The sequence below is a fragment of the Thermobia domestica genome, chromosome 17, assembly GCF_964235325.1.
Source record: "Thermobia domestica chromosome 17, izTheDome1.hap1.1, whole genome shotgun sequence".
Classification (NCBI taxonomy): domain Eukaryota; kingdom Metazoa; phylum Arthropoda; class Insecta; order Zygentoma; family Lepismatidae; genus Thermobia; species Thermobia domestica.
In genome coordinates this window covers 186,131,527-186,419,884 of record NC_137470.1, presented here as the reverse complement: position 1 = coordinate 186,419,884, position 288,358 = coordinate 186,131,527, and the positions used below count along the sequence as shown (strand labels likewise).

The window sequence follows — 288,358 nt, the reverse complement described above, 5'->3', positions numbered from 1 at the left end:
GAATACTAACTCGAACGATGATGCAAAACTGATGACGTTGCGTTATCATGTTCTGACGTGTACTATTGCACCATGTTCTGACGTGTACTATTGCACCACAATGTTGCCAGAGGTTTTTGTTCTAAACAGTTCCGGTTCTTTACTAATGAGTGCACAAACTTTTAAAAATGTCAGAACCAAACTTTGAAACAAAAATTTAGAACAAAAAATCTTTGAAACAAAATTTTGAAACGAAAAAACATTCAAACAAAAAAATTTCAAACGAAAGAAATTCAAACAAAATTTTGAAACAAAAAAAAATTTCAAACAAAATTTTGAAACAAAAAATTTCAAACAAAAATTTTTTCAAACAAAAATTTCAAACGAAAAGTTTCAAACAAAATTATGAAACGAAAAAAATTTCAAACAAAAAAATTTTAAACAAAAAAATTTGAAACAAAAGTTGTCAAAAAAATTTCAAACAAAATTCTGAAACAAAAAATTCAAACAAAAAATTTGAAAGCAAGAATTTTCAAACAAAATGTTTCAAGCAAAAAAAAATTCAAACTAAAAAATTTTTACGTTTCACGGTTAACCGTCAAACTTTATCCGGTTTTTAACTATTCGATTAACAAATAAACGGTTCTGATCATATTTATCATTGAGTGTAAAATGTTGAACGAAAACAAGATTTTTAAATGTAAAACAAAACTGAATACAGTAAAGATTTAAAACTCATCAACCAATCAGATTGCACGAAAGATAGTGATCAGCCAATCAGATTGCAGGAAAGATAGTGATCAGCCAATCAAATTGCATCAACAATAACTTTGCCAGTGTTGTAGCATGTATTCCCTTAAGACTATGAGTCATAAGTTTCAATAAGGTTAGCTATCAGATTTCTAAAACTCAAGGTCAATCACGTGGTACAACGTCTTGCTTACGTTTATATTTGGCTGTAATAATCAATACCAATGACGCATTCTCAAATTATCCTACAAAGTTTCAATGTACCAATGTCCTGGACTCCTAATCCCATCATAGGTCAATAACTGATCACGTGATCACAATGATTTACCCAAAGAACAATTACCAATTATTGATATGACAATAAGAAATGTACCCCCTCCCAAAATTTAAGATTGGTACACAAATACACCTGTGTCTTATGAAAAAAGTAATAAATCCTGTACTTATTCAATAATAAAGCCGGTCAATAACATTTAAATTTTGAATATTTGGCCATAAGAGGAATACCAACGTGTCCTAGAAAACGTTTACCGAATTTTGTTATTTGATAATTCCCAAATTTAAAAGGGAACATAAACATATAAAGGTAATAAACCATATAACGTGCTAAATAGGTGTCAATAACCTCCGAAATTCGATTTTTGGTAGTTCTTTACCCATGAAAGGGAACGATGTGGACCATCCAAATTTATAGTGGTACATATTGAAGTCCTGTACTATGATACCAAATGCTTATATTAAAACAATTTCTAAAACCGAGTGGATGAGCCAAGATACCCCTCCCAAATTTTTCAAGGGGTGCGTCAATGTACCCATGTCTTATGATAGGAAATGAACCCATATACATGACCATATAACAATATAAGGTAATAGAACCCCATCAAAGGGAAGAAATTGGGCCAAAAACCAAACGCATGGTACAACATATTGCTTATGTTTATATTTTAATAATTTTTACCCATGAAAGGGAACAAGATGGACCACCCAAATTTATCATGATACATGTTGAGGTCATGTACTATGATACCGAATGCTTAAATTGGAAAATTTCCAAAATTTAAGGGGATATGGAATGGACCCCTATACATGATCATATAACCATATAAGGTAATAGGACCTCATCCAAGGGGATAAATTGAGCCGAAACCAAACACGTGGTTGTACTAAAATTTGGCAATTTTGTACCCATCAAAGGAAACGTGGTGAACCACCCAAATTTATAGTAATATATATATATTAGGGTTCTATACTATAATACCAAACATGTAAAAGGGGCAATTTCCAAAATTAAAGGGGTGGGCCAAAGTACCCCTCCCAAATTTTTAAAGGAGTGCACAAATGTACCTATGTCTTATGATAGGGAATAGACCCCTATACATAACCATATAACCATATAAGGTAATAGAACCTCATCCAAGAGGATAAATTGGGCCAAAAGACCAAACACGTGGTACAACGTATTGCTTACGTTTATATTTTGGCAATTTTGTACCCCTAAAAGGGAACGAGGTGGACCACCCAAATTTTATCATAATACATGTTAGGGTCCAGTACTATAATACCAAATATATAAAATGAGCAATTTCTAAAATTTAAGGGGTGGGCCAAAGTACCCCTCCCAAATTTTTAAAGGAGTGCACAAATGTACCTATGTCTTATGATAGGGAATAGACCCCTATACATAACCATATAACCATATAAGGTAATAGAACCTCATCCAAGAGGATAAATTGGGCCAAAAGACCAAACACGTGGTACAACGTATTGCTTACGTTTATATTTTGACAATTTTGTACCCCTAGAAGGAAACGAGGTGGACCATCCAAATTTATCATAATACATGTTAGGATCCGGTACTATAATACCCAATGTTTAAATTGGTCAATTTCCAAAATTTAAGGGGTGGGCCAAAGTACCCCTCCCAAATTTTTCAAGGGGTGCACCAATGTACCCATATCTTATGAAAGATAATAGACTCCTGTATACGCTCATATAACTATATAGGGTAATAACACCTCATCAAAGGTGATAAATTACGTCAAAAACCCCCGAAATTTGAATTTTTGGCAATTTTTTACCCATGAAAGGGAACGACATAGACACCCAATACTGATAGAGGTACATACTATGGTCCTAGGCTACCACACCAAATTTTTAGATTTGGCAATTTCCAAAATTTAAGGGGTGGGCCAAGGTACTCTTCCCAAATTTTTCAAGGGGTGCACCAATGTACCCATGTCTTATGATAGATAATGGACCACTATACATGACCATATAACTATATAAGGTAATAGGACCTCATCCAAGGAGATAAATTAGGTCGAAAACCAAACACGTGGTATAACGTATTGCTTACGTTTATATTTTTGGCAATTTTGTACCCCTAGAAGGAAACAAGGTGGACCGTCCAAATTTATCATAATAGATATTAGGGTCCTGTACTATAATACCCAATGTTTAAATTGGGCAATTTCCAAAATTTAAGGGGTGGGCCAAGGTACCCCTCCCAAATTTTTCAAGGGGTGCATTAATATACCCATGTCTTATGAAAGGGAATGGACCCCTGTATACGTCCATATAACTATATAGGGTAATAATACCTCATCAAAGGGGATAAATTAGGTCAAAAACCCCCGAAATTTGAATTTTTGGCAATTTTTTACCCATGAAAGGGAACCACATAGACACCCAATACTAATAGGAGTACATACTATGGTCCTAGGCTACCATACCAAATTTTTATATTTGGCAATTTCCAAAATTTAAGGGGGGTGGTCCTATGTACCCCTGCCAAAATTTAGGGGATGGGCCAAGGTACCCCTGCCAAAATTTAGAGGGGGTGGTCCTAGGTACCCCTAGGTCATTGACCGTGGGCCAGGTCATTGACCTTTCACCCTGGTCATAAAAGAGAGTGAGGATGAGTCATTCGCGCAAACGGGGGGGCCTACTACTCATATGCAACAGACTTTCTTCCCTTGGATGTTACATCATTCCGTTGCAGGATGTATGACATCTAACAGTCTTCCATATATCGCATACGTATACGTATGTTACATAAGCCAGCTGTATGTTACATGCGTATATCTGTATATGAGATCCTGACCACCTATATACAGTTCTTTCGTTCGTACAGAAAGTACGTTTATTCGAAACATTTATACGGAAAATATGTATAAAATATACTTTTTTCAGTTATACGTTTGCTGTATGTTAAGTGCAAAATCTACAGAATTTACACATGTAACCTACGTTTTTACTAGTGTTGCCACGAGACGAGACATTTCTCGTGTCTCGTCTCGTCTCGTCTCGTAAACGAGACGAGACACGAGACGGGACAGAACCCTCTTAGACGAGACACGAGACGAGACAGACTACTTGTCCCGTCTCGAAACCGAGACGAGACACGAGACGAGACGGGACGTCTCGTGAAATGTCTCGTCTCGTCTCGTGTCTCGAAAATGAAAACGCTGGCGGGAATGGCCAAGATTGAAATTGCCAGTGGTCATATAGATTGCAAAAGGAAAATCCCCTTTGTGAGAAAACATGTTGAAAAGCCTTCATAGAAAAGTGTCCTCTGTCTATTGAATGAAACAATCGTGATACATGAGCTTCCAGGAATATCATCCTTAATGTCTTGTCCCCAATTCCCCTTGCTGTAAACTGAGGAATTCTCATTTTTTTTATTTCTGGCTGGAATGATGACAAACAAAATCAAAGACAGGGAAGATTTTTACAAGGTCAAGAAACCGAACTACCACCACCATCTATTCAATTTGAAAACTGGGTAAGGTCTACACTTGTCTTTATTCTCTGGTGGCGGTATTCTTTTTGCTATATGAACCGAAAACGGCAATTGAAGTATGTCATCTTGCAACTAAAATTTTGTCTTCTCTCTCTCTCTCTCTCTCTCTCTCTCTCTCTCTCATACACACACACACATAAAAACACACTTTTACCATTTTACCAATCGCTTGCTTATTATACAGCAGTCATGTTGTAAAATTCACCTCTTCGTTTGGAAGGCGGCGGATGACAAAAGAAGCAAAGATATTATCGACGAACCCTTCAAATTGTTTGCTTTCAGCAAATTTATGATACTAACAATAATACTTTAGGTGAAGAGGTTTTACAGGGGACCTTCGTTTTGTTACGCGGAAATGTTTGATCTGACCAGAGTGCGAAATTGCCCTCTGCTTCGAGAGGAGGGGAATACTTCCCTTTCCTAGTGAATAATATTCATTAGGACCTGAATTATCTTCAGAAATTGTTTCTTGCAGGCGCACTAAACCTCTCGAACTTGATAAGTGTAAAGAACATTTGGTATAATATTCATGGAACTCCGTTGAAAGCAGAAAATATCATGAGAATGATCAAAATTCGAACATTGAAGAATATAATTAACAGAAAAGAAATAGGATACCCAAACCATGTTTTTAAACTTGCTATAAAATGTATATCCTATATTTTTACTAATTCCTTACTCCCATGAAAGTATCCTGGGGAGGATATTCTCTCCATTTTTTTTCAGACTGAAATCCTTTTATCCCGTACGATTTTCCCCCCTGACAATACGAAAAAACAAATGTTGTTAAAATCCATACACATGACCTTTCCGGGACTCAACCCGGGACCTTCAAGCCGATGGTCTATCGCCGCAGACCGCTCGGCTTGGTATGAAGATGTACGTTGTATGATTGCGAATAGATCCCGACAATATAAGGAACTTTAATCCAAAATGGCCACCCAAAAATCAACTTTTTTTTTTAGCCATTAGCTAATCTGGGTGTACTGTCATGAGTTTGTTACACAAACGGGGCAAGCACCACATAGTAGCACACACCCCGCGGTTATGGGAACAGATTTGAACCATGGAGATGAAGACTGGCCCCAAGCATGTGTCGTTCAGCTCCCATTACTATAGCACTTTAAGTAGAGCTCAGTGTGCAGTAACATATAAAATTTGAATCAAATACTTTCCATTACTCAATAAAATTATTTGGTTCCGAGCTTTTTTAAAAAAATAATAATAATTGCAACAAATCTATATATGCTAAAATGGAAAGTAATTTTTGTATTGTTATGGGTTAACACTGTGAAACCTAAAGGCTGGAATATATGAAATCAAAGTGTACATACATACACTATAAAGCAAGTGGGCTGATAGTATACGATAGTGTCGGGGATGATGACACCTTTACATCGAACTTTGCTTGTCGTGTAAACATTATTTAACATTAGTGTCTTCATCTTCGACGTACCTATGAGCAATTTACTGTATTCGTGTATTGAAACTGGTGAAACAAATTTCAATGTTTTAGAATGAAAAAAGAAGCCAGGGTCGAGAAGCCTCAGACAATTAACAGCAGAGATATATTATCTTGTAAACTATTTGTCCTTACCTTGTGGGCTTATTTGAATTTATTTTTAAGACCTTTAGGCAACTTTGGCCGAATGGATGATGATGGGAAAATTAGTGGAATGAAGAAAGTGGTAGGATACTAGACAACTTCGAGAAAACACACACATTCGAAAAATGAAATGAAATGAAATGAAATCTTTGAGTTTTACGTCCCACAGTTATGCCGGTTAGGCTAAAGGAGACAGTGATGATGAGTAATGAATGAAATGGTAGAATGAAGAAAGTGGGAGGAAACGGGAGAACCCCGAGAAAACCCACACACACGGTGTTTGTCCACCACAAAGTTCACTTGGCGGGGCTGGGATCGAACCCGAGACCCCAAGCACCAGAGGTGAACGCTCTACCACTGAGCCACCGCGGTCCCCACACACATTCAATGTTTGTCCACCACAAAGCTCACATGGCACTAACCGAGATCGAACCGACTACCACATACACCAGAGGTGAAGGCTTCACGGTGTAGCTACCGTGACATTTCTTGTCTTGTGTGTTCTGGGTAATACTTGTAACTTACAAGGGAAGATGGTTTATATACCAATCGAAAGCACTAATGAAGCCTATTACAAAACTGTAATAAAAATTTTCCGAATGCATATACTATGCGAGTTATATGGATATATAGAGTGTCCAGATAATCCGTTACCACCCCTTGAAATCGCAAACGATAAGACAGATGCCAAAACTCGAAAACATGTGTTTGATCATTTTAAAAGTACAACGTATCAAAGCAAAAATTCTTGTCACAAGGCCACCCGCAGTGCACTGGGCGGGGTCCAACTCAAAAATTACAAAAGGTAAGGGTGTCAAGTAGCATATCGTTCGAAACTTCTTGGGAAATGAAAGAAGACGGAACAAGTCTCAATACTCTAAAATTACCTTGTGCAAAATGGCGGCCGGTCAAAGTGTCAGCAAAAACGTCATTGTAAAGTCGATGGCCACCCCCAAAAAGATCCTGAAACGGTGAGGCAGATGTCAAAACAGGAAAACATGTGTGTCATCATTTCAAAAGTACAATGATTGGAAGTAAAAATATTTGTCTCAGGGTCCTCCACAACGTTGCAGGCGGGGTCATGTTCAAATTGTTCAAATGGCAAGGGAGGTCAAGTAGCACATCGTTTAAAGCTGTTATTAAATGAAAGCAGAAAGAACAAGTATGGACGCTATACGATAATATTGTGCAAACATCTTGCATTTTAGATGTTCTTTCTCTAACCGGGTTTTTAGTTTATTTTCACTTTAATTCTTGTACTCAACGGAAAGAAAGTAAATGCCCCTACTGTGAGATTCTGCTCTTTGAGCCTAATAATATCTAAATAAAGAAAAAAAATAATAAAATAAAAGCAAATTAAGACATAAACAAAGAAACAACAACATTTGACATCTTTGAGTATAGAACTGACTAGTTAACATATAATGTACTTCCACGAACATAAATAAGTAGAGGTTGGAGCCATCAGAAGTAAAGACTCTTACCTCTACTTATTTATGTTTATGACTGCACAACAGTGGTACTTATGCTCGTTATCTGGTTTATCAATTATAAAATGATTCAAACGAAAGAATTCCTTGCACCAGGAAGAGTAAATACGTACAAATGTCTCAGAATGAAAACAAGTGCCGATTGCAAAATGGAAAGTGAACGTGCTCAGAAAATCGAAATGAAGATGTACATTTTGACCGGCCGCCATTTTACACAGGGTAATTTTAGAGGATCGAGACTTGTTCCGTGTTCTTTTATTTCTCAACAGCTTTATTTGACCATATTTGCCATTTGAAAATTTTGAGTAGGACCCCGTCTGGAACCTTGTGGAGGACCCTGGGACAAACATTTTTACTTTCAATCATTGTACTTTTGAAAAGATGACACACATTTTTTTTCTTTTTTGACATCTGTCTTACCGTTTCAATTTTTTTTCTTTCTTTGGAGGGTGGCCATAGACTCTACAATGACGTTTTTGCTGACAGTTTAACCGGCCGCCATTTTGCACAGGGTAATTTTAGAGAGTTGGGACTTGTTCGTCTTCTTTCATTTCCCAAGAAGTTTCGAACGATGTACTACTTGACCCCCTTACCTTTTGTAATTTTTGAGTTGGATCCCGCCTGGGACTCTGCGGGTGGCCCTGGGACAACAATGTTTGCTTTGATACATTGTACTTTTATAATGATCAAAAACGTGTTTTCCAGTTTTGGCATCTGTCTCATCGTTTGCGATTTCAAGGGGTGGAAACGGATTTTCTGGACACCCTGTATATTCATATAACTCGCATAGTATATGCATTCGGAAAATTTTTATTACAGTTTTGTAATAGGCGTCATTAGTGCTTTCGATTGGTATATAAACCATCTTCCACTTCGATATATAATCTCCCTCTCTTCCCTTGTTAGTTGTATCTTGATTAGCATGGTGCAGCCATGGCATGCTGCTATATTTTTACGAGACAAGACGAGACAAAACGAGACAAACGAGACGAGACGAGACGAGACGGGACAGAACCTCTCGAGACGAGACACGAGACGGGACGAGCACATTTTTTCGAGACGAGACACGAGACGAGACATGCTTTGCACGAGACGAGACGAGACAGCCTGAAGTCTCGTCTCGTCTCGTCTCGTGGCAACACTAGTTTTTACGTACGCCACATACATTTTTCCTCTGTGTATAATTTCAGAATATGCTCTCTGTCCGCCTCTCATGTTAGTGTATAACAAAATTTACAGCATTCAATGTAGGGTCTACTGAAAACCTTTTGACACAGTGAACAGACAATTTTGATCGATGTAAACCAACTTTTAAATTAAAAAAATGATTGATTCAAATGATCGGATCAAACCACATGTTCAAATTAAATATAACATTTTTTTAAATACATTTAGTTTTTATTGTAAGCAAGTTAATTTAAGTTGTTGGCCAATGTAATGACTAGGGCCCGGATAATTATTTAATTACATATTTTTCTAGGGGTTATATTTTTATACCAAATCAGGGTAATAATGTCATTTGTGACCCATAGTGCCTAAAAACACCCATTTGAAAGTGCATATATTTACATATTTTACATTTATGTACATATAATTACATATTTTACTCATGAGCACATAATTTTACATATTTCTTGGTATTTTCATGTTTTATAGGGATTTTTCATACAAAAGCTGTTCAACAATAGACTTTGAAAAGAAGAAAACACTCACCTCTCTTTGAATTTAAAGTGCTTGCTTTATTTTTAATTTTTAATTTTTATTTGTTTATTTATTTATTTATTTATTTATTGTTTTACTGCGTTTCATCCCTTTAAAATAGTATTGAAGCGTAGTTTGGTGGATTGGTAGAGAGAGTTGGACACAACCTGATTTGATTAGCAATCGTACACTCTCGGTCGCGGTAGTAGCGCTCACATCCTTACGTGAGATTAATAATTCAATCGAATTTCTATCGCGACGCGGCTTTACGATTGCCTATCGTGTTTTTGTCGCAAACTCGCCCCACTAATATTTTCCTTCAGCGAAAAATATTAAGTCAGATGGGGAAGTTTGCATTCAAGCAATTGATAACACTCAACTCTAGATTTACAAAAGTGAAGCACCTGCCGCCACAACGCATGCCGTAGGGAAAGTGTGAGCTATTTTATTGAATATTTAATCTCCTGTGCTGTCAGCAAATCCTGTTTCCAAGATGCCAAAAGACAAAACCCCGTTGTCAATAAGACTTAAGCATTTCACAGAAGAGTTTGAGCATTTTTCCACAGATGGAAAAGTGCTTTATTGCCAGGTTTGTGAGAAGGGTGTCTCATGCGCTCAACATTCCCATGTTGTGTAACACATATCCACATCACGTCATCAGACCCGACCTTCACAACCTAAACCACAAAAGCAGTTACTAGTAACTTAATCTCAAGCTCAAAGTAGTCCAGGGCCACGGAAGTCTCAGTTTTCAAGTGATCTGTGCCGTGCTAAGGTATGTGCTGATACCCCTATTTGGAAACTAAACAATACAATACTTCGTGAATTTCTGCAACAATACACACACAAAACAGTTCCAGATGAATCTAAAATCAGAAAGCATTACGTACCTGATTTATATGTGGAAACCATGAACTCGATTCGTGGAGAAAGCGATGATGGTCCTATTTGGGTGTCAATTGACGAAACAACTTATGTAGAGGGGCGACATGTTGGTAATGTTGTAATAGGTTGGTTGAAAGATAATGAAGTCAGCTAGCCTATCCTGTTAGGTAGTGATTTGTTACCGCGATGCAACCATCAAGCCATTGCAAAACTCTTTAATGATGCTATGGGACTTTTGTGGCCTGATGGTATCAAGCATAACAATGTCTTCCTTCTAGTGACTGATGCAGCACCGTACATGTGCAAAGCTGCAGAAGCTTTGCAAGTATTGTATCCGAAGCTGTTACATCTAACTTGTCTTGCCCACGCATCTCATCGTGTTGCAAAATTTGTTCGTTCTAGATTTTCAAAAGTGGATGCATTAATTTCAAATACAAAGAAGATATTTTTGAAGGCTCCCAGTAGAGTTGAGAAATTTAAAGATCTGTTCCCTGAACTACCTCTTCCTCCTCAGTCGGTACTAACGAGGTGGGGAAGCTAGATTGATGCTGTGTGTTACTATGTTACGAAATTTGGTGCAGTGAAACAAGTGTTACATTTTGATTCTGAAGATGCATCTTCCATAGAAATAGCGAAACAAATGTTTGATGACGGGAAGTTGAAGCATGATATTTCCTACATTCAGAGCAATTTTTCATGTCTCAGTAATACTATTTAATCCTTGGAGAAATCATCATCTACCCTTTCAGACAATCTTGAAATTGTTCGCTCAACAGTTGCTTCTCTGGTAGGTGTGAAAGGACTGGTTGGGAATGCATTGAATAAGAAGATAGCTTTCGTTTTGGAGAAACATTCAGGCTATAAGACAATCTATGCTATCAGTGGAGTGTTAAGTGAAGCTAAATCCATGTCGTGGCTATTGAACACGCACCTTCTGATTTGTGCAAATTTAAGTATGCACCAATTAATTCGTGTAATGTTGAACGATCGTTCAGTCAATAAAAAGCTCTCCGAGGTTTTGCTTTGGGAAATGAAGTGTATACGACATTCAATAGTAAAAATATTACAATAAAAATATATTATTAAAAATATTGATGAAGTAATTGGAGTTAAACATGCTTTTCAGTAAGAATTATATATAGAGGGGATTTACTTTAAAGTGCATGCAAACGAATATTCTAGTTTTAATCCGATTAGAAATCGATAACTTACACAATACTATTTACTTCATTAGTTCTATAAATATTTATGCTTATCGTATTATAATTCTCTTTAAAATTATGATTTTGTCATTACAAAACGGAGAACGAGAAATAAATGTAATATTCTACCCAGGGGCAGATCCAGGACCGACTTCTGGGGGGGCGGTGGGTTGTCATAATGCAACTCTTAAGGGCTCCAAACTCTGGGATAGATTTTATTTATATATATAAAGTAAGAAAATTTCCTCTTATGGGGGGGGGCAATCGCCCCGATCGCCCCCCCTGGATAAGCCCCTGATTCCACCTAGGTATTTGTTAAGGAAACCTTTCAAACAGTGATGATTTCAGGGCATGACCTGTGGGAGAATTTGAGACCTTGTCGACATAAATTTCCTCCTTCGTGGACATATTTTCGATCATGCTCAAAGTGGACTAATAATGTTTTATCAGTTTTCTCTCATTCATATATTGGCCATTACCCGGGGAAAATCTGAAATTATCAATGCTTAAAATTAGTGTTTCCTTACAAATAAAAGGATAATAATGAAATATTGAACATACTTAATATTTTGTTTTCAGCTTTGGATTTTAGATTTGCAATTCATATAATGTTCCTTTCTAATCGGATTTGAGGGAAAAGTAGTTGTCAAAGATTTATTCAAAGAAATGTTCTCAGTCCTCTGACGAAGATAGAAACATAATTTTAAGAAAGAAAAAAATGAATAATACCTAGAGGGTTTGAACACATACACTTATGATTGATAGACTATTCACCCAAACCGCTCGAACAGTTCGTACGTCTTCACTGAGCTTCTTTAGACTTTTGTGTAAAGTAGTTTCTTGCTCCACTTTTTTTTTTTTTTTATTTCGATACGACTATAAGTTTGTGGTGAATATCTGGGCGTTACTAGTCTTGCAGTGCATAAAAGTCTTTTTCGTATAAACTACATTCAATTTTACGTCCTAATAACTTATATACAACAGATTGAATCTGTGAAATGATTGGGGTTGGAGTGATCGTAAATGTTTTCATAGTTAGGAGCCTGGATATGCAAACCCGCTTAACGTGGGGATTTACTTTTGTGAATTTTGGTACGTGATACTAAACATTGCAAACATATCATTTACAAACTTATGTGTATATCATTATTACGTATCATACACAGGGTGCTCTGAGAAAAGCCGAAAAACTTCGCATATGGGTTCAGCACCTCAATACAAAAAAAAAAAAAAAAAAAAAAAAAATTGCAACTTTGATCAAAAACTCTTAATTACGGACTTTCTCACCATGGAAGGGTCCCAATTAACTTTATAACGTTTTTCCATCTGCAAAATGTTCTGGTGAAAACGCTCACCCAGTTCATTGCTTACAGCAACTAATTTTTCAGAGAAATAACTCAAATGAAATGGATACAGTGAATTAATTTTAAAATACATATTTCACCCTTGTGCCTCGTAATTTTTCAAGAAGGTTCTGTACCAGTATTTCATATTTTTCTTCGCTTACAAGTACACCTATTGATATCGAAATCTAGTTTCTTGATCAAACTTGGTAGAGAAGTATGGAATATCAAGAAACGAGCGTAAGCAAAATTTAAAGTGCTTCAGTCCTTAAACACGATGGCCGCTGTGGTTAAAAACTTGATTGATCAGAATCAGCCATAATAATGTGTTTGAAGTTTAAAATTTTCATTACACCGTGTGCGTGGATTTTCTCGGGGTTCTCCCGTTTCCTCCCACTTTCTTCATTCCACCATTACATTCATTTCTCATCATCACCGTCTCCTTTAGCCTAACCGGCATAACCGTGGGACGTAAAACTTAAAGATTTCATTTGGAAGATTTAAAATTTTCATTTTATTTGTAAAACGGGTAAAGGGATGAAAACGAAAACACATTAACCGACATCGGCAGGAAGTAGACATCTATTTGAGGGTACGCTTATCATGGCCCCCATCTTGAAGTAGGCCTCATGTATCTCGCTCGACTTTTTTTTAAATAGGAAGGAGGTCATGTAATATATTAGAATGGGCTAGAATTGTACGAGAAATACAATGATAAAGTGTATGTTTTCATATGCACATTGGTACTAATTCATTGGTTCAAAGATTTTTTTTTTAAATAATTCAAGTCAGAAAAAAACTAATGTACGCTAGTAAGACCATCGTAGATAGCTACTTATGAAAGATATAATAAGCTTGAAATCGTTATCAATTGCAGACAAAATGAAATGATGATAGTACGATCACAAACCTTAGGAAATTGATGAAGATGGATGACATATTTCCCATTGGGTTATTCGGGTTAAAAGACAAACCTTAATAAGCAGGCACCTATTCAGTACGCACTAGTATCCATTCGGTTTTCCCGACATCATTTAAAAAATACATTCACAGGATTTTTCGCAGGAGAGGACAAAGTTTCTTCTCTGGTTTTGTATTCCAAATATACCTATAATAAGAGAAAGGATACGCAAAGAAGTCTCACTGAGGCTGATTTATTTGAAACCATCTAGGTGTTCACGATAGTATCACATGGCATAATCAGTAAGAATGCTAGGAACTTTTACTTAGTGGGGTGTTCAAAATAAAAGAGGGCGTGTGTAATGATATATATTTTTACACAAGCTCAATAAAAACAATATTTTTTACACTCAGGGATATGTGTAATATAATTTGGGGGAGTGTTAGGGATGCAGGGGTGTGCAGCAGAATACTGGACATAATATATATTATTACAACAGAAGTTGTAAACATATGAAAATAAACTACTGCAGCATTAAATTCAGAAAATATTTGCTTATTTCAAGAAACTTAACACAAACTATTCATTTGCTTGTTAGGGAGAGGCCATACCCTCCCTTGTGGAGTCCATGGATGTACCTGTATTGCAATATGATCTTGTGTGTACTTGACAACCGAGAGTAGCAGAGCCATATTAACGGTAGCATAGGCACTTAGCTGGGGACCCCGCGAGCAGAATGACAGGTGCTAAGCAAAATTTAATCCTAGGGACCACAACACGTTTGTTTGCTCAGGGGTCTAATATGCTGTTAAAACGGCACTGGAGAGCAGATTAGACTGGAGAGTAGAATAGACAGCACTAGCAATCGGTCCAATCGGCTTAAGGCCGGCTTCGGTCCTATCACAAACCTCCCTACAGAGGTGAGATAATGAATAAACCGAGACGGCAGAAAAAATGGGAGATAAGAAAAGAAATATATTTGAACGTTAGGTGAATCACTGGTGTACGCAATGGAGGTCTCTAACTTCCTTGACCAAGATGATATGCAAAACTAGGTTTATCGTACTGGGATATACCTATTATACAAAAGTCTAAAATTATACGAGCTCGGGAGCTCTAAACATCCTCGACGAACTTCTGCGTACGCCTCTGGATGAACTAATATACTATGCAAAATTCTATTTCTTCTACTGTACGAGTAGGTTTCTAAACCAAGGCTGCCAAATTTAAAAAAGAAAACAAATATTCAGTTTAACGGCACAATCTTAATGAAAGAAATGACAGATTGACCAATGCTTAAATTTTTCTTTGTTCTTCAGAAATAAAACAAAATAATAGCAATGATTATATATATATATATATATATATATATATATGTGTGTGTGTGTGTGTGTGTGTGTGTGTGTGTATGTATGTATGTATGTATGTATGTATGTATGTATGTATGTGTATGTCTGTTCAAAGTATCATAATTTGGATAATTTGCATAAGTTGGCTGGTGTTTTTACGTGTATCTTTTGTTGAAAAAAGTGAAGAAAAAGTAAAAAAAAAAAAAATACAAGCGAAAATCATATGAATAAAACAAATGTAGTTGGCACTTCCTTGAATATACAGTACTTAAATTAATCTTATCACATAACTTCTGGTATACGAATTGGACACTCAATAAACTAGGGAAAATTTGATAAGGGAAAAATTTGTGTCACTCGAGGGAAATTTTCTTTAAAAAACCTACGAGAATGGGCAACCTACGAGAATGCTCCATCGGGCAACTGAAGCGACAGGCCGCAGAAAAAAAATACAGTCATTTTGTTTCGAGTTCCTGCGAACATGGAGCACCTGTTATTTCATTGTATGTCGGTCTCAGTTGCATGGCACAGTTAGTCCTTGAAGGGTGCTAATCAGTCCCTTTATTATTATTATTATTATTGGTTAATGTCCCACGATTTTGCACCGTGGTTTACGGAGACGATGCTGAGATATATAATAGTAGTAAAATGACGAAAGTGGGAGGAAATAGGGGAAACCCTCAAAAAAACATGTATAGTTACCAGCATGTAGCAAGACTGGCATGTAGCATGGCAGCTGAAGGACACTGCAAAAGCAGACGAATTCGGAACAGCGATCCTACGGTCAATCAGCTTTCCAAGGGTCTGACTTCATCGAGAAACCCGAGTGAGTAAAAACATTCACTAAAGGGAGTCGAGGAAGTAAAAATATTCACTTGGGGGAGTAAAAGTAATCCCTCGAGTGAATATTTTTACTCCCTGGACTCCTTCGAGTGAATATTTGTTCTTCAACGACTCTCTCGAGTAAATATTTTTACTCCCTCGACTCCCTCGAGTGATTACTATTACTCCCTCGACTCCCTAGAGAGATTATTTTTAATCCCTCGAAACCCTTGAGTGATTATTTTTAATCCCTGGAGTCCCTCGAGTGAATATTCTACTTTGTGACTCCCTCGAGAAAACATTTTTCCTCCCTTTACTCCCTTGAGTAAATATTTTTACTACCTTCACTCCCTCGAGTAAATATTTTTACTACCTCGATTCTCTATAGTGAATATAATTACTACCTTGACTCCCTCGAGTGATTATTTTTATCCCTCGAATGAATATTTTTACTCTCTCGACACCTTGAGCGATTATTTTAATCCCTGGGATCCCTCGAGTGAATATTTTTACTTCCTCGATTCCCTTGAGTGATGATTGTTGCTCCCTGGAGTCGTTATTTTAACTCCCTCGATGAAATCAGACCCGCTTTCCAATCACCGGCAGTGCTGCCAGCTTTACACAATTATTTCAGCATCCAATAACAACAAATACAGTCTGTCACAGAGGGTTTGATAACAGATAAAAAAAAAAGAATCCTTATAGTACAGAAATAATAAAAATAAATTAATAAAGACATATTTGCGTGTATTTCTGTCTTTTAAAATTTATTCTGAGATCGAAGTACATAATTTCATTCAAAATGATGACATTTATATTGTATAACCCTTTTTTATTTTAATCCGAGAAAATGTGTATAATATTTAAATTTAGGGAATCGAGGAAGTGAATATATTCACTCGATGGAATCGAGGATGTAAAAATATTCACTCGAGGGAGTCGAGGAAGTAAAAATATTCACTCGAGGGAGTCGAGGAAGTAAAAATATTCACTCGAGGGAGTCGAGGAAGTAAAAATATTCACTCGAGGGAGTCGAGGAAGTAAAAATATTCACTCGAGGGAGTCGAGGAAATAAGTGTACATCAATTGTTGCTTTCTAGTTTAAAAATATATCCATGAACAAGGCTTCATTTTGGTATAACCATTATTCGTGTATCACTTCAGGTTCAAAAGTTCTAGTATTCCAAATTCCGGGTTGCATTGTATATTGGACACCCTGTACAATAGGTAGTCTGCATATAACAAACCAGAGCAAACTCGGAAACAAAGAATTCTATCCCGGTGAACAAATCATTCTTTGGTAGTGATGAGCGCAGGAGTCTTGGTCTTGCAGTTATTGCAAGAGTCTTGCATGCAAGACCAAGACCAGGAATCTCGATGCAAGACCAAGACCATGCCTGCAAGACCAAGACCAAGACCAAGACTCTTGCGCGAGAGTCTTGCACAAGTACCGGCACTACTTGATTTTTTTTTATATAATATAAACAAGAAGGAGAAGGATTTCTTGACTTCATTAAAAATGCTGCTGGAGTGAATGTGTTCTCAGTAGTTTATGCAATCCGTGTGAGTCGATCTGCCCCTGTAGCATATAGCTACAGTATGTCGTTTTCTGAATTGGTTGTTCGGGTTTTCTGTAAATATTGCTCGTTTTCAAACTACACAGGTGTCATGTGTAGTTTGTTTGCGCCATGTGAGCTTTGTTGGTGGACAAACACTGTGTGCGTGGATTTCCTCGGGGATCTCCCGTTTCCTACCACTTTCTTCATTCCACCATTTCATTCATTTCTAATAATTACCGTCTCCTTTAGCCTAACTGGCATAACCGTGGTACGTGAAACTAGATACTTCATTTCATTTCAAAGCATATTAGTGATGGTCTTCTTCCAAAACTAAAGAGAAATGTAGTATTGAACATCGGTAATAACGCACACCATAGATGTCGACTACATGGGTGTGGCCTTGGCTCCGCGACTCAAGCATCCGTTGGAAATTTTTAATGTGTGCTCATAAAATTAGTATCGAAATAACATTTTCATGACATTGACAAGACCACAAGTTTGATTTCATGCTTGTACGTTGAATAACTGTTTATTAATATAACGTTTAGCCTCCTTAGGTATACAGCACATCGAGGATTGAGCGATGTAAGATTATACTACAACAATAAATCTATATTATAAAATTGAAAGTGACTATTTTTGTAAATACTAATCTCTTGAACCACCTTACGGATCTTAATCAAATTTTCAACATAGATGAGGTTTGAGCCTGGGAGGTTTTCATCATTTAACTTTGACGGCAAAACTTACGGGATAGGAGAAGAGGGAGTTAAAAAATAATAAATAAAACTTAATAACTCTTGAACCAAACGACCAATCTCGATTTTTTTTTTTTACATAGAGGAGGTTCAAGCATGGAATGTTATCTGTCAGTTCACTTTGACGGAGAAACGTAGGGGAGGAGGACGGGGGGAGTTGTACAAAATCAATATAAATAAAAATATAAGTGACTAAGTTTGTAACTTAATAATTCTTAATCAAATTTTTAACATGTATGAGGTTTGGTTCTGGAAAGTTTTTTTTTTAGAGTTTGTTTCATTTTGATGGTAGAACGTAGGGGAGGAGGAGGTGAGGGGGATGTGTATATATAAAAAAATTCATAACTTTTGAAACACCCGACCGATCTTGATTAAATGTTCAACATAGATGAATTTCAAGCCTGAAAGCGATTTTTATAATTTTACTTTGATGGTGCAAAGTAGGGGAGAGGGAGGCGGGAGGTAGATGTAAAAAACTAAAAATATAAGCGACTGTCATTTTGACTTCATCACTCTTGATCCAACCGATCGATCTCAATCAAATTGATGAGGTTAGGACTTGTGGTGTTTTTTTTATCAAATCACTTTGACGATAGAACGTAGGGGAGGGGAGGGGTATGCAAAGTATATAAAAATAAATAAAATTTAATAACTCTTGAACCACCCGACCGAACTTGATCTTATTTTTAACATAGATGAGGATCAAACCTGAGATGGTTTCTGTCATATTTTGACGGTGCAGTTTAGGGGAGGGGGAAAGATATTTAAACATAATCGAAAATGATCGAAAATGACCGATAATAAAATTGAATCTATAGTTTTGGTGGTCGCTGAGCTAAACAGTGACACTTCCGAAGCTGTTTAAATTCAAATTCATCCCCGTAGCTTAGCGGAGGGAAGGAAAGAGATAAAAAATAATCGTAAATAACGAATATTAGTGTCGAATCCATAGTTTTTGGGGGGTCTGCCACTTCTGATGCCGTTTAAATCTAAATTGCGCCCCGCAACTTGGGGAGAGGGAGGGGATAGAAATATGACAATAATCGAAAATGATCGATTCAGAGAGCGCTTTACTAATAGTAAAATGTGACTGAATAATGAAATATATTATTTTTTTCTCGTAATTTAACAAAACGAAGTGGGTAATTGATGCTAGTAATCCTTATTCACAAGTGAAACTTCAAATAACTTGGAGTTTGATGCCGTTATTTTGTATTTCTAATACAGGTCGAAAGTATTCATATAAATTGAGTTTATACAAGACAGACAGTTGAGTCATTTTCAGTTTTCACTCAAATTATTCTAAAATATTAAGAGGATTGATTATAATAATTATTATTTTAATATTATCTCTTTTTTATGGGTCAATATTGCTAAATATATAATCATCTTCATCACAGCTATTCTACCATTATTGAGAGGTTACTTGCTGCAACTGAGAAGGTTCGACGTTCAGTGGTCCTCAGGTAGTCTCTTCGTCTTGACGTAGCAATTTTCTGTTTTAATACCTTCCTTCAACTACAATCTCCTTCGTTTCCTCCCTTTCTTTCCTTCCAAAATGCCTTCTAGCACGTCCCTCATAATACAGTTTCTCCTTAGCCATATCCTAAGCAGTTCCTCTTTCTCCTCTTAACAATATCTAAAATTATTCTTTTTCCCCCTACTGCTAATATTTCTAACACCTTCTCATTCGTTTTACATTCAACAGAGCTAATTATCTCCTTTTTTCTCCATGCCCACATTTCAAGAGCCTGCAATTTTAACCGCTTTTGCGTTATGTCCATGTTTATGCCCCATAGAGTACATATTGGAATCAGTAAAACAAAATTTCAATATTTAATTGGAAGTTTAATACAAGGATTAGCTAATCGTGGTTGAAAAAAAAATCTGACGCCTTTAGAGTGTAAAAATAATTTTTCAACTCATGGTATTTCAATAATCTGTGCCGTCTTGATTTTCTTTCATGCGTCTCAGGGGTAGCCTCCCCATTTTGGGAACCAGTGGAGTGTTGGATCTGTTAAAAAAATATAAACAGATTACGAAACTTTGTGATTTAGGCATATCTTATAAGTATCGAAGCGTGGGCACCCATTAAAAAAATAAAGGTCATCACCTATGTTGTACACTATCATCATACTTACAAGAAGTTAAATTATATTACATTTAGAAACATATATTTCCGTTACTATTGGCGCATTGTAGAGTTTATCATCACTTATATCCATAGTAAAATTTACCTATGGAAAGCTTGAGATTTCTTAAATGCAAGACTTGCAAGACTCTTGCATGCAAGACCAAGACCAAGACTGGATGTGCAAGACCAAGACCACCCCGGTCTTGGTCTTGCATTTGCTCATCACTATTCTTTGGAATGGATTGAAGTGAACCTATTTCAGAAAAAGAATAGAACTGCCCATCACTGGTGGAAACACACTTAGCGTCTCTTAATTTTTCAGTATAACATTATCCATATTTTATAACATCTTTGTTCCTTGTTTATTTAGCCTCTTGCATTCATGATAGGCGCAACATCGTCTGGACGACAGCAAGGCGAGTTTTCAGTGTGATAAGAGTCGTTATCTTCGCAGCTGGGCAGCTGTAGACAAGTGTATTAAATTTACAAGTTAGGAAAAGTTCCACCATTGGAATATGAATACTAGCGAAATCAACCGTATCATAACTAGAGCTCGGATTATATGTAATTACGTATATTTTACAATTGCATGTTGTTCCGAAAAAGTTCAAATCTTCACGAATCACGTGAACAAGATTATTACACCTAGGTTTTATTTTAAATATTTTTACATATTTTACTCAATATTACATATTTTGAGGTAGTTTTCATAAAATCAAAAGTTTTAGCAGTTTCTTGTAATTCCTGACCATTCTCTACTTGTGGATGTTATAAAGAATACAAAACAACTTGCAGAAATATAACTGGAATTTACGAGAAATATGCCCTGTCCTACACTGCATTCCTAGCTTTAGGAGGGGGGCTGGTGAAGAAGGTCAAACCTAAATTTCAAGTCTTCTGCTGATAGCGACATTCTTCACCAGTGCTGCTGTGGGTGTGGTGATAAGACAGTGTTATAATTAGAGAAAAGAAACGAGTGTTAGAGCCTTGAATGGACTAACCATTCATAATACTTTATATTACTTCACAACATGAATTTCAGCATTTAGGACAGAATGGCAGGAGGACAAAATGGCAAGAAGTTAATTTGGCAAAAATTATAACTCCTAGGGGTCGTATTTTTAGGTTTTACCTATTGTGTTTGTTAGTAGGTAACGGTTCTCGATTTATTCATTTCTACCTCAAATGTCCAAAGCATATAAATACAGCTAAATTGAACCAAGAGCGTAAAAGAGGGTAAATATCAGTTATCCATGTCTTAACTTTTTTCTTAAACTTATTTCTTTTTAACCATTTTCCAATTGATATCTTGGTTTTATAATAATTCTAAGTAGTACAACTTTTATTTATGACGAAAGAATTTTCCCCTGGACTCACTCTGAATTTCTCTCAGGGTCTAGCTATCATGTGACAAAGAATTAAATCTACTAACTGCTTTCACACACAATATAATTTTGAAACTTGGGAGCCTAGTGATAACTTTGTGTCTGTAGTATGTAATAATGCTGATACGTTATTCTCTTGAACATCTTAATGGTATTTGTCGTTTGAAAATCACAGACTTGCTCACACTTCTTTATCAGCAAATACCAGATGTAGCTAAGCGGTAGTCTGTGGTGTGGAGCAGCAGTGTATGTAATCAAATTTATTGTGAACGAGAACGTTAAACCAGCTGAGATTTTCAGAAGGGTGCAAGCACAGTATGGTGAACAAGTCACGGACAAGAGTGTGTGAATGGTGTGAACAGTTTGCGAAGAACGGGAGCTGGTGACAATGAAGCGCATGGACACATTTGCACAATTGGTATCACACCAGTGAATATCGCACATGTTGAGCAAAAAGTGCGGGATATTGCTGTCGAGGTGAATATCAGTATCGGGGAGTGTGTTGAGACAATCATTCACGATCACTTTCGCTTCCGCAAAATCTGTGCAAAGGGGGTTACCCGGCAGCTGACATTTGATCAGAAGTGGACATGCATGACGGTCTGAGAACAGATTCTGAATTGGTTTCGAGCCGAAGGCGATGAATTGTTGCAATCCATCATCACGTGTGATGAAACATGGTTGTACAATTCAACCACAGAGATCAAAGGAAGCAGCATGGCATAGAGGTTCCCCGCCGCCTAAGAAAAGCAAAACGCAGACGTCCGCTGGAAAGATCATGACAAGTGTCTTCTGGGACATGAAGGGTGTTATACATGTGGATTTTCTGGACAAAGGGAGCACAATTAATGCCCAGTATTACTGCACATTGTTGAGTGGTGTTGTACGAAAGTCCATTAGCAAGAAAAGACCTGGGATGTTGTCAGGAAATGTCATTCTTCTCCATGATAATACCCGTCCTCACATGGGCAATGTGAGAAGAACTGTGCCCGAAATGCGCTGAGAAGTTGTGCCCCATCCCCCCTACAGTCTAGATATAGCTCCCAGTGATTATTATTTGTTTGCACCCCTTAAAGACTATCTGGGAGGGAAGAAATTCACAACAGATGAAGCACTACGGAACGATGTCCTGGAGTGACTACAACAACCAAGTTCTTTTACGCCAAAGGAATCAGGGAGCTGCCACAACGATGGCAACAGAGCCTCGACGCGCACGGAGAATACTTTGAAAAGCTGACATAGCTTGGTGCTTCTTGTGCTATCTGTTTCCTCTGAAGAAATAAAAGTCCCGGTCAACCGTGAACGACCCTTGTATGTTAAAAGCTTGAATTATCCGAAGACACAGGTAAGTTAAACATACCCACAAGCAAAGAAAACTAACAGTGAAATTTGATATCCAAGTTGTATATTATTACATTACTATCAGATTTCACTGTTAGTTTTCTTGGCTCATAGATGTCTTTAACTTACATGTGTCTTCGTGATAATCCAAACTTTTAACATAACGAGTATCAGTCTCCTAGATTTTCGTAAAATAACTATAAAGATGATCTCAAATCTTCAAAATAAGTACAGATAACAATCATTTATGTTCATAATTGATTTTTTGAGAACATGCTGACCCTAATTGATATATCACATTACTATCTTTTCATATAAAAAATATCACAGATTTGAAAATGGCGGATTTCAAGATGGCGGCAGAGGTTCGCGATCAACTATGTCCATTCTTCTTTTGCCAATATGTGAAACTAGCATCGTTTTTATTGTCTATTAGTGATGAGCGCAATAGTCTTGGTCTTGCAGTTTTTGCAAGAGTTTTGCATGCAAGACCAAGATCAGGAATCCTAATGCAAGACCAAGATCAAGACCAAGGGGTGCAAGATCAAGACTCTTGCACAAGTACCGGTACTACTTAATTTTTTTATATAGAATATAAAAAGGAAAGGGAAAAATGAAATTTTTTACTTAAATTTCTTGGCTTCAGTAAAAATGCCGCTGGAGTGAATGTGTTCCTAGTAGTTTATGCAATCCGTGTGAATCGGTCTGCCCATGTAGCATATAGACGTAGGTACACTATCTCTTTTTGTAAATTTGTTGTTCGCGTTTCTGTACTTGCTAATTATCAAGGCACACAGGTGTCATTCCAATCAAAGCTTAATTACAAAACCCTACTGAGGGGAAGCAAACTGGACCCCACTTGATTTTTATACAGTTTGTAAAGTAGACCACGAGGAAGAATCTGAAGGAATTATGATATTCGAATTTCGGAACTAGAGATATTTGAACATAAAGTAACTAAGGAAGAAAACAGGAGATCACCTGATTTTTCTACTTTTTTATAAACTACTTGGAACACGAATCTGAAGGAATTTTGATATTCTAAATTTCGGAACTCGAGATATTCAAACATAAAATAAGCAACGAACCAAACTGGACCCCACCTGATTTTTATATAGTTTGTAAACTAGATCACAAGGAACACTAATCTGAAGGAATTTTTGACATTCTGACTTCCCAAACTCGAGATATTAGCAATTATAGTTTCATATATGTAGTCTCGCCGTAATTCCTTGTTGACTAACCGGGACACTAAATGGGGATGATTAAAATACACCACAATATTTATTACATTGCTACTATTTTCTATTACAGTATTGGATACGTCTATACAATATCTCGAATTAAAGCTAATCCCAAAAAGATTGCCAGCCATTTGGGCAAATTCAAGCAAGCTTGAGGTGAGGCCGCGGTAGCTCAGTAGTAGAGCGTTCATCTCTGGTGCATGATGTCCTGGGTACAAACCCTGCTCCCGCTAAACAATGTGTGCGTGGGTTTTCTCGGGGTTCTCCCGTTTCTTTTCACTTTCTTCATTCACCATTTCATTTATTTCTCATAATCACCGTCTCCTTTAGCCTATCCGGCTTATACGTGGGACGTAAAACTCAAAATTTTTTGGGGGGCGCGGTGGCTCAGTGGTAGAGCGTTCACCTCTGGTGCTTGGGGTCCCGGGTTCGATCCCAGCCCCCGCCAAGTGAACTTTGTGGTGGACAAACACCGTGCTCGTGGGTTTTCTCGGGGTTCTCCCGTTTCCTCCCACTTTCTTCATTCCACCATTTCACTCATCTCTCATTATCACCGTCTCCTTTAGCCTAACAGGCATAACCGTGGGACGTAAAACTTAAAGATTTCATTTCATTTTCATTTTTCAAAATTTTCATTTCATTTTCAAGCAAGCTTGCAGTTAGTGCTCTCAAACGGGTCGGGTTGTCGGGTCAGTTCACTTTGGTCAACTGAGTTTAGGTTGAGCTTAAACTCGGCTGGAGTCGAAAGCTGCTGTTTTTCACTAGCTGACTAATTAAGAATAGCAATTTTCAATTGATTTTATAGAAACCATAAATCTATTTTGAACACTTGCAGCTAGTGTTTTATGTTAAATGCTTATTTTTGTACTTGTGTGTACTTTCATTTTTAAATGTGGAAGATTCATTTTACCAATCGATTGTATGGCGGACTTTACGATCTTAAAGTATTTTTCCTGTGTTTTAGCTGTTGTAAGAGATTTAGTTATATTTCATTGAAACAAAATCGTTTCTTTTCCTCGCCGTTTGTATGATAATTCGTGTCTTTATAAATAATACGAACAAATTAATATGAACCTAAGTACATGATTTCAAAAGTCACATTTTGGGGGCCAAACAATACGTCTGCTGGGTAAAAGCATAGAACGGTGTATGTTCCACTTCATTTTCATACAAATGAGTTGTCTTTCGTACTTTATTTTTAATCACGTAGTTGCTTCTTTTGGAAAGTAAAACAAAAATTGCAATTCTCCCTTTCTTTATATAATTATAAGTCAAAGCATTATGTAACCATTGTTATGTTACTTATGTAGCTCACGGGAGAGCAAGCGAGGCATGTGCCCCGGGCTTGTGGTTGGAGGGGCGCCTAAAAGAGGTTTTTCTTGCCGGTATTTAATACTTTTCATCAGAGTGCGAAATTGTGAAATCGAAGTGGGAGGAGACTGGAGGATAGAAGAGAAAAAGAACTGCGCATTTTTGGTGATGATTGACTGGCGCAGATTACTTAAACTAGACATAAGTTGTCAAATTAACATTTGTGCATCGTGGGAGATAATAATGATTCTGAGTTGGTGTGTGAAATTTTACTCGAAACCGGGGGCTGTTCGTATTCGTATCGTATTCGTATCTCAGATGAGGCACGAATGGGACGAATATGAAAATAAGGTTGCTGTAAAGTTTTCCGCAGGGTTGGTAAAAGTGAGACTAAGATTTTCGAAACATTTTTTTAAACTAAGACTTGGCAATTTCAAGTTTCATCCCCCGCCCCAATTTTGTAATGCTCGCTACGCTGCTGCAGGCTTATGAAAATGCAAAGAAAGGTGTAAATTGAACGATAAAATTTGGAATACAGTAACACTGATTGTACAAAACAAGGTTGATAAGAAAGCGAGAATGGCGCCGTTGTTGTCTGGCTCCTAGGCAGGTGTTCTCTTAATCAAAAGACGAAGTAGGCACATGAGGATTCTAAATATACGTATATAGTTCTTGAAAGCACAGAATAAAATATAACGCAAAATTGTATGTTAGTTAAATAAAAAAGAAAACAAAACGAAGGGAATGAAGTGGAAGTTTTAATTTCTGTCCTCCAATATTCGTGACTTATTGTCATAAAATTTGTTATTTGAAAGCTCAATTTCGGTTGGTTATTTTTGCTAATATTGTTGTTTAACCTTATGTCAGAGTGAATACTGGATAATCACAGTCTAGCCACAGGTTAGAGATAAGCTTAAACAACAATAATAGCAAAAATAACCAACCCAAATTCAACTTTCAAATAACAAATTTTATTACAATAAGTCACGAATATCTGAACATATGAATATGGACAGATATTCCAAGGGAGGTGAATATTTGCTCAAGCGCTTGAAGAACAGATATTCACTAACACGATTAAAATATCCAGAAAAAAATTCAAACAATGAAATTAAATTCCAGAGCAATTACGCAAATTTTATTTATATATAAAAAAAATACCTAGTACTTTCAGATTGAACTTTGAATTTATAGATTTCTCACAATATATTTAAGCTAAGAGCAATTCGTAATACTAGCAAAGACTCTAGGAAAAAAGAATGTTGAATATTACACACCTAATCAGAGAAAATATTTTCTTGAGCAAAAATATCTTAATTGATCAATATTACTAATTAAAAAAATTCAAACCATCTAAGTGTTTTCAAATGCATGAAAGTGCAAGAAAATACATACAAAATATATTTGTTCTTTTCTGAGTATTTCACAATGGCTCCGCAGTTTTCGGTACTATACCTCTTAATGTTGTCCGCGAGACATTTTTTTTTAAAATACAATTTCTTATTGTGCAAAAAGAGGTCCTTACCACAGATTATACTAATATAACCACAAATTAAAGAAATCAATTCCAGCTCAGTACAATTTAGGACCCAAAATTTCAAATCCAGTTCAATCAATTTGACCCATTCAATTTCTTAAATTCAAATATATGCATATATAATTTCAACCCTCCTAATTGCCTCATCAATTCTGTTTATTCAAAACATTGCAAATAGCATTTTTGGAGACCCGTTTCATTATACCCAAAACAACTTTGATTCCGAGTCTAATAATGACGTGAGAGAGTTTGCATTAAACGCTATGCTCTGATCAAAGAAACTCACTTCAGAAAAGGTAATTTAATGAATACTGGACAATCACACCAAGAATTTCCATTCAAAACACCATTAAGCATTACTAGTGAGATGAATCAAAAAATCTGGGGGGGGGGGCAATTTTTCGCCAAAAATCTAAAAATATCATGCTTATACTCTGGAAAGTACCCGAATACATTTCAGCGATTGAATGCAAGTTATATTAACCAATTTCCAGCTAATTAATGACACTACGTAACCAACTAAACCCATATGTACAAACTACTAATTAACTGCGAACTTACCAGGATTAAGCGAAACGCAATTTAGCTCCAGTAATATTTTACCTTTGCAGATAATATTACTTCCCTCTGTTTGGAACAGCTTATGTCCTATGATCTAGTACTGACTTTCTGACAAACTGGCCCGAGACGAAGTGAGTATAATTGAATATTTTCTTAGGAAAACGCGGAAAAGATAGCTTTAAAAATTACAAAACTTTGAATTCCAAACAATATAATCACAAAATGGAGCAGATTGGAGTCAATTCAATGGGCACTTTTGTCTGACCACCAAGGCTCACTCAAGCACCGTCTCCTAGATGCCGGTTTAACTCCATTAAATTTCAAGAAAAATACTTTCCACAAGGGAGCAAAATTCTCTGAGATCACAATTACTAACAAAACACTCAATTATGTTCACTGATAGAATTTTCAGCACACTCACTTCACCTTTGGCCACTTTTTTCCACTTTAAACTCTGCATTCAACTACAACACGCGCCATGCAAGCTATGAGACAACACACGGTGAACAAGCACACGCGAGCCCAACTCCACCAGCTGAGGCCAAACAGCAAATTCGCCTCAGGAAGCAGCTGCTTTGAAAGCAAGACTTGCCATACAGGATTGGAAAATCTCTCTCACGTTATTATCGCTCGTTACATCTTTTTTTTCTCTCTCTCTCTCTCATTTTTTCTTTAAAAAAAGAAACATTTTCTTTCAAAACGTCTGATACCACATAAACGTTACTGTAGGTCCATATATAATGCAGATACTTCATAATTGAATATAATTACCCTAAATATCAATAATATTTGACTAGATATTATTAATACAAAATTTTCATTCAATCAAGGTTTACATTTTTTAAAAAATCCAGTCAATGCAAATCTCTATTTCCATGCAGCTGGAATGCTACATCCTCCACCGTCCAACAAAAAAATCCAGCCCAAGGATTTTTTATTTTCCTAAAAAAATACAAAGAATCACAATTAATTAAACAATACAAATTTAGAACAATAATATAGATAAACCTAAATACAGTAAATAAGATCTGGAATCTAAAGTATTCAGTTTTAACTTTATAAATATTTTCACAATAATATTTGCATTTAATTACCTAAGTTTAACAAATAAAAGAGAATTTTGATTGCCATGGCCATAGCAATCGTTAAAATCAACGGATATTAATAAATATAGAATTTCCAATAATTTAGTTCAATTTTTGGAACTAGCACAAATTTAACTAGAAATATTAATTTATAAATTCTCTGATATAGTACTTATTTTTAATTTTGTTGTTTCGATTGGATTATTGAATATTACAGAGAGAAACTTTAATTTCTACGCTCCCGGAACAACTTAACCTCAGAAACGTGAGTCCCACGATATGAATCTGGAGTATCCTCTTCGTTAGAAACCAGCAACGTATTTGGGGTTAAAAATCTTCTAATTACGGAAGGACCATTCCACTTTAGACCCAGGGATTTGGTGATTTTATCTGTCAGAGATGACTTAATATGTGTCTTTATCAATACCTTATACCCATCACTCAAAGTAACTTCTCGTCTTCGTTGCATCATTAGCTTCCGTCTTCTCTCCCAGCTTTTCTCCATGTTACTTATGGCTGCAGTTCACAAGTGAACTGAAGATTTACCACCATAATCTGATTTTGCGATGTTCCATCGTATCTCAAGAGGTGTATAATTAGGACGTCCAAAAAAATCTCGATGGGACACATCTTCAAACCAGCATGTTCACTGACGTTGAGAGTATATTGCAGATCCGGGACCAAGGATGACGAAAGATGATGTTTACTCGAAAAATAATAACGAAGCGACGATTTTAGGGTTTTTATGAATCTCTCAGCCGGATTCCCTTCTGGGTGATACGGACTTAATCGGATGTGCTTAATCCCGAGTCCAAACAAAAACTTACTAAAGTATTCCGATACGAATACTGATCCGTTATCGGTAGAAATTGCCTCTGGGAAACAAAATCTGGTGAAAACGTCTTGTAACTTATTGGCTATGATCCTGGAACTAATTGTCCTCAATTTCTCAAGAATGACGAAACGACTAGCGTCATAGACTCCAATTAATATAAATTTATATCCTTTTGAAGTTGGCAAGGCCCCAATGATATCGAACATCCAGTGTTAATTTACACGTTTGGTGAATTCCGATATCATATGACCCATTTTCTTCCTGTTATCCTCCTTCGATAATTGACAATTCTGACACGATCTCACGTATTCATTCACATCTCGCACCATATTATTCCAAGTATATCTTTTCATCAGCTTCTTCAATGTTGTGTAAGATCCCGAATGTCCACCAACCAACTGATCAGCATGATGATATTCAGTCAGGAGTCTTCTCAAATCTCTAGGAATAACAATCTTAAAAGGATTTATGGCTGAATTTGTCCGCTTTATTAGGATCTTCTTATTCAAAACATATCATGGACAAGCTTCACCTTTCTCCAACTTGTCAATTATTTCATTTAACTTTGGATTTTCTTCTGAAGAACTTCTATAGGCTCCTTCACCAAAGGTAACCGCCATAGGTTGGTAAGCTTCATATTTTTGGAAAATGTAGGCAAACCAACTGGACTATCCATGATGTTAAATTCGTAAGGATCATAGACCCGTGTAAGTATGTCTGCAACCATATTTTCCCCTGATCTTATGTGCTTGATCTTAAAATCAAATTGACAATGTTTCAACAAACGGTCCATATTTCATGAGACGCTTTGAATTATTTAAGATCCATGTCAAGGCTTTATTGTCAGTAAGAATATATAATTCCTTGACTAAATAATGCCTAAACCTGGATATGGTTTTTACCAAGCTTATAAACTCGATCTCGTAAATAGATCTGTGTTTATTGGTTTCTGAGAGTTTCTTACTGTAAAACGCGATTGGTTGGATTTCCCCATTGCTGTTTTCTTGGGAAATGCATCCCGCGATGCTCTTCCCAGACCCATTGATATTAACAACAAAACGCTTATTAAAGTCTGGTATCTTTAAAACTACGTTTTCAATAAGTGTATTTTTCAATTTCTCCAAAACACACTAATGTTCGGTTGTCCAAACAAATTTGTTATTAACAGATTTATGAGAACTCAAGGGTCCCATAATCTTTTGCATCTCAGAAGCGAATTTCGAATAATAATTAAAAAGTCCTAGGATTTTCATCAGCCCTCTTCTATTTCTCGGAGGTGGAATATTACGAATAGCAGAAACCCTTGCAGGATCTATCTCCATTTGATCACCACTTATATCCAAGGTAATTAATTTTCTTATAAAACAACAAGCATTTATCTGGAGATATCGTTATATTTTCTAAATCTCTCAAAAACCTTTTCCAAGACACTTCTATGTTCTTCAAGTGACCTTGAAGAAATTAGGACGTCATCAAAAAAACTTACTTCTTCTGACTAGATCTCCCAATACTTTATTCATTGCCCTAGCCAGAATGTTACTACCAGTCTTTATTCCGACCGGAACTCGAGTATACTGGTAACACCCTTTGGGTTAACGATGGTTGTTATTTCACGTGACTTTTCTATTACTAATTACTACAATAATATTACTACAAACACAACCATCAATTATCTAACCGGAGATGGAGATTACAAATATTTATGAAACCACAGTATATAATTAACAAGTTAAAATTTTCTAAATTTAACATAACCAGAAAAATAACAAAATAAAAATTAAATTGGATTTGCTGTTTTGTCATTGTAAGCCCCATTCCCCACGAGTCAGAGGTTGATTCAACCAAAAAAAGAAGAAAATTCTAAACCAACCCCGAACTCCACCGAAGAAGGGACTACGGTAGGTGGATCCGCGCGGCTCAAGATCACCTGATTAACCTGTGGCTAGACTGTGATTATTCAGTATTCACTCTGAGATAAGGTTAAACAACAATAATAGCAAAAATAACCAACCCAAATTCAGCTTTCAAATAAATTTTATTACAATAAGTCACGAATATCTGAACATATGAATATGGACAGATATTCCAAGGGAGGTGAATATTTGCTCAAGCGTTTGAAGAACAGATATTCACTAACACGATTAAAATATCCAGAAAAAAATTCAAACAATGAAATTAAATTCCAGAGCAATTACGCAAATTTTCTTTATATTAAAAAAAATATCTAGTACTTTCAGATTGAACTTTGAATTTATAGATTTCTCACAATATATTTAAGCTAAGAGCAATTTATAATACTAGCAAAGACTCTAGGAAAAAAGAATGTTGAATATTACGCACCTAATCAGAGAAAATATTTTCTTGAGCAAAAATATCTTAATTGATCAATATTACTAATTAAAGAAATTCAAACCATCTAAGTGTTTTCAAATGCATGAAAATGCAACAAAATACATACTAAAATGTATTTGTTCTTTTCTGAGTATTTCTCAATGGCTCTGCAGTTTTCGGTACTATACCTCTTAATGTTGTCCGCGAGACATTTTTTTAAAATACAATTTCTTATTGTGCAAAAAGAGGTCCTTACCACAGATTATACTAATATAACCACAAGTTAAAGAAATCAATTCCAGCTCAGTACAATTTAGGACCCAAAATTTCAAATCCAGTTCAATCAATTTGACCCATTCAATTTCTTACATTCAAATATATGTATATATAATTTCAACCATCCTAACTGCCTCATCAATTCTGTCTATTCAAAACATTGCAAATAGCATTTCTGGAGACCCGTTTCATTATACCCAAAACAACTTTGATTCCTAGTCTAATAATGACGTGAGAGAGTTTGCATTAAACGCTATGCTCTGATCAAAGAAACTCACTTCAGAAAAGGTAATTTAATGAATACTGGACAATCATACCAAGAATTTCCATTCAAAACACCATTAAGCATTACTAGTGAGATGAATCGAAAAATCTGGGGGGCGCAATTTTTCGCCAAAAATCTAAATATCACGCTTATACTCTGGAAAATACCCGAATACATGTCAGCGATTGAATGCAAGTTATATTAACCAATTTCCAGCTAATTAACGACACTACGTAACCAACTAAACCCATATGTACAAACTACTAATTAACTGCGAACTTACCAGGATTAAGCGAAACGCAATTTAGCTCCAGTAATATTTTACCTTTGTAGATAATATTACTTCCCTCTGTTTGGAACAGCCTATGTCCTATGATCTAGTACTGATTTTGACAAACTGGCCCGAGACGAAGTGAGTATAATTGAATCTTTTTTAGGAAAAGGCGGAAAAGATAGCTTTAAAAATTACAAAACATTGAATTCCAAACAATATAATCACAAAATGGAGCAGATTGGAGTCAATTTAATGGGCACTTTTGTCTGACCACCAAGGCTCACTCAAGCACCGTCTCTTAGATGCCGGTTTAACTCCATTAAATTTCAAGAAAAATACTTTCCACAAGGGAGCAAAATTCTCTGAGATCACAATTATTAACAAAACACTCAATTATGTTCAGTGAAAGCATTTTCAATACACTCACTTCACCTTTGGCCACTTTTTTTCACTTTTAACTCTGCATTTAACTACAACACGCGCCATGCAAGCTATGAGACAACACACGGTGAACAAGCACACGCGAGCCCAACTCCACCTGCGGAAGCAAAACAGCAAATCATCCTCAGGAGGCAGCTGCTTCGAAAGGAAGACTTGCCATACAGGATTGGAAATTCTCTCACGTTATTTTCGCTCGTTACATCTTTTTTCTCACTCTCTCTCATTTTTTCTTTAAAAAAGAAACATTTTCTTTCAAAACGTCTGATACCACATAAATGCTAAATAAACGTTACTGTAGGCCCATATATAACGCAGAAACTTCATAATTGAATATAATTACCCTAAATATCAATAATATTTGACTAGATATTATTAATACAAATTTTTCATTCAATCAAAGTTTTAATTTTTTTTAAAAAATCCAGTCAATGCAAATCTCTATTTCCATGTAGCTGAAATGCTATAATGTCTAATTAGAATAAAATAAGAAACAAGCGTTATTGCATTCATACTATTTCAAACATTCATTTAATCGAATATCATTAATTATTTTTACCAAGAGTACACTCCCAATTGAAAAGCACTTGATGGGATTTTTTCGGGCGATCAGTGATTTTGTATTATCTTACTTTTCACAACGCCCTCACCGCCCTCGGTCTACATTACAGCTGGGGAAGAAATTACACTACTGTTGGTAATTTTTTTGCAACGGGTTTTGTTCCAAGGCAAGGCGATGATCCCCTTCCCGTTGTTACCCCTGCTGGAATATTTTCAACCGAGTTACTACTACAATTACATTTACAAAATATTAAAATTACATATAACCTGGTTCGGTAAAATTTATAATGAATTCTTTATTCTAGTAGGCAATATTCTTTTCTATGGTAGAACAACGTTCAGTAGTACTCGTATTCCATTTTTGTTGAGATGTATATCATCTATTCGGCCATCAGCATAAAATCTGTAAGAGAGAATTATACATAATAATTTACGTAATTACCATTACCGCTTTTATTGTTTTTTATTAGTCTGGTGATAGGTGATAATTAAACAATAGGTTTTTGCGAGTACCCTTTGTTCTTTACTTATGAAAGATAACACGATATTTAACTACTAAGTACAAAGTTATCGTATACTTTTAGTAACAAAGTTTGATGTTTATAACCATTATGTTTATATTATGTAATTCTAGTACATACATTTGATTGTTTTATATTAGAAACTACATAGGTTCGTGAAAGTAATATTACTAATCTGATATATATGCATCATGTAATTACACAGCCCAAATCGAAAATAAATAACCATCATTTAAATGAAATGAAATGTGAGTTTTACGTCCCACGGTTATGCCGGTTAGGCTAAAGGAGACGGTGATGAGTAATGAATGAAATGGTGGAGAAAGTAGGAGGAAACGGGAGAACCCCGAGAAAAACCACGCACACGGTGATTGTCCACCACAAAGCTCACTTGGCGGGGGCAGGGATCGAACCCGGGACCCCATGCACCAGATGTGAACGCTCTACAACTGAGCCACCACGGTCCCACCATCATTTAAGTATTGCTTACAACACATATAGATTATGTAAAACTACCGAAGAAGATAGAAAGTGCTTGTTAAATGGAAACAAACAGAATACAATTTAAACAAAAATGATTCATCAAAATTACGGCACCTTTCTGTAATTTATGCGCAATGATAGAAACAATCATGCAATGAAAACTCTCAGCCATTTAAGATTTTTCTGTTTTAGCTTCGAAGATTCTTGTTAGACCTTCATAAAAAGTACGTGGGACCACAAGAAAGGATATTAATTTTACATAAAAAATTACTGGGAAAATGGTTGCAGTTATCTCTAAGTTATGCAACAAGTCAAATTGATAACCTCCTACTTTTTGCAAGTCTGTTAAAAAATAGTGGATATCGTCAACCTAAACCCTATATGGATTTAAAAATGGCAACACGAAATGGACAATTGTATAATAGCAATGAAGATAGTGCTTACCAAAGTGACACTTTCTGAACACCATAAGGTAGTGTGGTTTTTGTAAAACTTTAAGAGAGTATTTAAATTTATTTCTTGTATGGTAGGCAACAGTAGTAACCAATATAAAGAAAAATTAATTTATTTTTTCTTTTGCAAAAATACTCCGCCAGGAGACAATGTATATGTAACACAAATAATAAATAGTACCAAATACAAGCAGCAAAGTTTTTATGATTCTATTGTTCTTTCTGTACATATTGGTTAGACACAGTGATGATATATAATTACCGTACCAGAGCAATTTATATATTTTTGATGTAACTACCTCTCAAAAAATGTTTCCCAGGAACACCGTGAAGTAAGTGACCTTCCCATGTGAATAAGACATCACACACATTATCTGAAAGGTAATTAATGACGTAAGTTAGAAAGTACAGTATATTAATGAGAAACTACTATGATAACTCATAACATTAAACTATTTTTTTTATTTTTCTCTTATAGTAGCATATTTGTTAAATCTTAAAATAGACAGAGAGGCATCTATCTCGGACAAAAAGCTGGAGACACTTCTTCGATTCTCATATTTCAATTATCCATTGCCTTTTCAAAATATAATAGGCAATGGCGTATTCAAAATGAATAAATGAAATAGAAGCAAATTCATAATAACTCTTTTGTTAAATTTTATTTAGATATATCTTCCTTAAGAACAGTAACTGATTATGCATTACGAGTTTTCATTTTAAAATATGTTTCTCTATAATTTATGCTAATAATTGTAGTACATTATGTTTGCAAAGTTTAGACGATACGAAAAACGGAGACAAAGTATTTCAAAACAAAATCCTGAAAAGAAACATTACCCAACAGGAATGGGAATGGCGGAAACTTCATAACGAGGAAGTACATAATTTACATTGTTTACCAAACGTTGTTAGGGTTATCAAGTATAGGAGGCTCAGGTGGTCAGATCACATTGCCAGGATGAAAGAAAGTAGGAGCGCTTTCAAAGTATTAACTGGAAGACCAATTGGAAAACTACCATTAGGAAGACCTAGGAGTAGATAGGAGGACATCTGAAGATGGCTATCGCAAAAATAAGCAGGATCCATTTGGCTAAGGACAAGTCAATGGAGAGCTTTTGTGAATGCGGCATTGAAACACTGGGTTCCATAGGACATAGAGCTATTTAGTTAGACGAATTGTTTTTTAGTCTACTGTAATGCGGATAAAACCTCCTAGTTGGAAGTTCGTTACTTCTGATTTGGAGGTTATTTCCTTTTGGTAAAAAACAATTGTAGTTACAAATTGTGTGTTCATATTTGTATTTGTATTTCATTTTTATAGAAATTGAGAAGACATTGGATGACACTTTTATTTTTAACTACTATAATGCACAATGTTATTTTTTGGAAATGACACATACTTATATCCATTTCATGGCATATCACCTATTTTACCTGCCCGTCTTCCAAATAGATTTTAAGGAAATCCATAGAGAAAAAAGCTGTGGAAGGGACAACGTGACTGCATCGTCTTCGTCTTCGCGAGAACGAGGCTCAAATCCAGTGACTGGCATTTCGGAGTGCCCAGTGTTGACATGTAGCTCAACGGTAGGTGTGGCATTTCATGAAAATTGTTCTCTTAATAATCAAATAGGTTGGAAAACTTAAGTTAATTTCTTGTTGCACATTACATATTGCACATTGTTAGTTGTTTGAAACATTTTCGAACATAGGGGTCTACTTCTTCTAGTCTGAGCAGGTTAGAGAATCTTGCGCCATTACAAATTGTAGTGAAGTATTCATCGGAATTGTAACAAGTTCTTAACGTTCTTCAGGGTGTTCAAATGACAATATATATTTTATGTAAAAGTTCACAACATGCTGTTGTTAATTATGTTCCAAGACAACAGAAAGCGCTCGTTTGAGGTCTTCAACAATTTAATGAAAGTAACCTAAAGTATTTAGAGTGAGCTAACCATTATATAGAGTGTTCAGTAGGAATTGCCCAGCCAAATACATCACTGTAAATATTCAGGATATTTAGAAGAAAATGTAAGATGTTCACAACTCATTCCATATTTTCATTCTCTAATGATCATTTCCACTTGTTATTTTAGTTAATTTTTCGTTAGAAAATACTTAAGTGTTAGCTGATTACGGAAAACACTTTTTTTCACTCATAGCTTGATTCTAACTAGTCCAAATTTGCGAATGAATTTCCATATGTTACTGTGCGTCGAAAAGAATGACATCATATGTATGACAAGGTAGGGTACCGCGGTGTAACATACCTATTGTGATACGATTGCACAAACGTACAGAACATCGAAAAAGAAGCGACCCTTATTTTTTTGTCGGCCAACATGCGCATAGAAAGGGTCAAATAGGAACATTAAAATGGGGTAAAAATGAGATTATGTGGAATATACGGAGAACGAGAAGAGACATGGGAAAAGATTAAATGAACGACATAGTCGACACAAGGCAATGAGGTAGAACACACCCATGCGAATCAAGCATTACATTCGGAAATGGACCAATCACGTGTACAACATTGTCGTAATGTGTTACGGAAAAGGGTGGCAAGGTGCAGGAAGAAAGAAGAAACGAAAACATGAAATATGTGTTTTGCTTTGGGTGCATACGTCGCCCGTATGCGAAAGGGACGAAGATTCATATCAACGCACGAAGATGGGAGAACAAGCAGAAAGGATGCAAAAGTCCTTCGTATAGGCAGCCCGCGAGGCAGTGCTGTACATTGGGTTGCGTATATCTCGTAATGGAAAAAAATGAGTACCACAATTGAATGTAATAACAGTGGTCCAGGTATGTAAGATAAACAGGAACAATAATATCAGTACCACGCATAATTACCAACGTGAATATTAATATTGATTTTTAATTCGTCACTTGAGTCTAATAGATTAGGATTGAGTTGAGATTCATAACGTAAGTTGTCACAAGCGTCTGATGCGTTTGATATTAATTCACGCAGAAATATATCTTTATTAGTATAAAGTGAATGAATTACTATATTCAGTACTTTCCCTACCTCAGCATCAAATTTCAAATTTTCAGTTTCTTGTATGTTGTGCATCTTAAGCTCCATTATTTGCCTACTATTTTAGTAATTTAAGTATTGCATCATAATCTTTTAAGACTATGTACACTGAAATTGTTAGTTATACACTCACGTTTGCAACACTTGTATATGATATTATAAAGATCCGACTTGATATTATTTGTGATTTGTCTTTTCTTCCTCATTTACTATACTTACTCAGTAGATCGAGCTTGATTAAATGCATAAAATATTAGTAAGGAGTAACCATAAACCTTTGATTGGAAAAAATCAGAGTTAACGGTTCAAAAAATGCTACCTTGCCGATAATGGCAGCAAGCTTGCTTAGTAACTCTTCGATTATTTTACATAATGTACCTGATTTAATTGATGTACATTTAATGTCTGAACTACTTACAAAGCTTGGAGCGAAGGTAGATTTTAAATGTAATAAAGATTACAAAGCAAATCATATTTTAGAAATTGACTGTGGTAATATAAATAATCATTCAATACCACATGAAACTGCCAGCAGACTGCGAGCATCTTTTTTAATGCTGGGTCCGATGCTCAGCAGATTTGGCAAAATTGCAACAGTCTTTCCTGGTGGGTGTAACATTGGAAAGCGCCCTGTTGACATGCATATCAAGGCACTTGAAGCAATGGGAGCTCAAATTGAGCTTGAGGGTAATAATATAATTGCAACAACAAAAGGAAAGCTAAAAGGAAAAGAAATAACACTTGAAAAAATAAGCGTTGGCACAACAGAAAACGTAATAACGGCAGCAACACTTGCAGAAGGAGTAACAACAATAAATAATGCTGCAACAGAGCCAGAGGTGCTTGATTTAATAGAGTTTCTTTAAAAAATGGGTGCTGATATCGAGGTTAGTATTAGTAATAAAAAGATCAAGATAATAGGAGTTGAAGAATTAAATGGGTGTAAGCACAAAATAATACCAGACCGCATAGAAGCGGGCACCTATGCGCTGGCTGCTGTCATTACTGGTGGGGAGCTGAAGTTAGAAGAGATAAATCTATCTGATATAAAATGTATTGCAAATGGGTTGAAGGCTATAGGAGCCAGAGTTGAGTTCTATGATAATGGTATTATTATTTCCAGAACAAAATGGCTTTATTAAATCCGCTCATATTGCAACAGATCCATATCCTAACTTTCCCACTGATATGCAACCACAACTAATGTCTGCAATGCGCATTGCAGATGGAATATCAGTAATTGAAGAAAATGTTTTTGAAAATAGATTTGCACATGCAATTGAGTTAAGAAAATTAGGGGCTAATATCAGCATCGAAAAAATAAAGCTACTATAAGTGGAATAAAGAGCTTATTCGGAGCTAATTTATATGCTAATGACTTAAGATCAACGGCAGCTTTAATTCTTGCTTCTTTGGTAGCAAATGGAGAAACTACAATAAATAATTCGCATCATTTATGGAGAGGCTATGAAGCAATGGATGAAAAACTTAATTCATGTTGAGCTGATATCTCCTTGAGGATATATTATGAATGAAACCACTAAACGAGTTACGATAAAAGAAAGAGATGAAATTCTATACGAAGAACATAAAGTATTAGATCACGGATTTGTTCGAGTAATAGATTACATGGGCTCTGATAGCATCATAGTTCAAGCCGCTCGTGTTTCTTATGGAAAGGGAACAAAACAGATAAACCAAGATGAAGTGCTTATAAAGTACTTGATGAGGCATCATCATACAACTCCATTTGAAATGTGTGAAATTAAGTTTCACATGAAACTTTCAATTTTTATTGCAAGACAGTGGATAAGACACAGAACTGCAAATTTGAATGAATATTCTGGAAGGTATTCGATACTTTACAATGAATTTTATATACCAAAGCCAGAACAGGTTGCAAAACAATCTGATAATAATAAACAAGGCAGCGGTGAAGCTTTTGATTCAAATACTTCAAAAAAAAATAATAGAATCTCTGGTAAAGGATTCTAATTTAGTATATTCTCATTATGAGAAATTTATTGAGCAGGGTCTTGCAAGAGAAATTGCACAAGCTAATCTAACACTTAATTACTACACACACAATTTTATTGGAAGATAGAAAGTGGAGAAGGTTATGTAAATCTAAGACTTAGAGCTGATAAGCATGCCTAATACGAAATTAGAGTCTATGCAGAAGTTATATTGGAGATAGTGAAAAAATGGGTTCCGCTGGCCTATAATGCTTTTATTGAATACTCTTTAGAGTCAGCCTGCATTTAAAAAACTGGTCTTGAAATAATTCGCAAGCTAATTAAAGAAGAAAATATTACTAGAGAAAAAAAGTGGCATTGGTAAGAGAGAATGGGATGAGGTGATGTCTATACTAACTAACTAACTCTATGGCCTATGGAACCCGGAGGTTCAGTACCGCGTTCACAAAAGCTCTCCACTGACTTCTATCCTTAGCTAATTGGATCCAGTTTCTACTTTGTATTCCTATCTCTGCGAGATCCATCTTAATATTATCCTCCCATCTGCGCCTAGGTCTTCCTAATGGTCGTTTTCCTATGGGTCTACCAGTCAAGACTTTGAAAGCGTTTCTACTTTCTTCCATTCTAGCTACATGACCTGCCCACCTAAGCCTCCTAGACTTGACGACCCTAACAATGTTGGGTAAACCGTATAAACTATGTAGTTCCTCGTTATGAAGCTTCCGCCATTCCCCATTCTCGTTCCTCTTGGGTCCGAATATTCTTCTCAGGATCCTGTTCTCAAATACTTTCAGTCTATGTTCTTCCCTCAGAGTAAGCGACCATGTTTCGCAACCATACAGAACAACAGGCATGATTATCGTTTTATATATTTTAAGCTTCAAATTCCTCGACAGAATTCGCGACGACAAGAGATTTTGAACCGAATAGTAACACGAATTCCCTGCTTTTAGTCGACATTTAATTTCTTCGTGAATATGATTTTCGTCTGTTAATATTGATCCTAAATATTTGAAAGTATCTACTTTATCAAAAGTATTATTTAATATTTTAACGCCTCTACAATTTGCCGTATTACGGTCCCGACGCACTTCCATGTATTTAGTTTTCTCTGCATTTACTTCTAAACCCATGTCCCTGCAAGCGTTTAATAAGATCTCTGCATTTATTTCTACTGTTCTCCTATCATCCCCTATTAAATTTACATCATCAGCATATGCCATAACCTGGTGAATGCCGTTCAACTCTAGGCCCTGGTTGCTATCTTTGATTTTCCTTATGGCGTATTCCAGCACAAAGTTAAGTAATAATGGCGACAACGCATCTCCTTGTTTCAGGCCATTTTCGACGTGGAAGCTCGTGGACAAAAATTTTCCTACCCGGACTTTACATTGGGATTCATTTAAACATATCTTGATTAATCTAATTAGCTTTCTCGGTATTCCAAGCTCTGTAAGAACGTTGTATAATGTTTCTCTCCTAACCGAGTCGTAAGCCTTTCCAAAATCAATAAATAGTTGATGTACCGGGGTATTGTATTCCCACTTCTTTTCGAGTATTTGGCGAATGGTAAATATTTGGTCGATAGTTGATCAATTTCGTCTAAATCCGCACTGATAATCTCCAATAATTTCATCTGCGTATGGGGTCAATCTTGCTAACAGAATATTTGAAAGGATTTTATAGGATGTTGACAGAAGAGAAATGCCTCGATAATTATTACAGTCAGTTTTGTCGCCTTTCTTGTGAATTGGAACAATGATTGACTCTTTCCACTCTTGTGGCAATTCTTCCTTGTTCCAGATAAGGAGAATAAGTTTGTGTATCTTGTTCCACAATTTTTCGCCTCCAGCTAAAATTAACTCAGCCGGAATTTCATCTACACCCGGAGATTTGTGTTTCTTTAATTTCTTTATAGCGGCTTCCACTTCTATTCGATTGGGTTCTGGAATATACGGTTCTGCGGTGTGTATCTCCTTTTCTCCACGCACATTAGTTTTTGGCTGCGTGTTCAGCAAATCGTCAAAGAAATCTTTCCATCTATTTAAGAGGCTATCCATATCAGTGAGAACTGTTCCGTCAGATTTCTTTAATATATAAGCACGAGGTTGATAGCCTTTCTTAAATTCGCTGATCCCCTTATACATGTCCCGAATATTTTTATTTTTACTATTATCTTCAAGTTCCTTAATTTTAGCTTTCAAAAAATCCCGTTTCTTTGTTCTAAAAGTTTTGGATGTTTCCCGCCTGATATCTGCGAAATTTTGTGTAGTTATTTCATTCGGATTTTGTAGCCACCGTAATATTGCCTGTTTTCTCTTCTCTGCTAGTTTAATGCATTCTTGGTCGAACCATGGTTTGTTCCTACGTATTTCCGCGTGTCCCAATTTTTCTATTGCTGAACTTTTAATGCTATCTCTAATTTCAATCCAAGTATCCTCAACACTAGTGCACTCCGAGTCTTCTAAAACCGAGAATCTATTCGAAACTTCAATCTGGTATTCCTCTCTTACCTGGCTCTCTTCTAATTTCTTTAAATTAAATCTCTCCGTTTTCGGACATTGAGTATTACCATTATTCAACGATAATCTCTCCCGTATTATCGCTGCTACCAGGTAGTGATCAGTGTGACAATCAGCCCCTCTAAACGACCGGACGTCAATTATGCTAGATTGTCTTCTTCTATCTACTAAAACGTGATCAATTTGATTATGTGTTTTTCCGTCTGGTGATGTCCAAGTGTATTTATGAACGTCGCGATGTGGGAATTTTGTACTCTTCACGATTAGGTTTTTGGATGTTGCAAAGTTCACGAGTCTAACACCGTTGTCATTACTTTCTTTATGCAAACTTTCGTTCCCTATAATCGGTTTGAAAATATCCTCTCGTCCTACCTTCGCATTGAAATCCCCTAATAGAATCTTCATATGGTATCGCGGGAGTTGGTCAAATATCCGTTCCACTTCTTCGTAAAAACTATCTTTTATATCGTCACCCTTATCTTCAGTTGGAGCATGTATATTTAAAACAATAATATCACACCACCGTCCCTTAAGAGTAATAAAAGAAAGTCTGTCAGTAACAAATTCAACCCGTTTAATTGCTGGTAATATTCGTTTGTGAACGAAAAACCCTGTTCCTAACTGGTGATTTTTTATTTCCTTCCCCGTAAAAGAACGTAAAATTTCCGGAATTCTCAGATCCATTTCCTTCCCACCTAACTTCCTGAACTCCTACTAGGTCCATCCTGTATTTCTCTAACTCACTCGTTACAGATTTTAACGCGCCTGCCCTATAAAGACTTCTAATATTCCATGTTCCAAATCTCATGTCCATTTTCTTTTGCTGATGTCGTGCCAAGTTATCAGTCCTTGTCCGAGGCTTTTGTGAATGTTTCTGAACAAGTACCTTTTTTTACAGGATGAGGGTGTTAGCCTTACCCAAACCCCCAAGCTGGAGGACCACTCCTAGTCGTCTGTCCGCGACTGCTTATTCAGTATATTCGCAGCTAACCTCTATATCTAGAGGCCTTTTCCTCGATCCGCAACCTGAGGACGCGCCATGCCGTGGTGACAGGAACCCACGTTACACGGGATGTCTATACTTGGTAAATAATTTTGAACCTTTGCATATTTACATAGCATGTTAGGATAGCTGTGCAAAACTTAAAGGGTATCATCTCAGTCACAGCTGTACGAACATTATGATTTGCAGGTAATTTTAGTAGTAGATGATGTGATTCCAGCACTTGATGCTCGAATCTAGTAAAAGAAAGAATGGATGCCAGTGTCTGGGCACTGGCATGACAGCAGATGAAAACACTTGAATGGCAGGAGAAAGAAACACTGGGATGAAAGTAGAAGATCCAATTCCTTATATCGATTGATTCTCATCTACCTCTCACATCACATAAACTCATCACTTTTATAGAACATCTCATTAAAATCAGTCAAAGTTCCAAAATCTTGATTTTTAATGAATACATGACCATTTGCAATGTGTGCTTCAGGCAGAGTGAATGATTCATTATAATGACCATGAATTGGCATAACAATGCTATTATATAGCACTGATGCCTGTTCGTGATTATATTCTTTAGTGGTTTGATACTTACCAAGAAGTTCTGTATGTCATCATATGTGACTTTTAACTCTACTTTGTACTTTTCTCTTTCAATAGGCTCACCTATTTTTTATTTTTAAGGGATGATCTTCTTTTATATTGTCCATAACACTTGTGATAACAGCCTCTTGTTCTTCAGCCTTATTGTTTTGATTTTCGGCTTTCATTATTAATTTTTTGTCTCCGCACCTTGTTTATCACCGTGTTTATAAATTTTGCTTTTGTGTAATTCTTCCTGAATGACCTTTTCCATGTCAGCATAGCCATAACGGTTATTTTACGAAGTTTCAATATAACTACTACTATCATCTGCTTGCATTTGATCTATATTGTTGGATTCTTCCTCTTGCAGAGTAATTTTTTTAAGATGCTTAAGCATATCCTCTCCAGTCTCTTTCCAAGTTGCAACTTTCTTTCCAAGTTGCAGCTCTCGGTAATAAGAACCATTATCGCCTTTGCTATCTATTACATCTTTGAGCATTTTTTTATCTTCTATATAAAATTCAGCATGCTCAATTAACGTTCTACCGTCTTTACCCACAACATCAATATTAGCTTTGTTTTTTATTAGATGTTCTATTGTATCTAGCTGTCCAGTTCTCACTGCATGAATTAAAGGTGTCCAACTATCATTATCTTGCGCATTAATATTCGCGCCTTTTTCAACAAAAGACCTTATCACCTCTTTATCTCTAAAATCAACAGCAAGATGTAAAGGTGTTATGCCGTAGCCATCTTGAGCGTCAATATTTGCACCGCGCTCTATAAGGTATTTAGCTACTTCCCTATTTTTCATGTATATAGCAAAATGCAGTGGAGATTTACCAGAGCTAATATCACGAGTATTAACATCTGCATTATGGTCTATTAAGTACGTAGCAATTTCTGTATGTTTTAACTCAATTGCAGAGTGAAATAGTGTTTGAGCAGAAGTATTTTTTGACACCAAGGTCTGCACCATGCTCAACTAAACATTTTATCATATCTAAATCACCTGCCTTGACAAAGTGAAACATTAGGCTACGTGCATTAATATCTGCACCGTTTTCTACAAGATACTTTACTAAAGGTGTATTATTTATAGCATAGTTAAGTGAGCCAAAACCGTGAGCATCACGAATATTAGGATTTGCACCATGCTCTACTAGATGCTTAACTATTTCCACATCTCCCGATTTTATTGCATAGTGCAGTGGTGTCTTGAAGGAAGAATAGTTAGTTCCTTCGTAATAAGTATCTCGAGAGTTAGGGTTTGCTCCTTGGTCAATTAGGTATTTTACTACTTCCGTATCTCCCGATTTAACAGCATAATGCAGCGGTGTTTGACCATCTTTATCTCTTGCATCAATATATGCATTATGTTCTACAAGTTTTATGACTTCACTTAAATCTCCTGATCGGGAAACAGAGTGCAAACGCGTCGCCCCTGTCACCTCATTTATTTCATTTACGTTTATTATAGCATCATCTTCATCAATTGATCTTTTATTCCTAGGCTTGATTTTACTTTCCACTATAGTTTTTTTCGCTTATAGGCTTATTTAATTCAACAATTGGTTGATTAACATGTTGTAAATATTCTTCACCGCTTAGCTCAGCCTTAACCCAATTTTTAAACTCCTGAGTACAACCTTTCAGTTCAGTTAAAAATCCTCAAATAATTTATTACCTTGAGACCTATTCGTACCAGATTTAGAAAGGCTTTTGAGTAAATTATCAATCATACCTGGATGCTTATTCTCAAGAAATTTTATCACCTGTTCAGCGTCTGAATGATAATGTTCACCTCTGTCATTCCAAATATTATTGCGCAATATTTCATCTGGTTTTAGATCTTTATCCCTTATTGCAATTAAAGCTTCTTTATCTTCGTGATCATTTACATGCTGACCATCTTCTAAGCTTGCCATATAGTTAGCTACTCCTTCATGCATAGCCTTAGATAAGACATCACCTGTACCATAATAGGAATTAATGATAGTTAAGGCGTGTCCCAATTCGTGTTTTAAAGTTTTACACGAGTCATTGAATTGGTCTTGTAGATAAAAATAAACATGAATTTCTGAACCACGACATTGGAGCGTCAAACCGGAATTGCCTTTATAGTTAACGTTCAATTCCTTTAGATAATTTTCGTAGTCACTTTTTGTATTAAACACGAAAACATTGACTGTTTGGTATATTGTGCCAAGGCTGAGAATTATTAATACCAAACGCTGAGTCAAAATCTTTTATAGTGTCTTCCATAGCGTCTTTTATAGTTCTTTATTATCGTATTTGACATTTATTTGAAGCTTATGTTCGCTGTAAGTAAGAACCTCATTATCTGGTACAAGATCCTCAGCAACTTTATTGCCACTTTTACATCCATCCACTGCTTAAACTCTCCCTCAATTTTTGGATTGTTTACAAGCTTTTCGAACTTTGATATTGCTTGCTCTCTACCAAAAGATATCTCAGTAAGCAGTTACTTTATGAATTGAGGATGTTTTTCTTGCAGAAATGTTACCAGGCAATCTGACATTCTAAAGTCATTGTCCATACTTGCTATTTTATATGGTGTATCACATCCAGATTTCTGCATTTTATTGTACGCTTCTCTTGTGTAGTGCATATCGCGAGTGCTTTCTCTCTTAGCTGCATCATAGCTCCACATGAAAAGCTTTATACCACTACGTAAAACTTCAGGTGCTGCACTTAGGTCACTAGTTGTATACTCAAGAAATGCATCGCTCATCTTTTCCATTAATATTTTAGATTTTGCACAAAGCAAACCATTTACATCTCCAATAATAAACGTTTTTGCTATTGTACCGTCAGCTTCGTGTGCTCTTACTGTTCCACCACCACATAACTCTCTATTGTCTTTACCACCTGAAAGTTCCTTTATATGAGCTTTATAATCGTCATAATTTTTTAGCACATAAAGCTGCAATTTTACCAGGCCAGCATGATTGCTTTTCTGTGAGGAACAATTTTCAGACCAAGCTCCGTAAGCATCTTTAACAGTTTGTTTTATGTAATCAGGTGTATAACTAGTTAATCCACCGTAATTTACTTCTATCGTTAGCTCATCATTTATTACTATTTCTTCTTTATTTGGAAATAGCTTTTGTATTAGCTCTTGCGATATAGAGTTTTTTGCAGTTCCATAGTTTTAACCTCATTTTTTGTTTGATTATCTACTAAATTACTAACCTTTTCTTGATCATCATCTTCAACTGCTCTTTTCTTTCTAGATTTAACTTTGCTTTCTACCTTAATTTCTTGATTTATAGGCTCATCACCAAGCATAATTTCTGTATCTATCAAGTTGTTATTTTTTTTCGCTGGATAATCTTGCAGATAGTTGATTATCACTAAAAGATGGTTCCCCTTTTAAGTATTTGGCATAGTTATCAGCAGGTATTGAGTAGAAGCCAATTTTAAGTTCAGCGTAGGAATTCTTATTGAGAACAAAAGACAAGTCTCTATGATCAAGCAGCATGTCATAGTCTGAGCTGACACAATTTAAGTATTCGTTGCCCTCCAATTCTGCATAGTGTTTGCATTTATTTGAATCAAGAACTATTCCGTCACTTTTCCCATCAAGCTGTAAAATTACTGCTGAGCGCCCATTTCCTATATCATGACCTTTTATTACCTTAAATATTTTAATATCACCATTTTCTATAAGTTCTTTTAACTCTTCATTCTTTTGATGCAAATCTTCTTCTGCTTGTCTTTTCTCTCTTACCAACTTTGCTTCTTTTTCAGTGATTTCATTTTCTGCCTTTAAAATATATCTGTTGTGCGTTTAAGCTATCTTTGTTGCTTAGAAAGTTATTCAATAAAGTTGATGCAACCGGTAGCAATTCACCTTGATCATCAAACGCTTTCTCCTTTGCCTTATCATAGTAACTTGGGTTATAGATAACACGGAGAGGATAAAAGCCATAATTCTCAATTGAGGATCCATCTGGTGATAGCTCAATCGAAAATCCATTGTGATCAAGAGGAAGATTAGTAGCTAAATATTTACTATTGTTATCCTTAACATATAACTCACTTCTACCATTACATTCACTAAATTTGTTATATATATAGAAGTTCTCGGGGTTAAGATTGAAGTAATCATCTAGGTTATTAAACTGGATTGTACTTCCAAATTTTTCCCGCAAAAGATTTCTACTTTCATCTGTAAGTTTTATACGTACAGAAAAATAGTATCGATCTATTGGTTCACCTTTTTCTAGTGTAAAATTCAGAGTAATCTTATCCTCAACCATTAATAGCCTCCAAAAATTATGTAAACTTATTAATTACCTTATTTATGAATTATACGGTGGCTACTATGAAAAATATGTTAAAATTTCTTGTGCGTAGGAAATTGCTTCTTCTGAATTCAATGTAAAATCCAGAAGAAGCATTTATACTTATACAGCTCGCTCAGGAGTTTCACTACAAAGTTGATCTATTTTTAAGTTTGTCAGATATCCCACTGCACCACCCAGTGCTGCACCCGCAGCCCCTGCCAATACAGCAGTTGCAATTACTCCAATAACAGTGATTTCAGGTATACTCCCCATTGAAACTAGCGTAATACCTACTGCACCAAACAATAATGCTAAGCCTACTTTCCATTTTCTTGAAGAAATGTCTGAAGGTTATTTTTGTAAGCAATCATGTATTTTATTGCCTACTACAAGTAGTGGCTGAGTATTTTGTTTTGTGTACGGATTATTGTTATTTCCATTACTGAAAGGTGTTTGTTGCAATGGATCTGAATTACTTATAATCGTTTGTGGACCACTTTCTACTGGTTGTTCTTGTTGTATAGTGGTGTCACTTACAGCAGATTGTCCTGAAACTTGCCAATCATCACAGTTGATCTCCATACCACTACCTACTTTTGATTGAAATGATTCGGTAAACACTACACTGTAATCTACATCATCAATTATTGTTTCTGAAGTTGGATCTGGATTTTGATAGTAAGTTATAGTGGCAGTAAATACTTGTGATTTACCTTTGATTGTTTCTTTCATTAATTGTTTTTTTTTTCTATTTTACATACAGCAAATTGATTAGAGAAGCTGAATGATAACTGATCTTTAAATTCCTCTTCAAAATCATTTACAAAGCTATCTTTAAAATTAATTGGAAAAAAGATACGCTTTCCTCCAAGCAAGATCTCTCGAAAGCAAAAGTTGTTAGGGGCTATTTTAATACGCTCAATCTCAAGATTCATAACCTCTTCTGTATTTAAGTACACTATATCTTCAGCTATTTTTGGATTAACTTCATTAACTAGGTAGGTAAGGAAATAGCATTACTACCACTCCCTCCCTTAGAAACGCAGCATGCGGGTTTCCCCACACTGCGCTTGAGCCCCTTATCTAAGTTCTTCTTTTCTTGAACCGGCTTGTCCTTCATGATTCCTCGGAAAACAACATTCTTAATGGTGACACCAACAGTAGAGAACCTTCTCTTGAGAAAGAGCTTACTAACATTTTTGTTTGATTTACTCTCTCATCAAAGTATTTTCCATTTAAAGTCAAGAGGATTTGCATCCGCTCTGATTTTAACATGTCGTCTGATAGGGGTATCGCTTACTCTGAGTAAGCTCATAAACCTTGTTTCCTTTGATTTGTTTTTGCATACAGAAGTAGCAAAAACCCATTGGCGTTGGCTCATTACCTTGAAGTAACGATTCTTTATCCAACGTAATCCTTTACGGGGATGTCTTTTCTTTGCCCACTTCCATAAACTATGCCAAATTTCATTGTAGATCTTTCTAAACGCTTTTTTAGCACACACATGACGATAATAGTTTCCCCATCCTCTTAATAAAGGATTGAGTGACTTAACTACTACAGCTTGTGAACTGCCTATATTTGCTTTTATTAATGCACGCGCTTTTTTAAGAAACCTTTTAATACTTTCCTTCGAAGGCGTAATAATTTATTGCTATATGTACGTATATTACAACCAAGAAAGTCGAACACTTTTGTAATAAATGTAATCTTTGTCTTTTCTTCTGACAGAGCTAGACCTCTTTCACGAAGGAAGGATGATACTATGGGTTTAACCTCATTTTCCAGTACTTCACGCGTGTTTCCTGAGATAAGTCATCCGCATATCTGATTAAATTTACTCCACTTCTGATTTTTCCTCTTCTTTTGCTACCTAGTTTATCAAAGCGATTTTTTAATAACTTTTCAAGACCGTCTAAAGTAAAATTAGCTAGTACTGGAGAGATTATACTCCCTTGCGGGGTACCAGCAGTTGTGGGATATAAGGTTTTTGATTCTAGGAAACCAGCCTTTAACCATCTATGGAGAATTTTCTTATCCACAGGAATGTGCTTCATGAGCCATTCATGGTTAATATGGTCAAAGCACCCTTTAATAGCACCTTCTAGTATCCATTGTGGTCGATTGCGCCTTGCTAGTAATAAGTGACAAGCAACAATAGCATCCGCACAGGATCTTTTAAGTCTAAAGCCATAGGAGTGATGATCACTGATTGTTTCAGATACTGGCTCCACTGCAAACAGATATAATGCTTGCATGGCTCTATCTTTTATCGTGGATATTCCAAGAGGTCTTCTTTTGCCATTAGATTTACTGATGTAAATTCGCTTTAGCGGAGAAGGTTTATATCCTCTTTGTTTTAACAGCTTTATTCCTTGAAATTTGGCACTGCAAGTTGATCATATTTGACGATCTACACCTGCTGTGTTTTTTCCTTGGTTTTCAGTTACTCTTAACAGCTAAAGCTTTGCCGCTAAAGGAGCGTGTGAGAAGATGCTGTAAAACCTTTACCTTACCCCCCATCTTCCTTGTTGAACAGCCTTAACAATACGTCTTTGTAGCCTCATAACTTTTTGGCATTTCTTCCATGGTAACTGGTTCCATGCTTCGGAATTGTTGGTAGGCACACTTACAGTTTTATTTGTAATCATCTGCTTTCCTATCTTAAGTGGTTCAAGTTTTTTGTCACGAGGGACCAAATGGAAGTCTGCTCGTTTTCAAGCGAATTAATGTTACAAATTCTATCCATTTCGTTACAAAATGGCATTCGCTTTCTCCATTTTCCTTTACCTGCACCTCCATCAGCGTTCCTTGCGGTTTGCTTGCCATGTAGGCAGAAATACAGGCTTACCCTGTTCCTCCAGTCATACAATAGTGGGTTAGGTGGCTTCTCTATACCGGTGGAATTATTATTTGCGTACATCCAGAAATGAAAAATGTAACTTATCCACATTACCTTTTGGTCAGAGCTTATCAGCATCTTTAGCTCTTTCATATTGACGATACTTATGAAGTTTCACTTACGTTCACCATACCACTTAGCCTAGCCCTCCAACCACATAATGCTTGCAGTTTATGCCCCTCTTATGATTGAGCATCTTCTTTATCAAGAGGAGGTTCATTGTCCGCATCGCTGGACACCAACAGGTTGCCCGATTCGCACTGATGCGTAGACTCAAATGGCAAAACATCTGGTTTAATAAGTTTTAGAATCCTTTCAGTTTCTTTCTAAATGAATTCCTCTCCTTTTAAACAATATGACCAAAGACTTTCAGGTCGCACCATTTCAATAATCCACTGCACCCCCGTGGAATCCCTACAAAGAACATCAACAATACTTTGCTTTTAGATGCAATATCAGGGTCCAAAATAGTGCTTAAAAATTCTATATCCTGTATTGCATTTTTGCCAGTAAAACCCAGAATATCATTGAGGAAGTGAATTAGGATGTCTTTATTATTTTCAGTACCAAAGATACGGCGAAACGCGACATCATTTTTGGGGTCAAGGAACTTCGAAAGAGAAATGAGAAAGTAAGTTAAAAAGCGTTAATGATTATACACAATTCTGAAGAAATATTCAACTAAAATGCAAACATTTTGTATATCTTTATTTGGTAGTATTAACCTGTATAATATTTATGACAAATACCTCGATAGGGTATAAAATAGCACAAAATGTAAAAAACCGGAGGTTAAAGCGAGGATATACTCAAAAAGATTTAGCGGAGAAAATCGGTGTAACGTATCAAGTAGTACTACAATATGAAAAAGGAACACGTAAAATTTCGATTGAGAAGTTATACGCTATAGCAGAAGCATTGTCAGTAAGTATTACCGATCTCATTCCTGCATCAAAGGAGAAAATCCGCTTTAAAAATGAAAAACTAAATTTAATAAGAGAATATAAAAAGATTAACGATCATGAGTTACGTAGAATGTTTTGTTTACTAACCAAATTTGTCCAAGTTAGTGAGAAAAGTAGTAGAAAATCGGAAAAAAAAAATAAAAATTGCAAAGAAAGCAGGAGTTTCTGTTGATATTGTTGCAAAAACAATTGGTCTCTTTGCTGATGAATGTGTTGAAGAAAAATTTGGTTCTATCTACTGCCAAATAGGAAAAAAGATAAAAGAATGGAGACTAGTGCGGGAATATACTCAGAAGGATTTAGCAGAGAAAATAGACAACACGTGACGAACTATGAACAAGGAAGGACTGCTGTTCCACTGGAAAGATTAAATGAGATAGCAAAGGCGTTATCGATTAATATCATGGACCTACTTGAATTAACAGAGGATACAGATGATAAAGTGGTACCTAATTTAATAAAAAATACAAAAAGATTGAAAGCCAAGTAATGCACTAATAAAATCTGTTTGAAAGCATACAAATTTGCGAAGAGAAAGTGAAAAGAGCAGAAAAGATGAAAATTGCAAAGGATTTAGTGAAAGGAGGAATTTCTCTTGATATTATTTTAAAAACAGTAGGCATCTCTTTCGACGAAATTCAACAAGTCTAAAATAAAAAAAAATATATATATATTAATATCTTTACTTCTTGTTGAAAAAATAAGTAAAAAAGATTTGACTTCACTCGGAAGCTATGGCTTTATGCCAATCCTGATAAACAGCAGTAAATATTTTAAAAAAAGTTTGTTGCTAGTGAAGGGCAAATTATATGAATAAAAATAAAGAAGAAATCGAATTCAGAATACTAGAAAGCAAAGGCAAAACACTACTTGATCGTGAAATAATGGAGACGTTTCTAAGTGCAGTACATGAAAGGCCGCAAGCACAAGAAATTGCTAAAAATCTTGTGAATAGCTATACGGGAGTAGGAAGGATTTTAGGCCGAGAAATGGATGACTTGAAAGTTATAGAAGGAGTAATTGATTCTGCAATAGCAATGATTATGTGCGTTAAGGAAATACTAGAAAGGGTACTGAAAGAAAAGCTCAAGGGAGAACCAATAATGGACTTACAAGGGCTAGTAGAGTACTTGAACGTAAATATAGGACACTCAGAAAGGGAATGTGTAAAAATACTGTACTTGAATAAAAGGCGACAACTAATCGGAGAAGAATCCTATATTGGTGAAATGGAAAATGCACCAGTATACATAAAGGAAATTACAAGAAAAGCATTAATAAAAAATGCAACATCAATAATAATGTCACATAACCATCCTGGAGGGTGTTTAGAACCATCAGAAGAAGATCAAGAAGTAACGAAGAGTTTAGCAGCAGCATGTAGTACTGTAAGTGTTAGATTGTTTGATCACATTATCATCACAAGTGGTGGCCATTTTAGCTTTAGAGAAAGTGGATTGTTATAGCAGAAAGTATTTGCAAATATACTCACAGTAATTTATACTGACTGAGTAGTATAGTGTATAACAATTATACACTTAGAAAGTTGTATTTAATAGCGGAGGCTAATATGGGTAATAAAATAATTATACATTTTGATGATAAAAAAAGGAGGTGTTTACGAGTTAAACGTCGATCTTGATAGATTATCGAAGGGTGAAATATCAAATGCTATTATAGGAATTGGTCGTGTTAACCAGCAGTCCACTTTTGTAAGCAAAATTAACAAGGATAAAAAGGTTGGAGAAGTGCCCTCCCCTAATAGAGACATTCATATCAACTACGGAAAGGGACTTGATTACATATATGGAACAAAACCTATAAGTGATCAAGAAGATAAAAATCCATTTACTTCTGCCTTGCAAAAAATAAAGCCAAGTAGAGGTGAAAGTGAAAAGTTGAGCTGGTTTAAAAGTGCTGTGGTAAGAGCAAAAAGTCCAAATGAACTGCATAAGGCTGTAAACGAAGCACTAGCTGCTGGAGCAAAAATAAATGCATGTAATGATGGGGAATGGAGCTTTGCAGAATATGTAGTATTAGGTACACATTTTCACAGATTAGAAAAAAGATGATCGGAAAAAGATAATGCGCAAATTGATGCTAAGCGGTGCAGTTTCATGATACTTTATGGCAGAATAAACTGATAGATGAAATCTACAAGGAATTGCAATCAGAGGTACAATCACAAATAGACAAGAAACTTGGAGAACTGAGGGAAGCTGGCGAAAGCGCTGTTCAGAAAGGAACTTTAGTAGATGTGGAAATAGATAATACAACATCGTATATGGAATTTTCTAAGGATAGCAAGGTAGAAGTTTCCAAAGTACTAGAAGGTACAGGTCTAAACAGAGGTTCAATTTTAAGAATGGGTAATAATGCAGTTGAGGTTAAAAGCGAGAAAGGAGATGTAAGAAACTATACCGATATGTCAGATGGCAGCTCTGTCATGTTAGAATTTTCCACAAGCATTGGTAAGCTAAATATTATATTGTACCAGGACGTAAAAAACTACAATCAGGTACAAGTAAAAGTAGCGGATAAGAAAATGTTGGCTGAATTACAAAAAAGAGGGGAAGAAATTGGGAAAAAATGCCTCTTTGGGGGAGTGAAGCTTAAGGAAGTGGTAGAAAGAGGTAATTTCACTAGGTGCGGCATATGGAGTGAAAAGCAGAAGGAAGTAAGTGAAAAATTGTTTTCATGGGCAGACAAAATACGCGAAGGCAGTAACGAGACTTTTAGGGGGCTTTAACCAACCTTCTTTTTTCATTTATGGTTAATTTTAAGGTTCTAGATTCTGGCTATTATATCTGGAATCTTTGAGCTATAATAGAAAATATTATATGCAAGGTTCTTTTTGTGAAAGGAAGTTTAGACTATGAAGTAGGGGAAAAAGTAAAAAATTGGAGGTTAGAGCGAGGTTATGCTCAGAAAGATTTAGCAGAGAAAATTGGTGTAAAGTATTGGGTAATACTGTAATATGAGAAAGGGAAACGTAGAATTTCAATTGAAAGATTATACGCTATAGCAGAAGCATTGTCAGTAAGTATTACCGATCTCATTCCTGCATCAAAGGAGAAAATCTGCCTTAAAAATGAGGAAGAAGAAATATTAACTCTAATAAGAAAATATAAAAAGATTAACGACCAAGAGTTACGTAGGATGTTTTGTTTACTAACCAAATTTGTTCAAGTTAGTGAGAAAAATAGTAAAAAAACGGAGAGAATAAAAATTGCAAAGGGTCTGGTTAAAGCAGGAGTTTCTGTTGATATTGTTGCAAAAACAATTGGTCTATCTGCTGATGAATGTGTTGAAGAAAAAGTTGGTTCTATCTACCGTCAAATAGGAAAAAAGATAGAAAATGGAGATTAGTGCGGAAATATACTCAGAAGGATTTAGCAGAGAAAATGGTTACAACACGTGACGAAATAAGCAACTATGAACAAGGACGTGTAGCTACTCCACTGGGAAAATTATATGAGATAGCAGAAACATTATCGATTAATGTTACAGATCTACTAATAGAGGAAGATGAAGGTAGTAAAGTAGAAAATGAGCTACCTGATTTGATTAAAGAATACAAAGAAATTGAGAGCCAAGAACTACGTAATGCATTAATAAAATCTGTTTGAGGGGATACGGATTTGTGAAGAAAAAGTGAGGAAAGCGGAAAGGATCAAAGTTGCAAAGGATTTAGTAAAAGAGGGAATTTCTATTGATATTATTTTGCAAATAGTTGGTTTATCTGCTGATCAAATTGCATGAAAATTTATGTCTAAATAAGGTATATATGTTTGTTTCTGTAAGAGATATTAGTTCTATAAGCTACGAAATAGGACAAAAAAATAGAAAATTGTAGATTAATGCAAAGGTGTACTCAAGCAGAGTTGGCAAGTAAAATTGAATTGAATTGAATTGAATTGAATTTCTCTTTATTTCAGCGGGCGAGGTTCAGCCGGAGGCTGCTCTGCCACCTAACCCTTGTCATCATTACAAAGAAAAGAAAGAAAAAAATAAAGACACAAATAAGATACAAGATTCAAAAACAACATAACATGATACATTCAATAATACTAATGATAAATAAAACACTCAGTAAATGAAAAAAAAACTATACTCATACTGCTAGTCCAATTTCAAACTGTAGTAAACCTGTCATGTGTGCCAATGCTTTGTTTCTGATCTCTAAATAATAATGTTTGGAGTGATGATTTAAATAAATTATACGGTTTGTCAGTGATTGACTTTGGTAGGGAGTTCCAGATTCTTACTGCCGAGATTGAAAATGCCTTCTCTGTTATTTTTAAAGAATGCCGGGGCATATTCAGCTTATTACTTCCTCGGGTATTGTAACGGTGAATTTCTGATCTACATGTTAATTTATGATGCAAGTAAGATGGTGCTTTATGTGAATTTATTTTGTATAGTAAACAACAGTATCGGAGATATCGTCTTCGGGACATGGTTAGGATATTGTTTTCATTAAGTACCGGCAGAATATGCTGAGACTTCCTGTAATTGAGAGAGAAGCGTATAGAGTAATTCTGTATTTTCTGAATTGCTCTAGTATTTTGAGTGGTGAGAGAGAGCTACCATATATTGAATCGCAGTAATCGAACAGAGGCAAAATCAGAGTGTTAACAAGATATAGTCTTGTTTCTTGCGATAAATAGCTTTTCAATTTATAAAACTGTCGTAAGATGCGCTTAGCTTTAATACACTGTTCAGAAATGTGTTTATTCCAGCTAAGCCCTTGGTCTATTATTAAGCCTAGATCTTTTACAAAGGGAGAAAGTGGAATACTGGAATTCACTACAGTTACTTTTAGGTCATCAGGGTTGATTTTGCTCAACTAATGTGATGTTCCCAATACAGTGAAAACACATTTTAATGGATTAAGTAAAAGACCATTCTTAAGGCACCAGTTGCTAACAGCTGAAAGATCCGTATTAAGTAACTCTATTGTGTCCATAATATTTTCAGGCGTACTACTGATGAAGATCTGGGTATCATCCGCATAGAAGTGAACTGATGAATGTTTTATGACTGCAGAAAGATCTGCTGAAAAGAGTGAAAATAATAGGGGACCTAATATTGAACCTTGCGGAACTCCTGCCTTTATCAGGGATCGGGTAGATACTTGAGTCTTTTCTCCTCTTAATATTACTTGTTGCTGTCTACAAGAGAGATAGCTGTGGAACCATTTAACTGATTCCGAGAAGTTGTAATATTTCATTTTGGCCAGTAGGAGTTCATGATTTACTAGATCAAAAGCCTTCGAAAGATCCAACAAGACCAAAACTGTTACCATTGAATTTTCTATTGAATTCAAAATTGAATCTGTAATTTCTAAAAGGGCTGTGGTTGTGCTATGTTCTTTACGGAAGCCGGATTGAGTAACAGGCAATATTTCATTTTTATTGATAAAAGTTAATTGCTGAAATGCTACCTTTTCTAGTACTTTGGAGATAATTGGAAGTATACTGATGGGACGAAGTTTATCAAGCGACTGTACAACTGTCTTCTTGGGCAGTGGAACCACCTTCGCTCGCTTCCACAGTTCTGGAAAACAACCTTGAGTTAATGAGTAATTTACTATGTGAGTAAGTGGAGTTAAAATAAACGGAACAGACAGTCGGAGCATTTTTCCTGTTATTCCATCAAATGCACATGTGTTGGATTTAATACTGTGTATTGCAGTTTTAACTTCTGTTTCGTTTACAGTGTGAAACTTAAAGGTTTCAATATTGCTATTTAGTTTACGCGATGAAAGCCAATGCGTTTGTTGATCAAGTACTTGAGTGCTTGTCTCAGACATTTTATAGACACTTGTGAAATGTGAATTTATAGCTTCAATGTCATTTACATCATCTGGAAGAATCAAGCATGAATCGCTTTTACCTACACCAAGATCACGCAGAGTTTTCCAAATGTTACGTACATCATTAGTAGATCTCATACGATCAGAAAAATACGCAGTCTTTTCTTGTCGCACAACAGTAGTTGTGAAGTTACGCAAACGTCTGTAATCCTCCCAATGCAACTGATTCTTCGTTCTTTTATATTTTCTGTAAGCACGGTCACGCAACTTCATTAAAAGTTTTGTGTTACTTGAAATAAAGGGAAGAGTGTTCTTAGATAGCCTTTTCGTTTTGAGCGGTGCATGGTTATCAAAAATGTCAAGTATAGAGTTTTGTAAAAATTCAACTTTATTATCTATTGTTTCCATTTGAATAATATCATCCCAGTTGTAATTTGTGCATCATGATAAAACGATTCGGTATTAAATTAAGCGTAAGTACGACACTGAATTACTCTACTGGGAGTTTTTGATATTGTATGAAGCTTGAGAGTGACGTGAATTACGCTGTGGTCTGATGTTCCAATGGGTGGACTAACTCCAAACGAGTGTACCTCCAAAATCGGATTAGCATACCAAGAAGTAAACAATTATGAAAATGGGTATATTCCTATTCCAATTGAAGTACTATATGTAATAGCAAGAGTATTGTCAGTTAATGCTGTAGATCTATTACCTAAACCAATAACAGTAAGAGAGTATGAAGATGAAGACGAAGAAATACTCTATCTAACGAAAATGTACGAGAATAAAAAGTTAGGCAAAATAGTACCTTCATTAGTTAGGTTTGTTCATATTAGCGAAAAAATTAATTAAGAAGAGGCGAGGTTGGAAATAGCAAAAAATCTAGTAAAAGAAGGAGTTTCAGTTGACATAATTTCCCAAGTAACGGGCTTATCTATTTACGAATATAATGATACAAGAAAATAAGTCTGCACTGATTCTATATATTACAGAATAGGGCAAAGAATAAGAGAATGGAGATTGATGAAAAGGTATACTCAGGAGCAAGTTGGTTTAACACTCAAGGAAATACATGAATATAAAAAAGGATATACTGCCATATCATTTGATAAATTATATGAAATAGCAAGAGCATTATCAGTGAACATTAAAGTTCTACTACCTAAAACAAGAGAAAGCAAAGAGGAAAATAAGCTATTGAGTTTAATGGATGAGTAGAGAGAAGATGAGACTCAAGAATCACTAGTAAAATCTCTATCTGAAAGTATGAAAAGTGGCAAGAAAAAGGTTTAAAAAAAACGAAAACAAAGGATCACGGTTGCGAAAAATCTAGCAGAGGTAGGTGCTGCAATTTATATTATTGTGCGAGCAACTGGCCTAACTGTTGATGAGTTGGGTGAGTGTGAAAATTGAATTGAATTCTGGATTGAAAACAGGGGTACTAAGAAATATTATGTTAAGATATAAGTGAAAATAGTTACATATTTAATATATCTATTCTAAACCCTTGTTTAGCTCTGCAGAATTTTTTGGCATTTCTAGTATCAAGATAAAATATCACAGAATTTATCGATTACTTTTTCATTATCTTCTATCATTGCATTTGCCTTGTATCTTGAGGAAAGCATCTAATGTTTTAAGCTTAAGCATTAGATGGAGAAGGGAAAAACTTTGGCATTTGCCTTAGATACAAAATCTGTGCAAAAGATAGATTGATTGATTAATTGATTGAGTTTAACGTCCCGTTCAGCAGCGAGGCTATATGAGACGAGGACTTACTGATTAACGTGGAATCCGAACCACATGAGCTCCCGCCGGGAATCGAACCAGGGACTCCCACGCCAAAGGCGCGTACACTAACCGCTTAGCCACGAAGGAGCTCACAAGAGATAAGAGATCCCTTCTCAAAAGTATAGGCTGGACGGTATCGTAGAAAAACCTAAATGGTTCTAATTCTGTATTCACAAGGTTAGCCTTACTTTTCATTTCAAATGATAATGCATGGAGCTATATATGACTAACAACTTTTTAGGTATAGGGTCATTCCACGTGAGTTCATCCAGGCCATGTCACCCACCGACTCGGAATTTGATGATATTTGGTACACCTGGTCTACAACCACCAAAACTAACTTGTGCAAAATTTCAAAGTTCTCTCTCAACCCGTTCCTATGTTATGGTCCATCAAAATTTGGACATGGTAGGCAAAAAATTCTCCTCACGACAGCCGGAAATGGTGCATCGAGGTTTAAAATTTCCCTAGTAACATGCTGATATGAATCCTTTGAGACAACAGACCTGCCCATTCTGATGCAGGATTGTCTGTAGATTTCAAATCTGTGGTCAGATTTGCCATATCATCAACCCAAAGTGCACTTCTGTACAAAAAAACTAGTAGAAAGTATGCTTGAAAAATGAGTCAACTAGAAGTACAAAAATGGCTCTATTTCAAAAAGTACCAAATTCACAAAATTAATTCCTAGATATTCTGAAAGAGGATGAAATTTTCTATAAAACGAAGTGAAAATCGTTTTGGGTATTTGACTTACTGCTAAAGAAGAAATAAAAATGCAGTTTTATACAATGTGCAGGTAATTGTAATATTTTCTAGCACTCAAACGCACTTACCTAGGCCTATACATTTCATTTTTGGCAACAGTTTTCCATTTCTGTTCAATTAATAATTTACATTTATCACTCAGTTGGTATTGCCTACCAGTACGAGTAAATGGAGTCTTAATAACAGATACAATGTGCTGTACTGGGACCCAACATGTGTCAGCTATTCTAGGCCAATAAAAGGATGCTGCAGGCTCAGTTGGGTGCATGAATTTTATATTTATATCCGCATTGTCAGCATCTACTTCTACTACTAATCCGATATACCACTTATTATCATAGATGCATGCTACAAAGCAATTAACTTTGATGTCCTGGCAAGCCAACTTTTCCAACTGATCATATCCTAGTGCAACGTTAAACTCTAAATCTGGTGTTTCATCTGTACTCAATCGTTTTTCTGTTAAAACTGTATTTGACAGTGGTACAAACTTCGAAAACCTCTTGTGCCTGCTACAGTCTGAGCAATCTGGAAATGATTTTCTAACACACTTCTTACATTGTTAATCTCAGCTTCAGGTAGATAAAAATGTAATTTTCGACAACTGACGCTTGCAAAAGTCATACATTTGTTTATGGATTTGTTATCTGGTTTTGAAATGGAATCTACAAATTTGCCTTTGTAACACATCGTTTCACACTGTCACCAGTCCCATCGCAAGGTGACTTGCCATGGCTGGTGGTAAAGAAAGACTAACAAGCAGATATGTCAAAGTCGGAGATGATGGCACAGATTTAAAAAGCTCTTACAGTTTTTATATTGTGCAGTACACCCATCTGTTACATATTAGACCCTTTTAATATGTGGATATTTACTCTATAAGAACGACGTGGTTTCAGATTGGACTTTATACACAAAAGACACGTCATGATGTAAGACATCAGATAAAAAATATAGAGATTTCTTAGTTAAACGATTAGTTTCAATAAAATAAAGTACAACAGGGTGTAAGGAACTCGACGCATGACTCCAATGGTAAGTCTGTATCTCATTTTGCAATACAAAATCATAATTCTCTGCAAAGTCCATCAATATAATGACTTCATCATGAGAGAGATTTTGTTTACGTTCCTTTAGGTAAGTTGCCTGCCTCTTAGCAATGAAAGAATGACTTATTAATCCTTGGAACTTCTGAACAAAATGATCAATGAATTCTGCAATTGGTAGTGTTCTTTCTACTAACTGACTACGATCGACATTGACCCACTCTGCAAAGCTCACCTGCTCGTCATCCCAGTACTCCTTGATTTTGTTTTGGAGTAATTCTGTTATTTTACTACTATCCTGGGGACATTTTACACACACTCCTAACATACAATTTCTGTTACTTTTATCACACCATCATTGAAATTGCATGATCAAGATGTTCCTTTTTTAAACTAATGGCATGCAATAATAAATCTACATTTTGATGAGTAGTACACACACAGACACTGTGTGTACCTGTTGAACCTGCAACAACACACCATTTAGGATTTAATAAACAGAATTTGAAAAACCCAATTTTAATATCAGGATGTTTTTCTTTAAAAGCAACGTAAAGCTCAATTAGATTGCACAATATTAGTCGTTTTTGCATGTGGAGATTTCTTTTAACACTCACAAAATCTTTTCTTTCAGGAAGTATCCGACTAAATTCGTCATCTTGATAGAAATTTTGAACTAAAGTTACAGTTTCTTCAGGTAGTCTTTTCCCTAATCTGTGTTCTGGTAAAAAGCATATACCCTTGCTTTTACTTAATGCCCTAGCCTGCCTAACCATGTATACACTAACATTAAAAACATCAGACACTTCTTTGCGGGACCATGACTCTGGAGCAATAGTGAGAATTTGAAGTTTTTCACGTCTATTTGCTATTGCTACTTTCTGCTTCATTAACAGAACTAAGCGATCCAGGTCTGCTGCTTTTTCTTTTACTTCATTTGCGCTGGTTCTTAAGTCCGAATCACTGGTGTCAGATAACAAGTGTTCTGTGTCATCAAGGTGTATACTCCGTTTCATTGTTAACTTCGTTGCTTCGTGCATCACTGATTTTTTACGCCCAATTACTACACGCTGATGTGCAGGAACAGCTTGCAGTTTTAAAGGTGAAAAACCTAAATGTGTTAAACTTGCATCAAGCTTTTTTTTTTCTTCCACTGCAGCTTCTCTTGTATCCGGATCAAATTTGAATTCGCTGTCTGAACTTTTGTGTGGAGATGCTGACTTCAGCGTGTCTAAAGACGATTTCCCTTGTTTGACAGAAGCGATTTCCTTCTCCACTCTTTTGCGGCAGTTGGAGCACATTTTCTGGCCTGGAATAACGATAATGTCCAGATGTTTCCTGACGGTTTTAGCAAGTTCCAGCGTCACTGTTCGCAAATCACATTCCACTATTTTCTTGTGGCTTGTAAAAGGATCACAACATTTCTTGTGAGCTAGTCCATAGTGATGCAAATACCACTGTGTATGATTAAAACAAATAGTCAGGTTCTCATTGGTACCTTGTAACTTAGATCTCCACAAGATAAGTTCAATTTCACTCTCTGCGAAAGTTTCATTATTAACTGGCAGAATTTCCTTCGTAGAACCATATGTAATCTGGTGGCATTTTGAGTCTGGATGTGCACAACCTATGCTGCAAGGAGGTAGATCAGTCTCAGTAACTTCAGATGAATCTTCACCTTCCATTTCAATCCTAAAATTGAAATCAGAAAATAAATAAATAATTAATTACTTTATACATTAGTTAATTTATAAACCTTAGTAATTACAAATCGCAATATTGCAGAGTATGCAGCCAATAATGCTATTCTGTAATTCAAAATGTGTCACAAACTATGAAACTTTAGCTTTTCAAATTCTCTCCTTTGTTGTTCCGCACTCTTTGTTCACCCAGGTTACTTCTAATTGCTGCCATATAGTAAGAGCCATGTCAACTAAAAGAGGCAGGAGGGAAATTTCAACAATTCTTTTCATTCATTTTGACATTTTTGAATGTAATACATCACATGCCCAAATACCCAACACGATTTTCACATCGTTGTATAGGAAATTTCATCCACTTTCAGAATATCTAGGAATTATTTCTGTGAATTTGCTACTTTTGAAATAGAGCCATTTTTGTACTTCTAGTTGAGGTTCATTTTTCAAGTATACATTTTACTAGTTTTTTTGTACAAAAGTGCACTTTAGGTTGATCTTATGTCAAATCTGACCACAGATTTGAAATCTACAGACAATTCTGCATAGGAATGGATAGGTGTGTTGCCTCAAAGGATTCATATCAGCATGTTATGAGGGATATTTTAAACCTCGATGCACCATTTCCGGCTGTCGTGAATAGAATTTTGTGCCTACCATGTCCAAATTTTGATGGGCCATAACATAGGAACGGGTTGAGCGTTAACCCTGAAATTTTGCACAAGTTAGTTTTGGTGGTTGTAGACGAAGGCTGGATGAACTGACGTGGAATGACCCTATAGATATTTCAAAAGAACGCTTTGATGTTTTTCTTTCATTTATAAGCACAAAAGGGAAACGTGAAACTAGGAAAAGGAGTTTTAAAAATGATGATCATGGGTTTCAAGGTTTGTTGAATTTTCTACAAAAACCTAATGTAGGACAAGTAAAAGCTTGCATGGAGTCCACTGGCTGTTATAGTGAAGCTTTGGCTGAGTTTCTACACAATACTGGACATTTTGTAAGTGTTGTAAATCCTTATTGTATTAAATCTTATGCAAGGAGTAAGCTCGTACGACAAAAGAATGATCAGACCGATGCAGAAATTATTGCTGATTATTGCCAAAGACAAGAACCTACTCATTGGACGCAACCTTCTCCTGAGTTAAAAAAGTTAAAACATCTTTATCGTTGCTCGGCTGCATTAAAAGATGAATTGACATTAGTAAACAACCACTTAGAAAAAAAGAGAGACTGCCTAAAGAAGTTGCAAATGCTTGGGAAGATCTTGCAATGAACATAGAGCAAAAAACAGAAACAATAAAAAACTCCATACGTAAATTATTAAAGCAACACAAAGAGTTGTTGGAAAATTTTCAACTTCTACTGACTATTCCAGGAATAGGAGAGGAATCAGCAATAGCTATTTTAGCTGAAGTTCCTGACAGAAATGCCAGGCAAATGGCAGCATATACAGGAACTACACCACAAAATACAACGTCAGGTTCATCTGTACGTGCCAAACCCAGATTAAGTAAATCCGGTTCACAAACATTACGTAACGCACTTTTCTTTCCTGCCATAGTAGCCAAGAATCACAATCCTATCATTATGAGTTTTTGCCAAAGATTAAAGGAAAAGGGTAAGCATAATATGGCCATCGTTGGTGCTGCAATGCGTAAGCTACTACATATCATTTTTGGTATTCTAAAATCCAAAAGTGCTTTCGATCCAAATCATATCAAGAACTACAGAGCTAGGAAATTGACTGAAGGCTTAGTGCTTTAGAATCAAACACGCTTGGAGTCCTAGATTAAAATTAAGAGGTTAAAGTTTGATACTATTGTGCAAAATTTATCTATTGCTTTTTGATTACATTCAATTATCATTTGTACTTCTTTCTTTAAATACTCGATATTTTCAGGTGTTATATTGCCTATCTCTGTTGATGCTACTTTTAGCTGTGATTGAATTCTGATGTATCTATCGTTAATAATTCGGTCTGAAACACCCCATTCCCCAGGAGGCAGAGGTTGATTCAACCAAAAAAAAAGAAAGAAGAAAATTCTAAACCAACCCCGAACTCCACCGAAGAACGGACTACGGTAGGTGGATCCGCGCGGCTCAAGATCACCTGATTAACCTGTGACTAGACTGTGATTATCCAGTATTCACTCTGGGATAAGGTTAAACAATAACAAAAATAACCAACCAAAATTCAGTTTTCAAATAACAAATTTTATTACAATAAGTAAAGGTGAATATTTGCTCAAGCGTTTGAAGAACAGATATTCACCAACACGATTAAAATATCCAGAAAAAAATTCAAACAATGAAATTAAATTCCAGAGCAATTACGCAAATTTTCTTTATATTAAAAAAAATATCTAGTACTTTCAGATTGAACTTTGAATTTATAGATTTCTCTCAGTATTTTTAAGCTAAGAGCAATTCGTACTACTAGCAAAGACTCTAGGAAAAAAGAATGTTTAATATTTCGCACCTATTCAGAGAAAATATTTTTCTTGAGGAAAAAATATCTTAATTGATCAATATTACTAATTAAAGAAATTCAAACCATTTAAGTGATTTCAAATGCATGAAAATGCAAGAAAATACATATTAAAATATATTTGTTCTTTTCTGAGTATTTCTCAATAGCTCTGCAGTTTTCGGTTCCCTACCTCTTAAAGTTGTCCGCGAGACTTTTTTTAAATACAATTTCTTATTGTGCAAAACGAGGTTCTTACCACAGATTATACTAATATAACCACAAATTAAAGAAATCAATTCCAGCTTAGTACGATTTAGGACCAAAATTTCGAATCCAGTTCAATCAATCTGACCCATTCAATTTCTTAAATTCATATATATGTATTTATAATTTCAACCCTCTTAATTGCCTCTTCAATTCTGTCTATTCAAAACATTGCAAATAGCATTTCTAGAGACCCGTTTCATTATACCCAAAACAACTTTGGTTCCGAGTCTAATAATGACGTGAGAGAGAGTTTGCATTAAACGCTAAGCTCTGATCAAACAAATTAACATCAGAAAAGGTAATTCATTGTATACTGGACAATCATACCAAGAATTTCCATTCAAAACACCATTTAAGCATTACTAGTGTGGTGAGTCGAAATTTTTTTTTTGGGGGGGGGATTTTTCAATTTTTCGCAAAAACTCTAAAAATATCACGCTTATACTCTGGAAAATACCCGAATACATGTCAGCGATTGAATGCAAGTTATATTAACCCATTTCCAGCTCATTAATGTCACTATGTAACTAACTAAACCCATATGTACAAACTACTAATTAACTGCGAACTTACCAGGATTAAGCGAAACGCAATTTAGCTCCAGTAATATTTTACCTTTGTAGATAATATTACTTCCGTCTGATTGGAACAGCTTATGTCCTATGGTCTAGTACTGACTTTCTGCCGAATTGGGCCCGAGACGAAGTGAGTATAATTTATTTTTTTATTTTGAGGAAAAGGCAGAAAAGGTAGCTTTAAAAAAACTGCAAAACTTTGAAATCCAAACAATATAATCACAAATAGAAGCAGATTTGAGTTACTTTAATGGGCACTTTTGTCTGACCACCAAGGCTCACTCAAGCACCGTCTCCTTGATGCCGGTTTAACTCCATTAAATTTCAAGTAAAATACTTTCCACAAAGGAATAAAATTCTCTGAGATCACAATTACTAACAAAACACTCAATTATGTTCACTGAAAGCATTTCAATACACTCACTTCACCTTTGCCACTTTTTTTCCACTTTTAACTCTGCATTCAACTACAACACGCGCCATGCAAGCTATGAGACAACACACGGTGAACAAGCACACGCGAGCCCAACTCCACCAGCGGAGGCCAAACAGCAAATTCGCCTCAGGAGGCAGCTGCTTTGAAAGCAAGACTTGCCATACAGGATTGGAAATTCTCTCTCACGTTATTTTCGCTCGTTACATCTTTTTCTCTCTCTCTCATTTCCTTTTTTTTTAAAAAAAAAACATTTTCTTTCAAAACGTCTGATACCACATAAACGTTAAATAAGCGTTATTGTAGGCCCATATATAACGCAGATACTTCATAATTGAATATAATTACCCTAAATATCAATAATATTTGATTAGATATTAATACAAATTTTGCATTCAATCAAGGTTTACATTTTTTTAAAAATTCCAGTCAATACAAATCTCTATTTCCATGTAGCTGGAATGTTACAGGTCCAACTGATAATTTACAAAATCTAGTCCCGAGGCAAAAATTACGTTTATCAGTGGCTTAATCCAGGATATTCTGCCTAACCTTTTTGACCTAAAATATTTAATGGAATGAGATGATCTACCAGTACCAATGGATAGAAGCACTATATCATCGTTAGGAAACAGCTTTCTACTGCTGGCATAGCTACATGCTGCCGGATTATTAGCAAATACCTCTCCATCTATTAATACCATTTCCTTTTGGTTGACTTTTAGATGTTTAGGTGCAAAATAAGTAGGTGCTGCTGTTGTGGCTCTCAATACATTCCTTAATTTAGTAAGATTCCTATCATCTTTCCAACTTTTGAAGAAAAATGGACAGTTGTAAATATCATAACTTGTGATCAACACATTACTTAAAGTGTTTTTAAGGATATCATCGCATAAATATTTATGAAGGACATACTCAATATTTTTACTAGGATACTGTGCACCATTAATCCAAGAAAATATTGATCTTCTTAGAAATGAAGACTTAAAAATATGCGGTCCATACTCCTGATAAAGATCAACTAAATCTTCAGCTGAATATTGTGGTTTTCCTTGACAACTTCTTTAACATAGCCCTGCTACAATAATGCCACCAGTTGAAGTACCAGCCATCAGATCAAAGATTTGAGAAATAGGTTTATTTGTTTTTTGCTCTATTTCTGCTAATATCACTGCTGGAATAATCCCTCTTATTCCACCCCCATCAATTGAAAGGATATATTTTGTCATTTATGCTAAAGTCTAGATGTTCTTGCGTATTTTTTATTACTGGTTACTCAAAATTGCTGTTTGTTTTATAGATTCGCTGAATGCATAACCGATGTACTAACTTTCACATTGACTTTAATACGAGTTGCTTAGTAACTTTGTAAAACAACTCTCATGAAATAAGAAATTACAGTAAGTAGTTGGTGTAACTCTGCGCCCACACAAACTGAAAGTACTTATCCAGAGTTACTAATTTAAAGAAGATATCGGTCTAAATTAAAACTTTTTGTTATTCTTTATAGCTAAATAATTTGTTGACAATAAAGACGGTATCTCTTGCTGAAGAGATTTGATATTCTTTGATGTAATATTATCCATGTCAGGTGATTGTGTTTTTAATTGCGATTGTATGCGTATATATTTATCAGCTCTAACTTGATTAAGTTGATAGTTTACTGCATCCAAACTTGAAGCAAACATCACATTCAGTAGTGGCTTGATCCACCCTATTTTTCCAAATCTCCTTGAATTAGCTATGCTTCTATCTGTTCTACCAGTACCTATTGATTACAGTATAATCTCGTCATTTGGAAACAATTTCTTACCACTTGCATATGCACAAGCGGCTGGATTATTAGCAAATACCCCGCCATCCACTAATACTCTGTCTATTTGGTTGATTTTTAGATGTTTTGGTATAAAATAGATAGGTGCAGCTGTTGTAGCTCTGAGTGCATCTTTTAATTTGACAAAATCCCTATCTTCTTTCCAGCTCTTGAAAAAGAAAGGACGGTTGTTATGAATATCATAACTGGTAAGCAGTACATTACTTAAGGTGCTTCGTAAAGTATCATCACCAAAATATTTATCCAATACAGATTCAATATCTTTATGTGGGTATTGTGCGCAATTAAGCCAAGAAAATATTGATCTTCTCAAAAATGAAGATTTAAAAATATATGACCCGTATTTTTGGTAAAGCTCGACTAAATCATTGGCTGAATATTGAGGGGTTTCCTTGTTTATCTTTTTTACATAATCCTGCTATAACAATTCCACCAGTTGATGTTCCTGCCATAAGATCAAAGATTTCAGCTATCGGTTTCCTTGCCCCCCTTTTCTATTTCTGCTAGAATTACTGCTGGTATGATACCTCTTATGTCCCCTCCGTCAACGGATAAAATGTATTTTTATCACTGTGAAGTTTAGTTGTTATTTGTGTTTTTGCTCAAGCTCATTAACTTCTTCAATGAGGTTTTTACCCGCTCCTCAAGACGATAAACTGTTTCCATTAGTCCGTGATTTCGTTCTACAAATTGATCATGAATTTGTACTCTTAAATCAAGCTTAGCGAGCCACCAAATTGTTGCTATGGTTTGTATTACCATCGTTATTATTACTGTGATTGGGATTTTTTGTTTTTGCATGCTTTTTCTGATTTTATAATAAGACTTTCAATTATTTCTTGTTTGGTAGTGCTCATAAGCGTCAAGTTAAGTGCAAGCGGCATAAGAAAGAGAATGGAAAAAAACTATTTTAGACATTAAGTGATAAGGTTGGTAACTTATGGATTAATCTAAAAAAAAATATCTTATTTTAGTGAGAATTTCCTCAAAAAATAAATGTAACAAACAAAATACCCATTTTAAATGTTGCTATATTAGACAATTTTTCCTTAACTTGACATGTATAAACATTTCCTATTGTTTCCCAGTTATGAAATATTACTGCTCAGATTCGTGTTTTTCAGCATTATAGAGCAAGTGTATAATTTCATCGTATGGTTTATTGTGCCGTGATCTTAGTAGAGCTACATCTCTTGGGGTTTTTCCATCTTTATTTCTAATTGTAGGATTTACACCTTTCTCCAATAAAAACCTTATGATTTCTAAATCTCCTCGATATGCAGCATTGTGAAGTGCTGTACTTCCATACCCGTTGATAATATTTACATTAATTCCTTCGTCTATCAAAAACTTGACAACTTCTAAGCATCCTTCTCCTGTAGCATAATGCAGTGTAGTAAGCTTAGAAATTTGCTTATTTACATCTAATAAATTTTTCACTGAAAACTTTACAATTTCTAAGTTACAATTTTCAGATGCAATCCGCAGTATTGTTTTATAATTGTCTGTAGCTTTTGCTTTCATATAGCAATAGGTAATAATAACACATACTACTATTATTATAAACCACCAAAAGTGTGGCTTATTCTTTGAATCTCTGCTCATGTTTAACACTTTTCTTAATATTAAATAGTTGTTTTGCTTATTTTCTCTCAACGTTTACTGATATATGCTGATAACCCAGTGCGATAACCTGAACTATCTAATACGTGTTCTGCTCTGTCAATTACCCATTCACCATCTATATCTTGACGAAAACCTAACGAGCTAAGTTTCGCCTCTGCAAATAGTTCTGGATTACCAGGCATAGTGATGTCTAACACTGCATTATTTCGTTCTAGTAGTTTTAATTTAGCATTCGCTGCACTTAGTGCTGATTCTACATTAGAGTAAAGCGTCTGTATGGTATAACTTGGACTACCAGAGCCAACTGTTTCTGATATAGTTTCACCTCTTTCATAACTACGCCATTTTGCAATCACTGAGTTGTACCTACTTACGGAAAAATGCACTTTTCAATTTATCGTGTCTGGAGGTCTAATAGCTGTTGTTCCTAAAGCTTTTCCAGTTGCCGACTTTGCTTTGCCTTTTGGAATAAAGAGTATGTATCCGCCAGCTAACTTTGCCATTGCCTCGCGTTCTATTGCTATTTTTGTTAGTAAACTTATATCAGTTTCTTCTATTATTTGGTTAATATATGTAATCAACACATTTTCAAACTCTTCTGCAACTCTGCACCCATATCCGGGTTTTTCTGCTATTTCCTTAACCAAGTTACCTAAAGTAATTTGATGCCATTCTTTAGATACTTTCTCTTTTAATGAGAGTCTTAAATTTGTTGCATGAGCCTTTATTAGTAAGGTTTTATGTGGACTCTGTACCGTAATTTCATTAATTGTATATACACCCATGGGCGTCACTCCGATTTCCCTATACCCTAAAGAAATATTCAATTCATCTGGGATATTTAAGTTTTCATCTCTGTAATCAACATACACTTCAACTACATCGTCTATTGTCCCAGATTAATCGGTAAGGCGCAATGATATAACTATCTATAATTGATTCACATTTATCTATTATAAAATCTAGCTGTATTTATTCCCAGACCTTTAATTTTGATTTTTTACTGGTTTCTGAATAGTAGGAAGCATTATCTTGAATCTTGCAGGCAAAAAGCTTCCGTATTCTGCCAAACCCAAGTTCTCTGCTAGTACTAATTCTACTACTCCATCGGTAAATCCGTAATATTTCCAGCAAATCAGATCTAGCATTTCACTTTCTTTGCTCACATAATATGTAGTCATCTGTAGCTCTTCAAACTAAATTCAACTTTTCTCGGTAGTCCATTAGGTAAAAAACACATCTACTTTTCTTCCAACCTAGTAATTACGAATTGTCCTCAAATATTACCTAAACTATCTACTAATAGCCCTTCCCATAATAGTCCAAAAAATCATAAGAAAGAAGAATCGACAGCATGACGAAAAGATTTGAATAGAGGAATGTTTTACCTAATTCTGTTTTTTATAGCAACCAATTATGCTCAATTTTGTTAAAATCGGGAGAATAAGGCGGTAGATATAAAATTTCTGCACCAACTCCTTTAGCAAGTTCAGTAATCTTATTAGACTTATGAAAAGTAGCATTATCAAGAATAACAGTTTGTCCAGGTTCCAAAATCGGTCTCAGAAACTGCTCAAACCATTTATTAAAGATATCCATATTGCAGTGGCCTTCAAAGGTTAACGGATCAATTATTTTTCTTCCACTTAAAGCTGCAACTATGCTGATTCGTTGAGTTTTCTTGCCAGATTTTAGAGCATAAAACCGCTGTCCTTTCTGGCAATATGCATAGGGATAGTCTTCAGTGCTATCAATGCCAGACTCATCTATATACACTAATTCTTTAAGTTCTTTTGTCGGTATAACCTTTGCAAATTGAGCTCGCTTTTCCTCATTTCTTTCTTTATATCGGTAGGTCTTTTTTTCTTGTGAATCCTATATTTTTAAGTGCTCGATGAATTGTTTGTCTACTAATATTGCCCCAAAGCTTAGCCATCTCTGAGTTTTGCTACCTTGTTCATTTGCAAATTCGGCAAATGCATTCCAGTTGGTAATTTTATGGTTATAGCCCACGCTCCCAGGCTTTTTTGACTGAAAATCTCCCGTTTTCTCACGTCTTTTCTTCCACTCATATAAAGTTGTTTTTCCGATCTTAAATCTCTTGGCAACAATTTCTCCACTCTCTCCTTCATCCAACACTTCCATTACCTTTTTTCCTTAAGTCATAACTATATGCTACTGGCATCTTTACCTTCACTACTATAAATCCATATCTTACTCTTTTCGGACTATTATGGGAAGGGCTATAATTTTTTACTACAGTTTTTGTGTTTGATTAACGATCTTTCATACTAAATTTATCAATATAAAGATGATAGTAGGGTTTATTTTTCCTCAACTTGAATTAATTCTTGAACTTCATCGACAGAAAGACCTGTACACTTAACAATAGTGCTAATATCAACATTATTAGTCAACATCGCTTTTGCAACTTCAATCTTTCCTTTCTCTTCACCAATTTTGATTCCTTCCTCTTTAGCATCATCAAGTTTTTGAGCAAGAACAGCCTGTTCATCACGAATACGCTTTATCTCTCCTTCATAGGCTAGAAACTCCTTCTCTGACCAATTAAATCTGTTTATCTCTTCATACGCTTTTTTGATTATTGCATCACTTCCTATTATCCCTTCTAATTCCTGCTCACTTGTTTCATCAGCGTACTTAAAAAAATAGACCCATTTTTCAACTACATTTTCTAATTGATCTTCCTTAGTTTTTGGAAACTTTGGCAACTCAATAAATGTAAAATAAAAATATTTCAAGTCATGTTCATTAGTCTCTTCATCTCGAATGGTATGCTTTGACTTATACTCAGCCTTATCCGGAAATAAGATACAATCTGCTATAGCAATAAAAATAATTTCTTTAAGATTCTCATATTGATCACCTTTGTTAGCCTGCCTTGAATATGCTTTAGCTGCATAGTACTGGGCACGTTTTTCAAATCCTTTTGTCTTAGCAACCTGCATTTCAACAATCACTTGTACTCCATTTTCATCCCTGCAGAGAACGTCAACTATACTTTGCTTTTTAGATGCAATTTCAGCATCCATTATAGTGCTGAGGAACTATTTCTTTTATTTAATCTTTACCAGTAAAGCTCAGAATATCATTAAGAAAATGAATGAGGATATCTTTATTCTTTTCAGTACCAAAGATACGCCGAAATGCTATATCATTTTTGGGGTCGAGAAATTTAGATAAAGCCATAGTAAAAATACTTAAAAAACATTAATAGTTATACAGCATTATTAGCAATTTTTCAATAAGAAAGTGGCTACATGAAAATATATTCATCTATTCTATTAAATACCTAACGTTGCTTGTAACAAAGCCATCTGCTCAACACCATTTATCTTTCTGATCATATTTTCAGCATCGATCTCTATCAGTTCATTACCACCGATAGTAAGTTTATAGTAATGAGCAGCTACAATACACTTCAGCGTTGCTTTTTCAGCTGGTTCCCAACTACCAAAATCAAATTCTCTGAATATTCCCCTGAGGTTTATGATTACAGCTTCAATATCATTGCTACCACTACCTTGTAATCCTCCCCTTAGCGTCAATGATACCGAATTTCCATTTATCAACCCAAATAGCCGAAAGAGTTCTGTATCGTATTCAGAAAAAGTAAAGTCTGCTTCAAGTTTCTCCATGCCCATGTCAATATTTACTGGAATATCCATACCACCAGCTTTATATTCCTCTGTTTTAATGGTGAGTTTTGGTAGGGTAATTTCATCAATTTTCCCTGCATAACCACGACCATCAACAAATACGTTAAAATTTCTCAGTATTTTTGGTAACACTTTGCTTTCTCCTAACTTATTACACTATTATTTACGAGATGAGATTTGAATGTTATTTGCTCAGCCGGATATGATGGTGTAAACTCAAAGTCAAAGTATACTTTTCCACTTGCAATGTTTGTTGGTGTATTGAGTTCTGGTGTTGCATAACATTTTCCGCTAATAATCGCCCCTTGTGCTTATAACTTGCCAGATAGGAATTCACCCCCTCAATTACATCATCTATGTAAGTTGCGATCAACTGCCCATAGATGAGCTCGAAGTAACCTATCGTTAATTAAATCTGCAGTACGCCTCACTGATAGAAAAGCCCATTTTGAGTCATCTGAACATGTTCTATTTCCCCAAAGTCTGTAGCCATTTTGATGAATTATCGTTGTTACTTCATTTAAGTGGTTTGCTCTACAATTTGTATTACCGAGCGTAAAATCAATAGGCCTGCTCGTGCCAACAATACCGTTTATTTCTTTATTTGAAGGTGAGTGCCAAAATCCTTGTTCGCTGTCTATTTTAGCTATTAAACCGGCTACAAAAGAACTTGCTGGCAAGATTTCTTCCTTTCCTTCAATAAGTACCTTCACCCATGGATCAACTACGTAAACTCTTGAGCTGCCTACAATTTTTCTCCATTTTATTGCTTCTTCATCATTGGTATTTGATCCATCTGGTACTATTATGCTTCTCAGCTTTTCTGCTATAGGAATTAATGCTGCAACCACTGGATTTTTGCCATCTTCTGGTAGTTGGTGAGTAAACTGAGGAGCAATTAATATTCTTGGGGCAACATGAACTATACTTTCACTGCTGAGGAATGCTTGAATTCCTTGATACTCTCCAGTCTCTTTATCAACACCGCCAATTATATTTTTCAGCGTCTCTTCTTCTTCTTTTAATTTTGAATCGCTGTTTTCACTTTCCTAAACCCTAATTACTGTAACTGTTGCACCAACTTGGGAAAATATTTCATTTACTGCAGAAGGTAAACTGCCACTCTTTCCAAGCCTTGCTGCTTCCTTTAAGCTTCCTGCTATCAGTATTGGTCTATTCAGCGGAAATCTTTCCACTTCTACTTCAGGTGCAGTACCAATTACTCCTATTACTGATGATTTAGCTGTACGTACTGATCTTGCTCCTGAGGTTACCTCAATAACATTTACACCATGTAAAAATTCTTCAGCCATTTCTTTTAACTTTCTTGTATTTTTTTCCTGAAATCATCGAGCAAAGTCTGTAGCTCATTTTCACTCTTGGCTTCTTCAATCTTTCTCTTGGCTAAATCTTCAAGCTCTTCACATTTCATTATTTCTTTTACTGGTTTTCTCACTTTTTCCTCAATTATTCCTGTCATTTCAATAACCATAATACCACGGACTTTTGCTAAAGGTTCTATAATTTCTTTATCCTTTCCATTCATAGATTCTGGTGCTGCTAGAATGCTTTTTGCGGCTTCCGCTTGAATTTCGTAAGATTTAGCTTTTTGGTGAGAATGACCTGCATATTGGTGAGTATGATTATCATAATAGAAACGCATACTATCAAATGCACAAAGCTTCGTATTATCCAGCAACTCCTTTTGTATATCTTCTTTAGTACGCTGAGCAATTTCTCCTCCTTTTGTTAGACAATAACTTTTTTGCCAATCAAAATTCTTTGGCGCTTCATACCAATCATTTCCAGTTGGCTTACTTTCAAGCGTTGTTGTCTCTACTTGTTTGTTATTTTCAAATCTAATATAAATTGGCATTGGTTTTCTCCGTTTTCTAGTATCTAATTCCAAATTTTGTGGGTGGCATCTAATCCTGGGCATTGCCAAGCCCTGAGAGTCCTTTCCACATCTACCTCAAGTCCTGTGGTGAGAAAATTACTGCGAAAATTGTATAATCCCCATTGCAAAAATTGAGTGTAATAATTATTGCTACTTGTATAATAGTACGGTGATGTGTAAAATAAGATTGCTACTGTCTTATTAGCAGGAATTATGACGATACCAGAACTAGAAAATCCACTACTTGAGTTTCCTAAATTATAAATATTCTGCCAGCTAATTGACGATATTTGCCCTTTATTAGTATTGGTGTTATTGGGGTTTCCTACAAATGCTCCTGCTCCTTCATATTGCGAACTCCAAGACGCTGAAACAACAAAATTTAATGATTAAGTTGTTAGCAGCTACATCCAGAAGTTCGTTATCAAGTTGAAGTTGTTGCAAACGTTCTTTCATATATTCATATTCAATTTCAGATTGCATGTAGAAAATTTTCAAAGGTCTATTTGGTGTCATACCAAGAAATGATCTACCAGCAGCCATGTGGACAAGCCAAAAGATCAAAAAGTCACTTTTGCCGATTTTAGGTAGGCCACCCAGCACCAACAGACCTCTTTTTGTTAAAATCCTTGGTGAAATTATATCTTCTGGTATAGGAGATTGATCATTCAAGTATTCTTTCATACTGAAAAAGGGAATTTTTTACCGATATTGAAAAAGCTTTGTTCAATAATAATTTCTCCAATTTTTAATTAAATGATAGGAGCCAAGGTTTTGGCTTTAATTTTCGCAAGTAATTTACCCAAATGCGGTTCTTCAACCATATTCAGGCAGCCACTGCGATTTTAGCTGGAAATCCCCAAGTATTAATCGTCTGACAGACAAATGAACGAACCTCTGTACCATCATCTTTCTTGATTCCAACCATGCTGATCACCTCATCAACAATACCTGGAATTTCACTAGCAGTTTTAGCCCCTTCACATTGAGGCAGCCAAGTTGAGCGATTGAAATCAAGGTATTGCCCAAGAGTTCCAACTGTAATGATGTCTTTGTCTCTGATATGTTGAAATTGATTAAGCCAGGCCATCATCTCTTGAGCAAGTAATCCGTAAACAGCTCTCATATCTTGTTTTCCTGATCTTTCAGAAAAAGCTTCAGGTTCCATTTTTGCCCATAATAAACAAAGGCGTGATGCTACGGTAATACTGTCAATAAAAATGCATTGATATTTGGAAAACTCCGAAAAGAGCTCTCTGTATTTACTTGATACATGCTCATGATGTCTGACTATATGCTTGATCAGATTTCAGCGCAGGGTTTGGTCCACCAATAAGACAAGCAACATCTCTAGCTTCATTCCAAGTGCGAACACTTATCGAATCCCCTTGCCAATCTTGAACAGCAAGTAAACCTGCCTCAAAATCAAGACAAAGTGTTGTTAACTCATCGAGGGTTTTAAGTAGGCTAGTCTTGCCGATTCCATAAGGTCCAAAGATTACTACTTTCACACCTGTGACCATTTTTGCTCTTTCTTTGCAGTTTATTGTTTTCATATTTTCCCCCCTTATAGTTGGAAATCTCGTTTTAGGTATGATTTAAGGTGGGAAAACTCTGCGTAGTTTGTTGATTGTGTCGCAGAGAGTTGATTTTGGTATACCAGATCTTCTGGAAATTTCACAAATGCTGTGATCTTCTGCCAATAGTTTACATATTTTTCTTAACTCTCTAGGTAACTTTGCAATTGCTTCATTTACGTCATTGCGTACTGCAGAGCTATATTCAAGGCTTTTATCGCTCACTTCGTATAAAGCTTCATCAACAAAATTAATGGTACGTTTTTTACATAGTTTTTTTCTCTTTCAAATTAAGAGCACGGCATTTAACGTACTGTTTTATAAAATGTCCTTCAAGTTCATTAAGGCCAGGCAAGCAGTCAAGTAAAAGATCTTGTTCAACATCTTCAATGTCTTTATAAGCAAAAGCTTTTCCTCTCTTCAGAAGTTTAGCATAGTGTCGTGTGTGTTTAACAACTTTTGGGTTAATACCAGTATAGGAATTTTTAGAATGCATATTTTGCCCCTCTATTAAGAAATGGTTGAAGTGTTAATGATCTAATTGTGATAAACCCAAGTATTTGGATTTTCTACAGGAATTACGCTGCCATAATGCGGTGATTTGTAGTGTGTGGGTAGTAACCTGTGATAGACTGTAACCTTTTTGTTCTTCTCTGGATCAAGTATTTTTTGCCCAAATTCCATACCTTCAACGCAAAGTACTCAGTATTTGTTTCTTGCAGCGCTTTTGCCTTCTTTGTTGAATTTAACGTAGCCTTTGGTAGCAAGAACATCGAGACGATCACGAATAGAATGTGTACTGCCAAGACCTTCTTTATTTTCAAATGCCTGACAAAACTGATTAATTGTATAAACATGGCCCTTACGTCCTTCTGCAAATATTAAGTCCAAGATAATGTCATATCTACGAGAACGTTCGGCATCTAGTTTCCCACCATAATCTTTATTTACCAGCCTATGACTCTGGATCAATCTCATACCAATGGTCATTAACTTTATCAACGCATTTTGGTGAAATAGAATGACCGTTACGTAACTCAAATATCAATTGACGATTGCTGTTTTTCTCATCCGGCCTAAACATGACCATTCCAGTAGTATAAAATCCCCTCATACTACTTGCGTCACTAAAGCTTTGAAATGGATCTTCTTCCAATAACTTCTTTGGCATTTTTTTTTGTATGATGCACTAAAATTACTCCAGCATCTGGATTGATTAGAGAACGCAGTTTTTCAACTCTCTCCTAGAGAAAGAAAATCATGGCATTATTATCATTCTCACTACCATGTTCATCAGCATCAAATATATTACGCAATGGATCAATGGCAATGACATCAACTGTACTTGGATCAAAGATCTTTTCTGCTTCAGTGACAATGTCTTTAATGCAGTCTTCATTTAAAAGCAGCCTTGTTTGTGGTGTAATAGCTAAATTACAGGAAACTAATTTACGAACCTCTGGATCAAGCTTAAGTTGTTTCATGCGCTCACACATGTAGAAATAACCAACCTCTGTTTGATGATAAAGATTTCGTAAAGGTTTAGTAGGTGACATGCTAAGGAATGATTTTCCTGCAGCCATATATAAGCCATGAGATGAGAAAATCGCTTTTACCAACCTTCGGAGCTCCACCAAATACTAAAAGACCACCTGCAGTTAAAACTCTTGGCTCAATAATATCACCTGGTCCAGAAGATTTTTCGTTTAAGTATTGATCTGCAAGAAAGAAGGTAACGTTTTTTCTACATGGTATGCGAACAGTTGTAGCTAAAAACTTTTCAACATCTATCCCTTCTTGAATACAATCAGCAGCATCCCAAGTTTTTGGTTTATCTTCAGGAATCTTAAGCGTAACAAGTGATGCAACACCAAGTTCTAAAAGTTTCTTTTCAGCGTTTTTGGCATATTTATTGCCTGCTTCATCATTGTCTGGCCAAATGATAATATGTTTACCTTTTAGCAAAGTCCAATCTGTTTTCTCAATAGGTGCATTCGCCCCAAACATCGTTGTTGTTGCCGTTATGCCTTTATTTATTAAACTTTCAGCACATTTTTCACCTTCAACGAAAACAATTTTGTCAGATTTAATTATACCTGGAATATTATATAAAGGTCTTGGGTTTGGTGCAGTACTACTTGAGTTTTTTTTTACATCAAAACAGCTATATCGTTTTTCTCCTGTAGCATCATAATAACGATAAAATTTAGCTATTACTTGGTTGTTTTCATCGTGGTAATCCCAATGTATTTCTGATTTATTTAAGTATTCCAACTGATTTGGTTGAAATGTTGAACGGCCAAGCCATTTTTCTATATCTTCTATGGTATCAAGAAACTTCGTCTTGCCAGTAACATCCCGCCAGAGGTCAAATATATCACCACCGTCGCTCGTGGCAACATCAACCCATAATTCAGCTTTTTCTCCTCTTATTTCTACTACTAAGCTTTTTCCCCTATCTACCCTAATATTACCAACATAGAACTTACCGCCGTGGAAAGTACCATTTGTTAACAAGTAGGATAAAGATGATTCTATTCTTGAGAGTAGTTCTGCTTTTACTTCTGCTGCTCTTTCAAATAAGGCTTGCTTGTCATGCATATTGTTTTCTCCTGTTAAAATAAGCTATGTTTGTTGACAAAATCTTTTTTTTTCTGTTACATAGCTCATGATGATGTTTGTAAAAGCTGGTAATTTAAAATACAGTCATAAATGGGTAGAGAGATGTCTCTGTACCTTTTACTATAGTAATACCGGATTTCTCATAGGTTTTTCCGGAAGGGTAGACAATTTTTTTTTCAAGCATAAGTTGATACTGTCCATATTTACTCCAAATATCTGCAATTCAGAAGACCAGGTTTGCTAGGTCTTACTATAGTAAGTTCGACAAAATTACAAAAACTGTTCACTTTTTTAAAAAAATTTGCACAACTCCGCTTTCATACTCCACTAAATGACCTCTTTTCTAAAGACTAGAAATGCAGTCGGAAATATGAATTGCTCTAAAAAGTTTTCATTGAAATTACAAAAATGCACAGGTAACGCAAATTCTGTAAAGGACAATGGTGGTATTGAAAATTTAACTCTGCTCTCAACTTACACTCCTCAAAAAAATTACAAAATTTAATTTCATTTTAACTTTAAACAAAAAGGCTGCCTATAAGTTGCATCTGCATTATGTTGCAAAATATACTATACTTTGCTTATGAGACACTTACATAACCAAATAGGCTATCTACCACTTTTCTTCTTCTCTCCTCCATAACAGATATATACTGTAAATGTGGTTTGAAATATGAATTGCTCTAAAAAAATTTTCGTTACGATTTTTCTATTAAACTTTAATAGGGCTTAACACATTTACAATATACTCAGGGGAGAGATTTTCCGTCTATAAGAAGTAGCCATAAAAATGCTATATTAGTAAAACTATTCATAATAGTTATTTGTGAATTAAGTACTTTAGATTCGAGATTATATAGACTTTTGGCAGTTTAAGCCATTTTAGATTGGAAAATGAAATCTCATTAAGCTGAGAAGTGGGCTACTGTAGAGGAGTTTAACATAATTTAAGGTCACAAGTTAAGCAAACTACTATAATGCCATAAAAAGCTGTTCCTTGGCTGATTTTGAGTGTTTCTTAGTTTAGAGAAAAACCCTATTATTATAAATAATAAAAATAAGGTATATAATAATACCCTATTTATATTTTTCATTCTTATTTATTCTTCACTTTTTTAACCTTTGTAGATAGCTCTCTAAAAAAAAGTATTTGAGATAGGAAACGTTAAATTCTTTTAAAAAAAAAATTCTATACAAGGCATGAAAATAGTGTTAAACTTACATGTAAGTTTCTTTCGTGATAGTAAGACTACTGAAACTACCTTTTAGTTGAGTTTAGAGTTCTTTTATAAGCGATCTTTAATCAGTGGCTACTGCTTTACTTAAAAATTGTAGCTACCTGTACAACGTAGGTTTTCTCCTTTAGTTTTTAAATTTCTGTTTTGCTTATAATATAAATGACCTAACAATTAAATTACAATATGTATTCCATTCAAGATTTCAGCCAATATGGGAGTATTCCGGAAAAAGAGGATACGACTTGTTTGTTCTTTAGGCGTGGATGTCTAAAATTACAGAAATGGACCATTTTTTCTATTGAGCTTTTTCTGCACCTAAAAATTTATGTACCGCTTAAAATGGAGACAAAGATTTAAATTTATTTATTTACGTCTCCAATTTTATCGCGTACAATGGAGACAAAGATTTATATTTCATGTTTTATGTCTCCATCATTTATTGGTAGGCAAACTGAGTTAAAACAACTACTGGAGCTTACAGAAAAAAATACTGCATCTTTTGTAGTAGTCAAAGGAAGGCGCCGTATAGGAAAATCTCGTTTAATTCAAGAGTTTAATAAGCATTTCGAGCAATATTACTCATTTATAGGCTTGCTACCAGAAAAACACACTACAATATCCCATCAACTTAATGAATTTTCTAGACAAGTTGCTAGACAATTTAATACATCTTTTGCTAGGTATGATGACTGGAGTGACTTACTATGGGCAGTTGGTGAACGTTTACTATCTGGCAAAATATTCTTGCTCTTCGATGAAATTTCTTGGATGGGCTCTAAAGATCCAACTTTTTTAGGCAAAATAAAGAATTTTTGGGATATACAGCTGAAAAATAATAAGCTAATTTTTGTTGTTTGTGGATCAGCTTCATCCTGGATCGAGAAAAATATACTTAGTAGTACTGGTTTCGTAGGGAGAATATCGTTAACTTTAGCACTCGGAGAATTATCACTTTCTGATTGCAACGAATTTTGGCCAAAAAATATTTCAGCATATGAAAAGTTTAAGGTGCTTGCAGTAACTGGCGGAATTCCAAAGTATTTAGAGGAGGTAAATTTTAAACATAGCGCTGAAGAAAATATTAAAAGGCTTTGTTTTACAAAAGGTGGGTTTTTAGTTGAAGAATTTAATCAAATATTCTCAGATTTATTCATGCAAAAAACTGCTTTTTATAAGCAAATAGTCAGAGCTCTTTCTACTGGAGCTAAAGAACAAAAAGAAATTTGTGCTACTTTAAATATCGTGAGACATGGACGCATTTCTGAGTATCTATATGAACTTGAGCTTGCTGGTTTTATTGCGAAGGATCATACTTGGAGTATAAAAACGGGTACTGATTCACGACTCAGGAGATACAGATTTCAAAATAATTATTTAAGGTTTTATCTAAAATATATCGAAAAAGATCTAGGAAAAATTAGTCGTGACACCTACTCTATAGGGTTCTTACCAAAGTGGTATTCAATTATTGGGCTTCAATTTGAAAATTTGGTGCTGAATAATAGAAAGAGTATACATAATATCTTAGGAATTGATGTAATAATAATCGAGAATTCATTTTTTCAGAAGAGAACTCGTAATAGTGCAGGTTGTCAAATTGATTATATGATTCAAACGAAGTTTAACACACTCTACATTTGCAAAATCAAATTTTCAAAAGATAAAATTGGTCATTCAATAATACAAGAGGTACAAAAGAAAATAGATGAACTAAATCATCCAAAAGGCTTTTCATGTCGTCCAGTTCTTATCCACGTTAATGATATAAGTGATGATGTTATGGATAGTGGTTACTTTTCACACATAATTGATTTTGGAAAGTTATTGAATTGTAAGTAATATTTTTTCTGACTTAAAAATAGTGCCTTTTTTAGTTTTTATGTTTATTCTTAACTTATAGAGGTTGCTTATGACTGATACTTTAACTTTAAAAGAAGGAGATATTGAAACTACTGCTTTTGATAATAGCAATTTTACTAGAGTATTACACGATGGAGAATGGTGGTACGTAATAACAGAAGGAATAGCTTTTCTGACAGGCAGTAAGAACCCATCTGACTATCTAAAAAAAGATAAAAAGCAGAGATATAGGGTTTTCTGAAGGATGGGGACAATTTGTCACCCCCCTTGAAATTAAAACAAAAGGTGGTAAACAGAATGTTAATTGTACAAATGTCGAGGGGTTGTTTCGTATTTTGCTGTCTATTCCTTCCAAAAGAGTTGAGCAATTTAAATGTTGGCTTGCAAAAGTTGGGTATGAAAGACTACAAGAATATGAAAACCCTGAACTTGAACTCAAACGAATCTATGCCGATTATGCTGCAGAAGGGTACCCTCAAGAATGGATACAAAAGAGAATAGAATCAATAGCAGTCAGAAATCAACTAACAAAGGAATGAGGTAATAGAAATATATCTGACCACAATAACAAGTATATTGAAGGTAGCGAATACGCAATATTGACAGACGTAATTTCTGAAGGAACATTTGGAGTAAAAACAAAGCATCATAAAGAAATAAAAGACTTGAAGAAACAGCCTTTAAGAGATCATAAGACGCCGATTGAGCTAATTTTCAATATGCTATGAGAACAGGCTACAATTGATGAGATAAAGGATAAAGATTCGCAGGGTTATAATAAAAATTTAGAGGCGGCAAAGGAAGGAGGTAAGAACGCAGGCACAGCAAGAGATACCGTCTTTATTGTCAACAAATTATTTAGCTATAAAGAATAACAAAAAGTTTTAATTTAGACCGATATCTTCTTTAAATTAGTAACTCTGGATAAGTACTTTCAGTTTGTGTGGGCGCAGAGTTACACCAACTACTTACTGTAATTTCTTATTTCATGAGAGTTGTTTTACAAAGTTACTAAGCAACTCGTATTAAAGTCAATGTGAAAGTTAGTACATCGGTTATGCATTCAGCGAATCTATAAAACAAACAGCAATTTTGAGTAACCAGTAATAAAAAATACGCAAGAACATCTAGACTTTAGCATAAATGACAAAATATATCCTTTCAATTGATGGGGGTGGAATAAGAGGGATTATTCCAGCAGTGATATTAGCAGAAATAGAGCAAAAAACAAATAAACCTATTTCTCAAATCTTTGATCTGATGGCTGGTACTTCAACTGGTGGCATTATTGTAGCAGGGCTATGTAAAAAAAAAAGTTGTCAAGGAAAACCACAATATTCAGCTGAAGATTTAGTTGATCTTTATCAGGAGTATGGACCGCATATTTTTAAGTCTTCATTTCTAAGAAAATCAATATTTTCTTGGATTAATGGTGCACAGTATCCTAGTAAAAATATTGAAATGAAATCTTTGAGTTTTACGTCCCACGGTTATGCCGGTTAGGCTAAAGGAGACGGTGATAATGAGAGATGAGTGAAAATGGTGGAATGAAGAAAGTGGGAGGAAACGGGAGAACCCTGAGAAAACCCACGAGCACGGTGTTTGTCCACCACAAAGTTCACTTGGCGGGGGCTGGGATCGAACCCGGGACCCCAAGCACCAGAGGTGAACGCTCTACCACTGAGCCACCGCGCCCCCCCCCTAGTAAAAATATTGAGTATGTGCTTCATAAATATTTTGGCGATGATATCCTTAAAAACACTAAGTAATGTGTTTATCACAAGTTATGATATTTACAACAACTGTCCATTTTTCTTCAAAAGTTGGAAAGATGATAGGAATCTTACTAAATTAAGGAATGTATTGAGAGCCACAACAGCAGCACCTACTTATTTTGCACCTAAACATCTAAAAGTCAACCAAAAGGAAATGGTATTAATAGATGGAAAGATATTTGCTAATAATCCGGCAGTATGTAGCTATGCAAGCAGTAGAAAGCTGTTTCCTAACGATGATATAGTGCTTCTATCCATTGGTACTGGTAGATCATCTCATTCCATTAAATATTTTAGGTCAAGAAGGTTAGGCAGAATATCCTGGATTAAGCCACTGATAAACGTAATGTTTGCCTCGGGACTAGATTGTGTAAATTATCAGTTGGACCGAATTATTAACGATAGATACATAAGAATTCAATCACAGCTAAAAGTAGCATCAACAGAGATAGACAATATAACACCTGAAAATATCGAGTATTTAAAGAAAGAAGTACAAATGATAATTGAATGTAATCAAAAAGCAATAGATAAATTCTGCACAACAGTATCAAACTTTAACCTCTTAGTTTTAATCTAGGACTCCAAGCATGTTTGATTCTAAAGCACTAAGCCTTCAGTCAATTTCCTAGCTCTGTAGTTCTTGATATGATTTGGATCGAAAGCACTTTTGGATTTTAGAATACCAAAAAATGATATGGAGTAGCTTACGCATTGCAGCACCAACGATGGCCATGTTATGCTTACAATTTTCCTTTAATCTTTGGCAAAAACTCATAATGATAGGATTGTGATTCTTGGCTACTATGACAGGAAAGAAAAGTGCCTTACGTAATGTTTGTGAACCGGATTTACTTAATCTGGGTTTGGCATGTACAGATGAACCTGACGTTGTATTTTGTGGTATAGTTCCTGTATATGCTGCCATTTGCCTGGCATCTCTATGTCAGGAACTTCAGCTAAAATAGCTATTGCTGATTCCTCTCCTATTCCTGGAATAGTCAGTAGAGGTTGAAAATTTTCCAACAACTCTTTGTGTTGCTTTAATAATTTACGTATGGAGTTTTTTATTGTTTCTGTTTTTTGCTCTATGTTCATTGCAAGATCTTCCCAAGCATTTGCAACTTCTTTAGGCAGTCTCTCTTATTTTCTAAGTAGTTGTTTACAAATGCCAATTCATCTTTTAATGCAGCCGAGCAACGATAAAGATGTTTTAACTTTTTTAACTCAGGAGAAGGTGGCGTCCAATGAGTAGGTTCTTGTCTTTGGCAATAATCAGCAATAATTTCTGCATCGGTCTGATCATTCTTTTGTCGTACAAGCTTACTCCTCGCATAAGATTTAATACAATAAGGAGTTACAGCACTTACAAAATGTCCAGTATTGTGTAGAAACTCAGCCAAAGCTTCACTATAACAGCCAGTGGACTCCATGCAAGCTTTTACTTGTCCTACATTAGGTTTTTGTAGAAAATTCAACAAACCTTGAAACCCATGATGATAATTTTTAAAACTCCTTTTCCTAGTTTCACGTTTTCCTTTTGTGCTTATAAATGTAAGAAAAACATCAAAGCATTCTTTTGAAATATCTATACCTAAAAAGTTGTTGGTCATATATAGCTCCATGCATTATCATTTGAAATGAAAAGTAAGGCTGACCTTGTGAATACAGAATTAGAACCATTTAGGTTTTTCTACGATACCGTCCAGCCTATACTTTTGAGAAGGGATCTCTTATCTCTTGCACAGATTTTGTATCTAAGGCAAATGCCAGAGTTTTTCCCTTCTCCATCTAGTGCTTAAGCTTAAAACATTAGATGCTTTCCTCAAGATACAAGGAAAATTCTCAAGCTTTAGAGTAGCGATGCAAATCACTGGGGCGGATCAACTCGTAGTAGTGAAGAAGTCGTTGTAATGACCATGGAGCAAAGGGGTTGAACTAATCAACTTTAGTAAATCATTCAACTTGAAGGAGGATGAAAATGATTGAACGAACAAAGCCTTTTGATATACCAAAATCTCTAGTGTTTTTGGCTTATAAAAGAGTTAAAGAGAACAAAGGAGACGCAGGTATTGATAATCTAACAATTAAAAGTTTGATCAGGATTTAAGCAAGAACCTTTATAAGCTGTGGAATAGGCTGTCATCTGGTAGTACCTGCAGTAAAGGCTTGCGATATAACTAAGACAGATGGAGGAACAAGGACACTTGGAATACCAACTGTCTCCGATCGTATAGCACAAGAAGTTGTAAGAAGTGTTTTAGAACCAAAGCTTGAGAATGTGTTTGATGAAGATTCGTATGGTTATAGACCAAATAAATCGGCATTAGATGCCATAGGACAAACCAGGAAGCGATGCTTCGACCAAAACTGGTTAATAGAGTTTGATATCAAGGAAATGTTTGACAACATAGATCACAACCTATTAATGAAAGCAGTCAGAAAACACTACAAACAAGTGGGTTCTCTTATACATACAAAGATGGCTATGTGCTGAAATACAACTTGAAGATGGAACTAAGATGAAGCGCCTCAGCGGAGTTCCGCAAGGTGGAGTAGTTAGTCCTATCCTAAGTAACCTATTTATGCACTATAGTTTTGATGTGTGGATGAGGAGAAAATATCCAAGTATAAAGTGGGCAAGATATGCTGATGATGGTGTTATACATTGTGTAAGCAAGAATCAAGCACAACTAATTTTAAGTCAACTTGAACAGAGACTGAGGACTTGCAAATCAGATATAAAGCATGCAAAGACTAAAATTATCTATTGTCAAGACGGAAAACATAAGATAGATCATGAGAATATATCACTTATTTCTAGTATATGAATTTCGTAAAAGACTTGTAAGAAATAGGAAAGATGGTAGTCTGTTTGTAAGCTTTACTTCAACTGTTAGTAAAGAGAATTTGAAAAAGATAAAACAAGAAATTAGGGGGTGGAAGTTTGCTCGCCGAACAGACTTGGAAATAGAAGATATATCACAAATATACAATCCAGCCTTAAGGGGTTATTTAATTATGTCGCATAATTGCACGGAAAATGTCACATAATTGCACTGAAAGACATAGTAAGAATGTTTAACAGGAAACTCAGAAAGTTGTTCCAGACGAAGTATAAAACGCTGAGTAGGGGCAAGACCAAAGTAGCGAAATTGCTAGAAGAATCGCTAGGAGTAGACCAAGTCTCTTTGTACACTGGAGATTAAGTATAGGGTTAGGGCAATGATTGGTGGGAGTCTTATGAAGCGCAAGTGTGCGCCGTGGTACGCATTAAGAAATACTTAGCAGAGCTAAGCGTGGTTCAGAACCTCGAGGTGAACAACTAACTTTAACCCGAAAGGGAAGGAGGACAAGAGCATGTATGTAAAGCGAGAGTTATCTGAAGATGTGTAAGATAACGGCTTGCAACACCTGATCAATATGGTTAAAGCTAAACTGCTTGAATTCCAATCTTCAGGGGTGGGACTTCACATCCATGGGTATCACATTTAAAACCCCATGTCTACAGTAAGCACAGATTAAACTTTCGTCTGTGTGACATTCTGGCTGTAGAACGATAAGTAGTGAACTTATTTAAGAGGATGAATAGAAAACCTAAGTTGATCTAGAACAGTTCTTAGTGACGGAACATGGGATGACCTAAGAAACGCGAGTTCTATGGTTACGGAGTAATCGTAGTAGTCGTGAAAGTAACGAATCACCGGGGAGTGTGGGAAAGCCACATACAGGGCAAAGGGTGACAGATAATCGAATGTTGAAATTGGGAGGTACGCAGGATGCAGAAAGCTGAAACAATACTTAACATTATACGTGAACGTGGACAAAAATTTGCCGGTTAAAGACGTGTATCGCCTACTTTATCAGCGTGATCTTTACATTCGAGCGTATGGCAAACTTTGTCGTAATAAAGGTGCTATGACAGAAGGTGTGACAACTGAAACAGTTGATGGTATGTCTTTAGAGAAAATCGATAAAATCATAGAGGATTCACGCTATGAGCGATATCGGTGGACACCAGTAAAACGTATCTATATTTTAAAGAAGAGTGGTAAACGCAGGCCGTTAGGATTGCCAACATGGTCAAATAAATTACTTCAAGAAGTAGTCCGATTAATATTGGAAGCCTACTATGAGCCTAAATGTAGTTAATGTTCACATGGATTTCGACCAAAGCGTGGATGCCACACTGCATTAAGAGCAGTAATGCAAAAAGGCAGAGGTACAAAATGGTTTATAGAGGGAGATCTCAGTGCATGTTATGACTCAATTGATCATACTATGTTGTTGAAAATAATGAGTGAAAGCTTCCAAGATAACCGTTTTACTCAGCTAATCAATCGACTGTTAAAAGCAGGATATATGGAAAATTGGAAGTACAATAAGAGTCGTAGTGGGGTACCACAAGGTTCTATTATTGGTCCAATTCTGAGTAACATGTTACTCGATCGGTTAGATAAACATGTGGAGCATATACTAATACCAGCAAATAACCGAGGTAAGCGAAGAAGGACAAATACAAAATACTTAAGGTTAACCATGCAAGCATCGATGATGAGAAAACAAGGGAATTGGGATCAAGCAAAACAACTGCGTCAATTAGTGCAGAGTATGCCATCTAAGGATTCTTGCGATCCAAATTCTCGACGTTTTTGGTATGTCAGTTATGCTGATGATATTCTGGTAGGGTTTGCAGGACCAAAAAATGAAGCTGAACAATTTAAAAATGAGATTGCTAAATTCCTCAATGAGGAGCTCAAACTTATGCTTAATGAAGATAAAACGCTTATTACACATGCGTGTGATTGCAAAGCCAATTTTTTAGGTTATAAAATACACGTCTTGCATGCAGATGATAAACATGATCATCGGACACAACGATGTATTAACGGTAGTATTGGGTTACGTGTACCACATTATATAAAGCAGAAAAAGTGTTCTGAATATATGTGTTGTGGAAAGCTTATACATTTACCTCAACGTACACTTGATACAGCTTACAGTATTGTTGCTCAGTATCAAACTGAATATCGAGGAATTGCACAATATTACAAAATGGCCTACAACCTTCACACACTAAGTTATTTGAAGTATGTGATGGAAGTATCATTAGTAAAGACTTTAGCATCTAAATACAAAACAACTTGCAGAAAAATTTATAGAAAATTTGGTGCATTGATTGAAAACTACGAAGGTGAAAAACGAAAAGTCATCCAAGTCAGAGTAGATCGTTTACCATCAAAGATACCATTAATTACACACTTTGGTGCTGTGTCACTAAAATGGAATAAATGGGTAAGTATAAGTGATAACCTTATACCAATATGGAATAAGCGTAGTGAAATAGAGCAAAGACTATTGGCACAAACTTGTGAATTATGTAAATCACAAAAGCAGATTGAAGTACATCACGTACGTAAACTTGCTGATTTGCTAGGTAAACGTAATACTGAGCTACCGAAATGGAAAAAGAGAATGATTGAACGACAGAGGAAGACTCTTGTTGTTTGTCATGAATGCCATAAGAGAATCCAATATGGAAAATATGATGGTGACTCCTTAAAACGTTAGATTATTGGAGAGCCACGTGATACGGAAACGATCGTGCGTGGTTCGGAGAGGGGTTGTTGGAAAAGTACTTAACAAGTAACTCACTGGCTACCCACTCTACTTCATATACAAGGGACTGGTGGGGAAGGTCCGCCGGTCTACTCTCCCACCTGATGAAAGGTTTTCAGAAGTACAACATGTCGTACCTATGCTCTCATTGGCTAACGCTTATGACAAAAAAGAAGTTGAAGAATTCCTTGCTAGGGTTAGAAAACTTCTAAATGTACATGAACTGGAAATAGTTTGTGAGCCGAAAATAGACGGTTTCACGGTTTATGAAGATGGTGTGCTCATTAAAGCTGCAACGCGCGGTAATGGTTTTGTGGGAGAAGACATCACTCACAATATCTCAACCATAAAGGATTTTCCCCAAGTTTTACCTGACATCAAGGATAGATTGGAAATCAGAGGGGAAGTCTATATCAGAAATGATGACTTTCTGAAGTTAAATAAGGATAATCAATTTTCAAATCCGCGCAACACAGCATCCGGTTCATCAAGACAATTGGATCCAGAAGTTACTGCTAGTAGACCATTGAAGTACTTTGCATATTCTGTGATCGGCGGAACAGAAAATATTCAATCTGAAGTATTAAATAAACTGAAAAAGGTTGGATTCTGCGTAAACGAGCATCAATGTTTAGCAAAAAACGTGGACGCAATCCTGGAGTTTTATAATAGAATATATGATAATCGCCATGAATTGGGTTATGATGTTGATGGAATAGTATGTAAAATCAATAACTTACAGTTGCAAGAACGTCTAGGTAATACAAATAAAGCTCCTAGATGGGCAATAGCGCACAAATTTCCTGCAGCTCATGGAAAAACTAAAATAGAGAAGATGTCGGTACAGGTAGGCAGAACTGGTGCAATTACTCCGATCGCTGAATTAGTGCCAATAAACATAGGCGGGGTTATCATCACAAGAGCAACTCTATATAATAAAGATGAAATTGAGCGCAAGGATATAAGAGAAGGCGACGTAGTGGTAGTAGCTCGAGCTGGTGATTTAATTCCTAAAGTTATAGATGTCGATAAAAGTGCCCGCTCTCGAAACGCACCAAAGTTTGTTTTTCCTGACACTTGCCCAGAATGTGGGAGCGATATTGATGATTGGGAAGCTACGATTAGATGTACCGGAGAAAACGTTTGCCCAGCACAGCAAATAGGAAAGTTAAAATATTTTGTCTCCGAGAAAGGTCTTGATATTACTGGTTTTGGTGATAAGCAAATTGAGTTCCTTCATGACCTTGGTTTGGTCAGGAAAATATCTGACATTTTTGTTTTGGAAGAAAAACTTAAAAACTTCAACTTATGCGATCTAGAGGGGTGGGGTGAAAAATCGAGAGCCAACTTGTTGGACTATCACTAGTAGAAGAACTGTAACGCTTGAAAAGTTTATATCCTCCCTAGCAATAAGATATGTCGGACCTGGTGTAGCAAAAGTCCTAGCCAACCATTATAAATCCTACGAAAATTGGTATGAAGTAATGACTCAATTATATGACAAAGCTCTCTACCAACTAATGAGAATAATTGGGGTAGGAGAAAAAATAGCGGATTCCTTGGAAGAGTTTTTTTTTCTGATGAGGATAATGCTGAGATGGTAAGTGAGCTTGCTTCTCAGCTAAAGATTGAACCTGTTAATGCGAACGCTAATAATTCTCCCTTTAGCGGTAAAACAGTAGTTTTCACTGGAACGCTTTCAACAATGGAAAGAAAGTAGGCGCAAGCAAAGGTAGAATCTTTAGGAGCAAAATTCAGTTCAAGTGTATCACCTAAAACGGATTATTTGGTGGTCGGTGAAAAACCTGGGTCAAATTATCAAAAAGCTTTGGAGCTAGGTGTTAAAATTTTAACTGAAGAAGAATGGGTCGCTGCTTGCCTTTGGTAATCATAGCCCACTTGGGAAAATCCTATAAAGCTACAGTGTTTTACATCAAAAACAGATGTTTTAAGGACATAAATACACGGAAATTTTACTATATCCATTTAACAGCCTTTAGAGGTGCATTATAGAGGCATCTGCAAACAGATGACAAAAGGACGTCCAACACCTCAAATGCCTCTGTAAGCTCTTCTGTGGAGGTCATTTTTTGTTCAACATATTCAAAATTTTAAAAAAATATAGATAAAAAATGTTGAATGTTTCTTCAGAATTGTGTATAATTATTAATGTTTTTCTCGTTAATTTCTTATGGCTTTATCTAAATTTCTAGATCCAAAATACGACTTAACATTTAAAAAAAATATTTGGCACTGAGAAAAATAAGAATATCCTTATCCACTTTTTAAATGACATCTAATGGGACGTTTACACTTAGTCGATTTGCGTTCGATTCAGTTGAATTGACGTCACTTTCAACTTAATCGACCGTGTAAACGGGACTTCAACTTAATCGCTTGTTGATCGAAGGCGACTAATCGACTGGCAACTGAATTGAAAGACGTTCTATTTTCTGTGGTTGAAATAATTGAACACATCCATCGATCTGATTCGGCCTAGTTGCTTCGATTTAGTGGCAAATGCAGCGAGTCGATTTAGTCGCACGACTAAATCGACGAAGTGTAAACGCCCCATTAGGCTTTACTGGTGTTAACACTATACAAGATGTTGAGTTCCTTAGCACCATTATGGATCCTGAGATTACTTCTGATAAACAAAGCATTCTTGACGTTCTTTGCAAGGATTCATGCGGAAATAGGTATATTGCGGAGATGCAACTTGCTCGTGATAAAGGCTTTGAAAAACGTGCCCAACTTTATGCCGATAAAGCCTACTCAAGACAATCTGGCAATTATATTGATTTCAAAAAAGTATTCTTTATTGCTATTTCCAATAGTACGCTATTTCCTCCAGAGGTTGAATATCTTTTCACTCATAATATACGAGAGATAAAAACTAATGGACATTATCTAAAGGATTTTCGTCTTTATTGAGTTGCCGAAATTTACAAAAAAACAAAGTAGAGCAACTAGAGAGTACAGTAGAAAGGTGTTTTTCTCTGGTATGCAGAAAATACTACAGATAAAGACCTGAAAGATATAGCAGAGAAAGCCCCAATAATAAAGCTAGCATATGATGAATTAGACAAATTTAGTTGGAGTGAAGAGGATCTAGCAGCATACGAAGAAAGAGTTTTGAATGTACAGAAAGAAGAGGCTATTTGGGCTCAACGGCTTGATGATGCTTCTGCTAAAGACAGGGAAGAAGGCATCCAAATTGGTGAAGAAAAGGGCAGAGCGGAAGGCGTTCAAATCGGTGAGGAAAAGGTGAAATGAAAGCTAAAATAGCTGTAGCCAAAAACTCACTTATGACTGGTGTCTCTATAGATGTTATCGCTCAAATTACACGCCTTTCGCTAGATGAAATAGAACAACTTCAAGAAGAGATTGTCTGATATGATCCTTGTAGTTGCTCATCTACTGTTGGATTACTTAAATAGGCTCTGGGTTTGTTGTCTGCTTTTCCTGGCAGCTGACTCTCTAACCGACTAGCACTAGTAAGAGAAACATAAGCAAATATGCAATTAATTGTTCCTTTAGCCAACTCTAATAAAGATCGTTTTGGCTCGTGTATCTGCTCTATTTCTTCAATTTCATGTTTTGAACCTATGAAAGGAATTACTTTAGTTGTTTGTACCACTTCTTCTATATTTTTGCTATTTTTCAAGTTAGCAAGATATTCCCTAGCTGTCATAATCACTTCTTTCTTATCTAGATGGTCTTGAAGTTTTTTTGCTACTTAAATTCATATCAGCATTGATGAGTAACGATACACTACCTTCCACATTAATTTTAGTTCCAAAGTCATATAATTGTACTCTGGATTAATCCTTGACCATTAATCTTAATAAGACCAAATTTCTTATCTTGCTCTGCTAGAAGTTGCGTTTTGTTTTAATTTCTTTTGCTAAAACTTGTTTATCTTCATTGGATAATTGACTGTTAGCTTTAGCAACGTTAAAGTGTTCGACAAGAAAGCCTTTTTTCTCTATTTGATAGCCAGCAAATTCTACTGTTTTTTTTTACAACTTCTGTAAGCTGATCAACACTTTTTAACCCAGAAACAAATGCTATATTACAATCAAAATAAGTATAATTATCACCTGTTCTATAAATTGCACAACATGATTACTTGTTACTAGATGAATAGCAAAATCATCTTTAATTCCAAGTATATAGTTTGATAAATCGTTGAGTACTCTGTAGCATCTAGTATGAGTTAGGTTTAAATGCAAACTACTCGTAGACGAGTCTAGCTGTTGTTCAAGACCATCAAGTAATTTACTAAAAGTGAAAACTTCTCTTTCCTCCCTTTTAGATACTTGTTTACCCTGCGCTATACGCTCATAAATTTTAGCTGAAGTCTCTAAATTGTTTAAAAAAGATTTGTCACTTTGCAGTAATAAAGCTTGAGATAAGCCACGTGTAATTTCCACACATTTACCATCAATCTTAACTCCACGTTCTTCAAACGAAGGTAAATAAAGCCCATGTTTTACTGGCTTAACAGACGATACAAATTCTGATAAGCGAAATTGTTGCTTCTTGTTATGGTGTACTGATTGTATTTGTTTTGGAGATAAGTCTCGAACTACAAGAGCTTCCTGCTACTGTATTGAAAATTTTATTATCTTGCCTGTTCTTACTTCGACTAGTGGTACCCTTGTTTTTTTTTTCAAATTACCTTGTCGTACACTACCCAAGTTTTGCTCTTGCTTTGTCCTGGCAGATATGTTATTTAACTTAAGACCCACATTGGTTGTTTTGTCTTCTTTTACTTCACTAATATTCTGTTCATTTAAGAAAACAAGAAGATTTTTTAACTTCTTCACGTAATACATCAGATACGTTACTCTGATTATTTTTGATAAGATTGTTTAAATAACTTGTTTTCTTTCCTACTTTATCAAAACAAAGATCATGTAATTTCTCAAAAACAAGACAAATGTTAATTCCTGCCCTATGTAATATTCTAGATAAATTTTTCGGTGTAAAAAGTTCTTTCTCGGCTAAGAAGTGATTTAAATAATCCTCTTTATTAAAACACAATTTATGAAAATTTTTAAAAATAGAAGCAGCATTATTTCCTGCCATAGATAGTATATTGGATAAATCACTTGCCCTAAAGCCTATCTTATAGAGATCATTCAAAAGCTGTGTTTTGTTTCCTGCTTCATCAAAACAAACATCATGAAAACCTTTTAAAACAGAGCAAACATTAGCTCTTGCTCCATGTAATATCTCAGATAAATCACTTGGCGTAAAACCTCCTTTTTCGTTTAAGAAATGATTTAAATACTTCTTTGTTTCTCCTATAAAGCAAAAATCATGAAACTTCTTTAAACTATCTGCTGCTGCACTCAATGTATTGCATAAATCACTCGGTCTAAAACCTGCATCATAGAAATTATCTAAAAGTTCTGTTCTTTTTCCTTCGTCATTAAAACAAACACTGTGCAATTTTTTTAAAGTAGAATAGGCACGAACTCCTGCTCCACTTAACACACAGGATAAATGACGTGGCCTGAAACCTGCATCATAGAAATCATCTAAAAGTTTTGTTCTTTTTCCTTCGTCATTAAAACAAACACTATGCAATTTTTTAAAAGCATCTCTAGCATTAGCTCCTGCCCCATTGAATATACTGGATAAATTACGCAGCGTAAAACTTTGCTTCCTATCTTTTTTATTAATAAAGTGCTTTAAGTGCTGTGTTTTATTTCCTTGCTCATCAAACCAAATGTCGTATAAGTCTTTAAAAGCTTTTGTAGCGTTAGCTGCTGCTCCATGCAAAATACTGGATATATTGGTTAGATTCATTCCTTCATCTTCTAGAGTTTTTAAATATTGTGTCTTTTTTCCTTCTGTATCAAACCAAATGTCGTACAAGTCTTTAAAAGCTTTTGCAGCATTAACCCCTGCTCTACTCAAAATACTGGACATATTGGGTAGATTTACTCCTTCATCTTCTAGAGTTTTTAAATATTGTGTTTTATTTCCTTTTGCATCAAACCACAGATCATATAAGTCTTTAAAAGCTTTTGTAGCGTTAGCTCCTGCTCCACTCAAAATACTGGACATATTAGGTAGATTTACTCCTTCATCTTCTAGAGTTTTTAAATATTGTGTTTTATCTCCTTTTGCATCAAACCATAGATCGTATAAGTCTTTAAAGGCTTTCGCAGCATTATTTCCTGCTCCATTCAAAATGCTGGACATATTGGGTAGATTTACTCCTTCATCTTCTAGAGTTTTTAAATATTGTGTTTTATTTCCTTTTCCATCAAACCATAGATCGTATAAGTCTTTAAAGGCTTTCGCAGCGTTATTTCCTGCTCCATTCAAAACACTGGACATATTAGGTAGATTTACTCCTTCATCTTCTAGAGTTTTTAAATATTGTGTTTTATTTCCTTTCGCATCGAACCACAGATCATATAAATCTTTAAAAGCTTTTGCAGCATTCTTCCCTGCTCTATTCAAAATGCTGGACATATTAGGTAGATTTATCCCTTTTCCTTTCAGAACTTCTAGATATTTTATTCCTTCTCCTTTGATTAAAAAATCTAAGAACTGATTGAATATAGGTGTTCCTTCTCTACCAACCACACTTTTAGCAAATTTTATTTCTTCATCAATGTTTTTATTTTGAATTTCCTGATAACTAGATCTATTATTTTTTATATCTCCCAAAAGCTTTTCCATTATTCCTTTTGTAATAGGGCCAAATTCATGAGATTCTGACCAACGCAACGTTATTTCATGTAATTCTTCGTAATTATACGGAATTCTTTTAGACTTTTTCTCTATTTCATTTTTTATAATGCTATTCAGTTCTTCTCTATTAGGCTGATTAACTGCAAATATTAGTTTATCTAAAAATTTCTCTTTTATTTCTTTTTCCTTTTCATTAGAAAATTTTCCTTTTTCTTTTTGTAAAGAAGGCGGAAGCTTTAATAGCTTTAACAGATCTTTTCTTGTTGTTTCTTCTTGTGAAAATTGATAAAGACCATCCTTATTTATACATGAACAAACTCTTAAAATTTTATACTTTTCCTCTTGAACATCTACACTATCAAATTTTAAAGGATAAAAACCTTTAGACTGTCCTTTTTTTAATCTCTTTTCTTCTGTAAGATCTAGACTTGTATTAGTATAGATAATAAAATATTCTATATTCTTATCCTTTTCTAGTTCCTCAATGAAAAGAGTAAAATGCCTATTAATAGAAAACTTATTCTTTCTTTTCTGTGCTCTGGAAGGAAATAACTGACTGTAACCAATATTACTATCTGCGTTATGGGCCTTTACGTAAGTAGTTCTACCTTTATAATTGATAGTAATGTCATTAGATATACCACAGCTTTTTCCTTCAAGGTTTATGAAAAACATATTTTTATGCAAGAACATGTTATGCAAGAAAAGTATTAATAAATTAAATTCATATATAATTCCAGGTATATAATTCTTAAGTTTTTCTGGAGCTACTAAATCAATTAATACTTTTTTTTGTAATTCTATATAATCGTATTGAACTTTAATACTTATTTCATCTTTAATGATGCTGTTCAGTTTTTCTCTATTGGGCTGATTAACTGCAAATATTAATTTGTCTAAAAATGCTTCTTTTATTTCTTTCTGAGAAAGTTTTCTTTCTTTTATTACTTTCTGCATAGCAGACGAAAATTCTAATCGCTTTAAAAGTTCTCCTCTTGTTGTTTTATTTTGCGAAAACTGATAAAAGCCACACCCTTGTGTATTATCGATTGTAAACAAAAAGTCTTTTAAAATGCCACATTCATCTATATTCATGTTATCAAATTTAAAAGGATAAAAACTCCGGGATCGCCCTTGTCTCAAATTCTTTTCTTCTGTAAGATCCAAGCATGAATTAGTATAGATAATAATATATTCTATATTATTTGATAAACTGTTTGATTTAGAGATTAGGTGTTTAACAAAACTATCAAAGTAATTATTAATAAAAGAACTCGATTTTTCTTTCTCTTTAGTAAATAATCTAGCATAACTAATATCATTATCTGTATAATATTTATCTACACTTTCAATTTGTACATGAATAGACTTCTCTTTATAGCGGAGAGTAATATTATTAAATTTATCAATTTCAGAACCTCCAAACGCTAATGATAATGAAGGATATTTATGTTTATATATAGACTTTCTAAGTAAGCAAAGCACTGACAAGTCTAATTGATACATAAGTTCAATCAATCGATAAGGGATGTATCGATTGGCTTGGCTATACAATTCATCCTGTCTGGATTCATTTTGTAAATCGCTAGGAAATACTGAATCTTCATTACTAGTAACATTTACATCTATGCACGGCCTCTTCGATATTCTACCATCTTTATCTGTAACAGAACGCCCACGTTTCCTAGAGCTTACACCAGTTCCATGATTCTCCTTACCTGAACTTCTTGAATGACCACTTTGTTTGTGTGAGAAATTTTCAATATCTTGTAATGGTGTAGAAATGTAAGATTGAGAAATATTGTTTGAATTTGAACCTACCACATTACCGTAAGCTTCTTCTCTAGAAACTTTTATACTTCTATTTATATCTTTTTCAATATTACTAAGAAGTGGTACAAAATGGTTCCTGTAATTCACTATATGAACAACATTATTACCTTTGCCTACCTCACTTGTAGTAACATGTAATCCACCTACTTCTTCATCTCTCAATTCTATAGTCTTAACTCTTACGCCGTACTTTTCGCATATCATTTTTCCTTCAATATCATCTCTTCCCCATATAGCATTACCTTCTTTAGCTGTCTTTTTGATACTTCTTAAATACTTATCAAAAGTCTTTTTCCTGTCTAGAACTTTGTTCCCTTTTTCATCCTCAATATGACCAAGACTAGGAAAACAAACATTCTCCTGTGAAACAAAGTAGTCTCCTACATCCTTCATAATTTCATCTTCGTATTTGTTAGCATAATTTGCACAATCTTCTCTCAACAACTTTACATTAAAATCTTCATCATTTTGAATCAGCCCTCTTCTTTTTAGTTCATTTAATCCTTGAGCCACGGAATCAAAAAAGCAATCTCCTTCACCTACAGCAACTCCTATTTTAAAGCCCTCAGGCAAATTCTTTTTTAGTGTCTCTAAAAGTTGATTAAGCTTCTTTTTTTTCTCCTCATCCTTTGCATTTTCTATCTGACTAAAAATGAAAATAGGTTCTCTAGTAACAGACCTTTTTAGAGCTGCACCATTAGATGATTTATCAGGTATTTCATTTGCTTTAAACATATCTGCACCTGCAAGGCAAAAGGGAATAAGTCAAAAATCTCATTTTTTTTTATTTGACAATTTGAAATATATGGTTTGGCTCTAAGTACTGTAAAAAAATGGCACTCGTAGGATAATAAATAAGGGAGATATAAGCATGCTCTCGTTTTGAGTAAGTCACTATCACTGAAAGATCTACATAGTGAAAGGGAATAAGTCGACTTATTCCCTTTTTCCAAATGCATATCTATCTGAAACGATACCAAAGTATGTTATTCTTAAAGTAATAAGTCATTAGAGCTTTCAGTTCTAATGGTTACTTTTGTTGGTAAAATAAACAATGTAGCATAATACTATTGACAAGGTGGAAAAAGGGTAGCGGCCAATTGGTGGCAACTTTCGTCTAGCGTATTTTTTATACAATCAAAGAGCGCGGTAAAATTGTTGTGCGTTAAATATTTTCAGAGCAGTTGGTGCTACTTTTATTTAATCATTATCGTGAAAAGATTTGTTTTCAAGAGTTGCTACTTGTTGTTGCTCATACTTAGATGTTTTATTTTTCCAGTTAAAGGCTTATATGCTTAGTTAAATAGGAAAAATTGATGTTAAATACGGGGAGAAAATCAAGAAAGCATCTCAGATTCTTTTCTTGATTATCAGTTTCCATTGTTTTTACACACACACAGACACACATTTTTATCGTATTTATTTCTTGAATATGTTATTCCTTTGTGACCTCTTTATAGTTATTATCACAGTCACATCCATACTAATATTAAATTTATTTATTTATTTTTACACTTTATTGGCATTTCCAGCATCTACTTCCTTAAACCCGTCACGCTGAAGAAACGATGTCCCTCGGAGAGCACACTATCCGCGGGAGGGGGAGAGAAGAAATCGGGGTGAAGGAAGCGGCCTGGGACCTGTACGTTGGGTACCATCCCGACATTTCTCTGGGAATGAAGAAAACCCAGGCTATTACACTTTTTCGACCGAGTGACCACCGGGAATCGAACGTGGGACCGTTTGCACCAAAGGCGGGAACTCTAGCGACTACTGCACGGGAGGCTACATGAAAAATTGAAACTGACCATTACACTGAAATATAAACTAGACATCTGACATAATACTTTTTCTAATGCAGTATTTCATGCTGATTACATAAGAAAGCTGTTTGTATCGCCGTTCTTGAGATATACATGGTATTCAATTTACAATGCAACCCGGAATTGAACTTTTGAACTGGAAATAGTACACCCATAACGTTATAACAATATAAATTCTTATTAAGCAGGTATTTTCAAGCCTGCAAACAATGATTGAATTTCATTAATATTGTTGGCAGATGTAACGGATATTTTTCACATGGACAATGCTGTCGTTAATTTCTAGTTTCGTTGGGTTGAGTAAATAGTATCAATGGAAGAGAAAAAAAAGGTTTATTTTCTCATTTCTATCGAAACCAATTGCATGAGACTTCTGTAATGTTGGACTAGATAAGTTGTGTTTGTAAATTAAGAATTAATTTGTTATTTTAAAAAAAAAGTGTTTTTTTTTTTTAAGAGATAAGAGGAAACTACAGTCTACTATTAATTATAAGGAAACGGATTAAAATGTGTTAGCTCCTGCCCAATTCACTGAGGGAAAAAAAGTCGAAAGCATGAGATGCAAAGAAAGAAAGGCGTAGGAAGAAGGTTGCAGCTGGTCCATGATTTGAAAAATGGAAAAAAAGATCAAGAAAGGTGAAAGAAGCACTTCCAAACCCGAACACAAGAAAACACACGCACACTCATACCTCCTATTAGTCCCAGATCCTGCCAACAGACTGAATAATTAACAATAAGCCTGACTGTCTCTACGTTACTGCGCAAGATAGCTCTTCAAACAAAGCGAATTTATTATTTTTTTTTTTCAAATTATTGTTCGGATATCTCGGAGAAGCTAATTGAGATGATCCATAAAGCGGAAGTGATAGAATTCAACCATTTCCAAGTTTTAACGTTGCTCACTGTAAAAGACAGTAATAGATAGCGAGAAACTGTTTTCGGCAATCGATTAAGCATTTCAAGAATACCTTTCATCTCCATCCTTAATACTGTATTAAAACTAAAAGCAGTAGAAATGAACCAGTTCATCTTTTACGTTGATCACTACAGAGCAAAATCCATAATAGCGACGAACGGCTTTCTGTAAGTAGTTATTCCTTTAGATTGGATCTGGCAAAAGATTACCCAGAAATAAAGCACGATACACAAATCGAGCCCACAAGTCGGCCAAACTCTACCAGAAAACATAGCGATCTTAATTGGTTGGGTTGTGGGCTGCCGACCACCGAATTTAGTTCCGACTCGGCCAGTAAGGCTGTAATGAAATTGCGCACACTTTTCCGGTGTTATGAGTTATCTGAGAAGTTTTGGTGTTTTATGATAAGTCGTTGACAGGCTGTCATAACGTACAGGATTGCATTGCGCACAAAAAAAGCAATGTTGTCAAATGAAAAATATATTTCTCTTCTATTATAAACAGAAGTGTTTGTATCTTTTTGGTATTTGTGTTGTGACTGCCTTGTTTCGGCACTGGAGAATGGCGGATTTCCGAGTAAGTGTTACTGAAAAGAGTTGCTTGTTTAATTAAAGATGGGCTCAAATATCGTCGATTTCGGGAGAATAAGAAAGGATCGCAGTGGCGGTAATTAAAAGCGTAAACTAACTTATAAAATAGTATTTTATTAAAATGTTTTGTGTTAGAGTACATGCAGAATAATTTTAATAATATAGGGCCTATAGCAAAAGAATTGGTGATAACGATATATTACAACTATCTGGAGCTCTTGACAAATTTATTTTGCAGGTGCACTTGAAATCGTCTTGTGCTGTCATTATCACCAATTGAAAGAGAAGTGTTATTTTGCAGGAAAAAGAACAGCACAATCACTTTAGTGATTTTTCACAGGTTCAAAGGCACGAGCTACAAGCAGGGCCTTAACTTTTGGGGGCAGGGGCAATTGCCCCCAGGGAAGCTCACCGCCTTTCGAGGGGGAGCAAATTTTAAGACAAAATTTTCTTACTCCATATACGATACGAACATGCAATTATAAATAAAGCATCGAACAGATTCACTACATTACATAAAAAAACAGCACACTAAAAGTCAATAAAACAAAAATGAGTCGTGGGCCCATTTCAGTAAAATATGTCTACTATTAGGGTCCTAGAAATATTTATTCGTTTGGTTTAGATTTGTCAACATTGTCCCCTTACTGTAATTAATTTGTCATGTATGCAACGGGCCCAGGGGCGTAACTAACGGCTACGCAGACCTTACCCTGCGGGAGGGCCCACAGGCTCCGGGGACCCCTAAAGAGTATTAATGTCTCCCCCCGAAAAAATGTAAGTTACGGTGCTGGCTACAAGAAATCTGTAAGAAAAGAGCAGTGGAATACCCGACCCAAGGCCGTAGCAAATTATTAGGACTGAGCAGTCTAATTTAGAATATGCAGAAGATTAACACAATAATAAGAAGAGCTGTAGAGAAGCTATATAATGCATTCGGAAAAGACTCAGCAGTTCAACCAGAGTCTGTTTGGTTGAAAAAGAAGAGTTCAGTCATGATGCAGAAAAGTTTCTATTTGTAAATGAAGATAAGGAACGAACATGAACGTGTCATCCGGACGTCCAAATCGAACTATAGTAAAAATATGTTCATGCACAAAAAAATAAGTGCCATGGACAATTTGACAACGGAATAAGCTCCTGGGACCCATTAACCCTGTTAGTAAAAAGAAAATCGTAGACTCTCAGTGAAAAAGCTAATGCATCACTGTTCACTGGAAAGTCATGGTTTATAGCAGCGCCATAAATACGCCGTGGATGTCGGGGCAGGGCCCCAGAGGTTTGAGGGTACCAGCTAAATGAAAGTAAATGAAAAGCGCAAATGCGAAATCCAGTCTGTCAAAAAGTATTTTGGGAAAACGAAAAAAAAACATACTGAAAAAAAAAAAACTTAATAATGATGCTACATTTCTCGACCTCCCTGCTCACTAAGTCATGACGCCTTTTCGTTTACAATCAAGACTATCGCGATGTGGATCATGTTAAAATGAAAATAAACATACTGTTTACTTGGAATAAGCTCCTTGAAATAACAGCAGCAGAGGTCGGGATTTAAACGAGAAAGAGACGCTCTATTTTATGCTTTGTTGCCTTCCGGATTGATTGTTACCAAGGATTTCGTCGTTCCACCCTCCGCCAGAGGAGGGAAGGTGTTGTCAGCACACACCTGTAATATCAGAATCTAAAAGTTCTATCATGTTGAGGTCAATGTCTCCTGCAGTCTGCACACCCTGACCGCGGGACCTCTGAGTCAGCTAAGTTCATCTTTTTTTTCCTTTTTCTAAAACTTGTAGATATTAAAGCGTGCCGCAAAATGTCCTGGAGTTTGTAATTCTGTAATTAGTTTGTTTTTTATGTGGTTTCCACAAGAGGCCACGCATCGCTGAACGCTAAGTGGTTCAATTCTCGTTGAACGCATTTCGTGCTTCAATTCTGATACGTTTAGATAGTACGAAATTATTGCTAAACGATGGGCAAACTAAGTGGCGTAGAAAAGCGTAGAAAGAAGAAATAGAAGAGGTGAAGAAAAAACACATGAAGATTGACTCTTTTTTACGACATTCTAGAAAATACGAGGAGGGATTTTTCATTAGCTTCTGGTAAGTGTAAAATTATACAGATGAGCATATCGTCCCTTTCCGGCATTAACGGAGTAAGCGACATTTTTCCGAAATTGACTTTTTTGCAGTTTTTGGCTCAGATTTTTAAGGCGCATCGAATGATCTAATCGCCATGTTTCTATTTTTAACCATTGCCGAGATAGCTATGTTGTTTACACGGGTATAATTAGACTTACTGGAGGCAAAAATGTATGTAACACTCAGTCATTTATATTTACTGTATAAATGTTACCGATGAAACGAAGAAACTGACTTGTAGTCTAGATTGTTTCAAACACCAAATTATTTTCGTGCTTGGAGCAAATAAATGTGGTATGAACATGATTATTACAATATTTCATGGCAAAAGTGTAGTAAGCGACAGCTTGAAGTTGGTTCTGAGTCGCTTGAAACAATTTTGATGTAATGATATCAATGATTTCCAGTTTTTGTTGCAATTTATTTATCTGCTAAGAACAAATACTTTTCCTTACAGCAATTTTACTATCTTAAAAATATACATAATAGGTTCTCAACCTCATTCCTGAAGTAAACGGTAATATTGTTATAGCTACTTACTGCTGTTTCACTTGCAATAACATTGTGCAACATCGAATAATACATTTTAAGGTTTCATATTTCGGTGCGGAAGTTCTTCGGCGAAAACTTCCGAATCTGCACGAGCGTCCACTTTACACGACTTCAGAGCGCCTATTAGGAAAAACAGTTTGTTGCGAACTGGTTGAAAGCAAGCAAAGGGGTAGGAGCTAAGAGATTCTACGTTTGGCGTTTAATACATTTTCCCCAGTAGACTGAAAGTGACAATTGTATTTCAATCCATCCAAGAGGAAAACAATGGTAAGTTTTGAAGCAACTTTTATGAAGTTTTCAGAATGATTGTTTGCGTTCCCTTTACTGTATGGTTTCAGATATCAATTATCTAACATCATTTTACTAAATAGTAGGATAAAATAATTTAGTCTTCATTTGTAATAAATTTAATAAATTCAAAACTTGTCAACAAAATAGGAACAGAAATTCCCTAGTGAGCCTGGTGTGTATTAAATAGTCAGTGTTATTTTAGTGGTTTCAGGGAGAATGGTAAAATTGTACGTATGCGTCCTTTTCAACAATAGGTGGGGGAAAGCAAATTTTTGTTTTCTTATTTATAAATCTTAGCAGAACAACGCTTCTGCGAGTTGAATTAAAATCCTAAACAACAAGCTATTCGCAGACAGTACATGCAACGGCATTCTTTGTGTGAATATAAGCCTAGTGATGATAATTGTTGTCGGGCAAAAAAAAAAAAAAAAAAAAACTTATAATCAGGATTGTAAGAACTATTGCTGTAGTTTATTGCCCAGTTATGCTGATTCTTCGTTCTTGTTCTCTGCTAGAACTGCCAATGTCCGGAATCATCTAATGACGCAAGCTCCAGACTGGTTTTAGTATCGATATTGATAATAGTTTGATAGATTAACATTAATATTATTAACTAAAATGTCTAAATGTGTCTAAAAGAGACAAATATCGCAGAACTGATTTCCTACACAAAATATTTCCCGGAACGAACTTGCGGTGCTTTCCGGTTTAAACAAGCCTCCCGAGTATGTTTCGTAAACATTGATTTCTAGTTGTCAATATTTAATCTACCTTGATTAAATGAAATAATAATAATACTTTGGCAAGATAAACTAAAATCGAGGAAAGTTTTTAAACTTTAAATTCAGTTGTAGAGAACTCTGTGTTTTTACAACTATATAGCCCTTGCATGACGATATCCATCCTAGACTTGCCTGATAGGATGGATATGCCTACGATCTGCGGGGAACTACTGTCAACATACATGGCTTGATATTCACCGTAGTAGACTGAATTTTTTTAAAGAATATCAATGGGTCTTAGAAGTTTAAACTTTGCCTCTAAAGCGTTGAGAATATCGTTGAAAAGCCGGGCATTTTTCGCTTAATGAACGATTATCAAAGTTTCGTGAACATGTTTTTCAGTGTTTAATAAACTTCCTGTGTACAACTGGATAAAAGTTAAGGTAAAATATGAACAATCACTAAACGTGTGTTCTAAACATCCTATCACTTAGTTGGAATGGCGCAGAACAATATCCCTTTTTCACGCACTGAAAATAGCGTAGGACTAAATAATTCATTTTTTCTGGATGTTTCTATGTGAGAATGTAGTTTATGTTTGTCCACTAATATCTCCGGAAATTCTGATTTTAGCGCAGCTTTTTGCATTAGCTGTTAAGCTTACGGAATGGTGAAAGAATCGTTAAAAATTCAGTAAAAATGTTATAAAATACTCCTATTGTCGACAAGTTATTAGGAACGATTATTTTACACTAAGACTAAACGATAACTACATTAGGGACACTCATCTAGTAGCGTGTTCGTTCACCTTTCTGGGTAATCAGAGCATTCAAACGCTTATGAATAGATTCCTCAAGGTATACTCCTTGTAATCTGCAGGTTCAGTCCAAGTCGTCTATTCTACAGCAGTCCCTGCACGTGGTGTACATTTGGACGATGTGCAGCACATTTCACAGAACATCCCAACATGTTCCATACATGACTAATAGGGTTAAGTCTGGTAATTTTGGGTGTCAGGATAGTATTGAAAACTCATTTTCGTGTTCCTCCAACCATTATGTAATAAACGCAGCCCAATGACACCTGTTCTCCTGCTAAAATATGGCGCTATTCTCTTGGACTTGGAGATATGGGCTACAATATCTTGAGCCATGAAAAGTTTAATCGAGTAAGAAATACCTGTGCGTCGCTTCCCAGACCCAGACTATAAACAGCACCGCCACCGTCCTATTGAATTACCGTGATGCGACCCGGAGACGTATACTCACGCTGTTTCCAGCAGTCTCATCGACATGGTTCAGTGAAAAGCGGGACTTACCACTGCAGACAACCTTCTTTCGTTGATCCATAGTCCAATGATCCCTTTGCTTTTGTCCATGTCAGCCGTGTGTTATTTCTGTGTTGTTGTAATAGTGTTGGTCTACGGCTATGATACCATAACTGATGTAAGGTATCTCACATGGCCATGATTGAAATTTGTTGTAGGATTTATTGAGCCACATTGTACTGGTGCGTCAATTCCTCCATTGACATACGCCTGTGGTGAAGTACCATAGTGTTATTCGTTGTTAATTTTCTGCCCACCGTACGTACCTGATCAAATTGCGATCGCTTGGCGTCATGAGCACTGTTGGTAAAACATTGACACTGTAGCGCTTGAACATCCCACAAGTACGACTGTCTCAGGTGTACTGGCAGCAGTTATTTGTGTCCCAACAATTTGCGCTAGTAAAAATTTACTCACATAATTTTGGTCGCCCATAAAGGGCATCAGCTGCGTTCTATTATGTTCGGTAGCCGTGCGCGTCTATGTTACCAGCTCATGACGTGAAAGTTATGTGTTATCGATATTTGATGGCGGTTATTCCTATTGTAATGAATTATGTGCATATAAAATCTAGCTGTTAAGAAATGTTTCTTTTAGTAACTAATTAGCAATGTGAATTAGATATGGCCTTTAGGAAACTAAGGATCAGGCCGGAGAAGAATGGAGGGCAAGGATGTGGAAAGCCAGCGGCTCTGGCCTTAGAAAAGGTGCTGTCCCGACATTCGCCTGTTAAGACTGAAAATATCACGGAGAACATCAGTTTGGATGACCGGCTAGAACAAGGTTCGTGCTCACGTTTGACCTACCCAATGCTGTTTGGCAGGCAGGCAAGTTGCCCCTACCCCACCGGCCAGGTAACAAATTGTCAATATTAATTATATAAAAATTAAACCGATTTCAAAGAGTGTGATAAAAATAGCAGAGTAATATTTTCCTAAATCTTCGACTTACACTACCACGTGCCCACTACTTGTAACAATTTTGAAGTCTGGAAATCAATTCTACCTAATTCATTTAATAGATGTAAGATTTCTGCCAACTTCAAAAATCAGCTTTATTTAGTAGGCAGGATGTAATATTAGTCAAAGCTTTTAAAACAATTACTTTGCACTCCACTTACAAAAAATATTACTTTTATCACATTTTTAGGTCGGTTTATTATTTTTAATTTATTTTGTTGTTACTTTCTGCTTTCAGTTTCTCCGTGGGAGGAACATTTTAAATCTAACCAAACAGCAAGTTGAAGAACAAGCCATGAAGCCGATGGTACCAAACAAGACATATTCCAATATTGTTAACTGTTCGAAAAGTGAGATCATGAAAATCGTTGCCATACTCACATTAGTGGAAGAGGCCCTAGACCAGGATGAGAAGGCTGAAGATAGGAAGGGAAACCCAAACAAGCATCACAAGAGAGTAGCAGTGGAACATACCCTAACCCGAATGAGAACAAGGCTGAAGAAGGGAAGGAAAACCCAAACAAGCTTCAAGAGACAGTAGCAGTTGAAGAGACCCTAAACCAGGATGAAGAGAAGACTGAAGAAGGGAAGGAGAAACCAAACAAGCATCATGAGACAGTAGTGGAGGAAGAGACTTTAAACCCAAATGAAGAGGTGACTTTAGAAAAGAATCGAGAAAGAGATTAACATTATTTTGCTGAGAAACGGAACTTCAGAGAAAAAGAGTTTCAGGAAATTCAGCTGCAAAGTCGAATTCAGGTTATGGTTACAATGAGGAAAGCGGTGGTAGGAAACGGAGGAAGATTGTAAGCTGAAAGATTACTTTTACACCAGAAAAGAACATCGTAGGGGAAAGGGAATTGAGAATTAAAAAGAAAACTCCTAAAAAAGACAAAAAGCGATTAAAGCAAAGTGGCCAAGCCTAGAACAAAAACAGGCAAGAAAGAGTGGAGAAGAAACAAATACAACCAAACAAATGCAAGTCTTGCCCAAATAAGTGTTGTGATATCCCGGAAGAGAGGCGCCAATCCTTATTTAGACACTTTTGGTCTTTAAAACCGAATGGTCAAAGGAATTAGATCTTAGGAGCAACCAGACAAGTTCCAGTGAATAGGAGGAGGACTCAGGGAGAGAGCCAACGGGCATCATCTTTTTAGTATTTCATTAACGAAGGTGAATGTTATAGAAGAGTTTGTCTTCAATTCTTGCTCTCAACATTACATCTCTCACAAAGGTTTGTGAATTACACTATTACACAATCCACTGAAGGCTCAGCAAAATCTGATGGTCGAGGACGGCATTGAGTCCGCCCCAATGCGACATCCGAGCGAGATGTGAAACCAGTTGTTGAATTCATTCAAAGACTTCCAGCAGTGCTTTCCCACTAGTGTAGAAATAAAACAACACGACTATATTTTCCCGAGGATCTCAAAAATGTCACTTATCTCTATATGATTTACTCACGTACAATGAACGAAGAAGTAAATATTCCTGTGAGTGAAAGAGTTTTTCGGGATATATCTAACTCAAAATTCAACCTTGGGTTTCATAGACCCGAAAAGAACAAATGCCAGAAATGTATCGCATTTACCAACAAGACAGATATAACCCAAGAAGAGAAGGCTGATTACACCCGACATATTGAAGGTAAAGAAGCAACTAAGGCTAGTTTCAAAAAACAGCAGTTTCAGTGGTTGTCAGGAAGGAACACTTGTCGCGAGTTTCAATTTGCAGAAAGTTTTGAGCGTACCTTATGGCGATTCCATGCTTTTATCCTGAACACGAAAGTATCGTATACAATCTCTCGATATATGAATCAAAAAGCAGAAATGCATACAACTATGTATGGGGTGAGAGCGAAGATAAACGAGGTTCGAATGAAATCGCTTAGTAGAGTTATACCCATCCATGGACCATTTTTGACCTTGAAAGTACTTACACTTTTGGTACATACTGTCGTTGAAGTAATGAATATTTTGATTACTCTAAGTACTCTCATTGAAGTGATAAATTGAAGTACAAAGGTTCAATTAATTGAATTATTACAGTTTTTTTTACCGGTGCTTTAGGTACAATTACTGACATGTAATTATGCTGTACCGGACTGTAGTCTCATTACTTCGCGTATGTAACATTGAAAATATTTAGTTTTTGTACTAATAGTTTCATTACTGTCAATTTTTTATGTATGTATGTAACCTTCAAGATATACACTCTCATTACTTGTATATAACCTAGCATTCCGCGTATGTAGTTTCATTGTCGGACTGTAATTGAAGTTCATAAGTACCCGTAATATACCCTTTTATTTGAATCAAAGTTGCGGTAGTATGCTAATTACTAACCTCTTGCCATTAATATTAATATACGGCTGAAGGACACTTACTCACCATTTCCGGATGTGCCGCGCGGAACTTTCTTATTTGAGCACCATTTCCAAGGTCAAACCTGCTTAGTTTAACCGCTTTGTACTCTTATATTTATATATGAAATTGATTTGTAAGAAATATTAATTATTCTTCTTTGTAATTATTTGGTAGAAGTTTTTGTATTTTGTATGATCTTTACGTAAATCCACAATTATTTTGTGCGATGTTGACCTCTTGCATAAATATATTTTTTTTTTAAATGAAGAATCATTTCGATTTGTATATAGACTTAGAATAAATTGTTAGAAAAATCATATAAATGATTGAGTATTGTGAGGTTGAAATAAATAAAACAATATTTTACAAGCTGCATTTTTTTATTGAAATTATAGTTAGAAAGTAAAAAAGGAATTTCATATGTAGTTATTCAAACAATGAGTCTTATCTTGAATAATATACGTATATGAAGTATATAAGTTTAGTAATTAATATTATACAATATGTGTTTGTCATTTACCATTATGAGTACAATTTAAGGTACATACATTTGATATTCAAAATATTTATATACATATAATATTGTTATACAGTTGGGGAATAATAACAAATAATACAATATACATTCTTTTGATACATGAAAATGTCCATGTAATTTTATATCATATACAAAATATTATCAAGTTGAATCAACAGGTATGATTATCACAAACGTTTACCTTTTTTCTAAAATTATATTTTCATTGGTTATAGATCATAATTCACGTATATAAATGCATTATAACTCACTGAGCAAAGTTTAAATTTTGTATCCATAGGGTAGTGTTCTATAGTCTGTTTTACTGTGAGGATTTAACCGGCGTCTCTTATTGTTTACTACTCTATGCATTTTAGTTTCAGGTCTTGTAACTATAGTAAATCCGTGCTTACGAGTAATCTTACGTGGATTCAACAATGTTTTACTTTCAATTTTTTCCTGTACTAAATCATAATAATACTTAAAGGTAATTACTTGACGTGCCCTAGAATCTAAAGTAATTCCTCTAATTTTATACACGTAATCGAACTCTCCAGTTTGAATATTTTTCATTCTGTATGCATAATTTTTCGCTCCACACCCTATAAAGACGTCTATTTCCCACCCTTGTGGAACCTCGTTTGTTAATTCTCCTAAGTAAGATCCTACCGCAAGCTTGGATTTTTCATGTCGTGGTTGAACAAATATAATACTATCTGTGTCACAGTACAGTACGTTGTTAGGTCCAATGCTAGTCAGAAGGTCGTGAAGTTTAAGCCTTGCCCATGATGTTATGAATGCTGCAAGCACAACATTGGAAAATTTGTTCGGTTTGTTTTCATTTTCTCTGTCTTTATACGTTACAATTAAATGTTTTTCTCCTATGGGAATTACGGACTGTACCTCATATTGTGGTGCATATAGATACGACATAAATTTTTCGGGAGTATCAACGATTATAGATTGTGAAAGATCTGTTCTTTGCCCCCATTTCCCGTACAGCGAATTCAAAAATATTTTCGAAATATATCTTAGTCCAGGATTGTATTCTATGTTCTCATAATTTAACTGTATCCCCTCATGTCTGAAATATTCTTCAATGTACTCTTGCTGTTTTTCTTTTGTAGTGCATTCTGCAGGGAAGCCTGAAGCTTCCTGCTTCATTTGAAGGAATGTGTTCACATAATTACGAAACAAACTATTTGAATGCCCATCTTCAGAACCCATAAGCTCAAATTCCCAAATTTCTTTTATTTTCAGTATTTTGTATCCGCATTTCATCGCTCTATGTAATTCAGGGGTACAAAAGGTACTTGTAATGGCGCGATCACTTTCACAATGTGTACATTCTCCAATATTACTTTCTTGCATGCATGATCGACATAGACCAAAATAATAATTTTCCATTCCATGTGTAAGGGAGGATTGGAAAATATAAATCGGAGGGTGGAAGAACAGTACATTTAACTAAACCATGGATGTTTTCAACGTGTGGAAAAAACGGCCCTTTGTAAATCGTTGGCTTACCTATTGGGAGAGGTTTACGAGCCATTACCCAGGGGTAAAGACTAGTAACATCTAGGTAAGAGATAGTCTCATCATTATTACATTCATGTAGTGCTTTATAACATTCTACACGGCCACCATGAAAACTTTCTTTAGGGACAAGGTGATCAACCAGATCATCACATTGATCTTTAATAAAATCTTGTATTGTTTTGTCTGATTTTACTTTGGCGTCCCATTCACATTCCCATATTTCAATACCATTAAATTTTCGTTTTTTCAAGTACTCAATTTTTGTGATCGTTGATTCATATCGATCTTGCATGGTTGTACGATGATTTGAAGATGAATCAAGACTTGTATGACGAAGATTAGCATAACAAATTTTACACCCATGCCAAAAGCAACCATTATATTCAAATACTGTGTTTGTTTCACTCTCGTACCCATCGACTTTGTATTTACCGAACCGTCTTTCCAATCCGTTTGTGGAATATTCGATTTTTGTACCTCTGGTACGTTCCATATATCGTAACCATTGTAACGCTTTTAGGCTTTGTCGGTCACGATGATCAAATCCAAGGGGGGGAATAATTGGAATAGTATTTTCTGGTAAATGCAATGATCGATAAGTTAACATTGAAGTACTTGCAATAGTGCTTGCTGAGATAAAGCATTGGAGACCACCAGTTCTTTCTTCAATTAAATCAGAGAACTTAATCACTGCGTCTGCTAAGATTTTAACATCATTCCGGCAGTAATCGTACATTTCCTTTTGCAGATCGTACTGCATGTTGTTATCTACACACTCTTTGTGCCATTGCATTAATTCTAGTCGTTCTTCCGGACTACGTGAGTCCGGGTCAAAGTAATGTAACTCAGGAATGTTTCCTACATAATTTTGGTTTTTCTCTGTATTAAATAGGTATGGAAAATATCCCTTTTTCAATTTTTGATTTAAGCCTAATGTCTTTGGAAGTGCAGATAATTTGATACCCATATACAGGAAAGTATCTCTAAAAATAATTTTATTTCCTAATCTCATCTCAATGATTTTGTGCCCCTGTGCTATTATTGAAGGTGAAAGATTTTGACTTTCGACTAACGTCTTAGCAGCGAAAATCATATCATACTTACTGCCATTATGAGATAATGCTATGATTGATTTAAAGGAGGACCGATCCATAAGAACGTGACGTATGAAGTCTTCCATGTTCTTAAAAGAGAACTCGCGACTTCCATCTTTATTTCCGCAGTGTAGGCATGCATCATCTAAGGATTTATTCTTGCAATCTGAACAAAGATGCATTACGTGTACTAAAGTAACAATATGTTCTTGTTCATCTCGCTCATTATTATCAAGTAACATCGTCTCTACATCAAATATAATATACAAAAATGCGTTTACATGAGATGGTGTTACTTTTTGAACAAAACATACATGATCTCGTTCGACATGATTATAGCACGTTTTACAAAATCGTTCATCACATGTGTGTGCAGATTTTCGGCGGCGAAAATCATATAGAACACAACATTCCATACAAAGTTTGACATTATCACAAACACTCTTCCCATTCTCAATTACACTTGTATGATTTATATAGCATTCTTCAGTAGGAAACAATCTGTTACATTCTGTACATTCGCGTTTCATATTATCTGAGGAAGACACTTCATGGTATTTTTCACAATACGTACATTTGTACGCACATTTGTGATCTTGTGCATGATGATAGGATTCTAAACAATAATGACAGTATCCTCGTTTCCCCAAGAGTGATCTGATATTTGTAATCAACTGATAATGTTGATCTTCGTATAAAATATAAATTTGCTTTCCAGCGTGGATTCCGGGATATAATACATTAAATTCACGCGTCATAGCATTTTTCTCATAGACTATAATTTGGTATTCAGGTAACAGATGATTTTGAATTTTTTTCACGTCATCCAAAGTACACCCATTCTTATTTACAATATCGATAACTACAGTGGAACACAAATCTACTGCTTGTTTCAACAAACGTTTTGGGTTAGACTTAAGACGATATAATTGTTTATGATTATGATCGGCTTTAGCCTTTCCAAGAATAATGCTCTTGGGAAGACAGTACACATCTTTTTTCATAGGTATCACATTTTGTTCTAGGAAATTAATTAAATCGGTATATTTCTTATTGTCACGTGTTCGTCCTCTTCCTTTACGAGGATCAACGATATGTACTTTGAAAGTAACTTTATTTGCGAAAAGAAACTCTTCGTTACTGTTTAACGTGTTTTCTACTATAGAGAAGAGAACATCAGGGTTCAGTTGCGCTTTTGGACGCCATGACATGTATATGGGTTTGTTCAGATTACAAGCAGAACTTTCAATAGTTATGCCTACATACGTGTCATTGTCAACGTCACTAAGGGTATTGTCTATAACGAAATCAAATAGGTTTCGAATATGCGTTTCAGGGTCTGTGATTCCTTCATTATCACGCCGAATCGTCACTTCTTTTCCTTGTAAACCAAAGTAAGAATAGTGTTTAGATGTACTTTTGACAACATGAAAGTCAGATTGTTTACCACCAGTACCGTACAATGAAGATGTTGATGGAATCGTACCAAAAAATACTGTGTCTGATGTAGGACTAGATGAATTTACAGTGTCCTTCATATATTCAACGAAGTCGGATAGAGTTAAACCAGAAATTTTATCATCCGATATGAATTGCATTACCTTTTCACGCGCTTGATCCCTTACTTCTCCATGTTTAAAAAATCCAGCTTCATGGAGATCAATGATATCTTTTGCCGTCTTACAACTGTTGAGGACAACATCTTGAGCTTCATAGTAGTGAATATATAACGCACGCCGCAATTTAAAATATTTAAGATTGTCAACTCTAACACCAGTGGCATGACAACGCGTCACAATTTCCCATGAGAAAAAGACCTCTTCAGCGTCAAAGTAGTCTCGCTCCTCTATGAAATCCAATATGGTATTGATTGTACGAATGGGGTCCATCTGTAAGAATAAATTAATCACTTAAGAACAATATTTCAAAACAAATGATAAGCGAGTAATATATGCTATATTAATCAAACTATTTCTCGAATTCGTAATGATAATTACAAAGTTAGAACAGTATTGGTAAGTGAAATATTTAATACAAAATGGAAATATTTGTAATTTTAATCAAGTATAAGATTTGAATCAAAATAGAAATGTATGTCTAAAATATCAAACAATAATTTACATTAATACTTGATATTGAACTGAAAGGCTCACTCTTGACTAGTAATGACTCATAACGACAGGGAATCTAATAAGAAAAAGACAAATAATTTGTTGTTGTCGCTACATAATAATAGCGTTTAATCAGAACATTAACATAGACAATAATTTAAGTCAATTCTCTTAATTACTGTATCTGCTTTATCTTGCTTTATTAGATTTCTGATTTACGTGTAGAATTTAAGTTAAACACTGTATCAGCTGAATTTAAGCGTAACAAGACTGTACATTGACAGAGTATCAGTGAAAGTTTTACGATACAAAATGAGTTATTTACCGAGGATGACTGAAGTATCGGGAAATGCTCCTGAAGTTGCCGATAAAGGGTAACTTCGACGTTCGGTGAATTACAAAATATCACAAGGAATGAATAGTAGATATTACTTTGAAGAGCAAACGTATACTGAAATTTCGGCAGAGATGTGTCCCTTTTATACTGTCACAAGAACCCGAAAATAACCGAACATTCCCGAAGTCAAAACCCGAACATACCCGAACATTCCCGAAGTCAAAACCCGAACATTCCCGAAGTCAAAACCCGAACATACCCGAAGTGAAAACCCGAACATACCCGAAGTCAAAACCCGAACATTCCCGAAGTCAAAACACAAACATTAACGAAGCGAAGATACAAAATTTCAAAAAGGAAAGTTATTACCGAAGGTAATGTTTTAAATAAAAAGTTTATAAGTCAAAGTAGTCGAAGTTTACCGAAGATAACAAAAGTATCGGGAAACGGACCTGTGGTTTCCGATAAATTATAACGTATTCGTTCCCGTAAAAATGTTATATGCACAATAAATCTGTAATATAGAAAGAAAACCACATGACATATTCCTAATCAGTATTTATCATTTTTTAAATTTAATTATAATAATAGCATTTTCAATTTAAGGTAATAATAGTTCAAATTGATTAATACATTTTATTTGTAGTTTCATGTGTTTATAAAGACAAAAAAATGTATTTGTAATACTCTATAATCTGTTTTTTCGTAAAAATGTTTCTGATTTTATAGAAAAATGTTTTACTCTATCATAAACAAAAGACTACACGAATAAAAATTAAACGTACATTAAAAATTGTAAATTTTACACTTTTATAAATATAAATTGAATTACTGAACTTCAACCAAAATAAAACAAACAGTTTAATACTAACAAAATATAAGTTATGGCTAACTGTAGTGACCAAAGTTGACTACAAAAACGATAGTAGAAAATTTGTCATCGTTGTAACAATAGAAGTTACTAAAAAATTTTACACTTAGGGAAATTAACGTATATTGTAATACAAAAATAAAGCCCAAAATATTAATAGAAAACGATAAGACATGAAAAAATGTTTAAACGAAAAGTGGCTACTAAAATAATGTTATAAAGTTTAAAGACAAAACTTAAAAAAGTGAAAACAAAAAATGTAATACTAAAAGTTAAAAAATAAAACAAGAGTTCAAACGAAAGGTTAGTAACGAAGTGTTAAAAAGTTAAAATAAATAAGTTAGAAAGTTTAAACAGGAAAGTTAAAAAGACGAAAGTGTAAAAACAAAAGATTAAAAGAAAAATGTAAAAACAAGAAAAGTTGAAAAGTGAAAATAGAAAATTAGCAGAAAAAGTTAGAAAAGTTAAAAGTTAAAATAGAAAATTGACCTTTATTGTACACAAGAAATTAACACTAAGAACAAATAATAATAGTAATTAGTATAACAAGAAAAATATTGTAAATCAATTGAATGAAAAAACAAATTGTTAAATTTCATTCTTAGAAAATAATACTTGAAACTATTTTAGTTTAAAAAAGTTTAACTACATTACATGTTTTTAGACAAATCTTATCGGCAAGTTAACACATTCATTTTAAATATAAGTAATTTTGTATTGTGTTCAAAATCGAAAGATTTTTCATTTGTTTTGAAGTTACGGAAAAAAAATAGGAATATAATTAAATTTGCAACTACGTTTGGAATATTACTTCAATTGAAATGCTGTAATAGTTATTACGGAAGGTTATTTACCAGTAAGAAATAAGTATTAAATTAAAGACATTTAGTTAAATGTCAAGATTTAAGTTCATAGTGTTGCTACAGACGCTAAGAAAAACTAGTAACTTGGAAGAAAAATATTTTTTATCATTTATCTATGAATTTCCATTTTTGACAGAATTTTCCGTTGATAAATTTTATATGTAAATTGTACAAAATAAAATATCAGTACTGTTACTTACCAATCAATTTAGTCAAATCGTGGTTACAGGGAAACTTGATTAGAATGCAACAATCGAATATCTGTGTGCAACACTGTAATAGATTCAAAGATTATATTATGACTCCATGTTCTATTTAAATTACAATTATCTGTATTTGTCTCTACCTTAATTTTATTTATTTATCATTAAAAAATAAATTTCTAAGTTCTCTTCCACAGTCTACCCTCTTCTCTTTCTTCTCAGTTAAGATTCGGGTGTTCATATTTAACTGTTTAGAAATCCTATGGACGAGAGTGAAAAGATTCGGTTATAGCTAAGTCAGACAAACTTTCAATGCAGTTGCAATTCACTGCTTTGTATTGTTCTGGGTGTAATCATCAAAGTATATTTCTTTCAGTTTTACTCAAGATTTAGAAAGGAAGTAGCAACTATGTATAGTACAGGGCGCTGAAGAAATAAATTCGAAAAGCAGAAACATTACTATTAGTTTCTGATACACAGTTTGTGCAACTACATGGTAGTGTTTTGGAAGTTCCAATTAATTATCTAACAGATTCTTCCTTAGATCATAATGATGTTCTCTTTTCTCCTTTTCTCCTTAGTCATTAGATTTTCTCACTATTATGCAGTTTAAAGATATATAAGTAAAACATTATCTTAATTTCTGACCTTTATTTTATCGAATTATTGTTTACGCTTAAATAACATTTAAGTCATTTTCTTGGTCTTTGTAGCGTGTAGTAGACTATCAAACAAGTTTATCGCCTTATTTAGTTCATTGTTTAAATTATGACTTATTTCAGCATGTTATATAGATTACTCCAAACATAATTACCTTTGTAGTAATTACTCAATCACATGTTTCGGTAAAACACTATTCATAATTCAGATAATAGTAGTAAAAGTAGCAATCTTAATGTTAGATGTAGTAATAAATACAATTTTGAGCTATAACAGTGAAACATTTTAAGCGTATAGATACATTTCTATGAATAAATGTATTTCCTAAGAATGTATGAATGTAATTTTTTTCTAACAATTATTGCACAAGAATATACTATTCTTATTTTCAGTACATATATTTTATAAGATTACCACAAAAATAGTGTTGAAAGAAAAGCATAGTAGTCAAATTTATACAAGATATATTAAAAAGTTATAAAGATCAACCATAGAAATGTAATCATGAAGAAAATATACATAGTAGCAATAATATTCCTAATAAAAGGTATACAAGACAATTAAAATGCTATTTATATGCTTATGATATGCTAAAGAGCAAGGAAAAATAAAGTGAGGTAATCAATCATTATAATAGAATTATCTAATAAGAAACGAAACTGTTCTACAACTAATCAAAAAACAAACGAATGTGTAAGCATAAGAATTAAAGAGTATGTGAAGAAAGAGGTGCAATGCATAGAACTGAACGAATTAGCTTCCAAAGGAATTCCAGGACAGGACATTTGCAAGATACGCAATAAAACAACAATATCAACGTAACTGGGAAAGACGGAGACAGAGAAGGGAACATAATCTTCAATATCAGATTCACACAGTAACACATAATTAGTAGAAATTAAAGAAGACGAAAGAATAAAGAATGAAAAAGTAAAACGGTCTTATATGTATAATATGTCAATTTACATGAAGATGGTAAGAAGTAAGAAAGGATTTCGACATTAGCGAAACGTTCACCAATGACTTCCATTTCTCTATGCAAATATATTATGGACGAGTTATAATTGATAACATTGTGCGTCAATGATCTGGTCATCTTTCGATAATATATAAATTATCTCACACTATAAAAGTTTTCATCTCACTACGTTCATCTTAAGATTTTCTTTCCCGTAACCTATCGTATTCTTCTCGTCAACTTTCGCAACGATATAGCGTATGACATTCTGTTTTCCCTGCCATTATACAGTCTCTTATTATACAGTTTCTATTCAAACAGTTTCTTCTCTGAAACTGCATGGTTCGCGAGCTAATTCTCTTCATTCTTCTCCACACCCATAGTAACATTGTACTCTCTTTCACGTACTTGTTTTCATATCACACGAACCATTTCTCATTATTCACTGAAGCACAGAATAAACTTCCTCCTAAAGGGTTCTTTTGCCATTTCTATCCTTGCTTTTATTCCACGTTTGCAATGTTATTATTACCTATGTATGAAAATCAAGTCATTTGTAATTACAATGGACAACGCTCGTACGAGAATTATAATAAAAAAGTGTAAAATATGCAACTGAAATAATAGAAAATATAGTGAATTAAGTCAAATATCCGAAGTTTTTTTTAGTATAATCATGTATTATATATGTGTTCAAAATTATATTAGAGGAAAAAGGAACATCCAACAATACCTCCTATCGGTATTTTTAATTTAGTGCCCTCCATAAGTGTGCAAGCAGAATTATTACTATGCCTCTTTCAAAGAAAAAAAATAACGGAAAAGTGGGGATCGATTTTTTTCGATCAATTGAAGAGGCTGTGTTACCTTAAAAGTAGAGCACTCAATTCTAATGCGTGGAACCCCCTGCTTCCATACTAGTATACATCAAATGGTTTTTGTGATGGCGTGTGTTCCTCAACTATTTGTTTTAATTCTCAAATGTCCCACAAATCATGAACGTAAGAATAAAACTTCAAGATTTTATTGTACAGTCGCGCTTTAGAAAATGTATCCACAGAGGACAGATAGACACATATGTATAAAACATCAATCTATCTTTTGTAAGCTAAATTCTGTATGCCACAGTGTTCCTGAACTCCAAGTATATTCTAATATTCAAGGATTTTAAGGTACAACTCATCACTTCCCTTACTGTTACATGTTATTTAACTTAGCTTCTCTCATTTGTAACTCTAACAATAAGTGATTTCAAAGCAATTTGTGTCTTATCACATACTTAAGTAATGTATATATTTATTTTTCACAATTAATTTCAATCATCATCTTATTAAACGCTTGCAGAGACATGGGTTTAGAAGTGAATGCAGAGAAAACTAAATACATGGAAGTGCGTCGGGACCGGAATACAGCAAATTATGGATGCGTTAAAATATCAAATAATACTTTCCACACAGTGGAAACTCAAATATCTAGGATCAAACCGAAAGCATATTCACGAAGAAATTAAATGTCGACTAAGAGCAGGGAATTTGTGTTATTCAGTTCAAAATTTTTTCATAAAAATTTTATTGAAGCTTAAAATATACAAAACGATAATTATGCCTGTTGATCTGTATGGCTGCGAAGCATGGCCACTTACTCTGAGGGAAGAACATAGACTAAAAGTATTTGAGAACAAGATCCTGAAACGAATATTCGGACCCAAGAGGAACGGGGATGGGGAATGGCGGAAACTGCATAACGAGGAACTACATAATTTATATGGTCTACCCAACAATGTTAGGGTCGTTAAGTCTAGGAGGCTTAGGTGGGCGGGTCATGTAGCTAGAATGGAAGAAAGTAAAAACGCTTTCAAAGTCTTGACTGGAAGACCGTTCGGAAAACGACCATTAGGAAGACCTAGGCGCAGATGGGAGGACAATATTAAGATGAATCTCGCAGAGATTGCAATACCAAGTAGAAACTGGATGCAGTTAGCTAAGAATAAAAGTCAATGGAAAGCTTTTCTGAACGCGGCATTGAACCTCCGGGTTTCATAGGCCATAGAGTTAGTTAGTTAGTTAGTTAGTTATTTCAATCATCAAAATAACCTGCCGTTTCAAAAAAATGATAAAACTTTATGCTAAGTTGGCAACTCTGTTACCCTGATGATAATGCAAAATATGTCAAGCATGTCGGGCACATTCTAAACAGTTTCTCTATTTACCACGGTGCACCATGTTGTTATCCTAATAATAAACAGCATGTCTCAGTCTGTATATCACATTAATAGACTTCACTATATGCTCTGCCTCCATAACTGGCAGTTTTTATACAATAAATATTGTTACCGATTTAAAACTACTATCCTTATTGCAACAGCAAGGCGTCTCGGTAACTCAGTCACGGTAATTTCTAATAGGAAGGTTAAGCCAATAGTTATTATTATCTGCGCTGCCTCGTATCTGACGGCAAACATGGCGCTAGTGTACAGGAAATTTGCAGACATCCTACAGAATTTCAAAGCTAGTAAATCTTGTCATAAACTTAAATACTATAATCAATATATAAGGCTAATTCTAATAATAAGTACATTAATCACACTATTAGATGCCGTTACCTGCGCTGCGGAATAAACATTTATCTCTTATATTCCGTAACAAAAACGTGTCGCTACCTACCTTGTTTAGATGACTCCAAGTTGTCCCTGACGTACACTACGTGTTATTACATATATATCTCCTCTTACTAGTCACTTCTCATACAAAGTCGCTCGGCGAGAAACAAATATGTTTTCTATATTTAAAAAGTGCCTTTAAACCATGCAATCAACGTGATTAATATTAGACAACTTATTATTCTCGGTTCATTTTAGCCACTGCAGTACGCAGTATTAGTACTGTGTACTAATTTCATACACAGAATTTCAATGATGAGAATTCTTCGTTAACAAATATCGTATCATATTACAATTACTTTTACATTATCCCCATCTAAAATTCTTGTTCCAAAAATCTATGATCTAATGCCTCGATAAAATAGTATGGTTATGTCTCATACGAAATGTCTTCCTTTCATCCGAAGAAACATTATGTCTGTTTCCCTCTACCACTATTATTTCTTCCCTTCATAAATTACTTGTAAGTATTCGCTTTCACCCGTCTACTTTACCCTAAAACCTAGATATATAATACTAGCGAAACAAAATAATCTCACTGATAATGTTAGTATAAAAATGTCCCAGCCTGTATGTCACATACGCACGTAAAATTACATTCTTGGTACTAATTCTTGTTCTCCATACTGTCTAATATATTCCGATAATTTAATGGCTAGCATGGGCGTTTTTCGTACACGTAGGTCCAAGTTTGATTCACGGTGCTTCTTTCATATAAACCATAGTAATCGTTTTACTTTTTTAAACTAGTTTCGCATCTTTCATAGCCAGGAAGTGTAAGCCTAAGGCGTTAAAGTAAAAAAACATATGCTCTATACCTACAAAAGGCGCTTGTCCGGCATTCAATTAATGAAACTGTGATGCGACTTTGAGCAAAATAACATTTTCAAATACTCTCCTCTCATTTACAACACAAAACTCCTATCTATTATTTATGCCAAGGTAGATCACGAGGTAAATATATAATGTAAAACACAAAGCTTACCAAAAGAAATTAACTATATACCGTATTTTAGTTCACGTAACGGTTTTAAACACGAATAAATCTTCTTTGTGGCTGAGTGGTTAACGTACGCGCCTTTGGCGTGGGGATTGAATTCCCTGCTGGAGCTCAAGGATTCTGATTCTACGTTAATCAGTAGGTCCATGTCTCACATAACTATGGTGCTAAAAAAAAAAGGGACGCTAAGCTTCAAATCAAATACGATTATTTGTACCATCAAGGAACAATAAGAAAAAATCTAAATTTTCTCATGAAATGATTACAAAAGTATCACATACCAAGCATTTATTCAGCTCCTGCATTTCACAAACTGAGCATTCTTCTAGATGCGCCTCAAAATGAAAAAGGTTGGGAACCACTGACATATGCTAACAATTATAAAAGTATTATTTGTCACCTAAATTCAAACTTATGTTCAGTTCAATATTACTAAAGATAAAATTCAAAGCAGGTGTAGGTTACCCAGTTCCTTTCCCCTACTGTAAATGTTAATACCACACACAAAAATAATAAACAATTAAAACTATATTACATAAATAATCAGTTTCACACATCATTTAATGGTCTTTTCATGTAACACTAACTTCTTATATTCTGAAGAGATCCTAGGATTCTATGAGCAAGAAAATAATCGCCTATTTATTATAAAATTTATCTGTCTGTGTGTCTATGCAACTATTCTTTTAATATGTGAAATAATAACTGCGTTTAGCCCTGACGGAGAGGTCCAAACAATCCAAAATTTCTTGCTATTTTTTATTGTATTTGGCTTTCGGCGCGGAAGATCATGATTCGATTCCCGGCAGGTCACAGGTTGTGTTCAATTTTAGTGCCATATAAGTAAAAAAAAAACTCCATCGAGCATAAAATTTAGCGTACGGTTCTCCACGTGGGAGAGCCCTGGTTCAAATCCAAGTGAAATAACCAATATTAAATCCCTGTAGCCTCCATATTACATTACACTACACCATAGTTAATTTATAATTACATATAAGTACATCGAGTCATATGGTTTTCAATGCCGGAAAATCCGCAATCAATTTCCGATAAAAAACAAACACTTCCGTCCCCCTTATACTCCCAACAATTACAAGTGTTTTGCGTGTATTTCATTTCCAATGTCCCTTCTCATATGAAAAAAAAAAAGAAAACAAACATAAAACAAGAAAAGAAACACAAAGCGAGTACTTACAGATAAATTCTTCTTTGTTAACTTCTATTGAATACAATCCACCAACTCAAACGCATCGTGCTTTTATTTCTTGAAATGTAACCATTGGATTTGCATCAAAGTTTATATACCAACGAAAATAAATCCAGAAAGTTCTACGAAATTCTAGAAGCATTTTATTACTATCACTCTCCGTGACTCATATATTACATCCTCCGTGTCGCCCAACCTCCCCTGCGGGCACTTAAACAAATGGCGGTCTCTTTTCTTAAAGAACCCTGTCGCGTTCCATGTTTTGTTCTGAATTAATTTTCCTGTCACGTTGCAGTGTTTACCTGTTGTTTCCCCAAACAATTAATCTTTAAAGGATTCCGTTTCCGTTTCAAAAAGTCTTTTAAAAGCAAACGGTTGACATTAATTATACATTTCAAGAACCATGCGTGAATTCTTTACATTATTAATTACTTCCTTTATATTAAAATGTCCACTATACCCAGAACTAAATTAACATTATTTTCTCATTTAAACCCAAAACAATTTATTTTCAGTAACTAACGTTGTTTTATTTAAATTTGTCGCTATAATTCAAAGCACTACAAAGTCTGCCGATTCAATTCATCTAATGTCACACCCTCATTACAAATTCATTCAACTTATCACCTTAAAAGACCAAATGCAAAGATCATTATATATGAGCCAGCTCTGTTTAGACATTCAAAATGTTACAAAGTACACAAGAAATAATTAATCAACATAAAGTACAAGCACAGCCGACCGTTTCCTTTAATTTTATATTTAAACCTTTATCAAAAAATAATTCATCCTGTCACTTTAACATGCTCTACAAAGGAACGCATATAAAAAAAAGTGAACAAAAAATATGTAGGTCGTTATTACGTACGCAGACAGGCGCCACTGAAGTAATGAAACTACAGTCCGGTACAGCATAATTACATGTCAGTAATTGTACCTAAAGCACCGGTAAAAAAAACTGTAATAATTCAATTACAATTGAACCTTTGTACTTCAATTTATCACTTCAATGAGAGTACTTAGAGTAATCAAAATATTCATTACTTCAACGACAGTATGTACCAAAAGTGTAAGTACTTTCAAGGTCAAAAATGGTCCATGGATGGGTATAACTCTACTTCGCTTCTATCCTTTCGAGATAAATAGATGTAGTGGACGAACGAGGTAATGTTTCAACTCTAATCCTGTATTGCTATAACTGTGCCGGTCAAAACAAAAATAGAAATATTTTGGCCATGTTGAAATATGAACTTGAAAAATCCAAAAACTTGCAACGAATCCAGATCAATTATTTGGTACTAGGTCACACATATATGCCTGTGGAGAGTGTGCATAGTCAAATTGAAAAAGCATCTCATACTCAAAAAAATTGAAAGTCCTTTGGAGTTGATTACTGTCATGAGAATGGCGAGAACAAATCCACATCCATATAATGTTGCATTATTGAAGCATGATTTATTTAGAAATTTGTCAACTTTGGCAGCCCAAATCTTCAACGCTAAGAAACATGAGCCATTCTTGCTGTCAAAGCTCGGCCACCAATGATAACGATCGTTATTCCTTGAATGATGTGCTACTCGATCACCACATTTGGTTTAGATGAGGCAGATAGTTGCCTAAAATCAAGTACCACATACAAGCCGAGCTGAGCCAAGCTGAGCCGGTAACTCTTCGTGGTTGCCCACCAAATACAACGATCTTTTTCTTATGCTACGGACTAATTTAGTTGTTATCGAGAAATAGGCATAAAATGCAATCAGAGTCGAGCCTGTTCTTGAGCGAGCTTGAAAACATATAAGCTTTTATTCCCTAGAGAATATGCTACTTGCTCCCCAAATTCACTACAGATCCGCCCAGTAGTTACTAAAAAATAATAAAAAAAAATAAAGTAAAAACCGTAAAAAAGATCAAGTAATGTCCTCAATGAATACGAAAACCGGAATTTGTAGTGTATTTCTTTCACTTCCGGTTTGAATAGAGAGATTACTGTAAAGATGGAAGGGTGGGGAACTCTTGGGGATGTGTGTGTTTCGTCTATTCCTATTTCGTCTACTAGCCTCTTAGCAATATTTATCAAGATTTCTACGTTATCAAGATTGTAGGCAAAACAAGAATGTCTGTTTCGCATATTTTTGTTTCGCCTACTGTTAAGACGAAGGGATATTTGAGTTCGGGATTTTTCTTGCAAATTTTATATTTAATGTGAAAATAATAATATTAACGAAAATGCATTCATTGGGAAGAGAACAAATCAAAAACTCCCTTTGAATCGAAACTTTTTTAAGAGCCACCGGGAATAAAACGTGTGTGTTAGTCTTGTATTGAACTTGGTGTGTGTCAAATAACTATGCAAGCCCAGTAATTTCCTAGGCTTTCCTGGACTCGTCTTGCACATCTTTTAAAATTATGGATTGTTTCTGTGTTTTGTGAGAACATTTTTCTACAGTAAAATCTCTTAACTTGGCCACCTGCTCATTTTGGCCTTCTTCGTTTGGAACCTGCATTTTCCCATAAGACGCTTACTAGTTATTACTCTAACAGGGGTGGATCCAGGACGGATTTCTGTGGAGCGGTGGGCTGTAATACTGCTACTTAGAGCTACTTTTAAGAGCTCCAAACTCTGGGATGGGTTTTATTTATACTATAAATTAAGAAAGGTTCCTCTTCTGGGTGGGAGTGATCGTTATTCCCTGCTCTGTAAGTTGGCCTCCTGTCTATCTTGGAAGTTGACCGCACTGAAGCAATGCTTACCCTATGACAGTGGTTCTTACCAGGGGGTCCACGACGCCTAAAAATTGAAACGTGTTATAATAAGCTGGAACTCACAGCTTTATGCAAGAAGTATTTTTTTTTCAGGTACTGAAAATAAAGAAATTAGAAATTATACCTTATCTTTGTAGATTTAAGTATTTTCCTACTTTACTAAATTTCTGCCCTGAAGCTGGTCAACCATTATATAGGACTAGTTAAAGTGAGAGAAATTCCTTCTTTGTTAGGGCACTTTTTCAAAAGCAGTTGTATATTAACTGTACGGCGCCTCGGAATTTTATGGATTTATTAACAATAAGCGTGGAGGCAAACTGTTTGAATGTGAAGGTTACTTATATCGGATTAATAGGCATAATGGTAAGAAGACTTAATCAAATGTACACTGATACAAAACTACTGTTCTTGGAGACAAGCCCATAAAATCGTCAGGTATACATTCGTACGAGCCGCATAGAACGTCAATTAAGCCAGATGTTTAGTGGATGAAATGAACAGGATACCAATTCAATTACTTCCAAAGATTTACAGGTACGTTCATTTCTTTGTTGTAAGGCACATATAGTGACATTTAGTTTTTATTATATATATATATATATATATATATATATATATATATATATATATATATATATATATATATATATATATATATATATTCGGGGGTTATTGCTATCGTAGTGCAAACCACACACTTTCGTAGTGTAATAAGTACACGGTTTGTCAGATTTGAGAACGAACAGTGGAGTAGTCAAGTGGATGAGAAGAAAATTTCATAGTCACCCTACTCATCCATTTATTTTTATTGTATTGTATACAATATTAACAAATGTGACTTATACAAAAACGTTATAATGTTTGAAAGCTAACTTCATAACACTGTAGGGGGCCGCGGTGGCTCAGTGATAGAGTGTTCACCTCTGGTGAATGAGATCCATGGTTCGATCCCAACTCGCGCTAAGCGAACTTTGTGGTGGGCAAAACACAGTGTTCGTGGGTTTTCTCGGGATTGTCCCGTGTCCTCCCACTTTCTGCATTCCACCATTTCTCATCACCGTCTGTCTCCTTTAGCCTAGCCGGCATGACCGTAGGACGTAAAACTCCGATTTCATTTTTTTATAGCAACGTAAACTATATATTAATTGAAACTTATTTAAATTATATTACAGGGAGGTAATTGGACAAGCAAAATTAAGTGAAGAAGTTATTGCTGCTTTGCCAACATTTGATGGTATTAGGTGTAAATTGTACAACACACGCACTAAACAACGTCCACCCTTTCCGCATTCATTAGATGGTCTTGGTTTAAAAGGAAGGTGGAGAGATATATTAGATGGAGAAGGATTTCTTCTAGCAGAGGATGGTGTTGGATCAGATCATCTACTGCAGTTGTTCTCAAACTTCCCGATAGCGCGGACCCCCTATTCATTAGAAAAGTGATTTCCGGCCCCCCTTGCAATGCTATCTGAAATTTTACATGGTATTAAGAAAATATACTAATTAGAATTACCACTAACAAGAAAAAGATAAAGAAAAATATTGCAGTTAGTAATTTATTCTAAAGACATATGATTGTTTCCTAGTGAAAGAAATTTCAATTGAAAATACAGTAACTTTCAAGACTAAGAATCATTTTTAAGAAAAGGAAATCCATTTGATAAAGTGTTCTCAAATATGGGGTCACTAATATGAGGAAAGAAATTGTTTCTGTTTTTCCATAATTGCATTGAAATTTGGAATAATTTTTCTCACCATCAATCTTAGGGCCGATTTCACATTAAGACAATTTCGCTTTAAAGTTTTAATATTGGAAACAGCAGAAAAGGTCTGCTCACATAAGTAAAAGGTAGAGAAAGGTATCAAATATTGCATTGCCTTTTGAGACAATTCTTTATACTCACAGCGCACACGCAAATCAATTAGAGTCAAGAGTTACTTGCACTAGCGGATCTTGGAACATTTTGCGAGGGATTTCTCATCTCTTAAAAAAAAATCCCATGATTGGGGGGAGGCTTGATGATTATAAGCATATTAATGACTAACGTTTACTTCTTAAGAAAGAAAAAAAAACGAATTGGTGGTGCTAGTGTGAGCTTTCCGCCACTTGAAGATGAAATCCATGAAATTCTGAGGAGTCATGCAATTAATATACAACTGCTTTTGAAAAATGCCTTTAAAAAAGAAGGAATTTCTATCATTTGAAGTAGTCCTATATAACGGTTGACCGGCTTAAGGGCAGAAATTTAGTAAAGTAGGAAAATACTTAAATCTACAAACAGAGGTATAATTTCTCATTCATTTATTTTTAGTGACGGAAAAAATACTTCTGTAATAGCTGTGAGTTCTATTTTATAACAAGACCTTTCAATTTTTAGGCGTCCCGGACCCCACTTTAAGAACTACTGATCTACTAATAAGATATTTTGTTTCAGAAATTGAATTTACATTATGTCTGCAATTATACTATTCATTTGCTTCAATTATTATTTCATTTTTATTATAGAATCATATCAATATCATCATATAGAATATATATATATATATCATTTTCGTATATGGATAGAGGAGGGGTAAATATTTTCGGAAATATTTGGGCTCCCCACTTAGTTTGGGGTTTTATCAATTTCAAGGTATACTTTTGTATGCTGTTTATCTAGGGAAGGGAATTTTCCCCGGGGATCTTTTCCATATTCTTATTTTCAGTTTTCTTAATTCTATTTTATTATTGTTCTTATGTGTTGGGAACATGTTATGTTGATTTTTCATTATCATCCTTTTGTTTTTCTACATGTAGACATTAAGAACTAATAAGAATAGTTATTATTATGTTATTATGTTATGTAAATTTAATGTTAATGAAACAATGTATACTAATTACAGTTTTCTCTTATAGGTATTTGGAATGGTCGAAAACCTGCAGAAACTCTGCAGTGGAGTGTTACTCGTATAACAATGGACGATACATTTAAAGCTGTTCACAGAATTTTCCATCAACTTCAGTATATTCTTAACATAGAAACTGTTTGGGACATTCTTTTCCATACTTATATTATACGTGTCGTCTTTCTTACAAAGAAGAGGAAACGTTCTTCATAAAAGTAACTGATAGTAAAGACCAGCTTCAATCCTATAGGAGTTAAAATTGATTTTGAAAGAGTCATTATAAATAATATGATTCGCGTCTTTCCGAACGTTACAGTGCGTGGATGTTTCTTTCATTACACACAGCGTAATTGGAGGAAGGACTAATCGGGACTAGCTTCTCTGTACAGTCCGCAGAGATATATATATATATATATATATATATATATATATATATATATATATATATATATATATATATATATATATATATATATATATATATATATATATAAACTGCAACATGAGCATGTAAGTTTGTGATACGACGAAGTTTTTAGCTCCAAAATAAGTGTGATGGGGAGGACGCCGAGGTTTCTCCTGGCGTAATTCGTGCCACTTAGACATGATTCCCTGTGCTGTTAGGCGTAGTTTCACAAACATTCTCAAGTTGCAGGTTTTTCGCTGCTGACTGTACCAACAATATAAAAGAGTTGGGAAATGGATTCCTCGGGTTTCAACTCTCCCGCTTGTTCCATTGGAAAATATAGGTGACAATGTTGTTTCTTCATTTACAAGAAGACGCGCCAATGATTCATAAGAGACTTGCTTTCCATGATTATATGGTAGAAAAGTGTCGAGACGAGATAGATGCAAAGTTTCATCCGTAAGTATCATTATCAAAATTATTTTCTGGACTGAATCTAGTTTTTACAATTTTCTATATTCCGAAAAATGTTTCCTACTGCCATGTTAAACATTCTGCGTCGGCGAGGTGGAAAATGAAACTTTTGAGTTTTATGCTCCACGGTTATGCCGGTTAGGCTAAAGGAGACTGTGATGAGAAATGAATGAAATGGTAGAATGAAGAAAGTGGGAGGAAACAGAAGAATCCCGAGGAAACCCACGCACACGGTGTTTGTCCACCACAAAGCTCACTTCGCGCGAGCTGGGATCAAACCATGGACCCCATGTACCAAGAGGTGAACGCTCTACCACTGAGCCACCGCGGCCCCATTGGCGAGGCGGATACAGATATTTTACCTCATCTTAGTTATCTTGAGTTTCGTTGCATCGCATTATCTGAATTTCTTGTAACTATTTTTACACTTACTTCATTTATCTTATTAACGTCTGCACTTATAAGGTAGTAGGCATATAGAATATGACTCCCGAATTTTATTTCATGTAGTTCCACTGAAAATGTTCATTAGTAATTAACATTACATTTTGCATATAAAATTTTAGTAACATTAATGCATATATTTTCCTTTTACCTTCAGTTTCGATTAGTAGAATGTTTTGATTTTACTTTTTTAATGTAGATAATTCAAGAAGACATCTGTTAAAACATCTGCTGTATCTTACGGCACACGTGCGAAAAACTGTCCACCTGTTTCGATAGAGTCAAATCCCTTCCCTTTGCCCACCTGATACATAATGGACAAACTTAAAACATAACAAAAATATTTTTAAAAAAATTAAAAGGAAAAGATTATATCAGTAAACATAAATGTACGTTAACATTAAATATAATACAACTTAAATATATATGTGCCAATATTAAATACAAAATAACATAATAAGGAAAGATATTACATGGAAATATTCTAGTTCTGCTACGTTAAGTTATCGAAACTGTTACACTGGATTAGTTTTTAATAAATTAAGTGTTTAGCTCAGGTCAGAAAAGTTTAGCTTCAAAATTTCTAGAAAATTAAAATAGATCGGAATTCTGTATGTTATGAGGATCAACAAATAACAGTCTTTCTTGAAAGAAAAAGAATGCGTAAAGTAGGACCGTACCAATTCTCTTCTCATGATTAAAATAGCGCTTTGTTTCCCAATAAAGAGACAAAGGGAGTTAAGTTGATTTGGAGTTTAACGTCCCTTTCAGCACCGGGGATATAAGAGACGGGACCTACTAATTAACATGGAATCCGAACCAGAAGAGCTCACACCGGGAGTCGAACCCGGGTCTTCCAGATGAGACAAAGGGAGTCAACAAAGTATGTAAAGCTAACATGAAAAAGATGTAAACATTATTATTATTACTATTATTATTATTATTATTATTATTATTATCTTGGATCATGGAAAAGTTGAATCTGAATCAACAACATCGAATAGCATCCGAAGTCTCTTCCTGCTAGTCCGTCCCCATGTAAGGAAGATAATTTGATGGCCCAGATTGTTTGATCGACAACAATTACAGTTTGATCGCCACGCGTATTGACAGACTAAAAATAATTATGTGAGGGACCAAATTTGATCGGATTTGGGTCAGATCGTTTCACTGTCGTTTCATCACCAAACCGATAATTATCGGTTGATCGCTACGCGCATTGACGTACTTAGCATAATTGTTGTTCAGAAATAACAGATTATCCTGCTAGTCTCCCTTGGAAGTAAATTTGATTGGAATTGGGTCAGAGCCATTCATCGAAGTTTGATCTGTAAGAATTATAGTTTGATCGATACGTGTATCCACGTAATATACATAATTTTTATTAGGGCCCGGATGGAACCCAGTTTGATCGGAATTGGGTAAAACAGTTTCCTATTTGATCGCCCCCACGTATTGACGTACTACATACGTATAATTTTGTAGGGGGTGACAAGTTGATATGTTAGTCTGTCATTAATTCATGTAAGTTTGATTGAAATTCTTTCAAATTGTTTGATCATCGTTTCATCGTGTTTAATCGCCAACAGGTATTGTTTGATTGCCACACTTACTGGTGTAATATACAAGGTTGTAGGGGGGCTAAAGATTTAAAATATGACCCCACGATGAAAGCGTGGCGTGGGTCAGTGAAAACTTGACCCACCACCCACCATGAACCACTCTCACTCACTGTGATCTACTCTGACCCACCAAACCCATTGTCTTCAACCCTTGACTCATGATCCACACTCTCCTCTCCACTGACTAAAGAGTTTACACTTGTGAAAATATCAGTAATCGGAGTTTGAATTTATACTTTCAATCGCTCAAGCACTGTTCTGTTATAATAACGGTGGATCTGACCTTTAGGATATAAAATGGAAAAGTGTTTGTCATGAGCCAAATTTCGATTAATTTCAATTAAATTATCATAGAGTAATTATTTCCTTGTTGAATTATCGATATTTTTCAGTGGAAAAAAAGAATAAAATTTAAGTCAAAAATCAAGGTAAATAGATCAACATAAAGGGGAAAAATGAGTAAAATTTTCCATATAATTATACGTACAGTTCAAACTTAAATTTCCGTGTAATTAAGCTTACAGTACGAATTTTATGTCTATTTTTTTTTTGTTTTACAACTTTATGGGTTGATTGCCCTGTTCTCTAAGCGCTCCATATAATAAACATAAGCTTCAGCAATTATTATAGTAGCAAGCAATGGATATATGAAGCGAAAAACTGCATTTTTTGTTTCTGAATTAATAATTGTTTGATATGTTTTCTCAACTAATATAGACCATTTGCGATTATTTTTACAAACAAACCCACTACCAATTTACCATATATAGAAAGTGCCCCCCCCCCACCCCCATAAAGGAAAATTTAAAAAAATGCTAGGACACATTCTGTTTAATTTCAGCTCTTAAATTTAACGGCTTGCGAGATACTCATTTTTTTAATTTTTTTTTTACGGAAAAATTCTGATCGCCACTACCCTTTTAGAATATGTATTATAATGAAAGCGATAACATCCCAGTTTGGATTAAGAACTAACTATATACCAAGTCATTTCATTTGACTTTGCAATTTGGCCGTGATGATCAGACACAGTTATATTCAATTTCTATATAATAATGAATATATTACAGTGATTCAAAAAGGTATTTTTTTTAGTAGTTAGTTCCTCTAAAAACTATCAGGCTGTGTGCCTCGAAAGCCAAGTAGTAGTATAAGTCCTATTGCTATTATTACAATTACAAATATCAATATCCTAAAGTGCCTGAATGGCCCCGCGTACCGTAGTACCTAAAGCTCTCGTCTTCGGTGCGAGCAGTCCCGGGTTCGATTCCTGGTAGGACACTCGGTTGAAAAATTGTAACAGCTTTTTCAGGCCAGTCATCCTGAATGAGGTTTTCCTGAGTTTTCCTCATTCACGCCAGACAAATGCCGGGGTGGCACAATATGCAGCAAAGAAACTGCAACATGGGCATGTAAGTTTATTGTAAAACTACGCCTAATAGCGCAGGGTATTAATATAACGTCTAACTGGCACGAATCACGTCAGGAGAAACCTCGGCGTCCTCCCTTGCAGACTTATTTTGGAGCAAAAGGCACATTTTTGTAATGCGGCTCGCCTGTTTAACTTCTGTACCTGAACCTACCTACCACTTGGCGTAACGATCCAATTTGTAGGCCTGAGTCGCTCCACTCCACCTGCTAGCGATTGGTGGAACTACGTCCAACCTAGCATTGCCCTATAGCTAACCGACGTATTGGGAGCTTTCTAGACTTAGTGGCCGTCACGCCTTTTATTCAATTGGCTCCCCAGTTTTGCCTCACGACGCTGGGTGGACGCCGAAAATTAGGAAGCGCCGGCCGGGAATCGAACCCATGACCACTAGGCTTCCCAAACGGAAACTAAATTGTGGCCGGTCATTTGATATAGTATATAGTAAACTTAATTTTGTAAATGCTAATTTCTAAGTGGGTAGCCGTCTCCTAGAGACCTGCAAGGGCAGAATTTTTCGGCCCGAGCCCAATACAGCCCGAACGTACCTAGGCCCGGCCCAGCCCGGGCCCGAAAAGTTTTGGAGATTTTCGGCCCGAGCCCGGCCCAGCCCAGCCCGATAAGTTTTTCAAAATGCTTGGCCCAAGCCCGGCCCGGGCCCGATAAATTTTAAAAGTTTTTGGCCCGACCTCGGCCCGATAATTTAAAAAAAATAGCTCGAGCCCCAATCTTTCTCAAAATTTAGTACTAAATTTGACCTAACCCTCAGAAACATTTTCTAAACTCTGGTTCACAACCTGACGCTTGCCTCCCGAATGGTACCATTGCCTCTTAGAACTTTGCCAGTCATCGAGGGAACAAAAACTTCATTCCCTGTAACAAAAATCTAACTTAATTGATTAGCATAAAGTGAAGATGGCAATATTGTTTAGCGACAGGCAAAACATTCCCACCCCTTCTTTTTATATTTTGAGTTCAGTGAAGGTCAAGGTCAGAGCTCAATTTATCGCATAGTGCCTGCAATCCTCTATAGTGAAAGTGGAGCCGCTAAGCAACACAAACTGTGAATAGCTATTGCATTCTTTGTAACATTTTTTCACGGACACACTTCTTAAACGTTTCGCTTTATTCCAATTATCGATTAACGAAAGTCAATAATAATTATTAAAGAATTGCAATTGATCGGCCCCAGCCCACCCACCTGAAGAGAAATCAGTGTCGGCGAGTCCAAGCCCGGCCCGGCCCAAAGAAATAACAGAGTCGGCCCGCCCAAGCCCGGCCCGCGGGCCGGTGCGGGCTTCGGGCCGGGCCCGGCCCGTGCAGGTCTCTACCGTCTCCACACAATTAGGTCGCCCTACATAATTATTTGTAGTGCGTGAATATGCTTGGCGATTAAACAATGATAAATCGATCTGAACCAATTCCAATAAAATTTGCTTACATGTGGTTGCTAGCAGGTCACCAGTTTTCATACATCAATTTACGGTAATTGTGATTTTTACTCGTACTTCTTATTTATTTGTGTGTAATTTCCTAGTGGATACTCAGAATAAAATAAACTTTAATCTACTCGTGCGCCCAGGAACAGCTTTAGATATTACGAGAGCCTGTCCCCTTCCGGCTCTTTCACCTAGACAAAACATACCCTCCTGAATATTTGTTAATGCATTTGAAAGTTCACCTACAATCATTTAAAATTATATTTACAAATACATATTACCTATATTCTTTTATTTTAAAAATTGAACTTCCATATTCCTATATTTTGTAGCAAATTGCACGATTGCAATAAGCAATACCGAAGGCATTATTAAGTGTTATATATTTCAAGCTTTTTTTTTTAGGTCATGCATAAATCTTATTCTTTCCAAAGCCAAATACTTCGGCCAATAAGTATTTATATTCATATGTTACTATTTGATGTACAATACATTATATTTTTGCAAATGCCTGCGATCTAGAACATTCTTGAGATTCTATTACACATTGTTGCTTCATTGTTTGGAAAGAACTTAAATACATTTCATTGTTATTTATTTGTAACGGACTTTGCAAATCTGTTAAAATAAATCAAACGTTGGAATTTGTTGATCAACTTTGATAAAATGAAGCTAAAACGATTAGCATCGACAAATGTCGAATCTGGGCTAAAGTGGGGTAGCACGTACTTAGCCCCTCTCCTAAATATACTATTATATTATCTTAGTAAAGCTGATCAAACGTAAGGGATTATCATACCTATCAAAAGATTGACATAAAAGTCGAATTTGAGGAGTACGGAGGTTGGCTCCAATTTTGTAGCCCTTAGGCCTATATCTGTTAGTAAAGTTGATCAAACTTTGAAAATTGTTGACCAAATCTGATACGATTGGCATCCAAAAAGTTTCGAGTCTGACGTGAAGGGGGAGGGGCTAGCGTGTAGTTAGCCCCCCTACTAAATACCTACATATAGCTTCCATCTGTTAGTAAAGCTGATCAAATTGATTAAGATGATAAAATTGTTGACCATACCTGATCAAGAGATTGACATAAGAAAAAGGCGAATCTGAGGTGTACCTAGTTAATCATAAATATTGTAACAAATTTGAACGTGAATAACAGAGTACTGACATCAAGGCAATTTATTTTGGTCATGTTTTACATAGATATGTTGTACACCTGACGCATGAATCATTTTTCTAAATGTCCCCCCTTGGCCTTGATGCAGGCACGAAGTCTTTCCGGCCACTGGCATTACGCACCATGTCCATGGGAAAATTGTTCACTGCTCGGGTCAAGGATTGTTTCAGACTGTCGACAGATGGATGCCGTTTATGGCAGACCTTTGCCTGAAGGACTGTCCAAAGTCTGTAGTCCAACGGGTTAAGGTCCGGGCTGCTAGAAGGCCAATCGGCGGTAGAAATGAAATCCGGGACGTTCCGTGCCAGCCACTCCTGGGTTGTTTTCGCTTTGTGGCCTGGAGCGGAATCCTGCTGGAAGGTCCATCTTTCTCCAGGGAACATGGTAGCAGACAGTGGATTCACTATAGGTGTTAACACTGTGTCCTGGTACACTTTGGCAGATGTTTTAACAACTTTTTCGCAAAAATGCAGCTGGGTTGTGCCTGAGTAGCTCACTCCGCACCAAACCATCACTGAGGCAGGATCATGTGCCCTCTGAACCCTTGGAGCTGCTTCAGCAGCTACAGTAGATGACGTGGCATACACACGGTCATTTTGAGCTTTGTAGGCCTGCTCAATTGTGAACACCTTTTCGTCAGTGAACAGAATCTTTCTGTGCAGATTGTTGGCGTAACGCCGCAAGACTCTCTTTGATTTAAGGAACCTCTGCGACATTAATATTTGGATCAGAAAGTGACCAGCCCGCCTCTTGTACGCCAGTAGATGTAGGTCACTCCTGAGCACACGATACATGGAATTTCTGCTGATGTGCATCTCAGCAGCCATCACACTGTGTTAGAACAGGATTTCTTCGAATTCTTGCTGCGACTGCTTTCTGGACCTGCGGGTTTCGTACCGTTCGCGGTCTGCCACTCCTTGCGCGGTCAGCTGCTGTTCCAGTCTTGGTTTATCGCTGTATGGCGCGATATACGAATCTCTTGCTGATTTGTAGAGGTTTCAGGAGATTGAAAATCTCACCTGCTGTTTTCCCGACCTTGTGTAGTGCAATTACTGCTACACGATTTTCGTAATCGTTCCACTCCATCAGAACACAGTACAATATCAACGTATGTCATGAACAGTCAAACACACACTACATGTATCTTTTGCTTTATACACAGATGGCAGCACTGTGCCACTCCGGATGCCTACAGCGCCACTCCAAACTTTGTGACAGTATTTATGATATAACTAGGTAGGGGGGCGTGGCTCCCCATTTTCTAACCCTTATATTTCTGTTAGTAAAGTTGATCCAATGTTGAAAATTGTTGATCTAACATGATCAAACAAAGATGAAACTATTGGCATCGAAATATTTCGAATCTGACGTGAGGAGGGGGAAGCGTGTAGTTAGCTCCCCTTACTAAATATACCTTACATTTCTTAGTAGACCTAAAGCTGATCAAACGTTAAAAATTTTTTATCATCCCTGATCAAACGACTGACCTAAGGGAAAGTTGAATCGGAGGTGTAGGGGGGTCTGGCCCCCTCATTTTGTAACCCTTACATATCTGTTAGTAAAGTTGATCAAACGTTGAAAATTGTTGACCATACCTGAACTTAGTGATGTGACGTGGAAAATTTTCCGCTATATTTTTTCCGGAAAATTTTCCGTTCTAATAAAATATCAGTAATCAAGGAACAATTCCTAAGCAATCCTAAAATTGGTTGAATTCATGTGTAGAAGTGTTAAAAAGTGAAAGATCGTTTAAAGAATCTGAAAATTTTCATGGCTCAGACAATTTTCGGTACTATGTAAGAACAAATGAAACCGTTTTTCATGAATCGAAATATTTTCTCTTATATGGAAAAATTGAATAACTTTTTATAAGTCGGAAAATTTTCATCTTTTTGAAGCAAAAAGTAAAACAACTTTTTGTGACTTGGAAAGTTTTATTTCTCTGTAGAAACAAGTGAAAAAATTTTCATAGATCAGAAAATTTTCATCACGATGTAGAAACAAGTGGAAAAAACTTTTCATAAGCCGGAGAATTTTGGATATTATGTATAGTGATATTAGGTGGAAAATTTTCCACTATAGAGTAGAGGGGGGCAAGAGTACGTGGGGGGTAAGGATATGATTCCCTAAAATCAGGTGAATATATTAGCGTATGACAATAATGCGTCACGTGAAGTTCGATGCTAATGGCGTCTAGAACCTAAACAAGTTTGAGTGTGCTGCGGCAAACTACATGCTTTCTAGGTAATTATTTATGTTTTTCTAATAGCTTGATATAATATTGGGACATAAGTAGTTAATGAATAACTTACACAATTTTTTAACGATTGCAAAGTACTATAAAGCGTTAGTTTCTAACATATCCATTGTTTGACAGGATGGAGTAAATTGCCTTTTTTCCAACAGTTGGCTGTACAACATCACGGGAAAGTCAATTGTGTAGTGAGGGGGCAAGGGTACGCAGATACCGACGGGGCAAGGGTACGCGTGCGTACTCTTGCCCCTTCTGTTCTATGAAAAAGAATCAAATTTGATTTAGATCTAACAATCAAAAAAGAATGTAGATTCTGTTGTAATAGAGAGTGACGGCAAACTTTACGAATACTGGTTCCCATATGCAGCCTCTAACGTTAAGAATTCTAAAGAATCTTGATATTTTCTTATGTACGAGGGATAAATTTTTATTCTAATTACCACTCCTTACATAAAATATCTAAGGTGGTGTTTGAGTTTTCGAAACAGATAAACGTGTGAGATAGTTAAATCTGCAGTTATTGAATAACTTTACGCTTACTTATTTTATTCAGGTTTCAGAAATGCTACGCTTTGTCCTCTTTTATCTTAAATGTCAGTACTAGTTTTCAGTAATAAATTTCAATAGGCCTTATGCAGAGTCGTTCTAACGCGTGATTAGTGCCATACTAAAAAGTTCGACTACCATATGTTTCCTGTAGTAGTCAGTCCTTTAGTAATCATACGTTAAAATGACTCTGCATAAGGCGGTACCAGTCCAATGATTGGTATGGGATCCTATAAAGATATATGAAGCTAACCTAACCTAACATTTGACAATATGTAGCTTCATCAAAGATAGGTCGAGAAGTTTTCAAGTTATCCTCGTAGGTGACAAGCATTCTGTAACTGATGGAATAAGCCGAATTTGGAAATATATTTTTATAAAGGGTCTAAATAATATCTGATTTTTATGTATCCTATGCATTCCCATTACTGATATAAGGAGAATTAAGGATTTTTCTTTTCTTTTTTTAAATGAGAATCTGCAACGTCTTTAGGCACAATAAAGCCAGTAGGCCTATTTACTGAAGAAATGGAGAACGAATTAGTGGAATATATCACATTACTGGATCAATTCTTCTATGACTTAACTTTAAAAGATCTAAGAAGAATGGCATGCAATTTTACTGAACGTAACTAGTTGCCCCATATCCTTTAGCCATGCGAATCGAATGGCAGGAAGAGATTGGACAGAGTCTTTCCGTCGTAGACATTTAACTATTGTTTTGCGACAGCCTTCAAAGGCTGGTCTGGGGAGAGCTTGTGGGTTTATCAAGTTGAATGTTTTTTTTTTCTTTTAATTGTCTAAAAGATCTTGTAAGAAAAAACGGCTTTTCTCTACGGGATATCTACAATATGTACGAAACTGGCATAAATACGGTTCCTCATAAAGTTCCAAAAGTCGACTAAAAATCAGTTGTGAATAAAACTGTATCTAGTGATTTTGGAGTTAACATAACAGCTGTTTCCTGGTGAGTGTATTTGGTTCCTTTATTCCCCAGATATTTCCCAGAAAACGAATGAAACAAGAATTATTCGATGGCTCGCCGCCGGGTTCCGTGGGAATATCTAATTCTGATTCATCACCTCACAGCTTTTCGTAGAATGGTTATATTACTTACACCAACATGTGCGATCAAATTAAGGTATTGTTACTTGTTGACAATCAGACCTCTCACATTTCAATCGAGGCGATTGATTTCTGCAGGCAAAATGGGATAGTGATGTTGAGTTTTCCACCGCATACCAGCTATAATTTGAAACCATTAGATCGCTCCTGTTTTTGACCCGCTGAAATCCTGGTATTCAACAGTGTATGATAAATGGATGATGAATCATCCTTCCCGCCTAATTCCAAGTTGCGAGTTTGTTTACTGAGGCTTACTACAAAGCTGCAACCATTGGTATCCAGCTTTCAAGAATCTGGAGTTGTCCCACTGAATTCAGATGTGTTCACTGAAGAAGATTTTCTTCCCTCTATTGCGGATGTGGTAGACTTAAATGTAGAATCCAGCTCTGAAGATGGAAGCATTCCTGAAGCAACAAATCAAGCATCAGACCTGAATAGAGCCCATAATCGTTCATCGGATGATTCACTGGAAGTGAAAAGGGGTCCATGCGGCGCATCCAGATCAAGCACTGCTTTGCCAGTTGCTCGTCCTCCTCCATCTGCTACCAAACCTTCAATCAGTAACGCTATATCCTCACTAGAAATAAGCAAGAGCTAATGCGGACTGTCCACTTCAAACACTCTTCTGCCGGTTGCTCGTTCTCATTCATCTGTTACCAAATCTTCAACCTGTAAAGCTAGATCCTCACTAGAAACAAGCAAGAGCTCATGCGGACTGTCCACTTCAAACACTCTTCAGCCGGTTGCTCGTTCTCATTCATTTGTTACCAAACCTTCAACCAGTAACGCTGGATTCTCAGTACAAGCAAGCAGGAGCTCATGAAGATTGTCCACATCAAACACTCCTCTGCCGGCTGCTCGTTCATCTGTTACCAAACCTCCAACCAGTAAACCTGGATCTTCACTGGAGGTAAGCAGGGGCCCATGTAGACCGTCCACATCATGCACTCCTTTGGTGGTTGTCAGTCCTCCTCCGACTGCCACCAAGCTCACAACCAAAAATTTTGATCTTCTCGAGGTCAATCAGAGATCCTGACATCCTCTCTTTTCAAGCAGAACTTACTTCTGAAACGGCGCCCTCCAAAGAGCAAAGGCAAACATCAACTTGCTCCAAGAAAGCTACAACCGAAGGTAACTCCTCAGGTCAGTGAGGAAGTAGTGTACGAGTGTTCATTATGCAATATCATCTACAGTGATCCACTAATAGAAGACTGGATCAAGTGCGCAAGATGCCATGAATGGTGGCATGAACAATGCACATCATATGAAGGAGTAGGTCCCTTCATGTGTGATAATTGTTAATACTTCTTTTGGGTGCGTACTCTTGCCTCTTTGATTTCGTACTCTTGCCCCACATATAGGGGCAAGAGTACGAATTTGAATGTTTTCACTTTATGCATTATAGTTTCTCCAAAGACAGAGGTATATGGAAGTTGAGTTCACATTTCGTAAAGGAGAGTTCAAGTTTTGTGTTCCATGTAAAAGTTTTCCGTTGTAACTGTTTTTTACCAAAATATATAAGCTTAATTGAAATTTGCGTCCTCTTGCCCCCCTTTCCTATATTTAAGTGCACATAGAGCTACAAAATTGAATTTCTGTAGAGGAAAGTTAGTCAGCAACAAATTATAATTTTCCAATTAGCTTTCGGGAACCGGAAACTTTTCTAATATTTCAAGTTGAGAAGTAAAAGTTTAAACAGTGTTTCTCTCTTCCTCTGCGAGATCCTTCGTTGCTAAACGGTTAGCATAGGCGCCTTTGGCATGTAAGACCTGGCTTCGATTCTCAGTGGGAGCTCATGTCGTTCGGATTCCACGCTAATTACCTGGTACCGTCTTATATAGTCTCGCTGTTGAGAGGGACGTTAAACTCAAAATCAACTCAAATCAAGTTTTCTCTCTCTCTGTGTGTGTGTGTGTGTGTGTGTGTGAGAGAGAGAGAGAGAGAGAGAGAGAGAGAGAGAGAGAGAGAAACACTGTATACAGAGAGAAACACTGTATATTTTTACTTTCCAATTTGAAATATAAAATTTTCTGGTTTCTGAAAGCTAATTGGAAAATGATAATTCGTTGCTGTCTAACTTTCCTCTACAGAAATTCAATTTTGTAGCTCTATGTGCACTTAAATATAGTGGAAAATTTTCCACCAAACATCACTATACATAATATCCAAAATTCTCCGGATTATGAAAAGTTTATTCACTTGCTTCTACCTCGTGATGAAAATTTTCCGATCTATGAAAATTCTTTCACTTGTTTCTACAGAGAAATAAAACCATCCGATTCACAAAAAGTTCATTTACTTTTTGCTTCAAAATAATGAAAATTTTCCGACTCATAAGGAGTTCTTCAACTTTTCCATACAAAACAGAAAATATTTCGATTCATGAAAAATTGTTTCACTTGTTCCTACATAGTACTGAAAATTGTCTGAGCCATGAAAATTTTCAGATTCTTTAAACAATTTCACTTTAACATTTCTATACGTGAATTCAATCGATTTTACGAATACTGAGGAATTGTTACTTGATCACTGATATTTGTTAAGAACGGAAAATTTTCCAGAAAAATATAGAAGAAAATTTTCCACCTCACATCGTGGCTAAACAACGATGTAGGAATAAGTGGAGTATGTTTTTATGAATCGGAAAATTTTCATCACTGTACCTGATCAAACGATGAATAAACGATTGAAAAAAATAATTTTAAATTCAGCTTGAGGGGGGGGGGGCTAACTGCACGCAAGTGCAAGAACGACTAACAGTGTTGAGGGATTTCATTCAAAATTGAATACGAAATTCTCAATTATCCAAATATATTTACATTGTTTGAGTTATTAAAACAAGGACAGTAGGAGAATAAAAGTAATGTTGTTGCTGGAGATAGGGGTTCGGCCAAAAGTGCAAACATTGAAGTTCAAACGCTTAGGTCAGTGAATTAATAGTTTCAAGGAGTGATTAAAATATAGAGCTATAGGTTTAATGGACTATATTGATATCCTATTGCATACATTTGGAAATCTGAGTATGAGTGCACGACAGAAAAAAGTACAAATAAATGCATATGAACAATAACGTCCCTCTTCTCTATTTTTCATTTCTATTAATCCTGTTCACTTAGTTTTATTTCATGCTAAAACGTTTTTATATTCTTTCGGTGACTTTCATTAGATCAATATCCTGGATTCATATAAAGCTAAACTCTACAACTTAAAAATTTCCCTTTGTTTTAATAGGTGAAACAGGAATATGCAAAAACAAATTCCTGTTTCGCCTACAACTTTGACAACGTAGAAATGTTGATAAATATTGCTGCGAGGCTAGTAGGCTAAACAGGAATGAATCCTCTTGGGGCACTTAATTACACTTAAAACCCTTCATGCTATCCATTCTATAACACTCAATGTTAGAACCAGAAGTGATTGATTTCTGCCAATTCCGGTTTTATTTGAAAGGTAAGAGTCGAGGTAGAACATTCTTGAGACAATTAATTGATTATAGAAAACCGCTATTTATTTCCGTTTCTAATGTAGTTGCGATCCGTGTTGCGATCAACACTAAAACCGGAAGTAGTTTGGTTTTGATATTTCCGGTTTTATTAGGAGTTTAAGGAAGATGGTACCTGTTTCCACAACGCTAAATTGATTCCCAAAAATAGCTTCTCCCTATATCGTATAGTTTTTGCTCTATGTAGATTAAGTTGAAACCAGAAGTTATAGGTAATTTCTATAACTTCCTTTTCACTAGGGCCTTAAGGATGAAGACGAAAGTTATTTTTGAAAAGCTTTACCGACTGCCGAAAACTGCTTCTTACTATCTATCACCGTTTTCGCTCTATAGTGATCAACGTTAAAACCGGAAATGGTTCATTTCTACCACTTCCAGTTTTACTAGAGTGTTAAAGTTGAAGACGAAAGTTGTCCTTGAAAGGTTTAATCGATTTCCGAAAACATCTTTCAGTTGTCTATTATCGTTTTCGCTCTCAATCCCAAATCGATTTCAACTCATAATTTCATATTCTAATAATAATTTACTGAATTGAATATCATTATTTAGTTACCTAAGCAATCTTTTTTTAATTTTTATTAATTTCGTCTGGTGTTTTGTAAGGTGGCGGCCGGTTACAAAATAAAACAATCATGCCTAAGAATGAACATCGATTTGTTTATTTTTATTAATAAAATCATGTTTACTGAAAGCTAGCTTAAGATAAAACCTAATTTCCCAACAATAAGTCGCTGATACCTTGATGACTTCCCGCTAACACCTTGGGGGCCGGGGACCACCTTTTGAGAACCACTGCTCTATGGTAATAAATGTCAAAGCCAGGAATGGTTCACTTCTAGTTTTACTAGAGCGTTAAGAATCAAGATGAAGGTTGTCCTTGAAACGTTTAATCGACTGCCGAACACCACGTTTTGCTATCTTTCATAGTTTTTGCTCTATAGTGATCAAAGTTGAAACCGGAAATGGCGAACTTCTAGTTGGCGAATCTTCTCCATTAGCGAACTTCCTCGAGATAATTATCTATTGCAAAAAAGAAGAAAAAAAAAGTTCGCATTCGTTCAAAAGATGTGTGGAGTAGCGGCTGGATGTACGTATGTGCTAATATTACAAAGTTCCACTACGTGATCTAAAGAACTTCATACACCCCCCTTCCCCCACACACTAACAGAAGTATACCTAGTAGTTTCTGCATGCTTACAACAAGGGCTACAAACACACACACACACACAGAGAGAGAGAGAGAAAGAAAGAAAGAATCTTGTTGTACCTCTATGCTGACGCACCAATAGACGATCAATAAACGAAACTTTACAAGATTGTTACCACTGTTGAACCTAACACATGAAATTGTCCCACAATGATACATTCGTAAAATGGTGTACATAGGCCTACATGGGTTTCTTAATGGAAGTGTAATTAAATGCCTTCTAATTGACCACAAAATAAAAGTGAAATTTCTCTCTCAAATTTTGCAAAATCGAAGTCGATGACCATTATGGGAACAATCTACAATAAGAATATACGCAAATAAATACCGTGCTTTCCAGCGGTTGCCACAAAATTTCGAATGATGTTCGGTTTCATAATCATAAACGGATAAATATTATATAATATTATATATACATACAGCGAACGCAAAATATTACATTCCTCCCTCCAAAGCACATTTGAAATCGGATTATTTGGAGGGACAGTCCCCCAGTTCCAAGATTGGAGGAGGTATATCCCCCTCATCCTCTGGGATTTATGCCAGGAGATTATATATATATATATATATATATATATATATATATATATATATATATATATATATATACAGGGTGGCCCATTTTAATCTTTCCACAAAGATATCTCGAAAACGGTTGAACGCAAATGAACCAAACAAAATCTCAAATAGTAAATGTCATGGGGCACATTGAATGACGTTATCGTGGTGCTCCTCAGGGCCGCCCTTTATGGGGAGCCCAACTTTAAAATTTTAAATGGAAACATGGGGCGAGTGATACCTCGTCCGATAAATCTTTAAAAACTAAACAGCCTTGTGGTAAAAGATTTTTCATATGGGCCACCGTATTCAAAATGGCCACCAAGACATTGTGCCTGTATCAGAAAAAACGTTCAGTACCATTGATATGAAAACAGTTGAACATAAATGAACAAAAAAAAAAAACTCAAATGGGGAAAGGTCATGGGGTACATCAAATGGTGGTGTCGTGGTTCCCCCCAGAGCCGCCCTTCATGAGGACCCAGGGCCCAACTGTAAAATTTTAAATAGAAACATGGGGCGATTGAAACCTCGTTTGATAGATCTTTAAAAACTAAGCAGTGTTCTGGTGTACTGCCCACAGTTGAAGCTGCCCATGCATTACCGGGGGGTACAAGATGAGCAGCCAAAAACTACCCCCCAATAAATCATATTGACATCCGCTTTTATTCTTTCCTACTTGTGGAACCAGATATATTACCAAAAGGATACCGTCTTTTATGTTGGTTTCAGAGTTGCCAGTAATATAAAGGTACGAGTAAGGGACAGGGTGATCATTCAGCGAGTTCAAGTGGTGCTTATACACAAAGATTACCCCCCAATAAATTATTTTGACAAACACATGTAGTAGCTCTTTTTTCTAAAAGGAGATGACTTTCACCAACAGGTGCCGTCTATGAATACCAGTTTTAAAGAAAACCGAAGATTGACAATAAAGCAGGAGGAAAGGATAAGGAAGTTTAGTTCTCCCTACCTGCTCACGCGGTCAACGGGTCTCTAGTTGGCGTCAAAAGACATAAACAAAGCTCTTTATTCGATTCACAGCCACACCCCTAAATTCTTCGACCTTTTTAGCAAATACGATTCCAGTGTCTAATGTCAAACTCTCATCAACTCCACGTGCAGTAACACTTCTTTGAGAAACTTTTGTCTATCCGTTTGTAATGAGTAAGTAAGTTACGAGGAGCAAGCTCAAATAATTGTCATATTTCTTACCTGCTGCAATACTTACAGATTCATTGAAGCTATTATGTATATTTCTTCTTGCGTTCCATGTTAATTTTGTCTGATTTTAAAGTAGGAAATTTTCCATAATATTATTGTATATATTTGTTTTGTGGTTTTCTTTGTTTTGTTTCATTTTCAAGGCGTGTTATTTTTTAAAACATTTCTTTTACCGAGAGTTACTTTTTTAAAAAAAAAAATCCGACTTTAAAAAGTCAGTTATTATACATGAATAGTTATTATTTATTCCTTTATTTATCGTACTGTTTATTAATTTTTCTTTGTTTCTCTGCCTGCATTATGTTTTAAATAAATATTTTAGTAATGCTTATAAGAAAAAGAGACAAATGATTGGATAATGAACCAATTAGTTAAAATAGATACACATATTTTCCCAAGTTGTAGTTCATAACATTACCTGTATGCTTATTCGAAGTGACTGCAAATTGTAAGGAATAACCAATGGAAATCATAACACTATTTCACTTTGAAATAAGTATAATAGGCTATCTGATTCTCGTTTTATTGGGTTGGATTAGATATCTGAGTTTAGTGTCTCGTTCAGCAGCAAGGCTGTATGAGACGTGGATCTACAGCTTAACGTGGGATCCGGACCCCATGAATTCCCACTGAGAATCGAACCTGGGCCTCCCACCCCAAAGGCGCGTATGCTATACACACGAGGGAGTTATTTCTAGTCTGGTATACACTAACGCACATACATATTATATATATATATATATATATATATATATATATATATATATATATATATATATATATATATATTAGGGATGGCCAAATTTTTCCGGATTCCGGAAATTTTGTTTTCCGGAATCGGAAAATTTACTTTCCGGAATTCGGAAAAATTCCGGAATTCAGAAAAATTCCGGAATTCGGAAAAATTCCGGAATTCAGAAAAATTCCGGATTTCGGAAAAATTCCGGATTTCGGAAAAATTCCGGAATTCAGAAAAATTCCGGATTTCGGAAAAATTCCGGAATTCAGAAAAATTCCGGATTTCGGAAAAATTCCGGAATTCAGAAAAATTCCGGATTTCGGAAAAATTCCGGAATTCAGAAAAAATCCGGAATTCGGAAAAAATCCGACATTCGGAAAAATCCGGAATTTAGAATAAAATCGGAATTTTTCCGATTTTACTTTCCGGATTCCGGAAAGTAAAAATTCTGGAATTGGTCATCCTTAGCTAGTAGCTGTTAAAAGAGAAACACAATAATGAATAGGCTATATATACTGTATTAATTTCTTGTAGTTGGATGTCTTGATCATTTACGTAGACAATTGCTACTGCAGTTATTTACTACTTTATGAGAAAGGTCTTATTTTCACACACAAAAAAGTCGCCGGTATGTCTCAAACATTATCGCGTTCCCACCTGCAGCTGCTCCAAAGCACTGCAAACTATTTTTAACCAGGCGAAAGGCAGTGAAGGAAAATAAATCTCAACAAATATTCTAATAACATTCGCTTATTGTCAACATACCTACAGTGAGCGCAGAAAGTGTTCGTACACCGTGCATACTTTATATTGAAAACAGCTAGCATGAGAACGGGAGGTGGAAAATATATATATAACCAGAATTAAGACTACACATTCATACATTTTATTTCTATATACAAGAGAAAGGCCAAACAAACACAATCACTGTTTTGTTCAGAAGAAAAGAGAGAATTCCTTTTTTGTAAACGCAAAAAGTCACCGTACACTTATGCTTGAATTAATGCTTATAAAGTATATTACGTTATTTAATATTTTGTGGGATTACCCTGTGCATTAATGATTGTCTGTAGTCTTCGTGGCATTGATTTCACCTGTAGTAGTTCGTAGTTCTGTAGCTTCGGGACTGATTATGTCCCATTCTTCTTGAATAGCTTTTCTTAGGCCTTCTTTAGTAGACAAGCTGTGCCTTCTGATTCTTGTCTCCAGAACAGATCATAGATGTTCTATGGGGTTCATGTCTGGGGATTGGGGAGGTGTGCGAAGCTGTTTCAAGGTATTATAGAGTCAGGGCGGATCCAGAGGGGGGCGATCTGGGCGATCGCCCCCCCCCCCCCACAAGAAGAAACTCTTATTTTATATATAAATAAACCCATCCATAACAAGTTTGGAGCTCTTAAAAGTAGCAGTATTACCGCCGACCGCCGCCCCCAGAAGTCCGTCCTGGATCCGCCCCTGGCAACCTTGCAGACAGGCCTCGTTCAACAGTACACACAATAATTGCGATGTATAATGTTTCTATCACTGTGCGAAACCATAAAAAAAAACAAAAAAAAAATAATAATAAAGAACTGGAAGACCAAGAGTGTTGAGTGAACAAGTTAAACGTTACATTATTAGGGAAAGAAAAAAGGTTCCAAAAAGTAGTGCTGTGCAATTGGCAACGGATCTGGAAACACGCGATGTTAAAGTATCAGCCAATACAGTGCGGAATATTTGCAGGGTATCATGGTCGGATAGCCAGGAAAAAGTTCTGGGTGAACAAGACAAATCGTATAAAGAGACTAAAGTTTGAAAAAGAGTATAAAGATAAGGGATCAGGCTTCTTTCTGGAATAGGGTCATATTTTCGGACGAAAGTAAATTTAATTTTATCGAGTCCAATGGGAGGCGTATGGTATGGCGCAAGGTGAATACAGAGATGAATCCTCAAAATCTCGTCCCTAAAGTAAGACACGGAGGAGGGTCCGTGCTCGTCTGGGGTTGTATGAGTGCCTCAGGAGTGGGTCGTCTCCACCTTATCGATGGAGTGATGATCCACAAAGTCTATATTAACATATTAAAGGAATATCTCCATACTAGTGCGCAGAAGATGGTTCTTGAAAACAATTTATTGTTCAGCAAGACAACGACTCCAAACATACAGCGGAAAATACTCGATTGTAGCTACTCTATACAAGGGCGGATCCAGGACGGACTTCTGGGGAAGGGGCGGTCGGCAGTAATACTGCTACTTTTAAGAGCTCCAAACTTTTATGGATGGGTTTATTTATATATAAAATAAGAAAATTTCCTCTTGTGGAGGGGGGGGGGCGATGGCCCCGATCGCCCCCCCTCTGGATCTGCCCCTGAGGTTTGCTATCTTTCTCAAAGACTTATCCTTCTTATGCACTTTAATAATTACTTTTCTTGTCTCCTCATTTGTTTCTGTTCGGTTGCTTCCCATTTCGACAGCCCACCGTGCAGTTTTTTCACTCCTATTCACAATTAAACTCATTCTGTTACTCGTCATGCTATACAGAGGTGTATACTCAGGTGAATACTAGTGAACTCCAGTTGTGGTATCTTTGTTTCGTATTCGTACGTCAGGTGTACGATCACTTTTTGCGTCTACTCTATACATTTTCTACGGAATTTATTTACTTTCTGACCATTAAACTTGTCTTTGTGGTTCTTTATTGATATATTCATAAAGCTTAGTTTTCATTATTCATATTGTGTGTGTTATTACACTTCTTAAATTTTCTGTTTCTTTTTCGCAGGCATTCTCGTTTCAATAGCATAGGTGTACGAACACTTTCTGCACTCACTGTATGTACAGTAAATACAAATTTATAATTTTTGACTTTACGAAGTATACAATGTAATTGTTCAATAATTAACATAAGCAGGCTTTCATTAATTTATATTAATATAATAATTAACAAAACTAATAAGCGGGTGATTGATGACTCAGTGGTAGAGTTTTCATCTATGGTATTCTAACCCAGGACATGTGGGTTTTCGATGGCTAATTTTGTGTTCGAAAATTTTCCCGGTGGTACTCTTGGTTCCCTTTCTTATATTTGTTCCATCATCACTCATTAACGAATTTAGTTTATCAAAACTCTATAGCCATATATTCATTCTGTCCGTCAGTGAAACAAACAGTCTCAAGAACTATCTGATGGATTACCAATCAATTTTGGCCATGATGTACAGAGTCAATAGTTAAGAATCGAGTTCCTGATGAATGTAATATTCAAACCGGAAGCGGTACAAATCAACCATTTCCGGTTTTAACGTTAATCATTATATAGTAAACTAGCAGCGTTCACCCCGCTTCGCTGCGGTCACCCCGGAACGCAATAAACTTTGTTACTTAGATAATTTTTACTTTTTCGCTTTCAAGTGATATGATAAAACCATAGAAGATTGCATTAAATGTTAACATTATATCGCCTGTCATTTATGTTAACCCGCCCCGCTTCGCTGCGGTCACCCCGGAAGTTTTCGCTTTCAAGTGATATGATAAAAACCATAGTAGATTGCAGTAAATGTTAACATTATATCGCCTGTCATTTATGTTAACCCGCCGAGTGACATGGTCATGCGGGTTGCATATAAATACGTTTATTTTTACCTATGATGAACTAACAAAGGATTTGTACGTTATGGACACTTGAATGGTCAATTATCTCAAGACACTGGTAATTAAAAATTAAAGTGATATGATAAAAACCATCTAGGGTCCAAATCCTAATAACCCCCCAAAAATAAAAGAAATTGGTTCAGCCGTATTAGCGTGATGAGGTAACAAAGGATTTGTGCGTTCTCTTTTATATATATAGAAGATATGGTAATAGATAGCGAGAAGCGGTTTCCAGTAATCGACATATATAACATTCATGTAGATAGAATGTTACCCAGTTTGTGTATCTGCTGAAAATAATGAGCTTAGGTATTTAGAGAGCATTTTCCGCTTTAGAAAATGTGTGCTTGGTAAAGAATGTAGAGAATTAGCTGAGTCAGGCACGTAGCTAGAATGTGGTAATAGGAAGGGGGGGTCTGTCACGAAATACTGTGGTTATTTACCAGGGGCTCAATCATTCTAAACTATTTTATTGGCAACATATATTGGTTCGTTTAGCCAAGATTTCTAATGGGGGCATGATATGAAATACTGTGGTTACACACCAGAGGCTCGATCATTCTAAATATTTTACTGACAACATACCCATATTGATTGGTTAGGACAATAAAATGAGGATATATTAGTAAGTATTTTAATAAGAAGCTATGAAGAAATCTCGAGTACAATAATACAAAAAAGTATTGAAAAAGATATAGTCTTCCGAGGTCATTCGAATGGTGTCGAGAATTTTGCGTCTGGGAAATTTGCGCCCTACCTCAAGAACAGGGAAAATTGCGCCTGCGATGTACCTCCACCGGGAAGTTTGAGCCCTGCGAAATAAAAGAACCTATTGGAGCTTACGCATGTCCTCGGAGGGGCTGACATTACAGCATAAACAGTCCTCCCCCCACAACCATGCCATTTGTGATTTATTTTCATTGTGGCTATATAAGGGGAGAATAAACTTCAATATAAGCCAAAAGAACACAACGGATCAACGCAACCACTGTTTCTTCCAGAGATGATTTTGGGGGAACACTGGCCTCCCCAGAGCTCTCAGAGTGCCCCCTCGGAGGAGACCAAAATAATACGTCTATAATATAATAATAAATAGAATAGTACCAGCAGTGACCCCCCTCCGGAATACTAAATATGCCGCCCGGAACATTTTTCCTGAAAGAACGACTGAACGCAATTGTGTGTTTGAAGTGTAATTCCAGCAAGTAAACACACTGTACATAGTTTTCTTCATAATATTACTGAACTGATTTTACATTCACTTTACATTTTCTTTTCTATATTTTGTCCTGAAAAGCCAAACAACTCGCAAGGATTGTGAACAGAGATATCTGGGTAGAGCCAAACAGCCTTTTGTAGATTAAATTATACTCTTTGATTATATTAATAAATAATTATATATCAGTCATTTATACGTTTATTGTAAATTTTGTAGTATAATGAAAAATTGTATTTGTATGGATTGCCCTTTAGTGAACTAAAATTGTATTTTTTTCATTTGTTCGGAATATTATAACGGATGGAGTAACTCACTGAGACGATGAGAGCAGTGGCGGCGATTGGACGTTGAAAGTGGGGGGGCAAAACATGTACTGAATATTTGTATATCAGTGTTAGTTTACCTGGTTGATGCTAACACTTTGTTTGACGAAAGGTTGTATAACTAACAGGATACTATCTTTTTCAGTTAAAATACCGTATATCGTATTTCATATTTTATTAAGTAAATTGACAAGAACAACGGAAGTAGATACTAGCCCTTTGTATTGTTAAACAACGAAAGTGTAAAAGGTTTGATTTCTTGCTCATGAACATCTTAAAATTCTATCTGGAAAATTGTGTGATATTATTTAATAACAAATTTGCAAAACAAATAAATAGAAAAGATAATATTAATCACAGTAATGAATAATGAGGCTTGTTTTGCAAAAGTTACATTGAAACCGGGAAATAATGAACAACTTATTTTTAATTCCACACATGCTATGAAATGTATGTTATTACTCTTAAAAAGGCAGTAAATACTACGAGCGTATGCTACGACATTTAAAGAAACACTTTTGTAGCTTTCCGAAACATGTTAGTTGCCATTAGGTGCAGTTTTCACTATCTTGGAATACATCTAAATTCAACAATACTTAGAATCACTCCAGTTATACGAAATACAGTAACTCTGAAACCTAGAATTATGTTGAATTCACTAGATTTAATTATATATACACTCCTACACCCCTAAACACACCACTTCACTCGTATATTACACTGCAAAACAATGGAAAAGGTAGTTGTTTCTTATTACTCTGTTTTTATTCAATATTCCTTACTACGTATTAGAAAAAAGAAAATACATTTTAGGAACTGTCAATTTTTATGCAATTAAAGAATAACTTGTGAAAGGCTTTTTTTTTTTTTTTTTTTTGACGAAATGTTATTTCAATTAGTTTCAAAGCAGCTGAATAACATTGTAAGTAAGAAATGAAAGTACGCTGCAATACGTTAAATTTTGGACCATTTTCCGTAGCCATTAAAACTCAATTCCTGTAGCTTTCTTAACACCACGAGAAGAGAAATAACCAATACGTACTCTCGCAACGGCAAATATATGGCATCTTTCTTTTCTATGAACCAGTAATATATACAATAACTTCACATTTCCAAATGAAACTATATACATCAATGGGTCACTTCAGAAAAGTGGGGGGGCAACTGCCCCCCTTTGCCCCTCCTAATCGCCGCCCATGGATGAGAGGCAATCCTAGTTCAAGTGCGAGTGGAAGTTACTTTACACAATACAATAATAAGTTGAATTGTAGGGCGCTAACATCCCAGTGCAAATATATAGCCGGCGCATTTTCCCCTCTTTTTGGGGTAGGGCGCAAACATCCCAGTGCAAATATATTGCGAGCGCATTTTTTCCTATTTTTGTGGTAGGGCGCAAATTTCCCGGGCGCAAAATTCTCGCATTCAAGGAAAATATAATGTCCGTGAAGTTGACAAGCCACTTATGTCAGACTCCAATTTCGACTTTAAACGTCGCTAGTGCTACGTTAGTGTTCGATAATGACGCAAATCGTTAGTACTCCAACTGCATGCCAACACGCTCACTTCTAAGAATCATCTCAAAAATGAGGTTAACCGTTAGAGCAAGTAAGTGCTCATTGGTGCCATTAACATTAACGTTAATGCCTCCATCGTACGGCCCTTTGAGTAATAATAACACCACGTTTTTTGCTAGTCTCAATGCGTCCCTATATTCTCGCGAACATTCTGACGTGCCCAAGTTAGTTACTTTTTTTGGGGGGGGGGACTATTGTTTATCTGTTATTGTTTATTGTTTATTGCTAGCCTGCAGAGTAGTCCTTACATTAATATGCCATTGTTCTTGATAATCATTGCGTATTTACAAGCAATTTGTTATTACTGTTAGAAGATATCAAAAAACAACAGATAAAATCTACTACTTAACGATTTATATTTTTTTTACAGTACATAAACGATTAATAATAATAATAATAATAATAATAATAATAATAATAATAATAATAATAATAATAATAATAATACTATTCCAGCATAAAAGTTATCAATTGCATCACACTGGCAACAAGCGACGCATATTTTAACTTCATAAAAAATCGTTTCTCACGATTTTCTGGAAAACTACGTATGATAACATCTTCGTTATGTCAAGTTGTTTATCTCAGTGTGATATAAATGTCTTACCTCTGGACAATATCACAGTAAAACAAAAATTAAATATTAGGAGTACATCGTACTTTTGGACTACATCTCATTAACCATGGGAAGATTGAGTAGTGTATACTTCAGGATGTAAGTTTTAGCTTAACTTGCATCATACATTCTTAGGATTAAAAAAACGAAATTTGTTCGTTTGCATTTGAACAAAATTCTTAGGATTACAAAAAGAAAAAATAATTTTTACGAATTCCGGATTTTTTCCAAATTCCGGAATTTTTCCAAATTCCGGAATTTTTCTGAATTCCGGATTTTTTCCGAAATCCGGAATTTTTCCGAATTCCGGAATTTTTCTAAATTCCGGATTTTTTCCGAAATCCGGAATTTTTCCGAATTCCGGAATTTTTCCGAATTCCGGATTTTTTCCGAATTCCGGAATTTTTCTGAATTCCGGATTTTTTCCGAAATCCGGAATTTTTCTGAATTCCGGAATTTTTCTGAATTCCGGATTTTTTTTCCGAAATCCGGATTTTTTCCGAATTCCGGAATTTTTCCGAATTCCGGAATTTTCCGATTTTACTTTCCGTATTCCGGAAAGTAAAAATTCCGGAATTGGCCATCCCTAATATATATATATATATATATATATATATATATATATATATATATATAATATGAGTGTGTTATGTATCCACATAATTAAATCAATACACAAGTAGATAGATAGGTATGCAGAGAAGAAATATCCTGGCGATACAAGTAGTTGATGGAGAAATCATAACAAATTCCTTCAAATTAGAAGCATTTCATATGTCAATGGAGTGAAAAAAAATCACTGATAGTGATCCGTCTTTGAAAAAGACGAAATTCGCTGGGTTTAGTTATGACCCTTAAGCTCCTATTCTACAACTGCTTCAACTTCAAAAATGTTATTATTCACCTTGTTTACCTTCATTTTCAACGAATTTAAATGGTTCGTTACTGAATTCTCTATGTCTGTGTGTCTGATATCTGCATTTTTTTTTTTTTTTTGTTTTGTTTTCAATTTTGAGTCGTCTAGTTCATAGAGCATCAAAAACTACCTGAAAGAAGTGATGACATTTTTTGCGTCACTCTTACCGTTTACAAGATATTGGAAGAAGTTCCGATTTCGGTAGATTTAAGGAGCCATATCTCGAGAACCTTAAGTGATAGTGAGATGATATTGGTGTTGATCAATACCTAAGAGAATGGTGAACATTTTGGTACCAAATAGTAACCGATGGCCACTGGTTATATCTGCATTTTCAGTATGTATACGGTGATAAAAATGTGACAGCTCTATATAGCTAATTCAATAGATCCCCTAATACGCAGGTTCCAAATATGTAAGTGTATTATCTATCGAATTTAAACAAATAAATTAATTATTAAATTTCATATAAATTTCGGAAAAAAATAATTCGTTCTAAGTTAGTTCTGGCAATACTCTTCGAGCATTCTCAACTGGTTCATGTTCCTGCGCAAACAGCAACTTGCATGTCTCTTCGCTACTCTCATTTTCATATCGTCATTCTCACCATCGTGGTTAATCTGATTGAGTAAAAAATTATGATTAACTAAGCAAATTCATCACCATCGCAATGCCGAACACGTATTTCAAACTTGGACCGTTTCCGATTTTGAAAACGCTTCTCCGTACACTATAAGATATTATTACATCCTACCTTGTATATTACATCGTTATTAAAAAATCATATACAATACATTTTTTAAGTAATAAGTTAAAACTTGCAATCACTCTTATTGAAACGTTCGAATTGCAAGCGGAGCGAGTAAAAAAATTTTTTTAAATCTATTTTTTGCAAACTGATAAACATATTGATTTAATAGGACACCAATAAGTTTTTGAAATGACTCGTCATTTACTCATTTCCAGCGCTTTTTCTTTCTTGCTTGTTCGTCGCCCCTTACTATCAGCGCCCGGTGCGACCGCTCTTCTTGCCCCCCTCTTTAGCTACGGCTCTGACAATGTACGAACTGCTTTATATATATATATATATATATATATATATATATATATATATATATATATATATATATATATATATATATTTGAGTATTCAAAATAGCAGGATATTGAAGAATTTATTTCGTGTTTTCATAATTACTAACAAATTTCAGTGAAAATATATATCCTATATCCTAGCACAGTGGTGAGCAAATTTTTGTGAGTCCAAAGAGAAAACTTTAGGTGGGTATATATACAAGGAACTTCTTGTAATAGTAAAACAATGTTATTTAACTCTGAAAGATTATGAACTAGATGGTGAATACATGATCATCCGAACCAAATAGAATATACTTACATTAGTAATATTTATTTATAATAATTAAGGGTAAAAGTGAGGGGGAACGCGAGGAGATACCGTCCTCCGACCTTGAAAAAATATGTACGGCGTCCCGCCAGTTCCTAAAAATTACAATGGGCAAAGATAGGCAAGGGGACGGCGCGACCTCATGCCGCTACCTACCATACCCCTACCTTTTCAGATCCGCTTTTACCCGTAATAACAATTAATACGATTATCAATAACACGCATGCTAAGATAATTTTATAATGTCACGTATTTATGTATTGTTATAACGTATTAAATAATCTTAGTGAGTGCCTCATCATTACAAAACACTCATCCTCTGAAACACTCATCGCAGGTTTGACAACAGCGCGCTGATCACTAATTGGTTGCCAAAAGTTAGTTTAGCTGGCTCACTGTATGGTAACTAACTACAGTGAATATAAGTGTTGTCTACTGTAGGGATATGTATCTTTCTTTAACTTAGAAATATTTAGACATTTCTGGTAACCGTAGGGACATATGGACGGAATTTTATAAATTGGTGCGGAAGATAGGGATTTAAATAAAAACTTTGTGAGTGAAAATAAAATGCAATTAATCCTAATATTGGTAATAGTAATTGTTCAAGGTCACAGTGTTTCATACTAGAGATGGAGTGGGTCATTGGGTCGTGGGACAACAACATGTAACCTACTGAGACCCACCACCCATCATGACCCACTGCACCCCACCACTCACCATGTCTCACTCTGATCCACCCACTCACTGCATTATAGACAGCATCTTCTGAATACTGGTGAATTTGTCTACGTTTTACTTGCATGGCTTTCATTTCCTTTCCTTTTTCATTTGTTTCTGTTTACTTACTTGAGATGAGTATACAGTATTTAAGTGAAAAAAGAACTTCAGGCATTTTTGGATATTGATATTTGTAATCGTAATAAAAGCAATAGGACTTATACTACTACTTGGCTTTTGAGAATCAGCGTGTGAGCTTTTAGAGGAGCTAAATACTGAAAATAATAATTTTTGAATTACTGTAATATATAAATTATTATAATAAAAATTTGAATGTAATTATGTGTGCTTAACCATCACGGCCAAATTGAAAAGTCAAATGAAATGACTTTTGGCTTAGGTCTTAATCCAAACTGGGATGATATCACATAGCTTTTATTATAAAACATATCCTAAGGGGGTAGTGGGGATCCGATTTTTTGCGCAAAAAAAAAATGAGTATCTGCTACGGATGGGCACGGAAGAGTTTTCTTTGAAACTCGACTCGACTCGAAACAGACCTTTTTCAGCTCGACTCGAAACAGGCATTTTTCAGCTCGACTCGAAAATTTCGTGCAACTCGATTCGAATTTGGTCCGTTTCGAGTCGAGTCGAGTCAAAATGAGCCAATTCGAGCTAAACCCTGTGTGTAGTTCCAAGTACTCTTTTCAAGTAACCTACAGAGACAAAATAATTATCAATTATGCTACTCCTACTACTACTTCTTATATTATTATTATTATTATTATTATTATTATTATCAGAACAATACCGTGTATAACCATGAAAGGTAGGCGGTTTGTATCTGAATAATGAAAACTAGTTGACTGTAGATCTCGGTTTTCGAAAAGTCTTCAGAAGGCAAAAACATCGGTCACGAGGTTCTGGGTTTGAGTTCCGGAGGAATAAGTATTCGGACTCGAGCGAAAAGTTGTTAAAAGTTATACGGCGCCGGCCAAAGATGTTCAATACTGCTCGGCCTGGGTTTATGGTTGTCAACAGCTTGAACGGCTCGGCTCACATCTCATTCATATCGAGCCGAACCGAGAAGTGACCTGAGCCAACACCTCACCTAAATGAGCAGGCTCGAACCGATGGCTCACCCAAGCCGAACCAAACCGAGCTGATTGCTCACCCAACCGAGCCAATTCGAGCCATCGACTCATTTGACCTGAGTCGAACCAAGCCGATGGACTCGTTTCAACGGAGCTAGCTAGAGCCGAGTTGGTGGCTCATCCCAACCTAGCTGGCTCGAACCATCGGCTCAGTCGATGGCTTGTCCCTACCGAGCCGATGGCTAATCACAATCGAGCCGGAGCGAGCAGCTCGCTCAGTTGAACCGAGCCGAGTCGGTTGACATCACTACCCGGATTGAGCTTCTGTTTGGGCTCAAACATTAGACCGTGCAGGTATCAGCCTTGATGGTAAGAACTACATACTTATATTGGTGGTCATGACATTTGAGGCAGTCTCGTTATTAAAATCTATTGCCTCGTTATCAAGATGAGACGAGACGCACTAAAAGTTCCCCACAAGATGCACTAAAAGTACGAGACGAGGTGCGTCCCTGTCGTGAGCAACATTAAAAGTATTCCGCATTACTGTTTACATTCCTCATGGCTTTCGTTTTCCAGGTTAATCTGGCGATGATTTCAAAACGAGTTAAAACGAGCTGAACGAGCAAGCCATTTATCAAACTCGACTCGACTCGAAACTCGACCTCAAAACAGTGACTCGACTCAAGAAAATTGAATTTGACTCGACTCGAAACTCAAGTCGAGTTGAGTTATAGCTCGACTCGTGCCCATCTTTAAGTATCTCGCAAGTCCTTAAACTTACGGAGCTGAAATTCAGTGTGTTAACTCTTTATTGAAAATGAACAGAACGTGTCCAAGCATTTTTAAAAATTCTCCTTTATGAGTGGGGGCGGAACTTTCTATATATGAAAAATTGGTAGTGGTTTGGTTTGTAAAAATAATCGAAAACGATCGATATTAGTTGAGAAACAATTATTAATTGAGAAACAAAATATTCAGTGCTTCGCTTCATATATCCATTGTTTTCTACTACAATAATTGTTGAAGCTTATATTTATTATATGGAGCGCTTATGTAGAGCACAGGGCAATCAACCCATGAAGTTGTGAGAAAAGTAGGCATAATATTTGTATTGTAAGCTTCATTACACGAAAATTTTAAGTTCAGACTGTACGTTTAATTGTATGAAAAATTGTATACTTTTTTCTTCCTTTACGTTAGTCTACTTACCTTGATTTGGGAAATTTTATCCTTTTTTTCACTGAAAAGTATCGACAATTCAACGAGGCAATAATTATACCATGATAATTTAATTAAAATTCATCGTAATTTGGCCCATGACAAACACTTTACCCTTTTATATCATAAAGGTCAGGTCCACCGTTATTGTAACAGAACGGTGCTTGAGCGTTTGACCGTAGAAGTTCAAACTCCGATTAGTGATTATTTCACAACCTGGTTTTATTACAAGTGTAAACACTTTAGTCAGTAGAGAAGGGGCCGTGGATCCTGTCAGAGTTGATGACGACGTGGTTACTCCGATGATAAATGTTTTCCCGACATTTTTTTAGCTATTCAGTAGGTTGGTTGATTTGGAGTTCAGTGTCCCTTTCAACCACAGGCTGTATGGGACGCAGACATACAGCCAGTGCTGGGCAAAATCAATTGAAATCAATTGCAATTGATCAATCAATTGAAAGTAATTGCTCTAAAAATCAATTGCAATTGATTTCAATTGCAATTGATTTCAATTTGTAATTGACAATTAATTTCAATTGCAATTGAATTCAATCATAAAATTTGCAATTAAATTTTCATCAATTGTTAATTGTTAATTGGTCACCAAGCAATTGAAACTTTTAATTATTAATTGTCAATTGCAAAGGGTGCAATTGAAACATTCAATTGTTAATTGCAATTGACAATTGAAACTTGTAATTGTTAATTGTAATTGTTAATTGCAATTGAAATCAGCAATTAAAACTGAAGATAAGAAAATGTGTGTATATTGTATTGTTCACTTGTTACTGTTTTACATATTTCAAATAAGGTACTTACAAGAAATGCTGGATACCTACCATCCCTTTCCCCCCTGGGAAGAAAGCAGTGAAACTAAGTATTTTTTAAATATATTATGTTTATGGTTCTATCCCCCTCGAAAAAACTCTATATGCCCGTCATGCATACAATAGGAATGAGCACGAGCGAGTTCGAGCGAGTTTTCTTTAAAACTCGACTCGACTCGAAGCCGACATCTTTGATTTCGACTCGAGATCTCGGCTCGAAAAATTTCCCCCAACTCGACTCGAAATCGGATTGAGTTTCCAGTCGAGTCGAGCCAATTCGAGCTAAATCCTTTGTGTAGTTTCAAGTACTACTGTCTTCAAGTATCCTACATAGACAATATAATTATCAATGATACTACTACTACTACTACTAAAACTAATTATTATTATAACACCGTGTACCTGTATAAACATGGAATATAGACGGTTTGTATCGGAATACTAAAAATTAGTTAACTGTCGATCTCGGTAGTCAAGACATCTTCAGGAGGCAAGGACATCGGTTACGAGGTTCTTGGTTTGAGTTCAGGAGGAGCAAGTATTCGGGCTCGAGCCAAAAATTGTTAGAAGTTATGGGACTCCAGCCAAACATGTTTAAAACTGCTCGACCTGGGTTTAGGGTTGTCAACGACTCAAGTGGCTCGCTCACAGCTCATTCACTTATCGAGCCGAACCGAGAAGTGAGCCGAGCCAACAGCTCATCCAACCGAGCCAGCTCGAGCCGAACCGAACCGAGCTGATTGCTTACCCCAACCGAGCCGGTTCGAGCTATTGGCCCAGTTAAGCTAACTCGAACCCAGCCTATGGACTCGTTTCAACGGAGCTGGTTCGAGCCATTGGCTCCAATCGAGCCGAGTCGATAACTCGTCTTTACCGAGCCGGTTCAAGCCATTGGCTCAATTGACCCCGGTCGATGGGTAATCCCAACCAAGCCAGCTCAAGCTGTACGCTCAGCTGAACCGAGCCGGGCCGGTTGACATCACTATTCCGGTTGGGCTTCTACTTTGGCTAAAAAATTGGACCGTGCAGTTCTCAGCCTTGATGGTAAGAACTACAAAAAATATTAAATCTTTAGTTTTACGTCCCACGATTATTCCGGTTAGGCTAAAGGAGACTGTGATGATGGGAAATGAATGAAATGAAGAAAGTGGGAGGAAACGGGAGAACCCCGAGAAAATCCACGAGCACGGTGTTTGTCCACCACAAAGTCCAAACTGCGCGAGCTGGGATCGAACCAGGAACCTCAAGCATCGGAGGTGAACGTTCTACCACTGACCCACCGCGCCCCCTGGTAAGAACTACAGTATATACTTATATTGGTGCTCACGGCGTCATTAACTTCTTCCACCACCAACGAATTTCGAGGTACTTTGTTTTGCATCTTCTGTGCGTGTTTTGTGTCCCTTTTTGCGCCTATTCCCACATTTTGTGCATCACCGGAAGTGGGTCAAAATGGGCTTCCAAGATGGGACGAAATGACCAAGAGTTCCACTACTATCGAATTTCGAGGTCGTTAATTTCACACCGCGTACCCTTTTGTGCGCCTATTTCGACGTTTTGTGCGTCACTGGAAGACGGTCAAAATGGGCCTCAAAGGTGGGACGAAATTGACCCACTGCTCCACCACTACCGAATTTTGAGGTTCTTCCTTTCGCATCGACTAGTGAATGTTTCGTACCGTTTCGTGTCCTTATTTCCACGTTTTGTGCGTCACCGGAAGTGGGTCAAAATGGGCTTCCAAGATGGGACGAAAATGACCAAGAGTTCCGCTACTATCGAATTTCGAGGTCGTTAATTTCACACCGCGTACCCTTTTGTGCGCCTATTTCAACGTTTTGTGCGTCACTGGAAGACGGTCAAAATGGGCCTCGAAGGTGGGACGAAAATGACCCACTTCTCCGCCAATACCGAATTTTGAGGTCCTTCCTTTTGCATCGACTAGTGAATTTTCATGCTGTTTCGTGGCCCCATTTCCACGTTTTGTGCGTCACCAGAAGTGGGTCAAAATGGGCTTCCAAGATGGGATGAAAATGACCCACTGTTCCGCCACTATCGAATTTCGAGGTCGTTACTTTCGCATCGTTTAGTCCATAGGCTTGTTTTATTACAAGTTTAAACTCTTTAGTCAGTAGAGAAGAGGGCGTGAATCATGGGTCCGAGTTGATGACAATGGGCTTTGGTGGGTCTGTGGGTCACAGTGGGTAAGAGTGGTTTATGGTGGGTGGTGGGTCAGAGTGGGTCACGGTGGGTCGTGGGTCACGACGGGTGGTGAGTCAATTGGTCGTGGCGAAAGTTTTCATTGCCTCACGCCCTCTCTGAACTACAGTGTTGAAAATTAATCAGTGAAAATCAATTGCAATTGATCAATCAATTGAAAGTAATATCTGTGGAAATCAATTGCAATTGAATCAATTGCCAATTAATTTCAATTGCAATTGAATTACAGAATTCAATTGCAATTACTTTCCACTGCAATTACTTTCAATCAATTGATAAATTGCAATTGATTCTCCTTTTTCAATGGCCAACTGCAATTAACAATTAACCATTACTTCTTTCAATTGTTAATTGCAATTAACAATTAAATTTACAGATTAATTGTTAATTGTTAATTCAATTGAAATTTGCCCAACACTGCATACAGCTAACGTAGAATATGGATCATATGGGCTTCCACTAAGAACACGAGTCTTCCTCGCCAAAGGAACCTACGCTAACAAAGTAGTAAGGGTCCCACCTGATCTCACTCTTGATTATCCAATTTAGGGCCTCATGGACCATAGTGAATGAATCAGGGATGATTTGGCCTGGGATTGCGTCAGCTATTGAAATTTTGCTTATGCTTATTCAGGGCCATGCACGCTGGTGCGAATGAGTCACAGGTACCTTGGCCCTGCTATGACGTCATTGAATTGGGAGTTTTGGATCAGATGTTATGATGATTCTTTAAAATTACTAAAAATTTGGTCTTGATGATTCATTACGTTATGAAATAGTACAGGTTTACGAATGCTTTATATTTTTCGTTCCCTTTTATGGCATAAAATTTGGAGATTGTTATCCCTTTGATGAGATGGACTAACACTGGTGCAAATGAAATCTTTAGTTTTACGTCCCACGATTATGCCGGTTAGGCTAAAGGAAACGGTGACGATGAGAAATGAATGAATTGGTGGGAGAAAAATGGAGTATCACGAGCATAATGTTGCCCGCCACAAAACTACTTCGCGGGGTTTCAACCAGGGACCACAAACAGCAAAGGTGAACGCTCTACCACTGAGCCACCGCACCCCTACTGGTATGATTGAATTTGAGGTATTTGGTTCGAGCTAATATGTTCGTTTGACATCACTGAACTGGGATTTTTAGCTTGGAGACTATGATGGTTTTTTTCTTTCCCTTTTATGGGTATAAAATTACTAAAACAAGGTTTCATCTGTTTCTTGATGATCTATTACATTATGAATTAGTAGGTCCCAGTAATTGTATAAATTAGTATTAGTATTAATATGAAACTCGAAAACTTTGGACTTCCTCCGTGGCTAACCGGTTAGCGTATGCGCCTTTAACGTGGGAGACCAGGGTTCGATTCCCGGAAGGAGCTCACGCGGTTTGGATTTCACGTTAATTAGTAGGTTCTATCCTCGCTGCTGAACGGGACGTTAAACTCAAAATCAACTTAACTCGAAAACTTTGGGAGGAATACTTTATTTTGGTTAAGGTTTAGTTTTCATTCATGGAACTTATGGGACTTGAACCATGATATTCAATTGTCAAAAAGTGTGTCCAGGAAAGCATACATTTATTTGAGACGCATAAAAGAGGGGGAGGGGCGATCCCGGACTTGGTTAACAATAATAATTTATATTGTATTCGTTTGTGGATTAAATAAAACTGTTGCAAAGATTTAAAAAGCTTCTTTCTGCATTGACTTATAATCATATGTTGAAAAGGTAACGTCAACTAAATCGTGTTACATATGCTTACGTATTCGATTCTTGGTGCTAGTTTAGGAAATGTTGAATTCAACTCCCCCTCGAGGCTAAGGGAGACGACGATGATGAGAAATGATAGGACGAAACAGGAAAAAAACATGAACTCACTTGCTTGCGGATTGAAGCAGGGACCTCACACATTAGAGACAAGCGCTGAGCCACCGTGCCCCATTCGGTGTGAGCAATTTTACGTATGAAAAGAACATGGACATGTTATGTTACATTAAACATTTCTGCTCGTTGTTACGCATACGAGTTTGTTGTGAAATTGCAGAATCTGCTTTTACGAAGAGTATAATGTCAGTTCGTTTATTGAATATCTCTAAGAGGTGTAAAGGAGGAACGATTCCGGACGTCATTAATTTATATCGTTTTTGTTCGCAGATTAAATAAAAATGATGCAAAGTTAAAAAAAGCTTTTTCGTGCATTGGCTTATAATCATATGTTTAGAAGCAAACGTCAGCTATATTGTATTACATGTGCTTACGTATTCGTGGTCAGTATCATTGCCATTGTTTTGTTATTGCATATTAAACATATACAGTATTTAACTGTAAATGGTTTACTTTGAAAGGATTATTTATTCTTTGAGAAGGATAAAAGCGATGGGATGATGTGATTTTGGACCTAGTTAGTACCTCTCGTTTCCGTTCGTGGATTAAATAAAAAAATGACTCTTTGCTTAAAACTGATTAGTTAATTGTTCGAGCGATTTTTTAAAAACGCTCAGCGTTTGTTGGTCAGTAAGCGCTTCATTAATGGAAACAGTGTTGCCAGATTTTTCTTACCTAAACTGCTCCGACTCTTTTCGAAGCGGTTCCACAGAGTGCAAGAATTTTCAAACTAAAAATTTTTCGAACTAAAAAAAATGAAACAAAAATTTTTCGAACTAAAAAAATTCAAAACTAAAAGTTTTTTCGAACTAAAAAAGTGAAAAATATTTTTGAACCAAAAAAATGAAACAAAAATAATCAAACAAAAAATTTCTAACTAAAAATTTTAAAACTAAAAAAAATAAAATCAAAACTTTCTGGAACGAAATTTTTTAAACTTAAAATTTTCGAACTTAAGATTTCAAACCGAATTTGAAAACTAAAATTTTTCGGGACAGACCATATTAATAGAGTATGCAAGAAAGCTTACGGCTCCCTCCATTCTCTTCAGCGTTTAAAAAACCTTCTTCCGGAATCCATTAAAGCGTCCCTGGTTCAGTCATTAGTAATCTCTCATTTAGATTATTGTGATGCAACATATGTTGATTTAACCGAAGATCTGGCAAAACGTTTGCAGCGCATTCAGAATGCCTGCGTTCGATTCATATTTAATAAAAAGCGCTTCGACCACATCTCCCATTGTTATCAGAAACTAGGATGGTGCAATCTAAATACCCGCCGCCGCTTTCATTCTCTAACACTTTTATATAAAATAATTAATAGTAAGAAACCTACTTATCTATCCTCTAAATTTAAATTTCTCGGCGATACTCACCCACTAAATACCCGTTCTAAAGGAAATACAACACTCGCCGTTCAAACGCACAAATCTAATTTCTTTTCCAAATCTTTCACACTATTTGTCACCAAAGCTTGGAATGACACCCCTGAAAGCATCAGAAACTCTGGTTCAGTGTTGACTTTTAAACGACGGCTTAAAGAATATCTTTCTAATGTAGGTCTTCAGTAAGAAAAAAAAATGTTACACACGAAACTATCCCTGGCGTTACCATGCAGTCGTTTTTTTTCTCTCCCTTTCTATTTCTTCTCATTTTCTTTTCTATTCCCTTCTGATACATGTGTATGAATGTATACATTAAAGACAATCACTTAAGTAGGTGCATCATTTTGTCTTTAGATAGTGAATCATAGGAATATATTTTATGTTATATATAATTAAGATTGACGTATTTGTTTCTCCTTGTATAGTTTAACATGTCTTTAGCATGTCTCTTGTTTGTTTTAGTGTTTATTTTATATGGATTAAGTTTCATTTTCATTTTTCATGTTTTATTTTCTGTATAGTTATGTATGTCGGTAACTCTTCAACGTGCCTAACTGTATGTCATTTTTATTCTCGTCGTAAAAAAAAAAAAAAGAAGATCCGACTGTAAAGAAAAATGTAAATGGTTGAGTGGAAGAAAAGGTTATGCCTTAACTCCGCCATTTTAAATAATAAATAAATAAATAAATAAATAAAAACTTTTCGAACCAAATTTTCAAACAAATTTTTTCGAACTCAGAAAGTTTCAAACTTAAAACTTGCAAATCAAAATTTCAAACTAAAAGTTTTCGATCTAAAATTTTGAACCTAAAAGATTCGAACTCAAAGTTCAAACTAAAAATTTTCGAACTCAGAAAGTTTTAAAATCAAAATTTGAAATTCACGTTTCCAATTAAAAATATTTTCGAACTACAATCATCAAACTCAAACTTTTCGAAAATCTTAACAGAGATTGAAAGTGATCACCTAAACAGATTACATCGTAGAATTGTGAATTGTTGCTAAAGTTGAAAGTGCAGTCAGTTTAACGACTTTTGGTTTACTGATTTGAATTTAAATTATCTTGGAGAAGTATTCAGGATTAAATTTGATATATGATGATGAACCGTTTGGCTAGTCATTGCTAGTCATTTATTTCGTAATGGAATATTGAAATGAAGTCTTAAGCTCATCTCTCAAGACAAGCTATCTAGTCAGCCCTAAATCACAAATTTTTCAGTTTTTTAGTTCGAAAAAACTTTTAGTTTTGAAATTTTTTAGTTCGAAAAATTTTTGTTTCATTTTTTTAGTTCGAAAAATTTTTAGTTTGAAAATTCTTGCACTCTGCGGAACCGTTTCGAAAAGAATCGGAGCAGTTTAGGTAAGAAAAATCTGGCAAAACTGTTTCCATTAATGAAGCGCTTACTGACCAACAAACGCTGAGCGTTTTTAAAAAATCGCTCGAACAATTAACTAATCAGTTTTAAGCAAAGAGTCATCTTTTTATTTAATCCACGAACGGAAACGAGAGGTACTAACTAGGTCCAAAATCACATCATCCCATCGCTTTTATCCTTCTCAAAGAATAAATAATCCTTTCAAAGTAAACCATTTACAGTTAAATACTGTATATGTTTAATATGCAATAACAAAACAATGGCAATGATACTGACCACGAATACGTAAGCACATGTAATACAATATAGCTGACGTTTGCTTCTAAACATATGATTATAAGCCAATGCACGAAAAAGCTTTTTTTAATTTTGCATAATTTTTATATAATCTGCGAACAAACACGATATAAATTAATGACGTCCGGAATCGTTCCTCCTTTACACCTCTTAGAGATATTCAATAAACGAACTGACATTATACTCTTCGTAAAAGCAGATTCTGCAATTTCACAACAAACTCGTATGCGTAACAACGAGCAGAAATGTTTAATGTAACATAACATGTCCATGTTCTTTTCATACATAAAATTGCTCACACCGAATGGGCCACGGTGGCTCAGCGCTTGTCTCTAATGTGTGAGGTCCCTGCTTCAATCCGCAAGCAAGTGAGTTCATGTTTTCTCCTGTTTCATCCTACCATTTCTCATCACCATCGTTTTGCGGGGGCGTTAAACTTAAAGTTTCCTGAAACTAGCACCAAGAATCGAACTCGGGACGAATGCAATGTCTATAACGTAGTAATCAACACACGTAAAGTATCCATGTTCACCCCTAATGCGGAACAAAATGGATCACAAAGTACATATCAAATTTAAGGAAATAATCTTAAGTACACCACCAAATAATCATATAACTTAATAAGGCTCCAAAATCAATCATTGATAAGCATCAAAGGAAACGGACTATACATATAACCTATAAGGTAAAAAATAAAGATAACAATCTCCAAAATTTTATACCCATAAAAGGAAACAAAATAAACCCCTCAGTGGAACTACCCCATAAATGTAGAGTATGGCCTAACATCACATGACCCCATGACGTAATCCTAAAGGCGATGCTAAGGTGGGCGCAGGGGCGTATTAAAGGGAACAAAAATAAGGTAGGCTATATATACACCATATAAGCTAAAAAAGGAAATAACATTCTTCAAATTTATACCATAAAAGAAAACTAACTAAACCCCTCAGTGGAACTACCCCATAAAGGGAGAGTATGGCCTAACATCACGTGACCCCATGACGCTATCCTAAAGGCGATGCTAAGGTGGGCGCAGGGGCGTATTTAAGAGAACAAAAATAAGGTAGGCTATATATACACCCTATAAGGTAAAAAAGGAAATAACATTCTTCAAATTTATACCATAAAAGAAAACAAAATAAATCCATAGTAAGACTACCCCTAAAGGCGGAGCGTAAAACTATGTAAACTAGAGGGGTTGTGGCGCAAAATTTCAGCGGGCGTCACACTCCAGGGGCTGAAAAGTTAAAATCAGGTAACACAAAATAAGCTATACATACACCTGTACTCCATCATAAGGTAACAATCTCCTAATTTTATGCCGTAAAAGGGAACAAAATCAACAACCTACCCCATAAAGGCGGACGGGGCATGGCCTAGGGGCGCCGGAGGCGCAAAAGTTAAAATTATATACCGCAAAGTAAACTATACATACACCTGTATTCCATTAAAAAGTAACAATCTCCAAAATTTTATGCCTTAAAAGGAAACAAAATCAACCCCTCTCGGCAAAACTACCCCATAAAGGCTTGACCTAACAACACGTAACCCAAAAAAGACATGGCCTAACATCACGTGACCCTATGACGTCATACCACGTAACCCAAAAAATGGGCGCCGGGCGCCCGGGGGCGAAAATTTTGGCGACGGCGGCGGGCGCCACGCTCCAGGGGGCGGAAAAATTAAGATCAAGTGGGGCGAGTACTGCTAACAACGTATATAAAAGTATATATAAATAATATATATATATATATATATATATATATATATAAAAGTATTAGCGTGTGTATGTACCGTTTCAAGTAACGGTTCACTTTCGGCATCATTTTTGTAGCACAAACATCATACTTCGGCACCTGAAAGCTGAAACAGCACGATGATGATGACACCGATTTTATGTTTCTGTCACAAGTTCCCAAGTCGGTGTGAGGTAAATTGAATAATCTTCTGTATAATTGTAATAACAAATTAACTTTTGGTAGACTCTGGTGAAGACTTGAGTTAGAAGTACGTGTCGCTAGGACACCATAAAACTACAAGTACTCCAATAATAATAATAATAATAATAATAATAATAATAATAATAATAATAATAATAATAATAATAATAATGATAATAATAATAATAATATAAATTTCTCATCATATAACCAGTGCACATCTAATAAGAAAACTATCAATAGAAGTACTATATTTCTGAATGTTTAACAAGGAAACGACCAGTTACACAGCTGAAAGGAAGCAACACCTATCTTTAGGCATCCTTCAACGATATACTTTTTTCAGAGAGGGATTTTCCTTTCATTCTCCAGTAAATCAAACACTGGTTATAGTATCGCGAAATTAGCTATATTTATATTTACGACGTATTTACTGTATACCATAGATGGCCATTTTCCACTGGGCTCGCTCGCACTCGCGCTCACCTGTCTCTACTGTGCTCGCGCTCACTAGCACTCGCGATCACTTCTCTCAACTGAGCTCGCACTCACTCGGGCCCGCGCTCATCTCTTTTGACTGTGCTCGCACTCACTCGCGCTCACACTCAACTGTGTGAACTGGGCTCGCGCTCACTCAGGATCGCGCTCATCTATCTTGACTGGGCTCGCACTCACTCGGGCTCGGGCTCACCTGTTTCAACTGGGCTCGCACTCAATATGAGTCAGCTTTATTTCACGAAGCACTTGTTCTTTGAAACATTGTTTCTCAATGATAAGTGTCCCAAATGATGTGTCTCATAAAAAGTGTCCCATGCGGCGTAAGGCGCAAGGCAAAGTGGTAATATCAAAATCACTGCCTCCTCGATCCACCTAGTGGGAGCGGATCGGATGTAGGAGGCGGTGGTCAAGATATGTTACTTTAGGAATATACGTAGCTTATGCTTGTTAGATACAAAGGATGTATAGTACTAGGTGAGTTGTCTACTTGCGTTTCTCATGAGGTCTTGTTCGAGCGGATTAGGAACAAGAAGGCCGAAGATCCTCATGGGACCAAGTCACATGCTGTGTGTTGTAAAAATGATCAAACAGGTACTCATCTGTTGTATGAACATCTGTGAAATAAGCAGTATGTTCGTCTCGGAGAAATAAAGGCGCTTTTCTTTATTTTCAAGACAACAAACTATAATGTCAATCACGTCTGGACATACTGAAACTGGCATAAAAACAAGTTCTCTTTTTTAATATAAAATGTTATCAGACTTCCTATCAAATAACACACAGCATTTCCAATCAAAATCAAGTATAGTACAAGATATAAGCTTCAAATAACATACAACATGAATCAAAGTAAATAACCTTGTGTCTTAAGAGGGCAGAAAGTTCATTGTCACAGAAAAATAATGGCAATGGTGACTTATGCTTTCAAGTTCATATAATTTCAGGCACATATCTCAACACAGGAACTATTTATTTTTTCATGATGTCTTACTCAATTTTAATCTTAAAGTAAACATCTTCTTTCGACAAATCAAGCAAGTAATTTAATAAATTACTAGAAGAATGTCCGTTCTTCGCACGGAAAAAATAGGTTTATGAAAAAAATATTTGATATATGTGCAAATTTTCTTCATTTAAAACACTTCTTAATAGAACTTTGATTTCACTGGAATTACGTAAAACTTAACGCAACAGCTCCTAAATAACTTTTCGCAACGTTAAGGCTGGATCAGACCGTTTTTAGCAGCAAAAAATGGCTGATTCACCAAAATCTACGTAAATCATTAGGCAAAATTTTTAGGCGATACGCATAATCCCAAAATCTATATTTTTAAATGTATTTTATCAGAGTTGAGACTGAGGTGAATCAATTTCTTGCACCGGAAATCACAAGATTTTCACAGTGTCAACGGAAATTGTTACTAAATCTCATATTCATCGAAATTAATTTTCCGTAAAGCACCTTTAACACTGGCGCAAATCCCAGGGGGGACGAGGGGGACATGTCCCCTCCAATCTTGAACCTGGGGGGGACTGTCCCCCCAATAATCTGACTTAAAAAGTGCTTTTTGGGATAAGTGTGATGATTTGTGTCCGACTGCCACAAAGAAATGTAAGATGAAATTGATTTCTCTTGGCTTTTCCATTTTTAAAAAAAGAATCGTCTGTAGTATTTCAAACTGAACTTCGTGCTGTAGTGCGTTTAGTAGTCTCATCAATATGTATTAATTCCACTTCCACTACTTGGCCACAAATTGCAATAAATGCTAGAAGAGGATATACCCATCTCCTCATGCTGGAAAGTTGTCTCAGCATTAGGTACGGGCACAAATTCCGGGGAAATGGAGATACATGTCCCCCCCCCCCCAACATTGGAACTGGAGGCTTTCCCAATAATCCGATTTGAAAAGTGCTTTTTGCAGATAAGTGTGATAATTTGTGTCCGACTGCCACAAAGGAAAGTGAGGTGAAATTGGTTTCTCTTGGTTTTTCAATTTTTACTGAAAATGAAGGCGTGCGACTATACGTGACGTAACCTGATATGAAATCTTATCTCATCTTCTCCCCTAGGCCCTAGCACACAAAGAGTATACAAACTATCCAATGTCAGTAGAATCGATCTTTACAGTAAATGCGCATTTAATCCATTTGTACTATCAGCCTAGGCGCCTACTCATGCTTCGTAAGCTAACTAACTCTATAGCGTATGGAACCCGGAGGTTCAATGTCGCGTTCACGAAAGCTCTCCACTGAGTTCTATCCTTAGCCAACTGGATCCAGTTTCTACTTTATATTCCTATTTTTGCGAGATCCACCTTAATATTGTCTTCCCATCCGTGCCTAGGTCTTCCTAATGGTCGTTTTCCGATTGGTCTTACCGCTGAACATATGTCCTGCCCACCTAAGCCTTCTAGACTTGGTGACCCTAACAATGTTTGCTAAGCCGTATAATTTTCGTAGTTCCTCGTTATGAAGTTACCGCCATTCCCCATTAACGTTCCTCTTGGGTCCGAATATTCGTCTGAGCATCAAATACTTTCAGTCTATGTTCTTCTCTCAGAGTAAGCGACCATGTTTCGAAACCATACAGAACAACAGGTATGATTATCGTTTTATATATTTTAAGCTTCAAATTCCTCGACAGAATTCGCGACAAAGAGATTTTGAACTGAATAATAACACGAATTCCCTGCTTTTAGTCGACATTTAATTTCTTCGTGAATATGATTTTTGTCTCTTAATACTGATCCTAGATATTTGAAAGTCTCCACTTTATCAAAAGTATTAATTAATATTTTAACGCATTCATAATTTGCTGTATTACGGTCCCGACACACTTCTATGTATTTAGTTTTATCTGCATTTACTTTTAAACTCTTGTCCCTGCAAGCGTTTAATAAGATTTCTGCATTTCTTTATATTGTTCTCCTATCATATCCTATTAAATTTACATCATCAGCGTACGCATAACTGGTGAACACCGTTCAGCTCTAGGCCCTGGTTGCTATCTTTGATTTTCCTTATAGCGTATTCCAGGACAAAGTTGAATAATAATGGCGACAACACATCTCGTGGCCAAATATTTTCTTACCCGGACTTTACTTTGGGATTCATTTAAACATTCCTTAATTGATCTAATTAGCTTTTTCGGTATTCCAAATTCTGTAAGAACGTTGTACAATGTTTCTCTCCTAAGCGAGTCGTAAGCCTTTCTAAAATCAATAAATAGTTAATGCACCGGGCTACTGTATTTCCACTTCTTTTCGAGTATTTGGCGAATGGTAAATATTTGGTCAATAGTTGATCGATTTCGTCTAAATCCACACTGATAATCTCCAATAATTTCATCTGCGTATTTCAATCTTGCTAATAGTATGTTTGAAAGGATTTTATAGGATGTTGACAGAAGAGAAATGCCTCGATAATTATTACAGCCTTTCTTGTGGATTGGAACAATGATTGATCATTTCCACTCTTGTGGCAATTCTTCCTTGTTGTAGATAAGGAGAATGAGTTTGTTCCAAATTTTTCGCCTCCAGCTAAAATTAACTCAGCCGGAATTTCGTTTACACCCTGAGATTTGCGTTTCTTTAATTTCTTTATAGCGATTTCTACTTCTATTCGGTTGGGTTCTGGAATATACGGTTCTGCGGTGTGCATCTCCTTTTCTCCACGCACATTAGTTTTTGGCTGTGTGTTAAGCAAATCGTCAAAGAAATCTTTCCACCTATTTAAAATGCTATCTGTATCAATGAGAACTGTTCCATGAGTTTTCTTTAATATAAGCCGGAGATTGATAGCCTTTCTTAAATTCGTTGATCCCTTTATACATGTCCCGAATGTTTTTATTTTTACAATTATCTTCAAGTTCCTAAATTTTCGCTTTCAAAAAATCGCGTTTCTTTGTTCTAAAAGTTTTGGAAGTTTCCCGCCTGATGTCTACGAAATTTTGTGTAGTTATTTCATTCGGATTTTGTAGCCAACGTAATTTTGCCTGTTTTCTCTTCTCTGCTAGTTCAAACCATGGTTTGTTCCTACGTATTTCCACATGTCCCAATTTTTCTTTTGAGAGAGGATGCTTCGTAAGCAAAGAAAAGAATTCAATCGCTGGAATATTTTTCTCCATAATCTTAAGGTCACATCTGTTAACTAAAGAGTATATGACATGCGTCAGATTTCTGTAACGATTCCTGTAATGTTATTGAGATTATCATCATTTTGCTCAAAGAGTATTTTTTTGCGTGATACATAATTGATATTCTTTCTTCATAGTTTTGGGGAAGTCATTATTTATATTAATAGAACAATTTTAATGTGGATCTTTGTGGATGCCTAATTAGAAACATACCAATTATAAATATACATGTATTCAGATTTCAGAATGTGTTCACGGCAGCGATTTGTAATACTGATATGTACTACTACTTCACCTAATATATAATATACTCTACAATAGTTGATCAGATTCATCTACCGTAATATGAGTTTCATCTCCCTTCTCTAGAATAAGCCTCAAATCTGCCCTCTTCCCAATGTTGAAGACAATCAATGGCATATTTAGGATTTTGTTTCGAGGCGGTATGCCCAATACAAGGAAGGAAGTGGGCAATTGCCCACCTGAGTTTGAGAATTAAATATATTTTAATTTATGTATAAATTGAAGTTATAATGGCAAGAAATGCAGACCGATAAATCCTGTATGATATGATACAAAAATTTCGGAGTGAATCTAACCCTTTATTCTATTCATACAAGAAAAAGGAAGCATCCTCTTGGCCTTCCTAATTTCCCGAGCTAATTATTCCTCCGGTTTGATTTACTTTAATTCAAACGTTTTCTTCTTTCAAAAATAACTAAACGATATAATTTTTCCTTTGTTATAATAACTAAAGTCCTGTCATGTTGATATCCGCGAAAGTTGGTGTGAACACCAGTTTCGCCTATCAACTCCTCTTAGTTTTGGTGTTACTGATGACGGCCGACTTGAATCACAACTGACAACGGTCGATAAAATATGAGAGACGAAATGAAAGAAAGTAACGTCAAGAAAAAGAAACAGAAAAGTAGAAAGGACGAAAGAAAGAACAAAAAGACGCAGTTCTTACATGGAATGACATTTGACAAATACAGTATTATTTCTGACCAAAGAGCATAAGGAAATGGGAAGTCAATGACATTCTTAGAAATGGTAAGAAGGATTATTGTTGTACGTGGAATGCGAAAAGCTAACAAATTTATTTCAGGAGGGGGGGGTGCTTGACCCCGATAGCCTCCTAAATACGCCACTGAAGACAATTCTGCTCCCCTGATCCTTCACAACATTGTTTTTCAACTTCATAAATATTTTGAATATCGCTTATATATATATATATATATATATATATATATATATATATGGAAACGTTCTTACACGTCCCCCCCAATGTTGAAGACAGATTTGCGCCGCTGACCTTTAAATGTCTTTTCTCAGTTCCCAAACTTGACCAAGTCGATCTCTCGCACAATATACTACAACGATAACGTTGTATGTTTCATTTTGTTTTATTATCAATCTGTGCCTATTTAATGAAAGGAATCAGAGGCGTATTATGTGAGCAATATGATGTATAAGAAAAAGAAAGATATATATTGAGATTTCGAATTATTATTTAGGTAATCAGTTACAAAAAATAAGTGTGTGTTGATGTTTCTATAGCAACGTCATAAATAATATACATATACGAAGACATATTAACGAGTAAGGAAGTGAATGTATGAAGGAACAAATATTTTTATTGTATATGTAGAAAAGTCGATTATGTACACTTACAAGTGACCAAATATTAAACGACAGTTAAGAAAGTGATACAAGGCGTGTAAATTATTATGAAGATTAACTTTTAAGGTAAAACGAACCAGTGACCTCTTACAATACTAATATTCTACATGCCAAAATATAGCTAGTTTCAAAAGAAGTTAGGGAGAGGAAGGTGGCTCAGTGGTATAGATACGCTTACCTCTGGTATGTGGAGTGCCTGGTTCGATCCCCGGCCACATAAATTTATGGTGGACAACATTGTGTCCGTGATTTTTATCAGGATACTCCCACTTCCTCTCAATTCTCATTCCACCAATTCTTCCATCATCATTCACTTGCCTTAATCGTCGTCTCCCTTAGCCTAAAGAGAGGAATCGTGGGAAGTTAAACTGAAAAGTTTCACTTTATTTCATTCAAAAGAAATTAGCAAATTACTAGTAATGCGAAATCTTTTGATTCTAACTCGTGTCCTTGGAGTTATTACTCAAATTCTGTCTTCCGTGCTCGTGGGTTTTCTCGGGGTTCTCCCGTTTCCTCCCACTTTCTTCATTCCACTATTTCACTCATCTCCGTCTCCTTTAGCCTAACCGGCATAACCGTGGAACGTAAAACTTAAAGATTTCATTTTCAAATTCTGTCTTAAAGTATACAGTTTATTATATATTACCAAAATTTCAACTTTCTAGTGCGAGAAAACCTCTAATCCCATTTCCACCTTCTTACATGATTCATTTTTTAAAAAAGTTTTACCCATAAATTTATACCCTAATATCTATAGAAAAGTATGATTATGTACACCTATTTCGGAGGTCTAGGGAACGAGAAGGAAGAGATACAGACCGTTTCCTCAGACCAAGGATCTCATTTCGTAAAACCGTGTCTAATTCAGAAGGTAGAAATGAAAAGTTTTCAAGATCAGGCACCTAATGTTTTAAGAAATCCAGAATGAAAAAATTACATCATGTTTTTTTTTCTTATTTGTTTTTCTTAGTGGTACCATTTCAAAAATCCCGTGTCATCTAGAGCCTGAGTGAATCAAGAATATTTATGAAAAAGTTCAAAGACCAAGAGAAAGGCAATAAGTTTAAGCCTCAGTCTCCCCTTGAAGCTCAAATTTCGCAAAATCACTTGGTGTGAATTGAAAATGCATAAGCAAATTGTTCAAGGTTTTATACTTAATAGGGTTAAAGATCTGGAGAACGGAAAGAAGAAAGCCCTTTTTCCCATCTTTTTAGGAAGTCACAATTAAAAAAAAAAAAAATCTGCAGTAGGGAAAGAAAAATATTTACTCAAAATGTAATAGTTCTACTCTCAAAATTGTACTGAACGACAAGGAAATAATCTTCCTTCCCTTACATAGGAAGTTGCGTTTCGAAAATACCCGTATAGTCTACAGCCCAGGGTGCGATGAAAACAAAAGATTGTAAGGTCGTGCGGTGAGTAGTTTCGGAGATTTGTCGAGGGCAAAAATCATTGAAGCTCTCCCCTCGTTCTTAGCTTTAGGAGTTACATTAAAAACTTATCTACAATATAGACTAGAAGGAGAACATTCATAAATAATTTCAAAGTTCGTCTAATAACAGAGAGATTTGTTTATGAATGACTCAGTAAATGAGCCGTTGAATTTATACATATTACCTTAAATATCCGTTCTTCACACGGGGAGAATGCGTTTCATGTTGGACATAAAAAGCGTCAAAACTGTCCCCAATCAACTTAGGGCCCGCAAAAAATATAAATTTAACACTAATATCGGTCATTTTCAATTATTTTTATATGGTACCATCTTCTCTTAGAAGTACTAATAGGGACTGAAACGGCATCGAAGTGTCACTGTTGATCTCACCGACCCGGATTCGGCACTAATATCGCTCATTTTTACACATTTCCCCCTCCCCAAATTGCACCATCAAAATGAAATTATGAAAATCATCCCAGACCTCATTTATGTTGAAAATTTGATCGGGATCACTCTTATTGTTGAAGAGTTAATAAGTCACAACATTGTCATTTTCATTTTTATTTATACAATATAGAAAGAAAGATTTGAAAGTAAAGAAATATGTTAAGTGAATAAATAAGGAAGAGTAGTTCCCTTGGCGTTGTACCCAGGAGCGTACCAAGGGCCAGGGAACCCGGGCAACTACCCGAGGTGCCACAGTCAGGGGGTGCCAAAACGAGTCTCAAAAAGCAAATTTTATAACTGTGTTCTCTACTGATTTTTTTTTTTTTTTTTATTGTTGTAAACTAGCGTCAATTAGATAATCTTTTTCCATTCCACCATGGAAGAAGAGAGTTTCATATTAGTAGGGGACTGTATCGACAAATGGAGACATGGCATGTACACTCATGTCCAAAATTATTGTCGCATATCTATAACTCTCTTCTTGTAAGAATATAATTTGATAATGATTTTCCAGGGTACTTTTAATACTGACACTATGTATATAATCGGAAAATGTGTATTTGTGGTAAATTTCATGCGAAAAGAATTATAAATACAAAAATTAGAATGAGTAAAACAAAATGTTTCTAAATGGACAAGAAAGTTTTATTTTCGTTTTATTGTTCTTATTTACTGCTCTTTTGATATGAAATTTGCAATATACATGTCTTTGCCGATTATACACATACTAACATTATAAAAAATACCGAGCGAATTCGTTATCAAATTATATTCCTAGAAAAACATATTTATAGGCATGCGACAATAATTTTGGACATGAGTGTACAAGAGAGAGTGGAGGGGGATTTAATGTTGTTTATAGCGGCCCATTTTCTTTGTAAACTTTTCCCAGGCAATGAATGTTATTGGAGTTTATATGTGCTACTCATTTAAAGTGGTAGTGGAGGGTTAACAGGCACCACTTATTTTTGTTTTCTTAGATACGATGGCGCCGCACCTAACTGTCGGCCTTTGTTGAAAGTAGTGTCTAGGAAATGTTATTGTATCGCTATGCACAGTTCTTGCAAAATCATTCATTTCGACCCAACAACATGACCTATTTGGGTTTTTATACAGGATCAAAAAGGAAGACTAGGATACCCTGATGAAGAAATTTGCAGACCTAGAGCATTGTTATATTGAGGGTTTCCAACTTCAACAGGAACTATTGGTTTTACTCCTCCTACTACCAGGTGAAAGAAAAAAAAAAAAAACTTGAAGCAAGGTCGCCGATCCTGGAGAACGTGGGGGCCCGGGCCTTCCAATGCTTATGTGGCCCCCCATGTATTTTTTGAATATTTTTTATTGTTATATTTTTTATGAATATACAATATTTTGCATAATTTGAATTTAATTTGTCTTAAAATCCTTATATATGCCTTCTTAGACCCTTATTTGCAACCAAACACATCTTAATGCCCCCCACCCTCCCAAACTCACAAAGAAAATGTCAGCCTTGCTTTGAAGTATTAAAATACTTAAGGAGTAACCAGCAGGCTCGTATCCAGGGGGGTTTGGGGGGCCGCCCCCTCATCTTGTCAGCGTGGCTTCAGGCGAAAGGAGATTCTCAAAATTAAAATTAATTAAAAATTATTTGAGATCTACCATGTGCCAGGAGCGCGTCGTGGGGATCGCCATGATGCCGATTGAGTTCGACATTCTTCAAGACATTGACACAGATGTCATTGTTAGGTATTTTGCAGACAAAAAAGACTTGGAAAATTATATATTTAAAGTTGTTTAATTTGTTGTTAATTTTCAGTAATAGTAAAGTTTAACTTTTTATTGTTTCTAAATTTTGTTACACTATTAATTATCACGCCTGAGGCTAAATGTTGCAAAATTAGGAAACTAATTTGAGTAAATTATTCAAGATTTTAAGGTACTGTTTTTATGGAAGAAAAAGACGGACGCTCTTTCTCATAAAGTTCCATAAATTGACATTGATATGATCTACTTACTTATCAAAGTCAGAGGATTTCTAATACTTAATAAAACCTGTTATTAAGCTTTAGTCTTGTAAGAGTGTTCAGCTTTTGTACAAATTCATGAGATATGTTTTATGAATGCTATGGACTTCAACTAGTAGGACCTACTTAAAAAGGGTGGTTTATATTACTGTGCGTAAAAGACATTCAACATATGTGAAGTGTCTTTATTGGTATTTCACGTTATTAGAATAGATTGTTACATAGTGGGATTTATGGTAGTGGGTGGTATTGAATACTACTACTGATGTTATTGATAACAAAACAATTGATTATATAGCACTAATCATGTCAGCATTAGTAGTATTCAATAAATGGTGTTCGGTATTGTTTTTGTTAGATATCGATACATAAATAATAATAATAATAATAATAATAATAATAATAATAATAATAATAATAATAATATAAACACAATATATCTGATACCATATTCATTTTTTAAGTACTAAATATATCTACATATGTCATGTATTTGAATATTAATTTTTCTCTTTGAACAATGGGTTTAAAATATTAAAATCACTCGAATAAAATGTAAAATATATGTTAGAACTTGGAGAAAGTGACAGAAAGTCACTTTGCCCGGGTGAAAATTTTGCCTTGGTCCGCGCCTGGTTGTACCTGTCTATTCCCAGGCCAACTGACATGCCCCTTTCTGTCTAAACTTGGGCTTCAATGTCATCATGACTAACACCAATCAGCTTGCAAATTTGATACTAATATCGGTGATTTTGGATGTACTGTTTTTCTCTCCGTCCCCCTCGATGATAATGGGTAGAGAATATAACTTGAACGGCTTCGGGAGTGTTATTATTCGTCTAAGTGACACCGAAAACTATGAATTAGACACTAATATCCGGCTTCCCGGGAATTATTAATCTCCCTTTATGCATAAATTTCGAGTTCTCTATAATGTCTTCAGTGGAGAAATAAAAAAAGAAAGTGCTTCATATAGAATTAGATCTAGTAACCTACCAAATTTGATAGCTCTAGGTCACGTCTTTCTCTGCGGAAAGCCGATGAGAGACAAACAGACACACATAAACGATATTTTATTGTATTAGTATAGATAGACAGAGAAAAGTAATTCATGTAGGTAGTAAAAAAGCAAATAATAATAATAATAATAATAATAATAATAATAATAATAATAAAGTACCCTATGTGGGAATCAGTATTTAAATATTGTTATTAAATATTCCATGGAGTAGCGGAACAAACGGTACACTCAAAACTATTTTAAAATTGAATGATACGTGCATAATCACTGAAGTACGGTACCAAGTCCTAGAGTGGACTAGAAGAGTAAATTTATTGCCATGAATCAGGTGTGTAATGTTGGTTATAAAACTATAATGTGATCCTTATTATTATTATTATTATTATTATTATTATTATTATTATTATTATTATTATTATTATTATTATTAGTTTAGCGTCCCATGATTATGCACTGAGGTTAAGGAAGACGTTGATGATTACAGCCCGGATTTATATGCGAAATGCATGTTTATAGTGACATGCAAGAACGTATGGAAAATGTTTTCTTCCTTCCGACGGATAGGGATGCGCTCGAGTCGAGACATGTCTCGAATCTCGACTCGACTCGACTCGAATTCGAGTCGAGATTCGAGTCGAGACACTCTTTGTAAAATTCGAGACAAACGTATTTCTCGACTCGAAAATTCGAGTCGAGACTCGAGTCCAGTCGAGACAGCTGGTAAAAATCTCGACTCGACTCGAATGTCTCGAAAATCTTTCTATAATTTTTAATATTATTTTGAAGAAAGTACTCGCTCAGAAACACTCGGCACGAGAATTTCGGAAACTGCAGGATTTGTCAGGTGTTCGAGGAGTGCTGTGGTGATTGTCTTCAACAAGTGGCGAAGCGAAACCAAGAGGAAAAGACGTCCAAATGTCGAGGGGTTCGGCGCCCCCTACTTCATTAAAGATGTGGAGAATAAGAACGAGGACAGAAAAAGAGAAAGAGAACACTGACCGTTGGGAATTATCCCTTGTTGAAGCGATGGTTGGAGTAATAAAACCAGTTAGTATTTCCGCTGTTGTATTGTTGATTTCACAGAAATGTTCAAAAATAAGCAAAACGTGACTTTGCACAAGATGTTTACTTACCCATAGTTTTATTATTGTCAACTGAACCCTGAGTGTCTGGGATGTTTCTGTCCCTTCTCACTTTACAACTTGAGAGGGGAGGGGGTATTATCATCAGAGTACCACTAGTAGTACACCGCTAAAAGAAATGCTTTAGTGCTGCGTCGGAAGCGGCATGTTTTTTATATATTTCTTAAAATGTTATCCATTCATAAAGTATAAATTCCCCCACCCTCCCCTCATTCTGTTTCCAATACAGAGAACCGACTCTTTAAATGAAGAACGAACCCTGAACCTTCCCGAAAATGCTAAAATGATTGATGCGTACAAATAACAAATCTGTGGATGAATCAGAAAATGCAGATACATGAGAAGATACTTGATGCACTGCAGTCCAACACATGTAAATAGATTGAAGTGTTCATATTTGTTTATGTGTACGTGTGTATGTGCTTGTTTCTGAGTATTTATATGCGCGTGTGTCTCGTAATTGTTATATTAATATCCACTGGATTAAGTGAAAGTATAAAATGGATTTGATGACTGCCAAATTGACGTCACATTGATAAGTCATTATTTTTTAATATTAATAATATTAAATTATATTATAGTTTAGCGTCGTTTTTAGGAGCAAAGCTCTACAAGACGTGAACGTACAGTTTAATGTCGGATTTGAAACACATTAGCTCCTACCATGAATCAAACCTCGTTCGAGAAAGGCGCATCGCTAACAACATAGCAACGGGGAGCTAAACATTTAGTAATATGTATATTAAGTTGTAAAATTATATTCGTTTAATTTTCACTAATATAATCTTCACAATGTAAAGCATTCGCTAGGCACGTTATCTTGTTTAAAAACAAAAAGCCTATCTCTTATGTTTCCGTTTCGGGGTTGGACTGCGGGATGATAGAAATCCGAAAGAGATGTTTTTATTATATTTTGTACAGTAGAACTGCTCCTTCATAATCTCCGTGTTTGATAAGAATGAACCTCCCTGGCTCACGAAAATGTATACGTAATATAACAAACCGTGCACATTAAAAGCCAGACTAATATAGCAAACATTGAAGATGTTCCCCTAGAAAATTTTCTTCGGTCGTCCATGTCTGGAGGTACACAATTTCGCAACTCAGTGGATACGATGTAGATGTATTCAAAGTCCACTGATTTACCCATCAAATTTAAATTTTATAAAAATATTATCAGTGAATACTAACCTGAGAAGAACTATTTTTTTTTTTAATTCGAACGCAAAAGCAGGTTTTTTTTTCCACCAGGTCTCGGTAATCATCCGGTACGAAAACTGAAGTTTGTACAAGTGTTTCCCCCAGCAAATTTTTTGAGAAAGGGGTCCTCCAGGAGCGTTATTTATGGGGTAATTCCTGCGTTTGTTATATACATATATAGATATAAATATAGATATACTGTATACATATAAAGATAAGTAGGAGCGGGGGTTTAAAATTAGTTCGGAAAGATAATATGAAAATCTGGTATAATTTTCAAGAATCTATCTAGTCTAATATAAATAAAATATACAGTTTGTTTGTGTGTTTGTCTGTCTGTATTCGGCCTGGGGACCAGACGAGTGGACCGAGAGTTACCAAATTTTGGTCAGGGGTACCTTGGCCTAGGCCCGAGATCAAGACGGAAAGTTGTTTTCAAATTTCGAACCAGGGGAGTCTCATGGGGAGGCGTTTACCTGAACCGGCTTGGGAACCAGACAAATTGACCGAGAGTTACCAAATTTTAGTCACGAATACCTTGGTCCAGGCTCCAGACCAGAGTTAAACGATTTTGTCAAAATTCGAACCAGGGGGGTCTCAGGGGTTGTTTACCGGGACATGTAAAAGTAGTAGAAAATAACAGATATTAGTGTTGAATTCATAGTTTTCGCGGTCGCTGAAATCATTGGTGAAACTCCGATCGCATTAACTTCCAAATTCATGCTATGCGGCACCGGGTCGGGGGTCAACGGGAAGGGGGAGTTGAGATATCGAGACATAAAAAAGTAATCCACAATGACCGATATTAGTGTCAAATCCATAGTTTTCGCGGTCTCTGAGATCAATAGTGACACTTCCATTAGCGTTGATTTGCAAATTCAGCTACAATCGCATGTGGGCCGGGAGTCAGCGGGGAGGGGGATACCGAAACATGTAAAAGTAATACAAAATGACCAATATTAGTGTCAAATCCATAGTTTTCGTGATCGCTGAGAACAATGGTGACACTTCCATTGGCGATGATTTGCAAATTCAGATACCATTGTATGCGGGCCGAGAATCAGCGGGAGGGGGGGGGGATATACCGAGAGATGTAACTAAAAGTAATCCACAATGACCGATATTAGTGTCAAATCCATAGTTTTCGCGGTCGCTGAGATGAATGGTGACACTTTCATTAGTGATCACTTGCAAATTCAGCTACCATTGTATGCGGACCGAGAATCAGCGGGGGGGGGGATATACCGAGACATGTAAAAGTAATCCAAAATGATCTATTTAGTCTCAGATCCATAGTTTTCGCGGTCGCGGAAATGAGGGTAATACTTCCACAGGCCTTGACTTCCATGCGAAGAATGGGTATATTTAATATATATATATTGATCAAAAAATTAGGGAATCAGATGAAAACACATGTAAAACTTCTTACGAATAATGTGAGAACACTGTATCTTGTCCAGTTCAGATTAAAATCCTGAAGGCCCAACGTGCAAACGAACCGTTTGAAACATCTGTGCACGTGATCAGTGACGTGGCGCTAACAGATATCATTTTGTAGTGTGGCGCTGCCAACACATTCCAGCTCCAGGATACCTTTGTTCTCATTGTGTTTAGTGCGTCACAAATCTACGTAGTGAAATTGCGCAACAACGTGATTTGCCAGAATCGTTGGCATGGCGAGCTGTCGGCAGGTTGGAAGCTGGTCAGTTACAGCGGGAGGTGTCACATGCCATAGGAGTGGCACAAAGTGTGATTTCCCGATTGTGGAATCGATTTCAAACAACTTGAAGTGTTCGAAGAAGACAAGGACACAGCCGTCCACTAGCAACCAAAGCCAGAGACGATCGTTATCTCTTGTTAACAGCCCGTCGAAACCGGCGTCAGAATACAATTCTGCTCCCGCAAGCCTTCCGAACAAAAACAGGACGCACAATATCCACTCAAACGGTCCGCAATCGCCTTCGAGAAGGTGGTCTCTACGCACGTAGGCCTATGATGTGTGTCCCATTAACTGCACGACACCGTGTTGATCGAAGAGCGAAGGCAGAGGAACATCGTGGGTTGGAACGCAATGAATGGGGCAATGTTTTGTTCTCTAACGAGTCTCGATCCAGTGTGGAGCCTGATAATCGACGTGTTTTCATCTGGAGAGTTGCGGAACACGACACAATCCCATGTTTGTGCGAGAAAGATCCCAGTATCATGGTGGTGGACTGATGGTGTGGGCAGGAATCAGCATTGGTGAACGTACTGAGCTCCACATCATCCGAAATGGCTCTTTGATGGCTCTCAGATATAGGGATGAGATCATGAAAACTCTTGTTCTTCCCTATGCTGGTGCTATTGGTGATTCGTTCCTTTTCATGGATGACAATACTCGTCCTCACAGTGCTAGGTTAGTGGATGAGATGCTGGATGCTGAGGGTATCGCTCGGATGCAGTGGCCAGCATGCTCTCCAGATCTCATTCCAATTGAGCATGTCTGGGATATGCATGGCAGACGAATTGCCCCTAGGCCAGTAAATCCATTAACCATTCCAGAGCTGGAAGTCGCTCTTCTGGATGAGTGGCACAACATTCCCCAAGAACTCATCGATAATCTGATTGAATCCATGCCGGTGCGAGGCTCTGTTGGCTATTCGAAGTGATCATATGACATATTAAGGTACAATCAGTGTTGTTGCCTTGCCTGTTTGTGAGCAGTTCGAGAGGTACACACATAACCGTCTTGTGTCATGAGCCATGTGAACAAGGTTTTCCGTGCCCCAACACCAGTATGTGCCCCATTTTTCTAGTGTATCTTAAAGCATTCCTTCTTGTATGATATACATGAGTCAAACACAAGCTTATTCATACACTATCTTAAGGTTTTGTGATGTTTCAGCTGAACCCAGTAGTCATGGAGCTGTTTCTCGTAGACAATAGATTTTATTGCCCCCTTAATTGCTTTATTACCTAACGACTTTCGATGTCAATATGGCCGTGTCGGCCTTGGGGAGGTTTAGGGGGAGGTGGTTTTATTACCCTGTTTGTTAGGTGGTTAGACGGGTTCCTGGAAAAGGTTGAGTGTTAGGAGGGATGGAGTAGTTTCTAGAAAAGAGGTTGAAGGACATGATTTTGATAGGGTTGTTTCTAACAGCTATGCTATGATCAAATTAATTATTCTTTTATTTGTATTTCTTAATAAATTAATCGGAACAATTGTACTGGTTCGCTTGCTAAGCAAGCTCCTTATTTATTGGATCGTTTGCTAAAGCATACTCTGCTTATTTATTGGATCGTATGCTAAAGCATACTCCATAGAACAATCTCTGATTGTGATTATATTAATTAATTCTTTTAATAAATTAATCGGAACAATTTCTATTGGATTGCTTGCCCTACAAGCTCCTTATTATTTTTCCCAAATCGTATGCTAAAGCATACTCCATAGAACAATCTCTGATTGTGATTATATTAATTAATTCTTTTAATAAATTAATTGGAACATCTTATTTTACGGATTGCTTGCCCTGCAAGCTCCTTATTATTTTTCCCAAATCGTATGCTAAAGCATACACGTTGTTAAATTTGATTGTGATTATATATTAATTAATTTGACCATTTGCATTCATATTAAAATGGTGGAGGGAATAAACTTTATTCATGCGGGACTTCTTAATTTGACGGATCGTATGCATAGCATACTCGGTGAGCATACTAGAAATTTCGTGTATAGAATATGTATACTTCGGTACGATAAGCATTGCTGGTACATATACAGACCGTGGTTCTCGTACGTCTTTCGCTGGTGAACTTAAGACATGAACTGAACTTTTCGCGCGCTTTTGGAAACTGGTTGGGCAAGAGGGAAAGATGGCGTTGTTGGGTAACAGGTGCGTGTTAAAACATGAAGACAAATACAAAGGAAAACCGACGACACGTTTAGTATACATCACAGAGTGCCGACAGAGTAATAAAAGAAGTTTGGCGTCAGGGTAGGTGAATACAAGACATTGTCGGCGAAGAATACAAAGAGGATTGATGTTGTGGCAGGTAAACATGTTGAATCATGCCCCTATGCTAATTGGTAATAAACACAAGTTTGGCGTCATGGTAGTTGAACACAAGATATTGTTAACGGCGAATACAAAGAAGATTAAGGTCGTGCCAGGTAAACATCACAGAGTGCCGACAGAGTAATAGAAAAGAAGTTTGGCGTCAGGGTAGTTGAACACAAAACAATGTCGATGGTGAATACAAAGGAGAATAAGGTTGCGGTAGATAAACATCACAGAATACTGACAGAGTAATAAAAACAAGTTTATTGGTATGTGAAATGACAATAAAAAAACATTGTCGGCGAAGAATACAAAGAGGATTGAGGTCGTGACAGGTAAACATCACAGAGTGCCAACAGAGTAATAAAAAGAAGTTTGGTAATGCGTTAGGTGAACACAAAACAATGTTGATGGTGAATACAAAGAAGATTAAGGTTACGGTAGATAATAACACAGTAATAAAACATTGTTGACGAAGAATACAAAAGAAGTTTGGAACCACGAATTGTGGTACATGACGCGACAATGAACGGAAATACAAAAGAACTGTTGATCCTGTTGAAACATGAAGCGGTACTGAATGCAATAGAATATTGTCACATTGATATGATACCGAATGAAAACACAAAAGAAGTTTTGCAGTATGAATTGTGTTGACACTTTTCTTTGTACGTAGATAACATTTTAAGTGAATAGTACAGGATATGAATAACATTATTGAGGGAATACTGTTGTAAGATGTGAATGAACGTGGTACAATGTTAATAATATTGACAATGTTGTTTCAAAAGAATGTTTGATCAATAAATGATACATGAGAACATAAATGAAATGTAAGTATATGTTTTCTCCGTCCCTTATACCTATTGAAAGTTGTATAGAGAATTGGGGAAGTACATTTGAAAATATTTTAAATGATGTAATGGGCGTGTTTTAAAGTACCACGTGATATGACGTCGACATAAGTTTTCCTTATATACTGGGTATGATGAGAAGACTGACATAGTATCATCATGGATTCGTCTGCCATTATAGTACAGCGAGAAATTCAACTTTGCAACGAAGTAGATTGGGATTCTACATTTGACTATGTTGAATCTCCCAACAAAAAGTTTAAATTGCATAGAGAATCTCCGGACTTGTTTATTGATGAAGAAACTTGCTATTTTTCACCGGCTTCTCCAGATGTCATTATAGAGGAAGAAACTTGCTCACCGGCTTCTCCAGATGTCATTATAGAGGAAGAAATTTGCTCACCGGCTTCTCCAGATGTTATTATAGAGGAAGAAATCATTGATTTAAGAGAAGAGCCAATATTAATTCCAACTTCGCCCGTTGGATCAAGAACAACTTCACCAGTACCAGTACCAGGAACACAGGAGCAAAAGTTTCAAGTTCCAACGATAAAGTGGACACTTGCAGAAGAAGAACAAGAAGGAAGATCAACATCTCCTGATTTATTTAATGAGGAAGAGGAGGAAGAAATTTGTAAGTTATTCAACGAGATAGAAGAGTGCAAACCCAGCACGCCATCACCAAGTGTTTCACCGTTGGACTTTACATCTTCACCCCAAAAGGTTCCATTGGATTTGCGTGTGCAGTACCAGTGCGAGTGTAATAGTAACTTTGTAAGTGAAACCTGTGTTAAAGATAGTATTTTAAAGTGGGAACCAGATACAGTTTTACTATGCCCTGGTTGTACCCTAAATTTTTTCAACCAGTTCGGGCACAGGTGCCTTCTTGTGAATATATTAACTCTCGAAGCAGAAGCATGGAAAATTATGGCAAGCAAAAATGTGAGAGACAATGTGTATTCAAATTATGTGAAATTGCATTCTGCTAACAAAAGAAGTGAACATTTATTTCATGAAACCTATGACAACTTATTAAAGAACCCAAATTATATTGAAGGACTAGTGAACATTTTATTAGAAAAAGATAGAAACGCGACAAAGTGATTTCTTTTTTGTATGTAATATAATCTGTATATATTATTTCTGTGTGTGTGTGTGTGTGTGTGTGTGTGTGTGTTTGTACATGTATATTATTTTCTATACTTGTTTGCTTGTATATATCTTTATCTCCAAATAAATATATACGAATTTCATTTTTTGATTTTTATTTAATAAAAGAAACTTTCCTAAATAAAAGCTATCATTGACATTTTACAAGGTGAAACTCATTTATGGTCTCTATCGTTTAAAATTGGTATTTGATGAGTGTTTTATATTTTTCTTGATTTTACTAATACTTTGAAGTATTTAAAAGTTTGGTGAGTATTTTACAAGTTTGCGATTTGAAACATAGATCCTCAAAGTTTGTGTAACAAACAAAACATACCATGAATAAGAAGAGTTTATGTAACGAAAGATCCACATAAATAAATAAGAACGAATTTGTGCAACAAATATTTGATGAATTACACTTTATGAGTATTGTGTTAAGAAAAGTAAGCAGAGTTTCTGCAAGAATTTTTATTATATTCACAATCATAGATTGTTCAGAGTTCCACAGAAACTTTTTAATATATTTACAATAAAAAAAATTAACACTGACTTTGCAATGAGAAAGGATTTTCTAAGTTCACACACTTAACTGCCCTTAGTATTTTACATAGTAATTATTTAACACTACATAACTATGTTGATGTAAGAGTATTACGGTAAGTAAAACGAAATAAGAAGATTGTTCATCGCATTCTTAATACGTTCACACAAAGTGTTCGATTAAATAATTACGAGATATTAAATAATACAACAACAACAACAAAAAATTAACACCGACTTTGCAATGGGAAAAAAGAATACATATAAAAACAGAAACTGATCTAATAATGAATTTAAATATGTATACTATGAACTAATATTATAGTATGATTAAAAATGCAACAACTTTTTACATACATACATGTAATATAAAAATGCAGAAACTAATTTTACAAACGCGATTCATAACATGCAGAAAGTGTTTTACAAATGCGAATCATGACATGCAGAAATTGTTTTACAAATGCGAATCATAACATGCAGAAAATGTTTTACATACAAACATCATAACATGCAGAAAATGTTTTACAAACGCGAATCATAACATGCAGAAAATGTTTTTACAAAGTGAATCACAACATGCAGAAAGTGTTTTACAAACGCGAATCATAACATGCAGAAAATGTTTTTACAAATGCGAATCATAACATGCAGAAAATGTTTTTACAAATGCGAATCATGACATGCAGAAATTGTTTTACAAATGCGAATCATAACATGCAGAAAATGTTTTACATACAAACATCATAACATGCAGAAAATGTTTTACAAACGCGAATCATAACATGCAGAAAATGTTTTTACAAAGTGAATCACAACATGCAGAAAATGTTTTTTTACAAACGCAAATCATAACATGCAAAAAGTTTTTCACATACATGTGGTATAAATGTCGAAAAGTGTTTTTCAAAAACAAATAATTAACACCAATTTTAAAACGTTCACAAATAAATTTGTTCAGAGTATGTATAACATACGATCCGTAAAAATATGAAGTGATTGAACAAAATTAAAATTAAAAAATGTAACTTACGAAAACTAAAATGAAACTTGTCAAAATAAAAATGCAACTTGTCAAAATGAAAATGCAAGTTGTCAAAACTAAAATGCAACTTGTCAAAATAAAAATGCAAGTTGTCAAAACTAAAATGCAACTTGTCAAAATAAAAATGCAAGTTGTCAAAACTAAAATGCAACTTGTCAAAATAAAAATGCAAGTTGTCAAAATGAAAATGCAAGTTGTCAAAACTAAAATGCAACTTGTCAAAATAAAAATGCAAGTTGTCAAAACTAAAATGCAACTTGTCAAAATAAAAATGCAAGTTGTCAAAACTAAAATGCAACTTGTCAAAATAAAAATGCAAGTTGTCAAAACTAAAATGCAACTTGTCAAAATAAAAATGCAAGTTGTCAAAATGAAAATGCAAGTTGTCAAAACTAAAATGCAACTTGTCAAAATAAAAATGCAAGTTGTCAAAACTAAAATGCAACTTGTCAAAATAAAAATGCAAGTTGTCAAAACTAAAATGCAACTTGTGAAAAATGAAAATGTAATTTCAAAATTAAAAATGAAAATGCAAGTTGTCAAAACTAAAATGCAACTTGTGAAAAAATGAAAATGTAATTTTCAAAATTAAAAATGCAAGTTGTCAAAATGAAAATGTAATTTTCAAAATTAAAAATTTAAGTTGTCAAAATGAAAATACAACTTGTCAAAATGAAAATGTGAAGTTTTTCACATGCATGCAATATAAAAGTGTACAAACAAATTTTAGACACGCGGATCATAACATACGGATTTTTTGTTATATGCATATGTTAAAGTTTCATATGCACATGTTAAAGTTTTTAGTTGCATGAAATAATTTTCACAGAATATTTTAAGTACGATAATGTAAAACGCATTTACACAAAAGAAAGTTTTAAAATCATTCATCTAAGGAAATAATATAAATGAAAACAAGTAATATACAGTGATAAAATTTTATTTACAAATTATAATAAGATATATATTTATAGTTTACATACAGATACATTTGTGATTTTAACATTCCTTGATATATTGTTTAATACAATCTATATTTATATTAGTATATGTACAATTACATATTGGCCAATTTTTTGCTGAAAGTCTTTTATCACTTCTTTTTGTTAATTTATACACATTGTTATTATTATTTTGTAATTGATTAGCAGAAAAGTTTTTATTTTCCATTATTACTTTTTGTGCATATTATAATGTAAATCTTTTTGTAAGAATAACTCTGTAATTAACTGAATGTTATCTTTGTTTAACAAAATGTTATATAATGTATATGTAAATGTCCAATCATCAATTTCAGTATCACAATGTACTGTTGCAAAATCTTTATATAAGTCATCAAAACTTTGTGTGCTTACCATTCTACGCCATGCATTATAGCATAACATATCATAGTCTAAAGTAATACACTCATGTTCTTTAAATTTGCGCGATTTTGAAAACACCCGTAACACAAAAGTTCTCGCTGTGGTTTCCAACGGTCAATACATAATAACAAACACTGTTCATCTATAGAAAAAGAAGAACACCGATATTCACAATAATTGTATGTATTTAGGAAACGACATTGGTATTCACAGTATGGATTGTTGATACACATTTTTATCGTGTTCAAGATATGTTTCTCTTAAATCAGAAATGTGATAATCATTGAATGTAATCTCCTGATATGTATAGTTAAATTTGTTTATAAGATGCGGAATAATGTTTACGTCTATATATTTCACATGAATTTTTAGATATTGTTTTAATATTTCCTCGCGTGTTGATTTCTTAATTAGGAAATTCCACACAGTAGTATTTAATTCTTCATCACTTTCACTTACACATTTATGCTCAGTTTCTTTCTCACTACGAATTGCACAACTTTCACAAAGTAATGGTTCAGAAAGTTTATATTTTTCTAGTAACTGTTTTACACAAACTTCATTTACTTCATTAGGAGTACAACCACACTTCACATCATTGAATATCAGAATGTCATTAGAAATTGTATTTTGATCTACCACTACTACTTCCTCTTCAAACGGTATTTCATTTGGGTATCTGAAATTTCGTCTATACACAGTATCGTCTATGCTAATTTCTTGTGTTGGATAAATAATCCTATATTTTTCAGCGTCTTCTTCAGGAATGTCAGGATCATTTGGATGTACAACAATAATTTTCTTTTGTTTTTCAAGTTCAAAACGTTTTTCACGTGGTGAAATGTACTTTACATGTTTACTTTGCGATAAGGAAAGATTGGTTTCAATTTCACCTTTCCTTTTCTTATTATGAAAAGAAGAATATGTTCTTAATTGTTTAACATTATGCAGGTCTTTATTTATTTTTCGCTTTGCAACTGCTGAAACATCTACCTTTTGACTGTACATCTTAACAACGTATCATCCACTTTATTTGTGTTAGTACAAGTACACGCATGCGCAGGATTTATAGTGCAAAGGTAGGGGATGCGCGAAACAAATGCGCAGAAAAATAGTATGAATATTTTAAAAGTTTTTTTCCCATTACAATATTTGTTTACGTATTGAATTAGATTCTGTGTATTTTAAATATAAAAAAAAATATTTAATTTGATACGTCAGACTAACTCCACTTTTATTTTGATTGAATATAATATTAACTTAAGAATAACATTAATTATATACATGATCTTATGAAAATATAGTGTGAGAAAGTATGATTTTATTCATACAGATTTAATGGATGACAATTCAGTATTTGGATGTTACAGTACTATATCCACTTGTAATGTTTCATGATACAGAACATATACACAAAGTAAAGAAATATGCATGTAACAGTGGACATATACGTGTAACGGTTGACTTATGTTTGGCTTATGTTGCACATGTAAGGAAGAAGGTATCATTGAATGCATACATTGTGACACTCAACATGTCTTAACAGATACATATTGTACCCCAGTACTTCATAAAGCGTTAAAGACTGGATATAAAATTCTGCAAATTATTGAAGTATGGGAATTATGAACTGTTGGTTCTGAGCTTAGTCATTTAAATATATCAGGAAGCTTTAAGATTTTACCTTATGTCAAATCAAAGGAGACAAAGAAAAATACATGAAAGAGTATCATGTATATGAAGGAATAGAATTAATGGAAGATAACATTAGGATGAACCCATGCATGAAACAATCTACACTTCATTGCACGGAAAATGGACATAACGATTACACTTACTGCAAAACAAAAGATTTTGTTTTACTTGGTGTTAACGCAACGCTATGCTACGGGTCTGAGGGTAAACACATGTAAACTTACTGCAGGCAGCATTCCCGCATTTTGGCTGTGTACCGACTATTGTGTTGAAAAGTTGCAAGTCCGCAAAAGATATTATTGATCTGTACTGTGTAGGCTTCTTTCGTCAAGACAATATGTTGAAACCTACGTGTGAAAAAAAAATAGTGAATTTGTGTCTGTAGGGAAGACTACGGTCTTAACTACCGATGATTCCGACGAGTTAATGGGTGTTCTTCCGGGGGCTAGTACGAGTTCTGCACCAGAACATAGTACATGTTCTACATTGTATGGTACAGGCAAACGGGATTATTTTCGCATTGTTAATAGTAGAACTAAGCACTATCCTTACTTTGGTCTGCATGGAAAGGAAGTTACCATTGAATGTATGCACACTAGTGGTATCGAAGAACCGCAAACATATGTTCGTTTATTATTCGAATTTGTACAAGAACATACACTAAATGACGTCAATGATGATGATATTTTTATCGGTATTACTATTGAAAGTTCGCGTCAAAATTAAACAAACGATGTACATAACATGACATCCTAAAAAGGAATTGAATCCCGATGTATTGTTCCATATAGTTGAAAATGTTTTAAATAGTAATGAACATTTTTGGAAAGAAGGGAGATCCATGCAAGGGAAAAGGTTGAACCCGTGGTTCGGTCAAATAAGAAGATTATGCAGCGCTTCGGAAAAAGTGTTCCATCCCATTGGAGAAACAATGTATATTGTCATCCTTGGAATGGGTAAGACTGATCAACGTCGTAACTGCATGTACAAACTAAAGAATTATCCTGAGCTAGTATTAAAACAGACTAAGGATTTGTGCATTGATCCCAATGTTAGTATTGACCATTAACATGGTTGTACTAATGCAGATGCGAAGAAGTTCGAAAACAAACTACCCTCTGAACACCAGATAATTATTATTTATGAGAAGAACAAATGAGTTAAGAGTATAATATACCCGTGAATTAAAGATGGCAAACAAAATTTACACCTTGTATGAGAACCAATTGATAACTAACATACATAAACGTTTGGAACCCAATGTTTTTGTGGTTATTGTTTGTAGGATCTTACATGTATTATAGTGAATATCTTACTATTACTTATTTCCCAAATAATTCTAGCAGAAGCGTATCTTTCATTATTTTAAATTGGGTTGTACATAGTTTTCATTTTGTATTGGTGTTAATCAGTTCTTTGCAGCATTTACCACATTCTTTTCATCATTATCAAAACATATCTTTAAAATTATCGCACTATACCGAACTATGCAGTAACTATTGTCAAGTTTCTTAGAGAATTACAGCAGTTAGATTTATTTGTTATCAGTTTTACGCTCACAGAAGAAATCAAGTCATACCAAATCCTTTTTACACTTTGTATGTGTAATATGCCTACAGAGGAGTAACATTTTATCCATACGTCTATTATTTCTTCATATTTTTCAATCACAAACACTATCACTATCACTATGGTTTTTATTCCAAATTAAGAATTTCTTAAAATCTTTCTGCAAGAATATTTCTATCAGTTGATTAAGAAATGTATCATTATGAATGGCATCATCATATATATGAAAAAACTGTTCTAATTTATTAAAAGTATTGCCGTGCATCTTTTGAAACTCATGCCAAATTTCATCCTGTGTATCAATATCCATAACAATACTTAGTACTTTTGTTTTCAATATATTTTTATCTAACAGAATACAGTCATGGTTTATTGCGTCTTTTAATCCGCGTGCACATCCACTGCAAAGAAGCATACCTCTTCTTTTAGATTCCCACACTTGAAACGCATTTATTAAGCACTGCGTGGTTATGCGAATGTTATCGCAGAAACAAAACCATACGTTTTCAGCATTAGACATTTTCAGTTTAAATTTTCAACAGTTTGAAAATATTGTTTTTATGTATTTTTCTAAAACACTAGGCACAAATATTTTCACTGCCCACCATACGGAGAAGAAATCTTTTTCGACTACAACGGCACAAGATTATTATATGTACCTTTGTTAACCCTGGTATTTATACGTTTCGCAGTAGGATGTATTGTATTATCTGGATTAACCAATGAAAACAGGTTTGAACAAGTTTAAAGTAGACCTGAAACTCATAGTTTCCATCCCCATTAGTTTTAGTTGCTATTCTTTTATGATTATGAAGTGATTCTTATATTCAAATTAACTTGAATATTTCATCTTTGCAACAGTTTTTAAAACAGATAAAGTCACCCATGCCATTTACCCGCGCTTGCTTGAATATCACATCTTTGCAACAGTTTTCTTATAACTGACAAAGTCACCCATCCCGTTTACCCGCGCTTGCTTGAATTTCTATATACTGACATTTAGATTAATAACTAGAAATCACGATACCTGGACACCCATAGATCCTTTGCCTGTGTTTGTTTTAATTAGACTATTGGATTCCAACGCAATGTGACAGTTTGATTTGATCCATAAATAATCCCTTTAAAAGTTAAAGGGAAGATTTTAACAATGTCTACTAGATTTTCCGATTCTTAAGTAGTCCTTTGCTCTTGTTATTTCCCAATAATGATTATCTTAAGCTGATCCTAATTATCATTTTCTTACTTTTGACCAGTCTCTCTTATGTTGAGTTTCCTACTTTGTCCACACTCGTCCTATCCTATTACCCATTGAAGCCTTAGCGGTTTACTCCCCATTTCTATTTGCTTTTGGTATTGCTTTTGACTTGGTTCCCGCGTAAAATTCATCAGAGTTGACACCTGGATGGGGCTACAACAAAACATTACCTAAAATAATACTGGTCATAGGCAAAATCAAATGGGAGTAATAAATTGTTTAAGGATCTGAGAAGTAAACTTTGTGCCGGACAATATTGTGTTCGTATCTTTTCTTGGGAATTTTCCCCGTTTTCCCTCATAGTTTTATTCATTTCCTTTAGCCTAACCGACATAAATGTGGTACGTAATACTCAAAGATTTCATTTATTTCAATGTTTAAGGAGAACGAGAATGTTTGTCAGCATTGTTTAGTGTAGGTTGCGAATATATGTTGCAGATGTACTCGCTGTCCAAATCAGCTATTTTGCTACAAACTTATACAAATTCTCATATTCAGTTGATAAATCTCCGAGTGACGATATTGATCACAGTGCAGTACACTTTTTTATAGATAAATAGATACTGAGACCTTCATAGCTAACATGTCCTTAAATACTGATAAGCTCAAACAAAGAAAGAAAAAAAATCTAATTCCTAATAATATTTATAGTAAACTGAGCAAATTATAAAAGTTTCCAACATCAGCCTCTGCCCCCTTTCCTTCTTACGTTTCATGAATTTGGAATTTATTTTACGGATAAAGTGTGGTATATCACCTATTTATTTATCTGTTGTACAATCAAATAGCTTTATATGTAATAGGGTACACATCTCTGATGTGGTAGTTTGTGATTCGATTCCCAACACCCATGTTTTCCTTCATTTATTCACCCACATGTCTTAAGAGGTGTTCTTCATACCCACTAGAAATAAAGATTTCAGTTCAAGTATACTTTCTGACTTGAGCCTATTCAACTTGTTGGTATTTAATAGCTTCAGCTATATATCAGGTCTAATTTTGAAGTGCTTACTTATCATTATTTAGTGTTCAAACAATTTTAACAAGGAGTCTGCTACGCATATGCACTCTAAAATAATACGAAAAATTACAGTGAGAACTATGAAATTGTTGACAAATCCATCATTAGGTTAGTTCTAGCTTCGTATTGCTTATGAGAAATTCAGTTCACTCTGAAGATCGTAATGTTGGGAAGAAAGATAGGAACATATTTCGCAAAACCATGAAGATTATTGAATACAAAGTTCTTGTAGTGTACATCCTATTTCTCTCCCTATCTCCATCTCTGTACCTCTCTCTATCTTTCTCTTCATCTCTCTCTCCCTATCTTCCTATCTGTACCTTTCTCTCCATCTCTGGACCTCTCTCTCCCCCTTCCTCTCTGGACCTCCCTCTGTACTTCTCTCTCTGAACTTCTCTCTCTCCCTATCTCCCTATCTGCACCTTTCTCTCCATCTCTGGACCTCTCTCTCCCCCTTCCTCTCTGGACCTCCCTCTGAACTTCTCTCTCTCTCTCCCTATCTCCCTATCTGCACCTTTCTCTACATCTCTGGACCTCTCTCTCCCCCTTCCTCTCTGGACCTCCCTCTGAACTTCTCTCTCTCTCCCTATCTCCCTATCTGCACCTTTCTCTCCATCTCTGGACCTCTCTCCCCCTTCCTCTCTGGACCTCCCTCTGTACTTCTCTCTCTGAACTTCTCTCCCTCCATCTCTATACCTTTCTCTATTCATCTCTCTCTTCCTCTAAATGTACATTTTGTTTTGTTTTGATTGTCAGCATTATTCATTTCTCTTAGCTTACAGAGCATAAGGAAAGGAGATTACACTAAATGATCAATGTATCGATTTCATGTCTCATATAACCTCACTACTAAAAGTAATAAGAATAGTTTTTCTCTTTGTTCTAGCTTACCTATGAAATGAGACGAGATGAAACAAAAGTTTGTATGGTTAAGCGGATAGCGTACATGTCTTTGACATCTAAATTTTATTCGTACTTATATTTTTTCTAATATCATTTTCCATTTATTTCACAAGTAGGTCTTAATATGGTCATAGACTTTAGTGTTATTATAAATAACACGAAAGAATTCAAAAGCTGAGTTTTAATAAAAACGAAATAACACAAAAGCAGAGCTTGAACTCTTAAAAATTGTAATTGGTAAGTCAAAATACATACCGCAAAGCCGATAATCCAATACAAGAAATACTCAAAAGAATAAGTAATAAGAGGATTCGATTCCCAAGTAGAATGTTTAAAAGAACTTCAAAGTCTATCAGTTTACTGTCTAAGGACTACAAAGAAAATAGCTTTGATGATGGCAAACTCCAAACAAATTCATACGTATCATGACTATCTTACGTAAAGTTTTCCTTAATCGTGCCACGCAAATGTGATGTCAAATAAAATAAGATTGTTTTCACATTACGCTCACAAATTCAAAACCAAGGGAGGTTTACACCAATTAAATGTTAAAATGAAACTTGACATACACTTGCTTACTGTTCTATCCTCACGAATACATATTTTCAAACTAATTGTGGAACCAAACTTCACCTTAGATGGTTGAGATTCCGGGTTGACCAACTAAAATTATGACTGAACATATTGTGTCTGTAACTTTTCCAAGCGTTCCCCTCAGAGTTTCTTCATTTTACCAATTGCTTTATCCTAAACAAAATAATTGTGAGGTATCACATTTCATTTTAATACACAGTCAAGGGGAAATCATTTCAATACATAGCGAAGAGAGACCACTAATTATTTATTTATTTAATTAGTAAAGAATATGATTTCAAATTTCAATATAAGACATCAGTGGGTCAGTGGTAGTACCACCAGTTAGACTTGTAGTGAACTCTCTTGGAGTTTTTCAAGACGAAACAACATTAAATCATTCATTCATTTCTCATAATTACTGTCTCCTTTAGCCTATCCAAGTTTAAACTTTGATTAGTTTACCACAAGACAAAGAGAAATATTACTGGTGAAAAATCAAATAAGCAATTTTCTTTCTCTCTTTTCAATTGTTTTGAAATCTTCAAGGTTTGTACAGTATAGTTCCGTGTACAGTTTGTTTTCTACTGTACCAACTAAAATTGTTTCATGACCAAGTGGTTAGTATGATCGTCTTGGCTAACTGAATAGTACATCAGTGTTGGACATTTCATATTTTTATTTGTACGAAAACATTTTCTAATATCACTCGTCAAGGATTCGATTCCCGAAGATAGGTCATGTGACAACAGATTAATTCTTACAAGGAATGTTCTAAGAATTTAGAAAAAAAATAGAGACTTCTTGCTGAAAAATAAACTCAAAATTCAACCATTCATCAAAATAGAACCTGCATTAATTTCAAGTATATATAAAGGAAGAAGAAACCTTATATGTTTGCACATTAGTTATTGAGACTATTATCAAAATACCTCAGCACTGTTAAAAAGTTGGAAAGGTTTTAAAAATTCAGAGGAAAGAAAACACAAATTTCCCAGCACCCATCCAGCAAGAACACAGGATTTATTTACAAATATATATACACATATATACAAATATTTACATGCCAACAATTACTTCACCCCCTTCTTCCTCCACTTCCTTCACTTCCTCTTCCATCAGTTCTTCTAGTTTTTGCCCCCACACTTTACACACCCTCCCCTCCAAATCCCACTTAATCCCCAAAATCTCCTTTACACTTGACTCTTTTTGTTTTTCTGATTCATAATGTTCTAATATTACATTATTTACGCAGTTCGAGCATGTGTGCCATCTTTGTTTTTCAATATTTAGAGGGCATGCTGATGATAAATAATATGATTTTCTCTCCCCTCTCTCACGTATTTTTTGTGTACAATATTCAATGCACGTCATGGGTGCGCTGCATGGGGCTGGTTTAATTCTTTTTAGAAGAAATGTTCTTAATTTTCTTCGGCATTCCCACAAATTCAGTGATGATGTTGTTGGTTGGTGTTGGGACTCCATTTCTTCTGGAAAATAATAAAAAAAAATGTTATTAGTACAACATAATTTCACCGAAATAGTGCAAATTATACTTAATAGAAATAAAAATTCTGTTATTCTATCCACGTACGAAAATCAGTTTCTTTTAGCCTATAAAAACTATCTTTAGTTTGCAAGAGCTATGTAGGATTCTGGCAAAGTACTTTATACATTTTCGAATTCTCAATAAATCTGTACAAGCAAACTATCTGTGTTGTGTAAGACCCAAAGCTAAACGTACCGATAACTTAAGATCAAATTTGGTGTTCCCTCACAGCGTACTCGCTAACACTCTTGCATTCAGTGCGAGCACCATCGGGTTCAATTCCCGGTAGGGGAAGTAGTGTTCCCCTCACAGCGTAGTCGCTAACGCGTTTTGGCTTTAATGCGGGTGGTTCCGCGTAGCGTACTTGCTTTCGCTTTTGGGTTCAGTGTGAGCGGGCCCCGGGCCCGATTCCCGGTATAAAGGTGTCGCGACGCGGACGTACCCGAAAACGTATTCAAAGCAAACGGTTCTGGTCCAATTACCGGCGGGGCATTTAGTCAAAATAATAATAATAATAATGATTTTCTCATTTACACCAACAAATGTCATGCATGATACCTAATTTCCCTCTTTTCCCGAATAGTGTGCTCGCTGAAAATTGTCTGATCTCACAGGTTAAAATGTTTAGAGATCGGAAATATAAAATCAAATCAATCTTTTTTCATCGTATAAAAGATAAATCTAATTCATCCGCAAAAACTCTTGCACTTGTAAAATCCTATATCTCAATCCCGATAAAAAAAAAACTTATATGAATCCACTTCAACAACATAACAATCAAAATTTTGATGTTATAAAACGGAATTTATACAAATTATTTATTTATTTAAAAAGTGGTAAGGTGTTCACTTTATATGTTTAGGGGGTCTGTAGTTCAATTCTAGGTCATGCCAACTGAACAAACACTATGTCTGCGGATTCCTTATACTTTTTATACTACTACTACCAATATGTTTCCAGGAAAAAAAATCAGAACCAGTACATTAGCAATAGCGATTTAATACTATTTTAATAGAACTAGTAGTGACACCTATCGGTAAAAGTCATAATTAAAGATTAGTTGTGCGTTGAAAGTCCCGCAGTGCTGACGCGTGTGCGACAAAGTTCCGTATATTTCTCAGGTGAGTATAGTATATATGTTTTCAATGTGTAATAAATTATAGCACATGTTTGTATATTCTGTTGGTCTTAATATTCTATCAAAGTATTGAAGATCAAACGCGTATAAGTAAAACTATTGGGTTAAATAAGGAATATAAACCCAAGTCTTTCAGTGACAGAGCAAATATTTACTTAAGTGGTGCGGTACCACATCATTTCTGGGGTATGAAGTCCCAGTCTTTCAGTGAGGGATCCCCTCTACTAGTATTGCTGCATACATTTACATTGAAATCCTAGTGCCTCACTGCGAAATCCATGTATAAAACAAGTAACGTTCAGTAATGGGTGACATTACTCTTAAGGATGGGTATACCCCCTTTTCTCTACGCAAAAAGAGTGCATTCAGTAATTAAAAGTTGTGAGGGGGAATTCAGTCCGGGCATAGTGTCCCCTCTTCACCACGCAACAGAGCGCGTTCAGTAATTGGAAAAGTTATGAGGGGGAATTCACTCCGGGTATAGTCCCTCTTCCTCCACGCAAAAAGAGCGCGTTCACACTGCATTGGATTCTCTTTCTGCATCCCTAACAAGATATTTCGTATTTCATTTCATTTTACAAAACCAATATTTATTTTTCTCACTCATTACCTTGCTTAATATAAAGTTAGTATGTACAAAAAACATGTGAGTACCATATGATTAAGATTCTGAATACTGCAACACATGTTAAAAATACGCAAGTTCATATTCCCAACACTTATTCAGAAATAAAGAACCTTAAATTTCTCTCACTTAATTACATTCGTTTATTCGTCATGTCTTGGAAAAAGATCCATTTGAGTATTCACTACGTTTCGTGATAGTCAAGCTATTCTAACACGAATTCAAAGGGAGAAGTCTACTGTTATGATCCAAAATTGAATCAATGAACATAGTTCTTTTCTTTCGAGTCTAACTGTGGGAAAGAAAAGTCTACACATTTACGTAAAAATTGCAATATTCACATGTATCTTGGAAATTGCATCCACTACAACTAAGAACTCTTTATATAAAACACTTAATACTGACTGATTTTCTAAAATATTAGGGATACAAGCAAACAAATGTCTATCTTTTCTGTTGAACTTAATTATTTTACACTAAACAATATATTTTGAACATTATCTGTAGTAAATATTGAATATGTATGTGTTCTAAAAGTGTTCTTTATGTGTAAATTGCTTATTTTCCGAATAGACAATCCAATATGAATACAGATTCATGACAAATCATTCAGACACAATGTATTTATATAAAATCTACCATCAAAAATATTGGACAGTACGCAGTTCAGTTTAATCACAATTTCAGTTATAAAGATTCAAAGAAATTGCACACTTGATTTTGCCGTAAAGTCCATCAGTGGCGGGTCTTAAGGTAGATTGTCAAACATTTCTAAAATACCAGCTATTATGTAAAGTATCTCATTGACGGGTCTTAAGGGACATCACCATACATTTCTAAAACTATAAGTCCAACCGTCATTGGCGGTTCTTAAGGGACGTCACCACGCATTTCTAAAACTATAAAGTCCGTCAGTGGCGGGTCTTAACGGATGTCACCACGCATTTATAAAACTATAAGTCCAACCGTCATTGGCGGTTCTTAAGGGATGTCACCACGCATTTCTAAAACTATAAGTCCATCCGTCATTGGCGTTTTCTTAAGGGATGTCACCGCGCATTTTTTCTCTAAAAGATTAACACTGCCAAGATATTTTTCGTGTCCCCCACATATTCTTAACTATAATATAATAATGCTAATTCCATTCTTCACTCTTTCCTGTGGTTAACTTGTCCAAAAACACAACCGAAACGGAATCAAAACTCAAACATAGTCTTCAAACAAATTTAAAAAAAAAAATATATTTCGTTCCTTCGTGCTGACCGTTCATGAAGCTAGCTTTTCCGGTGTTGGTAAACCCACTGTTTGGTAAACACGAAAAGCAATATAAGTCAAACGCGGTTCCCTCAGGTTTGGGGGGCTATGCACCCATGTATGCTTCCCCTCGGTTTTCGGTAAACATAAGGCGTTATAAGTCACACGCGGATCCCTAAGGTTTGGGGGGCTATGCCCCCATGTATGGTTTCCCCTGTTTGGCAAACACAGAAGCTGTTATAAGTCAAACGCGGTTCCCTCAGGTTTGGGGGGGACTATCCCTCATGCACAGTTCCCCGATTTTCGGTAAACACGTAAGGGAATGTAAGTCAGACGCGAATCCCTAAAGTTCGGGGCGTTATGCTCCCCACAAGTTGAAACATATTGGCAAACTCATAGCTCGTTTCTACACCGTGTTAATTATTTTCATAAGAAAAACAATATGTGTTAATTTTCTAGGAGGAGTCCCACCATTCGATACTTATGCAAATATATCTAATCAATTATAATGATATAAAACTTACTTGAATATATTATCTTCTTCTTTGAACAAACACAGAAAAATCCAGAAAATCACTTTAAAGAAACAATGCAGAAGCAAGGCAGAAGACTTCACGAGCAAAATTGTTAATACAGGAAATGTGTACTCCATTTATATAATATATTTTTTTATTTATTCATTAACATAAGGGGAATGGAATAGGGGGAGAAAAAAATAAAGTAAATGAATTTGCCTTGTAATACAGCATTGCCTCGCTCTGCAAAGAATCAAAAAGAATTCCTTTGTCGGTCTCTTGCCGAATCGAAGGAAATATTTCTTTTCTATAGAGGTAATACCAAGGAATTTTCACACAATGCCTAAAGTTTGAAAAACATCGCCAGCATGTCTCAATTCATACCTTAAAGACGCCAAATTGTCGTATTTTTCACAGCAAATAGTTGTTTACCAAGCAATAAAATTCGTTAGTTGGGTTCAGGCAACAATGTTCCTAAATTTTAAAATTCCGGCTTTATTCAGTAAGCTAGATAGCTATCATTTCAACAACTGTTTCAATAACTTGTATCTTGCCGAAAAGAACAGGACAATTATTGTATGTTGTAATTCTACAGGTTCTTTTTTGTGTGTGTGTTGTTTTGCAGTAGTCAAAATGAAGGACAACCATTTATTCATCAGGTTATTGGCAATGAGCACAAAGACATCCTACTTGTTTGTCCATCAGGTTAGTGGGCGGGGGAAGAGGTTGTTGTCCGCAAACCATCCACCAGAACTGGTTTGAAAAACACCCTTTGTGAGGAAAAATGTGTCAGTTATCGCCGTTGGGGGGAGAAAAGGTATAAGCATGTTCACACAGGATGCAGCCAAAGAGTGGCAGTGAGGGGTGGGGAAAAAAAATGTGTGTCACTTGTCGCAGGGTAGAAACCTGATCACACAGAATGCGGTCAAGAGATGCGGGGAAGGGTGGGGAGCGGGTAGAAACTTGTTCACACAAGACATTGATGATGGAAAAAGAAGCGGGGGAAGGGTGGGTTCTCCCGTTCACTCAAACTAAAGGTATCTATCTCCCATGGTTAAACATTGGAGGTGGAGCAAACTGGTTTTTCATGGCCAATCATATCGCAAGGTTGTTTGCATAGGGTGTGAGAAACTGAACTTCAATCTTCACCCTCAGTATTACAATGGCGCTTGGAGAGAACACAGAACCTTGCGTATCTGCGAATTTCGTACTGAGCAACGCTGAAAAATAGCAGAGTTAAGTCTGTCATTTAAGAGCCAAGCAAGCTAAACGAAAGAAGTGCAGTTCGCAACAAGAAAAAATAAATGAAAATAAATAAATATTTCTTCCTATCCTTCCTTTTTCCCTCCCATCTTAATACTTTACTCCGTAAAACAAAGCACCATTAAAAATCGTTGCTAAACATTGGAGCTTAAAGGGTGTAATCATATTCATTATTCATAATTTTCTAGTTCAAATAAGAGTGTTCAATTAGTTACGAGCTTTACAAGTCAGATCATAATTAAATTAATGGGAAAAACCTTGTGGGAACTAAGGACCGCGTTTTAAGCCATATACTGAAGTTCTAATTATCTAAATCATAGTTTTAATTCTAATTTAATTATAATTTCAATTCAAGAAACGTATTAAATCATGTTTAAAGCTAGGAACACCGTTCAAACTCGTATCCTCAATCAAAAACCGTGTTGTTTCATGTTTGAAGCTATGGATCGCGTTCAATGACGTATACCATTGCTCTAATTATCTAAATCGTGGTTTTAATTCTAATTTGATTATAATTTCGATTCAATAAACGTATTAAATCATATTTAAAGCTAAGAACAGCATTCAAAGCCGTATCCTTAATCAAAAATCGTGTTGGATCGCATTCAAAGCCGTATACCAATGCTCTAATTATCTAAATCATAGTTTTAATTCTAATTTGATTATAATTTCGATTCAAGAATCGTATAGGAGCGTGTTTCAACAAGAAAGAAGGTCATTCCACTTTTCCAAACAACCTCTATTGCACAAGTAATAAAACCACTTCCCCCAGAAACCTCCCCCAAGCCCGGGGCCGGTCTCTCCAAGGCCGACACGGCCATATTGACATCGAAAGTCGTTAGGTAATAAAGCAATTAAGGGGGCAATAAAATCTATTGTCTACGAGAAACAGCTCCATGACTACTGAACCCCTAATTTTTTTGAGCATTATATACAGTATAGTGGCGGATCCAGGATATGATCAAGGGAGGGGCTAAACCATAGTTTGCAGTTTTATCCAGTGTAAAGCAGGATTGAAGCCTATTTTATGCAGTGTATACTTGAGTGTGAAGAGAGGGGGGGCGATAGCCCCCTTGGATCCGCCTCTGTATATATATATATATATATATATATATATATATATATATATATATATATATATATATATATATATGTTCATCATATATATATACATGATCGAAAATGGCCTCGAATCCATACTCGCTGAGATGAACAGAAGATGCCGTTTAAATCCACAAATTCAGCCCATTAGTATTCAAAGGGGGATGGTGACATGTAAAGATAATTGAACATTATCGGTATTAATGTCAAATTCATAGTTTCGGGGCTCCATAACTTCATTGGTGACAGTTTTGGTGCCCTTTGCGTCCAAAATGAAACGTATTCTCCCCGTGCGAAGAACGGATATTCTGCTAGTCTGTAATAATAACTAACGAAGTTTCACTTAATATATTTCTCGCTGCTCAAATTTACTCACTTGTGCGGTATATGTGTGTAAAGTATAATTAAAACCTGTTGCTTTAAGTATTTTTCCGTTAGCGAAATACATTGCATATATAGTAGGACGTCTATAATCTTAACGTCAAAAATCCGAACGCGGTCCCTAGAAGCTTTTTACATTTTGTCTTAACGCTAGCGAGAAACAAACAATAGCGTGTCCATCGACGTTATGTGAGGTCAGTGTTTTTACAAAAGTTCATTTACATGTAATTGTTCGTCATGTATTTTTATTTTTATTTTTTTCCTTCGGCCTGTAATTTTTAAGTGTGACTTACAAGAACGGTGTTATTTAGAGTACAAGCAGGTTCTTCAGAAACATTAAAAGTAAGTAGCCTTACGTACGGTATTGTAATTACTGTATGTACTGAATAACCACTGTATCGATAGAAGAACATACCGTACAGTATATGTAAGCCTAAATGGCATTTTCTTGGTCATTTTCGAAAATCCGAACAATTTGAAAATCCGAATTACCTGTGGTCCCAATTAGTTCGAATATTTGACTTCCCACTGTATATGTTGCAGACATGTTACAGCAAGTAAGATTACTAGCATCAGGCCAACAAATAGTTTTTAAACTATATTTTCCTGTTTTTCCCAATATTTCCGAACAAATGATTTTTTTCTAATGGTTTCAAAATTTCCGGAATTTTACATAGAACAATGAAGATATCTCTATGAAATATGTTTGATTTAACATATTAACTAAAATGATTCTGTGATTAGCAAAAATGATGATTCTGATAATACCCAAATTTTCTAGAGCCAAATTTTCGTTGCCAGCTCGGGAAAACCGTAAAAAACCTGATTTTTTACCCAAAATTTCTGTTTTTTTCACAGACCTTCACAATACTAGTCTGAACACACAGTGCAACGAACACTCCTACCGATGGCGAATGTTAACACCACGACATCGGCAACTACAACTGAAATGAATACGTTACCATCGCCACTAGAGCTTGGCACAATGACAGAGCGTTGCATTATCTGATGAATCCCGATATCATCTTCATCATGACGATGTGAGGGTGCGAATCCGTCGTGTTCCAAGGGAACAGCTCCTTGACATCTGTACTGGGGGGCGGAGACAAACAGGCTGCGGCTTAATTATTATCTGGGGAACATTCAGGTGAGCATCCATGTGTCTATTGGAGTTCGAGGAAGGCACCATGACGGCCGAGGCGTCACACGCTGCTTGCAGACTACGTACATCCCTTCATGACGGCCATGTTTCTCATCGGTAGTGGCATTTTTTCGACAAGATAATGCACCATGTCACAAGGCAAGGAGTGTGATGGAGTGGTTCGAGGAACACAGGAGCGAGTTCCAAGTGATGTGCTGGTCCCCAAACTCTCCGGATCTGAACCCAATCGATCACATCTGGGATATGATTGAACGTGACCTGAGGGCGCATCACCCCCTCCCCGGAATTTACGGGAATTAGATGACCTGTGTGTGCATATGTGGTGCCAACTCTCTCTAGCGACCCACCGAGGAACATTGCGACCACGCCAAGACGCGTTGCCGTTGTTATTCGTGCCAAAAAGTGGACATACTAACAATTAGGTAGGTAGTCATAATGGTCTGGGTGATGTGTGTGTATATTTTAACTCGTATATTTTGTCTCGACTCGAATTTCGAGACGTCTCGACTCGAATTCGAGTCGAGTCGAGACAGAGACTGTCGAGTTGAGACACGAGTCGAGAGAGCAACATATTTTCGAGTCGAGACACGAGTCGAGACAACATTTTCTCGAGTCGAGTCGAGACAGGCTTAAATCTCGACTCGACTCGACTCGAACGCATCCCTACCGACGGACTTGCAAGAATTCGTTTGAGATGCATATAATGGTGCATGTAAGTGCATATTTTGAGTGAATTTCGATGTGTATGCATATTTTGTAAACTTTGCAGGATACTGCATATTCCTGAATTTTATTGCTGCTTACTAGCATATTTGAGAGTATATCACATGAAAGTAGGCTATATTTAAAGTGAACTGACTCCGTTTGTAAACGCAGTGTAGAACAAAATGTTGTACAGAATAATAGCAGAAAGTGTTCCGTAACTGAAACAACCAAATGCTAATATCTAGCAGTAGACGCGCTAGTATTAAATGTAAATAAATTATTGTGAAAGCTCTATCGTGCTTACGTATTTTTCGCGAAGTTGCGACAAATGTTCCACATCTACCTTCTCATCCAGTGAAGAGCTTGTGGCTGCAAGCTGTGCAGCATTATACAGATATCTTAAAAATCAATGAAGACAGCCGTAGACTCACTAAGTCCCAATGATGCAGCCGCTATTTATGTATCTCAAAAATGTTTCTCTACAAGTGGCATTGAGAACAAAATTAAGTACATACATAACCACTTCTCGGCAATACCTGAAGTTGTCAGACAGTTGGAATCCTGTAAGAAGGCTTTGCAGCATTCACTCTCCTTGTTGGGCGAATTATCGCAGACTTTGTCCAGTGAAACAATTCATGGTCTTGACAAAATAGCGTCAGATAAACTTTGCAAAGTATTTGGCAAAAAAAAAAAAAAAAAAAAAAATCCGGGTACAAAATCTGTGCCATTACAAATGTACTTAATGGTGAAAACATGGAATGGGAAGAGAATGTAACACAGGAAGACTTTCATGTATTTCACATGTACGAGTGACTTCAGCTGATGTAGAAAGAAACTTTTCGATCTACAAAACGTTTCTTACTGATAAACACAGAGTTGACAGAAAAAAAAAAAAAACTTAAGGAAGATAGTTCATTGCAACAGAGATCATTAAGATAAGATATTTTTGTAAGAACCTGATATTTTATTTTCTTAGTGTATATTTCAGTGCATATGTTAAATTTTTAAATGCATATTTTAGTGCATATTTTTATACTGTATTTTTCGTGCATGTTTGCATGAATATTTTGGGGTTTGTTTGTGTATGGAAATCCGGGCTCTATTGATGATAATGATTGAATAAAGAAAGCCGAAGGTAACAGAATACCAAGAAAACTCGCGCACACAACTTGTCAGTCACTAAACTCACTTGCCAAGAGCTGAGATCGAACCTCGGACACATCGACCCACCACTGGACACAGTAAGGCCTACATGACTGAACAACTCGAAGGTCAAATTTCTTAACCTGGAAACTTTAAATTTTTACAGTGCATGGGATTTGTAATGTGGGATACCATTAAGGAGAGATTTTTAGAAAATCGATATGGAAGGAGGGAAAGGGTGCTGGCAATAATTATACTAAAATTTCCATATCTCCGAATCTCTGAAGGCAGAGAGAGACATAAAATTTGGTATATAGACTTGCCATTTAAAATAATTATACACGTGTTTCGTCTGTTTTTGGTATTTTCCCTAGAATGGAAGAAAGGGAAGGAATGGGGTTACAATTGTTATAACAAAATGAAAATATCTCAAAATCCTTTAAGGTTAGAGACATGAAATTTGATATTTAGACTTTTCATTTAAAGTTATTAAAGATGTGTTTCAGCGTTTTTAGATATTTCCCTTAGAAGGGAAGAGAAAAGCAGAAAGTGAAAAAGGCGGTAAGAAAATTGGTGGATGCTGCAATTGTTAAAATAAGATAGCCATATCTCGAAATTCCTAAGGCTTAGAGAGAGAATTTATTTTATTTAGACTTTTCATTTAAAATAGTTAAAGAATTGTTTCTGCATTTTCTGGATATCCTTAGAAGGGGAAGAGAAAGGTGAGAGGAAAAATGGATTGGTTTGCAACTGTTATAATTAGATGGCCCTATCTCGAAATATCGGAAAATTTGAGACATATGAGAGAGATGAAAAGTGGTATTTAAACTCCTTAATCAACGAACTTCAATATGGATACAGCACAAAATCTTAAAAAGGCGAGCATTCAGAGCACTTGACTTGACAAAATTAACAACTTTAATAGTCAGTGATAATGCCTGCTTCAGGTTTTCTGAATTTTTTTTTTTTTTTTTTTTTTTTACTAAGGCTTGTGTGTGAATTAAGTAGTGCAAACCCATAACTGTAGAATTTTTGTTCTTTGCCAGCTTTATAAATCCAGACTGCGAAGCTAACATCGCTAGAACTGCATCACCACATATTTCTACAACTCTGTTCCAGGACAAACCATTTTCAAGAAAAAATTATTGCGAGCAGGAAAAACAACAGAACCTTTTGATGATGTCTCCAATCTTTTCGAAAACAATATTTTCATGGAGTGCTCTGCTTGTGTCACCGTGTAACCTATTACTGTGGCTATCCGAAAATCTTACATGATAAAGTATGTAATTTGATATATCATTGAAAAGATAATGACAAAAAGAAAATTTATATAGGAAAAAGTTTTGTCTCGCTGTTCTTAAACAATAAGCGAGATATCAGATAGGCTATATATGCCCCTTGGACAGAAACTTATAAAACTGAGAAAGAATGGGTAGGTTATTCACTTATTTATGTTTGGAAGACTTAAGTACTCGATATATTTTTAATTTAGATTATTTGAGTTGGTCATGTCAGGACAGTTGCGTGATCCTCTAATCCAACTCTCTGGAAAGTGAGAGAGTGTGGTGGAAAATACTTATTCTGAGAAAGTTGATCTTATATGATTGTCTGTATAATACACCCGCCGGTGGCTGTTCAAGGCCCACGTTCCGTCCTTCGTAATCTTGGTGTTGCGTAATGACTAAAGAAATTGAATTTAATTGAAACATATTCTGGAGTAACATTTCTGGAGTAATGTTATCTACTAATGAACGTTTTCCATTAGTATTTCATTATACACCTCAGACTTAGGGGGCATAAATAAAGAAATGACATTCCTGATTAAACTAATAAATTTCATTTCAAGTAACATAATTTTAATATGTACAAAGATAATATTTGCAGTCTGGAACAGAATTTGTCAACACTGATCAATTGATTTAAAATATATAAAGTGGACGCTCAAGTGTATACTGGATAAAATGGGCTTCAATCCTGCTTTACACTGGATAAAAGTGCAAACTATAGTTTAGCCCCTCCCTTGATTATATCCTGGATCCGCCACTATATATATATATATATATATATATATATATATATATATATATATATATATATATATATATATGTGTGTGTGTGTGTGTGTGTGTGTGTGTGTGTATGTATGTTTATGACTGATCCAATGAACAGTGACAGTTTTATTTATCTTGTGAAAGCATTAATATTTTACAAAAAGTAAAATGTATTGATTAATATAGAAGATTTTTCAAAAGACCAATTCTCCGCATTGAGCGGTTGATTTATTACCTGTCACTTAATGTGTCGCGTGCCAATTTTTCCTCTCCTAAATTTGTGGTCAAGACGTGTGGTAGTTTTATTGCTCCGTGCCTTTTCCTTATTTTATTGGGGGTACAGAAATATTCTATCGTTGGACAAACTCCTCTCTGCAGTCCGTGCACTGGCAACCATGTATGACTACAAAACTTGTACCTCAAAAGCCTTCGTTTGAAAAAGCCATCTGCTGTTTTAACACAGTATGTTTTGAAATTTTACAACTATGATTTATGAGGGGGTAAATATTGGGACCCCGGTATTTCGTGCGCACCACACTGGCAAAATGCTTTTCATATTGGTCACAATATTCAAACTGGCAACCAAGACATGGTGCCTGTAACAGAAAAAGCATCCAGTAGAAACTAATATGAAAATGGTTGAACATAAATGAACCGAACAAAAATTGAAATAAGAAATGCCATGAGGTGCATTGAGTAGTACTGCCCCCCCTCCAGAGCTGTCCTTCATAGGGGATCAGGACTCAACGTGAAAATTTTAAATGGAAATATGGAGCGAGTGACATTTTATCTGATACAGGCACAATGTCAATTTCAATATGGTGACCCATATGAAAAATCTTTTACCACAACGCTGTTTCGCTTTTAAAGATCTATCGAACGAGGTATCACATGCCCCATGTTTCTATTTAAAATATTACATTTGGGCCCTGGGCCCCCGTGAAGGGCGGCCCTCGGGACACCATGATGACACCATTCGATGTTCCCCATAGCATTTCCTATTTTAGTTTCTGTTTAGTACATTTATGCTCAACCGTTTTTGAGATATTTCCGTGGAAAGATTAAAATGGGCCGGGCCGGATTCAGGATTGTATGAGGGGGGGTGCACCAATAAGTACCAAAATAACCAATCATACTGAAACTCTTCAAAGTGACACGTGACAATATTCTTTACTCCTGACAACACTGACGGAGGAAAGTACTTTAAACAACGCAAGTGGAAAGTAGAAAAAAGTGTTCTTTCCTCCTCCTGACTTCTGTTTTCTCCCATACTTGACAAATGTTATATTGTTTTGCTTGGTGAATCCTTTCTCTTCAATCTTCAGAAAATTGTCTCAGACTATTGCTCTGCAAAGTTCTTGACTTTGCAAAGCTCTTTCTTTTAAGTCCCAAACGGAAACATGATGGCAGAAAGTTTCAGAATGTGTTGCTATTTTCACTGCTAGCTTCTCATTTTAGATAGTGTATATTTACAACGAAGGGGAGGGGGGAGTTAAATCACAGAAACATTGTACTGTACTGCAGGGGCGGACTGGCAACCATAGGGCCCACCCTGCTAAACTGAAATGAGGGCCCACTGTATAAAAATGTAAAAAATGTACTTGGCATTCTTCATATGTATGCACAGGAACCCATATCTTCACCACTGATTTTGCAGACATCATCACCTGGAATGAAGTAATGAAGGTCAATATACGGAGTTCACTGCCACGGAAACTACTAATTTAAAATATTATTCAATGAGACTGAGGCAACCATCACTTACCGGGGCAATAATAATAATAATAATAATAATAATAATAATAATAATAATAATAATAATAATAATAATAAAGCAATATGTTTCTTTATATATTGTTATTGAAATTTGATAATCGTATTTCACTACTAAGTATTTTTAAAATTTATGTTCAGGAATGCGATGATTCATCGTTGCACAGCCCCATTTACACATGATGGAAAATGTTTTTCAATGGAATAAGGGCATGCAGCCTATTCAGGGCTGGCGGAGAATGAACAACAGATTTTTTAAAATTATAAACTAGTTAATTTTGACATGATTTTACCCATGTCTGCTGGAAATCCCAAAATAAAGACTGGTGTTTCAAAAAATGCCATCAGATTAAAAAAAAAAAAAAAGCAGTAGAGGAGATATAGATATTTGGGAAACGTTAATTAATTTTGAGGCAATTTTTATTGCGTTTTCATGTAAAATAACATATCTGAAACTTTTTTTTTTTAAGTAACCAAACCTACAACCAACCTACTTAACGCAGATTCGTATTTTGTCATAGCTGATCTGGGGTTTCCCTTTCCCTTGATACGTAAAAAATACCACTTACTTCAGTCGGGAGTCTGCTCGTGAATGTGCCGCAATTTCTCTCTGTACCTGTCTTTTTGGCGAGAAGAAAATGTTGTAACCCACATACACAAACTCGTCTAAATATTGCTGTATAATTTCAAGGAACTACGCCCCACTCTTAGCAGACAACCTCCTCCCCACCAAGCGTGTCAGGTGAGACAACAGACATGGTGTCAGTGTTGAAAAAGCTGTGACTTTGTGGCCTCAATACAACACAAAGAATGCGATTGGAGGTAAATTTGCGATAGATTTCGAAACGCAAGATTTTCCTTGATATAAGTAAGTCATAATATCATATCTTCATGTCGCAGAAAGATTAGATATCGTCTATCGTCTACTGTAGTCCGCCCATTCCTCGGCTGGCCCCAACTTCTCTTTTCATATGAATACCTATTTTGCACATCACAAATAATTTTTACATTTTACTACACTTTTATTTTAAATTAACTTTAAATAACTAAAGGGAAGTTAACATTTACACGATATACACACTAATTTGACTGACAGCATAAATGTTCAGCACTTTTGGAAGTTACATCAACGCTTACTGAGCCCAGTGTCGGCAGCTAGTGCTCTCAAACGGGTCAGGTCAGGCTTCATCGGGTCAGGGCTCGAGTTGAACCTCCTTGAGTCACAGGTCGGATCAGGGCTGCTCTAGCCACGGGTCGGCTCGGGTCAATTTTCTTATGCGTCGTTTCGGCTAAAACCTATTAGAGTCATGAGTTGGGTCGGGTCGACGTTCAACTCGACCCGACCCTCTCGATCCGAGAAGCATTTAGGCGAAACGGCGCATAAGAAAGTTGACCCGAGCTGACTCGTGGCTAGAGCAGCCTGACCCTAGCGTAGATGATCTGACCCGACCCGTGTCTCAAGCAGGCTTGACTCGTCCCCTGACCCATAAAAGCCTGATCTGACCCGTTTGAAAGCACTACGCGGCAGCAAACAGTTCAGTTAATTTCGTGTTCGTCTGTTAAAGTTGTGTAATTTCAAGTAAAAATAGCCATAAAAGATAAGCTACAATTGACTGAAATCATCCAAAGACGTGGTGTATATATCATAATTTATAAACACCTTAGACAGAAAAACAAAAAAATACCTGGCGACTGTCCTGCAGTACTCGAATGAGTCATATCACGCTCATTTGTTTCTTGGGGCTTCACATATTCAAATAGCCTACGTTGTTTTGGGTCAGATGCAGCTTTTTGTAAATCACATCTTCGTTTGTGTTCTCGCTTTTTAGCATCACTTTTATATTTTTTTTTCTTTACAGTAACCTTACAATCACTCCTACCATCCATACTGACACAACCACATCTGTCTTCCACGACAAACGACACGTAACTGGTATTCCAATAATTGAATTGCTGCTATCGGATTTGCTCTTCGATGTAATATACAAATAAAACACGAACCGAGGGCAGCAACTTCATAGTAATTGTTTGAGGTTTGTATAAAACAATCGTTGATAGTGGCGACTAATTTCTTTTCGGTTTACCGAAAAAAAAAAAAAATAAAAAAAAACGAAGCCTGATCTGATTTCTTTCTTCGAAGCTTGGTCTGAGGACAATGCAGTTCAAAAGCTCCACCTCCACTTGCCACAATAACAACATCTACGAAACTATTGTTTCTTTAAAACATCGCCACTCGCCGGCTTGTAAAAGGACCGGAGTAGGCAATGGTATCCAAATACAATAACAGCCTGAAATCTACTGTGTTTCTTATATTTAAAAAAGTAGTAGTTAACGTGCTCGTTTTTAACAGCTGCTGTATCACAAACCCCGCAATGTTTTAGGGCCTGATTTTGACGGAGCCTTTTCAAGTCGATGAGCGTGAAGAAGAATAAGGTCTGTTCATGAAAGTTTAACTTTACGTCTTTTTTATGCAAAGCACAAGTTTGCAGGAGTTATCCTGCCATATTTCTGATGCTGGTAGGTTAAATTGAGCACATCTTTTTAAAATTGGGGGAGGGGGCCCACCTGTTTGGGGGGCCCACCCTGCATTTGCAGGGTAGCAGGGTGGGCCAGTCCGCCCCTGCTGTACTGTACAGTGCCTCAGTCTTCCACCGCCCAAAACACAGTAAAAACAGTTTGTTTTTCATAAGACTTAAGCTTCTTACAGTGTTGTCTGCGGAGTGGGAGTCTTGGAGGGGGAGGCGTAGGAGGGAAAACAGTGCAGCCACCACCACATCCAATATCGCAAACGTCATAATGACGTTGCATCAGTAATTAGACATATTCCAATATAATTACATAGCTTAGAAAATAATAATATAAATTAGGAAATTTTAGAAAAATGAAATGAAATCTAAGTTTAACGTCCCACGGTTATGCCGGTTAGGCTAAAGGAGACGGCGATAATGAGAAATGAGTGAAATGGTGGAATGAAGAAAGTGGGAGGAAACGGGAGAACCCCGAGAAAACCCACGCACACGGTGTTTGTCCACCACAAAGTTCACTTGGCGGGGGCTGGGATCGAACCCGGGACCCCAAGCACCAGAGGTGAACGCTCTACCACTGAGCCACCGCGGCCCCATATTGGAAATTTTAGATTGGAAAGTTTTTTTTGTACCCAGTGTACGTAAATATGGGATATTTTGGCGTCCCGGGAACATTTTCCGGAACACCGGCAGTGATAGTGAAAAAACGGGACAATCCCGTTTTTACGGGACGGTTGGTCACCCTAATGTAAGTTTTTTTAAGACATCCTGTATATATAAAATTGAAACAATATTGTATGTTGAAATATGTAATAAATTCTGTAGTTTCGTTCAAACACTGAAAAATCTGCTATAACTTTGGTTAAAGAAGCAAATTCTCTTTTTTAAAGGAAGAAAGGTTAACGCATACTACCAATACAGGTGATTCCTGGTTCAATCCTTGGTGGAGGCCACGGTCTTGGAAAGAAGACCGCAATACCCAAGGTTACATTCTGATATTAAATTCACTGTTTTTATATTTTCGGATTTGTATGAACTAGTGATGATTTCAAGAGATGGCTTTCAGAGGAAATTCTATTACTCTCCAGAAGCTACGAAATTTTCCTAGGTGTACATCCCCGACCATGTTCAACGTGTGTTATCAATATTTTCTCCGTACTATTTTCACCTCCTCCCCATATGAGATGATGGTGTAATCTATGGGTTAGGTTAAACTCAATATAGTGGGGTGCCTCATATAGATTGATAGTGATCCAAAATCTTCTGAACCCAGATCCAGCGACTCAAACCTTGAAGTCAATTTCTAATGGCCAATAAATTATTCTAAATGCTAAAACACACTAAATTGCCTTAAACAGGACACTAAGAATTTCCTTTTAAAGCTAAAGGCATTCAAAACAATTAACAAACTTTTTTTTCGTAGGTAAACGTAATAGCAATGATAACTGAAAATTTAATTTAAATTCAACAAAATCATCATTGAATAACCCTGTTTATACATGGTGACCTAAAAGTAGGTATACACCCGTACATTGACTAAGTATAACATTCTAACTTGCAGGTTTATTTGCTCGGCTGTTCCGAGCTTAAAATATAAGTAAAAAGACATTAAAAACAAATAATACAGAAACTAAATCTACCTGATGAATAACAATAAGGAAAGATATAAAAATGAATGAATTGATCAGTACGGGACTGTATACCTAATTTGTGGCCACCCTATATATTATGAATATTCCATTTCAACGTCTATCTACCAATCACAGAATTCCTATATTCTCACCCAATATTGAATCAAATTTCCTTTAAAAAATTCAACGTCTTGAAATAAGCAATTATTTAATTTCAAAATGCTCAAATATTTCGACAAATAATTCATTAACATTTAATCAGAATTCGATTTAGCACTTTTCTCAGAAATTAACAGCCAACAAGCTTTCATCGACTTCTCGCCATTAAAACCATTGATAATCTACTTCGCACTCAAATACTTGCCCAATAGATAGGGAAAATTCTGTACATTAACAATAACCAAGAGAAGGGCTTCAAAATTTAACACTTTTAAATGGCTTTATTTTAACCTTCTAAATAATAATCATCTTTTTAACCAGAGGTGGATCCAGGACGAACTTCTGGGGGGTGGTGGGTTGTCATACTGGTACTTAGAACTACTTTTAAGAGCTCCAAACTCTGGGATGGGTTTTATTTATATATAAAATAAAAAGTTCTCTCTTCTGGGAGGGGGGGGGGCTATTGCACGCCGTGGATCCGCCCCTGTTTTTAACCAAAGAAAATTCAATTGCCACTCTTTAGCTACTTTCCAATGTAATAACTTCGGAGTTAAAGTGTGGTGATTGACGAAACAGATTTCACTAATTTGAACCTGAGGGACAAATCTTCTATCCGCTCTGCCGAAACGAAGGAAACAAATGGGATGAGGGTGGCATCCCGCGACGTTCTACTACACCCATTGGAAAAGTACTTGAGAGGCGGGAGGAAATATCTGCCTGTGAGCACCGCACCTGTTCGCGAAGACTAAATTGGAGCAGACAACTTTCAATATATGCATTACAGTGTTACTCCCCCCCCCCCCCCAAAGAAAAAAGTTTACTACTCTTGAACTGTCATGAAGCGTGAAATTGAACTTCCAACTTCTATAGCTTTTCTCACGGGCGTCGTTAGCTGGGGGGGGGGGATCGGGGGAACGCGTTCCCCCAGATTTTGGTCAAGTGTATTTAAAGAAACTATAATACTTTGCATATATAACTATTGTCGGAAGGAGGATATTGATCAAATTTAAAAATCACATGACCCCAGTGCTTTTCTATATTCGTATGGAGGGTTTTGAGTACTAAACTTCATTATGCATTACATGTTATGGGGACTGAGAAACCAGTGGTATTAATAAAAGTTATAAGATCCCCTTGATATATTCTTCCCCATACAGGACAGCATTTTTACGACGCTACTTGAAGACGAGACATCCTCGAATCTCATCTCGTGAGCAATATTAGTTGTCACTGGATTTAAGTTTCTAAGTTATATCAGATAAGTAAATATGTTTGATGTAGAAGAGAAGGACTTCAAGGAAGACATAATTTAAAAACAAATCAATTGTTCTAACTTCAGGTCTCGTGGCTGTCATCAAGGCAAAAAGACAGATGATTATTTAAAGTGAATTATGAAATATTTGGTGGAATGAGAATGTAGAGCAACAAGAGAACTAAGAGAAAACCGACAAATTCAAAAGGGCACGAGAAGCAAAGACTCCTCTACCAAAGTTGAGCACCCTACTACTGAGCCAAAGTACCTCCAGAAAATACAAATTGATATAATAGTGAATATATATGTGCAGTTTCCTGATTGATAGTTGTATACGAGCATTCCTCTTCTGTCTTCCTCTGCACAATATGAGGCAGGACGGTGACCGCCACCCAATAGTTTTTCTCGCCCCTCCTTTGCCCCCCCCCCAATATTTCTCTATAGAACCAGCGAATAATAGTCATATGTACAACCGATATTAATATTGAACGCAAAACAAGTGTGGTTGCCTCGCCTCAAAATTTTTCTTGCCTCCCCTCTTGCCCCCCCTACTATTACGAGCCTCGCGCCGCTACTGATACGAGGTCGGCCTAAGTTACTCCGTGTCCTTTAACAAAACGAAGTATTTTTTTATTATTTTATTAGCTTAGCACCCAACATTATGTTCTGAGGCTATGGGCACGATTATGATAACGTACGAAATCGAGAAATGAATAAAATGGGAGAAAATACAAAATCCCTTAGCAAATAGTGTCCCAGTTCAACTTTTTATTTTAATGAAATCTTTCAGTTTAAGGTCTCGTGATTATGTCCTTTAGGCTAAGGGAGACGGTGATTAAGGCAACTGAATGATGAAAGAATTGACAAAATGAGGAAGTGGGAGGAAACAGGAGTATCCCGAGAAAACCCACGAATACAATGTTGTCCACCACAAACTTCTTGGCCGGAGATCGAATCAGGGACCCTCACGCACCAAAGGTAAGCGCTCTACCACCGAGCCACCCTGCCGTCTTGCTCAATTTTGAGTAAGTTGCTCGGATCACGATATTTACTCACCACCTAATAATCATAGAATTTACCCATGCTAATATAAATTAAGTCCTGAAGAAGGACAATATGTATCAACCTTACTTACAAAGCAGAACATCAATTTTACCAAATACAAAGGTCTGCTAGCTCTATACAAAATGTGTATAGCTCTTCAAATATGTTTGTCTAACTTAAGAAAAATAAATAAAATAAAATTCACTACTTACTGTTTTACTTGATAGTGTTTTATTAGTACGCCAATAAGTTGCAATTGTATGCTGCAGCACTTCACAAGTTTATAAACGTCAGAAAAGCGACGCAAAATAACGTTGCCACTGTCTTGGACAAGACTTATCGGAACACAACACACAGACGATCAATTTCCATAGTTAACTAGCAGAAATGCAGGAAAGAGTCCACTGTTGCCAACTTGCGAGTGTGAAATGTCGCTAGTTTAGTACTCTAAAGTCGCTAGAAGTCGCTAAATGCCTCCTGCCAAGTCGCTAAAAAAGTCGATATGTAATTTTACAAAGGAATTAAAATAATATAAATACTTTCCATGTACAATGGAAGACTCGAGTATTTTTTTTTAATGACCATCTTGACAAAACTACTGCACTATGCGCTTTGAAGAATACAAAATTAATCAATATAGCATTAAAAGTTTACAAATACTTAACAGTTTGGATCACTTTTTCCCATTCCCTCTTTTAATGTTGACTGTACGATTATCTTTTTTTGAGGGGAGGGGGTATTTTGTTGCTTTCGTATTGGAACACTTCACCGAACTCACTCCACGAAATTTCTGTATAATTTATATTAAGAACAACCGCAGTTCAATTAATATATAAATCACACGCACTACACTGAACCAGAAAAGCCCAATGTTCTCCAGCTTTACTGTCACTGTAAGCACTGTGTAATGCAAGAGGTTACCAGCTATTACGCAACTAGTTAGATACGGGAATTTCCCGGATTTCCGAAAATCGGCAGTGAAGAAGGGCATAATCCTCATAGCAGCGATGAATCCAACGAAGTAAGTCGCTCATACCAGTAGTCCAACCGAGTGTGTAAAAGTAATTATTAGTATCACAAACTGCAAAATTTTGGAAACTTTAATGTAAATATAGAACAAAATATTTGAATTCCTAAATGTCGCTAGATTTGTCGCTAGGCGCTAAATAAAAAATTTTTGTCGTTAGACACTTCCAAAAGTCGTTAGTTCTAGCGACAAAGTCGCTAAATTGGCAACACTGAAAGAGTCCCACTCCTCTGTGCATGACCCAGGTAGTTCCCTTATTGGCCAAAGTGAATGATAGCGTATTCACGTACCGATGACGTCACGAAGTTGGAAGCTCAAGCCAGGGGGTGCTCTTAACCTATGTCCCGAACCTCTACTTTCACGTTCTCTTCACAGTGACGTCACCAGCGAGGAACTTAGAGCTTGTCGTCTGCTTGGCGCGCGAAGATTTGCTAGTAAGACCACAAACAATTCTTTATTTATTTTGGGTTTTTGCTATGTTGAATTCTGTTGCTTTCTTTTCTAGTGGTGTACGTGACGAATATTATTTAATAGAGAAAAGGTCTATATCTCGGAAGATTTCTTTACGTGGGCTTGGCTGTACAGATATGCAATATTGCAAGATAGTGTGAACTTGAGTACGTGTGTACATATGTATTTTTACGTGTATTTGTCTTTCATCTCCAAGTGTCCCACATTATAGAATTAGGGATGTACCGATATATCGGTATCGGTAATATCAGCCACTTTTGGGAGTATCAGTATCGGCATTGGCAAATAACCACCGATATTTACCGATACACTTTTCAAACTATTTTCAGTTTGTTTAATATTAACAGTGACACTTATATTTCATCGGTTTCTTTTAGAGTTAAAAGTTTTAGTCCCTGATAGTAGACTGATAGTTTTAGTCCCTCCATGCCAAAATAGTGAAGAAAAGACAAAGGTCCTCAATCAGGATCATAGGCACCCGAAGAAAATTTTCTAGGGAGAGCCGATTTCTCGATTTCAAAGTAAAATAAAATAAGTTTATTTTCCTTATTCATTTTCATAAATTTCTATGTATGCATGAAGTTCATAATTTAAAATTATTTTTCGATATTTTTTTCTGTTTATTGGTCCTCTAGATGTTTATTTGAGTTAGAAATCAGAGTAAAACTCCGGGACGTCGTGTGGGTAGAACAGGTGGGGCGATTGCCCCACGCCTTGCACCACAGAATGAAAGTTTGACCGTTGAGAAAAACTAGCAGGTTAACTATTTCTAATTCATTGTTGAGATTAGTCCACGAGAGGAGATCGAGGCGAGAAATGTCTCGTCTCGTCTGCAATTCGAGACGAGAACAATCTTTTAAATTCTGTTAAATATAAAAATATGGGAGTTCTCGTCTCGTTTTCGAGGCAAGATGAGAAACTTCATGACTCTCATTGGCAACACCAGTTCATCCAAGTATTAAACCTTAAACATTGGTTTAGTGTTGCATGGTTCATCGTTTTAAAAAAAAACATATATAAATTGATAAAGTGATTGTAAGAACACCATGAAGAGCATTCAAAGATACACAAGTCATTACATAATATACTCCAATAATAAATATGGTTTACTTGTTGTTATATCTCATCGTTCGTAGATCTCTCGTGACTAGGAAGTCAGGACAAATTTTGTACACAAATTTATTCACGAGGCTAGAGAAACTTCGCGGCGAGACAAAAAGAAATCGATTCTACTACACGAGAAAACCTAATTTCTCGTCTTGTCTCGATTCGTAACACTAAAATCCTTGAAATGAAATGAAATTCTTGAGTCTTACGTCCCACGTTTATGCCGGTTAGGCTAATGGAGACGGTGATGATGAGTAATGAATGAAATGGTGGAATGAAGAAAGTGGGAGGAAACGGGAGAACCCCGAGAAAACCCACGCACACGGTGTTTGTCCACCACAAAGTTCACTTGGCGGGGGCTGGGATCGAACCCGGGACCCCAAGCACCAGAATCGTAACACTAGTTAGCATTCACATATTTAGATATAAACCAAATACATTTTTTCGGACTGTGTACTATTAATGTCACGAGGTGGAATCATAGCGTCAACAATGGTTACATTGAATATAATATGTGATGGATAATCGACATGACGTTTAACACGGATGGGTTCTGTTTTAATAATCATGTGTAGAAGATATGAATTGGCAATTTTAAACTTTAAGCCTGAGTGCCGTATATGGAACAAAATAAATTGCTAGACATCAAAGGGTTTCCGCAACTGAATGCATCGACGATCTATTATTAATATTATTAATATTCTTCTTCTACTTCTTCTTCTTCTTTCTTCTTCTTCTTATTATCCATGGTTTTAAGTATTTATTGATATATTCTTATCAGTAATCACAAAGTGATCTATTTATACCGGGTGTGGAACTCACCTTATCATTGGTTCCGCAATTACTTTAACTCCAGGCATCGGAAATTTCAGAGATTGCCCTTGTAAAACACATATTTATCTGCAACTTTGCTTAAATACATTCACAGCAACCTTTCAGATATAAATACTTTTAAAACGTAATTATAATTCAACAATTTTCTATCTCATCAAAAAATAAATAAATGATCATGCAACACTGGTACATCATTAATTTTCCATAATATAAATTGCGTTGAGAAGATGTTCTATTTATTGCTGGCTTATTTATTATTTATTTATTTATTTGTAGTTTGTGTGTAGGAGAATGTTGTGACAGCGAAAATGTTATGCATAAAGAAAGAAAAAAGACATTCTGGCAGCTTCGTACACCTCTATACCTACTTGCTGCTCCTCGCTGGTGACGTCACGCAAAACGAGGAGCGAAGCGTCTGTACTTATAGCTCAACCTTTCCTTCTAGTAACCTTGGCTCAAGCAGCTACTATGCCTGTCGATTTCGCTTCTTTCTTCTTGAATGTCTTATAAGCAGGGGCGGATCCAGGGGGTGAGCGGTCGGGGCGATCGCACCCCTCAGAATAGGATTTTTTTTTTTTAAATAAAACTTTTCCTAAAAATTTTCACCTTTGTATTATAAACCTATAATAAAACCTAAGCAAGGAATAAAAACCAGCATATGAATAAAAAATTAAAAGGTCTTTTATGAATAAAGGAATTCGCATTCTTCTTCTTCTTCTTCTTATTATTATTATTATTATTATTATTATTATTATTATTATTATTATTATTATTATTATTATTATTATTATTATAGTATATTATTATTTGTAATCTATCATTATCAATTTCTAAATAAGTTAATTCTACAGATGAGCTACTTATCCTTTCTTTCTTTCTTTCTTTTTTTTTTTTTTTTTTTTTTTTTGCAATACACTCTTACCTTGATTTGACTTCGAACGACCGCCCCCCCCAAACAGTCAGCCTGGTTGGTGTGTGTAAAAGACAGAGAGGACTTATCAATACCATTGATTGTTAAATACATTCTATTATAATCCTTGATTTATGTTCACTTTCTACACGGTACAATATATGTAATATCCTTAAATAAGCTTTTGTGTAAATAGTTTTTTTTCTTTTTTTAAAAAAAAAAAATACACAAATGTCAATACTATCTAAAAATTTAACATTTTTAAATATCACTTATTAGTTGACGGTGCTCAATAAATACACTCGCTTTTGCAAAAAAAAAAAAAAAAAAAAAAAAAAAAAGTGCATTTTTTAATGCAACACATTTTGATTTCAAAAATTTACATACGGAACTTGGGTTCCAGCATTTGGGGATTCAAAATTAAGAATATGTTGGCCTTGCTACTTTTACCATAGAGCAGGGTTTCTCAACCTGGGATTCGCGGCTTTTAAGAGGTAGCGGGATAATTTCATGGGGTCGCGAAGGTAAGCGAAATATAAATATAATTAACATTTAATACCGGAAAATATTTTTAAATATTATTTTGAATTATCTTCTGGTATGAATATATTTATTTCTATACATACTGCTAAGAATAACAAAAAATAGGTCTACTCAACAGTTGTTTAAAAATCAATTTAAATGAAAGAGGTACGATACAAAACTAATGAGAACTGCATATTGAAATACCAGAAAAATACAACTACAACAAAACATGTATATTGAAATACAATTAAAACTGAAAGCTAATAACATACCTGTGTTGCGTTTGTTGCCAATATCTCTGTTGCGTTTCTTGATAAATCAACATAGCTGTCTTCCCGGCGGGAGCTCATGTGGTTCGGATTCCACGTTAATCAGTAGGTCCACGTCTCATATAGCCTCGCTGCTGAACGGGACGTTAAACTCAAAATCAACTCAACTCAACATAGCTGTCGGTAACAAAAGGGATTACTTTTGTTTATGATCGTTTGTTATTCTTTCCAGAATTGTACACGTATGTGTGTGAGCGAGTAATCTCTTTCTCCACCAAGCTGGCCTCAATGAAGGTAGATTTTTGGCCTGGGATTTTATTTGTTTCCTAAATTTTAAATGTAAACAAGTTGCTTTTAACTGTTTTTGGTGATTATAGAAGATTGGGCGGAATGAGAATGTGGAAGGAAACAGGAATTACCCCTACAAAACTCACGTACAAGGTGTTGTCCTCCACAAGCTTACTTGCCGAGGATTAGGTTAGTTTAGGTTAGGTTAGGTTAGGATAGGCACGAGCAGAGGCATTATTCTAATTCTTTAATCCATCTCTCTCTCTCTCTCTCTCTCTCCAAGATTTGATTGTTGTCAAACAGTACTGGAAACACCTTAATCTATCAACGGATCGACAATTGTTGATAATGGTATCTGTAATGACTAGTTTCAAATGGGTCATTCCATGTCAAATGTACCAATGGTCCCCACTTTATCATCTCCGATTTGTTTCAAATTTTGCACAAATGTTACCTGACACCAACAATGAAGAATGGTCAAATTTGAGTTGAAGATCTGTATTGATTACAGTAGTAAGGCGTTTTCAAAATGGCTCCTGTCTCAGCAACAACGAGTAGCAAACGTCTTCTCACATTTTGAAGTGCCTACCATTTTGAACTGAAAGCTCTGATAAACTTCAAAATTTGTTTCTTAGGAGAACTTTTACAGTAAATGAAGGTTAGTTAGTCAAAATTCCCTTGATGATTCAGAACTTGTACAATAAATTAACAAAGTTGGCTAAAAAGTGTGTGCACGTTTCATGTGTGCCATATTTAGACCCCCATGTATTTGGATGAAGTCAAGTCAGTAGATTGATATTTGAAAGAGGAAAAACCATAACATACGTACTTTAGAATATATAAAACATTTAGTTTTTAGCGCATACGGTTTAAGGGATATGTGGCCCTAGAAATGGAAAAAAATGAAAGTATGTGAAAAATTGACCTTTTTGGTACCCAAAAATGGCCATGTTGCCAACCTTGCACCAACTTGAGACCATAACCAATGCAAAGAGCATGTCTTGATATAGTTAGGAATGAATTTTGGTGTTGGTGCCTTGTTTGGTTTTTGGATGTTGTAAGTTATATTCTAGGTCAGTTCACAAAATCAGCACAGACTTAATTCTACAGTATATCTATGCAACTAGTAATTTTATTGAATATTTGCTCTTTGCCATCAAGTTACGTTAAGAATTTTTTTCTTACATATAATATGGCCACATCAAGAGATATTGGTCTACTAGATTGTACTATAAAGGGAAAAATGAAGTCTCTGTATGCTACAGAAAAAGTTTTCTACAAGTTGTGGGTTTATAAAGTGTGCAGACTTTACAGAAAAACATAAATAATTACTACTTATGCGAACAGGGTATGAAGTACTACCAGATGATGCATTTATATGTCTTCGCCATGAACACCTGTTACTGGTTAAATACGAAGACCTACAACTCCACTGTTGCAACCCGTTCGATTACCATAAATCAACACTACCAAGGAAATCACTACGAGTCATTGATACAAAAACAGCTGTTATGTTAAAAGAAAGAAGCGGGAGGTATATTAAACTGGACAGAAGCTGTTTGCAAGTTGTAGGAAAAGAAAACTTTCAATAGAGAAATCAGCCAGTGATAGAGATATCTGAATTCAATCCACCTGATGTGACAATTACTTGCACACCCATGATTAACTACTCATGTATTTACATTAAAATAAATATTTAAATTCAGTTAATTTAAAAACTCAAGAAACATATTTTATTTTGTTCCATTTCTTCTGCAAAGCGAATCCTTTATTTTTTGCAGGTAGAGAATTTTCTTTGTAGTTCAGAAAAAAAAAGAGAATTATTAAGAAGGCAGCCCACACTCTTCAGCTTTTACCTGCACGAGCTCAAAGACCACCCACAATAGCGAATCCCCACTCATCGCTAATGCACTGCTATTCTTAGTGAAGCCAGAATTTCTCAGGACATAAGTATATACAAATCTTGTGAATCGCACGCAGCAGACAGCCAGGAACCAAAAATTTTTATCTTGCATCTTCGCAAGTGCATATGAAGTTCACCAAAATAAAGTAACTAGCAAGAAAACGACGCTAGGAAGCCGAGCCACGCCACTAACCGCTTTTTTAAAGTTTTTATTTTATATTTTATTTTATTTTATTTTATTTTATTTTATTTTATTTTATTTTATTTTATTTTATTTTTATTTATTTTATTTTTTTTTTTTTTTGGAAAATGGTGTCACGGACCCACGACAGCGAATCAGTACCAAAAATTCAAATTTGAGGAAGAGAAGCGTCTATTTTTTTTATTTTAAAGAAAACTTCGGAAAACGCCTCAGCGGAAGAGGAACTTACTCCAAGATCGTCTTTCGTACCGAGAACATCTATAATACGTCAAATCATACTCCGGAACGAACATATTTTTTAAGAGTATTTTATACTATAAACATTGCAGGCTAAAACTGGGTTAGCTGCCTTCTCAGTGTCCACACTTCGTCCATAACTACGATCGTTATCGATTTTTCTCTTGTAAATATTTCATACGTTATAACGGTTACTTTATCATCAGCATTTAATTCTGACGCTTCATCTTATTCGGTGAACTAAGTGATTTTAGTGACTGTGAGCTACGTGCATCGGAAAAGTTTAGCTAACTAACTAACTAACTAACTCTATGGCCTATGGAACCCGGAGGTTCAATGCCGCGTTCACAAAAGCTCTCCACTGACTTCTATCCTTAGCTAACTGCATCCAGTTTCTACTTTGTATTCCAATCTCTGCGAGATCCATCTTGATATTGTCCTCCCATCTGCGCCTAGGTCTTCCTAATGGTCGTTTTCCGTTTGGTCTTCCAGTCAAGACTTTGAAAGCGTTTCTACTTTCTTCCATTCTAGCTACATGACCCGCCCACCTAAGCCTCCTAGACTTGACGACCCTAACAATATTGGTTAAACCATATAAATTATGTAGTTCCTGGTTATGAAGTTTCCGCCATTCCCCATTCCCGTTCCTCTTGGGTCCGAATATTCGTCTCAGGATCTTGTTCTCAAACACTTTCAGTCTATGTTCTTCCCTCAGAGTAAGTGACCATGTTTCGCAGCCATACAGAACAACAGGCATGATTATCGTTTTGTATATTTTAAGCTTCAAATTCCTCGACAGAATTCGCGACGACAAAAGATTTTGAACCGAATAGTAACACGAATTCCCAGCTTTTAGTCGACATTTAATTTCTCCGTGAATATGATTTTCCTCTGTTAATATTGATCCTAGATATTTGAAACTATCCACTTTATCAAAAGTATTATTTAATATTTTAACGCATCCATAATTTGCTGTATTCCGGTCCCGACGCACTTCCATGTATTTAGTTTTCTCTGCATTTCCTTCTAAACCCATGTCCCTGCAAGCGTTTAGTAAGATCTCTGATTTCTTTCTATTGCTCTCCTCTCATCCCCTATTAAATTTACATCATCAACATATGCCATAACCTGGTGAATACCGTTCAACTGTAGGCCCTGGTTGCTATCTTTGATTTTCCTTATAGCGTATTCCAGAACGAAGTTAAATAATAATGGCGACAACGCATCTCCTTGTTTCAGGCCATTTTCGACGTGAAAGCTCGTGGACAAAAATTTTCCTACCCGGACTTTACTTTGGGATTTATTTAATCATATCTTAATTAATCTAATTAGCTTTCTCTGTATTCCAATTTCTGTAAGAACGTTGTATAATGTTTCTCTCCTAACCGAGTCGTACTCCTTTCTAAAATCAATAAATAGTTGATGTACCGGGGTATTGTATTCCCACTTTTTTTCTAGGTTTGGCGAATGGTGAATATTTGGTCGATAGTTGATCGATTTCGTCTAAATCCGCACTGATAATCTCTAATAATTTCATCTGCGTATGGGGTCAGTCTTGCTAATAGAATGTTTGAAGGGATTTTATAGGATGTTGACAGAAGAGAAATACCTCGATAATTATTACAGTCAGTTTTGTCGCCTTTCTTGTGAATTGGAACAACGATTGATACTTTCCATTCTCGTGGCAATTCTTCCTTGTTCCAGATAAGGAGAATGAGTTTGTGTATCTTGTTCCACAATTTTTCGCCTCCAGCTAAAGTTAACTCAGCCGGAATTTCATCTACACCCGGAGATTTGTGTTTCTTTAATTTCTTTATAGCGGTTTCTACTTCTATTCGGTTGGGTTCTGTAATATACGGTTCTGCGGTGTGTATCTCCTTTTCTCCACGCATACTAGTTTTTGGTTGCGTGTTAAGCAAATCGTCAAAGAAATCTTTCCATCTACTTAAGATGCTATCCGTGTCAGTGAGAACTGTACTGTCAGATTTTTTTTAAATATATAAGCACGATGTTGATAGCCTTTCTTAAATTCGTTGATTCCCTTATACATATCCCGGATGTTTTTTTTTACTATTATCTTCAAGTTCCTTAATTTTAGCTTTCAGAAAATCGCGTATCTTTGTTCTAAAAGTTTTGGAAGTTTCCCGCCTGATATCTGCGAAATTTTGTATAGTTATTTCATTCTGATTTTGTAGCCAGCGTAATTTAGCCTGTTTTCTCTTCTCTGCTAGTTTTATGCATTCCTGGTCGAGCCATGGTTTTTTCCTACGTATTTCCGCGTGTCCCAATTTTTCTTTTGCTGAAATTTTAATGTTATCTCTAATTTCAATCCAGGTATCCTCAACACTAGTGCACTCCGAATCTTCTGGAGCTGAGAATCTATTCGAAACTTCAATCTGGTATTTCTCTCTTACCTGGCTCTCTTCTAATTTCTTTAAATTGAATCTCTCCGTTTTCGGACAATGAATATTACCTTTATTCAACGATAACCTCTCTCGTATTATCGCTGCTACCTCTATTATCGTATATTATCGTATGGAAACAGAGAGAGAGAGAGAGAGAGAGAGAGATTATATACAACAGCAGTGGATTTTGTTTCGGGAGAGGCTTGAGGAACGGGTAAGAAACATATATACAGTCGCGGATCCAGGATATGATCAACGGAGGGACTAAATAATACTTTGCCTCTTTATCCACTGCAAAGCAGAATTGAAGCTCATTTTATTTATACCCTAGCGTTAAGGGGGGGGATATGACCCCTATAGCCCTTCCCTTGGATCCCCGCCTACACACACACACACACACACACACACACGCGCGCGCATGCATACACACACACACACACACACACACACATATATATATATATATATATATATATATATATATATATATATATATATATATATATATATATATATATATATATATAATTAAAAATGCTGAAAATTTGTACCATGTTGTGTGAAATATTGAAGGGAAAATTCTTGCAGATACTCTGCAATACCACTAGATAAACCAGCAGTCTTGCCAACGCAAAATAAAGTATTTTTTCAAATTGCACTATGTAAGCCAAGGTATTATCTATTTCTAATTTAGATATTAAATAAAACCACAATACCACATACATTTTCAGTGTAACAAAGGACATACATAACAAAGGAAAACCACCAACATCAACATTTTGGAGATCTCTAATACTCAAATGGCATAGACGGTGCAATGCGCATTATTTGTATCTTAGCTTCAAATTCTATGACCGTGGTATAATGTATTTCCAATGAATGAAGAAACGAAGTTACCAGAAATGGAAAATTTAACTTTTTCTAAAGATTTTACATCCAAAACGCGCTGACATATTACGTCTCATCATGTAGATGCTTCCAAAAGACTTAATTGATCATAATGTCATTTACAACAATTGTTATTTCAAACCGTTTCAGAGATAGCAAACACATGGATAGTGATTGTTATACTGCTTAAAATAACGTATTTGTGTTAAATTTTTTAATGATTGTTGCTTTAGTTTGCTTCTATAACATTATAACAATAGTTTTTGGTGCTTTTAATTACAAGTCGCAGTTCCATTATTTTAAGTAGTGTTGCCAACTTAAATAAATTGCTAAATAATATCCTAAATATAGTGCAAATAACGTAGCTAAACTGTAAAATATTGCAAAAATTACTCGTAATTGGTTTTATGGTGCAAGAATGTTTTCAAAAGACGATTTTTTCGTAGTCTTATAATGTTAATGTTAATGTCAAAGTTTTGGTTCCAGCAATATGTGTAAATGCGAATTGTAATTAAAATTAAATGTAGTTGATAACTTTTCAGTAACCCTAGTTGTTCCCCTAAGCCTTAAACCTGATGTACACAAAACCATGGCTAATTAAAAGTTCTAATTACACCCTAGTTACATTTCACTTGTTTTAGTTTGACCACCGACCACCTCAAACTTGATCCATACCATAGCTATATGCAATTATTCAAGGAATTACAGTTAGTAATACACATTGTGTTGATTTTTGGTTTGGTTTGTTTTAGTATAATGTCCCACGATTATGCTAGGGTGTCTAAAGGGGACGTGGAGCTAATGATTATAATGGAATCCGAACCACTTCGGTCGTTCAACTGTACCCCTGTTGGAAATCGAATTCGGGACCACGCGAACCGAAGTCAAGCGTGCTATCCACTAAACCAAACGGAGGTCCTCACATTGTGTTGATTTAAATCATTGAGTCAATGTTGTCAGATTCGAAGATCAAAAACTAGCATGTCTGTGCTCCAAAAGTAGCGGATTTGAACTATTTGTAGGTCAAATACATACAGTAGAAACGAATTATTTGGCAACTAATGACTGGTACTAATGAAATGATTTTTAACATGGACTGGAAAATGTGCTGGACATATTGCAAGAAATTATGATCGATGATCAAAAACAATACTAGACAGGATACTACGAAATAAAAACAGCATTGAAAACGTCCTTGTACAAGAAGGTTTGACGAAATCAAGGGCAACTGGGGAGTAACCTGAAAAAGAATTGCTCAAGATAGATAGTTGTAGTGAAGACTTGGAAGGATCTTCATCCAGCAGTGGGTTGATAATGGTTGATTATGATTATGGTCATGATTTTGTTATATCTGGACCTCAGAGATAAACTAAACTAAGTCATATTTTCGTAATTTTACAGGAGAAGCGAAAAACTGGTTATTTAAGTAAGACCTATAGAACTGTTTTTCAAACTATACTAAGTAGTTACAACGTAATAGGATGCTTTTAGACTTACATTATTACACCACTAGAAAGAACATAGTATATTAAAAAAGTGTTGTTAACTCAATATGTATATACATACACACACACACACACACACACACATATATATATATATATATATATATATATATATATATATATATATATATATATATATATATATACAGTACAACCCCTCAAATCCGAACTAATTGGGGCTGAAGCCTGTTCGGATTTCGGGGGGTTCGGATTACCCGGGAAATAATATTACGTACTTATTTCGTAACTGATTTGGCGGTAAACAACGACTGAGGTTAGACAGGGTAGCCCAATGGTAGAAAGGGCAGTGACCTTGACTGGCGTGTGTACACTCATGTCCAAAATGATGGTCGCATATCTATAACTGTCTTCTTGTAAGAACATAATTAGATAATAATTTTGAATAAGCATTAAGTCTAAAAATGTTAAAACCTTAAAAAAACTAAATTTGTGTGATTAAATCTTTTTTTTTTTTTCATTTTCCACCTGTAGTTATTTTTTTCTCCTGAGAACGTGTTCGGATTTGCCGGGTTTTCGGATTTCCGGGGCTCGGATTTGAGGGGTTGTACTGTATATTAGGGATTGTATCGAGACGAGACGAGACGATACTTTATACAGTATCGGTCTCGTCTCGGTTGATAAATAGCGGTCTCGGTCTCTATCTCGTCTCGAGTCAAAAATCGCCGTCTCGGTCTCGGTCTCGTCTCGGTCAACAGATACCTGTCTCAATCTCGGTCTCGGTCTCGAAGGCCAAGTCTCGGTCTCGTCTCGGGTCTCGTCTCGAAAGTCTCGAAATATATAGTGTGAAATTAAAATTGTGAAAGTATTATTATCGTACAGTCTGTCGTTTCCGCTTCTTATATTTGCCTTCATTTTTGACTTAGAATTATGGTATAATGTACCCCTTCGTAGCTAATTTGCTAGCGCTAATGTTTCCATGCGTGTGTTCCAGGTTCAATCATCAGTGGGTATAACATACCCGGGATAAAACCCTAATAGTAACTAATAGTAACTAATAGTAACTCATATTTCACTTTCAGCAATAGACTTTGTCTCAAATAGCTTCAGTACTGCCTATACAATTAAACTCTATTAAATTAACCCCAGTACTATACAGTAGTTTATTTCCTTCCTTTGAATCAGGATTGTTCCATACCTTCTAACGGATAACGCAACACATAGCAGCACGAATGTATTTAATCGTAGCGAAATTGAAATTGTACAATTTCTCAGTTATTATCCAATACATTCTGCTTTGACTGTGATTTTAAAAACAGAATATAATATTCATTATCTTAACAAATAGAGTAAATTATTACTACAATATATTTTGTTTAAAATTGATCAAATGGTTTATTACCGTTTCACATCTCAGTGTTTAATTGACACTTTAAAACATGAACTCCCTTAACCTTGTGGTGGGAGCTACGGCACTCACCTTTACTATCTGTGGTCTCCGGTTGGATCACCAAACAAGTTAGATTCAAAGTCCGATGTTTCGTACAGTTCGCGTCTCACTTTAAGTATATTCTGTTTCTTATACAAGTTCATAAGGTTGTAATGTATTACATAAGCATATATCCAGTGCCGTAACATAGATTAAGCTTATTCCTGAGCTCTCAGCGGTGCATGTGATCTTTATTCCAGAAAACTAATCGTGCGTTCATTATGTTGAAATTTTATATTGATTGAAAATTACTTGTGAAACATGGACATACATATTATATCATATAAGTATATAGGTAATTCGAGATATATATGTATCTATTTTCTCTGTCCCGGCAATACGAGTAATTTTTAACTTTCTAGTTCTCTTTTCTATTAATTTTCGTAGTTTTGCTGCAATATGAAGTCAAATATATATATATATATATATATATATATATATATATATTTTTTTTTTTTTTGCTGTACGAATTTCGTTAAATTTTGGATCCGTTTTTACCCTACCTTGCCCAGTAAAAGTTATATATATATATATATATATATATATATATATATATATATATATATATATATATATATATATATATATATATATATATATATATGAACTTTAGAGGTAGACTATGCTAAATCATTTTTTGGCCGAAATTGATTTAACAATACTTTTTAAAATAAACTATGTTCTTTCTAGTGGTGTAATAATATAAGTCTAAAAGCATCCTATTACTTTGTAATTACTTAGTATAGTTCGAAAAACAGTACTATAAGTCTTACTTAAGGAACCGGTTTTTCGCTTCTCCTGTAAAATTACGAAATTATAACTTGGTTTAGTTTATCTTTGAGGTCCAGATATAACAAAATCATAACCATAATCATAATCAACCATTATCAACCTACTGCTGGATGAAGGTTTTTCCAAGTCTTCTCTACAAGCATCTTGATTATCTTGAGCAATTCTTTCTCAGGTTACTCCCCAGTTGTTCTTGATTTCGTCAAACCTTCTTGTACAAGAACGTTTTCTAGGCTGTTTTTTTTATCTCGTGGTATACTGTCTAGAATTGTTTCTGTTCATCGATCATAATTTCTTGCAATATGTCCAGCACATTTTCCAGTCCATATTAAAAATCATTTCATTAGTACAAGTCATTAGTTGCCAAATAATTAATTTCTACTGTATGTATTTGACCTACAAATAGTTCAAATCCGCTACTTTTGGAGCACAGACACGCTAGTTATTGACCTTTGAATCTGACAACACTAACTTATGTGAGGACTCCATTTGGTCTAGTGGCTAGCACGCTTCACTTCGGTTCGCGTGGTCTCGAATTCGATTTCCGGTGGGAGTACAGTTGAACGACCAAAGTGATTCGGACTCCATTATAATCATTAGATCCACGTCTTGTTTAGACGCCCTAGCATAATCATGGAACATCAAATTAAAACAAACCAAACCAAAAATCAACACAATGTGTATTACTAACTGTAAGTCCTTGAATAACTGCATACAGCTATGGTATGGATCGAGTTTGAAGTGGTCGGTGGTCAAACTAAAACAAGTGAAATGTAGGGTGTAATTAGAACTTTTAATTAACCATGGTTTTGTGTACATCAGGATTAAGGCTTAAGAGAACAACTGGGGTTACTGAAAAGTTATCAGTTACATTTAATTTCAGTTACAATTTGCATTTACATGTATTGCTGGAACCAAAACTTTGACATTAACATTAATATTATAAAGACTACGAAAGACATCGTCTTTTGAAAACATTCTTGCACCATAAAGCAAATTACGAATAATTTTTGCAACATTTTGCAGTTTAGCTACGTTATTTGCACTATATTTAGAATAATATTTAGCAATTTATTTAAGTTGGCAACACTATTTAGAATAATGGAACTGCGACTTGTAATTAAAACCACTAAAAACTATTGTTGTAATGTTATAGAAGCAAACTAAAGCAATAATCATTATAAAAATTGAACATAAATACGTTATTTTAAGCAGTACAACAATCACTATTCATGTGTTTGGTATCTCTGAAACGGTTTGAAATAATAATTGTTGTAAATGACATTATGATCACTTAAGTCTTTTGGAAGCATCTACATGATGAGACGTGATACGTCAGCACCTTTTCAAAGTGAAGTATTTAGAAAAAGTTAAAAAAAAAGTCATTTCTTGTAAATTTGATCCTTCATTCATTCGAAATACATTATACCATGATCATAGTATTTGACGCTAAGATACAAATGATGCTCATTGCACCGTCTATGCCATTTGAGTATTAGAGATCTCCAAAATGTTGATGTTGGTGGTACTGTATTGTCCCTTGTTAGACTGAATAATGTATGTGGTATTGTGGATTTATTTAATATCTAAATTAGAAATAGGTAATACCCTACATAGTGCAATTTGAGAAAATACAACTTTATTTTGCGTTGGCAACTCTGATTGTTTATCTAGTGATATTGCAGAGTATGTAGAAGAATTTTCCCTTCAATATTTCACACAACATGGTACAAATTTTCAGAATTTTGAATATATATATATATATATATATATATATATATATATATATATATATCGAGAGAGAGGAGAAGATTATATACAACAGCAGTGGATTTTGTTTCGGGAGGGGCTTGAGCCCGACACCTACCCTCTAAATACGCCACTGTACATCAGTCAACCGTTCCCATATTATATCACACAGCAGCGAAACAAATTTTTAGTAAAGGCAAAAAAGCTGTCAATATTCGAGACGAGACCGAGACTTTCGAGACTGACCAAGGTCTCGTCTCGGTCTCGTCACGATTTATAGAGGTCTGTCTCGGTCTCGGTCTCGGTCTCGGTACCATCCCTACTGTATATATATATATATATATATATATATATATATATATATATATATATATATATATATATATATATATATATATATATAGGGTGAGTCAAAATTCTTTGGACACCTGCATAAGTTTGAAAATAGACGGGAAAAGTTAAAAGTAATGGTGGGAACAGAGGTTTGATGAGGGGCCGCAACTTTTAGAGTGTATGTCATTCATGGCCACCATCTTGAAATCCACCATTTTGGATTCAAGTCATTTTTTTAAATGGGAAGGGGGTGTATGACATCAAATAACACTAGCTTGAGCTTAGGAATTTAGTGGTGTAATTTGTTTTTTTTTCTATCTTGTACAGATTAGAAGTTATTAATGTTCAAAGGTGGGAAATTACCTTGATACTGACCCAGTTCTCTCTTTGTTCCAGGTAATCTGAAATGGGTCTGACACGTGAACAGAAGATCGAAATCATCCTTATATCAGGGGAAAGCAGCTACCGAACAATAGCAACTGACCACAACAGATGGCACCCAGACAGAGAACCGGTATCGCACAGCACGGTGGCTGCTCTGTTCAAGATAGGGCACGTAGTGGGCGACCAAAGACTGCCACCAATGAAGAAACTGCAACGGCGGTTGTTGCGTCGTTTGTGAAAAGTCCTAAACGAAGTACCCGCCGTGTGTCCCTAGCATGTTGTAGTGTATTCTACTTTAATATCTCTAAAATTTTGTTTTTCTTATTCTGGTGTTCTATGGGTTAATTGTTCTGGTACTATTGTATAGAACATGACGTCATGTCTGGCTCCGTGATTTGAATTCCTTCTGCCGTTTGTCAGATTGACTTCAAATCGGGTGCGTATTGGTTGGATTTTTTTAAGTGTAAAATTGTGCCTTGCAATTCAATGGACAGCGAGGGAAAGGATCGAAGACGGAAGTGTTCATTTATTTAGTTCTATAGTTTGTGATTTTTTTCTTATAGTTTGTTTTCCTCCAGTGTTTTCTTTCTTTTTTTTAATATATGATATTTTGTGTTTGTGAAACTTCCTGCCATCGTTCGTTCCCGAGTTGACCATTGGAAGTTGCCCTTTTCATATACAGGTAAAAGTAGTGTTAACTTAATGTATAATTAAATTCAATTATTTTTGTTAATTTGATATTAATCTACTGTTACTACCGTGTTAATATATATAGAGAGAGGTTAATTGAAATTGAAATTTGAGAATATAAACTATATATTTACATCTTGTTCTATATGAGCTTCACTTACAGTATATATATATTGGTTGTTTACTTGTTCTATATGACCTCGTTAATAAATTGTTCATTGGTATACCTTTTAATTGAGTATAATGTTTTGATTTGGAAAAGCCTCTGGTTTCTACTATGTCCTGCCTAAGGGGGGTATCCAATCTAATAGCGTGCCGTTATGTATGTGTTGTATATGCTGCTGCTATGATGCGAGGAAATATTGCTTATTATTAAATTATCTAACTAGTGGTACAGTTCATTCCTTGACTTCCGGTGGGGCATGTATGATACACTACATGTAAATGGTTTGAAGTCAATCTGTCCAATTCGAGGCTTTTACATATTGAATTAGTTTGTTAATGCCCTTGCTGTTCGTATTATATATATATTCAACATGGCCAAAGGTGTAGATAAAGATAAGGTAGCCTCAGATACTATATCCGGATTTGATGATGATGGTGTAAAAACGCCGCCTCTAAATATAGATAAAATTGATAGGTTATTTTTTGGAATTGAAAGGTTAGGAGAAATGTTAGAAGACATAGCTGGAAAGGTGGGTCCGATGTCTTCTAGGGTACCTGTTAATAAGCATAATACGGGATCTGATAGGTCAACTGGTGCTATTCCTAAACGTACTATTAAAGTATCTGGTAATAGATGCCATAGTGATTATGCAAAGGACATAGGTGATGACGCTTATCTCCGTACCAATTCTTCTCGTTTGGAGGATAATACTGTTTTGACGGTGTTAAATAGATTTGTGGAAAATCTTCCAATTTGTGATGGTAATGACCCTGACAAGTTTTTCAATTTTATATGTAAAATTGACGATTTTTTAAGTGGTAATGAATTTCCAATTCGTTGTGTGGTATACGCTTTAAAAACAAAAACTAGAAATCCATTACTACAGTGTCTTAAGGATAGTGTTAAAACAACGAGGAGCTGGGGAGATTTATGTAGATATGTGATGACTGAGTTGCTTTCTGACGTGGCTATACAGCAACTTACCACGAGATATTTTTATAAACCTCAGGCTGAAAGTGAAGGGGTCTTGCAATATTCACGTAGACTTGATCAAGTATCACGTATATTGGATATTCAAATCTGTGATGAAACATACATCTTAACGGTGGCCAGTGGTTGTAGACCGGATGTTAGATCGCATGTATTTTATAGTGAGCATCCTCAAACGCGTGATGAACTTATGAACTCTTTAAAGGCTTACTCACAGTTAGAACTCTTTACGAAGCAGCATCAAACAACTGTTGGTGGATCATCATTCGTTATAAATCGTAAAAGCAGTGACTTTAGATCGCGTAGTGTAGTTCATCCTCATGTACGAAACAGATCAGGTAATGTCCATAAAGGACAGGTGTCTAATTTTCAAAAGGTTTCTGATACTCAGCAGATTCGAACCTCGGACTGTGGTGTACGAACCTTACCTCCATTAGTTGGGAAAGGTGGTATATTTATTGAAGTCGATTTGTATGATAAAAAATACTTTGCATGTTTGGACAGTGCTTCAAGTGTTAATTTTATAAGCAACGAAGTGTTACAGTAATTACTACAACGGGATTCGAACCTAAAAATACATGGTAAGAACTTTGTGGGACGTACTGCTACAAACTATCGTTTAGTGTTACACAAATATTGTTTGCTCCCGTCGAGAATTAATAAGCAAGAGTTAACTGTTTGTGCGTATATAAACGAACGTTGTCCCAGTGGCCAACATATTACTTTAGGAATGCCCTTTATTGAGCAGACTGCCTTTAAATTGGATGTTAAAGAACGAAGTATATTCTTTCCTGATCACAATTTCAACATTACGTATGTTTCCAAACCTCCTTTTTGTGGACAATATTCTGGCCCTTTTCCTTTTGGTTGCAGGAAGACGGGTCCTTATTCTACATCATATTTGATGGGTTATCTTACAAGGAACCGCACATCCTGCGACAAACCAAATGTTCAAAACCAGCTGGGCAGCGAAGATAAGAGCCTTTTCCATGGTCAAGGTCATAACACCTGTTGCATTCCTGATACAACGAGCGAGTTCTCACTAAACCAGGTGCCACGTAATACAGCCCTGCCACCCGGTCAACAACCTGTTGGAGATAAGGAAGCAGTACTACAGCAAGGTAAAGAGTGTGTTACTAAATATAAACAAAACTTTGCTTTATCTGAAGAACCTGTTATTTTTAAAAACGCTTGTTCTGCTTTAAATCAATTTAATGAATAAAATTATTTTTTAAATTCTTGGTCTTTAACGTCACAAGCTACTAATAAAGATTTTTTTAAAAATAAAAAAGTAATAAAATATAAAAATGAGTTAAAAGTTAAATCACCTGTTGAATGTAATGTTGTACAGGGTGTTCAGAAGTACCTTCGAACAGCAATGAGGTATTTGCGATTGACAGTAGAGTTACGCATAATTTAAATAACAAATCATCTGTTAACCAACTAGATAATACAACTAGAAAATTAATTGTGGAAAACATTGATAATGAACTTATTAATGAAGATCTACCTTACCTTTATTTGTACAGGTATTATAAATGATTATACTGATGTGATTACATCAAATATCGGCAGAATTAAAGATTTTAAGTACAAGTTTCGGGTTAAGGAGGATACTGTGTTTCGTGAAAAACAATACCCTTTGTCTAGTAAGCAAAAGCAAGAAATGCGTGTAATTTTAAAAGAACTTTTGGATAACGGGGTTATCGTGGAGTACTAGTGAGTATCGCTCCCCTTGCTTTATTGTTAAAAATAGTGCAGGTAGAGGACGGCTAGTTCTAAACTTTGGTAAATTATCTAAGCTTGTGGAAGCCAATAATATAGTCACCCCTAACATGGAAGAATCTATTGCTACACTGGCTAATGCTCGTATTATGTCTAGATTCGATTGTAAAAGGGGATTTTTTCAGATAGTATTGGATGAATCCTGTCGGAAATATACGGTCTTTTCTTTTGACAATAAAAGTTATCATTTTCGAGTACATCCTATGGGACTCTGTACTGGGACGGCGGCTTTAGCGCGTGCTATTGATACTGTATTAGGTGATTTGAAGGAACAAGATGTTGAAGTATATGCTGATGATTATGTACTCTATTCTGATACAATTGAACAACATAAAACATTACTTAAGACTGTGCTTGATCGACTTCGATCACGAGGTCTTACAATTTCACCAGAAAAATGTTCCTTCTTTCAAACAGAGATAGATTATTTGGGATTTCGTGTAGGCCTAGGTGGAGGAACTATGCAAATGATTCCGGATCGACTTGAAGCTATACGAAATTTACCTGCTCCTCGTAATAGGAAGGGTGTCAAATCTCTTGTTGGTTTTTTTTGTTTCTATAGTCGATTTATTAGTAATTTTGCTGAGATTATGCGTCCCATAACAGACTTAAAATCACCTAAAATTCCCTTTGTTTGGGTTAAAGAACAATCTGAGGCATTAGCTCGTATTAAGGACGCTTTTGAAGAGCAGGTTATCTTGAAGATTCCGAATATGAGTAAAAGGTTTTTTATTGAAGCAGATTCTAGTTTGCGAGGGTTCGGGAGTGTGATCCTACAGAAGGATTCCAGCGGTTTCTATCAACCTGTTGCGTTCTATAGCAGAAAACTGAAACCTTCGGACTATAATCGTCCTATCTTTGCCTTGGAGTTGGCTAGCTTGTACAATACTATTACTCGTTTTCAGCACTATCTTGTTTCCAGATTTAGAATATTAACTGATAACTATGCTTTAGCTTGCGTGTTGCGTAACCCTAAAAAAATCACACGATATAGTACTATGATTCATAGATTGTTAGAATTTAAATTCGATATCTTGCATGTACCTAGCAACAAGATGATTAACGCAAATTTTTTGAGTCGAATATATGATTCAAGTTTGTATGACATTATAGATGAACCTATAGATGAGGAGGTATACCAACGTGAATTTTTGGCTTCAAGCCTGTTGAATACTCCTTTGGCATTTTATAATGTAAAAGAAGAGCAAATAAAGGATCCGGATATCTCAGATATTTATAAGAAAACTGAAGCTGCAGGAAATGTCTGGAAAGAATATCGTTTGTCACGTGGTTTATTATATTATAACAAAAGCACGGTATAATCCTTACAAGGTTCTATTGCCTAAATCTTTACGACCTTTGGTATTGGAATATTATCGTTCTGGAACTTTGGTGGGAACATATACGGGTAATTTTAAAACACTTAGTAAAATTAAACGTTATTTTACGTGGCCTTCTTTAATTCATGATGTGCATCAGTACGTGCGCTTATGTCATGAATGTCAGATTTCGAAACCACGTTTTGAAAAGCCCCAAGGTCTTTTGTCTTCTAAATATGTAACACAACCTCAGGGACATTTATACTGTGATTTGGCCGGTCCCTTAATCCCAAGCAATGGCTATAGGTACATAATGTTACTTGTGGATAACGCCTCCCGTTTTTTACACTTAGTTCCATTACGTAACGCGACCAGTAGAATTATTATTAAAGCAATGAAGGAGATATTTTGTCGTTTTGGTCATTGTTTTGCTTTATCCACGGATCGGGCTAGTTATTTTTGTAGCGAGGAGTTTCGTCGTTTTCTCTTTGGACTAGGGATCAAACATATACGTAGTTCAGCTTACTTTGCGTCTGAAAACGAAGCTGAAAAATATGTTCAGACGGTAAAGAATGCATTAAGATGTTATTGCTCTGAGAATCAGACGGTATTTAGCAATATATCCGATCCAATTTTCCCTTAACGTTTCTGAACATTGTGAATTAAAGGCATCGCCATTTGAGCTTTATTTGGGACGTGAAGCCCTAGATCCTTTATTAGTTAAATGGTCTGTAAAGGATTCCGACCTGAACTTACATAATTCAGTAGAGGTATGGTTCGATGCCTTAAAAATATGCATAGAGCTTGGGAAGATAGAAGGCATCTTTTCCTGCAGCGTAATAATCCAGTTACTTTCCAGATAGGCCAATTTGTTCTTTGGAAATCTCACTTTAAGTCGTCCATAACAGATAAAGTTAGTAAATCCTTGTCGCCTCTGTGGCTTGGTCCTTACCGCATCGACTCTTTTGCTGGTCCGAATTCTGTAATTCTTTTAGACGAAAGTAAAAACCGAAAATTTTCTTCTCATGTTAGCTAATTAAAAAAGTATGAAATGCGTGAAACTCCTGAACCCGAATTGTAAATTTTGCTGTAATATTTGTGAGGTTCTTACACTTATTTCTTTTTCAGATGTAAGGGAGCTGTTTGATTTATATATATTAAAAAAAATCCATGTTTGTTCCAATTTGTAAAGACTGGCCAGTCTACACTTCTATTTGAGATATATTATTCTGCGTGTAATGGATATGAATCTTATCGTCTATGGATATTTAAGGTTTATTCAAGCCTATGTTATGTTTACATTCTATATCATGGTATAACTCTACTCTGTTTTTTGTATTTAATAACGTTTTACCAAAACTACAATATATCTAATGATATGCTTGAATATATTTTGTCAATTTGGCTTTATATTATTTGGTGGTCCCTTTCATTATTTATGGTTTGTTGTTTTGTCTTTTCATACTTCATATTCATCTATCACCCTTACTAACAAAATCGTTTTCATTTTCATAAGTGTTTCATATTTCTGGTAATTCAAAAAAATGTTTTTTACATTTTTTGAATTCCGGGGGGACCCACCATGTAGTGTATTCTACTTTAATATCTCTAAAAAATGTTTTCTTATTCTGGTGTTCTATTGGTTAATTGTTCTAGTACTATTGTATAGAACATGACGTCATGTCTGGCTCCGTGATTTGAATTCCTTCTGCCGTTTGTCAGATTGACTTCAAATCGGGTGCGTATTGGTTGGATTTTTTTAAGTGTAAAATTGTGCCTTGCAATTCAATGGACAGCGAGGGAAAGGATCGAAGACGGAAGTGTTCATTTATTTAGTTCTATAGTTTGTGATTTTTTTCTTATAGTTTGTTTTCCTCCAGTGTTTTCTTTCTTTTTTTTAATATATGATATTTTGTGTTTGTGAAACTTCCTGCCATCGTTCGTTCCCGAGTTGACCATTGGAAGTTGCCCTTTTCATATACAGGTAAAAGTAGTGTTAACTTAATGTATAATTAAATTCAATTATTTTTGTTAATTTGATATTAATCTACTGTTACTACCGTGTTAATATATATAGAGAGAGGTTAATTGAAATTGAAATTTGAGAATATATACTATATATTTACATCTTGTTCTATATGAGCTTCACTTACAGTATATATATATATATATATATTGGTTGTTTACTTGTTCTATATGACCTCGTTAATAAATTGTTCATTGGTATACCTTTTAATTGAGTATAATGTTTTGATTTGGAAAAGCCTCTGGTTTCTACTATGTCCTGCCTAAGGGGGGTATCCAATCTAATAGCGTGCCGTTATATATGTGTTGTATATGCTGCTGCTATGATGCGAGGAAATATTGCTTATTATTAAATTATCTAACTAGTGGTACAGTTCCTTCCTTGACTTCCGGTGGGGCATGTATGATACGCTACAATGTGCAATAAGCCAATCCTCCGTTGTCCGAATATTGCACGCCAATCAGTGGCATCCTTACAAGCTGCACATGCAACATAAACTGAACGAGGATGACCCTGATTGCCGGTTGGAGTCCTGCATGTGGGCTACTGAACAACACGAACTGGATCCTGCGTTTTCCAAGGGCATACTCTTCAGCGACGAGGCGTATTTCACTTTGAACGGGGAGGTTAATCGACATAATTGTCGATACTGGTGTGACACAAATCCGAACTGGGTTGACCCGAGTCGAGAACATAGTCCAGTGAAGGTGATGGTGTGGTGTGGCATATGGGACACTCGCATCATTGGGCCATTTTTCATTTACAACACCTTAACTGCACCACAGTATCTGATGCTGCTGCAGGACCTTGTGTTCCATGCCACACTGAACGCTGACGGCATTTTCTCATCTTATTTTCAGCACGATGGTGCCCCTCCACACTATGGACTTGGTGTTCGTGAATGGTTGAATGAATAACTGCCAGGGAAGTGGATTGGTGGCTGTGGTCCCGTGGAGTGGCCCCCCATATCCCCTGACATAACGCCCCATGATTTTTATCTATGGGGACATCTTAAGCAGATAGTGTATGCTGAGACAATCCGTGATTTGAGACACCTGAAGGAACGCATCCAACAATAGTGAGACCAAATTTCAGGAGACATTCTCCTCCGTGTGCAGTCAGAGTGGTTGCGGCGACTACAGTTGTGCATTGCACGGGATGGACAACACGTAGAACATATGTTGCAGCATTCAGTATCGAGGTGATTTCCCACATTTGAACATTAATAACTTCTAAACTGTACAAGATAGAAAAAACAAATTACACCACTAAATTCCTGAGCTCAAGCTAGTGTTATTTGATGTATCATATACCCCCTTCAATTTAAAAAAAAATTGACTTGAATCCAGAATGGCGTATTTCAAGATAGCGGTCATGAATGACATATACTCCAAAAGTTGCGGCCTCTCATCAAACCTCTGTTCCCATCATCACTTTTTACTTTTCCCGTCGATTTTCAAACTTATCCGTTTGTCCAAGGACTTTTGACTCACCCTGTATATATATATATATATATATATATATATATATATATATATATATATATATATATATATATATATATAACTTTTACTAGCTAAGGTAGGGTAAAAACGAATCCAAAATTTAAGATAATTCATACAGCGAAAAAAAATATTTTTGATTCTTCACATTATAGCAATTCTACGAAAATTAATAGAAAATAAAACTAGAAAGTTAAGAATCACCTGTTTTGCCGGGACAGAGAAAATAGATACATATAGCTCGAATTACCTATATACTTATATAATATGATGTCCATGTTTCGCAAGTAATTTTCAGTCAATATAAAATTTCAACATAATGAGCGCACGATTAGTTTTCTCGAATAAAGACCACATGCACCGCTGAGAGCTCAGGAATAAGCTTAATCTATGTTACGGCACTGGATATATGCTTATGTAATACATTACAACCTTATGAACTTGTATAAGAAACAGAATGTACTTAAAGTGAGAAGCGAACTGTACGAAACATCGGACTTTGAATCTAACTTGTTTGGTGATCCAACCGGAGACCACAGATAGTAAAGGTGAGTGCCGTAGCTCCCACCACAAGGTTAAGGGAGTTCATGTTTTAAAGTGTCAATTAAACACTGATATGTGAAACGGTAATAAAGCATTTGATCAATTTGAAACAAAATTTAATGCAGTAATAATTTACTCTATTTGTTAAGATAATGAACGTTATATTCTGTTTTTTTAAAATGACAGTCAAAGCAGAATGTATTGGATAATAACTGAGAAATTGTAAATTTCAATTTCGGCGCTATTAAATACATTCGTGCTCCTATGTGTTGCGTTATCCGTTAGAAGGTATTGAACAATTTTGATTCAAAGGAAGGGAATAAACTACTGTACAGAACTGGAGTTAATTTAATAGAGTTACTTGTATAGGCAGTACTGAGGCTATTTGAGACAAAGTCTATTGCTGAAAGTGAAGTATGGGTTACTATTATTGCTTTTCCTAGGTAGGTTATACCCACTGATGATTGAACCTGGAACACACACATGGAAAGCATTAGCTACGAAGAGGTACATCATACCATAATTCTAAGTCAAGAATGAAGGCAAAAAATAAGAAGCGGAAACGACAGACTGTACGATAATAATACTTTCACAATTTTAATTTCACACTATTTATTTCGAGACTTTCGAGACGAGACCGAGACTTGGCCTTCGATACCGAGACCGAGATCGAGACAAGCATCTGTTGACCGAGACGAGACCGAGACCGAGACCGCTACTTATCAACCGAGACAAGACCGAGACTGTATAAAGTCTCGTCTCGTCTCGATACCATCCCTAGCTTTAAAACATCAAATTTTAAACACTTTCTAAATTTCTCCTTAACATTTGTGATTGGAAAAGTTTTGTGAAGGAGGAATTTTCATTCATGCTTTTGCAGTACTTGAAAACCAATTGTTCAAAATAGAGCGAGAAGTAAGTGTATTCATATCGAGTTGTAAAAGTATTATGTTAATGACCTGAAACACACACATTTGAAACTCTGAAATGTGGATGTTTGAAACTGGCCCTATTAGAACCTGCGTGTAGCTAAACCCCACTCAAGTTAAATTTCAAATTATTTTCATATCAATAGTTTGATAATCGTTTTAACAGATAAGATCATCAATTTTTAAAGTATGATCAACTTTACAAACATAAGCACATAACTATAATTAGGAGGAGGGCCAAATACACGCCAACCTTCCCATTTAACCCAGATTTGAAATTTTTCTATGAATCATTTGATCTTTATTTGAGCAGGTTTGATCAACAATTTCCAACGTTTGACTAACTTTGCTTACAGAGATTTGTAACACTGTTATAAGTATATAATAATTAAATATATTTTAGTTTTGAGTTGAGTTCATTTTGAGTTTATCGTCCCGTTCAGCAGCGAGGCTATATGAGACGTGGACCTACTGATTAACGTGGAATTCGAACCACATGAGCTCCCATATTTTAGTTTTTTTTTTTCAAGCAATGAATCAACAATGTGTAACAGAAGGTCAACAATGTTTCAGGTAAATAGCATTTGGCCGAAATACTCGACTTTCTAAAGGGAAAATAATAGTTATGCATTTTTTTTTAAATAAAGAAATACGTGAAATATATAACGTTTATATTGCCTTTGTATTACAGTGGTGCAATCTATTATAATTACACTGCTCTACAATGATTTTGCTGTTTGGAAACTATGAAGGTTTTCTTAATGTTTTTGACCTGAGAAATCCAACAATGAAGTTATTTTTGCCCTATCACGTACAGTTTTCTTAAAATAGAGGAGTGGGGGAGAGGAAAATAGCCATATATATGCATATTTCGGAAGAAGTACTGGTTATAATTACAAATATAAAAAGATACTTTCTATGCCATATACTTCTGATTATCTTTGAATTTATAATAAAAGATGTGCAGTTACTTATTCTGCTAACTTTGTAAAACTATGTACTGTATCTGGTAGCACTGAATGATATCGCAACCCGTTACACGTTGGGAACGCAAAAGCAGCGTTGTGTAAGCTATGATTGCGAGAACTATAATGCAGAGGAATGGAGGCGTTTTATTGATTCCAACAAGAGAAGTTTGAACAGTCTGCTTCTTCACAACAGCAACCAACAACCCTCTCTATACCCATTATTCATTCTGTGCATTTAAAGGAGACTTACGAAAATATGGAAATGTTTTTAAAAACAATAAAATACGGGGATCATATCATCAGTGGTTATTGTGCGGCGACCTGAAGATTATATGTATGCTTCTTGGGCAGCAGTAAGGGTACAACAAATATCCATGCGACATTTTGCCAATGTTAGCAACAGAGAACGCGATAAACACTGGACTCAAATTTATTGCCCTGTCAGGGAAAGCCGCGATATAGGAAGTAAAAATGTGAAAAACATCTGCCTCGTAGACCCTTCAAAAGTCATATTACCACCTTGCATATTAAACTGTGCCTAATGAAACAATTTGTCAAAGATCTGAATAAATGTGGGCAGTAAATCCAGTGTCTAGTGACAAAATTCCCAGAACTTTCAAGTGCTAAGTTAAAAGAAGAAATATTCATTGGTCCTCAGATCAGAAAGTCTCAGATCAGTCAGACTTTGAACATGTATGACAAGTGTTGAAAAGCAAGCATTAAGTGCATTCAGAGACGTGTGTCATAATTTTCTCGGGAACAACAGAGACGAAAGTTACAAGTATATTGTGTCTAATATGCTCCAGAAGTTTAAAACATTAGGGTACAAAATGAGTCTTAAGATTTATTTTCTGTGTTCACATTTAGATAGCTTTCTTTTTAACTTCGGTGATTAAAGTGAAAGATTTCACCAGGACATCAAAGCAATTGAATTCCGCTATCAGGGACGTTGGAGAACAACAATGTTGGAGGAATATTGTTAGACGTTGGTACGTGAATATTCACGAACTACTCGCAAAAGGAAGTCTAGTTTTAGGAGCTTCCAAGTGTTAAGACAGAGACAAAAATGAGGTAAGTTGTTTATCAATGACCTTCAGCGACGTAAATACGCTAGTTGTCGCCTGAGGAAAGAACGCGCTTTAGCATCCCCCTGACCAACCAAACCAAAACGCTCCCCCAAATATTTTCCCAATTTAGGCCCTCGCAATCCGGCGCCCGGGGCACAAGTCTCGTTTGCCCTACAAGTTAAGTCACTAATGACCTTAATAATTTAGAATATCGATGTTCAGATTAGTTCTGACGCAAAATAATGTTCCTTTGTTAGAAATATGTAGTCATAATGTTATCCTATATTAGCAGCGTTGCTGTGTAAATAGCATAATTTACGCAATCATGTTTTCCGATTTGTGAAACAAACCTGACATGATGGGGGAAAACTAATTTCATTTTTGTAATTAGCAAACTCAAATTATATAAAATCAGGTGTCAAATCAAAAACAGCTTTCAAAATGTTTCATTTTGTCGAGCAGTGTTATATATAGAAATATGAAAGTTCAATTTTAAAATAAAAATTGTAATAATATGTATTTTCAAATATAATTTCCAGTGGTTCTAGCGAAACTGTCAAACATTAAATATTCAGGAGAACATGGTATATCTAAGTAAAGGCATGGAAAAAGGACAGGGGACACCAAAATATTTGTCGTGTAAGGTTTCGAAATACCTAAAGTCATTCCTGGGCACACAAGTAGATAAACGTTTAATGTGTATTTACTTTGTTAACAGTTCATTTCCGGTTTGAATACAGAGTAACGGAGGGAAAAGCTACTCCCAGGAAGTTTAATCACCTGTAAAAGCCCACTTCTCGATGTCTCTTACAATTTTTGCTCTACGGAAGTGGGTGTCGATTAAAAAGGCCGTTATGAAAATTAACAATGGAAATTATGAATTACCATTTTCGTAAAGTCACTTCCGGTTTATAGGTCCTAAATGATAAACAAGTTAAGACTGAATATATAAAATTATTTTTTGACAATACCTAGTATTTTTGATCTTTTGCCATGACGTGCCTACATTCTAAATGGGTGTCGATTAAAGAGACCTTTATGTAGATTAATAATGTAAACTTTTAATTACAATTTTTGTAAGGTTACTTCCGGTTTATATGTACTAAATGATAAGCTAATTAACCCTCTTAAGGTCCTCGTTTGGAGTTTACACATAAGGTCCTCGGGTCCATTTGGACCCATTATGCTTTTTCCATGTATATACTTAAATGGTGGAGCAGTCAAGTGATTTTACTTGTTTACGTGTCATCGCTAAACCATCTTGACTTGTGCACTAAGGCTTTGCACATTGTACAAGGGCGTAGGAGTAAAGTATATGCACATTTCACTCCTACGGCGTTGTACAAACTTTAAGCGAGTAGTTTTTTTCACTCAATCAAGGTCATTAAAAATTAATTCATGTAATCAACTTTTTCTTGTGTTTCATTGATAGTCCTATGTACGTATTTTAACATAGTAGCTTTGCGTAATTACTTGTTGACAATATTTACATTACAGCAAAATAAATAATGTTATGCAAAGTCCGTTTTAGTTGTTAGAAGTATATATTTTAGAAAGCTTTCAGGAAATAATGTCTCCTAGAACCTATCTTTTCTGTATAATTGTGTAAGTGTACATTCTTTTTAGCTTCAACAAATTTTAGGATAAGAAAATATATATTTTAATTTATAAACCCTTGTACAGAATTGAGCACGTACATGTATGGCACCAATTTATTCCCGTGCTGACATTCTCGGAGATACTTGTGTAAAATGTCTTGGAACTGTCCACTGTAATAAGCAAGTGAATTGTACCTGCACAAGTTGTATGTAAAAATGTTGTATATATATATATATATATATATATATATATATATATATATATATATATATATATATATATATAATCAACATTTTTTTATATACAACTTGTGCAGGTACAATTCACTTGCTTCTTACAACTAAATTTCTGACACTGCGCAACGTAATGTGCTTTTGTTGTCTGTATTTACACACAAATGACATCTTCCTCTTTTTCTTGATGGAGTAATAGACTACGAGCTCTGTGACTGTTGCAAACTGTCGGCTTCCTTCTGAATTCTTTGCACTATGTTCTTTGATGCTGATGTTCTTGGTAGTGCCGATCTTCTTTCAATCTGTTGATTGATCAAGTTAGCTCCCAGGTTTTCCAAGAAAATCCTTCGCCTTTCGAAACATTTTTCTCTCCATGCTGGATTCACAGACTTGAATGGTACGTATGCGTTAAGAGCTGAAATATCTAACATGTTGCAAAACACCACAATTGGCCATCTGTTAGTCTTCCTCTTGCAAGAATAAGCGGAAATCATTCTAGCTAAAGTATCGACAGATTCTTTTGTTGCATTGTATGTTGTGATTATTTCCGTTTTTTTCTCCTGATTATTACTCACTTTCTTATCACCATGCATGGTACTTTATAAGATAACTCATTTATTTTTCTTTGGAACATAGGACACTAGAATTGTATCCTTTGTAAACGCAAATGTGGACTCATATCTCTGCTTATTCTTGGCATTCAGGAGTGCAGGTGGTATTGAAGGCTCATTTTTTTCTGATTGTTCCAATTTGAGTAAGATTTCTCTTCAGCAGCTCTTGACCCAATTGGTATGAAGTAAAAAAAGAAATGTCAGTCATTATGTCAATTTAGACCTTCTGATAAGTCCAGTACAACCCTCATCCCTTGATTTTTTCTCTCGTACCACCAACACACACTTTCCTGTATACGGCTGAATGTTACAAACATAACTGGAATCGTTATCGCATAACAGCAAAAACTTGATACCATACTTCGCCGGCTTTTTTGGCATATGTTGGTGAAATGGACAATTGCCATGGAATGCCACAAGCTCTTCATCAATTATGACAAACACTCCTTGACTATAACATTTTGGTAAGACCTCAACCCATTTTTCCCACAACTCTCTAATTGGTGTGAATTTATCATTCAAACCTCGGTGTGCCCTTGTACCACGGTCATCAAATCGAAGAACTCGCGAAATCATTTTGAAAAGTTTCAAAGACATTGTTGGTCTGAAAATACTGCGTCTTTATCAGCATGCCACAAGGATTCAGTACATTCATTGTTAGATTTATACACACCAGCTAATAGTAGCCAACTGACATGCCATCAAATCTATTTCATCAAGGTTCTTCGCCTCGACACCATATACGTTTTCTAAGTTTGTGTATTTCAAGATGATATGCTGAACAGAAGGAGAGAAAAACAACATAAAAGCCGACTGTTCATCATGAATACCTCCTGTTTAGTAATCCCGGGAGTCAAACAAATCACATTTCGCGAAGGAAACCTTCCTACATTACTCGGGGGTTCCGTTTCCCACACAACTGTTTTGTCCTTTGACAACAATAAATTACTCATAGCAGCGATTTCACATTCACTATCTGCTTCTGACCATGATAGTTTACTGTCTACATACACTACCGGCCAAAAGTATTGCATCACCCATGGAAATGCTGTAAATATGTACAAGGTGTATCGATTTTCATGAAAATATGTTGGAATGTTATACATAAATTATCGTTAAGTCATTCTGAAAAGTTTCTAAATTTGTCACCAGTAAAATAATTTCTCACAATCATAAATTAGTTCAAAATGTGGCGAGACCTCACCCTGACAGCAAAAAGAAAAGTTCTTGACAAGTAGGAAGATAATATGCTTTTAGCTGGTATAATTATTAACATGAATACTTGTTTACATACAACATAAAATGTCATTGTAAGTACGAAACCAGCTGCAACTGTGCCTAGTTTTCTTTTCTGTTCGCCTTTCAGGGACCAGTGGTCATCAAGAGTTGTCACCTAAAATATACTAAGTAAGTGATTGTTTGTCCGACACATATGAACAGTATGGCTCAAGTTTGTGAACTTAGTAAAGAACAAGGTGTTGTTATTGTGGAATTGTACACCTTAAAGTTTTCTACGCGACAGATCGCTAGAAGAGTGAACATACATCAATCTACAGTTGTTCGCACTATTCAACGTTTCAACGAAACTCTGTCAAATGATAAACGTCGATGACCTGAAAGACCGCGAATAACGTCAAATAATGAAGATCAGTTTATTGTGGTCACAAGCAAACGTCAACAAACACTAACTCCCCCAGAAATTCGAGAAAAACTTAATGCTATCCGAGAAACAGTCGTATGTGTTAAAACACTGAAACGACGACTTCGAAAACGCGGTTCATCAAGAGGATGCATTGCAACAACAACAACAAAAAACTTTTGAGTAAACAAAACAAACGTAAACGATTGCATTGGGCTCAAGAACATAAGAATTGATCAGTACAACAGTGGTATAAATTGCTCTTTAGTGACGAAAGTAAATTCGAAATTTTTGGAACTTAACGCAGTAAGTTTGTTCGTCGACTTCCTGGAGAACGCATGCTCGAACAATGCATTAATCCAAGTGTCAAACATGGTGGTGGGTCTGTCATGGAATGGGTTGTATCGCGGGTGAAAATGTTGGTGATTTAGTGAAAATTTAGAGAACAATGAAAAAATATTATCATCGCATCATGGAGAGACAAAAGGCTTGACGGTCAGGGATTTATTTTTCAAGAAGACAATGATCCCAAACACACATTTCATTTGTGTAAGTCGTACTTAGAAAAGAAAGAAAGAGAAAAGAATTGATAAACATGCGATGGCCACCGGACTTAAATCTGATCGAGTTATTGTGGGATGAGTTAGACAAAAACTTTCGAAAACGTCGACCAGTTAATAAAACACAGTTGTGGGTACATTTACAAACGTGTTGGAATGGACTTAAAGCCCAAACTTTACGAAAGTTACTCGCGAGGATGCCTAGGTTGTGTGCTGGTGTATTGAGAGCTATTGTTGGATATTTTGATGAGTCCCAAATTTGAATGATTTCGTTTCACATTCTGACTCTTCTGTTTTGGTTTCGTGTTACCCTTTGTTGTTTTGTTTCACAAATATAAAATTGTTCTATTTGTGTTCATAATTATGTGCATTCATTTCGTTTCCTATTGATATCGGTAGTGATGCAATACTTTTGGCCGGTAGTGTATATATTATCCGATATTTCTGATGCAACTTTGTCCTCATCTGACTGAAATACTTCTTCAAGAATTTCCTCACGTGATAGCGCCGCCATAATCTCACACAGTACTTCCCACCGAAGAGTACAAACTTTCATAATAACTAGTGTTGTCAGTTTACTGAACAGATATTTCCTTCGCAAGACACGAAAATCCCTGCACTGATTCATATTTCCCTTTGAACACAAATGCCCTCGCACACACATATATACAATAAATCTGAAAGAGTAAGGCCATAGAAGGCTGAAATATTATGGCTTATAATGGAAATATAACAATCTGAAATCTATCTGCAAAAAATATGGAGATATAAAGCAGCGATGCAACCACAAGTGGGGCGGAACAGGGGCTAGACAGATATCAATATATACCCATAAAATATAAATTGGAAATTTTATAATTTTTATATATCAATTTGCCACCGACAATCCACCCCCCCAAAAATATTGTTGCACCACTTGATACAGGGCGAACTGAAAGCAAGAGCGCAGGAATAAAAGAGAACCTCACTGATCAAGTATAATGTTCTAAAATGTGAAGGATGCAAGAACTTTCCGATTTCTCACTGTTTCTAGGAAAATGCCTGAATTTCCCTTACCAATATGAATTTCCCGTTTTGTGGGAAATTTCCCAACATCCGAAAATGGTGGAAGAGTTTACCACAGCAACGCGTGAACATAAACAGGTTCATTTCAAAGAGCACTGGTCCGAATACAGCATAAGATGTACATAGTAAAGTGTATGGGTCCAATTGGACCCAGAGGAACTTAAGTGTAAACATTTTTATAGCTCTCTATTTTAATTCCTTCAGTGTGAGTGGCGAGTTAACTCGTCTCTTCAAAACGCACCTGCTGTGCGGATGGCGTATATATACGCTTTCATTTTGTTTTGGCTATTTTGTATTGCGTATGGCGAATATACTTGCCCATAGTATGAGTAATGTTATCCCGACAATATTTAGCGAGTTTACGCTCAGCTGGTTTCAACTGTTGCTTAATTAAAAGAAGAAGAGGAAAAAGAAAGAAATTGAAATAGAGTTTGGGCTTCGTCAAATACAGTTTTCATTCTTTGTTTTGTTTGAGAGCAGACAGCACGGTAATGGCTTCAAAACGATATTTCAACGATGCTGACATCGAGGAAGAGTTATTAATTAATGATTCTGATGTAAGTGATTTTGAAACAGATTTAGAATCAACATCCAAAGTTCTCAAAAAAAAAAAAAACTACACTTTTTACAGCGGTTCGCATCTGAAAATTACGCACTGAAGGGGTTAAACACCTACAGTGTTTATATTAATTATGTATGGAAACATAGTAAAATTAATAAAAGTCATGCAGTATGAGAAGTTTATATGATCTACTTTAGGAGTTATGTGACATCAAAAACAAAAAGGGTCAAAATGGACCCGAGGACCTTAAGGGGGTTAACCCAGTTTTGCCTCAAAAAAAATCTAGTATTGTTGTAATCTTTTTATTTTGGCTCATATTACTGTCTTATGACGAAAAAAGGCAAAAAAAAGGAAAAAAATGACCCCACATCCAGTTTCACCGGGAGGGAGTGTTCTTTATAAAGGACAGTAGGCACATGCACATATAAAAATAATATCTACTTTTGAAAACTAAGCTTATGTCAACTATTTGGATATATTTTCTACAAAGAAAGGAATAATGCAAGTAAAGTAACGAAGAACCCAGCTGTATTTGCAGTTGCTATACATATATTTATTCATTACAGATTTCTTTCACATACTGTGGAAAATATTACATATTATTCTTCAAACTACACGCTTTCAGTGGTATCAAAATGCACATTTTTCAGTCGTATCCTTTTTCTTGCACTTCTGTTTACATTTTGGCTTGTGTTACGCAACAAAACATCCACCAAAGTGTAAGGTTACATCACAGCGGCATCTTGTCTGTTTTTCCTGAGACACCAGCTTATGATCCACTCGATCAAATCGCGAGTCTGCATTTTCAAGACTGGATTACCTCTGGATTTGTTGGATTCCAAAAGTGCCAGTGCAATTCTTCTCCGAAATGTCAGTTGATCAAGTTTTCCTCCCCGTTGTCTGTGTAAAAGCCGTAAGTTTTGTGTTGCAGCGTCTAGTAGGAAAATAATCAATGAGAAGTACCATTTTTTCCGTCGAATTATAGTGCGATTTAAACTTATATTTTGATCAACGATGGAACGATCAACGCCCCCCATTCCTGTGTTGTACACATATGTTATGAGGCTGTTGGATTGTAACATTCACCTTCCCCTTTCGAGAAAATCTGGAGTCAATATGCATGGGAGTTTCTGGTATGGCATTTGAAGCCAGAGCTACAATGTTGTTGTCATTCCACTTCCTAATTATGATTTCTCGAATGTCGGTAACTTTTGATGAAAAATATTCTGGAGATTTCTTTTTCATTTCAATATTAGATATAATGGGACATTTTGATGTTCTGTTCTCACGAATTGTTCCTGTTTCCCTAATTCCTACATTCTTCAGTGCTTCAAGAAGAGGAATAGTCGTGAAGAAATTGTCAAAGAATAAATGATAAGTAAATTTTGCTATAGATGAGAGAATTTCAGCATATTGCAGTACAATAGATGGACCTAGCCCCAATAACATATATTTTCCACTTACAACTGAGTTCGCTCCCTGGTGTTTTTCCATCCACACAATGTACCCGCCTAATGTACCTCAAACTCACACCTTGTATCCATACCTTATTGGTTTTCCGCTTATAAATTGTTTACAACCGTTGATGTGAGGTGTATGTTTAGTATCATTATGTGCCTTGTGCACCATAACATACAATTTGATTATTCAGCATCTAAATTAAAATTTCTTGGGGAAAGTTAGGTTAGTTTGCTATAGACTAATGCTGATAAAGAGTTAATTATGTTGTGAGGAATATAATTGAACAATATTTGCCCTTGTACTTGAAAATATGATCCTGACGGCTGAAGAGAACCCTAACCCTCTTATTTTAATAAAAATACTTCATATGCAGTTAAATGTTATGTAAATATAGTACCAGAAATGAAAATTGCATAAAAACAACACAAAACACAATATATTTGATTTTCGTAATTTTTTTGATTATTTATGTTCCTACTGTCCCTTTTAAAGGACACAGAGAATTCAATTTGAAGTACAAGAACATTAAAAGCAAAATTAAATAAATATCATTATGGACATTATATTTCATCTTTATTCAAGCCCTCAACAATGAAATAAATCCAATAGTATTTATAAAATCTTCCCTTCAGAATGAAATCTGTCCTTCCCTGCCATTTTTTTACGTGACACCACAACACCTATATTTAAAACAAAAGAAAGCGACAGATTGCAGGTGATTACTTGAACATTTTCGGAAATATAATAGCCAGCAGAAATCACATATGATTGATAGAGCATAGACAATAAAGTCAGTATTGCAGAATGTCCTTCTAAAAGGACGGTAGGTATATCTGCGTTAAAGCTGACTGTATATTTTTTTGATAGTGCCTTATATTTTTTATCTTTTATTACGATGTCCCTACATTCTAATTTTGTTTCAATTAAAGAAGCCGTTATGAAGATTAATAATATAAATTTTGAAATACGATTTTCGTAAGGTCACTTCCAGTTTATAAGTCCTAAATGATAAACAAGTTAAAACTGAATGTATTATTATTTTTTTTGAATATGCCTCTTATTTTTTTTCTTTTTATTATGATGTGCCTACATTCTAAGTGGGTGTCGATTAAAGAGGCCGTTATGAAGATTACTAATGTAAATTTGGAATTACAATTTTTGTAAGATCACTTCCGATTTATAGGTTCTAAATGATAAGGTAGTTAAAACTGAATGTATATATATATATATATATATATATATATATATATATATATTGAAAATGTCTGGTATTTTGGTCTTTTATTATGACGTCTCTACATTCTAAGTAGATGTCGATTTACGATTCTTTATTTAGATTAATGTTTTGTAATTTAGAATACAATTTAGTTAACTTCACTTGTGGTTCGGATTTTCTTTTTTGAAATTACTTTTTCATAATATAGTCTAGTAATAACCTTCTATTTTGATAATTGTTGTGCAAATCTCGTTGTAGTACGTACGTTTATAAATTTTGAAATATGATTTCCTATTTTTGTTTTGATATAGACTAATGCTATGCAGCACTAACTGTGGTTTAATTTTACATGCTGCTGGCAACCCGGTTTGTAAATTCGATTTGGTGTAGCAGATGTCTGCTAGGGTAACCCGGGTCAGCATTTTTAGTGTAAATGATATCAAATTCCTCTTTCTCTGTTTTTGGAGGGAGGCCAGCCCCAAAGCACCCTTTAAATCCACTACTGCATAGATAATTCAGTAACGAACTTTTGAAGTTTGTTGATTACGCGATGTGAGGACACATTTTAAAAAAGAAACATTGCATACTGACTTGTATAATACTTACTGTATATTGCGTTTGTAGAAGAAAATAAAAAGGGGAGGGAGACCTCAAGAATTGTGACATGTTTGTGAGTGAGTGTTTACGTGATTTTCACTTCTGCCTGTAGAGGTCACCTCTGACTAGTGCAGAGAGACGAGAAGTTATCTCGAATGGCGGTAGATGGCAGACCTTGTACAGTCAGGTGAAGTCAAGGATGTTATAAAATAGAGGATCTGCCCATACAACAAAGTCCTGAAGCCACACGTCACAGTTTCGCCACGCCTACTCTGCCCGCTCCGCGACACTAAGATCACAATGGGTGATATCAATAAAAATAAGTAACTACTCCTGAGAAGTCCTGCTCGAGAATCGGAGTAACTACACCTGGAGTAATCTCCTCCCTCAATTTCGTATCAATAAAACAAGCCACTACTCAGGTCTAGTCTGCTCCAGATTTATGAACGTTTACTCGCGCTTCCTCTGCACGTAGCATTGAGTCGTATCAATAAAAGAAGTACTACCTATTTCACCCAGGAGTGCCGTTGTTTATTTGGGGGCGCTGATGTAGTCAACATTGAGTCATGCGCTGCCTGTCTCTGTATTGGCGAGTGTTGCTAACGCACAATATCGAAAACGAACTGAACAAAGCGTCACGTTTCAACACAAGGTACGGAACATGTTCTGAAACATGCTACATTTTGAAACTTTATAACATACTCCTAAAAACATGAAAAATAAAAAAGTTGTAAGAATTTGTCTTGATGGTTTTTAGGAATCCTGCTGTAAGCACTTAGGCATCCTAATGCATCCCTTTGTTAATCCTGTTGTAAGAACAGCATAATAAGAAAATGTAGAATTGTGAAGGATTTATCCTCATTAGTGGCGTAGCTAAGGGGGTTCTAGAGGTGGCTAAGCCCCACATAAATCCAAGTCTAATCCCACGTAGAAAAATCAAAAGTTAAGAAAAAAGAACTCATGGAAAGAATTGCCAAAGATTATTGAAGTTTTACCCAATACAAATTGCATACCGTTCGACAAATAATTTCATCTATACTAAAAACAGAAATGTGAAACCTTACATTTCATATTTCAGTCTTTATTTATTGCTGTTTTCTGGTTATTGTTAGTATGCTGGACCAGGGATTAGGGTGCGAAATCGTCCCAACCTAGGTGACGGGGAAGTGGGGGGAATGTTTCTTCTCAAATGGAAATAAAGTAGAAATAACATTTTATGAAGTTTTTAATGGGCGAAATTCCTCCAACCCTCTCGTGAGTTTGTACCTTACCCGGGACCCACGACCCCCGTCTATATTCCAGAAGGCTCCTATCCTCCCGATATTCCCCGTCGCTCCTTTAATAGGTGGTGTTCCATTCACTACACCACGGCGGGACCCTAGCCCCCTCTAGGCTTTAGTGCTAGCTAAGCAAGAGACAGAGGGACAGTGTTCAAAGAAATGAACAGGTAAACAAAGCTAAAATAGTAAAATAACTCGCATACAGAAGCATTGCATACTTCCTAATGTGAAATGTATGTCCCAACGATCAGATCTGTTGCTAATTTTCTGCAGATTAGCAAAAGAAACAACAATCTCTTGCAGGGGCGGATCCAGGGGGTCGATCAGGGCGATTGCCCTTCCCCCAGAAGAGGACACTTTTTTATTTTATACATAAATAAAACCCATCCCAGAGTTTGAAGCTCTTAAAAGTAGCTCTAACTAGCAGTATTACAACCCCCCCCCCCCACAAGTCCGTCCTGGATCCGCCCCGGGAAATCAGGCGTAAGCCTGACAACCCTGTAACGTATGAGGTCTCGTATATCATGATCTGCAGAGGTCACGTGGTTGAACATAAGCACGTGGTTTATGAGAACTGTAATATCTGATCAACACCTTAGTGTCCCGTGTTGTTTTATTTTCGCTCGGGCAAGAGAAGGAAATTAGAGGAAGAGTTATTGTGACGTGTACTCTATTTCCTTGTTTATGTTTCAGTGTTTTATGCACACTTTATTTCTCTTGTTTATATGACTCCTATTGGCGTGTAAAATTTATTATATCATGTGTCTAGGAAAACATGTCATAACCCTATCTTGGATGCAGAACGAAATAAATAAATAATTTTAGGAACCAACTAGGTTTTCTTTCTTTTTTTCTTTTTTTTTTTCGTAACAAGTGCGATGCATTTTGCTCCTCATTCTCACTAAGCTAAAGAAGGAAGGATCACTTTTCTTCGAGGTTTTATCGTGAGCATTTTGTTCTTTCGTATTCAATGGAGTTACAGGTTTCTAGTACATTGCGTTCGCAACCGTCTCGCCTGTCGAAAGGGGAAATTGTTGAGATAACAAATGATTCGGATACTGATGCATACGAAATACAAGCAGATTATTTTTCTGACGAAATTTGTTATTGATAAGCGAATGGGAGAATCGCTTTTGCCTCCAGTAAAGATAGGAAAAAGACTCGTAATACAGATGAAGAATTAGGATGGACTGAATATTTGCAACCATCTCAAAAACCTGAATTTTGCAGAATTTCCGGTTTCAATCCCTCCCAAGTATTTACTGCTATCCCTATCTATCTTTCTTTGATTTATTTTCTTTATTTCTTGACTATGATGCTAGCTATCGTAAATGAAACGAACAGGTACGAATCTCAATAAATTGCAAAGAAGCATCCCGAAGGTGCTTTGAAAAAATACTCTATATTTTCTCTGTGGAGAGACATCACTCTTCCCGAGTAGAATGTTATTTCGTTAGCACCTATTCAGCATGCCGCTATCTAAACCTAGTTCCATTTGGGTATTTTTATGTATGGTTTAAAAGAAATGATTTTATTCCACGTTACACGTATATTAAAATATCAGCAAAATGTTCTTTAAAAGTATGACGTCATCACACCCACCTTCCTGTGCACAAGGGTTATTCTTCTTTCAGGAAACCAAATTTTATCTTTCTATGTGCATAATTAAGATTTCAGTAATTTTTTTCTAACTCTCAAAAAACCCCAGGACAAGGGGAAAATGAGGGCTGAAATTGTCCAGGATCGAAAGTGTTAATTCGAACACTGGCAGCAAGCCTCGGCTTGCGAGTTCTGTGACTATGACAGAGAAATAGAGAGAGAGAGAGGGGGGGGGGCGGGAGATAGATAGATGGATAGAGATAGGCTTAGAGAGAGAGGGAGGGAGAGTAGTTGAAGCAAACAATCCTTGTCACTCACATGCCCATACATATACTCCTACGCTAACTTAAACCATGCTTGTTTCCACAAAGAACGTACCATGTTTTCTGCAGAAACGTACTGAGTTTTCAACACTGCAGATTACTGAATCACGAGTGGGCTGTCACGTCTTAGCTGCGTTCTGTTTACATCTTAGTTCTGTGTTTTGCCACCATAAACAACGGCAATCCTATCTGAAATGGGTAGTAGTTACTCATTTCTTCCATCTGTTGGGCGGTCATTTCGTTGTGGGTAACTTCTGGCGCAGTATCCTAAACGCCATGGAAGGGACAAGTAGCAACGACAGTTTCAATTAAAGTGCATTTGTGGATATTATAAAATATTTCCAGTGGTACTTTCGAAGTCACAGTTACCAGAAAGTAAACGAAGGAAAGCCGAAGCTTTGAAAGCAATTTCATCAAATACATCTACAAAGCGAGCATTAAAAAAAAAACTAATTTGAAAAAGAAAACGGGAAACAAGAAAGTAATACTGAACCACGGGAAACGGGAAACCACGGGAACGAACCTCTTGGAACTGATGAATGTTGGTTGGAATCCAGCAATATCAAGATTAGCACAAGTGCATATCACGTGTTGTCCAAGGTCTTGTCCAAGATTGTTTGGCTTTAAGAACGAACTCATACACTTGGTCCCTTTGTTTCCTTTTTTAAATAGTCCAGCCAGTCACGTCGTAAAGCACATTAATCTGATTGCGTTTTCTACACCATACATGTCCCCTTTCACCTTGGCATAAAAAAAAATGCATTCTCATGTATACACCCTTCCTATCAGCGTTGAGTTGAGTTGATTTTGAGTTTAATGTCCTTTTCAGTAGCGAGGCTATATGAGACGGGACCCACTGATTAACTTGGAATCCGAACCATATGAGCTCCCGCCGGGAATCGAACGCGGGTCTCTCATGCCAAAGGCATGTATGCTATCCGCTTAGCCACGAAGGAGCTCTTCCTATTAGCGTATTCGTCTCCAAAATACTAGGTTTCTTTATTGCCACGTGTCTATAGTCAAGAAGTGTTCCGATAGCACCCGGAAATGTATATTGTTCTTGCCACTCTGCCTTTGCTGTTTGAATATTACACACACCTCCGGAAACAATCAATTTTCAGATTTCGCAATAATCGCATCCATTACACTTGTAGTAGTCATAGACAGAGTACTTTGAGCCACAACAGAATCTCCCTGACATTCAGACCTGGAATCCCGGATCACTCACGTAAAGAAAGAAAACCCGCATCTTTTCATCATTACGTAGTGCATCACCCCAAATTTCCGTTGATTCTCCTAAAAAATGTTGTGCTAACTACTCTACATTTTCTTTCATGAACCTATGTTTTTTGTAATCTCCATTTGCAACATTTCTATGCAATTTATAAATTTTGCTACATAGCAAAACAATCATATACTCTGCCATATTTCGCACGGAGTCACCTATTTAGCTTGCTCCACAAATTTGGAGAAGTTACTAGCATCACAGAAGAGTCTTTGATTTTTATTGATATCAAACGCGGAGTAGTTACTCGGCTCGAGAATAGAGGTGTGGTTACTTCAAAAGGGCGGGGCTTTTTCGAGGTCAGCCGAGACGACTAGTGCTCAGTTCTCTTTTTATTGATACCAATGCGAGTAACTACTTCAAAATTGGGCGTAATGAGTAACTTCTCCGTTTTATTGGTATCACCCAATGTTTCGAGCCAACAATCATGGCAGAAACCAGAGTAGCCAATCAGACGTGCCGGTTCAGACGATGTTCGGTTGTTTCTTGGCTTCACTGAGTTCATAGGATCAAGATACGTATGGGCAGATCCTCTATTTTATAACATCTTTGGGTGAAGTGCCACGTCATTCAACTGGAGGGATCCCACTATTTAGGTCAGCGTTTCCCAACTTTTTTCAACTTACGGCACACTATGTGTATAACTTAAATTCTAGCGGCACACTCGGATATTATTATTATTATTATTATTATTATTATTATTATTATTATTATTATTATTATTATTATTATTATTATTTGTAAATATGAAATATGGTGGTATTTTTTTCTGTAATTACTGATCTCCTTCTCACAGAGAAACAGGGACGATTGCGATCAGGGCGGAAACTTTCTTATTTTATGTATAAATAAAACCCATCCCAAAGTTTGTAGCTCTTAAAAGTAGCTCTAAGTAGCAGTATTATGACCCACCACCCCTAGAAGTCCGTCCTGGATCCGCCCCTGCAAAGAAGAAAGCTCGATCACTGGTTTTCCCCGGTTATAAATCAATATGCTCATTTTTCATGTTCTTTTTATTATGCTAATTTAAAAATAGAAATCAATTACAATGGAATATAGGACTCAATTTAAAAGAAAAAAAACACACTTTCTTTTTCAAAAACTGTATCCAACCTTTCACCAAGGACGAACAAAAAATCTCTCCTACTTTTAAAACACAAATGTATGTAACTTGTGTGCATATTTGCTTTGTTGAAAGGATTGAATGATACTTTAAAATTACAAGTTTCGAAATAGGCTGCAAGAATAAAGAAGCTATACTGATCATTACAAATACTTTTCTTAAACATTAAAAATATACAGAAAAGTAACACAGTATGAAATTTATAATTTTTTATCGTGGTTAATATACTCGTACGTTACAATATTTGAATATTATATGAAGGTTAAAATTGTTTAATAATATTAGTAATGTAACAATATTTCAATCATATCTATTGAAGGTTACAATTGTTTAATAATGTTTGAAGATTAATTCTTTTCAAAAATAAGTAAAACAAGTTGGTGCACGAAACAAAATTAATGTTTAATTTGAGCTTGATGTTCTTTCATAATCTTCTTCAATTCTGGACGTATAAACACACCCTTATATCGTGTTCCGGAGTTAACAATTGTGACCTGTTCTTACACTTAATTGTGTTCATTGTAGAAAATCCTGCTTTACTTAAAAAGAGAATGAGAACTTTTATAGCCTTTGTAGAAATAGCTGGATATTCTCTACGGGGAGAAATCGAGAATGATGCCATGTCTTACTGTGAAGCTTTAAACCTTGGTCATTCCTCACATCGACTAATTCACTTTCTTCCCGGACATTTAATTCTGCTGACTGTAGGGCAGAAGGCGCAAACGGGTCCCTCGCCTAGTCAAATGAAGTCAACTCAATCGTAGAAAAATATTTCTCAACATTGGTACACAACAAAGGGAATGTGTCTGAAATGAATGCTGAGAAATTTGTGTCAATTTTACAGCACTTTGTAAGCTCAAACATATCAGATTTGTTTTGTATTTTATTTATGTCCTCCCAAAATGAGAGTTTCTACCTAAATGAGCAAATATTATCCCCCGCATGCTTTTGTTCAGCGCATTCAATGTTAAGAAAAGTAAATTTATTACACCAAAAATCATCACTAAGGAAATCGGCATATTCACTTTCTTTTGACAGAAAGAAAAGTTGTTCTTTAAGTGCATAAAATATTGACAATAAGCTACCACGAGACAACCACCTCACTTCTGTGCATGGGTGGCGATTAGGGGGAGTAAGAGGGGGCAGTTGCTTCCCCACTTTTCTGAAGTGACTATTTAATGCATATAGTTTCTTTTGGAAATGTAAAGTTTTTCTATGTACTACTGGTTCATAGAGAAAATGGTGTCATATAATATTTGCTGTTGTGTGAGTACGTATTGGTTGATTGCCTCCCCGTGGAGTTAAGATAGCTACAGGAATTGCATTTAAATTGCAATACAAAGCAATTAATATTGCAATTGCTTATTTCTTTAAATATCGTAGCATATGCTTGTAGTATATTACCGTCTTTCATGTTCTAACATACATTTAATGATATATGTGGAATTAAAAATATGTTGTACATTAATCCCCATTTTGAATATAACTTCTACAATACAAGCCTCATGATTTATTACTGTGATTAATTTTATCCTTTCCATTTATTTGTTTCGCAAATTTATTATTAAATAACCTAATCACACAATTTTGCAGACTGAATTTAAAATGTTCATGAGCAACGAATCAAATCTCTTCTTACACTTTTGTTCTTTAAGAGTACAAAGGGCTAGTATCTACTTGCATTGCTCTGTCAATTTACTTATTAAAATATGAAATGCGATATACGATATTTTAACTGGAAAAGATAGTATCCTATTAGTTACACAACCTTTAGTCGAATATCCAGATCTTCTTCCCCCCCCACACACACACACACTTTTAACGTCCAATCACCGCCACTGTTTCTACGCGAATAAGCAACTGAGTGTATTCTTGATCCATTGCAGAACATAGATCTGAAAATAATCTTCTTTTAAGAGGCTTGTTTTTATGTAATTAACCATTTTTACAACTAGATTTAATACTTCTGCTATAGAATTATTAATTTTGTTACGAGTTCCTCGCTACGCACCAGCGGTTGGGAAACTCTGATTTAGGTTATACAATTGTGTGTGTAATTTTAAATTCGGTAAAATATATCCTCAAAAATGAAATTGTTTCGGGCATAGTTTTCGGCAGTTAGAAGTTGTGAAGGCGGAAGAACACAAATGAGTTGAGTTGATTTTGAGTTTAACGTCTTGTTCAGCAGCGAAGCGATATGAGACGTGAACTTACTGATTAACGTGGAATCCGAACCACATGAGCTCAAGCCGGGAATCGAACCCGGGACTCCCACGCCAGAGATGCCAACTCTAACCGCTTAGCCACGATGGAGCTCAAGAAGACAAATAATAGCATTTGAATGATATTAATATATTTGAAATGTTACGTGAAAAATTTAATTTTGTGAAATTGTTTTTCGTTTTGTTGATATTGGTGGTAAGTAATGGTTGAAAGTTTCAATTGAAAAACAAAATGGTTGGTGTTCTTGTGCTGTGCGGGGAATGCTGGGAGGTCGAAATTAAAAACCTATTTTTGAGGCGAGGAGTGGGAGATTTTAAATTTGTCTCGCACTTCTATAATTTTCCATAGAGCATAGAAAATCCGCCTTTGATTCGGATCTATATATTGAAGATTGCCTTTTGACTTGTTTGAAGTATAGTTGTTAAATTGTGACACATCGAACGCAATGCATTTGACTTAATTAAGAAATTACCGAGGTATTTTTGAACTATTGGACCTTATAACTTTGGAAGGAAATTACGTAATCACTTACCTGTTTCGTTTGTACAAATATATATATATATATATATATATATATATATATATATATATATATATATATATATATATATATATATATATACTTTGGAATATTTAAAACTAAATCTTGAAATAAGCCTCTCTTGGACTTTCGAAAATACATTAAAGATCACCACTGAAATTACATACTGCTAAGAATTGATGATTATCATATATTACGGTTCATGGTTTTTGTTGTTTCATATGTTTTATTGTTGTGTTCTTTGCATTTAAGGTTTGTAATAAAATTTTGTTACAGTTGAAAAAGAACTTTTTGCATATATTTCCTCCTTCATAAAGTAAGCTTAGTTGCTATTAGCATTGAAAAAAAAAAACAAAACAAAAAAAAAAAAACAGCCATTGACTTTCTCTGCTACGGAAACAAGAAATGCTTAATCCTAAACGAACATGTGCTTGGGGTTATCAATTAAATTATCATAGTATAATTATTTCCTTGATGAATTTTTGAAAGTCTCAAACCAAGGTAAGTGGACCAACGTCAAGGAAAAAAGTGTAAAATTTTCCATATAATTATGCATACAATCCAAACTAAAATTTCCGTGTACTTAAGCTTACAGTACAAATTTCGTGTCTATTTTTCTCACAAATTTATGGATTGATTGCCCTGTGCTGTAAGCGCTCCATATAATAAACATAAGTTTCAGCAATTATTATAGTAGAAAGTAATGGATATATGAAGCTAAGCACTGTATTTTTTGTTTCTGATTTTTGTTCTTAACTAATATCGATCGTTTTCGATCATTTTTACAAACCAACTCACTACCAATTTTCCATATATAGAAAGTGCCCCTCCACAAAAAAGAATTATAAAAAATGCTAGGACACATTCTGTTTATTTTCAATAAAGAGTTAATACATTGAATTTCAGCTCCGTAAGTTTAACGGCTTGCGAGATACTCTTTCTTTTCGCAAAAATTCGGATCCTCACTACCTCCTTAGGATATTATGTATTATAATGAAAGCAATATAACATCCCAGTTTGGATTAAGCTCTAATTATATACCAAAAGTAATTTCATTTGACTTTGCAATTTGACCGTGATAATCAGGCATACATAGTTACATTCAATTTTTATATAATGATTTATATATTACAGTGATTCAAAAATGTATGTTTTCCAGTAGTTAGCTCCTCTAAAAATTCACAGGTCTTGAAATCCAAGTAGTAGTATAAGCCCTATTGCTATTATTACAATTACAAATATCAATATCCAAAAGTGCCGGAAGTTCCTTTTATACTTGGTTAGAAAAACTCACCTCAGGTAAGTAGACAGAAACAAATAGCAAAGGAAGGGAAATGAAGGTTTTGAGAGTAAAACGCAGACAAATTTACCATTCTTCAGAAGATATTACCTACAATGCAGTGAGCAGGGTGGGTCGGTAGATCAGACTCAGTCGGTGAGTCTCAGTGGGTCATGGTGGGCGCTGGGTCACAGTGGGTGACATGCTGTTGACCCACGACCCACTCAGAATGCTTGACCCACTTGACCCAGTGACCCACCGACCCACTCCATCTCTGCAGTGTACGCTAGACAGGGGATTGTTTACTGTTACCCGTGGACAAACTAACTACATGAACATATGATATGTGTGACACTTGGCACTGGTCTTCGAAAACTTTATTACACGAGATAGCTTAGAAATTATAGGGTATTAAACACTTGCAAAGAAAATGCCACCCTTTTGTCAACATTGCAACAATAATTTATTATTAGTACATGGGGGGAAAGAACACATTTACTTACCATAGCCAAGTTTAATTGGTTGATAATTTTTGGGATTCAATTAAATTTGTTGAAGAGACATTTTGAAAAGAATGGTAGTTTACTAGCTTTTAACGGGCATTCGAAAACTTTTTTCTTCATAAGATAGGACAAAATATGTTACAAAGAAAATACCATATACTTGTATATTTTGCACAATGTAGTTATGACATTAGATATTTACTTATACAGACATATTCTCAACAGAAGTTGCAATTTCAATGCGCTGGCAAGGTCCACAGAGAATGAAGGTCTAACTCACGGTACAGATTTCTTTATAAAAGTATAGATAGAGCATATAATATAGGAAAATTAGTCCCAAATTGGGCAAAGTGCGGAAAAATAGTATAACAAGCTGAAAATTGGTGGATGTGTTCTTTGGATACCCCTGATTAACATACTCAAAATCCCAAAAAATCCCACCTGGGCAACATGCCGCCATCTTGGAAAATGGCCGCCATTGATTTTTTTTTTTACTTAGGTTCCTTTTGAAGGCCATACCATCGGATACAAGAGAGATATTGGTGTGCAGTTTGCGCGAGGTTATCGCAGACACTCCAGACTATTCACTGAAAACAACATTTAAACCTTTAATTGGAAATCTATGTAAACAAAGTATATAAAAATTACAACTGCGAAAATTTTTCGATACATATTTTCAATACAACTCGATTTTCGCTCTTTTCCATCCGTGTTATCAAAAAAAGTAATGAAACAAATGTTGTAGAGCACACAAAAATACACAAGAATATATCCTAGTTTTGTCCAAAAACTCAAGTCTGAATGGTTTAATAGAGCGCGCAATAAACGCGGCACCATGTGTAGTGCAGTATTTTTTTCTCCGGTTGTTATGTGCCTTTTTCATTTATAAGAAAAGCAATCAAAATATTTGCACTTGAAAGTACAAAACTATATCTTCACAAATTATAAGTTCGTTAGTTTCTTACGTACGAGAAAACCAAGTATGTGAGTATATTTTCCCAAATATGGAAAAGAAAATTTGATAAGCTAGGTTCTTTAATAGTGCATACCTGGCAACGCATAAATTTGGCAACAGCGTTAACACATGTTAGCGTTGTTGTATCTACAACGGTTCGAAGTTTTTGTTTGTAACTCTGTCTTTATATGCAGTTTCGACAGCGTTAAAAAAAAAATAATAAAAAAAAAAACTTGCCAATATCGTTTAGCTGATCTTCATCGGGTAATGAGTGAGTTGTCTCCTGGTGTAGAACTGTACAGTGAAAGGCGCCTTAAAGAAAGACTGCAGCAACATTTTGGCCCAGGAGTAATTTTCACACCCATCAAAGGCAAATCGGGTATCGTAGTGTCATTTAGAAGTGTAGTGAGCCGTGTACTAACGGACGAATGGTTTAAAAGAGTGGAAATCAATCTTTCGAATGAAAAGAAGAGAATAGTGCAAACGGCAGCTAAGATTATCAAAGAAGATATTTGTTCTGTTGTATACACGACTGATACATATCCATCAGCTGAAGACATTGGAAAAGGGGGTGCTGACATGGTTCCAGAAAATTTAAAACTGTTTTTGGAAACAGTAACAAAGAAGAAACATTATTGCAAATCACAAACAACACTGACCACTGCCCATGCAATTATATCAGCAGTACGGCCAAGATCATTCGTGTCACCAATTCAATTGGGTGTATCAGTTTATTTGCATAGAAGGTTTCGGTGCCGCTCAATTATCGACCTTTTCCATGCTATGGGATTGTGTTCATCTTACAGTGAAGCGATTAAGTATGAATCTTCAGTAACGGAACATGCCCCGACATTAATAGACGACAGAGCTTTCGTTCAGTATGTGTTCGATAACATAGATCCCAACGTTAGCAGTGTTGACGGATATGGTAATTTTCATGTAATGGGTGGAATCGTCTGTGCAACGCCAGCTTCTTTCGTGAAAGTTGAAAATGAGGTTCTTCGTCCAGCGTCAGTGCCTTCTTCCAACAATATCGGGAGGTTTGGTTACACAAAGATCAGGACGTATAACAAGCACTACAAAAGTGGACTCAAGCATTTTTCTATGGAGGATGTTAGCATACTTAACATTAAGCCACAGAATGCTGAATTCGCTAGAAATATCGACTTGTTATGGATGTCTGGACCAAGTTGTAAAGTGTCAAATTTTGTAAGATGGAGCGGATTCATGGAAACAATAATGCAATCCGAGGAGTGTGTGGAAATATCTGATGTACTACCACTTCCAATAGTGAACCTCGAACCCAGTAATATGTCGACTATATACTCCTGTTTGGAGTTTGCATCGGAGCAGTGCAAGAAACAAAATCAGTCATCATGTATCGTAACATTTGACCAGCCACTTTACGTTAAAGCTATGGACATCGTTTTAGCAGCAAATGTTGACAGCCCGCTCTCAAAAGTGATTGTACGTCTTGGAGGATTTCCATTTGTTAATGTCGTTCATGGGTGCCGTTGGAAAAATTATGGAAGGCAGTGGCTTACAAGAGCTTTGGCAGCAACTATTTGCGAAAAACTCTGTAGTACATATGTTGACAGGACATTCTTACGCTAGAGCACGACGAGCTCACTTCTTAACTCAGAATGCTCTCTGCTTATTGCTTGTGACCAAAATCATTAACGATGAAGTGCTGTGTGAAGAAAGACTGAAAGAAGTTAAAGAAGATTATGAACTTTTATTCCAGGGAAAGAAAAAATTAGATGATGTTCTACGCACCGATGCAGGGAGAAAGCTTATTTCATCGATTAAAACAGCTTTAGAAGTGGAAGCTCTGAAAAGCAGGACAGGCAAACTATGGGTCCAGTACTTTGAGCAGGTAGAAATCATGCGTAATTTTGTTAGAGCAGAACGCACAGGGGATTGGGCACTGTACTTATTCAGCGTAAAAAAATGCTTCCCTATTTGCATGCCGGTGGCCATATTAATTATGCAAAATCTGCTCACATGTATTTGCAGCAGATGACAAAGCTGCAATCATATTTGTCATCTTCCGACTATGAAGAATTCGTGAAGAAGGAATTTTTCACTGTACGACGGAAATCGAAATTCTGGAGCGGAGTTTGGTCAGACTTGACCATTGAGCAGGTTTTGATGAAGAATATAAAGACGACCGGAGGTTTAACTCGTGGTCGTGATATATCCGACTCTGTTCTCGCACGCTGGATACATTCTATGCCGGCATCAATGAAGGTACTGGTTGCTTTGGAAGATTTCGCAGGTGTAGCTATCGCAATATCACAACAGCATGTAGAGCTTGGACAAGCCTGCCAAAAAAAGGGACTTAAGGCACATAGAAATATTCGCAATGTGGTTACGAACGCATTCTCCTTTTGAGAAACCTCCCGATCTTCTAGTTTCTTTGCACAGTGGTGTTATACCAGACGAAACAGTGAACAGTGATTCAGCTTACGAGCAAGGAATTAAGACCTTAAATAAGCTTGATGGGATTTTTTTTTGCGGACATCAAGCTTCAACGGAAGGACAAGGCAGTCACTCTTGCAGCAATGACGAATGCCATGGTTGTTCGGGGTGAATTGATTCCTGTGAATCCTAACCAGCTGTTCCATCGAATGGCATGCGTTGTTCGAAGTGAAGAGGAACTGGAAGGTTGTATGAACTACGAACTGGCATCGATGCCACCAGCACTCTTCGACGCAACTATGCTTAGGAAAGGCACAAAGTCAACTTTAAGAGGTGTTATGGAGAAAATATGCCCCCTATCTGAAACCTTTCCTGAAACTTCAAGCTTTGTTCTAGACGAAGGAGATTTACTGCATCGAGTTCACTGGCCAAGACCAGGGACTTTCAGTGATGTATGTCAGAGCTATGTTTCATTCATCAAAGCAAATTATAAAGGACAGGTTACGATAGTTTTTGATGGTTATACAGAATGTACAACAAAAGCCACAGAGCGCATGCGACGAAGATCACAACTTTCGTCTGCAGAAGTGCTGGTAGAGCTGCAAACTGAAACAAGTACTTCAAAGCATCAATTTTTAGGAAATGAGGCGAACAAGGCAAGCTTCATAGCGCTTCTAGGATCACAATTAAAAGAAAATGGAATTACTGTGATCAACGCTTCGGGTGATGCTGACCATCTCATAGTAGTTACTGCTATCGAACTGGGAAAAAGTGAGGAAAACCCTGTCATTGTGGGCACAGACACCAACTTGCTAGTACTTCTTACGGCACTTGTACCAACAAATAATAACATTCGGTTGCTTATACCGGGCTCGAAGTCGCACCCCCCAAAATTGTTCGAATCTACGAAATTGTAGCTGGCCCTGGGTGACATGTATAATCATATGCTTTTCCTTCACGCAATATCTGGCTGTGACACCACATCGGCACCTTTCAAAAGAGGAAAAATACTCGCCTTTAAGACACTGGAAGCATCTCCAAACTTCGCAAGAAAGTGGACATTTTTAATAAGGAGAATACAGCAGTTGATGAGATCGTGACGGCTGGTGAAGAATTTCTTGTCGCTAGGTACGGTGGAAAAATTTCCGATGGGCTTAACAAAACTAGATATAAGTGCTACGTCAAGACTGTTGCTAAACAGAAAATAGGTGCAACATTCGATTTAGCAACCCTTCCTCCAACATCAGCAGCAGCGAAGCAACATTGCTTAAGAGTGTATCATCAGGTTCAGGAATGGCGTGGTGTGTCCCTTCCTCCAGTCGAATAGGGCTGGAAGAAAAACAGTACTGGTGAGTTAATACCTGTCCTTAGCACTCAACCTCCAGCTCCAGATATGCTGATGAACCTTGTAAGCTGCAATTGCCACGTAGGGTGTGAAAAATATTATGGTTGTCGGAAAGATGGACTTCGATGCTCACCATTTTGCAGCAACTGTGCAATTGAGGGATGTACAAATCAAGAGGATACTGCAGATTCAATGATCTATGAAGAACATGAAGACCTGACCGATAACGAAATGAAGAACCTGATATCAACCGCAAGCAAGCGACGTGGATGTTCTAAATCCGTAGGTTCCTTCAAAAGAAAATGCTCGAAGTAAAATATTTGGAAGTATTGCCCATCTGGAAGTTGTTTTGTTACATTCTTGTCCAGCAACTAACTAAGGCTAAGCAAGTGACACTGCGTTTACTGCGCGCTCTATTAAACCATTCAGACTTGAGTTTTTGGACAAAACTAGGATATATTCTTGTGTATTTTTGTGTGCTCTACAACATTTGTTTCATTACTTTTTTTGATAACACGGACGGAAAAGAGCGAAAATCGAGTTGTATTGAAAATATGTATCGAAAAATTTTCGCAGTTGTAATTTTTATATACTTTGTTTACATAGATTTCCAATTAAAGGTTTAAATGTTGTTTTCAGTGAATAGTCTGGAGTGTCTGCGACAACCTCGCGCAAACTGCACATCAATATCTCTCTTGTGTCCGATGTTATGGCCTTCAAAAGGAACCTAAGTAAAAAAAATTCAATGGCGGCCATTTTCCAAGATGGCGGCATGTTGCCCAGGTGGGATTTTTTGGGATTTTGAGTATGTTAATCAGGGGTATCCAAAGAACACATCCACCAATTTTCAGCTTGTTATACTATTTTTCCGCACTTTGAACTAATTTTCCTATACTAATATTGCTGTACAGGTTTCACAACTTTTATTGTGCCTAACATTTAATTGCTGCTTCAATAGGAATCGCTTCAAAACAAATAACTCAATGCTGTATGGAGTGAAACAGTTGTAAAAAGGGTGTATCTTGATGGAACACAACTAGATATATAGTTCTGAATATTAGGGGAAAATTCTTTGTCATAGCATATAGTCGAATTGATTTGTCGTTAGCCACGAAAACATATGACTATATCTACGTGCATTTTTCATTATGACTCAAAACAATTGTCTTTTTTTTGCATACTTTCTTACTACAGAAAGACACAAAAGCGTTCATTTACATATTTTTCGTTAGAACACAATATAACAGGAGACAAAAGAACAGGTTACTCTTACTAGCAGGTATGTTTTCTTGTGATTGAGGGCTATATAGTAATAACTAATTTATTGTCGCTAAAAGAGGACAGCGGATTATGATAGAGGAGGACTACCTAACTAACCTACACTTCTAATCTAAATAAAGGTTCAGAAACTGGACCACTATTCAATGTCTACCATAAATACAGTTCTATGAGAGACAACCGTTATTTACACTCCATCTTCAATATACATCTATGTTGAAAGTTTACGATATATCAATAACTGTAAATATACATTAATGTTTCAGGACCACTGTATAATTTCTACACTAAATGAAGCAAGTGTTAAACTCTCTTTAATATACTTTAAGCAAATGTTCATGTTAGCTTGAACTCGTGTACATACAAATTATATTATAGCGTGGACCAACAAACCATAAAACTCCCTAGGGAATTTCTCGGTACTGGGAATCTGTCATAATAGAGCGAATGAGAAAATCACCTAGAATAATGACTATCGCTTGTTTTCGATAGACAAATAAAACAGAACATTAACACAAAATCATATTCGTACTTCCATAAAAATCAATTATTATGAACTTTGTGAAGACTAAAATATATTTTTCTTCTGCTGCTATTTGCTGGATCAAGATGACATTTTCAGTTTAAGTTGAACATAATACAGTATAATAGGACATAAATACATTTTATTATTCATCTAGTTTGCAATGTTCCCACGTAATAACTAAACGAACCACGAGAAGGGATTTTTTAGGGAAATGTTCTTAAATATCCCTCAATTATTTTTTCCCTTTGTATGCAGAAATGGCTCGTTCATTACGCAAACTAAAAGACTACACTCTTACAAATCGATCAAAGTATATCTCGTTCCAGTGTTGCACCGCTGGTCTGATCTATGGCCATTTAAAAGGATCCCATCTGTCTGTAAATATACATGGGTGCTAAAGGGTTAAGGGCCCCAGGGCTCAGGTATTGCACTTATATTTTGACCAACAACTATTTTTTTTGATTCTAAGGACCCTAAGGAATAGTAACTAATATAGTAGCTAAAATTCCTCTGGGTGGGGGGAGTTATTACCCCTTGGCCCTTGCTCTAATTATTTTGTACTCATAAAGGCGTATGATCCAATATGGAAAGATCACTGTGACGTAAACTTTCTGGTTAATATTCCGTTTCAGTCCGGTACCGTTTCCGGTTCTGATTCCAGAACGAATCTGGTTAAGATTTCTTTCCGGTTCTGACTCCGGTTCCGATTTCTTTCCTGTTTCAGTTCCAATTCCTGTTCCGGTTCCAATTCTATTTCCGGTATCTGGTATCCGGATTCTGGTTCCGGTATCTATTCAGTTCGTGATCCGATTCCGGTTCGTCAATGCGAATCGAATGATACCCATCGCGTCCCTGTGGAAAAATAGTCCCCAATGCCCAAAATCCCAAATTTTTAATTTCTTCTAGAAAAAAATAATTTTAGGAAAAATGTCATGCAAGTTATAGATCTATTTGTCAATACGAATCAAACAATAAACATAATTTCCCTGTCGACAACCGGTGAACATTAGCATAAATCCCGAATTTTTAGTTATTTCCAGCAGAGAAACTAAATTTTCGGGAAAATATCATACCAATTATTAATCTACTTGTCATTACGAATCGAATGATACCCAACGCGTCACTGTCCAGAACTGGTCCCAAGTGCCCAAAGCCCCGAAATTATATACCTATAATTTTCCCGGTTTCCCGGGTAAAAATTTAATTTTCGCGAAAATGTCATAACAAATATTGTTCTACTTGTGAATAAGAATCGAATGGTACCCACTCGTTTGGAAAGGTAAGGAAAGGAAGTAAGCGACTCCCGTTCTGTTACGATTGAGTTTTGGTTCCTGTTTCGATGCCGTTCCGGTTTCGATTCAGATCCGGTTAAGTTTCAAATCCATTTACGATTCTGTTGAAGTTCCCATTGAGTTACTTTCTATTCCGTTCCTGGTTCTGTCACTGATGTAGGTGTATGTTGTAAAACAGTATAAAAATAGCAGTATTTTTATGAAGTAGTATTATTTTGTACTTATAAACGAGTATGACGCAGTATGGAAAGAAAATCACTGTGGCGTGCTTTGAAGGTTTTAGTTAAGAATTCTTTTCCGATTCGGCTTTATTTCTTTTTCAATTACCGATTCTCTTCCAGTTGCAATTCCAGTACCGATTCCGGTTCCGCTTCCGATTACTGTTCCGATTCCAGTTCCTCTTCAGATTCCGATTCGTACTGTGGTTCTGATTCCAGTTCCGATTCTGTTTATAATTTCGATCCAGTTCGGTTTCGATTCCTATTCGTCAATGCGAATCGAATGATACTAGAATTTTTATAATTTTCCCGTGTGCAAATTGAAATTTATGGAAAATGTATCAATTGTTGATCTAGTTGTTAATACAATTCGAATGATACAACTGATCCCCGAAAATCTCGAATTTTCATTAGTTTTTCGGGTAGAAATTGAATTTTCGCGAGAATGTCACACCAATTATTGATCTACTTGTCAATGTGAATCGAAAGATGCCCATCACGTCACTGTTGACAATAGATTCGAATTGCCCAAAATCTTTAAGTTTATTTATTTATTTATTTATTTATTTATTTATTTATTTTGGTTACTGTTATTTTTAAGACGCTAAGAATCAATTTGGTATTATTTAGCTTCCTTCGTAGGAAGGCTAACTGAATTGAACACATCCTGCGAATAAATTGCCTTCCTTTTACCGCAAAAAAGGGAAAATGGAAGAAAAGCTAGAGGTAGGAAGAAGAAATGATCGATAACTTGTATGTTTAAAACAATGTTGGGAGTTAAGGAAGGAAACTGAACGTATAGAGAAACATTTTCAGACCATAACCTGAAGCAAATGGGGATCTCCTCTTAGTCCCAGTTCCTGTCAACAGGAAAAATAATGCAAATACTACTAATACTACTACTAATAATAATGGTACGTTCATTCACCACTTCTTGCCGAAATGTACTGTTGACTTTCCCAGTTGTTAGGTGTGCAGAATATCCAAATCTAAAGTCTTGAAGAAAAATCACTTGCAATTGTATGTTCTGTTGTGTATAATCCTGTTCAGCAACATACTACCTGCTGACTAACTGAACACCTCTAGCCTGTTTTCTTAATATATACGGCGTGATCATTGTTGAACCGTTGGTTGCGTTACAGAAGGTGGTTTGCCACAATATATAAAATTGGACAAATTTCACAAGAAATATGAAGCATTTTCATATTCATTTCTGAAGAGGTTACGCGAGCATACAAGTGCCCTCTCCTCCAACATAACGCATCTTTGATATTTTTATCTGAATTTTGTTAAATGAAGTAGTCTCATTTGGGAGAAAGGGATAAACTTGAATTAATGTAACACTTACGAATCCAGTGAATGTTACCACTGTAGTAGAACCGTAGGTTCTTGAAGGATTTAAAGAAAGTACGTAGGATCTTTTCGCGGCAAATCCCAGATAGAGAAAGCCGTATTTATTGTTGAAAAATAAAAGTATTAATTACAAGATTCACATATCCAAGATTTCATAGAATAAAATAATGATATATATATATATAGTAAAAGATTATATCTTGAAGTGATGTTTTGAAGTATGTTAAGATTTAGAATTTCCAAAAAGACTTCAGGACGAAGAGTTAAATTTCTAGTTGAATTAATCGAAAGAATTAAGACTAAGCAGCCAGCCAGTAAGAACCGTAGTTCTTAAAATATAAGTATATGCTCTGGGTGGATGAGAAAAAGAGTCTTCTTCGGATGAATTCTCGCGGTAGTTACGCGTCTATGATTTTAACACTGAATAATCTATCTGTGAATTTTCACAGTTTATATATTTAACATTAATCTTGTTGTTCTCGCCTTTTGGTGTTAAGAGATTTCAAAAAGGAAACATTTAATCTCTCATGTGAGTGTCTTATCATTGAACTTCAAAACATCACGTACACATAGTCATAGTCATCCATTTGTTCATACATTAATAATACTTCTGGAACCAAGTATTGACTTTGAGTACATAAGATAGTTAACAGAACAGAAAAACAAAACTTCGAAGCTGACAAATTATCGATGTTAACTTAAGAATTCATGATCATGTGCCTTAAGTAAACAAAAACGGCAACTAGAGAATTATCTACAAAAAGCAAACACAACGTGGATAGCTGAAAGATTATCTATAGCAGTTTAGTTCGAAGTCAACCTCAAGCAATGATTTCATCTTTAAGTCTTATCAGTTTAAAACCAAAAGTTCATTCTTTTAGATTCACTTAAATGAAAAGAAAAATATACTTGCAATTATATCAGAAACTAAAATATACAATATTAAAAGAAAAAAAAATAAAAATATACTCCTGGTACAGCCATATATTACACTTCCCCCCTTATCGAAAACAAAATTTTATATCGTAAAATTTTGTTTTAAGTTACTTCTCTGCTTATCTAATTTTGTTTCTAGGACTTGGTACTTTTCTATTCGTGAGAGGAATTTCTTCTGATTCAGTTACTTCCAATGAATTTGCTATTTTACTCATTATAACCACCTTATCAGCAACATCGTCTCGTTGTTGAATCTTATTTACAATAGTTGGCTTAAAACATATCTGTCTGCAACATGCATCATCTTTGTACCATTTGTAAAATAACTTCAAACATCCGCATCTTTTACAGCAACAACAAATTACAATAATAATAACTATTGCAGCACAGACATACGCAATAATAGATAAATTTGATACAGTATTAGTATGATTAAGTTTCCATTCTTCTTCAGATATTTGCTGTTGAATTTCATCAACCTTGTGACTTGCATATTTCAAGTCTTGGACAGTATTAATTACATGTTTCAAAGGTAAATCTATGGTTATATCTGAAAATGGAACTTTCTCACCCAATACTTCACAACAATCTAAAGAGAGGTTAAATTGAGGAATTACATCTTTGTGGGAAACATTAACTGACAGAATACTTTGGGATTGGATTAAAGTACGAATACCATATGCTTTACAACCATTGTCTAAGTGAATTTTGCCAGATCCTTTCAAATTGACATCATAAGGTTCTTGTGATTTACAAACAATTGTTAGTTTTTCATTTTCTGGAGCGATATACAACCAATTATTATTACCTATAGGAACTAGCGTTAGTTCTGTTAACTGTACAATTCTTTGATTGCAATCATTAGGTATATTTCGAACATATTGAAGCAGTTTAGCTTCACAATCTTCATGCAAATGTGTCGAAAGAATGGGGAAGTTTTGTTTACAAATAAACCAATCATCTCTTAAAATTTTACATTTTTGAAACTCTATTTCACTTATTTTAAAATAGTGTTGTTTCGTGCTATCCATAAGTAACATTTCCTTTTCTGGCTGAATAAAAATGTATTTATCAGTTTCGTCTACTTTAAACGGAAATGGCATTACATTATAAGTGAAATATTTCATATTTTCCGTGAGGGGTAATCGAATGACATAACCTAATATACCATCATTAATAAAGACATCTAAAGAAAGAAGTTTCAAAAGTAAATACCCATATGAAACGCTAAGGGGAATGGGTAATGATACACCATTATTTAAGTCAACTTGACTAATTTTAAAATGTTGAAGTATCTGAAATGGGGTTATTATGTGTGGTTGTAATATTCCATGTTGAGCATTTAGGATAGCTCGTAGGACTATATCATACTGTGCTTTCAGATCTCTACACAATTGATCTAATTTTTGAATGTGATCATTTAAGGCTACCTTTAGTTTTAAATTTAGAAATTCTTTATTTAACTGAGAAGCACGTTTATTCAGCTCATTCTTTAATAGTTCTATATTTTTACTTAATAACTCTTCATTATTTTCTACAGCATATAAAGTATTATTAATTGAATGTAATGTCGATTTGACCACTACCATTTGTTCTTTGCTCAGCTTCAGAAAATCTTTCTGATCAGTTACTAATTTATGAATCTGCTGTGTGTAATAATCAGCATCATGACTATCCAAAGTCCCAAATAGTACCTTTGAAATTTCACCTACAAAATTGAATATTCCTCGTTTATTTCTATGAGAGTCACTTGTGACTTTTGTAGTTTGATCTATGATTTTACGTAACTCTTGAATTCCTTGTAGTTTTTGAAGAATTTGATTCCCATTTATGTTATCACAACTTGTTTTGTTGGCTTGTACCATATTTAAATTACATATGTGTTTTGTGACAGAAAAATACTTATTAATTACATTATAATTAAAATCTAACATAGACAGATTCACAAACACAACCAGTCGCCATTCTACATTGTATATTTGTGTGAAACCCAAATTATTATAATATAGTCCAGGTGAATCATGGAATTTTTCCACTTCAACGCCAAGGAAAGCAAATCCCAACGGGAGAGAAATAGCCAAAAGCAGAAAGAGTAAGTGAACCATACCTGAAAGAGGTATGTTATGATATTAGAACTTCTCAATAGTATAGTTTTAGTCTATTCGCATGCACAGTTGTTACCTTTCCTCCTCTTTTAATCTGACAATTTACACCTTTTGTGTTAATGACTGTATAGGGACCTACCCAATAAGAAGTTAGTTTTTTCGAACGTCCACGACGTACGGATTCATCAAAAAGTAAAACTTCATCACCAGGTTTGAAAAGAAATTCATTGCTATCTTGATCATAATATTCTTTGTTCTTTTCCTTGGATATCTGCAACTTTAATTTGGCTAGTTGATGAATTTCTTGCAGTTTCTGCTTTAACTCTTTGACATAGTCATCGTAGTTATACAGAGGTTCAAGGGGTTTCTTTTGGAGAATGCCTGGAATATTAGCTTTCTTACCAAACAACAACTCATGAGGTTGAAAATTTGTACTTGTGTGAGGAGTTGTGTTATATACAAAAAGAGCATAAGGAATATAGGTGTCCCAATCTCTTTGGTTTTCAGACACAAAATGTCGTAAAAATTCTTTCAGTGAACGATGAAAACGTTCTAGACTACCGTTTGATTGTGGGTGATAGCTAGAGGTATTTATCTTTTCAATTTGCAAAATTTTACATACTCTTTTCATGATATCTGACATGAAATTACTCCCTTGGTCTGTAAGAATTATCTGTGGAATACCGTATTTTAAAACTATATTTTCTACGAAAGCTCTGGCTATTGTATCGGCATCTTGTTGGGGTAGAGGGACTGCAAATGTATATTTCGAAAGTTCTTCTTGGACTGTTAACAAATACTTGTTACCTTTGTCTGTTGTTGTTAGGGGCCCTACAACGTCTAAACATACCTTTTCTAAAGTGGTACTAGGTGTAGTTGTAATTTCGAGAGGCATTTTTACTTTGGAACAAATTTTGTTTCGTTGACAACTGTCACAGACCCGAATGAATTGTTCTATGTCTTCTCTTAACTTTGGCCAAAGAGATATTTCTAAACCATTTAATTTCATGTATTCTTTTACTTTTTCGTACGTACGACAAACACCTTGATGGCCTCCTATTGCAATTTCGTGAAATTCTTTTAATATGTGTCTTTTGGTATCTTCGTCTAAAAGGTTTCTATCTGTTACATCTGCTTCTAATGCATACATTCTACTTAGAGCATCTGCATTTGTATTTCTTTTCCCTTGTTTGTAAACGATTTCATAATCTAGCTCTTCTAATTGAATTCTCCATCTAATTAATCTAGAGGTGGGATCCTTTACCGAAAAAACCCAAGTAAGTGGTTTACAATCCGTGACAAATGTTACTTTTCTGCCTAGAATGTAAGGTTTGTAAATTTTGGAAGCCCAAATTATCGCAAGTAATTCCTTTTCAGTTGCACTGTACCGAGTTTCCGCTTGATTCAATTTTCTACTTGAGTAAGCAATAGGTTTATCTTTTCCTATTTCACCTTGACTTAAAATAGCTCCAATGGCGTTGAGGCTAGCATCTGTGGTTACTATGAACGGTTTTGAAAAATCTGGGTATTCTAAAACAGGAGCTTGAGTTAGTTTTTCTTTCAAAGTTTCAAAAGCAAGTTGGTGATTAGCAGACCATTGAAATTCTGCGTCTTGTTTTAGGAGAGAGGTTAGAGAATATGCGATTTTAGCGTAATCGGGAATATGTCTTCTATAGTATCCTGTCAAGCCTAAAAATCCTTTTACTTGTTTCTTATCCTTGGGGACTGGAAATTCCATGACTTTTGAGATAAGCCGGGGATCTGGCTTCACTCCGTCAGCTGTAATGACATGGCCTAAATAAACTACTTCTGGTCTAAAGAATTCTGATTTGTCTGGTTGTAATTGCAAATTATTTTCTCTAAATCTTTGAAAAATCTCTCGGAGTTGTTTTTCATGTTTTTCTAGCGTGTCAGAATATATTACGCAATCATCCAAAAAAATGAAACATGAAGTACCTTGTAATCCTGATAAAACTGTATTCATCAAATATTGAAATGACGATGGCGCGTTTTTTAGCCCAAAAGGCATTCTAAGATAATGAAAATGACCTTTGTCTGTTGAAAAGGCAGTTTTCGGTCTGTCTTCTTCCTTAACACCTGGTGATAACCAGACGCAAGGTCTAAAGTGCTGAAGTGTTTGGCTTTTCCTAAGCGGTCCAAAATGTCTACAATGTTTGGGAGCGGAAAACAATACCCAATAGTCAAATTATTTAAATTTCTAAAATCAATTACCACACGATATTTCTTTTTCCCGGAAGCATCCATCTTTTTTTGGAATAACTAACATGGGAGAATTGAAAGGACTCGTAGAAGGGGTAATGATTTCATTTTCTAACATTTGTTCTACTTGTTTGTTGACTTCTTCGCGATAAATTTCTGGCAATCGGTAATTCTTTTGGTTTATGATACTACCTTGAAATTCTGGTTTGAACGGAATAGAGTGTTCAATAGCTGCTGTTGCAGTAAGTTTATCTCAAGGGAGATAAAATATATCATTATAGTCTATACAGAGCTGCCAAATTATTTCTTTCTCTTTTGAATCTAAATGTTCTAGTCTGACAAGAGATTTTAGTAGTTCTAATCTTTCACTAATACTACTATTGTTACTATTGTTTTTATCCTGTTTTATTTGAGCAACTAAAGTTTCGTCGACTTCCACAAATTCTTCTAATTCGACTGGAGCAACTTCAATAACCTTTTCTTCGTCATTTATATTCATTACACAACTAATGCATTTATTATCTTTGGCTACAGTGAGGCTCTCCGCAAGAAAAATCCCTTCTCCTAAGGATTGTTTTGAAACTATCCCTACGCCATTATTCTTTGCTGGAATTTCAACTAATAGTTGACAGCGACCTGGAATAGTATATTTCGTACTACTTGTTTCAAATGATATGATGCATTCGTGTTTCTCTAAGAAATCTCTACCTATTATTCCTGAATAGGAGCTAGGTAATAATTTATCTACTACATGGAACAAAGCCGGAATAGATTTCTTATCAATTTCTAAATTTAAAGTTAAAGAACCACATGAAAATAAAGGGGAACCTGATATACCCTTGATTTTCGTAACTTTACTATGATCAATTTTATTCACTAATTCAGGAGACAGAATGTCTTTATGAATGCATGTAATGTCTGATCCTGTATCTATCAAAAAATGTTTAGTACTTGGTCCTAATTCTTTTATTTGTACTTCAAGACTACCTGGAGGTTTTTCTTTACAGCCCTTTTTCAGAGGAGGAAAGTAAACAGACTGCTGATTTACTCCCGTCGACCGTTTCCCGCATTCATTTTGATACACTTATTTTGATTCATACTTTTCTCTGTACCTTGTCCCTGTCTTCCTTCAGAAAGACACTTCGACCCACAGCTGTGGCCGGAACAACAATACTCGTACTTACTAGTAGAGTCTTCATGCATCTCATGTGCATGGCAACACATATGGGATCCCTCTAAACTTTGGTTAGCACTATACCTCACATTTTTATTCTGTGTGCCTTTACTATGTTTTAGTCTACAATTGGCCTCAATGTGCCCAGGCTTCTTGCAAAAATAACAAGAAATGTTTTTCTTAAATTTCCTACTACCTTGTGATTGTGAGTTCTTCCCTTTCTCAGTTCTATCCTTATTAGACAATTGGTTAGATTCCTGTTCCAAACAAATTTCTACAGCCCCGCCAAAATTCAAAGTGTCACTGTCTTTACTGCGAGCTATCATTTGAATTTTGTCGTCTTAAAGACCTTGTATGAAAGATGCTTTAGCTAAATGCTGAATTAGCTCTACGGCTCCTGGAACATGGTTTTCGTGTAATATTCTTACCGCTGCTTCTTTTAACTGACTCTGCAGGGAATCGATGCGTGAACCCCAATATGCGATACTCTCTGTTTTGTTCTGCCTGGCACTAAACAATGAACAAGCGTAAAAATCGATAGTTCTCCTAATCGAATAATTTTCTTGTAAGACTTCTTTTACTTCGGCCCAAGTTCCAGTGGCACTTCTAACTAACAACTTTGACTTTGCGTCACCAATAATACGTGCTTTCACAAATTTCAATAACTTACTATGTTGGGACGGTTGAACTAGAGAAAAAGCTGCATCGCAGTTATCTATAAACTCAGGAAGAGCACGTTTGTCTCCATTGAATGGGTTATGTATTAACTTTAAAGCTTCCGAAATGGAACAATAATCGGTTTCAGAATCGGCGTTACTGTTTCTTTGCGAATGTGCCATGTTTTACAAAAGTTTATGTAGTTATCAATTTACCTTACTAATCCTACAGACAAAAGTATTATTTAGCTTAAGATAACCTTATAATCCTTTCGG

General features: G+C 35.6%; 7 protein-coding genes across 7 annotated transcripts; 3 read left to right on the top strand and 4 right to left on the bottom strand.

Moving 5' to 3' along the window:
• Window positions 1-53,293: 53,293 nt before the first annotated feature.
• Window positions 53,294-53,950, top strand: LOC145674273 (UPF0758 protein Vapar_4033-like). The gene has a single exon (XM_081744109.1). It carries the CDS (start codon window positions 53,294-53,296, stop codon window positions 53,948-53,950), a length of 657 nt encoding a protein of 218 aa, XP_081600235.1.
• Window positions 53,951-74,845: 20,895 nt separating this feature from the next.
• On the bottom strand, window positions 74,846-75,808 carry LOC145674272 (putative prophage major tail sheath protein). The gene is made up of 2 exons (XM_081744108.1): window positions 75,599-75,808; window positions 74,846-75,544 (listed from the first exon to the last, which is right to left on the bottom strand). Exons 1-2 carry the CDS (start codon window positions 75,806-75,808, stop codon window positions 74,846-74,848), a joined length of 909 nt encoding a protein of 302 aa, XP_081600234.1.
• A 13,862-nt stretch (window positions 75,809-89,670) lies between these two features.
• On the top strand, window positions 89,671-91,035 carry LOC145674271 (group II intron-encoded protein LtrA-like). Its single transcript, XM_081744107.1, has one exon. It carries the CDS (start codon window positions 89,671-89,673, stop codon window positions 91,033-91,035), a length of 1,365 nt encoding a protein of 454 aa, XP_081600233.1.
• A 187-nt stretch (window positions 91,036-91,222) lies between these two features.
• LOC145674270 (DNA ligase-like) lies at window positions 91,223-92,449 on the top strand. The gene has a single exon (XM_081744106.1). The coding sequence runs from the start codon at window positions 91,223-91,225 to the stop codon at window positions 92,447-92,449; it is 1,227 nt and encodes a 408-aa protein (XP_081600232.1).
• Window positions 92,450-94,687: 2,238 nt separating this feature from the next.
• Window positions 94,688-223,040, bottom strand: LOC145674537 (uncharacterized). The gene is made up of 2 exons (XM_081744694.1): window positions 222,859-223,040; window positions 94,688-100,376 (listed from the first exon to the last, which is right to left on the bottom strand). The coding sequence occupies exon 2, from the start codon at window positions 100,366-100,368 to the stop codon at window positions 95,878-95,880; it is 4,491 nt and encodes a 1,496-aa protein (XP_081600820.1). The 5' UTR covers window positions 100,369-100,376; window positions 222,859-223,040; the 3' UTR covers window positions 94,688-95,877.
• Window positions 109,854-116,356, bottom strand: LOC145674269 (uncharacterized). The gene is made up of 2 exons (XM_081744105.1): window positions 113,602-116,356; window positions 109,854-109,873 (listed from the first exon to the last, which is right to left on the bottom strand). Exons 1-2 carry the CDS (start codon window positions 116,354-116,356, stop codon window positions 109,854-109,856), a joined length of 2,775 nt encoding a protein of 924 aa, XP_081600231.1.
• Window positions 223,041-253,936: 30,896 nt separating the features above from the next.
• LOC145674268 (uncharacterized) lies at window positions 253,937-254,329 on the bottom strand. Its single transcript, XM_081744103.1, has one exon. It carries the CDS (start codon window positions 254,327-254,329, stop codon window positions 253,937-253,939), a length of 393 nt encoding a protein of 130 aa, XP_081600229.1.
• Between the last annotated feature and the right edge of the window lie 34,029 nt (window positions 254,330-288,358).

Coding starts and splice junctions, on each gene's coding strand:
- LOC145674273 (XM_081744109.1), top strand. CDS start 53,294: ATGAATAAAAATAAAGAAGAAATCGAATTCAGAATACTAGAAAGCAAA.
- LOC145674272 (XM_081744108.1), bottom strand. CDS start 75,808: ATGGCTGAAGAATTTTTACATGGTGTAAATGTTATTGAGGTAACCTCA. Junction 75,545..75,598: donor GTGGCAGTTTACCTTCTGCA/GTAAATGAAATA, acceptor ATTAGGGTTTAG/GAAAGTGAAAACAGCGATTC.
- LOC145674271 (XM_081744107.1), top strand. CDS start 89,671: ATGCAAAAAGGCAGAGGTACAAAATGGTTTATAGAGGGAGATCTCAGT.
- LOC145674270 (XM_081744106.1), top strand. CDS start 91,223: ATGCTCTCATTGGCTAACGCTTATGACAAAAAAGAAGTTGAAGAATTC.
- LOC145674537 (XM_081744694.1), bottom strand. CDS start 100,368: ATGTTTAAAGCAAATGAAATACCTGATAAATCATCTAATGGTGCAGCT.
- LOC145674269 (XM_081744105.1), bottom strand. CDS start 116,356: ATGGACCCCATTCGTACAATCAATACCATATTGGATTTCATAGAGGAG. Junction 109,874..113,601: donor GAAAAAACGAAAATTTAATG/GTATTGAAATAT, acceptor TTTTTGTTCTAG/GCTTGGCCACTTTGCTTTAA.
- LOC145674268 (XM_081744103.1), bottom strand. CDS start 254,329: ATGCATGGTGATAAGAAAGTGAGTAATAATCAGGAGAAAAAAACGGAA.